Below are 264,661 nucleotides of genomic sequence, written 5' to 3' on the forward strand. Positions count from 1 at the left end.
CAATAACCTTTCTTAAATATCCATTCATTGATCCGATTAAAATCAGCTGTTAGGATACGCTACATTGCCTTACGCTCCCAAAGAGATTTTAATCAGACTGTGTATAACTAGGAAGGGTTGCGCGTGCAAAATCCCTGCTTTCATCTATCCTAATTTTGATATCGGTACAAGAAAACTCATCGAGGATTTTAACAGGAGCTTGTTATATATTGTGGGAAATTACGTATTTTTCTTTTGTTTTCAAAGTAGAGGAATTTTTTTCGCCAAGCGACCAAGTATACATGTAATATTGGTTTGTTGCAGTTAGAATTGTCCAAGCGATCGAGACAATATTAAATCGAATTTGTGAAAATTAATACAAGTATAGCTAGTTGATTGATTGATTGATTATTTTTGTTTCCACCAGTATTGATGAGTTTACATTTTAACAATTATACAAACATTACATAATACACAATTTACTAAACAAACACATCAAAATGTAAATACAGACGAAGGAAAAAATACATATTGATACAAAATAAGGGCATCAGTGCCCAAAATTAAGTCTGTAACATTTCAAATATCGTTAAACTTTATATGCATATCATAGATATGATCTGCTAAGCAGTACATCAGAGTTTTCCAAATTTCTGAATCCATTGTTTTTACAAATTCAGTAATGTCACCAAGTAAAGTTATCAATATATCATTATCTTCCTGCATGAAGAAGCGGGCCGGTTCTTGGATTGGTAGCACGTCAACTATTGAGTAGAACATTTTGTTTCTTGCATCTATCATATCATTACAGTTCAACAGTAAGTGTTTCACGATATCAATATGAAAACAGTTGCACTGAGTACATTGGCAGGATTAAAAGATAATAAGGCTTACAAAGTTAATAGTTAAAAGTATTTTGTTTCACCAATAATTACAATATCTATGTTTTTGATCAAGATGTAATTATTGAAATCTTTTAATCTATCCATTAATTTGTGCGTTGTGACAATAAAAAAAACAATCTAAACTTGCTGCATTGTAATAATAACGAAAAACCATCTTCCATCGGTACGGTATTGCTTACATTGGATAATAATACGTTAGGGTGATTCTAGCCATAATGTCCAGATATATAGATTCATCTTCAGTCTCGAAACGATTACAAGATTTCTCCACTCGAGAAAGTTTCAACCCACAAGCTTCAGTAAGTGGGTTAAATCTAAAATTTGACTATCGAGAGTGGAGTTTTGTTACTTCCCGAGAGCATGGAAGAGGAATCTGTTTCTCCCATGAAATCTACAAAAATTCGGAAATGTAAATTGGCGGGAAAACTCTCGCAGAAATTTAATCACTGTTCGGTATTCAAAAAGTCGCATGCATTTTAATCACCTGCTTAGAATGGGAAAAATCTTCTTTCACGTTTTAGCCCCACAGAGCTTCAATAATTAAGAATGAAAACTAACATATAAAAAAGAAAGAGAAGTTATTTTGGACAAAAATTTGCGAAAACGGATGGAAGCCTGCAAGATTCCTTAAAATTCTGAACCATGTACTTGTTTCATAGGGTAATTAAAACATGCCATTAATTTTTGAGTATACCTTGTAGGTAACAAAAATTGTGTGATTTTAATTAATTACAGATCTATGTTTATACACACTATAACTAAATTTATTCAAAATAACCAACTCTGGGGCTGTTAACGCTCCATTAACCGCGAAGCGTGAAGTTAGTTATGCGAGCACAACTTGGTACAAAATTAAAAGCAATCCTTTACCATTAATTACCAGATCGGTGAAAGTCAACTTAAAGATTAGTCCCCTCACCAAAGCCTTATTTTATTATTTTTTTCTTTTTTGAAATATTTGAATTGCGGAATGCGGGCGGATCGACGTAAATGTTGTCAAGTTGAGAAATAAACAATCAAATTATATTAAATATATTTTTAGCAAGGAGAGGAGCACAATTTGTTCCCATTGGAATGCCGACCGTTTTTTTTGAAAACAATTCCAGCATTTTGTAAGAGTAATCAAGGGAACCAAGATTATAGCGGTAATCAAAAGAATGTAATACAGGGACAAAGACCAGACATGGAAAACAGACATACACAACAAAGAACATAAAGTAACTAAAATCACACTTACAAAGTAATAAAAGCAAATGAGCAACTCGGACTCCACTAAAAGCTGGGAGCATGGACCAGGTGCACCGGTAGGGTAAGCGTCCTCTGTTTTTCTAGAAACACCCGCCGAGTTGCTCATAAAAAGTCAAGTCCGGGTAGACAAACGAGGAAAGGAAAACTATGACCCGTTGAATAAATCAGTTTTCATGGTGCAGATGGATACACCATAACGATCCACGATTTCACGATGACGACCATAAAACTTCTGTAGTGATGACTTCAGTCTTGTAGCAAAAAGTCTGCGTAGTTTCGGCAAGCTCTGGCATAACGTACGAGTTGTGATATGAACATTCTATACGCAGGTGCTGAAGGGATGTTGCCACAGATGAAAGGAAAGTTGACAATTCTGAATGAAAAGTCATCACGTTTGTCGTAAAGTTTGGTCAATAGTTTTCCTTTACCATTGATTTCTAAGTGTAGGTCAAGATATGAGGCTGACTTTACATTGTCTGTAGTATTCTTTATCTCTTTGGGTTAGATGCGATGTATCAAATCCCCGAAATTAGATTTTTTTTAAAGATAATACGTCATCTATATAGCGGAAACTGAGATTAAAGGATATAGCTAAACGATATTCTTTCTTTCGGATCAGATCAGCGACAAAGTCAGCCTCATAAGAGTGAAGGAAAAGGTCAGCAAGTAAAGGAGCACAATTGTTTCCATTGGAATGCCGACCGTTTGTTGAAAAAGACGTCCACCACACTGGACAAATATGTTGTCGATTAAAAAATCCAGCATTTCGTAAACATCTTCCTCTGTATATTTGGAAGATGATTTGGAATTATTTCTTACAAAGTATGAGGAATCTCTACCAAGAACTATATATTTGTATCTAGGTGTACCATCTTTTTTGGAAAAACAACGATGTATAATGTTTTTAGTCGGGATTTTAACTGAGTATGGGGAATAGAAGTATACAGTGTTGAAAAATCATAGGTTTTAATGCTATTATATTCAGATAATAGTCTTGAACTGATTGTCTCCAAAAGATCTTTCGAATTTTTCAGGATCCTTAAATCATTCATTTCTAACCATGCAAGTATTATATTGCAAGGGTAGCAGACAATCCACTTAACTAGATTAAGGCTACGAAACATGCGTCAATTTAAGGCATAATTAAATTTAATAAGATATTTAAAATCTGTGGTTTCAGTTACTTTTTTTACATTAATAGTGATGTCCAATATAATGTATTCAATTCCTATTTCTAAATGCAAAATATAGTTTTATTCAACCAATTACTGCTTCTTTGAAGGCCTGTTGGTTTTGGAAACGGTTTCAGTTTATGGTAATTTCAGCTAACATGACTGGTATATATTCAAGACAGTAGCAGTAATGAGTCTGATTTGAACCTTCAAAACATCTGCCGGGTAGAAAAATCAATATATGACAAATAATTAGTTTGTCAACGAGAACAAATCTACGAGGTTCAGGTAACTGTGGAATATTGGGGGATGCTATTAAGTGGATTCCGAAATCTAATTTAAAACTTTTTTTGTAATTTTACCATCCTGCTTAGAATGAATGAAAATGGTATTTAATCAATTACAAATTAATGTGATATTGGAATTATAAAAGTTTATAATTAAGAATATGAAACACGTCATTTTACTTGGAAAGGAAGTGACGAATATTCGGAAAGCATAAATGAATCCCTTGGACAGGTATAACTTCCGCTTTGCATATGTCACATTACAAAGGTGTAAATCGCAGAAACGAACAAAATATTGTCGATTGCTGGTGTTTATAGTGTGTTCATTAGTTTAATTGTGATAAACTGACACCGAATAACTACAATGCACAAAATATTTGGTAAGAAGTCTAAAAGTAAGGATAATCTTTCGGATTATCCACAGAATTCCACTCCAAATGATATGCCCCGCCCAACAGAAACAAACAGTGTTCCTGAGACGAATGGAACAGCTAAACAACAGACTCCCGTTGCTCAGCGGACTGATCCTCCACAGCAACAACCAAGACCTAAGCTTGTGTTCCATTGCCAGCAGGCCCATGGTAGTCCAACAGGAATTATTTCCGGTTTCACAAACGTGAAGGAGTTGTACCAGAAAATAGCTGATTGCTATGATATGCCTGTTTCAGAGGTATGCAATACAGTTTCATTGATTTGGGTTTCTGAAATGTCTTCTAATAATACTTATCATAAAATGTATATATACATGTAACTGTTTTAGGTGGTACACAATCATTCATCTGCATGTACAACATAATAAAGTTGATCCATAGACCTGTAATTTACAGGTCTTTATGGTGGATCCTATATGTACATCTGTACATGAACTCACAATTATCATTTTCTTGTTATTCAAGGGACTTCTTGATTTGAAAAAAAAAATGCAATTTTACATGTGATGTACATGTAATAAATAATCCTTCAGTTGAGAGAGATTTTAACTGGGTTATATTGCTACAAGATTGAAGTCATCACTACATAAGTTTTATGGTCATCATGAACTCGTGGATTGTTACTGTGTATTCATCTGCACCATGAGAACCAATTTGTTGAACATGTCGGTTTTCCTTACCTCATTTATCTGCTCTGGACTTTACTTTTTATGAGCAATTCTGTGCGCAAGTAGAAAAGCAGAGGACGCTTATCCTACTGGTGCACCTGGTTCATCTGTTTTTAGAGGAGTCTGAGTTGCTCCTTTACTTTTGTTGCTTTGTACGTACTATTTTGGTTAATTCATGTTCTCTGTTGTGTTTGTCTGTTTTCCCTGTCTGGTTTTTGTCCCTGGATTACATTCTTTTGATTTCTGATAGAATCTTGGTTCCCTTGATGTTTAAAAACATCTGAAAAATAAATGATTATTAAAACGTATTATGGAATTAGTTGATCCTTCATTTACATTTGTACATTTTATGGAAATTATAAAGGCAGTGATGATCATGTGTAACGATTTATTTTTTCCAGAGTTGATTATTTTATAACTGAAGAGCACGATCACCTCATACATGTTCATTTCTACCTTGTTTTAACTTCCTAACCATACATGTATGTGATATTCAAAGTTACGTGGGAGTGAGCCATAAGAAATAGGTGCTGTTCATAGTGCGTCTCTTAAATAGTTCATTTGCATTGATTCTGAAATTGAATTTGATTTTGTTTTAAGTAGCATTCCACTGAGCTAAGAATCATGCAAAATGTGATTCATGGGTGAAAAGCTTACATATTTTTATTTTTGAAATTTTGTTTGACTTGACATAATAAACAGAAATTAAAATTCAGTTTTTCATGTATCCCGTGTTCTTAGAAGACAAAAATTATGTAGAATGCACTGTAGATTTCAAAATTGTGGAAGATAACTCTGTAAATGACACTCACATACAACAGAATCTGTTGGATTTTCAATGTTGATTATCTCATAAGAGCAGACAAATTTGAATGAATAATTACACATTTCATAATATAGACCCATAAAACAACTTAATTACAAACATAAAAATATGTAGCCTTTTGGGGGTGTATCACATTTTTTTCAGATTTTGCATGATTCTTACCAAGACAGCTACTTTTTTGTCATGTTTATTTACTGGGGAATGTGGTACATTGATTTGTCATCACCGTACTAGATGAATGTAGGCAAGGTGATAATCAAGGTACATTTTTGTACTGTTCATTACATACAAATCAGATTTGTATGTAATGTACAGTACAAAAATGTACCTTGCCAGAAAATCTTATTTAAAGGCAAATAATTTTTCAAGTGATGCATTTATTTCTTCATTCACATAGGATATACACAGGGCTCAAGCTACTCGAGAAAAACAGAGAGAAGTGACTTCTCTTTCAGAGAGACACTAGGGAGAAGTGAATGCGTACGCATAGCATTTACTAATGCTTTTTACAATCATGTGTTATTTGTTGCTTACATGCACACAATATAAGCAAGCATTTTTGTATATTCACTTTCTTTTATTGAGATAAATGTTACTTTTTCTTTAAGCTACATATGTAAGTAACTAAATATTTTGGACAAAATGAAATCAGCCTGCTGACTGAATGATTGACTGTATCATATATTCATGAAATTGAATTTCCAATCCTGTTGTTTGTCAATGATGTCTGACAATAGCTTACATGTTGTTCCTCAATCTCTTCTTCTATTTATTTTGGGTTGAAATTATAAGGGAAAAGTCCCAAATTTGTGATTTCTTCTGACATCACAGTTCAACCGATCATGGTGCAGGAAATTCAAATTTACTAACTATAAATCTTGATTAATTAAGAAAAGGAAATTATTTTGTTTCAATTTAATTTTCATGAATATTTAACGGATTAATTTCGATCTTCATGACTTGCACAATAACATGGTCTTCTCCTTTAACTGTTCTGTTATGAAACATAACAGATAAATTTTGCTGAAGTCCAAAGAACCCACACGACAAATTTGCATGTTTTGCAACGAAATGTGAATGGTAAAAAATGAGTTATTGTAAGCTGGAGTGAAGAATGTCCATTCCGCATCCTGTCTTAAATGTTTGAAACAAAAAGCTGATTAAAATACTTGTTTGTAACCGATAAATCAATAGATTTCGAAAAATATTACATTACAATTTATTTTCTTGAATGGGTGCCATTTTTGTTTGAATTGTTATTAGAAGCGACATAACTCTGATAAAATATTGCTAAAAGACGGAGTACAGTCCCGATCATGGGCAATGTCTGAAAATGAGAGGGCGACTTGACTTCGCTTTTGGTGTCTTCTTAAGGCGAAGTGAGCGACTCCAGGGCGACTATTTTGCCCCAATCACCCAGTAGCATGGGCCCTGTATACATGTATCATGGAAAGTAGGGGTCAAGCTAATTGTTCTAGGAGTCCACTTCCTGGTCTCCTCGGGCAAGTGCAATTTTGTTGTAGGATTTAGGCCTGAAACATGCATTTTCCTTATGTCTGTATACCGGTAATACAAATGTAACTGAGTAAAAGTGAATGGATCTCATACAAATTTTACTTCAAGGTGCCATAACACAAAAGGAAGATTGATTTTAGGGGCTGTGACTTGAGCTAAATAAGAATAAGGTGCCACAAAGGGGCCAGAAACAAGTATTATATTTTCTGATTTCTTGACGATAACTTGAGTGAAACTAAAAGGGGATGGATCACTTCAAAATTGTACCACAAGGTGCCATATCCCCACAGGAGATTTGGGATTGATTTTGCAGGTTTGTCTTGACCCATTTAGGAATAAGGACCAAAAAGTGACAAATTCTTTTCAGGTCAAATTTTAAACCTGTGTCAAATGTCCAATCATAATCAAAATTCCAAGCTGTGTCAAGTTTGAATGTTGTGTCGATATTTTCCCCAACTGATCAGGGATCAACCGTTATGGCTGTATTAAGCTGTGCCTCAAGAAGGATTTTTATTATACAACCGCAAAAAATTTCTGTCATATTATTGCATCACCCTGTCTTAAGCTCAGGAACTTGGTAGAGGGCCGTATAGTTTTTGCCCCATTCCTCTTTTGGAAATACAAAATGCAAGAGGCTGAAAGGGGGGTAAATTGGTGTTACTATAATTGATAGGAAAAGCTTATTGTTGATTCGATTTTATGATTCAGATGTCAAATGTTTTGGAGTCAAAGAGGTTCAAAATTGGGCCATGCCAAAAAAATCAAATGTTTTTCTTTTTGGTCCGATATTGAAATATTTTTTTATTGGATTCCTGATGAAAATCCCTGCGTTCAATATTCAATCAGATTTCAGATATCTCTTACAACCACACCCCTTTAATGGACTTTTTTGTTTTGGTCTGATTTGGAAAATTTTTAATTGAATTGCATATTTTGTGCTATATAGTGTCAAAAACTAACATTGTGTTCACATTTGCCACATGTGAACAGAGTTTGACATGCTGCAGTTGTATCATGCTGCACTCTGCAAAGTTCTTCACAATTTTAGGTCACACATCAGGATTTAAATCATTTTTTCTCATTTACATTGAAAACCTTAGGATTGAGTTTTTTTCTCTTTGACCTTGAATGAAGTATAATATACAATGAACATGTAAGCTAGGTTATTTGAAACGGTATTTTCGAGTTTAGGAAGAAGATCCTATAAGGGCCAGTAACAACTTTTTCCTGATGTCTGTACTATAACTTGATTAAAAAGCAACAGATCTCTTTGAATTGTGTGACACCACAATGTTATGTTTATTGTTTAAAGAATTGTTGGATGGATTTTGGGGTCTGTGACTTTAACCATTTAGACTGGCTGGAAACAAGCTTTTTCATGATGTCCTACATAGTAAAATCTAATGCTGCTGGTGATAGGTTATTTCTTGAGATATGTGTACAGCATAGCGAATAATTTGCAATATATGTATTATTGGTATTTTTTATTTGGCAAAAAGATTTGTGATTCCAGTCTCCTCTTCAGACCTGTAAATGTATAACTGCTTTCTTGTTCATAATATGTGTTATTCTGCTACCGTTCAGGATTTGAAACAAATCACCCTTTCATTATACAGCTGTGAAGCTGTTTATTCAAACTGGTATTAAGTGGCATTACTACTGAGTGTGTTGGAAGTCTAAAAGCTTTATAATAGCCAACATACCCTCTGCACTGGAGATTGTCATGCTTTTCTTGCAATAAATTCAACATAGAAAAAAACTAAAAATTATTAAATAAGTGCCCCAACATGTTCATGTAGGGTGGTTCTCACAAGGATTTATTTAAAGGCTACTTTCATAGTTTTCTTTATTTTTACAGATTTTATTTTGCACCTTAAACACACACAAGATAGATATGTCTAAACTTCTTGGAGGACAGATTGGATTGGAAGATTTTATTTTTGCTCATGTGAAAGGTCAACCAAAAGAATGTGATTTATCAAAGTCGGAGGATGCATTGGGGCTCACAATAACTGACAATGGTGCAGGATATGCATTTATCAAACGTATAAAAGAAAATAGTATTATGGACAAATGTCCCCTCGTCAATGTTGGTGATCATATAGAAAAAATTGATGGAAAAAGTTTGATTGGATGTAGGCATTTTGAAGTGGCAAAAATGTTGAAAGAAATACCAAAAGGCACGACATTTACGATCCGGGTAGTAGAACCAATGAAGTCAGGATTTTGTAAGTATTATATAAATAATATGTTTTTGATTGATGATGACTTGATTTATTTTTTGATACATGTATGCTAGATTTGCTTATGAGAAATCGGATAAGGGCTCTTTTTTTTTTTTTTTTGGAATTTTTCGAGTGATCTATTACACATGTATACAGTATTCAGAATATTTTGATAGGTTCTCATGTAACATAAAAAATAATTCTGTACATAATGTAGAAGGAGTTGTTGAATGTAGCTTATTGAAATACATGTAATTGCACTGGTCTATCTTTTGAAATAACCAAAAAATTATTTGTCTCCTCCTTTCCAGAGAAAACAAACTTTATATGTAAAGTACAGAAATAGACATACCATGACTGATCCCTCGCTTGGTGGTACACCAATCTGTTAGTGGTAACCCAAAACCTTTTTATCCAAATAGACAGTTCCAATTTTTTTTTAAATTTTGAATGGTAGGTTATGCCCAACAAATTCCATTGAGAGTTTGTAAGAAATCTTAAGAAATAATAATGTTATTAGCACAGTGATGTACCACTATGTCTGTAATCAGTCACGGTATGTCTCTTTCTGTACTGCATGTTTTTGACCTGTCAGTCCATAACAATGAGTTACACTTCCAATTACTCCTATGAATTTACACTGTTATTCAAATGATGCCTATACATGCATGACATTATAAAGTTAGACTTTTTGGTTTCTCATGGAAAAACCCTAGACTAACTGTCTTAAACTTTCAAATGATCTTTTTTACAGAGAAAAAAAATCATTTGTCGTTCAATGTCAGATCTGTAGAGTGTTATATAGATTTGATGTATTTGAATAGTCATTTTATTTTTGTGTTATTATGAATGCAGATAAGAACTTGATGCAATATATTTTAGCTGTACATCAGTAACATCACATGTATTGCTAAATTTTGAATTGTAGCTTTTGCATGTAACAGAAAATCATTTTACCTACACAGGAAATTTTAAAAAATATATTTAAACATTGAGGTGGTAAACCAGCAACTGTTAAACCCAGGGTTTTTGTTTGTTGAAGATGATATGGATCTGAAATATAAAAGTGGGATACTTCAGCTTTTTTCCGAACTCTTGGAATTAAGGATCCCAAGTCTCTGTTATTGCTCATGGCTATATTCTGTTTGATTGGATAGATCAGCCAGCCAAACAGTGGTGTTCTTACTTCATTGACCATCATATAAACATTGTTTTAAAAAGGATATATGTTGTTCATGTTCAGAACAAATCAAATTTAGACCAAGTTTTTGTTGCATGCAGCGGATTTGTTAGGTAATTGATTTACTGTAAAGATTAATGTACATTCCAGAAGACCCTTGATTTTGTTTGAGTTGTTTTAATGCAATTCTGTAAATGTCTAATGACAAATGCTATTAAATAGCTTTATTATTCCATTTATACATGTACATTGTAATTATTTGTCAGGACGTTGTGTTGTACATGTACAAGTATTGACCATTGCATGGTTGTTACTTGACCCTCAACTTTACCCTTTTTATGTTGAAATTTTTTCCATATGATGTTATATGTCCCTGCATTAGTGTTGATTAAATAATATGTAAATAGATTTAGCACTTATTTGTCTTTGTCTTTGAAATTGTAACCTTTGATTTAATTGCTTAGACTTGAATCACTAAGAATTTATTTATTGTTAGAATATAATCTGTTGATTAAGTAATTTCTGGCAGGGGCATTTATGTCCTATGGACAAATTTTCATGAATATGAATAATAGAGCATTAAGATTACGAAATTCATTGTCAACTTTTTTTTTTCAGCTTTTGTTGAACAAAAACAGTCCAAAAAAGGGAGTAGTAGTATTGGCTCTGGAAAACAGACATTACGACTCAGATCAACTGGTCCTGCAACTGTCGAAGATGTAAGTTTATTTTATTACAAATGTCCTTTTGCCTTCATAAATGATAAGTAGAATAAGGTAGAATAAGGTAAAAAGTTTGAACACTGATTGAACTGTTGTTTTATGGCTAAATCATAGAAGTTTTTCTCTGGTCTCTCCATTTAATTTGTAAGTATCAATTTCTCCTAAGATATCCAGAGGATATCTATTAAGCTCTACAAAGGTAAGGGGTCCTACTGAATGTTTATTTGCACAAAAGAACATATTTACTGTCTGTTTTGTTCGTAAGACAATAATGTATTTTGATTTGTAACAAGCTCTCTGATTGGTTGGTTCTCTTTGAGCAAACCAGGTTATTTTGTATATCCTGGCTTTGTACTATGATGTCATGAACATCAATTAGTCCACACTCCACAATTCAAGTAAACCCTAAAAAATGACATATTGATTACATATTAATTATTAATATTTGGACTTTCTTCCATTATGAATTAAATTATAAGGAATGTTTCTTCTTTTTGAACAGATTACACTCAGTAACCTGGTTTAGGCCAGTTTTCACTTTTTTATAAACCACTTTGCAGTTTATAAGTGTAAACTGTTGCCAACCAGGTTATTTGGTATAACCTGTTTAAAATCAGAAACATTCCTTCAATAGACCAACTTCAAAGCATTTTATAAGTTCAGAATCTTATTGTATGCTTGCTGTTTTTAGTCACAAACATACCATACCCCCTGCTTTAAAGCAGGACAGTAAATAAAGATCAGAATGCCAGTCTTGTAGAACATTCATTCATTCTCTTTTGTATTTGCCTCATAAACAGTTTGATGGATGAAATTTATGAATCTTTTAGAAAATGATTATTATATAATGCCATTTTGAAGCTACTTACATGTATACCCCCTGCAAAAAGTATGGGTATATATTTAGAAGGTTGACAATGGCATTACTAAACATCAATCTCAGTACTATCTTTAGTGACTAAAGAGAAACCACCCTGTCTGTCTCTTTCTGCCCCTTCTTCCACATATCTTGAAAGTCCTTCTTTACAGATTAATAGATTTGGATTAAATTTTATAGTAAAGTTAGGCTTCAAATATTAATGTTATGTTCTGAAAGAGAGCTTATTATTGTCTGATGCATATGAAAAGAGATTAATTCACTTTATTAGATTTGATGAAACTTTAAATTGATAGAAATATGTAAGTGCATTAAGGAGGTGATTTCTGCAAATGGAAATTATGCTTGATGTATTTTGATCAAATTTTGTAGGAAGGTTAAGCATATATACATTAAATTGGCTAGAGGGTAACTTTATTTGAGCTCAATAACTCTAGTTGTTTTCAGTACTATTAAAAAGTATTGTTTGTATTTCCAGATGAGGAAAATTATAAAGTGATGAATTGAAATTTGATCCTTTTATTCTTTGCTTCCTTCCTGGTGGTAAAATGTAGTTCAAATATATATAATAATTGTCTGGTTTTTAGATACCTAACTTCCTCATTTTTTGTCAAATTCTTTTTCAACACACTTATAATAACTTAAAATTACTTAAAGTTACTGAACCATGAAATTGTCCACCTAAATGTTGTAAGGGAATCATGATACAAAATATTAAAGTTTAAGCTATTGTTATATTACATAAACATTCTCTATTAAATGTAATAGGTCAATGTCCATTGTTTTATAATCAGTTCTTTAAACCAGAGACTATTTGTCATTGTTACATGTACTTTCTTACTATGTTTCTGTCATGTGTGTGATATATACGGTTTTTTAAGAAAAATTGTCTGTTTTTGAAGTCAAAGCTTGCAATTTAGTTACTTAAAAACTTCAGTTGTGCAGTGCTATTATCTGTTTGGCATTCCGAAGGATATTGAATAAAACTATTTTTGTGTAAAAGATGTACATGAATTTCTTATTGTTTGCTTTTAATTTACATGACTTCGATTGAACTTTATTTTAATTTTTACTGAGTGGACTTACAAGTGGCAATAAACCTCATGAACCAGTTACTTTTTAACACTAATTTTAAATTAAACCCTTGGTAATGCATAAAATTTATTTTGATAACACTTTTCCAGTTAATATTCAACCTATATATTAAAAGCATAGTACATGTAAATGTAGAAGATTTGGAAAATTTAATTAACCATAAATATAAAGTTAGAACTGCATTGAATTATCTGGTTACTCTTAGAGATTGATTATTGTATGAATTTTAAAAAAAAAATTGATAAGCTACAGATACATATGTTTTAGAATGATGACCATTCTGATGAAGATGTCAATCAAACAGATGCAGATAATTCTGTATGATGTTTGCCCATGTATAGTGAACACTGTTCTCCAAAATTGCACTTCCCTGTGTTATTGTTCAAGAAATAAATAAGAATATTTCCTGTAGATTTGAACCTATGTATATGACAATTGTAGTGCTAGTTACAATACTTGTTACAGTGTGTTTGGTAATGTAAGATATGTTAATGTATTTGCTTTGTGTGTTAAGTAGCAGTCCACCTAAGAATCATGCAAATTTCATTGTAAGTGATCTATTGATGTCAAATATTTTATCCAGATTGACTTTAAATCACCACTGCATGATTCTTAGGTGGAATGCTACTTAAATACAGATCTCCTTCAATAATAAGTGGTTTAAATTATTTCTCCACTCGTGATGGTAAGATTAAAATTTTCAACATGTAATCTGTAGCGAGCATGATAAAATCTTAATTTTACCATAGAGAGTTGAGAAATAATTTGTTTTCCCATAACAATTGGTGACATCTGAGACAGACAATTGTTAGAATTATAATGCCATAGTTGTAGCAGAATGTCAAGGAGTTAAATCATTGAGAATAATGTTTATATAACTCATGAAACTTGAAGGTCACAAAATTTCAACTTGTCTTATTTGATTTCATAACAAACCTCTTGAGGCTCATTAATTTGTTTTTTGTTTGTTTTTTTTTTTAATGATTTTGAAATTAAATAACTTAGTTGATATTTTGTGACACCCATTTTATTCATTATGAAACCTATAAGTATTCACTATTCCCTTTTGTGGTAGAGTGCCTGTGTTATGTGATGATGTAGACAAAAATCAATATAATACATGTAATTAAAAATGGATTCATATTAAGATTTGCCATATTGCTTGTAAGATGATACAGTTTATATTGTTTTTTTTAGGTTGATGATTCCTCAGATCTTGCTATAGACAAAATCAATGGATTATTAGAATCATTTATGGGTATAAATGATACAGAATTAGGTATAATCATTTAACAATTTAACTTGTGATATATTAGTTGTGTGTAAAAAAAAAGAAGATAGAGAAGGTGAACATAGATCAGGCAACTGATTAGAAATCTAGGTTGGACATAATGTCCCTTTGTTAGTGAACAGTAATGCATTTTAGAACTTTCAGAGGCCTATTTGTTCAGTACTTTTACCCTTTTACTGCAGGCTGCTGGAAGGACATATGTCTGTTTTCCGTATGTATCGAGGAGAACATGAACAGTGTCCAAATCATACTATTTAAATGATTTTCTTCAGGAAAAATAGCCAAAATTGTTGTTTTAAATTGCCTATTTAATTGTTTTTGTTTCCCTTATTAACCACGTTAAAAAGTTTTCAATGTTTTTTATTCAGTAGTGTGAAATAAATGTGGCATTGAATGTTGCATTTGTGCATTGTGCGCTGAAGTCAAATCGTTAAACTCAGTGTTCATGTAAAGTCCAAATTTGGCCTACATTTTAATAAGGGAAGTATACTTTAAAATAAAAGTGATTTCAGAACTGACAGATGTAATGTGATGCACATACACTATTTTCCGTTTGGAATTGAGTTGGGTTATCAATTCAAACAGAACATTTTACATATGCACTGATTAATTATGCCTTCAATGTACTGTGTACTGAAACAACAGTATCAATAATTAATTTCTAACAGTATGGTTTATTGATCATGATGTTTAAGCATTTCATTTTGTAGTCAAGTCCATGTAATAAATTATGTTGCCATTCAGGGCTCATTTTTCATATTTCTCTGCAGCACAACAAATATGGGAGATTGGTAACAAACAGGATAACCCAAGTGACTTCGCAATGGCTATCGACAAATCAGAAATTAAAGATTTTGGGTTCGCAGATGATTTTATATTTGACCTATGGGGTGCCATCAGTGATGCAAAAAGTGGAAGATTAAATAAATCAGATGTGAAGGAGTTCAGTGAACAATTTTAGACAGATGAGAATAATTTATTTTTATATCAATGAAATTATGTTGTCCATTATTTCATGTGTGGCAAGTTTGACACATTGTTTAAGTCAATATGTGACTTTCTGTGTTAATATAGTAGGGCAGTTCCTGAAAATACATATTGTAAAGATATTAATTTTCACAATGTGTACTAATATTCACTATTTTAGCAGTGGAAAGAGAAGTTTGAAAAATAGTACTTGTGAAATTGATCTTTGACACTACATTACACTTATTATTTTTTTTAAACCAGGAATATGTTCACTTAACAGAATATACAAAAAAGATTAGCAACCACAAAAATTAATATATTTACGGTACATGATTGGTTATGTTTCTTTTTTATCAACAGGGTGCAAGTATTTACATGAGGTTTTGTGTGAAGTGTTTCCATTTGTCTTAAATTATTAATATTGTGGTGCATATATAAATTTAGTTACTTTCTTAAAAGAGAATTTTCACTTCCGTGAGCACAAATAAATTCATTGAATGTGTGCAAGCTTATTTCTTTTAATACATGATTAAAATTGGCAATACCAGTACATTAACTTGTATTGATATCCTTGTGGTGATTTATACTGAACACAGGTATGATTCCATTGTTCAATTCCCTGATTTATGATCTATCCAATGGGTTATATATATATATATATATCAATACATATATACATGTATATACTTATTTATCTGTGATTTTAGACAATCATCTGACACCTTACAATTTTTTCTGTTCTCTGCGGTACATTGTTGATCAGCTGGAAAATGTATCTGATAATTGTGGTTATTGTGGTGGAAAAGTATTATTGGAAATACGTGTAGTAAATGTGATTGAGACTTAATCTTGTGGTTAAGACTAGAAATCATGTAGAAATTTAAAAGAAATATTCCCTAAAATTCATACTCAATGAATATATCCCTTGAAAATTCTATAATTTAACCTTGTCCTCACTCTTAAGTGTAGTCAAATGTGTTGATTAAAGCAAAAACATGATTGTCTACAAAATTTGTTCAGGAAGTGCCTTACTATGATTGTAAAATGTCCCAGTGTAATGTGACAGGTCAAAGATGTTATACAATACTGTCATGTTTGTATTTTGTGATATTCCGTATTGTTTTTACAAATGTTTGTATTGCCATCAATTTGACATATGTTTTGTTTCATGTTTTAAACCTTGTTTGTTAATCATTTAGTTCATGCTTTTCTAACATTGATATTCATCTAATCTTATGATTTTAAATCATTTTTCATTATTCAGAAAGTGTTGATTTAGGTTACTGTGTGAATGTTCATTGGTTGTTATTATTAATGGATTATTTCCCTTGTTGGATTAACTTGGTGTTGTTTAAATACATTCCAAATAAATTGTTTAGATCAATTAATTCTACATTGAAATATATTTTTATTTTCAAATTGAAATATGTACATATAGATTGTCCTTCAGTTATAAGTGGTTTAGATTATTTCTCCTCAAGAGAAAATTTTCAACATGTGAGTTATAGTGAGCATGTCTTCAGTCTCAATTTTACCATAAAGAATGATGAAATGGTTTAAAACAAGAATGGGTTGAAGGAGAATATATTTTTCCCATAATCCAGTAGAAAACTTGAAAAATATAAAATTGCAGGAAACCTTTTTCAGAAAATTAATCTTCCACTTGTGGTCAAAAAGTCACATGCATTTTTCACTGCCTTAGAATGGGAGAAATTAGTGGAACAGTAAATACATTGTTGTTATTATTTGCATTTACGTTGCAAATAGATGGTGTTGTCAAGTTAAGTTTTCACATGAGATTTTGTTATCAATGGAAATTTTTGAAATTGTTGATAAGGTATTATGTATTAAGGATAATTTTACTGAAACATTTGTTCTAAACTAATTATCAGTAAATGAACTTAGAAATTCTAAACATTAAGTTTATTGTGAATTGAATATGTTTATGATGCATTTGTAATATGGGTTTATCCAGTTATGTGAATACTGTTATTGAAAAAATTCCATTTTACACATTGTGTCTCTTTTTCTGTAAGAAATCCAACTGTCATTTGTCTCTGTAGATTTTATTTACATTATATGACATGCTCAGCTTTAGATTTGGTCATTAGTGCTATAGTCTGGAGAGGGGCTGCTAATTTATTTACATTTTATCATAGTTTTGAGATAAATGAGAAACAGAGTGGCAAACATCATAGCCAATCGGACTATAAATTCACAATCTAAAGATGAAACTATCAAGTTTTATGAAATTTACATAGAAAATCTCTTAATTATGTACAATATTCACTTGTTAAATTATATACTGTAAAAGTATCAATTTTCACTATTGTTGTGGTGAACATAAAAGTGTGAAAAATATTACGTTAAATTTATTTCAGTGCTATATATGCTGTATAGCACTATAAAAATAATCCTTTTTTGACATCATGAAAATTGATACCTGAATATATTGACTTGAAAGAATTCACGAAAATTAATATCTTCACTGGAAAAGGTTTATTTAGCTGAGGTGTAGATGCCTCATATACAATGGAACATAGGAACAAAATTATGTATTTCTAAAATGATGTAATTAAAAAATGGAAGCAAATCCTAGCAAAAATAAGATTTATATGGTATTCTTTCAAAAGTCTCAATTTCATATGTTTTAAATGATGTGCTCAGCAAGAGTTAAATATTGTATCAATGTTTTTGTATTGTTTTTTGATAAGCCATTCCAGAAATTGATCATTAGTTCTAACACCTTACCATTCAAGTAACTATACAAAACACCTTTTTGTATGTCTAATTTCATGTTAAATGTCGTAACTTACTTAAATCGAAGAGAAGGGACCTTTAAATACAAATATGCTCAATCCTTTATTCACATATTTTTCCATGCTTTTGTATACTTTGAAATAATTTTTAAGTTTATTTCTTTTCACTTAATGATACTAGTAACATGGGTTGTGATAGACACCAGGATCCATTCGAAAGTTCTTATTTCTTTCTTCACTCCATTGCATTCATTACTATAGGTCGTTAAGGATCTTCTTCATACTTGTTAGATGTTCACCCTTCTGCTTTTTTTAGTTCTAAACATTTTATATAGTGTGCATCACTCAGAAGATAAAGGGTGTGAGAAAAGATGTGCCATTGGACTTAATCTGTCTGAATGACATGAAAATGAAAATGAAAATATGTTAACATTTGTATGGTACTTGTATTGTTTTTTTCTTTGTTTTATGATACAAATTAGAGTAACCATACTCAGTGGTGTTTGAACCACTTTGATTTAATGGATAGACTCATGTAGTAAACTATGTGAAAAGGTTGTGATGCTGTTGAAAACAAAAATGATTATATAACCAAACCTGTTAATAATTCAAAACCAGATTTTATCAAAATATTGCAGGTTTTACTGTTACATATTTATATAAATGTCTATTTTTATGGAAGTGATTTCTTTATTCTGTTGTCTTTTGATTTGTTGTAATTTCTATACTTTCCTAATCAGCTATAATAACCATCATCTGTTTCATTGGAGTGCAGGTCACTTTGTCTCTATAAATCACCCCTTTTGTGAAACTAGAAATGTGACAACATGAAAAATAAATAAAACTGATAAATGTTTTGTTGTATTGATCTGTTGATACTGATATATAGTGATAGTGTTATATGTTCTTCCGTCTTTACTTCTTACTCAGGGAGTACCTTTATCTTATCAGCAATTTCTCCTACATCACTGAATGAAATGTAAACAATACTTTTACAGAATCTTAGAGTTTGGATATTAATTTATTGAGTATATGTTCTCAGTTTTTCTTGCTCACTGTCGGCCATAATTTGGGGGATTGAATTGTTTGTCATACTAGATTATTTAATTAAGTTAGTTTTTATGACCAAATATCTTCAAAGGACCTTGACCATTTTCCCTGAAGATTCTGACCTGAAGTATGGCCAATATCATAAACAGTTTTAATGGCTAATAATCATTGGAAATGTAGAAAAAAACCTTAATGATACTAAAAATTTAAATGCATTGAGAATCTGAATGAGAAAAAAAGTATCGAAAGTAGCAACAAAAGTAATTGAAATGAAAATACCTGAATATCTTAATATAATGCTTTCAGTTTGGTATTTTCAAAGCACAACTTAACAATTGCATTGTTTATCCCTGCAATACTAAGTGGCAAGGTATTGTGCAATACCCTCTGAGAAGTCGCATTTCCATCCATCTGTCAGGCTGCTTCTGACCATTTCCAGATGATTACTTAAGAATGGATCAATAATTTTTTTTAACACTTTGCACAGTTGTTTAATTCCACAAAATTCAGATTTAAGTTCAATTTTCAGTTAATTCAAATTGTTGTTTTGAGTTATAACATTTTGAAAATTTTGCAATTCCCCTTTTTTCACCATTACATGGTGGGGTATCACTTAATGTTCCATTAATGCCCAATTTTTAAAAATGGAGTTTACAAACATCATTTTAATTTACTGTTTATTTACTTCCAATTTTGCCACTTTCTACTTTGTTGGAATTTAGACCTCCTCATAGCCCAAAGTAGTTTCTCAAAGAACAGTTCAATATGTTTTATGTAATACCTGTTGTTCTCAGATTTTCCAATCATCGAAATACATAATTGATATATTGTTTATTTGAATGATCTATTAATAGTGTTAAATAGTCAGTACTTTTCAAACACTGAAAAAGATGACCAGATTCCTTCAAAAGAAGGATGACAATAAGCACTATAAAACTCATTTCCCCGAAAACCAAACACAAAGGCTGGGTAAACACACAAAAAACTTATTTGAGAGAAAAGAACTTTTAATTACAGGAATAATAACTGTATTTTTTTTATGTAATATAATAAAAACATGTAAAACATGAAAAGTACAATAAATTGCACTTGAACAAATTTAAATAAGATCTTACAAACATGAGATTCTTACTTCATACTTCTAAGTTATACATTTCTGATCTTTGCAGTAGTTATGTTTGGTGACACATATTTTTAGACGAAACTCATTTTAAAATACCCTAATGTTTTTACAGTAACTAAATTAATCATGAAATTATTTCATATTTTGTTGAGTTTATAAACTTAAGTATAAGACAAACACTAAAGCAGAAAATAACCAATGCTCCTTCACAAATAAACAAACAAGCACTGTTATAAAATCTACAGACTACCATCTGTTCTACTAGTCTAAACCACTTGAGATACACACAATATTAAGCTTTATGTGCCATATTTAGCTACAATAATGCTGTTCAGTGACATGGGTTATTGTCTATATATCAGCTCTCTCTACCCTACATAGGGGATTATTATACACCATCTGTAGATCAACTCTAGGTCCAATCAAGGTACGGATGTCTTGTATCTTGTACTTAATCATTGTTGGTCTGGATGGAAAAAAATAAAAAAGTACATGTATAAACAAATATTAGCTAATACAAGAAAAATACAATGAAGAAGCAGTATTTAAAAAGTTGTTAAAATATGTTCAAATTAAAAATTGTGCAAAGTTGATATGCATATTTTCTTTATCTTTACAAATTAGATATTTTTTGTAAACCAATTTTACATAATACTAGTATAAAAAGCTGTATGAGTGAAAACTAAAATGTACCAGTTTACATGAACTTCCTGAGTAATTATTAGACATTTCATTTCCATATGCTGACAAAACTAATTAAAGCCTTCTGACATGACTACAGAAATCCAAATGTTAAATAAATGTTTACCTTTCTAGTGATAATCCCCAAGCTATTACTGATACATCTTCAGGTAAACCCATAGGTAACAACATCTCAGGACGGAATACACCAGAATTACCTACTTCTACCCACTTCTTCAAACCTATAAAATTCATATAGATATGTAACATAAGTTGGTAAGGGTTCTTAAATTGTGTTCTTTATGGTGTACAGTAAAGGTATATATCAACAACTGACTTCAATTTAGTACTATAAATAAGTGCACACTGCTTGAAAAGTTATAAATTAAAATCATACTACTTCAAAATATATATCATTTAATAGTCTATTCATAGGATTAAAAAAAATATGAACAAATTGGGAAAAAATAATGTTGATTTTTATAAACAAGTAGATTGTATGCTATAAATTGTAATGGTAAATACTGTAGTACTGGTTCGGTCTTATAAAGGAATGTATGGCAATTAATGTCATAGAAGGGAATATATGGTATTTATAGTCCTAGAAGGGAATTTCTGGTATTCATAGTCATGGAAGGGAATATCTGGAATTCATACTCAGGGAAGAAATTATCTGGTAAGTACTTTCATGGAACGGAATGAAAAGTAATTTATATCCATTAAAGGGAATTAATGGTGACAGCAGGTGAGAAAGGGGATGCATAATGATATACTGTCATGGAACGATTATTTTGGTAATTACTGTCATGAAAGGAGATGAATGGTGATTACTTTCATGACAGGAAATGTATGGTGATATAAGCTATTGAAGTGAATTTATCATTTTTACTGTCACTGAATGGAATTAATGGTGATTGCTGTTATAGAACAATTTGTCTAGTGATTACTGTCCTGCCAGGGAATAAATAGTGATTACTGATATGGAAGGAAATGTAAGTATGATTGTTTCTATCATGGAAAGGCGTGAATTGACATTTCTGCTAATGGAGTTTTGCATAACAACTATGGATACATGAAACAAACATAAACATTAATTACCTTCATGGAAACTGAATATCTCCATACTTGGTTCAGTGTATGGATTGTATGTTGGTTTGAAGCGTAGTTTTGTTAGCCCAAGTTTCTCAAAGAATTGATTGATAACCCCCATCAGGTTCCCAAGGGTAAGCCCTCTGTCAGCTACGAAACCTTCTATTTGGTGAAATTCTGCCAGATGTGTAGCATCCACTGTTTCATTCCTGAATACTCTGTCTATTGAGAAATACTTTACTGGTCTGAATTCTTTCTGTAAAATTAGATTTTATTTCCAATAGAATAGGTGACGGAAAACTTACAACACATCACTACTAGTGTTCTCATCCAGTGTTATCATTTATTAGCCTTTGATGATATTATGCATTTTTATGTCAAACTTGCAATTTTGCATGTCTATAGTTTCACTGAGTTAATTTTGAATTAGGAAACTTTTCAAAGTATAGCCACTTCAATTATTAAGTGTTACCACCTATGAATCATATGGTGCAATGGAATAAAACCATTACCTCTTGTGACAGTTTGTATAGCATCCTAGCACTGACAGCAGTTGTGTGTGTTCTTAAGATATTCTTCAAGGACTCCTCAATTTTCCAGTCATATTTATACCTTAAAAAACCCACAATCAATATAAAAGCATCATTCATGTACTAATATCAACTCAAGCGAATGGCTTACATACACAGGCAAAATTATTTCACATGAATTTCACATGATTTTCACCTGAATTGAGCAAATAAAGTAAGTGACTGAGTTCATGTGAAATTTGGGTACATGGAGCCTTCACATGAAATTCACATGAAATGTTCACATGAAATTTGTGTTTAGTGAATTTCACATAAAAATCATGTTAATTTCATGTGAAGCTCGATTAACATGAATTTCATGTGAAAAATATTTGCCTGTGTAATAGAGTTTAACAGGTGTTCTAATGAACACAATAACACAGCCGTGACAATACAATAACAATAAAAAGTTAACATGGTGCTTACTGAGGTTTCATTATGTTTTAAAGTAAAATGGTTCTATTCCAATAGTTAAATACCAACCATATGAATTCAGACTCCACCAGTGGTAGAGGTGGTTTACAGTTTAGAAAAAAAAACCACCAAATAAATAATGTCAAGAATGATAACTCTTGTAAAAAGTCAATTCATATTTTTTATCTCAAAGTGCTACAATCAGTTGACAAACTATGACTGGTTATGAGGTCTTTAACTGATTCTGAGTTAAAAATAAAAGTGAATTTGGTGGATTTTTATACTTCAACATTCATGAATCACTTCTGCATGATATTTAAAAGATTGCTACATAAATATGCATCACAAATGGTTCAATTGTCTTGATTTTTCTGCACGCGAGTACAGTTGGATGAAACACATATTAGTATCTTCGGTAGAAACTTACCCTTGAGAGCCATATCCTCCTTCTGCATGTACGCTCTTAACTTTCTTAAGGTAATCCTGCGGAATCCTATCTAACTGTGCATTCTCTGGCTCTACAACAGAAAAAGCAATAATATGCAGGTATCGTTTCTTACAAGATAAAAAAATAACAATTAGCACTTTTATTTTATATGACCAAAATTTAAATTCTTCATTTGATCATATCGCCAATTAGTATCAAAGATTTGTCAATAACTGGTAGAGTCTGTCATAATTTATTTCATTTTTTTCAACCAACAATTTTGAAAATGCAGAAAAAAAAGAAACTAGAAAAACTGTGAGCAACGCTCACTTGAAACCCCGATTTCACAATTTGATAACATGCACCTTTGACCTCCATATTAATTTGGATCAAAATCGAAGATAGAATGTGCACAATGGGAATGTGTTATAGAAATTCCGTGAAAGTTTCATTCAATTTCATTCAAAGGTATAGGAGGAGTAACAGGTAAGAGATGAGTCCCCACATGTCCCCATATTCACAAATGACAAAAAGTCCATGTTTTGCTATGTGAAACCCCCTAATTGATTTGGATCAAGATCTAAAATAGGAGGTGCACAATGGGAACATGAAATAAAGATTCTGTGTCATTCAGTGGTTTTGGAGGAGTAAAGGATAAGAGATGGGTCCCCCTTATGTAATGGAAGGAAGGAACATATATACTAGAGATATACCTGATATAAAGAAAGTGTCATGAGCATCTCTGGCAGGATGTTGCTGTGGCTGGAAAAGTGCATCGAAGTTCCAGAAACTACTCTCAACAAAGTTATTTGTTGGCATTTCTTCAAAGCTGTTAAAAAGAAGCATGAAATTGAAAGTACCATTTTCAATAAACACATCTGGAAGGGAATCAGTTCTGATAAATTAAACTTTTAACTTATCCTATGCTCATCACAGTTGTTATGTAGAGAACTAAAATGTACAAACCCCATCTCTAAAAAGATCTGTCTATATTCAGTCCTGACTTTTAGTAGAGGGTGTAAGTGTCCAGCATCTGGTGGCATACCCAAGGCATCCATGTCATAATCTTTGAATTTCTTGTCTCTCCAAGATCCACTGAAGTATAAAACCTAACAGTAGAATTTGAATTTACAGACAGAAATGGCAGATTTGACTTGCCAACTACCTCCAGAACAAGATAGGCTAATGTAGTTTAACTTATAGATAACTAATGACTTAAAAAACAAAGCATAAAAAGTAATCATATAAATATTTATATATATCAATATATATAATAATCTAAACTACTAACTACAAGTTGTATTCCATAATCAAATAAATCATTATGTCAAAAACTTTTAAGTTTGGACACAAATATAAATAAAATCAATCTTTTTGGTGTTTTTTTAGAACAAAATTCAGATTAGGGTGTTTTACTATCAAGTGTGAACCTATTTGATATTTTCAATTTAATTCAACTTAATCATTTTACAGCCTAATCCATGTTAACATACTTGGCAATCATTTCAGGAGTAAGTTCTGTCTCTAGCCTCTCTACATCAACAGAAAATTTTGAACCCTTTTTCACTGTATAGACTGTCATCTTCCTGAAAATGTTATTTCTAGACTTCAGAAGACAATATCATGTACATAGGGTTATTTTATTTTCATGTTCAATGAATTATCTAATTTTAAAAATGTTACTTGGTTTTAGCCATTCAGTTTAAACAAAAATAAACAGGTTTTCTTTTCTTATGCATTAAGGTTAGTGCCTTTGCAGGTATTTAGTAAAAAAACACACCATTTCCTGATTTGTCAATATAACATTAAGTTGATTGACAGTATTTAATATAATAAGACTATGTAACAACTTCACACATTTGTCATGCACATTAAAAGTTGAATAAGATGCCTATGCCACAATATCAGTATTTACCCCATATATACCCTTTAACTATATTTTACAGGGTATGATGTGAAATGTTTTCCTGCTTGTTTTGCCTCTGTGACCTGGTACCACTGAGCTGAGTTAAAAATCTAGTTTGAAGTATTGGTCTTATAAAAAGTAGGTTCCACTAGATTTACATAATGATTGATAAAATATCTGCAGATAACATCAAACTACAGTCAATCAATCTCCAGTTGAATGTCGTTATAACCATACCCTTGAAGAATAAGTTTCCTCTTCTTCAGTTCATTTCTCTGATCTTCTGACAGATCATCTATATTTCCTGTTTGTACCCTTTTGACCATACTATGGACTTTGTCATCAATCATTCCAACCTGAAGTAGTACAAAACTGTTATTTCAAAGGTCTGAGCAATTATTGTATATTAAATAAAATTTTAAGTCTGTGATCTAGTGTTTGAAATTTACCCAATACAATGTGTATCAAATTGTATGACTAGTAATTAGGTACAGTTTTACCAAACTTGTTACACCTGTTGCCACCACATTACCGAGTTCATTATCAATTTTACTCTTAATATGACTTTTAAATATAATATAAATTAGCAAGACAGATTTCATAGCATATTGACTTCTGTAATAGCTCATCAAGAAACATAAATTTATGCTGCAAATACTAGGTATACAATATTAATTACCAGATATAAAATATCAATTAAATCCCATGCGGTCATTATAGAAAAGATGAGTTTAAACCTTCATCTAAATCATATTATTTTCTCTATATTTTTTCATTGTTTTATGTTGGATATAGTTCTGTGCAATTAAGAGTGATTATTTTACTCAGTGGAAGTATGTGTAATTATGGAGAGTATTTAAGTAGTAGTCTTTGTAAGAATCTTGCAAATTCTGTAATATGTGATACACCCCAAAAAAGCTACACATTTTTATTTTTGTTATTAAGTTGCTTTATAGGTCTATATGATGGAATGTATAATTATTCATTCTAATCTGTCTGCTCTTAGGAGATAATCTGCATTGAAAATCCAACAGTTTCTATTGTATTTTAGTGTCATTTACAGAGTTATTTCCCTTGATTTTGAATTCTACAGTGCATTCTATATAATTTGTATCTCCTAAGAACAAGGATGATATAAAAAGCCATATGATAATTTCTGTTTTCTATAACATTTTAAACAAAATATCAAAAATAAAAATATGTAGGCTTTCCAACCATGAATCACATTTTGCATGATTCTAACGTGGAATGCTACTTAGATAGTTTGTTTTCTTTTTGTGTCTTTTTACAAATTATATGGGAAATAGATTTGAATTTCAACCTTTTATATGCAACATCAAACAAAGCATAGTAAACTTAATAAACAGAAATCTAATGAAACAAAAATTTCATAAAAATGTGCTTCTTATAAAAAAGAGGCTCCCAGGAACCTGAATCACTTACCTTGTTAAATTTTGTCTTTCAATGGCAATAAATTCAACAAGAAGTTGACTCAAGAAGACTTTTGGTAGTACATTTTTTTATGTACTTATCATAAGGACCATTACATGACTTAACAGATCAAAATGAAAATATGACCACAGATAGATCTCATCATTCTGAACACTTTTACCCCATGTCAGAATTTGGCTAAACCTAATGGTTTTGGAGATATATGCGATAAACTGGAGTCTGACCCCTATGTTCTATATTTAGTAATGACGGCCATGTTCTTTGAAAGATAAAAAAAATAAACAAAAGTTTTGAGCAAGAACTGGTCAAGTAGTGTCAGAGGAGAAGATTTTCGAAAGAAATAACATTAAAAATAGCCAAAAAAAAAAAAAACTTAAAAAAAGAGAAATAACTCCTAAATGGCTTGATAGATTAATATGAAAATTTTACCACAGATATATCTCATCAGGCTGAACACTTTTATCCTGTCAGAAATTGGCTTAACCTAATGATTTTGGAGATATATGTGAAAAACTACAGTCTGATCCCTATGTTCTATTTTTAGTCACAGCGGCCATGTTCTTTAAAGGATCAAAAATCTTAACAAAACTTTTGTGCAAGATACCCTATGGAACATATGTGCAAAGTTTCATATAATTCCGCTCAGTAGTTTCGGAGGAGAAGATTTTTGAAAAATTGTTAAAAGATGACGACTGACGCCAAGTGATGGCAGTAGATGCCAAGTTATGGCAATAAAAAAATTAAGATTTAAGTTTTTTTTTATATATAAAATTATCTTTTAACATTTCCTAATAAAAAAATCTATATTAGGATTAATATAAAATTCAGGCAATAGTTTTTCTATATACAAGCAGAATTATTTCACATGCTCACTTGAATTAAGCAAATATGTTATAATATTCACATATAATTTTTTGAAATTTGTATTTGAAATTCATGGTCAGTACATTTCACATGAAAATCAAATTAATTTCATATGAAGTTTATGTGAATTTCACATGAAAGTTGAATCACAAGAATTTCATGTGAACAATATTTGCCAATGAGTACATTATCAGATCTGAGTTATGTCCCCTCTATTTCTAGTACATTTTATACAGATTGTATCTCCAATTACATAAAATCAACTTTTGAACTATCACAATATATCATATATTTAGATTAAAATATAAATTTTTTGTATATGCATTACAAGTGTTTGTTTAAACCTTATATTGTCTACCCTATATCGCATACCCTATATCAGACAGCTAGACCTATATCGCATACCCTTTATCACACCCCTTCACAGACCATACTTGAAGTATAGTTAAAATATATCATAAAATGAACATAACATGTTAAAATCTCTATCACATGCATACCCTATATCGCACCCCTTCACAGATCATACTTGAAGTATAATTAAAATATATGACACAAATACAAATACAAATACTTTATTGGCACAAACTCAATTACAGTGCATGGTTATGGCCTATAACAACAATAAATGTACATTACAGTGAAAAATGATAAATTTAAGATACAACATTATATTTGGTTAATATTTGTCATATTCAATATTATTGGAGACTTATATCTTTAATTTTAAAGCAGTTCAGTATAAATGTGGAGGACATAACAGTTTGTGATTTACTATTTAAAAGAATATAATAAACATGACATATTAAAATATGTCAACCCTCGATGTATATCACCCCACGGGCCTGTGGCCCTTGGGTGATATAGGAGTCTTGGGTTGTTACAGCATGTGATATAGATTTTGACATGTAATATTCAGTATATAACACCCAAAACACATGAATAGTAAACCTTACGACAAAATTCTAATGTTGTGTCTATAACCACTGACTAGACAGTCGTAAGATAGATTCGTTATGGAGGTGAGCCTGACTATGCTATATTTTTTTTTACAATGGGTTAAAATAAAATCATTGTCATGTTATGTTATAGTTCCAATAACTACTTTTGTCGTAATTTTGCAAAGCACAGTTTGCATTCTTAAAATTTCACCTCATGGGACCAAGATTTGTAGCATACTCTTACTTAAAATGGCCTTCATATAAATTAAATACTATGAAAGTACTTTTATTCGTGGATACCAATTTTCCTGGTTTAGGGAAAAGTTATCAGTTCATTGATTCTTGAATTCATGGATTTGACAACAAACAAAAGAATTTCTTTTTCATTGTGTTTACGAAGAAAACCATGAAAATTGGCACTCCAAAAATAATAATACTTTCACAGTGTAGTAATTTTTTAAGAACAAAAATACTGGTCAAATCCTTTAGAAAATATCAAAAAATTGGCAAGAATAATTTTATTACTCATGGCATAATAGGAATGTCGTAAAGCATGTATCAACAACACTAGAAATGATTACTTTTTTATTAACTCATTTACACAGAAACTAAAAATTAAAATACAAAATATCATCTATACTTAAGAATTTGAATTTCAAAAATGTGTCCACTTGTGCAACAATCCAATAAATCTAAATGGATGTACAGACCCCCTACCAATACATGTTTACTTGTAACAAAGAAGTGAAGACAAAGGTTTTTTTTCTAACAGAATTGATATTAATTACCTTCCTAGTAACAGTCTGTCCATCAAGCCCAATCCATTTCTCCTGCATGGCCTTCTTGAATCCTATTTCTCCATAGGCTGGAACTGCTCTCTTAAAACAAACAGCATTGTTACATAAAACCTTATAACCAAAAACTGTGAGAAAAGCTCACTCTAGTATAACCCAACACCTTCTCCAGAAACCATAAGGTCAACATATAAATGTATAAGTCAACAAACAGGAAGTTTGATGTCACACAAGTCTGAAATTGAATGGCATTCAGCAGATGACAATGATAATGCAATACTATTATACAACACTCTTTGTAGTTGTATAAAAAATTAAATGCTTTGTGTGGCCCAGCTGGATAGTGCACCACATGATTGAACCAAAAGAGATGGGGCAAATATGGACACAAAATTTCAGCATGATACAGCTCTGAATTTCACTTGTGATTAAATGTTTGACAAAGGATAAGATTTGATGTGAATGGAAGTGGTCAAATAACTTAAATATTTGCAATCTCACTTTCTCTCTCAAGATTACATGGAACATTAACAGACAGACAGACAGACAGACAGACAGACAGACAGATAATCTGATTTCTAAATATTGCGAAGTTTTATTTCTGGAGGAGAAATGCTAAATAAAATTAAGTCTAAATAAAAGGAGATAAGCCATTTACAATGTCATGGCATTCCATGGAAGTGTTTCGCAGTTTTAAAGTCAGAAAATGGGAATTTGCCCTATTTTGTATGAATAAAGTCCCTTAACTCAAAATAATGAACTTTACTGAGTGCAGTATAATATGACTGCAGCATGTCAAACTCTGCTCACTTCAGGCAAATGTGAACACAATACTAGTTTTTTACACACTTAAGCATAGGGAATTACAGTTAATTATGGACACAATCACTGTTTTCGACACATTAAAACACAAAATTTGAGATTCAATATTTTTTATTTTTGGGTGTGGCCCCTTAGGCACCAATCTGAACCCCTCAGCCTTTCTATTACAGAAAAGAAAATAACACCCATTTCACTCCTTTTAGCCCTTATCTTTCAAAAAGGTGGGGCAAAATGTTACAAAAACTATAAGGCCCTTCGCCAGGAACAATGTGTTAAAATTTCAAAAAAATCAGATAAGTTTTACTCAGTCGTAAATAAACAAAAGATAACAGATGCCAACAAAGACGATGATGATGACAACAGGGTGATACCATTATACCACCGAAAATTTTTTTGGAGTAGTATAAAAAAATGGCTTTGTTATAACTGTGTGCTGACAATGTAGCTTTATATTTTTGTACAACATAATGCTGAAATCATACTTTGTCCTTCCTGTATCAAGTACCTATTCAAATCCTTTTAATTGATTTAAGTTAGAGAAATAATATATTCTTTTGCTTTATATGTATACATTATTTTAATAACAATAAAGTTAAATAATCAAAGATTCTCAAAAGATTCTTTTTTTGTTTAAATACGTAGAAAGACACTATACCAATAGCTCTTCCCTGGGTATACCCTGTGGTGGTACAGCATTGTATATCCTGGCTTCATGACTCCCATAATCTGAAATAACTTCTCCTTCTGCTGTTAACTGCCATCTAGTAGTCTGAGTTGGATCTGCTATAATGATCTATTATAAAGAAATACTGTGAGCTCATAAAGAGAATGCAACCAATTCAAGTAGAGTTCAATGTTAAAGGTCAAAATCTTTGAGTTGGATTAATTCTGTTTGGAGTCCTCTGACAATAATTATATTCTTCATGCACATCTACAAATGGTCCCTAAACTTCCTATTGAATTTCATAAAAATCCCTTGAGTAGTTTAGGAGAAGTGATATTTTCCAATGAAATTTTAACATACAATTATTAATCCCTACGAGGTCTTTTTTTTACCAAGTATTCATTTGAATCTTTTGAAGGTGTGATCATATGGGGACGACCATTTGATTAGAGGGGGGGCTGGCAGGTTTTAGAATAAATATTCTGGCCTACAACTCCAAGAAAATGAATTTTCTGACCACAGTCCAGAGACTTCTTACAGTGAAATGGAAATAAATAATCCTGCTCTGATTTGGTTGCAATTCTTGCTTTATATTGTATGACAATACATATCTTGATATCATTGTATTGCTTCAATATATTACATTTATTGTATTGCGAACTCCTTCATAATACTCAGCTCTAACAAGAAGTAAACTTATAACAATGACCCCGTGCAATCTTGGAAGAGCTCTTCAAGACAAAGAAGGACGGTCACCTCTCTCAAAGATTTTGAGATATACCTTGAAATATGTGGCTTTACCCCTACAATCTATAAATGGAGAATGTGGTCATTTTTATCCACAGATCAAAAGTCCAAATGGAAATTTTGTGAAGGATATCATGAGAAACACTAATTGCCAACTTTCATGAAAATCTGTCCAGTAGTTTTAGAGAAGATATTTGAAGAGTTCTTCAGAAAAGCCCTTTGAACCAGGTGAGATAAAAAGGTAACGTAATTTTATCATAATTATTTTGTAAAGACTTCTAATTTTTCTTTTGAAAAAATAAATGGGCATGAATGCACAATTGCTCATACTTGCCTTTTTGCACATTTCTGTCAAAATATCATTACAATAGATCATTTAACAAAGGAAATGTTTTTATGTCTGGAAATTTTTAGATAAAACTTGTCCTTGAGACCAATGAATAATATTTTGAAAAATCTATAATTTATGTAACCACATGTGTATTAGATAATAAAATCAACAGTAAAACCTGTCTAGACAGGTTTTCAGATTATTCAGGGTTCCAAGACCTAATCTAGATATTGATGAAAAGAAGTTTTTATAAATACTGTTTGAAAAATGGCAATATTGACATTTTTGTCTGTAATCTATTACAAAAACATCTACCTCTCAAAGACAAATGGGAGAATGAGCACATACAAGGAGAAGTTTTTGTCCATTTCTCCCTCTAGATTAGGCCCTCAGGTTCAGTTTGGAGAGGTTTCAATGTATCAGGAAATATTTGCCGGTACAAGAACATTATAATCAATACTGGTATACCTGCATATCTTATGCAATCATGTCTTTGATCTTTTTTAACAGTATTGATCCATATCTTAAATTTGAGAAAATGGATTGTTTCCAAGTACTCAACATTTAAAATGATTCATTACCCTAAAAATAGCGTGGTACATAGAACTTCTGTCTTTTTAAAAATAATACTAAAACCTTGTATTGTTAAAATGAAAATAATGCAATATCAGCTAAAAGTTTTGTTCAACCAGATCTCTCGTTTCCTATTAGCAAAATTTAGTTAAATTAAGCCAAATTTAGCAAAATGTGGGCAAATTTTTTAAAATTTGTAAAAGTTTAGCAAAATGGGATAACAATTGGTAAATTTGGTGATATATTAGATATTTAGGTGAATTTTCATCCTTCTTTAACATTTGAAATTGAAAATCTAGCAAAATTTAGCAATTTTAGTAAAATTTACATTTTTTGCAAAATTTGGCAAATTGCTAAATTTAATATAATTGAATTTGTGTCAAGAAGCATCTTTTCATAGCACTACATATACAAGCATTTATGATTGCATATATAAAACTTATTATTTATAGATACATGTGTTTAACTAGATTTTAGATAAAAACTCATCATATGCTGAATACAAGGGGATGTATATTTAAAACAAGTGGCAAACATTGAACAATTACAGTTACACAACTTTACTTACTCTAAAAAATAAGTTACACATGTAGTTTTAGAGGATTCTATGAAAATTTGCCAAAATTGAGGACAACTTTGTCTAACCAATACCAATACTTTTATCAAACCAATCATGGGCCATCAACGAACAATTGAACATTTACAGTTACACAACTTTACTTACTCTAAAAAATAAGTTACACATGTAGTTTTAGAGGATTCTATGAAAATTTGCCAAAATTTAGGACAACTTTGTCTAACCAATACCAATACTTTCATCAAACCAATCATGGGCCATCAACGACAGTTTATATATAGAGACATTTTAAACAGGAGAAGTGTATGAAAAGGAACTTACACATACTACTCCTGCAAAGTTTTGCTCAAATATATCTAGTGGCTTCAGAGAAGTTAAAACATGCTACAAGTTAAATGTGCAAACAAAGTGTTAAACAGATAATAAAAAGTCTACATTAATTATTTATTTTACATTAATTTCAGTCCAATCAAAAAATCAAAAGCTGTCTAAGTTTAATTTTGCAATACCTCAATGGACTACAATGTTACTGCAAGAAAATTGATGAAAAGTACAGGGCACTTGGACATTAGATTTTCCCTTTCCTTCATGGGATTAGGCTGATGTGTCATTTTTTTACACTAGTGCTCCAAGACAAAAGTTCTAAATAATCTTGATTTTTTTAATTTCAAAAAGTTCAAACTTGGTGGCAGTATCAAGTGGCAAAGAGTCTTCAGTAAACAGGTTGCTGAGACTGGTTCATGGTTTACCTCAAAGGGGCAGAAAAATGCATTGTTTGACAATTTGGCTTTAAATTTACTCTGAAAGTACTATTGTTCGTGGGATAACAATTTTCATGGTTTTTGTGGGTAGGTCAAACCACTAAATAAGGTTCCCAACGAATAGTAGATTCCCATTGATATGTACACTGAAAACTTCAAAACCACAAATTTGAGAATCTATGAACTTGTGTTTCTTTATGCTCCACAAAAATTGGTATCCACAAATTAAAGTACTTTCACAGTAAATGATTGGGTCAAACACCTGCATGAAATATAGCTATTGACTGAATTTTTAGGCTGTTTGGCAAAGCTGTACGGCCTTCAGGTTTTCCTGTCAACAAGGGGGCTTACCCCACCTTTGTGCCCCCAAACAGAGGGAACCCCCTGCAGGATTTCTTTTGGTCCATGAGCATGCCAAAAAAAACAAAAATTCAAATTTTAGTCAAATTAGCCAAAAAAAAGTGCAGAGAAATCCCTGGTTTAAATCCTCTACAAACTCTAGGTAAATTGAGGGTATTTTTAAAATAGGTCAAAAAGCGTCATTATGAAGGAAAGGGAAAGGTCAAATCAGCTGCTACACTAAAAGAATGCAAAATTTGAAGGAATTAAAGATGCATAACTGAATACAGTTGTGGATGAAGGGGAGGTTTACGAGGATAAGAACCTCTCCCCCCAATCCCACCAACTTTCAGGAGTATTTTAAGTTTGAGCAAGATTGGGACTGCCCCTGGGTTACTAGGTACAAAAAAATTCCAATTTAATTTTCAACTTCATGAATTGTATCTGACAACTTTATACACGACACAAATATAGAGTGTAACGTTATCAAGTTACCAAGCATTGATTTCCTTGTCTGAGGATTTAACTCTTTATTTGAAAGCCATGATGAAAAATCTTACCTCTGGTAATGTCTCCAAACTTTTTATTGCTCCAACTATCCTTTGATGGTCAACTTGTAGTTCCTTGCCAAGTTCTTCAGAATTAAGGCTACCCTTTTCATTAAGAATCAGTAATATCTGTTCTTGTAAGTCTGCCATGGTCCTCGATCCTCACTATAACTCACTCCAATGATTGGGTAAATCCTATTGCATAGGGTTAACTTATAATCTACTTTCATTTTGATAACTTCAATTTTAGTATATGTAAACATTTCCAAGTATTTGTATGATGCAAGACACATTTTATGCCTACTTGAAATTTGTGTTTATAAGAATATTGCTACATTTACAGAAAACAAATATGGTAAAATTACAACAATATTGCATTGAAGTTTTACAGTGTTCCTTCTCAGTATATTTGACCAATGCATAGGGTTAATTTTAATTTATAGACTACTTTCATTTTAAAAAAATATGATGCAACATTTACATTATACTTCCTGGAAAATTGTGTTTAAATGAACAGTTAACATGCTAAAAATAGAACAACTTTTCTTGAAAGGTTTATATAAAGAAATCACGTTTTCTAGAATATCATCTTGATCAATAAAATTTAGAGGCATATGGGAGTTTTAAATTCCTTCAATTCAAACATAAAAAAACTCCACTTTAATGTTAAAAAGCAATAAATCTTAAAAGGATATTTGATGACAAAATTTAAATATTTACAAGTTTCAAAATTTAAAAACAAAATACTTCCCTAGGTGCAGTTAGATATGCCCACAATAGTTGTACTCTGAACAGATGGGGAAAATATAGACACAAAATTCACGCTAGATAGAGCTCAGAATTTAATTGTGATTAAATATTTAACACAAAGTATATAATAATAAAAAAGAAGCTATTATTAAAATTGCTTCATGTGTTTTGAAGTTATTGTGCGACTATGGGAAATCCCCCCTTTATTGTACATTTATAAATAAGTCCAAAACCCAAAAACAGAAATTCATAACAATTTAACAAGCTAACATCAATACCAATAAATCATTTTTCAAAGTTTCATAAAAATGGGTGCAATCACTACTGAGTTTCATTAACATTGCTGCAAGGGTTATTGAGTTGTAATATAGTCCAAAAACATCAAATCATCCCATTTTTGTACGAATGAAGTCCCATAACTCTAAAACGAGAAAGCGTTAATTCATAAGAAAAAAAAGTAAAACAAAAGGAAGAACACATCAGTACAAACAATTCACCAAAGTTTCACAAGAATCAGTATCAGCATTTATTGATTATTGTGTGAAGTGTGAACACAAATGAATGGACACTGGTGTACCGTAATATGTCCCATCCATCCAGACAGGCATATAAAAAATGAAATGCTCTGCAGGGCATAGATTAAAAGGGCTGCAGTGGACAATCTTTGAACAAAACACAAAATTCAACTCTGACAGGACTGTGACAAATGTTTGATATAACAAGATGTTGGACACAGAATGAAAAGGGTAAAAAAAATAGAAGGTCCAATATCCACAGCCTATACACTTACTTGGATACAAAAGAACTTCATTTTTATGAAATCAAGCAGCTTTAATTTTTATAACCTTACAACAAACTAGAAAGCAAGTTCCAAAATCCCAACACTTAATACATGATTAGATTATATAAATCATAGAACCTCTCATAATTTAAAATTCTTGTTGAAATTTAAATAAAAAGCTGTGCAATAAGCACATGATTCCCCTACTTATGATTAAATTAAATAAGTGCAAGGGAAAGCAATAGAACCTGGATTCAAAGTAATAATCCAAGGATAACAACTAGACACACACAACAAAGAACATAAAATAACTAAATTGATATAAACATAGGTACAAAAATAAATGAGCAACCCAAACACTAAAAACTTGGGATCACAGACCACCGGTAAGAATCCTCTGCAGATAGATCCACCATAATGATCCACCTGCCCTGAAAACTTTGGTAGAGATTTTAAAAATCTTGTAGCAACACACCCTGTTTCAGAAGCCTAATTGTAAGAAGTCTAGTGTAGTACAAATAGTCTGTGTAGTTATGGCAAGCTCTGGCATAATGTTTGAGTTGTGATATGAAAACTCCATTAGCAGATGCAGAAGGTATGTTAACACAGATGAAAGAAAAGAAAAAAAAAATCACAAAAAAAAGTCCCACAACTCTAAAACTAAAATTTAAATTTTCTACATAAGGTATATACAGTACTGTAGACTATTATAAGGAAAAAACAGTTGTGTAAAGTTTGAAATTATTTAAAGGAGGGGTTCTCAAGTTACAGTGCAACCTGTGAAAAAAAAAATCCTACAAAAATATGAAAATTCACGTAACTCTGAAATTTATGCTGCATTCACAACTAATTTGCACTCAATTTGAATTATTCAATTTGCATCGAGTCAGTGTGCATTAAAGATGTTGATAATGTACACACATATTTTGAATTTGCAACAATGTGCATTTGAATTCGGTTTTCAGTCGCACACACTTAAATGTCAATTCACATTGGATTGCATTAATTCCACACTTGTTTTAAAATTCGCTTCTGCTGAAATCATTCGTTCACACAGCATAGGAATGCAATTTGAATGAAAACAAGTGATACTGTGTTTGCAAGCAAAACACAAAAGTTTCCAAAACCAGCAAATGGTCAGATTCAGTCAAATTTTGAAGCCGCCATTGAATTTAGAATGCAATGTTTACCCTAGAAATCAATTGTCATCATAATCAAACAATGATGAGATTATGCCGATTTTGGCAGCCATTTTGGAAAAAAAAGGCTGCTTTTTTTTAAAAAAAAATTTCTGCAAGTGACGTCACCAAGTCAAGGAGATCTATATGAGTAATTTTCACAAAACTGAACAGTTCCACTAACTTCATAGAATTTTTTTTCATTTTATCAGGTTTTGTTTTGGGGCCATTTTGAAATTTTGTAAATTGCATGCTCACCCTCTAAGCATGCTTGATTTTTTAGCCAAGTTTGGTATGAATCAAATAAACGGTCTGAGTAATTGTTCAGACATCTTTATGTTCAGAAGAAGAAAAAGTAAAAACAAATAAGTCACAAAACTATTGAATATAAATGACTTTGGGTCCGTTTACACTGAATAAACTGCAGAATTGTTTATATTGTAGTTTAAACCAACCCAAAATCATTTATACTCCAATAATCTAACCAATAATTGAAAACAATTCTTAAATTTTAATTTGAATACACTAAAAACAAAAATGAAATAAAAGGAATTGTTTTCCCAAATTAAATTTCATATTTTTTCAATGCAAATCAATTCTGTCATAGTCATTATTTTTAGCACCATTTGTAATAAGTGTATTGGTAAACCAGTTCCATAGTTAGGGGCTTGGCTAAAATACCAAATTCAATGATATGAAAAGGATATCAATCGATAATGCTGAACTATTCAAAATTTCACAAATATTAATATATTTGAGTATAGCATGAGACTTACAAGGTTTAATAGATGTTTACAATGTTGTTCTACAAGGATCAAAGAAACAAAAAACATTTGTATTGCACATCTTTAATTTTCCTTCACAGTTGAAATAAACATACAACCAGGAGAAGCAATAATACAATGTCTGAAATAAAACTGAGCAGTGACTAATATTCCTTACACCTGTTATGGCACAATATCATTCTGTTGTCCATCCTGATTCTTGTTCCAGACCAATAGGAACATGTAAAACGTACAAGGGCTTCATACATTTCATATTGACCATCACAAAATTTTTGAAAATGAAATATGTAAATTATACAAAATAAGTCTAACATACATTATATAAATATCACTATTACTACCGTGTCAGTGCAGGCTTTCAAGTGACTTTTTGTAAAAAATAAGGGCTATTTTTAGGCCCAATTCTTAAAAAATAAGCGCTAAATTTAGGATTTTTTAGGGCTTTTAACACAAAAATAAGGGATGACATTTTTTCTTTTTCAATCATAATACTAAAAGAAAAATAAGTTACTTACCACTGGCTAAAGACAATATAAAAGCTATTTACCAACCCAAAAAATCATGTCAGTGGCCATGAACAGTTCAGCACTCTAGTTCGACCATTAGAAGTTGAACTAGTATGGGTCCTAAGAAGTTGTGAACTGCTAATGACCACCAAAATGTCTTCTGAGGTGTTTATTTTATCATAATATTCATTTTCTGACAGTACATTTGTATACTAAGCTAGATTCCATTAATACAAACAATATAAAAAGAAATTACTATCTAAAAATTTCAAAATTTGAAAAATAAGGAATTTCTGAACAAAAATAGGGCTTTTTTAGAATTCTTCTGCTTTTATTAGGAAAATTAAGGCTGCTTTTGAAAAGTAAGGAAAATTAGGGAAATAAGGGCCCGCTTGAAAGCCTGTAAGTGGGTTTTTTTGCGTATGGAAAATTTCACATTTTTCTTCAAAAACTGGATGAGGTATTTTTTTTTTGCTTAATATAATTTTCGCAGCAGACGAACTGTTCAATGAATAAGACAAACATAAATAACTCTTTTTTATATTCATCAATACTTCACATGATTAAATTTTCAGGTTCCAACTTCAACCGTGAATACAGCGAAAATAACCACTTATAGAGTATATCAGAAATCTTTTGTTTACAATTTGATTGGTCTGATTCTTATTTGCATTTATGTATAACAAATCTTCAATACTAAGAAGTGATTTATTAAATAGAAATAAGCATTTATGGATTAGCCAAAAACTTTAACTCATTTTCTTTCAGCATAAATATAATCTAATGAAGAACTACAAATATTAATCAATTCTTTCTGAGGCACATTTAAACAGATGTCAGAGAACACATTGTGGAATAATTGTGAGGTTAACCCATCATATAATGCCTCTATGAAACATAATACCTGGCCATTAATTTATCATCACATGATCTGGAACTACTGTCATTCTGTGATCCATAATTATATCAAAGTAAATAAATAAAAATGAAAGCCTACATTAATGTTTCTCAACACGACAAATAGGGTTATCATTCACCATCTGTAGATTAACTCTAGGTCCTATCAATGTTCTTATATCATCTATCTTGTATTTTATCATTGTTGGCCTGCAAAAGAATTTGATTTTTATAGTCATAAAAATTCAAAATTGTATCAATAAATCAAAAGATGAAAAATAAAATACTTCCTAAAGGTAATACAACAAATAGTGTATCCAAATAGTACTTCACGTAGCATATTTTTCAAAATCAAGCAAAGTTCAATTTGGGATACAAATTTGAATAAACTTGATAATGGAGCCCAAAATAGATACACAATTAGAATGGACCAGAAGAACCAGAAGACTTCCAAAACTTTCATTGAAATTGGTAAAAAATAAGCGATTTCTGCAAGTTTTAAAAAGTGCATCTTTTGGCTCTTTCAGACCCCTTATTCCTAAGCAGTTTAGGCCACAACCCAAGAAACCAGAAACTAATCAGAACCTTACTTTTGTAAAAGAAAACCTTTTTTTTTAAATTTCATATCAATGGTAACGGAAAACTATCAACAAAAGTATATGACAAACACAATGACTTCTTCCATATTGTCAACTTTCCTTTCATCTATAGCAACATCCCTTCAGCACCTGCATATGGAGATCTCATATCACAACTCCAGAGCTTGCCGTAACTACACAGACTTTTGGTATTGCATTAGACTTCTTATAATTAGGCCTCTGGAACAGGGTTATGTTGCTACAAGATTGAAGTCATCACTACTCAAGTTTTATGTATGTCATCATGAACTCGTGGATCGTCACGGTGTATCCATCTGCATCATGAAAACTGATTTATTCAATGTATCGTAGTTTTCCTTTACTTTTTCATTTACCCTGGACTTAACTTTTTATTAGCAACTCCGAAATTATATCTAGAAAAGAAGAGGGCGCTTACCCTACCAGTGCACATAGTCCCTGCTCCCAGTTTTTAAAGGAGTCTGAGTTGCTCATTTACTTTTTTTACTTTGTATGGATTATTTTGGTTATTTTACAACCTTTGTTGTGGGTCTTCTTTCAATTCTTTTGATTTCAGCCAGAATCTTGGTTCCCTTGATTACTATTTCATAAAGATCCACAGAGTATTCCACAAAGTATTGCAAAAAAATGTATCTAGGGATGATGACTATGACAGTGTCATACTAAAAACATCTTTAAAATTGTTGATGTCATTAAAAAGTCCTTTATTTTTGTCAAGTTATTATGCAAAAATGTACTTGTACAACAAGACAAAAAACCAATCTTGTATTACACAGTTTGATGTGAGATTTTTTTTCTATATCTCTCTGATCACTTTTAATTACCTTTCTAAAGAGAGACCCCAAGCTATCACAGAAACCCCTTCAGGTAAACCCATAGGTAACAACATTTCTGGTCTGAATACACCTGAATTTCCGATCTCTACCCACTTCTTTAAACCTACAAGTAGAATAATATATTTATAAGTTAGAGCAATTATTTTCACATTTTATTATACAAATTGTTGCTTCAAAACAAGGAACTAGAAAATATTCCAGTTTTTATGTTTAAAATATGTTTCACAAATAATATATAATACAAGTACTAGTAAAAAAAACCTGTAATAAAGAGATGAATAGACTTAACAAAAACAATAGGTCTACCCGGTAATAGGAGAGACAAAACCATCATAAATATGAAGGATGATTTACAAGTTGTGTTATCAAATTCATTTATCTTTAAGTTAATTTTTTTTTTATAAAGTCTTAGAATTTAAAAATCAAATCATTAATGGACTGATTTAGAAACCTACCTTCATGATAACTGAATATCTCCATACTAGGTTCAGTATAAGGATTGTATGCTGGTTTGAAACGTAGTTTAGAAATATTCAATTTTTTAAAGAATTCATGTATAATGCCCATAAGATTTCCCAGATTTAAGCCATAATCTGCTACAACTCCCTCTATCTGGTGGAATTCAGCTAAATGTGTTGCATCGGTGGTTTCATTACGGAATACTCTATCAATGGAGAAATATTTCACTGGAGTGAACTCTTTCTGTGAAGTAAAAGAACACAAATTAAAGGAGAGATATAATTCCATTGCAATTCTTAAAATGATCTATGCCGAAAATGATTTTATATACATTTTAAAGTAAAATAACTTTTCAGTCGCATAATCTCTAAAGCAATACAGAAAACAGAATATGTTATATATACATGATGGAATATGAGAACATAGAACCAAATGTTTTTTTGTTTTTGTTTTTTTTTTAATTAACAAAGTTTGGCTACTATTTAAGTAGCAGTCCACCTAAGAATCATGCAATTTTCACTGAAAGTGAATTATTGATGTCAGATATTTTATCCAAATTGACTTTAAATCAGTTGGATATATCAGAAAAACAATGAATAAAATGGAAAATTTTTTAAAAAAATGTTTACACCGTTACTATAGCAACAACCGCTCCTTAGCAACCACCAATTTAGGGCCTAACAATCACAAAAATGTCACAGTTTGAATGTATTTTTTTATATCTAATGGTGGAAATTTACCAAACTAAATAATTATATTAATGAAGTGTGTGTTTGCTAAGGAATGGTCGTTGCTATGGTTACGGTGAAAACATTTTTCATTTTTTTATATTAATTCTTGTTTTTCCATTAAATCCTACATATTGCAAGTAAATTTGGTTTGAATGTCTGACATCGATAAATCACCCACTGCATGATTCTTAGGTGGACTACTACTTAAGCTTTGAAAATATTCCTTAATCCTGGAAGACTACTGAGATAATCTATAGTTTTTAAATTTGTCTACGATGCAAAAATTGATATGAGAGTCAGATATGTTCATTACCCTAAATGTGTTATCCATTATCTGCAACATGAACCTATTCCCTTCGTTCTTTCTATTGCAGCAATGGTCATGATAGCAAACAATATCAGCTAACACTAATAATAGCACAGTGTCATAGTGACTATATGTCTCATATTACTGAAAGAACAACAGTTCTTATCATTTTTTTTATAACTTTCTTCAGATTGATTTCCTCACGAAGAATGAACAGCAAATTAAGAAAAAAATTAGAGTGAAGAGTACCAAGGGCTTCCTGTATGTAGTTATTTCCCACCATTATGCTGTTAAGAGTTTGATAATGATACATGCTTCCTTGGTTGTGAGCAATAATTTCCATTTTTCTGTAAAAAACAGACTTAACAATAGTACAAACCTGTTGAGCCAATTTATACAGCATTCTAGCACTAACAGCTGTTGTATGAGTTCTCAATATATTTTTCTCTGCTTCAGCTGCCTTCCAGTCATAATTATACCTAAAATAAAAATAATCAATGAGTTAGGGGTACCATACTATAAAAAAGTTAAAAAAAACCTTTTTAACAGTCATTTCATTTCCCTTCAGATTTTTTTTAAAAACAAACTTGTAATAACATACCCTTGAGACCCATAACCTCCTTCTGAATGTGTTCTCTTTACTCTCTGAAGGTAGTCTGGTGGTACCTGATCAATATTGGCTACCCGAGGTTCTGGAAAAATATAAATTTGTTTCTTATATTGAGGTCAAGCTAATACATTCAAAGTTATCAGCTATGAAATCCAGTTCCAAATACAAGGCTATTATTCATTTGTCCATCCAAATCTCTGTTGCTTTTAACAGTGTAATAACAGTTGGTATCTTTACCATCACTGCATGGGTTCTTTAATCATGTGTACAGAAAAATATTACCTATCTCATCCATCTTCTCCTTATCTACAAATTTTTTTTTACAAAAAATAAGATATTTCCCACAGAGCAATATGATATTGTATCTTGTCATTGGTAAAAGAATTCACATGTTTACGTTCATTTAGTTTCGTTAATAATTTTATACTTATGAGACTATTGGCTATTGACATGTGGCTATTCTGATTGCTTAATACAGTAAAAAAATGGGTAATATGAGATAAATAGCACATGCATGTATTCCTACCTGATACAAAGAATGTGTCATGGGCATCTCTAGCCGGATGTTGCTGTGGTTGGAAAAGTGCATCAAAATTCCAGAAACAGCTCTCCACAAAGTTATTGGTGGGCATTTCTGTGAATCTGTAAATATCCTCAATCAATAAGATCTTCTTATAATAATATACAACCAGCTGTTGTTTGCAAAGGAAAAGACTGCTAATATCACATAGTTTAATTCAAATATATTAAATATGGCCAGAGAAAAAACTTTTTGAGGTTACCCTACCTACCTTAGCATTTTATATTGGTATTTTTTTATGAAATGCTGCTAAAATATCATTTTTCAGTTGAGCACTATCAAAGTCAAGATACCCTCCCGTAAGTCTCTATATAAAATAATTTTAAAAAATCAAATGATTTTACCTACCTACCATATTTTTTCATCCAATGTAACCTAAAATGGGCATATATTTTTTCTTGGTCTAAACTTGTTATGTTACTTGTAAGTGCAAATATATGTACCAAATAAATATGTAACCCAAAGCATCTACTATAAAGCTACAAAACTTACCCCATTTCTAAAAATATTTGTCTGTAAGCTGCTCTGACTTTCAGCAATGGATGTAAATGTCCACCATTGGGAGGGATACCCAAAGCATCAAAATTGTAGTCTTTGAAGGTCTTAGTTTTCCATGAACCACTGTAAAATAATTCTAAAATATACTAAATATAATAACTGTAATATCTCAGTATACTCCTTTTTTCCACAAAATCAATGTGAATAGTTTTACTATTCCTATGAGTTACATGCAAAAAGACTATTGACCAGTCAATAGTTTCCTAACTATTTGCCTTCCCTGAAACTATTTGACCATAAGCATATATATATTTCCAGGAATTTACATTGCCGTTATGGGATTGGCTAGGTTTTTTAACATTTCATTGGAATTCTCTCCATTCATTGTTATTCAAGATCGAGTCCTGATATTTCAACTTTAAGTCACATAACACTAAAATCATGAATGGTGCCCAGTCAGCAGGTCAATTTGCTTGTTTGTTGTCTCAAGGTAAAAAATATATGACTGTTTATGCAAGTTCTTGAATAGGTATACAGAGTTCCTAATTTCCAGAGAAATCGGGCAACAGTTCTACCTCAGTGAAAAATAAACTTACTGTTCCCCACAAACCCAGTCAATAAGTATAAACTATTAAATACAATATTTCTCGAGCTACCTGGATATGTTTGTAAGAATATTTTTTATTACAAATTGGTACATTTCTGATGAGGGGCCATAAGAGTAAGCACCTGATTGTGAGCACTGCTTAGTATTAAATGTTAGACAGTTCATTTTTCTAGTGTTTTTTTATATCACTTAAATCTTCTTAGTGGTAAAAGAATTGGATGTATTACTAATATTATGGTGAGTGTGTTTGATATTTCAATTCATTTTTTAACATATATTAAAGGGGGTGGTTATAGCCAGGTTTTTTTCAGACCTGATTTAACTGAGCCAACCAAAAATGGGGCAATTATGGAATTCAGAAGTAAACGCAGGGTTGGAAAAAAGAACCCTTATGGCAAATTCCTGTTTTGAAAAAGCGTATTTCAGCTTTTAAGCAGATGAAAATCAGGTCGTTTGTTTTTTACTATTTAGTTTTTTTGAAGAAGTGTTATCTTTCTGGATTATATCAATTTTGTTGTTGGGGTCTTTCGAAGCTTACTTTAAGATATGTTTATACTTGTCAACAATCTTTTGGTGATTTCTGAAAGTATTTTCTATCCTGTATTTAGGTCATAAACTTGTGCATTTGTTACTTTGCACCATAACCATTCCTTTTCCTACAAACATTATCTTCAGAAGTATTGTCTGCATACCCATTATAGGCTCTTACCTAAGAAGCATTTCAGGTGTAAGATCAACTTCTGGCTTGTCAATACTAAGACTGAAGTTTTCTCCTTTAGTCACTTCATATGAAGTTATCTTTCTGTAAAGTCAAGACATAACTATGATAAGTTAAAGATAGGTTGAATAATGAAGAATAAATTGGAATTCCAATAATTCCTCGACAATTTCATGATCTCTGAAAGTACTTAGTATTTTGTATTTATGTTATACACTGGTGCATTTGTCATATTTCACCACATCCATTCTATAGTTGCTACTGTAAGGTGACATGGTACCAAGGCTTCAGCTCAATATTAAATGAATCAACAATGAACTCACTGTACCCCTTCAAGAGGACTAATACCATGTTATTAAACTTTCAGTAAGATTATTTCCCTTGAAGAATTCTGACATCAGCTTCATATATGCATATCTCCATGTAAATGATGCTTAACTTTATTTGTGGCAGATGTAAAAGATAAAATGAAGAGTTGGACAAAAGGGAAAAAACAGGCAACAAACATGAAAATTTCTATAAACATGTCCAACAAAACATAGCTTTATCAAAACAAAACTTTTGTTTGCAATGAGAAATTATACACAAGCTGTAATCATTAGACCATTATGATCAAAATTTAAAGATGATGATTTCTTTGTCTTACATTCTAGAAATACTTAGAAATTTTGTTAATAATACCAACACTTCAATGATAAGTTTCCGTTTTTTGTAGTCAGCCTTCTGTTCATCTGTTAAAGAGTCTGTTTGATTTTGCTGGAGTTTCTGTAAATTTTTTTGTATAACATCATCTATAGTATCTGCCTGGAAAAGAAAAACATTAATACAACTAGCGTAGCATAAATACTTTGAAACTTAATGTTACTATGACAACATAATACTCATCTTTTCATAAATACAAATAGTTTGAACGTGACAATACTAAACAAAAACTCTTATCACCATCAAATATCAGTTCATTTTTTTCTCACCTTTTTGGTCACTTTTGGTCCACCTTCAGCCTTTTTATCCATGGCAATCCACCCAGCTTGCATAGCTTTGCTAAATCCTATTTTTGCATTAGGAACACTTTTCTGAAAGTATAATAATTCAAAAATCTTATTCTTTACAAAAACTGTCAGTTTACTAAAATTCTCTTAAAAATATATTAGGGTTTGAAATTAGCAGGGGCCTACTTGCCATTGGCCCTGAATATTTCATAATTTTTGTCTTCAAGCAAGGAAAAAAATAAACCTGTCCAAAATAATCTTTTAAAAGATAGCTTTGTCATTGACAAATTAAAATTTACTTACCATAACAGCAGCCTGAGCAATTCCACCATCAGGAATAGTATAGTATACTCTGGCTTCATGACTACCATTAGCAGCAACATCTTTTCCTTCATCAGTCAACTCCCACTTCTTATTGACTACTTGCTCTGCTTTAATCAACTGAAAGAAAAAATGTTTAAATCCTAATACTCGTTTTGTTTTTTTAAAACAAAAGGGGATATTTATTTTTATTTTCCATTTGTTCAATTATCACCTGAAAAGAGCTACATAATGTTAACAATGTTTTACCAAAGTTTACATCATAATAATGACTGTACTACTTGTAAACTTTAATAAGCAGAATAATGAGAATATACAAACTGCAAGATGATGAATCAAGTAAAGTTCCAATCAAAATTTATAATTAAAAGCTTTGTGAGTGCAGCATGATACAACCAATGCCAGTCATTCTCTGTTCACTTAAGGCAAGAGTGGACACAATATTCATTTTTGGCACACTAAACATTGGTACTTATAGTTCATAATTAACACAAAACTCATTTGGACACAATATTGCACAATATTTTGAAATTCTATTTCAGTATAAAGGTCTACTTCAGGGTCCATTCATGAATCACTTTGTACCTCATTACCTCAAAAAATAAATAATAGGGTTAATTTGGTAAGCATACTTATTAAAGCTCTTGTATTTTGGGTAAGGTTTTCATATAGAATCCAATAAAAAAAATAAAAATTGCATCAAAAATCAACTAAAGGTTCTAGAGAGCCTGAATCGCTCACCTGTTCCCAAACGGTATTTTTAGTCTTCTAAAGCTGGACTCTTCACCTTACCCAAATAAATCTCTCAAAGCCATTTTTTTTTCCTTTTTCAAAGGAATAACTCCAAATGTATAAAATTTTATAAAATCGTGACTTTTCCCGACTGGAACTCATACTTTTGACAGCCTTTGCAAATGTGGTTACGTACTATAACAAGATGAATGTCACTTGAAACATTCAATGCATATACCACCTAAGATCGATAGTTTATTGAAGGCAGAAAATAGTGTAATAATAAACTCATAATAAAAATAGCCCTTTGCCATGACAAAATGTAATATAGCTGCTAAAAAAAAGTTTAATTCTGAATATGAACTGCAGGCATAAATGAACACTCTGCAAAGAGTACGGGTTACACAGAAGAAGAAAACCATGTGTTAAATCAAACATAAATAGTCCAATTTTCACAACATTCCCATAATAAAGGTGTGGCATTGTACAAGTGTTTTACCTTTATTGGTCCACATTATAACATTAAATCATAATTTCAATTTTGAAAACCAACCTAGACAATCAAAATGGCAGAAACCATGAACAAAATTCTGTGATGACGTGTGACTCTAGCGATAACTCAGTCCTTACACAAAATTATGAAGACAGTGTACCAAGTAACCAGTTAGTAAAAAAGGACTTTGCTTTTTTTTTTAGCATTCCATGTTTCTTCGGTCTCATATTTTATCATAGTCCAAATATCCTCTGACCCTGCAACACTCCTCTTATTTATTTGGATATTGATATGTTGGGGATAGGATCAGAACGATGAGCCATACAAAAAGTTGGAGAATCAGCGGCACCAAAGAGTACAGCTCTTTAACCACTTTGAACGACTTTCAAGTAATAGTTGTGCAGGGCCCACCTTAATTTTTGTTTAGAAAAGAGCAGACACAATACTTAAAACCAGAAAACCAGAATTAACAGAAAATTTCATGATTCTGGTAAAAAATTACACATCTGCTACAGTTCTGTTCCAAAAGTGACAAGCTCCACCTACTCTCGTCCTGTGCCAACCTGACATATCAATATCCACTTAACTAAGACTAAGAGTAAGAGTAAGAAAGAGGAGGGTTACAGTCCAGGTCAGGGGAAATTTGAACAAATATCATTAGAGCAACATTTTTTTAATATTTAGGCTCTTATGCTCACTGCAAGGATAAGCCACAATAAAGTTTTGTAGCAAGCAGCCGTCTCTAAAATAATTGCATCATACATGCCAATTGACAGTTCGGTACTAAAAATTAAAATAACAACTTGTTTAACAATTAGTAGTTAGATCACCTCTCCGAAAGACTGAAGACTTTTAATTGCTCCGACTATCTTTTGATGGTCTTCTTTTAACTCTTTAGCGAGTTGTAAAGAATTTATATGACCCTTTTGATCAACATGCTGTAAAATAACTTCAGCCATGATGTCAACATGAGTTTCTGCGAGTCTGTTATTTGTGCTTCTGTACGATAAAAAATAAAATTCGACACGAAAAGAAACAAAGAAAATAATTTATTACCGAAATCAATATTGTTCCAATATTGTAGAAGTTATCTTATTTTTGTTGTTGAATATTTCTTTACTACTCAGCAGCAAATTCAGAAAAGTTCAAGGTCAAGTAAACATTACCCAACATTTTCTATACTTACGAAACGAGTACATAAATCTACCGTCATGACACTAAGCATTCCTCGTTCCCGTTTATTTAACTTCATAAAGCAGGTAGCTTCGTCAAAGTCATGTAGATGCCTTGGAACAGCACGTATCCTTTTAAAAAATACAACAGTACGGGTTTGGGTTTTGTGGGCCTTGTCCCTGTCCTCCAATGAAACAAACTCGATGACAGGGTCATGGGATATATATATTTTTTAACTATTTGTTAAATAAAATTCTTAGTTTTTATTTACTGAACCCTTAAAAACATTGTTTTGCATGTGTGACCCGTTTTGTAGTCATTTTAGCACCCTTGATACATACTACTGGTAAAATAGTAGATCTCGCAAATTTCAAGTCAGAAGCAATTTTCGCCAATCTGCTCACCAAAATTTTATTCTTCAATGGAATGTTGTACGATTGCTCATATTTTAAACAAAATTGTCAGCAATCGATTAAAAGTTGTCTTAAATAATGAGACTGTATGAGCAATTATTAAATTTTATTTACAATTGTATTTATAAATAGAGGTTTACATACAAATATCACTTCAAATTTATTTTTCAAGTAAAATAACTTCATATACAAAATATAAATAATTTTATCGAAATGAAACATTTTACAGAACCAAATTTGGATGTAAAGTAACAAAGTTATAAAGTTTTGAAAATTGGAATTGTTATCATTAATTTGTCAATTGTTTATTTAGTTGCTTAACTGACAACAAATTTGACACTTTATGAAATACAGATGAGGGAATATGACATCACTAATGAGAATGGCGAACTCTCCTATATCTTTTTATGCTTGAATAATTTTCCTTTTCTTCTTTTTCCGACACAGTCAGTATAGTTATGCTTTTTACCCTTTGACCTTAAAGACTCTCTTCCATGGAAATGCAATTCTGTTTCCCGATTGGTCAAATACTGATAACTTCGTGTCATAAAAAAAAAACTGCATCGAAAATTAAAATTGCATGCCATGTGGAATTTCCTAAGTGAAATGTAGAAAATAATAATTTTTACTGCGGCGGCCATCTTTTTTTTTTTTAAAGATAGTACCGGTACTTGTTTCTCTTTGATTTGTTGTTTGATGTTCAGATCCATTTGGGTACAAATTGCAAATAAAGCATTCTTTTTTCTTCTTCTTGTAAAGAATATCAACCGGAGGACAGGATATAGTTTTTTTTTTAACTATTTATTTTATTAAACTAAATTTACAGTTCTTTTTGGGTTTATTTTTATGAACCCAAAGGCCTATGCATGTCTGGTCCATTTTAAAGTCATTTTAGCATCTTTGATACATACCCTTGTTTTTCTCTATTATATTTACCTTTAAGATATCATTAAATGTACATTGTATAGGATAAAGGTCAATAAGAACAAATCCAACTCTTTCCAAGAAAAGATTTACAACTAACTTTTACAAGCATACACATCAATTACACTTACATTTTTCCTTGACGAAATTTAGAGCCACAAACTGTTAATAAGGACAGTGTCAAAAAAGAAGGTTTGTATTTTTCTTCTTGGTCTATAGGCGAATATGTTTTTCTTATTAATTTTGTTTGCATTTCATGTAAAATCTCATGCTTTCATGAATGAATTTTTCAGTCAATATTTCTTTAAATTGCATTTTATTGTTTCAAATTATGATATGATTATTTATTTGAAAGATAAATCTGTGGTGCTCAACAGCTTAAAGATTAAACAAGTAAATGACCTTGTTTAATGCATTTGTTAAATCTTTGTAATTTAATGTTGTTTGTAGCATAATTCAAGACGTGTGTCCATATATTACAATTGCATAAAAATAATACTTAAAAATTATCAATACAAAATAAAATGGGCATGCCACACCAAAAGAGAAGTCACTTTATAGCTTATTTCTTGACAATTTTTTAGTATTCTGGGCATTGATGATCATATTCATGTACTTCGAAGATTACTTATCCCTTATCATTATTTAAATTTAATTAATGTTTTTATTGTTATTTCAAGAGATAAGCTATCTTTATTACATGATTTTGTATGTGAACTTTGTGAAATATCAACTAACCTGTTGATTTCTTTAAAATATTGTTCAATAGAAAATATATACAAGTATTGTAGAAAAGGCATTAATTAAAAGGGAGTTATATTTTTGGTTTTAATTTTTTCTTTTCAGTTGTTTTTAATTGGCAAGATGCTCTCAACCTTGAGAGTCAGCTTACAGAAGAGGAGATTCTTGTAAGAGATCAGTTTAGAGCCTATTGTCAGGAAAAATTGATGCCAAGAATACTGATGGCAAACAGAAAGGAAAGTAAGTTAATTCATGTTGTCCTAATTTCTGCAAATTATAATACTGTCTTCTATAGATAGAAAAGATTTATTGGGTATATCAGTTAGTTGGAGAAAACTTGTATTTTTTAATGTTTAAAATGCCAAATGAAGGAATGTTCTTGATTATTGTTGCTGATTTTGTTTTCAATATGCACACATTTATTAATATGCATTTGAAAGATGATTTAATATTAAAAATTGCTAAATTAGTATTTATCTTTTTTACTTACGCTTGTTTTTATCAAACCAGAATTTTCTGTTGGATAATCCAGATCTATATATAGAATAATAACCATCTTGTAATTGGAGATGATACGTATAGGCATAGCCTGTTGTCCAATCCATTTGATTTGGATCAATAAAATATTTGAAATGAGAATAATAACCATGTTTAGTTTTTTCATGTTTTAGTATTTGGTTTTGTTGATATTCATCATATTTTTTCCAAGTTCTTTCTGAACAACCAATACAGTCTTATAAGATAATAACAATTAAACCTTGATTTCAGTCTTTCATAGAGAAATTATACCAGAGATGGGATCTATAGGCGTCCTTGGACCAACTATACAAGGCTATGGATGTGCTGGTGTTTCATCTGTGGCCTATGGTCTTATTGCAAGGGAGGTGGAAAGGTATGGTACTGCCATGAGCGGAAAGTTTATATGAATCAGGGTCAATAATGAATCATGAGTACAGTGTCTTATAAAATCCTGTCAGTATACTGGTAATTGTTATTGAGGTTAATAAATCCCATACTTAAGTTATCAGTTTGAAATACATGTAAACACCTTGTGGTTCCTTTCATAGAAGATAAGATTATCAAATATAGACACTGTTAACTGGAAGTATATATTCTAATGAAGTGCACTCAAGGCAGTTTTTAATTGAAATTCTATTCACCTACCGGTAAATGTTCATGCAGTTATCTTTAAGGAATATTAAATTTTCAATATTTCTAATTGGATGTTATTCATGTACAACACAAGTACATTGCTTTGAAAATATCAAACTTCTTTTTGTACATGCTTTAGAAACAGGTCAGATTGTTAGGGTTTCGCCAAATTTTTCAAATTGTTTCACAGTGAGTGCAAATGAATTTGATATGTTCAAGCTATGTACATGGATTGATTTTATCTTGCAACTATATTTTAAGACGAAAAATCTCAAATTTACCCAAGAAAAAAACTATAAATTGTATGTTTTTCTTCTCATGAATGTGGATGTAATAGGAAGCATCATAAAACTAGTTACCTGTTTTCTACTCGAGATATTGCTCAAATTGTACAATGTAAATGAAAGACAATATCATGCAAATACTGTACAATATTGCAATGGTTTATTTGACACCCTGAATATGTATAGAAAGGAGCCTTGTTGCAGGATAAATATATTCTTGAGAAATCAATTAAAATACTCCATTGAATGTTTTTTTTTTACTGTATGATTTTATGATAGCCTGTTTCATGACACCATTTTAGGGTAGACAGTGGCTACAGATCTGCTATGAGTGTACAGTCATCATTAGTTATGCATCCTATAAATGCATATGGGTCAGAAGAACAAAAGCAAAAATATTTACCTAGATTAGGTAAGAAAACTTCCCCTGAAATCATGTTTCAAAATTTAATTAATTTCAATTTTGATCTGTACAATCAAACCTGCTCTAAGTAATGATCACCTCAAACCAGCTGTCACCCACATTGCACAGCCACATTTGATCCCACCTGATTGTTTTCCCTAGATAGTTTTAACTCCATTCAGCTGACACTTCTCTCATGCATTTGACTTAAACCCTTTTAAAGGTTAAGAGGTTACTTTTACCTTTCCCAAATGGTAACTGCTTAATAGAGGTTGCACTGTACTGTATATTCTTGTAGTATGTTTATACTATGAAAAATGTGACTGTCTTAGCATAGCAATATTACAATAATTTCATCAGAAACTTATACATAATTGATAAAGATAGTAGGATTTTTCTTATAATTCACATATTTGTCATCACCACAATAATTTCTGAATCTATAGTAATGCAAAACATTTTCACTTTAGGTTTGAGATTGGCTCCAGTTAACATCTAATTTTTTTTTTATTATTATTATTTTTGCTTTAAGTGGGAAGTAGAGTTGGTTTTAACATCTTAAAGACCATTATAAGTTATGAATGAGTTGAATAGCTGTATGTTACAATTAGTGTGTTTTCAGACCATACAACCATCTTTACTAAAATGTCTTTTTAACCTGTCTATTTCTAGCAAAAGGAGAACTGATTGGTTGTTTTGGATTGACTGAACCTAATCATGGTAGTGACCCTTCATCTATGGAAACAAAAGCCAGATATAATCCATCCAGTAAAACATTTACACTTAATGGAACAAAATCTTGGTAATTATCTGATCTGCCACATTAATGTATATAAAGAATGGGTTGTTAGGCCAAGTTAAATTAAATGGTATATTCTCATCTAACCTTTACAAAAAAAGGTTGGGTGGGAGAATTTTATTGTTCATTTCTTACCAGATAGTTGATAGCCTAATTTTATATCCATAACCACGTCACTTTCAAAGAAGCATAATTTTAGTTGCGAAGAAATGAAAGATTTGTGTGTTATAGTATCTCAATATTGGCAACTGACGTGAAAAAAATCCTGATTTTGAAATTCCTGACCCAATTTTTTAATTTAAAAAAAAAAATTTTAGGGTCCGTAGGGGATGAGAATCTACCAATTAATTTTATTTTGCCTTATTGTTATACAGTTGTGGGTTTTGTAATGTAAATCCATTCAGTGACATAAAATGGTTGTTTAAAGGGAGTAAATATTATGCATCTTTTGCATTCACATTGTGAATCCTTAATTTGATGGGCTTTGTCGTGACAGAATATCTAAATTTACAAATTTTTGATTTGGTGTGTTCTTAATTGTTCTGTTCAAGCACATCTCTTAGATGTGAACAGGATTTCCACTGAATTTATTGGGATTTGAAATGAGTGAGGGTATCTTAAGCATTAAATCATTCACTACAGGTAACATAACTATATTGTTGGTAATTTTTGCAGGATTACAAATTCTCCCATTGCTGATGTGTTTATTGTGTGGGGTAAGTGTGACAGAGACAATAATAAGATCAGGGGGTTTATCTTAGAAAAAGGAATGAAGGGGTTAACTGCCCCTGTCATAGAAGGAAAGTTTTCATTGAGAGCTAGTATTACTGGACAGATCTCCATGGACGATGTTGAAGTTCCTGAAGAAAATATGCTTCCTCATGTTTCAGGATTAGGGGTATGTAGAGCTATATATTTATCATTATGAAAAAAAACTAAACATGTATTGTTTAACATATAACAAAAATTACTGTCAATTTAGTACCAATTTTGTGCTTTTGGTTCTTTACTTAAACCATAGGTATAAAAAAAATGTGAATTTTCTTTTGAAAACTATGATCTATCATCCACTAAAAGCAACAAATTCAAAATCCTCAAATTTTACATAGATATGACAAACCACAAATATTGATATCAAATGAAAAAGTACTTTCACAATAATAAATTTTTTATAAAAATAAAACAACTGTTTCTAATAACATCATGCTAATGTATTCCAATGTGGAAGATTTCTATACTAATGAAGTGACAATAAAGCATTCTTAAATATAAAAAAAAAATTTTGAGTTTCATAATAATTTCCATCTAAGAGTCCTGATTTTCTTGAATTACATGTAACTCCTGTTGAAACACTCAATTTAAGAATAGCCTATTGCGACTCTTTTCCTTGTTATACAAAAAAAACTAAAATTCCCTTAACATTTCAATACATATTCTTGTCAATTATCTCCCCTTGAAAGCTTTTTACAGTTAATGTTTGTGATTTTACCATACATATTTTTATATCAAACTTTTTTTAAATAATTTAAACATATCATTATTACACCATTTTAAACACTAATTATTAATTGAAAATACATATGTCTATGATTTCATAAGAAAGATGACAGAAATAATGTTACTTATCTATGATAGGTGATTTTTTTCTACTCCTTGGTTGCCTAGATATTTGCGATATTATACCATGGACAATGTGATATGAACTAGTGATATGAAAAGTTTGCCGTTGCAGTTGGTTGTTATGTGATTCAAGGGTGCGATTGTTTATCATTTACTATAAAAACTGATTGGTGGAAAGCAATGTTGTGATGTTTCTAAATTGTGCTCCAAACACACACAATTGATGAAGTCATATAGAAAGATTGCTAGAATTTCTGCCATGACAGATGCTGTATGTCAAGTGGCCAAAATATTCAAAAGGAATCATAGAGAAAAAGGTTTTATAATTTGGGAATGTTGAAAATCGCAACTTATCAATTCTCTTTATCTAATTTTAACATCTTACACTTGCCGAGGATTGTTTGTTATGTTGAAATTAAATAACTCGAATTGATATTTTTGCAATTTTCAACTTTCACTCATTATGAAATCTACAATTGTCAACATTAAGAATAACCAATGACACTCATTTTAAAAATATCCTTTAGTACTCATTTTAAGAATAGTCAATACTACAGCAGCCAGTAGATTGGTTTTGAGTTGTAAAACTATTGTTTGTTTAACTTTTTTCAGGGTCCATTTGGGTGTCTGAACAATGCACGTTATGGTATTGCTTGGGGTACGCTAGGCGCTGCCGAGTTTTGTTTAGAAACAGCCAGACAATATACAATAGACAGGTAACATTGATGAAATTTCTTGTAGTCTTTGCTGTTCATTTTTCACCATATCATTGATCATTTGTTGATAATGCTTTAATTTTTCAAACTCTGTTTGTAAATATGATATAGTATGTTTTGAATTGTTTTTTTAAATATGAAATATAGGGAGCTCGTTAATGATTTAAAAATTAAGTGCATAGTATAACCAGTTAAAGAATGAACTTCAGGAAGTATAAAGAAGCTTGTATTTATCAATAACTGTCAACTTTGTCTTCTATTATGACTTGCTTTAAAGCTCTTTATACCTTAGCCATGGTAAAAATGTGATAAACATATGACCCAAATTTTGAGCAACACACAGGCTGCGTCTATTCAAAAATATGAAGAAACTAGTTTTATTAGAATCGAAATAAATCGCAGAATCTCCATTTTATCTATCGCTTGTGGTAAAACTATGTGACGTAAATGGCCAGCCTGTCGTAAAACAATGAAAAAAAGGAGTTTCCGTAATTTATTTCTTAATTATTATGATAAGATATGATATATACATGTTTTCATAATCTTCAATTCAGACATCAGTTTAAAAGACCACTTGCTAAAAATCAGTTGATACAGAAGAAGATGGCAGATATGTTGACGGAAATATCTATTGGACTGCAGGCTTGTATTCAAGTTGGAAGATTGAAAGATCAAGGATTGTAAGTGTTAAAAAGACATGTAGGCTAAGGATTCTGAAGTGTTGTGTCAAATGCTTTTGAGAGAAAAAAACAATATTCATTAAACCAGTGGCTGTGACTTGTATACGAAGTTTTATTAAGTATAAATGTATTTTTATTTATTATTTTTTGTACTAGTAAATGATTGAAAATGGGAGCATCCATTGTCAGGATTAAATATGAAAATTGAAGATATATTTTTTATAATGTTAACTTAATCTTCAGAGTAACACCAGACATGATATCTATGATCAAGAGAAACTCTTGTGGTAAAGCTTTAGATATTGCCAGAACAGCCAGAGACATGCTTGGTGGTAATGGAATCTCTGATGAATATCATGTGATACGTCATGTCATGAATCTTGAAGCAGTGAACACGTATGAGGGTAGGTCAACCAATTTATTGCCTTATGTACTTCTATAAGAAATAGATACAGATATGATATTCTTTTATCCAGTATCTAGTGATTTCTTACCCAATCTAGACTTGTTCTACCAAAATGAAAAAAAGTTGTAGTTTGTTAATAGAATACTCAAATTTCAGGATATTCTCACTTTATTGAAGCTGAACTGAAATGTTGATAAACTGCTTTACACAATAACCTTTAAAAATATCACTTACTGGTACACAAAGCAAGGTAACAGTCCAGGGAAAAAAATAAAACAAAAACTTAAACCTGTACTATTGTTTGCTGCTATATGAATCATTGCTTTCCCAAGGTTTATTTGGAAATCGCACATGCTTTATACTTTGTAGGGACTCATGATATCCATGCCTTGATATTGGGTAGAGCTATAACAGGACTACAGGCATTCACAGGAGAATAAGAGTACAATAATAATCACATATTAACCTAGTCTGTCTGGCCTAAAAGATCTGGTTTCTTTACATCAGTGGTGTCAGCTGAAACAGACATTGTTTTGTAATAAGGTTTTCTGATTTCGGAAGAAAACAATGTAATGATCTTAGCATTATCAACATACTGTTTGTGTTACATGAAAACATCTTTGTCTGAATTTCAATTGTGACTCACATGGGATTTATATATTTTTTATTGTTTTGAACACTACAAAAACTAACATCATTATCTTCCCTGCCACTATTTTACAGGGATGTCTGATTTGCCAATTTTTTTTTTTCAGTAGTGTGCCATTTGCAATAGAAAAATAGTGGCTTTGTTTGTTTCACAAGAATGTAGAAATTTATTAATTCTGCATAATTTATCTGTGATATTGTATATACATGTATTGAATTAAATATTTAAGCAAGGGGATTAAACTATTATGGAATGATTTTTTCATATTTAGATGCTTGTATTGATTGTTCAAACTTGGATATGAAAAGAGTCTTTTTATATTTCTCATATGATATACATACAATAAAAGTCATGCATAATTAATGTTTTAAATGACACCAAGTAATATAATTGTAAAAATAAACAAATACTCATACTTAAATTACATAATTTTATTTCAAAAAATGTGTGTGTCATAGTACTAGTTTATTAATGAAGTTACATTTGCTTAATTTATCCAAATTGAAAGCAGTTTACAAAAAAAAGACATCACCAACAGAGTTACAAATAATTTGGCATGAGTGCTAATGGTGTGAGCTTCTTGATTTGTTGTGAAGTCTTTACAACTTCATTGTTATGTGTAATACTATCTGTATGGTATTGCTCTTTTTAGAATAAAAGAGTGCAATTCTCTTGCAGATTTTTTTTACACATTTTATGTTGCTACCTAAGAGATGTGTATTATTGCATCCTGCAGTACTTCAGTAAGCATACAGTTGAATGTCCCTTGGTTTTAATTTATAAAATTATCTGGTGAAAGAGGACGATCAGATGGACTCAGGTATTAGGGCTTAAAGTGTGTAAGCATTCAAACCTTGGAATTTAATCAACCTCCACTGTGCCTACAGTTATAAATCTTCATTTTCCATCCAATAATCAAGCATGTCCTCTGCATATCTTAGGAAACAAACTTTGTAATAGGATATTACTTTCCTTAAATGTTTTCCATTATGCCTTAATTGATGCAAAATTTATTGGTCAAAGGTCAGTGGAATGAAATAAGGCTTCACAACAGCATGTTTTGTCAGGTTTTTGAACAAATGTCCACTATGTAGCTCCAAGCATACTTGCTATGTTTGTTGATCGACATTTATGTATGTGTCACAATTAATTGCCAAATCTTTAGACTGAAGTTTAAGGTCAGCAGCTAAGGCCACACTGGGCTGATATATTTCAGAGTTTTTATAAGTTACACATATTTCTGTTTATAACTCTAAAGCTTTTTTGAATATATGTTCACCAGCTTTTGGTGCTGGTATTTGAAAATTAAAATTAAGTAGCTTTAAAGAATAAAAAACTTGTATGTGTTAAAAATATTTAGGAGTGTTCCAATTATTGTCCACATCATCGAGGTCGGAGACAACAGAGGCAGAGCCCATAGAGTAGTCCCACATATTTTAATTATAAAAAAGGACGTTTCCATGTGATATGAAATATGTCTCCATTTCAGCTGTTAATAGTTTTTTGTTTGTTTTTTGTTTTGTTTTTTGGAATGAAGGATTTTCTTACATGTTGTATCCTGACGCTTCCGTAGTTAATTCCAGTATTAATGTCTTGTTAAACTGACATATCGCGATTAATCCACTTAAATGAATTAATAGCTAAGGTTTCAAATTTTAAAAGAAACATGAAATATCAAGCAATGCAAATATGAACCAAAAGTAAATGTATTTTGAAAAATAAAAAGTGGTAAAAAATAATAATAGAAATTGACTGATGTGTAATTATACTTTTAATCGAACTTCTTGCAGATCAAACCACATTCCTTTTTTTTCATTGGTATTCCATAAATAAAAATAATTTTTTAAGTCGCTAATACTGTTCACGACTTTTCAGTTTACTTTATATTCGCAAATGATTTGCACAATTATATATTTACACTCCATGTAATGCTGCAGAGCTGTGCCGTAGCGTCATAGTTCTAGCTTCATACGAGATAAAAATTTACCTGATTAAATATCATACACGTGTGTTCTATGGGTATTTCTTGTTTGTATGAGAACGAGAAGTTCACATGAAATGATCGGTTAGCTTTGGACATTACCCAGTTTCCGATTCAAGCACAGGGCTTTTTACGAGACTAGTAGGTCAATATACATTGGCAGGGCCCCGATATCTATGAATATTCATTGCCAGTTCTTTAATCTGGTTCCCTGGGCAATATCATAAGCGACCCAAAGATCGCTACAACGTAACCAGGCGCGTAGCTGCCGTTAGGCAAAAAAGCTTTTGCCTGCACTTAATTTTGCCAATTTTTTTTTCTTTTTTTTTAGATAAAATACATCCAGGAGAGGCATAAATGATGCTCTAAAACGCTATCTCCGCGGAGCTTCCGGGGGGGTGCTTCGCCCCCTGGACCCCCTGCCGTAATTTTGCATACATTTCAATTTGGCCTCAGCTACGCGCCTGGTAATTCTTTTAAAAAATATCATACACGTGTGTTTTTTGCTTGTATGAGAACGGGAAGTTTACATTAAAGAAGAAATAATTGTTAGCATTGAATTAATGTATTGTTACCCAGTTTCCGATTCAAACACAGGGGCTCCTTACAATTTACTATATATATATATAGGTCATATATATTATCAGGACCCCGAAATCTATATAATTCAGGGCTTACTTTCGATGTCAGAGTGGATGTACATCAGTGCGAGAACGGAAAGTCTATTGACCCATCGCGCTTCTCAAATATGTTTTTTTTTTAAAAGAAGTAATGTGCTAATACTCACAACTTGTAATCGGAAATTTGGCCGAAATCTGTAATATGGTTTTGATATTTGGATAAAAGACCTTGTCACAACAGACCAAGGCTTCCTGTAAAGAGAAAGTTTTCTTATTACAGTCTGACCATATCTTACACCATTGGTGCAACTCGACCTCCAATGTATCATCAGATTGCACATCTTCCTTGAAGATTTCTAGTTCTGTTACAGTTATTTCACCAGTTATTTCAGACGGTACCAGATTTAAGCCAGCAACTGCAGGTTCTTGTAGACTGGTAAATCTTGTATTCATGTGTGAAATGATATGATCAAGGAAAGGGATAGTTATATATCCTGAAATAATCCTCTGGTGTGTCTGGTGGCATGTTATCTCTTTTAGTTTGGCGATTACATGTCCTGGGTTAAGATACTAGAATGCATAATTGGAGGTATCACCCCAACCCCTTCAAGTCCAAAGTACACTCCACGTTTTGGGTGAAGTCAAAACTACAATTTTACTTTTTGGTAAAGTCCAAATTCCACGAAATTTGAAGTACAAAGTACGGCTGTTTTGAAATGTTAAGCCCATTGACTTGTGTGCCTCAGTCTAAAGTACACTCTAAAAATGACCAAAATCCCAAGTCCAAAAAGGGGTTGATACCCTCCTAATTCAGTAGCTAATTCTGAAGCTTTGAAAATTATCTAGTATGGAAGCTTTGGACATCTTTCCTTGACAGTAGTAACTTGTTCAAATGCCTTACCAATACCAAGTGACTTTTCCTGCAAAGATTTGCAGAAATTCCTTATGTAAACCAGACATTTGTGAGTTATTATTAAAGCCATGATAAATTCGAACTTTGTGAGAGTTACAAAGTGAGGAAGCATCAGCCGTTCCCGGTTCCTTGCGTTTGGCAGGTGACTGTAATGTGTTAGTACGGGGCGCCGAATGGGACTTGATCTTTTGTAATCAAAATCATTTTTGTCGTACAAAACTATGTTATACAGACTTGTTTTATGATCACTTCATTTTTGTAATGACAAAATTCAATTTTGTCCAAAAAAATGACTTTTGCTATGGAAATTAAATAACAAAAGTAAATATCGTGAGACAAAATTGAAATTGTATGCAAAATGTTGATTAAATTAGTTAGCATCCTTTGATTTTGTAATTAAAATTAAGTTTTGTGGAGACAGAAGTGAAAATTTCACACAAAAGTCAATTTTGTATGTAAATTAGTTTACAGAATCCTCGGAAACCTGCATCTGCGAGACCCGCGGTTACTATGAGAGACATTCTTACAAAATCGTGGTGAGAGAATTCATTTGCATATCCAAAAGATTCTGAAAATTTACGTACAAAATTGACTTCTTTGACACAAAAATGACTTCTGTGACATTTGTGTTATATTGCATGCAAAAGTGATTTTGTTATGACAGAATTCAAATCTGTAAATACAAAATTGAATTATTTCTCAGTTTTGTATGCAAATTAGTTCGCAGAATCCAATCTAAACTAATTTGCTTACAAAATTGACTTTTGTTAGCCAATATTCAATTTAGGTAACGAAAGTCAAGTCTGTTATACAAAAATGAATTTTGTCATGACAAAAGTAACTTTTGTCCACTGAAAGATTACTTTATAAAACCAAATTTAAATTTGTTTGTTATAAATCTTTGTTAAATCTGAACTCACTTTTGTTGAACAAAACTTTTGTCTGTACAAAATTGAATTTTGAATACAAAACCACATGAGTCCCATTCAGCGCCCCGTAGTTAGCAGAACATTTTTTTCTGTGTCGGTAAGGTATCTAGGAATTTCTTCTTCATCTGTCTTGTGATTTTCTACGTTTTGCGGGGGGAAGCTGTACACCTGAAGATAAAGATGTTTGATTAATCACCAGGAGTAGTATTTCATACGTAAATTTGATATTTGATTTCATTCACAAAATTTGATTCATTTTTACCTGAAGGAGGTATTTTGTGAAACAAACTGTAGTCTACACGATATAAACGGCCGTCATAGTTAGTTTAAAGGTGTCATAAGAAATGCCTGACAATTGAAGAGATCAATAGATCAAGAGTCATTCTGTCTCATAGTGAAAATCACAAACCTTTTGTTTGATACTGTTCCCCCTAAAATACTTGTTAATTTCTGCCTTATTGTGAACACTTCAGCTCTAATCGAAAACTGAACTTGTACATATATAACGTAAAACATCTACCTTAATTAAACCAATTTTAAACAGTGCTCACTGTGTACATGTAACATGTTTTGCTATACTTTAAAGTCCTATTCATTTCCAAAAACACTTACATTAATAACAAATTTAGCCCATACATGTAGTTTTTGTGACAAATGCCGGGTACACTTCCCCTTTGCACCCCACGGACCGCCCCTATATGATATGGGCGTTTTCCTTTTGGCCACAACTCTTTTGCGCCAGTACTCCTATTGAATGTACTTACCAAACTAATACAGATCTGTCTTGTCAGGTTCGGATAACAAATTTTAGATCTTATTCACGAATAATAAAATTAAAATGAAAATACGAAAAAATAAATAATTATAATAAATAGTTTATATCTGGTTTTTATTCTGGATACATTTTTAAATATATAGATGTATTTTTTTATGTTTCTTATCTTTAATTTATCCATTTCTAACTCAATTGTTTATTTTATGATTGTTTTACTATAGATTTGTACCTTTTTCACATTTAATTTCATTAAATATTTGGATTTGGCGCAAAAGGTAGTCTTTTTCTGACGGAATAGGACTACACGGATTATTATTATTTTTCTTTTTTTGCGCAATTTAACTACGATTTTTTATCCCATTGGCGCAAAAGGACAACGCCCTATAATATAGCCATTGCCAGTTGTTTAACCTGGTTCCGTATAATTGAAAACATTCGGGACATCACGGATGAGTACACAATCATATCTAGGGAACCAAGATTTTAGCGGAAGTCACTCGATTTTAGAGCATATATCGCATTCATGCATATCGCATTTCGGCCGGATGTTGAAAGTAAGCCAAAATCAGTGACTGTGAATATTTGACGATTAACGAATCGGAAGACTCTTCAGCCTTATGATTTATCATTTCGGTTTTATCTAAGGGAAAAATACATTATACGCTGGCTTCCTGAACAAAATAACCACTTATAATACCGACAATCTTATCATACAAGCTAGATTTGTTATCGGCACGTAAGATAAGCATCATTTCGACTACTTTTCGTTATGTGGCAACAATGTGTTCTGTTGGCTAGTTGTCTAGCACTGACAGGTGCTGTATGGCGTCCAGGACAGACTACCTCATTCCAGTGGCAACTGAATTCTGGTCATATCAATACTCATGTGAATGCTCATGTCTATGATGTTGATTTGTTTGACGTTTCTACCAGCACAATACACTCACTACAAAAGTAAGCACTTGTCGTAATTACTTATAGGTTTTATGAAATTGTCATATTTACCAAATCAGGGGCGGATCCAGGATTCAGTTTAGAAGGGGACTTAAATTGATATGCTGGAGAGGCAATTATTTTTCTCGTTATCACCGAGTTGTGTAATGAACAAGTACTGTTGTGCTGAGGATATATGTACTTTGACATGGATTTGTTCTTTTTCCCCTGGATTACATTCTTTGGATTACCGCTATAACCTTGGTTCCCTTGATATTCTTTTATACTACAAAAATGTGAGGTCGTATAATGGTACCATGCTGCCGTCGTCGTGTGCGTCGTCCGTCGCCCATAGATAATCTTGTTTCCAGATAATAGCTTGAATTCAAGTACGAAGATCTTTAAGAATTTATACCACAAAAGAAATGCTGGCCTTTTGATTTTTGGCGATTTAGGATAAGGACCAGAGATAAGTATTTTCATGATACCCGGGCAAAAATGCACTATTTATAAGTGAATGAATCTGTACAAGATTATACCAAAAGGTGCCAAAACACTTAAGGAATCTCGGGGTTTTCCACATGAACCATATAGCTATTAAGAGCCAGAAGCAAGCATGTTTATTATAGATGTATCTGGACAATAACTTTTAACAATTAACACAGTTAAATGCTACAGAAGATTGATTGATTGATTGTTGGAGTTTAACGTCCGAGCAGCAATATTTCAGCTATATACAGACAATGAACATGAAATCGATGATAAAATGAACATGAATGATGATGAAATAAAAAAAAGGATGGGACACAAGGATAATAGGGTCGACAAATTTAGATTGCCACTAGAAAAAGGGTGGGATGGGTAAGATCGGGCAATTTAGCCTCCTGTGGCTGAGCGCAAAGGTTCCTATTCCAATCGAATACCACGGCAGGGTTCTTTAACGTGCAAGAAACGTAGCATATTTCCCAACACGGTGCACCACTATGGTTTGCGGTCAGGTTTTCCGTATTATAGCCTGACAACCCCAGCATATAACACGCCAGGGGTAACCCAATCCACCACCTGGGGCACACATCCCAGTTGGTCTGTGGGCAGAGCGCCTAGCCCCCGGCTAGGTTTCTAAGCCCTATTTAGTTGCCTTTCACGACAAGCTTAACGCTGCTGCAGGCCTATTCTTTTAACACACCTACAGAAGAAAGACTTGCATTGAATATTTGAGTTCTGACTTGATCTGGTCAGGAAGAAGGGTCCAAAATGGGACCAAACAAATATTTTCATGATATCAGGACAATAGCTTGACTGTGAGTGAATGGATCTCAGTGAAATTATACCACGAAATGCCATATCTCCAAAGGAAGGTGCGATGGATTTATGGGGTAGTAACTGAAACCATTTATGAATAAGAGGTCAAAAAGGTGCTACTAAAATTCTTATCTAGTCGGAATCAAAATTTAGAGCTGTATATCGAGCTTGAATGGTGTGTTCATACTTTCCCAACTGAGTTCGATGTCATTGATCGTATAAAGCTGCGCTCAGCGAAGCATTTGATTTTCATTGTTCATTAATTAAATTCTACTCTCTTATATTTCATTTAGTTCGTTTTGATGTTTTGTTCTTCCCCATCATTCTTCATATCTGCATGCATTATATCCATATTGAAAATTGATACTATGGGCAATGGAAACACGGTTTTCAATTAATTGATCACGCAAACCCAATTTAAACGTCTGTCCAACATTTATTTTCAGTTCAGGAAAGAAAGTAATATGTTATTTCTCAGCTGGATCGTACGAGAAATGGCGCCCGGACCACACTCAGTTTCCATCTGAAGTGATTGGACACAAATTAGATGGCTGGGATGAAAAATGGCTTGATATCACAGACGGTAGAGTTAAGGCTATCATGTCTGCTAGAATGCAGATGGCGAAGGACAAAGGTTGTGACGGTGTCGAGCCAGATAATGTTGATGGATACTCTAATAATAATGGACTCGGACTTACTGCTAGTGACCAACTAGCTTACAACAAATGGCTAGCAACAGGTTCGTTAATATAGATCATTTCTCAACCAAACTTGTCTGATATATTTTAAGAATCAACAACATTTTGTTGTGTATGTCCAAATTTCTATTGATGTACCCTCAAGAAAACCCCACAATTATTATTGGAAATTAGTAGAAATTCCCTCTGATCATGCAATCGTCTTCTTTCCCGACTTATTAATAAATTACGATGGCAAGGTCAGAAGAAATTTGGGAAAATTCACTAGAAATACTATTATTCGGCAATAAGTATGTCCTATCAAGAGGTTTTGGGCTAGCTCCCAAATGTATAAACATTTATTTTTCAGAGGCTCACAGTAAAGGACTATCTGTTGGACTTAAGAATGATGTTGACCAGATCAGAGAACTTGAGCCTTATTTTGATTGGGCTTTAAATGAAGAGTGTTTGGAGTACAACGAATGCAAAAACTACCAGCCGTTCTTGGATGCACATAAGGTAGGCTTTGCGTCAGATGATCATTTTACGAGAAATTGTTCATTTTAACATTGGCGACGGTTGTTTTTCGGCCATTATTTCACGAGGAAGTATTTATAATCAAATTTCTGGAACATGTCTTGAGATTGATTACTACCATATGACTGAAAAATTGTTCCAATGGGCTATAGCACTGTAAAATAAGATATAATGCTTCCTCATGTTGTAGAGAGTTCCAATGGGCTATAGCACTGTAAAATAAGATATAATGCTTGCTCATGTTGTAGAGAGTTCCAATGGGCTATAGCACTGTAAAATAAGATATAATGCTTGCTCATGTTGTAGAGAGTTCCAATGGGCTATAGCACTGTAAAATAAGATATAATGCTTGCTCATGTTGTAGAGAGTTCCAATGGGCTATAGCACTGTAAAATAAGATATAATGCTTGCTCATGTTGTAGAGAGTTCCAATGGGCTATAGCACTGTAAAATAAGATATAATGCTTGCTCATGTTGTAGAGAGTTCCAGTGGGCTATAGCACTGTAAAATAAGATATAATGCTTGCTCATGTTGTAGAGAGTTCCAATGGGCTATAGCACTGTAAAATAAGATATAATGCTTGCTCATGTTGTAGAGAGTTCCAATGGGCTATAGCACTGTAAAATAAGATATAATGCTTGCTCATGTTGTAGAGAGTTCCAATGGGCTATAGCACTGTAAAATAAGATATAATGCTTGCTCATGTTGTAGAGAGTTCCAATGGGCTATAGCACTGTAAAATAAGATATAATGCTTGCTCATGTTGTAGAGAGTTCCAATGGGCTATAGCACTGTAAAATAAGATATAATGCTTGCTCATGTTGTAGAGAGTTCCAATGGGCTATAGCACTGTAAAATAAGATATAATGCTTGCTCATGTTGTAGAGAGTTCCAATGGGCTATAGCACTGTAAAATAAGATATAATGCTTGCTCATGTTGTAGAGAGTTCCAATGGGCTATAGCACTGTAAAATAAGATATAATGCTTGCTGATGTTGTAGAGAGTTCCAATGGGCTATAGCACTGTAAAATAAGATATAATGCTTGCTGATGTTGTAGAGAGTTCCAATGGGCTATAGCACTGTAAAATAAGATATAATGCTTGCTGATGTTGTAGAGAGTTCCAATGGGCTATAGCACTGTAAAATAAGATATAATGCTTGCTGATGTTGTAGAGAGTTCCAATGGGCTATAGCACTGTAAAATAAGATATAATGCTTGCTGATGTTGTAGAGAGTTCCAATGGGCTATAGCACTGTAAAATAAGATATAATGCTTGCTGATGTTGTAGAGAGTTCCAATGGGCTATAGCACTGTAAAATAAGATATAATGCTTGCTGATGTTGTAGAGAGTTCCAATGGGCTATAGCACTGTAAAATAAGATATAATGCTTGCTGATGTTGTAGAGAGTTCCAATGGGCTATAGCACTGTAAAATAAGATATAATGCTTGCTGATGTTGTAGAGAGTTCCAATGGGCTATAGCACTGTAAAATAAGATATAATGCTTGCTCATGTTGTAGAGAGTTCCAATGGGCTATAGCACTGTAAAATAAGACATAATGCTTGCTCATGTTGTAGAGATTTACTGTGATTTCCCTTTTAGAAGCTCTCTAGATTTTTGTGACATAATGAAAACTCAAACTTAAGTGCAAAAAAATCACCATAATATTATCAGAATCTTATTTCAGCGTTTGTGTAAATCAAGAACTATTATATTTTCAGGCAGTGTTTCATGTAGAGTATGTTGACAATCACAGCCAAGGAAGCAGTAAAAAGAACTCAGTTTGTCAATCCAGTCATCGCCCTCATCAATTTATAACACTTATAAAAGACTGGGACCTCACAGACTGGAGACTAACTTGTTAAAATGTCCTTTTTTTAAATAAATAAAGAGAACAAAATTAATTTTAAGTTACTTTATGTAGTATCGGAAAAGAATACCAAAAAAGCTAGGCATTGAGTTGTTATGATCATCGTTTCATCGTTACATTTTTTACCCTTTGACACAAATAGGATTTTTTTATCGGAAGGAAAACAACTGAAACGTGGCTATGGAACATACCTAGTTAATTTGACAGTTTGTGTCGTCATGGTTTATTCGAGGGTAGAGTCATATGTTAAGTGATATTCTAATTGCTTCAGCATCAGCCCATTTGATCTTAATATCCTTGCATTCATTATCATTCTGTATCATTCACAGTCAGGCAATTGGTGTCACATCATTTTCTCGAATTGGTCTTTTTTTGCCTCATATACATTCAATACATCTAAAAAATAACTGAAAAGTATATACATTTATCCGGAAGCAAATGTGACGTAGATACGTTATACCTTTAATATAGTGAAAAATGGCAGAGAAATTATCGGCCCATTTTCCATAGTGTTTGAACTAAATTTGACATACCGTATCTTTTAACAAGTACTATCTTTAAAAAAGATAGCCGACGCAGAAAAATTTCGTTCTTTTTACTTATAATTTTCTACATTTCATTCAGGAAATAAAACATGGAACGCAATTTTCGATACAATTTTTTCGAACGCCACTAAGTTATCAGTATTTGGCCAATCGGGAAACAGAATTGCGATCATGTGACTTGCGTTTCCATAGAAGAGCGACTTGAAGGTCAAATGGTAAAAAGCGAAATTATACCGACTGCGTCGGAAAAAAAGACAAGCTTTACAAATACTGTGATAGTTATAACTAAAAGTTGTTAGGTAAAAATACTATGCAATAAAATGTCCGCATTTTTTTTTGTTTGCCACATCTCAGATAATTAGACGGAGAAGTACTTAAAAGCGTATGAAGAGGATCTGTTTCATGCGTTTCATTATCTGAATATGTAAAAATTATCATTTTGCAATATTTTCTTCATAAAACAGCATTAAGGTATATGCCATGCGTGTGATTGGAAACGTGCAAGTGGGTTGCAATGTAAATTCAGGTTTGCTACGTTATTTAATTTACTCAATTTATTTTTTTATATATTGTGAAAACAATCCTTTAGCCAATCCAAATTCTGATGCTGGATCTGTGTGTGATCAGTGACTGATCAAAATACTTTAAAATAGGTTCCAAACTATTGGTTTGCTCGTTTTGCCCAAAATATACAAATAATTCGATACAAGGGGGGTTCGGAATGCACTACATGTGATACATGTACAGGTTAATGAGCAATTGTTTATTTAGGTCTCACTAACCACTTCTAACGTTTCCATTACTTTGCATTCCTAGAACAAATGACATCTGAAAGTTGCGAAACTTGAAAGATAAGGCTTCCAAAAACATTATGCTAATGGTACGATGATCATAGAAATTACACACATGCTAACAATATTCATACACTTTAATAGTAAATCACATTTATGATTTTAAAGTACACATTTTCAACTTTATTTTGACTACTTTTGATCAGAATACACACAAATTATGCACTTATAATGCATAGGTCTATGTTCATTGTGTATTAGTATAAGGGAAGCCATTTCACCTGAAGTGGTAAGTCTTTAACGCCGGTCTTTTGACGGACAGGAAATTGTATACATACCACCTTCCGCAAACTCGTCGTAAAGTAATTCTAGGAAGATTTCATTTGCGCTTGCCTTGATAGAAAGTACCTTCATTTTGCTTTTTGTTGTTTCTGGTTTGTTTGTTTCAAAGTTGCATACGAACTAGAGGCCGTACAGAGCGAACATCCCTTACATGGCCTTCCAAAGAAAGCAAAACGAGACTGAAATGTAACGCAAGGGGCAAAAATAAAGACTCCTTCATAGGTAGTCCAACTGGGTGCAGCATGAATCGCTTGCCTGGAACTCGATTCTTGGCCTTATGAATATTTGATGTCGGGAATAATCGAACATTCCAGTAATTGAAATATCTTCCCTATCTGCTACTGTTCTGCTCCATATGGTTTTCATGAACTCTTATAAGTCGCTATACAACTTCGAGAAAAGATTTTTGTGTAGGTCTTATCGTAATGTGAACATTTCTTTTAATCTATTTTAGTTTTCAAATACTAATAATAATTGAACAAAAATTAATATTTCGCCTTCCAAAGGTAATTACTCTACCAAGGTATCCTACAACTTCGATCCCATGGAACTTCATAGATCATTCCATCAATTGAAAGTTTCTATCTATTTTGGTTTTCAAAATACTTGTATTGGCTAAAAACTGCAAAATCCGTTATCTTTTTTTTTTTTTCGCTGTTCAATGATAAAAACGACTATGAGATATCCCACAACTTTGACATTTTACATAAGCCAGAATTTTGTCGGTATAATCATCCGTTGAAAGCTCTTTTTGTCCATCTTTTTTTTTTTTGGATATTTGCTAAAAACTGAAATGAAACGTCATGTTTCACAATTCTGAGACATTATCTGAAGACTTCATCAATAAGGGACACAATTTACATCAAGGGTCATTAATTAAAGCTCTTCAATTGTATTTTAAACTATTAAAAAAATATATGATTCATTCGGTCGGTTTATTCCCCGAACGCCTACTGGATTAAAACAACATGTCATTAATTTTATGGATTAAGGGGCCATCTAAAGGGGCATACAATTAAAGTTACCTGTAATTTTTGTGAATTTATGTCAAATTCTACACATCTATATCTAATAGATGACAGCAACAAAAAATATAAAATATAAAAATATAAAATATACAAATATAAAATATACAAATATAAAATATACAAATATAAAACATACAAATATAAAATATACAAATATAAAATATACAAATATCATCAAAGATTAAAATTTAATTTATTGATGATAATATGGCTATATTTTTTAAATTTTACATTTGTTGTTTTCACCTATGAAATATATTTTTATTATAGTTATAAAAGACTAAATGTAAGATTTCAATTTTATTTCATTAAATGTCATATGAAATATAAATAAGCATACAACATAAAGTTATAACAATAAATGACATACAGACATACATTATCAGTACAGCACTATTCCACTGTTTTCAATTTCATGTTATCCAAATGTTATATGTAATTTAATATAAATATCAATATAAAACATGAATTTCCAACAAGTAACAACATAATTATTCTAAGCACATATCACAGTACAGCACTAATGTCACAAATGAAAACATGAATCACATTTTTGTTAAGTTCTTAGAAATGTTCAAGCAAGGTGAAGAAGTTCGCAAGCAGAGTCAGCATACGTCATTAAATCTATGATTCCTGTTTGTTAACGGTTCTTCAATGGGGCGAGACGGCGGTCGATGTTCATGTATTTCTTGGCGCGTGGTCTGTTAGTTCCACCGGCTGCTCTCTGTATCCTGTTGATTTCGTTGGCATTTTGAACATCTTTAAACATCTTAATTGCAGTAAATATGTTGGGGTGGGCTTGTTGTGTCATCTTCTTTATTTTGCTGTTCCACCCTTCGATGTTGTTGTTGGTTCTGGGTCCTTGTGTTCCAAAGTGGTTCCAACGTGTTCGGTCTCCTTCCACCCACTGCTCTGTGACATAATCTGTAAAAGTCTGAGTTATTTGTGTGATGCTGGCGTCGTCACGGTCTTCAAGAGCCTGGAACCAAACATCCTCAGTGGCGTCCATGGGTATAAGAGGAAGAATAGCAGCACGTCTCATTAACGTTTTCACATCATTGTTGTCTCGGTACGGTATTTGTAGTCCACTGGCTTGTGTCTTTTTCCAGATGGCCTGTGCGTAATGAAAGAAACATCCCTTAGTATGTACGCCTGGAAACACATCTTTGATCGCATTGTGAGCAGCTGTCTCGAAGTCTAGATATGCCTTGGTTGTAGTGAATTGAAGTCCATGTTCTGCCATCTATAATAAAAAGTATACATTATAATTGATGTAATTGTTACTTGTTATCAATTTACAAAAAAACTCTTATAGAAAACATGTCAAAATAGTAAATTCTAAGTATTTTTATCTGCAAGCCTAAAGTCGTAACAGTTACAAAAATGTGTAATTCACTTGCACTTTTTACAAAATCTTTAATGGGATTTGTCTCAATTACACTTACTCCATATCTCATCATTTTGTTCACATAAGCTGAAATGATGAACACGAATCACTGGACAGTAATTACAGGCAGCTTGTTAAGTTCCAGACTTTAATCATTTAATTATTTGCTTAATTGCTTCAAATTGTGCAAACCTTGGACCACTTAGTTTGTTTTATGAATTATTTTTTTTTTTTTTTAATATTTGCTCAGTATAATAACTGTTAGATAATGCTTACTTTGAAAATAATTATTGCAAAATATTAAATTTTCTATTATTTTTAAACATCATGAATAATGTTGTTAGCTTTTATTTATTTATATGAAATTATGAAATATAGTTTATTGCAAATCTACAATTTTATTCTTATTTTATACATAGATATAGAAAATTATATAAATGTTATACTAAAATGAAGGGTCCATCACTACACATTATTAAATTATGAATGTCTACTTTTCAATTACAGGTAATTTTACAGGTAAATTAATAATTACACACCCCTTGAGAGGCCTCTTAATCCCTATACCTAATGAGATGTTGTTTTAATCCAGTAGGCGTTCGGGGAACACACCATTCGGTCAGTTAAACTCCTTGTCATATTCTATGTATGTCTATTTTTGAGTTATTTGTTTTTGTTGTTTTTGCGCTCTTTTGACTATCTATGCCAAACAGCGAGTTTTACTCTGAACATGTCTTACTCCAATTTTAATTAAGTTTTATTTCGAGGAAAATATGTTTGAAAAAGTTAATGACAATAATGGTCGGACGTAGGGCGATTTTAATCAACATCAAGTGACATTAATTGCGACCTTATGCCCGTCTACTTTATTTCCCGATACTCTTCGTTGATGCAATATATACTTTTATTTTGCTCTTATTCATTATTGTATCAGGAAGTTATGTCTCAAATTCAAAACAACTATTTTTTACAGAAGTCGGGAGAATTCAAGACAACACATTCATAGAGTTTCTTTCATGGACATAGTAAAATGTCGGTAGAAGAAAATGTGAACCTGTTTACCGATAAAGTATGTATCTATAGGTTACAGACCACCAATTCAACCAATGAGCATTTGGAACGTAGGCAAAAATAGTCCTACGCAGAAATTACCCCTGTTCCTCATAGTGCTGTGAAAAAAGTTCTCATCTTATTTAAAAAATTTAAACAGTTTCTGAAAGGAAAAACATTTCTGTACATTTTATAGGTGCATTTTGCTTCTTGTGATATGAAGCCTAATCTCCATAATGATTTTTAAATATACCCCTATCTTGTGAAAACACTGGGATTTCCCATGCTATTTATAGACCCTTCACTTCCGGTGACCAGTACTGCACTGCAAGTTTGCTAACCCCACATGCCATTCTGAGGATTGTGAGCTGACATATGTAGAATCATGCTGATATATAGTCCTCTGCAGGTTAAAGTTAAGGTAAAGTCCAGAGAAGCCTTTGAATATTGTGAAATAAGCATAGAACCCTATGGAAAGTGGAATTAGTGGTTTTTAGCCTTTATAGTGCAACTCCTTATCTATTTTCCGTTGAAGGCCACATAGAACCCTCGGTAAATTAGTTACCGATTATCATTTAATAGTTGACCTACATGGCAAAGGTAAGTTCATGTTAAATGACTTGAAGTACTAGTAAAATTTTCTCGCGGAACCCGGCAACTGCTCGAGATGTGATGAAAGCTAGCAGCAAAAATATGCATAGCTCTCATGGGCATGGGCCAATTGATATAAAGATCGCCATAGTTCTATAACATAAAACCACGCATTTTATGTTTATCTTTCATGTTTTCATCGAATATTTTCACTTTTTGTTTATAGTTAAAATGCGCATTTTGACTAAAAACAAAAAAAAAAAGAAGAAAATATCCGATGAAAACATGAAAGATAAACATAAAATGCGTGGTTTTATGTTATAGAACTAAAGATCGTTAGTGTCTTCTTACGTTGTAAATAATATTCCCGCTTTGAAAATAGGTAAAGAGTGTCCCAGGTTCTCGCTTGCAACTCCCTAGAAGACGAAGAATAAAAACGAAACTTGCACACATCCTTCGTCACACGATGTCATTATTTACATTCTATTTTTCAATATAAATAACTCTTATGTTTCTTGATGCAAAACTGACTTAGCATGGAGTTTACTGACCTACTATTTCTTGGGAGGTGAGTGGGGCATCACCGTTTGCTCAGTTATTATTTTTTTTCATAGTTTTAAATCTAAATTCCAAACACAAATTAAACCGTGCATAGTTTATACCATTTAGTTCAGATTGCAGTAACTACGCAGACTTTTTGTACCGCGCTAGACTCTTTACAATTAGGCTTCTGGAACAGGGTCGTGTTGCTACAAGATTGAAATTGTCACTACAGAGAATTTATGGTCGTCATCATGAACTCGTGGGTTGTTGCGCTGTATCCTTTTGCACCATGAGAACCGATTTGTTCAATGTGTCATGGTTTTCCTTTCATCTTTCGTCTACTCTGTACTGAATTTTTTACGAGCAACTCGGCGGGAGGTTCTCGAAAAGCAGAGAACGCATACCTTACCAGTGCACCTGATACATGCTCCCAGTTTTTATTGGAGTCTGGGTTGCTCATTTGCTTTTGTTACTTTGTACGTGTTGTTTTGATTATTTTTTGTTTGTTTTTTTTTTTTGTTATGTGTCTGTTTTCTCCGTCTGGTTTTAGCCCCGGATTACATTCTCTTGATTTCCGCTAGAATTTTGGTCCCCTTGATTACTATTGCGCATAATATAAGAATATTTCAAACGCATGTTCTTTTCAGATGCTCAGTCATTTTCTGGCACTACTAGGTTCACTAGCTACTGTTTTTGCGTACTTTCCAGGTAAGACAACAGTTGTTTGATATCAGAATACTCCATTATGTTGTGATTATTGCAGATGTATAATTGTAGTTTTGTACGTTGGTTCTGTTTTCTTGTTTTTATATTATACGGTTTTACGTTGTGTTGACCATTCGTGATTTGATAAAACCATTCGTCTAAATAACCGAAGCAGAATATGCAAATGGGAATGATACATAGAAAATATATCCGCCATTGATGAAAATTTTTGAATGAACAATATGCCAATTACCATAAAAGGAAAATCCATCCACTAATCAGAATGACGTTGAAATTAATATAGAATTTTCAAACAATTTGACTTGAATGTTCTGACTAAGAAAGCTCGGCGGGTGTTCTAGAAAAGCAGGGGACGCTTACCCTACAGGTGCACATGGTCCAAGCTCCAAGTTTTTAGTTGAGTCAGAGTTGCTCATTTGCTTTTGTTACTTTGTATGTATGATTTTAGTTACTTCATGTTCTTTGTTGTGTATGTCTGTTTTCCATGTCTCGTCTTTGTCCCTGGATTCTTTCAGTCATGCCACTGGACAGTGTGAACATTTGACCTGGACGCCAAGACAAAAAAAAAAATTACCTAGTAACCACCGAATGGTTTCCAAAAAAAAACTTCGAAGAAATGTAGTTCAATACAAAGATTAATTCATTTCCCCATAACGTAGATAAGCAAAATCGTACAAAAATGTTATAAGCTCCCGTAAACCGCCTATGATTAGACAGATAGTAGATATATTGAAGGGATTCCTCCAACAGAATCTTCCGACTGTTTAAATAACCATAGACGATCATCTGGGAGCTTATAACTTGTATAACTTATATATGTATTGTATTTGGAAAATCATGAACAAAATTTCGGATTTTAATAATAAACTACAGAGAATAGGTTCAACAAGGATAAATAAAATGCATTCTAAAAGGTGGGTTTACAAAAAAACCCAAGCTTGTATTCGCAAGGTTTCAAGCAATAATATAACTGTTACTATTTGTAGCGTACATGTATATGTAGACTCCACTCTATGGTCCAAAAAGTTTACTTTTTGGCCTTAATGTCGTTGTCAGGCCTTATTGGTGTTATTTGCATCCTACCCAACCCAAGTGTGTAAAAATACTGGAATGATAAAAAGTTAATATCTGTGAAACCTGGGAAAGTCAATATTAATTGATTGATAGTTATATGTCTAAGGTATCGAACTTGTTTTCTCATTCTAGAGGGGTGTATCAAAGACGGAAATGTCCAGCATTTCCTCACTAGTGTCAATGCAGATACGAGTTCAAACGTAGGAGCATATGGTACCAGTGGATCTCACATGGCAATAGGCATGAAACACTCAGGCAGCTGTTATTACTTCATAGTGCACTATGATAAAGACAGTCATTCGCGTTCATACGACAAGCGCAGAGGTGCACAATTTACCATGCACCCCAATGGCTTCTCCCGCTCAGCAACCGATGCCACTTTCAGCTATGAGGTTTACTTCCCAACAACTCTAAAATGGAATAAAAATGGGCAGTACACTCACATCGGAGGCAAGCTTCCAGGACTCTACGGTGGTAGGGCTAAATGTTCCGGTGGTAGACCGACTGATGGTTGCTTTTCGACGCGATACATGTGGAGAGAATATGGTCACGGAGAACTTTATCTGTATTTTGACCACAGTGTACAGAAAGGGGGTTTCGACTCCTGGAAAAATGACCAAGATAGTGGAATATCTATTCTCGCAAGCGATGACGGTTATGGGACAAGTATCAGAACAACAAATTTCAAGTTCAAACATGGTAACTGGCATACATTAACCCAACAAGTCCACTTAAACTCACTAAATAGCCATGGTTATAACCACGATGGATTCATTCGGGTGGAATTAAATGGACCTTACGGGACCACGTCCTTTACTTTGAAAAACATGGTGTTAAGAACAGGAAGCACTACACACATTGATGGAGTCTACTTTTCAACTTTCTTTGGTGGACACGACAGACACTGGGCATCGCAAGAAGAAACTTATACAATGTATAGACATTTTAGCATAAGTTAACTATTGATTAATCCTACCAAAATGTGAATATCTTTATTGTCGTTTTATTTTGTGGTTTCTCGCATAATTCGTTGACGAAAACATAAAATGAGAGGCACCAAACATACAAAATCGATGCATCGAGATTAAGATTAAACAAAAATGTAGTATTTTGCACTTACATGTAAAATGCGAATTGTAAGACGAATAAAAATTGCGTAGATGTGTAATATTACCTAAGAAAAAACGCATTTTATTAACCCTACCCCCCACAAAAAAAAAAGAAAAATAAGCATACAATCAAACAAACACTACCAAAAAAGATAAAAAAAACTTATCAAAGCAGCCTGTGTTGGATACGGAATCAAGCCATTCAATAGAATACAAAGCCATTTTGCTTTTTACATAAAGTATTTATGCTTATATAACAAACAACATTCCATAATAAATTATAGCATTTTGATCATTTACAGAAAATTCAATGACGACACCTTTTTGATAACTTTTTTCGTACTGTTGCCCGCCCATTGTACAAGAGATGTACTGTCCGTTGTCTGTCTCTGCACTGACTGATTCGTCTTTACTTTCATAGATATTTTCGAGTCCGTTATATTGATAACAATAATGTTTCTCCCGGAGCCAAAGGAATGCGAGTTTCTATGAATATACAGTTGTACCCGGATATCGTCGTTATATTTAGACGATATATCCAATATATCAGTCCTCAAGTTCATCAGATAGTCTTCTATTTCATCACTTAACTCTGAAGGTTTGTACATAAGCATTATTTTGTGGATTTCCTCGTCTGGAGAAGGAACATCATTGGTCTCTGATCCCTAGAACAGAAACTTTTCATTGATGACAGTTCAGTGTTTACTATATTTAGTCAAAGGTTAGGACATATTAAATTTAGAATAGCAAAAACGTATACACTATGCTTTTTTGAACAAAGAGCCATGTCTTGTTTTTCTTGCTGTATCAAGGTGTAGAATGGAGCTCTTATTCTGTATGAACTACGATAGACCTTCACTATGTCCTGATTTATTGAAATTGTTATGTTTTAATCATTTGTAATATTATCTTATTTGGGTATTTGGTCAAAAACACAACATACCAAAGCACTAATCTTGCTGTTTGTCATAGGGTTCAATGCTCTTTTTAATGTTATCTTATGTCATACTATATGGTTACTTGGCTTAAAACGGAGATTTGAGAAAAAACATCGTACTCGTACAGTGTATGCAATACTAAGACTAGAGCGCATACAAACCTTTCTCCATGCCTGTATGCTCTGTGCTGCGTGTACGGTCTGTACTGCTACACATGTCTAATAGATACATATTGGTGTTTAGATAAAAGTTATTCAAACTACTCAAAGGTGCATAGTGTAAAATTGGGAATTATACATAATTTCTAAAATTTCAGTAAATTTGTATAATATCTGGCATGTTAACAAATTATATACAATTACTGAAATTTTCAGGGATGATGCATAAATATCAAAAATTTAGTAGGAATTATGCATAACACTTAAAAAACATAAGCAAGAATATTATATGAAAACTGAAGTGAAATCAACAAATCATAATGAAATTTTAAATTCGTAAAATATTAATGTAAAACTTAACTACAATGTAAAATGGTTGTTCGATATATTAACATAAAGCGCTGTATTTCGTTTATTCTTTCAAAATACGCATCCACACTAAAGAAACTCCTTTCGTTCAGAGGGAATCCGCTTTTACTGCTCGTCTTTAAAAAAATAAAATAAAATTGCCCCTAGATATACAATATGCCGGGAATAATTCTCTTGATCTAACGCATACATAGAAATGGAATACCGGGAACTTTCAGCAGATGGTTACCCGGATGGGTTGATCAATCAGCTGTTTATGCAGAAATGCTGAGGGTTTTTTTTTTGTTTTTTTTAAACAACAATGAAGTTGTTGGTGTACAAAAAAAATCGCTGAGTTACTTTACGGACCGCTTAAGAACAAAAACAAATAACGAATTCAATACATACACAATAATATCACGTTACTAACACGTCTTTATCACCACAACTATGACAAATAGAGGTACATGTAAATGTATTAAAAATAGGAAGATAAATATAAACAAATAAATAAAAAAATAATAAAACTGCTTACTGTAGCTACTTTACCAAACGACCATAGATTTTCTGCTATGTTCTGCATGTCTTTTCGTAGACACAGACGTAGAAGCACGGATCTGTTATTTAAACCAGTATATTGATCCGTCCGGCTGGTACGTAACTTGACATAATCATCGGTCAGTGTACATGTAAGAAAGCCACAGGTAACCTTGTTCATTGACCAAACATTTTTATCAACAAGTGTTATCACATAACGGTTATGATCAGGAGAACACGGCATGCAGGACTGCCAGCTGCTAACTGTACACCACTGCTGTACACAGCAAATATGACGAAATTTAAATGAAATCGTGTATCATTAATTATTTATTACATGTATGATAAATATATAATATTGACAATAGCCCATGTCTTGTATGCCTGTATCTCATATAGTATTCGACTGAAAGCTTATTAATTAGAGCTTCTGTTTTTTTTTTTGCAAATAATTTAAGCTTTCGCATTCATATATTTAAAATAGTTAGTCACCAGATAAGTTTGTCTTGGGAGCCCACTTATGGTTCCTTGACGCGCCTTATGATAAAAGAGATTTACCGAGCGTGGCATGATACGACCGCGGCTGTCGAACTCTGATCATTCAGAGTAAGTGGGACACAATATTAGTTTTTGACACACTTAGCCAATGGACTTCTACTTCATTATGGACACAATAAATCACAAATTTTGAAATTCAATTGAATTCAATTCAAAAATTCAAAATCGGACCGAACATACAAAACGTCAATTTTTCGGGGGTGTAGCCCCTTTAACCTCTCCTAAGTGATATCTGAATTCTGACAATTCAGGCAAACATTTTTTATAAGAAAAAAAAAGTTATCATCGGTCAAAATTTTAAAAAAGTTGATTTTTATAGGGCGCGGCCCAATTTTGTACCCAATTAAGACTTCAAAACAGTTGAAAATAAGCCTAACCTGCAAAAAAAAAGAAACAGAATTTCAAAACAGATTGACATCTGAATCATAAAAATCGGATCAACAATAATAAACTTAATTTAAATTATTAATTTTAATGATAACACCCATTTTCCGACTGTTAACCCCTGATATCCAAATCGGACGGGGCAAAAACCTCAAAAAATATTAACGGACCATCCGCCAAGTCTCAAGGAACTATGTGTTAAAATTCCAAAAAAAAAAGATCAGATACGATTAACTTAACGGACGCCACCGCCGTCGACGACAGAGTAATTACCATTACACGACCGAAACTAATTTTTGCGGTCGTATGAAAATATTATATTTTTAACCGAGACCCTAATATCCGTACTTCATTTTATTTTATGAACCACAACTGGGCAAGTGCGTCATTTAAAGAAGTCTTGTTGAAAAAGTTATGTAAATGGGAATCAATACATGTATAGCAGAAATGCGTTGAATTTACATGTTGACATCTTGGTGCATTCCACTTTAATGTTGTTGGGGTAGTCATTTTCTCATCCGGTTTATTTAAACAAACAGGATTCGCTATCAATTATAAATAACCATTTACATAGACGAGTGTTAACTTTTTGGTTGTTCAGAATTAACAAACCTTATTAGGAGTTAGAAGGTAGTTCAAATTTAAACAAGTTTATTCAAATGTTCAAAGAAGAATTATACTTCAAGTTAATTTAACCATATGTGAAGTTAAAAAGCTAACACGAAGTGGATATGAATAAAATTATAGGAAAAATTACAGGATTGTATTCTCAAATGCGTTCATTTTACTCAATTAGGCATGAATAATCTAATGCGAACAAAAAATAAATAATTTTAGTTCAATTGGATTCATTGTGAAGTTCGCGTACCACCACCATTAATGGGTTTCCATGGCTTTTCTTAACGACTTATTTAAACGTAAGACGGATACTGTTTCTCCCAAGGTTTTTAATTTAAATTGAACAAGACATAAATTCACATCTCATACAGTAGTGTTTACACTGGTAACCCATCAAATATTAAAACGATTATTCGTTTTAAAATAAACTTGTATGAAATTAAACAGCGGTGATCCTGACAATCTTTAAAAGCTCCTTGATTTCACACTCCAATACTGTTTGAACGATGTGGGGAAGTAAATAAAACAACGCCAACAAGTCACTTGTACCTACATGTAAATAAAAACAATTTTGAACAAGGAACTGACACTTCCACGCATCGTATTGAGAGTTACTTATCTGGGAGTTACTCTACCATCTACTAGATCTCTGCTCCAACTACAATATACCTCTTTCCGTAAACGATATTCTGGAAAGGAACAATGACTCTGTTATAGACTTATACTCATCGGAGACCTACAAAGTAATGCTGGTATAGCAGAGAAAACAACATTGTGTAAATTATAATGGATATAACGTTTGGCATAGAACAAATGGTCACACAAACAACGTTTGTCAGGGACGAGAAGTTAAAACAATATCACGACGATTTCGAGTCTTGCATATCATCGGACGGAGTGTTCAAGAAAACTATTCGCTTGGAGGAAAATTATCAATTCCAACAAATAAATATTGACCGAGGGCATTTACCAAGAGGGTCACAAATATTCCAAACAGTACTAGCTGAATTTAAGGAGTCAAAACTAAATGAACACAGACGGAAACTAATAGAACAATGTGATCATCCCATCTCATAAAGGAGAAACTTACTGTTCATTTTTATTCATTACATGTAGCAAGTACCATTTTAGTAGTGTTATACGTGTATCGACTTATGTTTAGTTGTACCACTCCTGCACCTACTGTTGTTAACCAGTATCCAAATGAAAATATCAAGAAGTTAAATACTACCAGTGTGCCATAAACATTCAAAAGGATAGCATATTTCAGAACTTCCTCTCATTAATTGTTTTGTAAGTTCTTCTAGAAATATTTACTTACTTTCTAGTACTATTGAACTCTTTATCAAGTTTCTAAGAATAGAGGTTGTTATCAATATAACTGGCAGGACAGCTGGTGATTCAATACCCATGAAATTTGCATGTTTAATATCAATTTAATTACCTAAAAAATTATATTAGCTATTAACTAACTAAAATTCTTTGATGTAGTCATTACATTAGAGGGTAAATAGAATGCTTCCTTTTTATTTTATCCTGAAAGAAGTTTTAAATTATGCTTTAGAAATTTTGTTTACAAGTAAGTTACTGTAACAGTGCTTTTTTGTAGTATTAAATCTAGGACATCAAAATATATGTGATTTTTTTTACTACTAAGTTAATCTAGTTATCTAAATTACTGTGGAAGTACTAATGTTTGTGGGGTACCAATTTTCATGGTTCCAATGGGTAGGCCAAACCATGAAATTTGGTTCCCAACATAAAGGAGAATCTTATTGATGTGTATACTGAAAAACCTAAAAAACCATGAATTCAAGACTCCATGAACCTGTATTTCTTCCCTAATCCATGAAAATTGGTATCCACATACAATACTCACTTATCCTTCGTTACAGTCATATCAAATGTGTACAATGAATATATTATCTATAGGGGAAGTAAATAAAATGACACACTATTTTTTTACTCAAGAAGCGTGAAATAAATTAAAATTCATTTAAAACAAATTATTTACTTTTATCACCAAAGGATTATGCAAGACACGAAAGAACATGTACATGCACATCAATTTACAAGTTACACATTCTAGAGATCTTATCCATATAAACGTAAGTATTGTTAAGTTTGAACTGTAGGGATAGTCTTTGTAAAAGAATTAAGAAAACACAGTATTAGGTAGAAAATAGAATCTTTTTATAAATACAAAGCTTAATTCAATATTAAGATCTGAACAAGTAGTACATACATATCAGTAACAATGATATATGGCCGGAATGTAACTATATCTTGGACAGGATATAAATTAACTCAATTTTAATTATATCTACTAAGTAGATCAATATAAGCTTAGTAAGATTCATTAATTAAATTATCATAAAAACTACTAAAAATTGAATTGTGACATACTTTGTAACAAGCTGGAAATCAATGAAACACAAATCTTAGATATATTCCATATTTAGGACTCTTTTTCCAATAGAACATTTTTTTTTTTAAAAACCCATACACGTTGATACATGTAATACCAAATAAAAAAAATAAACAAAGAAAAATCTAATACCCAGAAACAGTCATATTTACATCATACTGAAAAACAACATTATCTTAATTTTTCAATAGTTGGAAAAATTAAACAGCAAATTCAACCAATTATTCTATGTAAAAATAAAAAATAATAACTGTTACTATTTGTAGCGTACATGTATATGTAGACTCCACTCTATGGTCCAAAAAGTTTACTTTTTGGCCTTAATGTCGTTGTCAGGCCTTATTGGTGTTATTTGCATCCTACCCAACCCAAGTGTGTAAAAATACTGGAATGATAAAAAGTTAATATCTGTGAAACCTGGGAAAGTCAATATTAATTGATTGATAGTTATATGTCTAAGGTATCGAACTTGTTTTCTCATTCTAGAGGGGTGTATCAAAGACGGAAATGTCCAGCATTTCCTCACTAGTGTCAATGCAGATACGAGTTCAAACGTAGGAGCATATGGTACCAGTGGATCTCACATGGCAATAGGCATGAAACACTCAGGCAGCTGTTATTACTTCATAGTGCACTATGATAAAGACAGTCATTCGCGTTCATACGACAAGCGCAGAGGTGCACAATTTACCATGCACCCCAATGGCTTCTCCCGCTCAGCAACCGATGCCACTTTCAGCTATGAGGTTTACTTCCCAACAACTCTAAAATGGAATAAAAATGGGCAGTACACTCACATCGGAGGCAAGCTTCCAGGACTCTACGGTGGTAGGGCTAAATGTTCCGGTGGTAGACCGACTGATGGTTGCTTTTCGACGCGATACATGTGGAGAGAATATGGTCACGGAGAACTTTATCTGTATTTTGACCACAGTGTACAGAAAGGGGGTTTCGACTCCTGGAAAAATGACCAAGATAGTGGAATATCTATTCTCGCAAGCGATGACGGTTATGGGACAAGTATCAGAACAACAAATTTCAAGTTCAAACATGGTAACTGGCATACATTAACCCAACAAGTCCACTTAAACTCACTAAATAGCCATGGTTATAACCACGATGGATTCATTCGGGTGGAATTAAATGGACCTTACGGGACCACGTCCTTTACTTTGAAAAACATGGTGTTAAGAACAGGAAGCACTACACACATTGATGGAGTCTACTTTTCAACTTTCTTTGGTGGACACGACAGACACTGGGCATCGCAAGAAGAAACTTATACAATGTATAGACATTTTAGCATAAGTTAACTATTGATTAATCCTACCAAAATGTGAATATCTTTATTGTCGTTTTATTTTGTGGTTTCTCGCATAATTCGTTGACGAAAACATAAAATGAGAGGCACCAAACATACAAAATCGATGCATCGAGATTAAGATTAAACAAAAATGTAGTATTTTGCACTTACATGTAAAATGCGAATTGTAAGACGAATAAAAATTGCGTAGATGTGTAATATTACCTAAGAAAAAACGCATTTTATTAACCCTACCCCCCACAAAAAAAAAAGAAAAATAAGCATACAATCAAACAAACACTACCAAAAAAGATAAAAAAAACTTATCAAAGCAGCCTGTGTTGGATACGGAATCAAGCCATTCAATAGAATACAAAGCCATTTTGCTTTTTACATAAAGTATTTATGCTTATATAACAAACAACATTCCATAATAAATTATAGCATTTTGATCATTTACAGAAAATTCAATGACGACACCTTTTTGATAACTTTTTTCGTACTGTTGCCCGCCCATTGTACAAGAGATGTACTGTCCGTTGTCTGTCTCTGCACTGACTGATTCGTCTTTACTTTCATAGATATTTTCGAGTCCGTTATATTGATAACAATAATGTTTCTCCCGGAGCCAAAGGAATGCGAGTTTCTATGAATATACAGTTGTACCCGGATATCGTCGTTATATTTAGACGATATATCCAATATATCAGTCCTCAAGTTCATCAGATAGTCTTCTATTTCATCACTTAACTCTGAAGGTTTGTACATAAGCATTATTTTGTGGATTTCCTCGTCTGGAGAAGGAACATCATTGGTCTCTGATCCCTAGAACAGAAACTTTTCATTGATGACAGTTCAGTGTTTACTATATTTAGTCAAAGGTTAGGACATATTAAATTTAGAATAGCAAAAACGTATACACTATGCTTTTTTGAACAAAGAGCCATGTCTTGTTTTTCTTGCTGTATCAAGGTGTAGAATGGAGCTCTTATTCTGTATGAACTACGATAGACCTTCACTATGTCCTGATTTATTGAAATTGTTATGTTTTAATCATTTGTAATATTATCTTATTTGGGTATTTGGTCAAAAACACAACATACCAAAGCACTAATCTTGCTGTTTGTCATAGGGTTCAATGCTCTTTTTAATGTTATCTTATGTCATACTATATGGTTACTTGGCTTAAAACGGAGATTTGAGAAAAAACATCGTACTCGTACAGTGTATGCAATACTAAGACTAGAGCGCATACAAACCTTTCTCCATGCCTGTATGCTCTGTGCTGCGTGTACGGTCTGTACTGCTACACATGTCTAATAGATACATATTGGTGTTTAGATAAAAGTTATTCAAACTACTCAAAGGTGCATAGTGTAAAATTGGGAATTATACATAATTTCTAAAATTTCAGTAAATTTGTATAATATCTGGCATGTTAACAAATTATATACAATTACTGAAATTTTCAGGGATGATGCATAAATATCAAAAATTTAGTAGGAATTATGCATAACACTTAAAAAACATAAGCAAGAATATTATATGAAAACTGAAGTGAAATCAACAAATCATAATGAAATTTTAAATTCGTAAAATATTAATGTAAAACTTAACTACAATGTAAAATGGTTGTTCGATATATTAACATAAAGCGCTGTATTTCGTTTATTCTTTCAAAATACGCATCCACACTAAAGAAACTCCTTTCGTTCAGAGGGAATCCGCTTTTACTGCTCGTCTTTAAAAAAATAAAATAAAATTGCCCCTAGATATACAATATGCCGGGAATAATTCTCTTGATCTAACGCATACATAGAAATGGAATACCGGGAACTTTCAGCAGATGGTTACCCGGATGGGTTGATCAATCAGCTGTTTATGCAGAAATGCTGAGGGTTTTTTTTTTTTTTTTTTTAAACAACAATGAAGTTGTTGGTGTACAAAAAAAATCGCTGAGTTACTTTACGGACCGCTTAAGAACAAAAACAAATAACGAATTCAATACATACACAATAATATCACGTTACTAACACGTCTTTATCACCACAACTATGACAAATAGAGGTACATGTAAATGTATTAAAAATAGGAAGATAAATATAAACAAATAAATAAAAAAATAATAAAACTGCTTACTGTAGCTACTTTACCAAACGACCATAGATTTTCTGCTATGTTCTGCATGTCTTTTCGTAGACACAGACGTAGAAGCACGGATCTGTTATTTAAACCAGTATATTGATCCGTCCGGCTGGTACGTAACTTGACATAATCATCGGTCAGTGTACATGTAAGAAAGCCACAGGTAACCTTGTTCATTGACCAAACATTTTTATCAACAAGTGTTATCACATAACGGTTATGATCAGGAGAACACGGCATGCAGGACTGCCAGCTGCTAACTGTACACCACTGCTGTACACAGCAAATATGACGAAATTTAAATGAAATCGTGTATCATTAATTATTTATTACATGTATGATAAATATATAATATTGACAATAGCCCATGTCTTGTATGCCTGTATCTCATATAGTATTCGACTGAAAGCTTATTAATTAGAGCTTCTGTTTTTTTTTTTGCAAATAATTTAAGCTTTCGCATTCATATATTTAAAATAGTTAGTCACCAGATAAGTTTGTCTTGGGAGCCCACTTATGGTTCCTTGACGCGCCTTATGATAAAAGAGATTTACCGAGCGTGGCATGATACGACCGCGGCTGTCGAACTCTGATCATTCAGAGTAAGTGGGACACAATATTAGTTTTTGACACACTTAGCCAATGGACTTCTACTTCATTATGGACACAATAAATCACAAATTTTGAAATTCAATTGAATTCAATTCAAAAATTCAAAATCGGACCGAACATACAAAACGTCAATTTTTCGGGGGTGTAGCCCCTTTAACCTCTCCTAAGTGATATCTGAATTCTGACAATTCAGGCAAACATTTTTTATAAGAAAAAAAAAGTTATCATCGGTCAAAATTTTAAAAAAGTTGATTTTTATAGGGCGCGGCCCAATTTTGTACCCAATTAAGACTTCAAAACAGTTGAAAATAAGCCTAACCTGCAAAAAAAAAGAAACAGAATTTCAAAACAGATTGACATCTGAATCATAAAAATCGGATCAACAATAATAAACTTAATTTAAATTATTAATTTTAATGATAACACCCATTTTCCGACTGTTAACCCCTGATATCCAAATCGGACGGGGCAAAAACCTCAAAAAATATTAACGGACCATCCGCCAAGTCTCAAGGAACTATGTGTTAAAATTCCAAAAAAAAAAGATCAGATACGATTAACTTAACGGACGCCACCGCCGTCGACGACAGAGTAATTACCATTACACGACCGAAACTAATTTTTGCGGTCGTATGAAAATATTATATTTTTAACCGAGACCCTAATATCCGTACTTCATTTTATTTTATGAACCACAACTGGGCAAGTGCGTCATTTAAAGAAGTCTTGTTGAAAAAGTTATGTAAATGGGAATCAATACATGTATAGCAGAAATGCGTTGAATTTACATGTTGACATCTTGGTGCATTCCACTTTAATGTTGTTGGGGTAGTCATTTTCTCATCCGGTTTATTTAAACAAACAGGATTCGCTATCAATTATAAATAACCATTTACATAGACGAGTGTTAACTTTTTGGTTGTTCAGAATTAACAAACCTTATTAGGAGTTAGAAGGTAGTTCAAATTTAAACAAGTTTATTCAAATGTTCAAAGAAGAATTATACTTCAAGTTAATTTAACCATATGTGAAGTTAAAAAGCTAACACGAAGTGGATATGAATAAAATTATAGGAAAAATTACAGGATTGTATTCTCAAATGCGTTCATTTTACTCAATTAGGCATGAATAATCTAATGCGAACAAAAAATAAATAATTTTAGTTCAATTGGATTCATTGTGAAGTTCGCGTACCACCACCATTAATGGGTTTCCATGGCTTTTCTTAACGACTTATTTAAACGTAAGACGGATACTGTTTCTCCCAAGGTTTTTAATTTAAATTGAACAAGACATAAATTCACATCTCATACAGTAGTGTTTACACTGGTAACCCATCAAATATTAAAACGATTATTCGTTTTAAAATAAACTTGTATGAAATTAAACAGCGGTGATCCTGACAATCTTTAAAAGCTCCTTGATTTCACACTCCAATACTGTTTGAACGATGTGGGGAAGTAAATAAAACAACGCCAACAAGTCACTTGTACCTACATGTAAATAAAAACAATTTTGAACAAGGAACTGACACTTCCACGCATCGTATTGAGAGTTACTTATCTGGGAGTTACTCTACCATCTACTAGATCTCTGCTCCAACTACAATATACCTCTTTCCGTAAACGATATTCTGGAAAGGAACAATGACTCTGTTATAGACTTATACTCATCGGAGACCTACAAAGTAATGCTGGTATAGCAGAGAAAACAACATTGTGTAAATTATAATGGATATAACGTTTGGCATAGAACAAATGGTCACACAAACAACGTTTGTCAGGGACGAGAAGTTAAAACAATATCACGACGATTTCGAGTCTTGCATATCATCGGACGGAGTGTTCAAGAAAACTATTCGCTTGGAGGAAAATTATCAATTCCAACAAATAAATATTGACCGAGGGCATTTACCAAGAGGGTCACAAATATTCCAAACAGTACTAGCTGAATTTAAGGAGTCAAAACTAAATGAACACAGACGGAAACTAATAGAACAATGTGATCATCCCATCTCATAAAGGAGAAACTTACTGTTCATTTTTATTCATTACATGTAGCAAGTACCATTTTAGTAGTGTTATACGTGTATCGACTTATGTTTAGTTGTACCACTCCTGCACCTACTGTTGTTAACCAGTATCCAAATGAAAATATCAAGAAGTTAAATACTACCAGTGTGCCATAAACATTCAAAAGGATAGCATATTTCAGAACTTCCTCTCATTAATTGTTTTGTAAGTTCTTCTAGAAATATTTACTTACTTTCTAGTACTATTGAACTCTTTATCAAGTTTCTAAGAATAGAGGTTGTTATCAATATAACTGGCAGGACAGCTGGTGATTCAATACCCATGAAATTTGCATGTTTAATATCAATTTAATTACCTAAAAAATTATATTAGCTATTAACTAACTAAAATTCTTTGATGTAGTCATTACATTAGAGGGTAAATAGAATGCTTCCTTTTTATTTTATCCTGAAAGAAGTTTTAAATTATGCTTTAGAAATTTTGTTTACAAGTAAGTTACTGTAACAGTGCTTTTTTGTAGTATTAAATCTAGGACATCAAAATATATGTGATTTTTTTTACTACTAAGTTAATCTAGTTATCTAAATTACTGTGGAAGTACTAATGTTTGTGGGGTACCAATTTTCATGGTTCCAATGGGTAGGCCAAACCATGAAATTTGGTTCCCAACATAAAGGAGAATCTTATTGATGTGTATACTGAAAAACCTAAAAAACCATGAATTCAAGACTCCATGAACCTGTATTTCTTCCCTAATCCATGAAAATTGGTATCCACATACAATACTCACTTATCCTTCGTTACAGTCATATCAAATGTGTACAATGAATATATTATCTATAGGGGAAGTAAATAAAATGACACACTATTTTTTTACTCAAGAAGCGTGAAATAAATTAAAATTCATTTAAAACAAATTATTTACTTTTATCACCAAAGGATTATGCAAGACACGAAAGAACATGTACATGCACATCAATTTACAAGTTACACATTCTAGAGATCTTATCCATATAAACGTAAGTATTGTTAAGTTTGAACTGTAGGGATAGTCTTTGTAAAAGAATTAAGAAAACACAGTATTAGGTAGAAAATAGAATCTTTTTATAAATACAAAGCTTAATTCAATATTAAGATCTGAACAAGTAGTACATACATATCAGTAACAATGATATATGGCCGGAATGTAACTATATCTTGGACAGGATATAAATTAACTCAATTTTAATTATATCTACTAAGTAGATCAATATAAGCTTAGTAAGATTCATTAATTAAATTATCATAAAAACTACTAAAAATTGAATTGTGACATACTTTGTAACAAGCTGGAAATCAATGAAACACAAATCTTAGATATATTCCATATTTAGGACTCTTTTTCCAATAGAACATTTTTTTTTTTAAAAACCCATACACGTTGATACATGTAATACCAAATAAAAAAAATAAACAAAGAAAAATCTAATACCCAGAAACAGTCATATTTACATCATACTGAAAAACAACATTATCTTAATTTTTCAATAGTTGGAAAAATTAAACAGCAAATTCAACCAATTATTCTATGTAAAAATAAAAAGAGGCTCCCAGGAGCCTGAATCGCTCACCTTAATTTTTGCCTTTCAAAGGCAATAAATTCAACAAGAAGTTGTCCAACAATTTTGACTAAAGAAGTCTTTGGTAGGACTATCACAAAATCTTTTCAACAATTGAAAGTTTCTTTGAATCTATCATAGTTTTCAAGATATTGTAGTCCAATAATATGGATCATTTCAGCTATTGAAAGAATTTGGATAAACCTAACAGTTTAGGAGATATATGTGAAAAACTACTGTCTGATCCCTATGTTCTATTTTTAGTAATGGCGGCCATTTTTTTTTGACGAATCAAAAATCCCCACATCATTCTATGCAGTATACCTCAAGGACAATTCATACCAAGTTTGGTTTCAATTGGTCAAGTAGTGTCAGAGGAGAAGATTTTGGAAAGAAATAACATTAAAAATAGCAAAAATCATTGAAAAAGGGCAATAGCTCCAACATGGCTTAATGGATTAAAACCAAAATTTGACCAGAGATAGATCTCATCATGCTGAACACTTTTACCCAATGTCAGAATTCAGCTAAACCTAACGGTTTAGGAGATACTACTGTCTGACCCCTATGTTCTATTTTTAGTAACGGTGGCCATGTTTTTTGACGAACAAAAATCCCCCACATCAGTTCTATGCAGGATACCCCAAGGAACATTCATACCAAGTTTGGTTCTAATTAGTCAAGTAGTTTCAGAGGAGAAGAGTTTTGTATAATTGTTAACGACGATGACAGACGGCGACAATGAACGCCAAGTGACGGCAACAGCTCACATGGCCTTTGGCCAGGTGAGCTAAAAATGAACAGGTACCCTAATAAATTTACATACCACATCAAAATTGTTTAGGTGCAAAGAGTGAAAGATTAATACCTCTTTTCAGTAACATTAATATTTGTACATTCAGAAATAATTGCAAACAAATGAAAATGGATTGGTATTTAAATAATTTAAACCTGCAAAACTGAAGTTTTAGTACTATTGACGCAGGAGTTTTCTTTTCAAGTAGTGTCTTTGTAAGAATCATGCAAAATCTGAAAAATGTGATACATCCCAAAAAAGCTACATATGTTTATTTTTGTAATTAAGTTGTTTTATGGGTCTATATTATGAAATGAGTAATTATTCATTCAATAGATTCAATAGATTATCTCCTTTACTTTTGAATTCTACAGTGCATTCTATACAATTTTTACCTCCTATGAGCACAGGTTATATGACAAACCAAATGTTATTTTCTGTTTACTATGGCATTTTAAACAAGATATCAAAAATAAAAATATGTAGGCTTTCAAACCATGTATCACATTTTGCATGATTCTTAGCTGGAGTGCTATTTAATATGTCAAAATCTTCAACTTTAATGCAGGCAATAATTTCTCAATGGACTGTATTACATGTATACAACATATGTAGAGAACCTTTATCAACAGGTAAATTTTCACTATCAGCACTGACTCATTCTAACAGCTAACATGTAGTAGGACTGAGTATAAAGGTATAAAAAAATCAAATATCAAAAGGTGAGTTATCACACACTCATAGGCAATTGAAATTGCATCTGGCCAACCAGATCCATAAGGCCTCAAATAACCTTTGCTAAGTATCACATAGAAAGAATGAAGTGGTATTAAGTTTTGGGATCTCATAGAATTCCTTGAGAAAACAATACTACTTTTAACAACTAAAGATAGGATTTCTTTGATAAACAATATCACAGAGTGAAATAAATAGTAAATGAATCAAAGTTAAACCATGAAAATGAAATTACCACTAATATAAGCTTCTATATCACAAGTAATATATCTAAGAAACTACCAATACTTCAGTTAAAATATCTAAACTTCTTGCATTGGTAATCAAGTTTAAAAAGGACATTAAGGAGGTAGACCTATGGAAAGGAACACAACTCTTACAAATCATTTGAACGTTTGTATTCAGCATTTGACATCAATCTGATGTAAGCATCAAAGAAACTTGGATTGATCTCATTCTGTTTCAAATGAAAGCTTGATTAGCTTTAGTGAAATTGAATATGATACAAACATATCAGCGATTCCGAGAGTTATGTCCCTTACCTTAGGTCTAATTACTTAAATGAGAATTAGAACTATGTCATACAAGACACTCAGCTGATGCATTAGTATGGCACACACACACACATATAGAACATAGTTTTATTAGATTGTAGTCTGAATTAAATGCTACCCTCACAACAGTTCTATAATGTACATCTCTGCAACAAATCATGACTTTATCATTATAATTTTCAATACTTTTATAAAGAGAGTTATGTTGATTCTTCAATTCAATAAAATACAGTTATAGTTTGGTTGAACGAATAGCAATGTTCAACTGCAAACAGTCCAATTCTCCAAATTTATACTAATGGAATTAGGAACATATGTGTCACACAAAAATATTCTTTCACTTAAAAAATAAATAGATTTCAGTGGTTCTTAGTGGAAAGAAACTAGAGAAATAATGCCCTTAACTTCTAAACTGTAAATGATATAAGGAACATAATGAAACTTGACCTGTATTTCACAGTTAACAGGAATGTGTTAAGTCTGAAAACATTCAGCTGAGTGGTCCTGGAAACCCAAGATATGATAGACCAACAAACAGGTAGTAGATGGTTGACCGGTTTTAAAAAAAGGGTGATCTTGAAGAAAAACATGTTTAAATTCAATATTGCACACATAGATTAATGATTGGTGCATGTTTTTTGTACTAGTTTCAAACAAACAATTTCCACATATAAAATTTGTACCCACTCTTCCCTTTACTATTCACATTTGCATAACTTACCACCGTGTTATAACATAATACAATTAAAATACATTGACCATCATAAACTTGGTATCCGGTTTACAATATTTGCTGAATACGAATTTTTATTCAGACAGCGGTTTTTACTAATAAACTTTAACATGCTAAATAAATTTTGTCAAATCTTTAATGTGGCATGTTTGACAAATTAAACATCAAATCTTCTGTGGATTATAACACAACACAAAGCTGGATTGTTGTACATACACATAATTGAATACATAAAGCTAATGTTGAATTATATTGCCATTATCTTAGTATTCATTTATTAGATTTGAGATTTGTCACACTTTATATGATAAATCAAGAAAAATCATCTGGTGTCTTAATTTAACTCACCCGGTAAATTTGATTTAATTTCATATATATAAAAATGACCATACAAAATAAAAAAAAAACAACAACTTGCATAAAATTAAAATATATTGACATGCAATACATAGTACAATTGTACAAACTCCCTCTCAAACAAATAAACCTCAAGTATCACAAAACACTGAAACAATATAACCCTCTTCATCTTTCTATCAATACTGGCTATTACTTACCTATTATAACCACATTCACATGATAGTCAGATTGTCATTGAAAAAAGCCATCCAACATTGGAAATAAAAGAAACATTTTACATGTTCTTTTTTAAAGAAAATATATTATCTACAATAAAATATCCACTTCAATAACCATAGCAACCATCAGTTGCCATTCAAGTCATTTTTCATCACTAACCAAAGGTGGGAAACTAAAAAAAACTGTGGTGTGTTAGCTGAGAGCTACACCTGAACAGTAGAGAGTATTCTTAGACTTGAAATCTTCAGTTTTAACAATGACCCAACATCCCCCACAAGACTGACAATCAATGGTGTTGTTTTTGGTCACATCCTTTAAAATTGCAGGTTTTTAAGGTAGGTGTATCTGTATATTGGTAAAATTTATTTGGGCTATAAAGAAAAAAGTTACTAGTTTTCAAAGACATTGTGCAAGAAAAAAAAAATGAATTTTATAACTAAGAAAAATTTTGAAAGGTAGTTACTTTTGTAAAGTAGAAAACATTAAATTAACTTTTTTATGACTGGCATTTGAATCAATGAAAATCTTTTAAAATATAATGCAATTAAAAAAAAAATAAACAATGCTTATAATGTAAGATGCAAAGTTATGAAAACATATCCTAACAAAATATATAAATACATGATAATAATAATGATTCAATCACAACCAAGAATGAGCATGGGTGTAATGTCAAAATAAATAAAAAAACTGTACATGATACATTGCTGTAACTGAAAAAAAGTTTCACTATTTTAAAGTATAAATTCCATATAATCAAGCCTCTATTGATAGTAAGATAAATTACAAGTAATAAGTACAAACCCAAGTTACCAAATGATAACAGTTTTCATACATAAAATGTTTTCCTATTCAAAATGAAAACAGAAAAGACACAAAATAGTTGATAAAAACTGTTATTAGAGGTAACAATCTCATGAGGAGAGAACACAACAAATTACTCCATAAATAAACAAATCTACACCCCATTTTTCCCTGTTGGTTTTTCTTCATTAACTTTTTCTGCTAACTGAAAAACTGCTTCCTTACATTGAGCATCCATTTCTCTTCTTCTAACTTCTGTGTATCCAGCAGATCCACCAAGAACAACAGCATTACTTGTCCACCATAGAGATGATTTAACATCACCAAAGTACATACAAGCTATAACAGTCTGAGCGCAGGCTTTAGCTGTACCAGATATATTATGGGTCAACGGTGACGTAAACTTAATCTGAAGTCCAGTGACATAACCAATAGCAAAACCAAAGACTCCTCCTAATGTCATGTAAAACCAAAACATAGGTTCGGTAAGTTTATTAAAGGAGATCACTTCTGGGGCTTCTCCAAAAAGAGCCATCAGTGGAAGAAAGAGGAATGATGCATTGATGTTGTTATATAAGGTTAGACGCCATATGTTGTTGTCAACCAAAGGAAGAACCTTCTTTGTTATGATGGAGTTCATAGCCACACTAGCACTGGCTAGGACACCAAAAACTACACCTATTACTGACAAAGATCCTGTAAAAAAATAATTAAATGAGAAAAAAAGGTCTAGATACCAACTAGTTAAAACTACCCTTGTTATACAGATCAAAATCGCATCAACACAGCTGGTAATATCCTCAATAATAACAATGGGTTATGCAAATGCAAATGGGAGGCATTTTTTACTTTCAATCAATCTTAATCAGTTGAAGCAAAGAATAAAGAAAAAAGTCTAGAATGTGATGTGATAGAGTAATAATTCTTCCCAATTTTCTGTAAGGACAGATAACACACAACCTCATAGAATTTGGATTTGCAATGTCAACATGAAGCTGATTTTATGAGTCCAAAGGTCAAAGTCAGTTTTTTTTTCTGATTTTCATGCAAGAACAATTTACGGTTTTGAGTGGTTAGATACCTTTCTATATCCAAAATGAATTAATCAATGCAAAACCCTTGCAAAGGGCTCAAAATGATACTAAATGACAAAAAAAAATGCAACTATTTAAAACCTTTTTTTAGTTTACATGTATCATATATAATTAATTTATTTTTACATCACATAATCTGTTCTTCAATATTCTTTGAACAAACCAATAAAGAATTAATACATAGATAGCAGTGATTTACCAAATGTTCCTGCCCCGTGCAGATCCAGGTGTCAAAAGAATAGGCCTGTAACAGCTCTAAGCTTGTCGTAAAAGGCGACTAAATAGTGCTCAGAAACATAGCCGGGGGCTAGGCGCTCTGCCCACAGAGCAACTGGGATGTGCGCTGCAGGTGTTGGAATGGGGTACCCCTGGCGTGTTACATGCTGGGGTTGTCAGGCTATAATATGGAAAACCGGAGTGAAAACTATAGTGGTGCTCTGTGTTGGGAAAGATGCCACTTTCCTCGCACGTTAAAGAACCCTGCTGTGGTATTCAATAGGAGTAGGAACCTTTGCGCTCAGCCACAGGAGGCTAAATTGTCCGATCCTACCCAAACCCCCTTTTTCTAGTGGCAACCAAAATTTGTCGACCCTATTGTCCTTGTGTCCCATCCCTTGTTTCATTTCATCATCATTCATGTTCATTTTATCATCCATTTCATGTTTATCGCCTGAATATAGCTGAAATATTGCTGCTCGGGCATTTAAACCCCAACAATCAATCAATCAATCAACCAAATGTTCCCAGTCCTAATAATCTAAATACTTCACAATGTTAAATAAATTCTGTCATTTCACTCTCAGGCTTTCTAAATCCCAAATTCCACAACATGAATATTAATCCGCCATTCACAAAATTTGAAATTAATGTTGAAAATAGCAACGAATAATTGAGGAAATCTATAAGTAGGATAATCAATTGATTATCGTGAATAACCATAATAAATTCACTTGTGCCAAGAATGCATTAAGATTTAACTCATGATCATATTTTGGCTATTCACTCTCTGCAATTAATTATCCTATTGATATCACACTTATAGTTTGAAGTCGCAAAAAAATTCCTCTTTTCAATCACTATTGGAGGCTATTCCTGGTTTTTGACTACCAGCCATGTTAGAAAGCATGATCAAATGCCAAATCTATTGGAACCGTAAAAAAAAAAAAAAAAACACTTTAGTATTTTAAAAAAAATTCTGTTTTCCACAAAAAAAATTTTTCTAGAGCATAATTTTTTGCATGGTATGATAATGGGTTAAACATCAGCAGCCACCAAAACATTATTTTATAATCCAAACTATAAGTGTAGTGGATATGTTGAGGATACTCCAATGGTAATTTTAACTGTAAGTGTTTGCAAGAAACAGGCAAAATTGGAAAAATCAGGAACATGCATGTCAAAACCCCATCTTCTCAATAGAATCTTAGAAAAATGAGGTTTTTGACAGAGTTATCTGCCCTTGAAATGTTCATTTAAAACTATAACTCAATGGTTCTGCATGACAGGGAAAATCTTGAGTTTTCCTTGATTCTGATGGTGCAAATAGTCAAATTACACTATCAAAATGACGTTTTTTTTTCTTACCATGTTTAACCTACTGCCTGCTTCTTACAGGGACTGACACTTAAAAATAAAAGTCATTATACATTTTATGAATTTAAAGAAAAAAATGCATATTTTCTTTGAAATACAATAAAAGTAATGTTGATTGTTTGACTACGAGTAATGTATGACATAGACAGTCAGATAGAAAATAAGTATATGAAGAATATAATATTTATAGTAAATAATGCATTAAGAAGAAACAAAAGGTACAACAGATGTTTTATGAATATTCATCAAATGTTACATGACATCACTAAAAACACTGAACTTAAATACCTGCGACTTTCTCCTGGTCAACACCCATAAAAAATCCAAATATGATTACACCACAACATGCCATAGCCTTCCATGATGTTGTTTGTTTTAAAATGAAGTAAGAAAATGCCTGTAACAGAACAGAAAAATATTTGATAATTATAATATAGTAATTAATATGTGCTTCTTTCAAGATAAAAGCTGGCAAACAAAAAGATCCTATATCATCATATTCAGAAAAGAAACAATGTGTTTATCTATTGACTCTGATATCACTGCACTAAAATAAAATGTTGGATACCAAACCTTATAAAATGCATTTCTTTTTGTTGTTGTTGAAACACTCAAATGGATATCATGCAAATGAAATTACTTAATATTGATAAACAGTAATTTTACAATTTAATAGCAGAGTGAAAAAAAAATGGAAATGAGATGTCTATTTGAATAGTTCAATACTAAAAATGCATTGTATCAAAGCAAATGCATGAGGATACCTAAATTTATTTCAACATAAATTGTAGCTATGTTGCATGGAAATGGGAAACATAACAGAAAATAGCTGTATGTTCAGGTTGTTGCAAAATTCTAGTATGAATAAAGAGACACATCCTGTAAGACTAATTTGATTTTTTGAGCTTTCATTTTGACATTTAAAAGATTTAAAGATGGAAAAATATAGTTCGACAAACTTATTTAGTACATCTTACTTAATTGAATAATACAAAATGGTGTGCTTTCATTTTCATATTGAACTTGCAAAAACCTTAATACCAGTATGTCTTTGTAGGAGTTAGAATACATACCACATTGAAAACAGTTGTTAAAGATCGTCCAACATAATAGAATGCTACACCAACAAACTTTAAACACAGGTTGTTGAATGAGATCATCGAGACAAAAACTATAGATAGTGGTAAAGTCTGAAATAACAATAATAACAAATAATAAATAAAATGCTTCACTGGTTCTAGCTTGATATGACTACAAAGCTACAAAATTCAAGAATGATACTGTTCTAAATTTTAGTTCTGGTTAAATGATTGACACAGGATAAGAATCTGAGCAGAATCAGTCGCCCCTTTTTGGTCTGTTATCCATGAAAGGTTAAGTAAAATTCCCAAAATCAATCCAAGCCTTCCTTTTAAGGTATAGCAATTCAAGGTTCAAACTCACAGAGATCCATTAGACAAGTTATTATTTGGATATCAATAAAAAATGCTTGTTCCTAACTCCTTTTTGGCTTTTCATTTCTAAAGGGTTTAATTCCCAATTCCATAAATTAACTAAGTCTTCTTCTATCGCACATTGAGGTACATTTTTCGAAAGAGACCAATTCACTTATAGTCCAGTTATTGTCCAGATATCATGAATATGCTTGTTCCTGTCCCCTTTTAGCTCCTAATTCCTAAACACTTCAAGTGACATCCACCAAAATCAATCTCAGCCTTCCTGTACTGGTATGACACTTTGTGGTTCAATTTCAGAGATCCATTCACTTATATATTTAGTGTCATTTACAGAGTTATCTCCCTTAATTTTGAATTATACTATTTTTATCTCCCAAGAACAAGGGTTATATGAAAATCCACAAATATTCAAGAATACTGCTAGCAGATTTCCAAAATAATAATAGTACTTCCTACATCTATTGCAAAGAAAATTTTGGAAATACACTGTACTGTTGGAACTACAGAAAATGTAAAAAAAGATAGAAAATTATGAGTGAGGTAACTGATACTTGCATAAAAAATAGTATTTTAAAATTTGTGTACACACATAGTTCTACAAAATTTAGACCTCTTAAATAGGCAGCATTTTTCAAATTAATTGTGCAGTAGAAATTAATCTATAGAAAATGATTGGCTGTCCACAAAATGGTGATATATCCAATCAGGATCTACATGTATTTTCTAATTGTCAGTCACCATCAATAACCATAATCAGCAGACTGCTTCTCTGTGATTTTCGTCATAAAACATTCCTTTACTTGTTTAGACAGCAATTAGCACCTTTTGTCAAATGTATGGCTGAGATCGAAAAACGAATTTGGGGTTTCAATACTGGATTTTCTAGATAATTTGGAAAATGGTCACTGTAATGTTCAGAAAGCGGTATATTTTCTGTTCCTACAGTAGGACTGTAGAAAGGTTTTAATTCTGGTAGAAATGACCCTTCTGCAAGTAATGATAATAATTATTTGGGTATTTAGAAATAATGTACAGAAAGGAATGTAATATAATGTAAGTTTAATCTCTTAAATTGTTACATTTCTACCAGAAATCCTTTGTCAAAATGCTTTGTATATGTACCCTTTTAACTAGTTCTGTATTTGTCTAGGTTGGATCTGAGTTAAAATATTTCAGTTTGCCACAGTCAGAGTGCTTAACAAGATACTACATAAAAAAGGCATACTAAAACCATTAACCAATACTTAATGTTTTACAGCCCTTCAGGTTTTCAGATCAAAGTCTTCTTTAGGTAATGTATACTTATAGCACAGCAAGTTTTCAGATCAAAATCTACTTTAGAGAATGTATACTTACAGCCCTACAGGTCTTCAGATCAAAGTCTACTTTAGGGAATGTGATGTGATTAGGGAACATCTGAGAAAGGTAACTCAGACCAACACATATAGCTACCGTAACAATACACTGGTACCATGTTACAAATAATGGAGCATCCAACTGTAAAATTATGTATCAATTACTAATTATTAATATAAAGTAGAATTAAGAAATATTGCCTTAAATATTGGTGGTATCACCGTTTTACAACTGGCTGGTCATTTATGTGCCCTTAATTACCTAAACAGGTAAAAAATAATAATATACAAATGTAAATGACCAGCTTATTGAGAAGCTGATTTCTGTAAATTCAGAAATTATTACATACATTTATCACTGTGATTTTGGGGAAAATGCAGTTCTTATTTTGAGAGAAATCCTGCCTCAGTAAAGTGAGTTTTATCAATGTGATTATAACCACTTTACATATTTTGCATATAGAAAAAAACATTGCAAAATTTCAAAATACAGATAGAGAGGTACAATGTATTACTAATGAGTTGCCCCATTAAAACGGATTACATTGGAACTAAATTGTACATATTAAATTTCATTTAATGAAAATATACTTACTTTTAGATCATCACTGCTAAGTAAATACTTGTTCAGAAAAACCATAGAAATTGATACAACCCTGAAAAAAAAAAAGGAAAAACAAACTAAATCTGTATTATAACATACAAAAATATACATGTATTAAACAACTCACTTATCAACTAAACTGCTTAATAAATTCATAACGAACAGGACAAGTGAAATATTTGGAACAGCTACAAATCAGCGATGGAGATATTGCCTGATGGACATGAATCCAGCGGATCTATTGACACAAAGAACTACAAGTACGAAATTTGTAAAAAATGAGCTATGGTTTACAGGACCAACATGGATCACAAATCCGTTAAATTGGCCGAATTGGCCCAGAAATCAACGCACGACAGTTAATGAATCTTCAAGCAATATGAATATGATCATGAATCATACAATACTTACAACTTCAAAAACAGAAGAAATACATGTAGGAATCCACAAAATTATGAAAATTAAAAACTACAGTTCATTACAGAAACTTTTAGGAGTATCATCATGTTATGAGATTTATAAACAACTGTAGATCCAAACGTAATGAAGGAAACTCAAAGTGCTTGTCCGTTAAGGAGATAAATGATGTCACGTTTCAATGGATACAGACTTCTCAGGAGGAAGAATTTCAAGACATATTTCAATTTTACAAAAGGAAATCAATCATCAAACCCACCATTGTCTGGCAACTAAATGTGAACTTACACAAACGTGATATTCTTAGATGTAAAGCTAGAATTCAAAATGTGCCTATGAACGAGGAAACTAAAATTCCGATATTAATGCCATCATCGCACAAGCTTACGACTTTAATCATCATGGATGCACATACCCACCAAATGCATGGAGGAGTAATCAATACAGTCACTCAATTACGCCAGAAATATTGGATTCCTAGGATACGCCAGGGAGTGAAAAGTTGTTTTACCGAAATGTGTTACTTGTCGGAAAGTGTTAGGGCGTGCTTACCAACAACCAGAATCACCTCCTCTTCTTAGCGAAGTACTAGCCATATCACAACCCCATAGATTCAGATAATAGGGATGGCCAAAACATGGCACCCTACTGTTTACAAAAATTATGTAATCGAAACCAGACAATACGACCCAAAGACACAACAAACCCACAATTCCTTACCAAAGCTGGACATTTTGGTCCATCAGACCATGACAATAGGAGAATGCATAAGGACAATAAAAACTGTATATCATTACACTTTTTACCAATTACCAACGAAAATGGACAACAACATCAACTGGATTTGCAAGTATAATTTTATTTGACCGACTAGTTTCGGTGGCTAGGCCACCGTCATCAGGGTACAGTGGTATAAAATATTTACCTAAGGTTAAAAATGTGGTGCAGAATACGTAACGTCATAATTAATATTCTAAGGTGATGAAAGTGAAAGTATAATGGTGAGTTAATGTCTATAAATAGAATTACTAAAATAAATTGTAAAAATAGAATTGGAAATCTATCAAAGACTGTTTTTACTTTGTCCCACGTATTGCTTAGGACATTTTTTTACATTCAATGACATAAACAATGCTTGGGGTTTTGCACGTTATTTCATGTTCAATTTGTATTTTATAATTGTTGAAGGGGCTTTTAATTGTTTCTGTTGTTTTAACGATTCTGCACATATAACAATTTTTTCCACAAGGGCGGCATCCCTTGATTTTTATGGGCTTACTTATATCTCTGTTGGTTAGAAAACGTCGAATTTGTGGGGCTTTTCTATAAGTTACTAATAGCTTGTTTTGAGAGATTTTGTATGTATCTGGTGTGCGAAGGAGAATATTTCTCCTCTGGTCTAGGTATCTCTTAATATCTACTGTGGATGGGTGGTTTTCTACAATTAATGGAATCGACGATTCTGTGTTATTGGATGTACGTGGTTCTAATAGTTGGTGTCAGGTTTTTTCTTTGGCTCTCCTGATGGCGTCTTCAACAATATTCTCTGGGTATTTTCTGTTTAGAAATCGGTCTTTGAGTTTTACCATTTCCGAGCCAAAATCTTCAATTTCGCTGCATATTCTTCTTATTCTTAGTGCTTGGCTGTAAGGAATGCTATTTTTCTGGTGCATTGGATGGTATGATTTGTAGTGAAGGTATATCAATTACCAATTAAACAAATTATGACAGGACCTAGGCGTTTAAGGTTTCACCTTCCTCATATTACTGTTGTAGATTTCTGCAATTGGATAGGGAATTTTCACAAGTCCACTGGACTCCCGTTGCAATTTTCATGGGTCCCAATGAATTTTGAAGGTCAGTAACATGGGAGCTTGGGTACAAATGTCCATATTGTTGTGGGGGGGGGGTGCTAGTTAAAATGACGGTCAAAATGGCACCTGGTTAAAATGGCACTTTTAACCAAGTGCCATTTTAACTTCACAGGTGCCATTTTGACCAAGTGCCATTATGACTAGAATTCGTTGGGGGAGATCAATGAGATTAATTTCACAGTGCTGGATGAATTTCACACAGTGAATTTACAGTGATTCTCTGTACACATTTTTTTTCAACCAGAATATATGATGTCCCAGCTTGGTGGGTGTAACACTCATATTTCATCGAGAAAAAATTAGACTGACACGGATTTGAAACTCCGACTTGAGTGTTGGAAAACCAAATGTCCCCGAGTGTACTGTATCACAGACACAGTAATTTACCTACCAGTAGCATGCCACGACAGCAGCTATCGATGCATATTGAGAAATTCTGGACTCCATTCTCCTATCTTTATAGTAAACTCTTCTCATCTGACCAGTAAGTATACTTCAATGACCTGCTAAACACTGCAAAATATATGTGATAATGTGACAAGGAACAGTTTATGGTAGTTTGCTGCAGCCACGAAGCTTGCTTCCGGAAACAAAGTCACTTGAATGATTGAAAGTAAAACCGGATTTCCGGATTAAATTTGTTGTAATAATTAAAAAGGAATCACAGAGATAACTAATTTAGGTTAAAATGACAAGATTTTTCAATTTTTTTTGTCGTTTTCACGTTTATAATATATAAAGAATACTGAATGTGGAGATGCATGAACAAATGCACTTATTCCGATTTGTTCCAGGATTAGTTTGTCCATCTGGATCCAAGAGACGCACTCGGCAACCAAATCACTCTCAAGGAGAAAATTATTTTTGGGTTTTGCGTGCTTTGCCAATATTTCGAGTCTAGTAACTGTTAAAGTTTTGAAGGAATATATTGCAAAATGCCCCATAAAAGGAATCCACATAATAAACTTTACAACATCCATCTGAACAAAGATGTCTGTTGGCTTTTCAAGGACCGACCATCTGGTATGTGGAAGATGACCTCAAGGATTTTATGTGCTCTTGTTGCTAGCTACAGCAAAGTTTGGATGGGTAAGTAAAAGTTAAAGTACAACAGCTCATCTATGAGTTTAGGGAGCAAAACATGGAGTACTCGTTCCCCTTTAGTTTAAACAAAGTAGGTATAATGTGAATGCCTTGCAAATAGACTTTCATACATGTGAACGGTTCCGGGTCGTTTCGCCCCTTTTCCCCTTCCCCCTGGGTTCTTTCGCCCTGAGTTGTTTCCCCCTTTATGGTGGGTCGTTTCGCCCTTTCCTTATTAATAAGGAATTTCTCCTTATAAATATTATTTACTACTATTTTAGCCTTCGTTCTCGATGTGAGTCGTTTTGCCCTCTCTAATTCGTTTATAATATTCACTCCCTAATACGTTTATGTATCATTACAACAAATAAATAGTTGGTAATTTATTGACCCATATTTAATTGTATTCACAGCTTCAGCATTTAACATACTCATGAATTATTTAAATAAATGTTCAGAACTTATATTAATCTCTTCTGTCATCACCATATATCACATTTATTCTCGAGGCCCTGCCAAAAAAGATATATAATAACATAATTGGTTATCAATATCTTCCAATTTTCTCATTTCTCAATAAATATTTCTTGTGACATTGCCTCAGAATCAGCAACTGATGGGCTTTATCTGAAAGAAAAAGGAATACCAGTACAGGTATCTATCAATTTAACAATTAGATCAACCCCTACTATACAAACATTCAAGTTTTTATTCACAGAATAAACATGTATTCTTACCTGTCACAACACAAGCCAATTAACAGGAAAATAAATCTAAGGAGGGCGAAATGACCCATCAATTACTCGGTATATATAAACACATGTATATCCAATGAGGGCGAAACGACCCTACAATAAGGGCGAAACGACCTTGCAGTAAGGGCGAAACAACCCGGACAAACGGGAAAAGGGCGAAACAACGAGAGGGCGAGTGGGAAAAAGGGCGAAACTACCCGACACCCATGTGAACCTACCAGTGGTAGTTCAGTTGAACTGGGAATAGAACTTTCTTACCATTTTACCATTGAAACAGAAAATCTACCACTTCCAGATCAAAAAGATTTTGGTCACCATTTTATTTATTTACTGATGGAAAAAGCCTGAGAGGATCAAATAACAAACATTACTGGTTGATCTCAGGTAAACAGGTGAACATGTTAATTAGGGTCATAAACAGTAATTAAGAGCTTTAGTGGTTATCAATGGTACATATTTTAAAAGGTTTGATGATTATATAACACCAGGAGATGATTGACATCTATCCCAAGTTTGGACTCTCTCACTCATTGTGTAAATATTTATGTAGGACTTTGGAGAACTTTCATCAACCATCAAAATGCAGAAACATAATGTTTCATCTTCAGCACCTCCTGCCAAGAAAGCAAAGTACATGTACTATTCCAAATTCAATGCTGCATGGAAGTCTGAGTTTAAATGGTGCCAAGCCAGTAATGACTCTTTGAAATGAAATCATATTGATGCATATTTATGTAATAGTAGCTTTCGAAGTGACATTTTTTAAATGAAAATTATTTAATTAATAGTAGCTATAGAAATTATGACCCTTTTAAATGAAATTTATTTTGATAAATATACACATGTACCTATGTTTATGCTGTTCTTGTTATGTGAATATTGTCATTGATAAGTAAAATAATTAAATTCTTCTGATTTATTCAATGGGTCATAGTTTTTCTTCCCTCGTTTGTCTACCCCGGACTTGACTTTTTATGAGCAACTCGGCGGGTGTTTCTAGAAAAGCAGAGGACGCTTACCCTACCGGTGCACCTGGTCCATGCTCCCAGTTTTTAGTGGAGTCCGAGTTGCTCATTTACTTTTGTTACTTTGTATGTATGATTTTAGTTACTTTATGTTCTTTGTTGTGTGTGTCTGTTTTCCATGTCTGGTCTTTGTCCCTGGATTACATTCTTTTGATTACCGCTATAACCTTGGTTCCCTTGATTACTCTTCCAAGTATTAGTCCATCAAATGGGTCATTCCAACTACTCAAGTAGATTGTTCAGAATTTTAACTCAAGGAAACAAACTTTTTGCAAGGTTTTCAATATATTTCACACACATATTGGACTTGTAACTGCCACGAAAATAAATGCTGACAAAAAACCTCCAGTTTTGAAGGAAAGACTTAATCACATGTATAGACTTTCATCAAACTTACACAGTTTAAAGCTTATAAGGTAAGAGAGAAGTTTATAATTCAGCTTTCTGCCCATCCTTCCATCCATCTGAAATTGGTTTCTATTGCATTACTTTGTACACCTTTATAGACTTTTATCAAACTTACACAGTTGAAAGCTAATGGGGTAAGAAAGACTCTGAGCTATAGATTAATGGTTTTAGGTCAGTCATTCACACTAAATGAAATAGTTTTCCGATTGGTGGATTATACGGTCTTAACTATCCTTGTGGATCTCGCACGACTGCCCCTTGCAGGGATTGTGTTAGTAGATGTCTGTTAGTAGTTGGAGGTAGCGAAGCCCAGCCTTTGAGATACTTGACCGAAGAACTCAGTCAGAACATGTCCTACTAGCGGCTGGGCTGCTCTGTTGACGCTCTGGCCTACTCCCAGACTCCATGTGGGTTCGAGAGCGTTTCCCCACTCTTATCTGTTTGAGAGTACGTCAACGTGAAGAGTTAAATAGTTTTTGGGTCAGAGACTTAATATAATGGGAACAGGTCACTGTTCAGAATAATGTTCAGAAATAAATGTGCCTCCCTGGTCTTTATACTTGGTAAACTTAAAGACTATAAGGTTTACATTTGACTTATTGGGGAAAGAGAAATTATTCAGGATTTCAGTTAATTAAGTTATAACATTAAGAAATTTATAGTGACAAAGTTATGATGAATATATCAAAGGTTCCAGTGAGCTTATGCCATCCTCCGTAAACTTTTCACATTCTGCTCAACTATGTGAAAACCTCTGGACCAATTTTAACCGAACTTGGTATAAATGCCTCTGCAAAAGATCTACATGTACTTCTGGTTTCCCTTGATTAAACAAGAAGGACACACATGGCCATTTAAGCTTCTGATTGGCCAATTTTCATAGGTCAACTTCTCTGAAACCACAGGTGCCAGTGTTTTGAAACTTGGTAGGGTTAATTACACATTTTGGCCTATATCTTTCCTTTTACCTAGCCAATGCAGACCAAACTTGGCAGAAGTACAAATGTAATAAAAGTGACAAATTAAACATGTGATAAAAAAAATTTTGGTTGTGCTTGATTTAGCAAGGTGGCAGCTAGAGGCAAAATAAGCTACTCCACTGAAACCACAGGGTCCAATATTTTGAAACTTGATAGGGTCAATGAACTCAAGGTCCTTTTCAAACAGTCTACTTTTTGTTTGGCTTAGGTGGTATAGGGGTGGCAGGAATGATGTAAGTATAGACAACTCATTATATGACCTCATGATTTCGAGAAGTTGAAATCATGTCTCATATAACGTATTTTCTATCGAGCCTCTAGTTATTTAATATCTTCACCTGAGTGGATTATTACTATTTTTGTCTCCCGCGGAAGTCATGGCCATTGGACTTAGAAAATTTCAGTGAATTTGCAGTTTTCCACACTTTTTTGTAATGCTTTTACCAATTGATTTGATATTTTGTATGTAGTCTTACTATGAGAAGTTACAGATTAAGTTAGACTTTGGTTACGGTTGATTGATTTTAATGGAAGTTATGGCTGTTGAACTTAGAAAATTTTCTGTGAATTTAAAGTTTTCTGCACTTTTTTTTGTGGGGGAAATTGGAACACTGTTCTTTTATTTCAACAGCATCCTTGACGTAAAAAATTGCGTTGATTATTTAGATTGAGCTTAAAACATGTCTATCTCAAAAAGTTTTAGAGACAGTGATCAAATTTAAGGGGAAATACTTGCTAAATGCAAGTTGAAATATATTTTTTCTGGTAGAAATTTCCATTTGCTAAAATTTGCAAGTGGAATTCTGTAGGTAAGATAGGTGAAGTTCAGAAATGACCCCAAAACCTTAAATTTAGTGAGTGTAAATTTTCAGTGCTTGCCGATTTTAGCTAGTGGAAATATTTTTGAAATTCTGTCCCTGAGAGATACTAGAAAGAAAATATGACCTTCCCCTTTTTGTAGTAAATGACAAATATGATTTTAAATTACTTTTTTTAGCTATGTTTTGACTAGTTTTGTTTAACATTCACACAGATTACATGTATGTACTTCACACAGTGAAATTTTCCCTACATTTCTTAAAATAACAACTTTAGTTACTTTGTTAATAATTTGAGAGGAGCTATAGTAGTTATTGGCATTGATTTATATGGAAAAAATAAGAAATATTTGAACTAATAAAATCATGCTTATTTTCATCTCTATCTCTTAATCTGTGATGTATGACTGTTTTGGTATATCCAAAACAGTGACATTAAGTTTTTCTTAGTATTTCATGGATGACATCAAGTTTTGAGTCAGTAGATGTTGTACAATGACTCTTTTTTGGCATAAAATGTGTGAAGATGCCTGAGTAAAGCTACATGTATTGCTGTACAACAGCCCAAAAATAACAATTTATGTGGTTTCAACTCATAACTTGAAAACCAGAAAAATACTTCAGTCAATAATATAATTCTTATGACAAGCCCTACAATAGTCCTTGAGATTCAAGTTGTACAACAACCCATTGTCAGAAGGCCACAAATTACTTTATTGTGGTTTTTAGCTCTTCAGTTGAAAGACAAAATAGGAAGATCGAAACATTCAGTTGATGTTATTATCATTATTATTAAGCGTTCAAAAGTCACTGGGAGCAAAAATATATTATTAATCCTTTTTTTAGCTCACCTGGACCAAAGGTCCTAGTGAGCATTTGCCATCAATTTAAGTCTGTCTTCCATTGTCTTTTGTTCCTTATCCGCAAACTTTTCATGTTTTGCTTCACTAAATGAAAACCCCATGACCAATTTTGACCAAACTTGGCAGAAATGATGTTTGCAAGAGCTTCTACAAAAGTTTACTTTTTGGTTAGCTTGATTGAACAAGAAGGCCACCAGAGGCTTTTTAAGCTTCTGATTGGCCAATTTTGAAAGATCAAGGTGCCAATGATTTGAAACTTAATAGGGTTAATGATCTGAATGCACTCTACAAACCATCCTTTTTTTGTGGCTGCAGTGACTCAAAGTTGCCAAAGTGTCATGTCTTGATGTACATAAAACAAGGAAACTATTGCTGGATACACTTTATTTAAGATGATTTCATGAATTTGATGCAAGTCAGAATTCTCGCTCAGATTGTTATACTTTTGCAGGAAAAAGTATGAGAGTGAAATCAAATTATGGAATTTATTTAATCAGATTTTTATAAAAAAAATTCAGAAATGAATTAAGAAAATAAAATTCTTATGTACATGTATATGTTCTTGCACTAATCATATATAAAAGTACATTAGATATATTAGTAAACTGTAGTGGTATTTTCCTTATGGATGCAAGTTCTTCATGTATATAAAAACATTTAGTCACACCTAACACTTAGACATTAATTAAAGTGGCCAATTATTTTTAGAAATCAATATAAAGATGTTGAGGATCCTACATGACAAGGATCTATGGATATATGTATATCAAGTGGTTCTAAAAGATAAGAAAGCTATAAATAACCACTATATGTTGTGTTGTTCTGTTATACTGGTATACTTTGTAATACAAGGCAACATGTTGGAAAGGATTTATATTGATTTCATTGGATTTTATTCATTTATATAGAAATTACAGTTGGTGAATTACTACAGCTGATTGTTGGCCTATGTAACAAATTTTGTGTAATTTTTTTTCCCGCAATTAACATAGTTGTGTAGGATAACAAGTCCTATGTAGTTACAAAAAAGCTTGTTTATCTGTTGGACTGGATTATAACAATTTATATTACCTTAGGCTATATAGTTACAAACTATTGTCCTACCTCTCTTCCTGGAACTTTGACATGGCTTCATATTTGACAATGAATAGGATAAAGAGAGAACCAAAATATTGGATGCACTCTGAGAAACATTCTGTGATCTGGAATTTCTTCAGCTATATTGTGATATTTCTTACCTTATATTATTGTAAAGTCATGAAAGGTATTGTTTATTTGGTTATAAGAGCATATCTTTTCAACAATGCAACAATGGAAATGATTTTTTTTGTTGTACATCAAATTTGATACTTTGTATTCATTCTAAATTTATACTTATTTCATCCTGTTAAGTGCACAGGTCTGTCTAGAAAAGTTTTATAATTCACAATATGTTTAAGTGGATCTCAATATATAAGTGACTAAATCTGTTTTTGTCTGTAGTACTTAAGGATTCGTGTACTGTTGAAATCTTGTTATATTCAGTATGAATATAATGATTAGCAAAATTTTGTGGAATTTTCTTTTGCACATTTTAGTTTTGTTTTCAATTTTGGCAATTCAAAATACTTGATTATAGCCCTAGGAGTGTTTCAGCATCACCCTGTCTGTCTGTCAATTCATTTCTTAGTTCACATATCGTGTAAGTATACAACTTTTCCCAAGATAAGTATTTTCCAGACATTAAAGACGTGTAAAGACATTGGACCAAATTAAGGGTTTCATGTAATAAAATTTAGTCAGTACAACTCTGCCTAAACTACTCTTTGGTTTATAGGGGAGTAATGCATCATATATAAATGTACATCAGGAAATATTATAATCTGATGTCTTCAGAAGGAGATACACAAACCTAAGTTAGGGTTTACTTATTAAACCTTGAAAATGCAACTCCTCCTAAACTGCTCAATGGATCTACATGAAATTTTATTGGAAGATAAAGTATCTTATGTAGATTTGCATTAGATTAATGATTAATGTCATATGACTGACTTGGGAGATTAATATCCAATTCATGTAATGTGACTGAAATGGGAGATTATCTAATTCATGTCAGGTGACTGAAATTGGAGATTATCTTTTTAGTGTCATGTGACTGAAATGGGAGATTATCCAATTAATGTCATGTGACTGAAGTGGGAGATTGTCCAACCTAAATGGTTAAACATGATTTTAGTTTACTTAAAGCTGACCAGTGTATTCTCTTAATGGGCTTGATCATAGTATTACTATAATTGTGCTTATTTTCACTGGTACTTTTTCATGATTGAATGTTTTTTTAAACATTTTTGCAAGTATTCAATTTTTTCTTATAATGAAAGTTACCATATACTTAACGCTAGAAGTGCATATTCACAGGTACTTATTTTTCATAAATAATAATTTATTGCAAAATTTGCGAAAATAAATTCTCAGTGAATATATTAATTACAACTACATTTGTTGAAATAATCGATTGTAATAGATAAGTAAGAGTCTTTGATAAATAATCAATTACATAAATTCCTTTAATGCACTTGTTAGTATTGCAGCCTTTTTCTCTAATTTCAATTATTTGTTGTTTAATGGAATATATTATTGTAAATGTACATGTAAAATATGAGTAGAACCGACTTATTAAGAAACTGAACATTATGTTGGGGAAAGGCAACTATGCAGCAGCATGTGCATATTAAATGGTAGTTTGATATTTTATGGATTGTAAAAGAAATGTGTCATCAAGTGTCTCAGCTTGTTATTACCATATTAGTAAACAGAAATCAATATCAGATGGATTAGTCTAGGTTGTAGAAAATAGCAACAGCTTTCAGTAGCTAAATGTGGTAGTGATAGCATTTGTTAGTAGGGATTTTAAAACTGATTGAGGATATAGCTCAATCTGACCGAAGAGAGCTTTCACTAAAGATGAGATGGCAATGTCTGGAAATTCTTCCTTAAAAAATTCAAACAGATTAAGGCATACTGACAAAAAAATATTCTGAGACACAGAGATTCAAATAATAGGAAGATCTTTTTGAAAACAAAGATTTTCCAACAATCCTCCAGTATTAATGACCATTTATGTCAATCATACTTTCTTCCATCTCATGATATGGCTGATGTATAGTACTATTAATTGGCATTATATAATTACTGTCATAATCATATCATATCATTCCAGTAACTGAAAAGCTAATAATCCTGTTGATATTAAATCTCAAATTTTCATATTTAGGCCACACTTAAAATAATGTTTGTTTCCCCTTACCCAAATAAGTAGTAAGGGAAAATATTTTTTTTCTCCATCATTCATCTCATTCAGTAAAAACCATCTTCAAAGAAGTGAAAAATGTTGCTTTGAAAATTAAAAAAAAAATTTTGTCAGAGAATGGCAGAAAAATTATTATGGATAGGGCCAATTTTTTTCACAGGGGCTCATTTGGGGTGAATTGATAAGTTAATTTGTCATTGGGTGTTACTATCCAATGCCATACCTTATTAATGAACCCCCTAGGATTTTTATGGGTTGCTAGGGTAATGGAAACAAACTTAATTTTAATTTTGGCCTTAACAGTCCAAAATTCTGCTTCATTTTAATGGTGAAGTTTACCTAAGATGTAGCTGCAAAACAATTTATTTACATTTGTACCTCTTGACAATAACTTCTACAAGTAAAAATAATACATTTACATAGAGAGAGTTCCATATCTACATAGTTTGACATTGGTGTTTTTTTTCAGGAATGCTGAATACCTATGTGGTACATAATAAAGATCGCTTCCATCAATGTTTATATGAGAGAGAAACAAACAGAGGACTTGTTACTGTAAGCAACCACGACAGTTGTATGGATGATCCATTACTATGGGGTGAGTCATCTAAACTTGTTTTGTTTACATGTGAAGATGTATATTAATTGTCTCAGATTTTTATTGCAGTGTTTGTAATACATGAATAGCTATCCATCAAAACTACCATTTCTAATGTGATTCACAGCAGTCAAAACAAACAGATACACTATAGTGAACTTTTAATTTGATTAAGTGGCATATATGTTATGTACATGTTTTTGAAACATTATCTGAGGATAAAACTTGCATCTTTAAATCTGAAAATAGATTGTAATTGATTTTTAATGCAGCTATTTGCTGTTTTCATGAAAGGAATTTTTGGAATGATCATTAATATCTACTGCTGCAATGCAAATAATGTTTTTGGGTTGTCCATATATATTGTTTCTCTTCTGAAAAGCAGTCAATAAATGATGTTGGAAAATACTGTTTATTTATTAAAAACCATTCTCCATTCATCATTTCATGCATCTTGATTTTTTTGAAGATATTTTGGTCTTGTTTTATTTTTACTATTAGAATCAGAAAGAACACTTTATACAATTTTATTATATATATGTTGTTAAAGTGTAACCTCAAGCAAACTTGCAGTGTTCAGTGATATTGTTGGCTTTTTTTTGCAAAACTATCCCATCCTCTTTTTAATGGGAAAAAAAACGTGTCAATTTTGTTTTGAACTTGGAAATTTTGGATTACAGTACAATACCTTGAGTTTGTAGTTACAATCATTAATCTTATAGACAATAACAAGAAAATTAATGTAATTTTAAGCAGAAGCACCATTTTCAGGACTAAAACTATTGGGAAATAACTATGTCTTATTTTGGATAAGTTTTGAAGCATTTTTAAGTCACTAATAGTGTTAGGAACTTATTGCACTTGTAATTTCTGTATTTAATATTGGCATATGATTTGCATTAATGTTTAGTCATACGCCACATAATCCAGCAGATATTTGCCTTGTTAACCACCAAAGCATCTTAGTTCCAGATTCATACAAGATAAAAATGTACCTCTTAAATATCAAACACGTGTGTTGTATGTGTGTTTCTTGCTTGTATGAGAACGGGAAGGTTTCATGAAATGATCAGTAAACTTTGGACATTACCCGGTTTCCGATTCAGGCACTGAGGCTAGTTACAAGACTATATAGGTCATATACATTAGCACGCCCCGATATTTATGAATATTCATTGCCAGCTGCTAAAACTGGTTCATAACCTGGTTCCGGTCAATATTATAAGCAACCCAAAGATCGCTACAATTTACCTTTTATGAAACATATCATACACATGTCTATGCACGTTTTTTGCTTGTATTAGAACGGAAAGTTTACATTAAAGGATAAAATAATCAGTTAGCATGTAATATTACCCAGTTTCTGTTCAAACACAGGTGTTCGTTACTATTGATTATATAAAGTTCATATATATTATCAGTACACCGATCTCTATATATAGCCATTTGGGTCATAACGTTTACAAAAGAGTACGCTATGATATCAAGGGAACCAAAATTTCAGTGAAAGTCTCCCGATTTTTTCGGATATCACATTTGTACCATTTCAGATGTTTAAAGTATGCCAAAATCGGGGACAGTGAATATTTGACGATAAGCGACTTTGAAGACTTCAGTTTTTTCAAGTTGGGAAACTTTCATTAGGGAAAACAACCTTATTTTGGAGATAATATCACTGGGTTTACATGTATAAAGTAATCACCACTCATAAAATTTAAAATACAATTTTATTAGATAAGGGCGATAATGCAATTTGTAGACAGTTAGAGGTATAGTTTTTGTTTGACTGCAAGAATTTTGCAAGAATTTTGGGATCAAATAATGTAGTACTGTCGTCATTAGCATTCATAGATGCTTGGTTTTCATGCAAATACTTGAAATCATCAAAATTTCAAACCTGAAAAGGGGATTTAGGTTTAAAAAACGGGCCAAAAAGAGACCAAAAAACAATAATTTAATTAAAGAATTAAATTGTATAATTTAAATATACATGTATGGACTTCTCTGAAATTGTACAACAGGGTTCCATTGGAGGAGAATGGGGCCAAAACAAACATTAGAATAATTTAAGTAAAAGTGTATGGATCTTTATGAAATTTTAATGAAAAATCATGCACCACTGAAAGTAATTTATAATTAACCTAAAAGGTTGCGGTCTTAATCTTTAAAAATTAGGAGCCATTGAATTCATTCTTACAGGATTTGTACCCACAAGGTATCTGACAGACCAACAGACCTAGTCCATTGGTGTGTCCCTTTTCTGGTGCTTTTGCCAGAGACAAGAATAAAAGGAATGCAGGGGAGGTTTTATTTCAGATTAAAGTACTTACTGCATCAGGAATACCAAAGTGTCTATTTCTACTTATATATCTGCTTTTCCATACAGGTTCATTAAAGTGGAAGTCAGCACTTCACCAGAAACATGTACGTTGGATAACAGCTGCCCATGACATATGTTTTACACAGTATTCTCATGCTTTGTTCTTCAGTCTGGGGCAAGTGGTGCCTGTTGTCAGAGGTGATGGTGTTTATCAGAGGAGTATGGATTTTATATTAGACAAAATAGATCATGGTGCATGGACACACATATTTCCTGAAGGTTTGTGCTAAGGTAGTACAATACAGTTAGGTCATTTCTGAAAATTTGGTCTCATTTGTTGAAATAAAGCTGTTTTGAGACAGTCCACACAGAAAGTTTTAGTGTTTTGTCATAAAAGAAGTGCATGTTTTTCAAATCCTTAGTGTGTGGAGGTTCAAGTCATTTATAAGTAATTTAATGATTATTCTTATAAAATCCAGTAGCCATGGTAACATACTGAAAAAAATATAACTGAGTTTTGGTACAAATCAGGGGTGCCTTTCCAAAACTAACAGCCGAATACTATGTTTTATAAAATATCAGGCACTTAGACACTACCACAGGATGAAAGCATGCATGGAGTAGGTGGAAAAAAGGTAAAAATAATAAGACCCTTTTCGATTCATTCTCTCACAATTTTAGTCCCAAAAGTTCGTGCGAAATAAGGTATTTTGAAAATCAGCCATCTGATGCTGAGGAGAGAACTTAATACGGTAGGGGACTGAAACGTTCCGGATACCATTTTTCATTTAAATTACACCTGTTTACCATAACATATATTACATCTGTCTATTTATAAATGTTTATCTACATTTAAACAATATATCCACCAAATTTCAACTTTTAATTTTAAGTTTTACAAAATTTGACTAGGGTAACTTGATGTGCGAAACAGTGCGCCTTAATGTAACTGTATAGTGCACCCTAATATTTTTTTCATCTTATTATATTGTTTCATGAGCAGTCCTAATTCTTGTAAAGAAACCCCTGTCTGCCTGTCTTCTGGTACATCACATTTACTTGCACTGTATATAACATTGTAAAAATAAATCTTGTAAAATGAACATTGTAAGCAAAGGCAAGTGATTTTGCTAGTATTGGTACACACTTCCTAATATGACCATCCAGTAGATTACATCCTCTTTCACATTGTGTATAGTTGACATTTTTTTGGTATTTTATTGTTTTTAAAATATCAGGATCACAATTTTGTCCATTATGCATTATATAGATTTGCCTATAATTCATGAAATGAGTTGATATTTCAAAAAAGACAGTAACATTATCATTCTTAACATGAGAATGATTCCAAATGTTTCCCCCTTTGTTTCTTCATGTGGCACCAAGTTTTTGATTGGATTAGATTTTGGGAATAAACTGAAGGAAACTTTCTGCTTTCCCTTCATTAAACAGATAACCAGAGCATGTTGAGTTTGGTGTCATTGACCATCAGCCTAAAAAGTAAAATTTTGAATTAGGGAGTGTGTACTAGCAATAGGAAACTTGTTTAATGAAAGCAAATTTTGAAGTATAATTGAGTTCAGTTGAAAAAACTTCTGTTTAGACATGTATAAAAAACTGAAAAGGTGCTGAAATATCACAATGTTAAGTATAACCGACTATGAAGTATTAGGAAGTATTTAGAGTTCTCTACATTACTATTATGAATAGTGCTTGTTTTTGAATGTTCTGTTTTGCAGTGACCTAATGATATATGTACTCTGTCATGACATAAATGATAGACGTTTCTAACTCATTACTTTATGTTTCAGGCAAAGTGAACATAGATAAAACCTTAATCAGATTTAAGTGGGGTAAGTTATAAAAATAAAAGCTTAGTATTTCTGTATACTGACTTGTTCTTCTTAAAGATTTGTTGTCCCTGAGGTTTCACAGTTAAGTACCAGTCCATATAAAGTTCAGACAGTGCCAATGGCAAAGTGATTCATAGTGCAGAAAAACCCACCAAACAAACAATGGTTTTTCAGTCTACATGTGCTATATTTTCACATTACAATAGTCATTTTTTTATTCAGATCTGTACTTTTGAGAAAAAACATACATTCATCTCCCACTAAATCAACCAAATAAAACCAAATCAGGAACAATAACTCTTGGAAAGTGTCAATTTCATGTACAATCTATATGATTTTAATCTCAAAAGCGCAACAACCAAATGAAAAACGAAGACTGGTAATGTGATCAGTAACTGTTTCTGAACAAGAAATAAAAATGACTTTGGTGGGTTTTTGACATGCATGAATCACCTCCTGTCTGATTTTTATAAAGACTGGTACTTAAGAAAAACACTGAGGAAACAAATCTGCAAAGATGTGCCTTCATTATGGAATACATATTTGATACAGTGTAAGTCATGTAATAGCAGCAAAATTAAACTAACAACCTTAAACATGAAAATAAGTTATTGTTTATAAGTTTTTGGTTGATACCAATGAGTATGCTTTTAAAACTCTTTTTTCTGTTGCCTGTTTACTTGTTCCTTCTCACTAAAACCTTTAAGAGCATATATTTTTGTATTAGTAACAGTCTTTGTAAAAATCATGCAAATTCTACTATATGTAATACACCCCCTACACGGCTACACATTTTATTTTTTAAAAAGTTGTTTTGTGGGTCTATATGATAATATGTATAATCATTCATTCCAATCTGTCTACTCTTAGGAGATAATTCACATTGAAAATTTGATAGTTTCTATAGTGTTTCAGTGTCATTTATGGAGTTATCTCCATTAATTTTGAATTTTATAGTTCATTCTTTGTAATTTATATCTTAGGGTTATCTAATAACAAGGGTTATTTCAAAAGCCATATGTTAATTTCTGTTCATCATACCTTTTCAAACAAAATATCAAATATGAAAATATGTAGGCTTCCCAACCATGTATTACATTTTACATGATTCTTAGCTGGAGTACTACTTAATCATTCTTACTTGGTATTTCTGTATTAATTTATTCAACCCACTCATTTATTGGAATCAGCTTATCAATTTGTCCTTTCATTACGTCTGTTTTTTCTGTCCATCTTACATTCTGTCCATCCTCATTCCATCTGTCTGAACTTTTATCACTGCTCCCAATGGATAGATAGATTTCAAATTCTGTGCTTGGTTTTGTATAGATATGGCATATGTTAGATTTTTAGTTTTCTACAGTATAAATTTTCTGTATAGTTGGACTTTGCTATTGTTTTTAATATGGTTTGATAGAGAAAATTTTCATTATAAAAATCTCAGCTCCCACTGGATATGATTTCTATTAAATTTTGTGAGTTGCTTTATATGTAGATGGGACATGCATAGTCAGTGGTTTTTATGCTGTCTGATACAACAACTTGTGCAATATCATGTTTGTAATAAAGTCATGCTTAAGAATACAATTCCTGATTGACATTTTGTTTCTACAGTATTAATCTAATAATGTACCACATTAATGTTTCACATTAAAAATGTATGAAGTTTACAACAGTGATTATCACCACTTCAGCAAAAAAAAAAATTTTGTCTGCTGCAGCCAAGTAAAAATGATGCTGTCATTATGTCCGGTCATCATTCTGAATATGTATTTGGGTGAGGAATTTACAATAAAAGTATTCTGTTGTAGTATTTCAGAAACATTTTCATTAGGGTTCTTACTTAACTAGAAAAGCAAATATCAAAATGAGATAAGTTAAAGATAAATGTAATAAAATCCATTTTAATGGGGCCATTTATTTTAATGTTTTGTTTTGGACCTTGAGATTTGAAAATATAATCATAAATCTTGTGATTGTCTATCAATTTAGGTGTTGGTCGCCTCATATCTGAAGCAAAGAAAATTCCAGTTGTGTTGCCAATGTATCATATAGGTAAGGTCATTTGATCTTGAAATTAAAGTTGGCAATAAAAACATCAGTTCTTGGCATTGTCAGTTGGAAGTTAATTGTTATCAATTGTCAATATATATCAGGTGGAGATAAAGAACTGTCAGATGAGCTGAATTTGACAAAACACAACTAGTTAACAAAAAAAAAAAAAAAAAAAAAAAACAGACATTAAACAAGAAACCTGTTGAAAACTTTGTAACTTGTGTACTCTTGAAATACTAACAGGGCAATTCAATTACTCCTTAACGATGAAAGCCATGTTCTCCAGAACAATGCACAGTTCCTTGGGAAAGATTTTTTTTGACTTTCAATGTTCTACTAAACACATATTTAGTCAGAGAAATTAAGCGTTTGAGACATTACAGAATCAAATCTTAGTTTTGCACATTCTTCTGAATATTTTATAACAACAGGAACAGATCCAGAAAAGTGGAAGGATTTCCTATCCAGAATTTAATGAAAAAAGGGGAGAACCAGGCTATTATTTGCTCAATGTGCGAAATTCACAAAATTTTTCAGAATACCCCTTTGGTCCACCTACACTGTACAAAGTAATGCCAATTTTAATGGTTATACATATGCTAACATTAGAAATTAAAAGGTTTAGCAGGCTGAAAATGAAGTAATTGAAAGAAACATGCCATATTATGTGTCAGTCTTTTATCATACATGTTATTGGATATGATGTCTGATTGTCTGTCTGTCAGAGTAATGTAAAAATGTTTTGAGGAATTTTGATTATCATTTGTTGGAATAACGTCCTCATTTTTTGTATTTCATTGTTTTTCTATAATCAGTTTCAGATTATGGGAATTTATACACCAAAAGTATGCTTAAGACCATAAGTTAATTTCATTTTTTAAACCATTAGCTTTATTGCTCTTATAACATCATAATAACTTTGTCTTTTATCAGGTATGGATGATATCCTTCCAAATAAATCTCCTTATATTCCTCAGATTAGAAAGGTAATGTATTCCTATGTGTTTAGTCATTATTCCATCAGTGAAAGCAGATTATAACTTCTCAACTTCTCCTTTTTGGTTTCGTTTATTGATTTAAATATGACATAAAATTAGATGTCAAGCAAATAAATTGAGAGCAACTGCAAATTTGAAATTAATTCAAGAAGTATCAAGTGATATATTATTGTAATATTTAACAGAATTTAAATGATGTATTGCTGTGAAAGTTCTTTTATTCGTGGGCACCATTTTTTGTTGTTGAGAGGAAAATGGTCATTTCATAGATTCTAATTTCGTGGTTTACCAAACTAAAAACCTCTCAAAAAATTAGTACCCCATGAACAGTAATACTTTCACAGTATTTGAATATTAATATATTGTATGACTCGGTAATTAATAGAAAGGGGAGAATAATAGAGTTGATTATAATGCATGTTGTGTTCATCAAAATGTAATTGTCTGTTCATCCCAGTAGAGACAGAGGTAATGATAAATAATGGGATGTCTTTTGTTTTTAATTTCAGAAGGTGACATTATTAATTGGTCAGCCAATGGAATTTACAGAAGACATAGAACTTATGAAAATCAGTTCAAAAACACCTGTAAGTAGTTAGTACTGATAATACTCTCAAAATGCTTTTTTACTGGAAAACTGGTATTTTTTGTTAAGTCCATAGTCACATTCCTGAATTTTATACTCCTCTTTGAAAATAAATGAATAATAGATTTCAGTTACCATTCACATATCTTTTGTTGTATGTCATTAATTTATGTATTTTAGTCCCTTCTGGCAACCGCTGCCAGAGGGTACTTTAGGTTTGCACTCTGTTCTGCAAATCAGGTTTCTGCTTTTTTCTGCTTGCAGTTGTACATTTTATATTTGGAACACTGCTTTAACTTGACATGTTACTTACATGTATCAAATTTGAGTTTTGTTCCAGTCCATAGATTTTTTTTCCTGAGTTATGGCCTTGGGCTAAAAAAAATCGTGCAAAAATTCAGTTTTCCAGTTTTTTTTCTTTAATGCTTGCAGATATAGTTATAAATTATGTATTCTGTTCTCTTCAACCATTTTTCTTTTAGGAGGGTCCTGTGTATTGTCATACAATAATTTCAGAATGCTTATTTAAATTTTAATGTCTTTATTTTTGTTATTGACTGGAATATCTTTAATTTTTTACAGGCTGAAATAAGGAAGTATATCACAGACAAAATACAAGAAGAAATGTCCAAATTAAAAGAAAAGGCAGAACGTTTACATTTGGAATCTTTCCAAGAACAAGTGTGATATATTTTGTATTTTAGTTTTTAATTCATCTTTTTTAAAACCAAAGTGCTATTACTTTCATAAAACCATCGGATGTAAGAAAAATTTTGAAATTTGTAAAAAAAAAATAATTATGATTATGATAACTTTAGCAGAAACTAGTTCTCATACAATCAGTTTGCCCCACTTCAGTCTAGTGTCTGAAATAGATTAACCTATTCTGAGTTTAATAGTGCATACTATGATGATGTTCAGGGGAAACCAGATAACATCCTTATTTGTATTTCCAAAGTGCTTGTTAATGAAATTCTGGATTAAGTACTACTCCGTCTAAGAATTGGGCATAATGTATATAAGGTGTGGCACATGGAGGAAAGAAACGCAGAGATTTTATTGCATTAACCAATTAATTATACCTGATTACCACCAGAAATAACCATCAAAGTGTTTGTAAAATTTGCCTTTTTAAGATGTTGATAGGTCAAATTTAGTTGAAATGCAGTACGGAAAAATGGCAGGAAAATTTTTCTGCGCTCTTTCCCTATATAAGCAGTAAAAAAATATCTGCATCACAGATGCTTCAGAATAAACTTAAATAGCTTTTTGGTTGTGTTCTAGATGTACTGAATATATTTTAGGCAAAAATGACTAAATTGGGGAAAATGATGAGCCACCCATTGCCTGATTCTTACACAGAATGGTACTTAAATGACAAACACCTGATGAATTTCCTTTGAAATTCATTATCGTATGGGTATACGTAAGTGTGTATATAAGTTAAAAAGTTGGAACTTTTACCAATGACAGACTTGGTAGTGTATTTTGTACAAGTAATGGAGTCAATTTTCATCTCCTGTTTAAGTCATTACAACTAAGGTTCTGTGATTGCTGCTATATTCATGTACCTCCATGTGTCTTCTGTAAACAGATGCTAATTATTATGTTGATTACGGCAGGTATTTTCAAACTGATTAGATTCAATATCATGTTTTTATTCAGTAGTACTGGAATGTAAACTCACACTGCACGGCAATTACTTTATTTTTTTCCTTTCCTTCTATGCAGTAATTTTTTTTTCTAAAGCTTAGTTTTCTCTACCAAAGGAATAAAATTAAGTTAAATGATATTTTAAGGGTGATACCATGTGACAAATATTTCTATATTAAGACATTCCTTGTTCCTAACAACTACCTCTGAAACATTCATATTTGTATTTCCAAAGTGCTTGTTAATGAAATTCTGCTTGCAGGGTCAATTTTATCAGGTGGCTGCTTTTTTTCTTATCAATGTTAAGTGGTTGTATTTTTTTTCTTTCAGTGTGGTAGGGTTAAGTGCAAAATTCCTTGTGGTCAGTAGTGCCTTGGTGGAAGACAAGGATATTATTTCTTTTTCTTGAAATGATTGATAGGGATGGTGACTTAATCTAATCAGTACAAAGTATTTGTGAGAAAGGGAACACATGTGTAACTGAGTCGTTAGTGAAATGAACTTTTTAAGCACTATTTTAAATGTGACATTAGGTGTGTGATTATGTGTAAATACAAGTAGAGTGTGTGTTTTGTGATTGTTTTTATGTAAGTTGTGTTTGTCAGTTGTTGAATTGTTGAATTTGAGACAAAAGTTTTTTATGGTATAAAATTGTAAACATGAATTGTTAAATGGAATGAGACAGCATTATAACTCTCATAATTGAACACGTTCATGGACCTTTAAGTGTAAGCATTTGTAAGAATCAGACAAAATGGGAAAAATCAGAGACATGCATGTCAAAACCCCACAGATTGATATTCTAAAATCACTCAAGGATACTTTCTCTAATTCAAAAGGCCATTATTTGATCTTTGCATTACTGGCTTTGCTCAGAAATTTTTCAATTGAATGTTAGAAAAATGAGGAGTTATCTACCCTTGAAATGTTAATTTTTGGTGCATTTCAATGAAATTATTACTCAATGCACCAACATGATATGGAAAATATCATCTTTTATCGTTGATTTTGATGTTACAAATAGTCTAATTACACTATCAAAATGATGGTTTTTTTCATACCATGCTTCACCCACTGCCTGATTCTTACAGAGACTGATCTTTTAACATCATATTTAGATGATTTTGTTGAGTCACTACAGAGACATGTTTATAATTACAAGTACCCAGGTATGAGTGACTTAAAGTATCTGTGCCTTATTGTTTAACAATGATATGATATTTTTTTTTAAAGTCAATGTCAAGAATTAGTTACTAAGTTCTTGATGCTACCCCAATGTGAATGCCTGTACTACAATATTTCGTGAAATGTTATCACATTGGCTGACAGAAATTTACTTAAAATTCTATTTTAATACCTAATCGAAAGAGTAGTTTGAGTATGAAAATAATTGATGAAATAACATTACATAGAAATTTCAATCCTCTTTTTTCTCATTTGTCAAAGGAATCAGTAAATGATGTTACCTTATACATAATTTCATTGTAATTAGTTTAGCTTGGAAAGTAAATAGAATTTTTCTTTATTCAACTGGACAACATTTGTTTCATTGTTCAAGTTTCCAAAATAAAACTGATACAACTAATAACACACAGTATTATTATTTTCAGCTATTTTCATGATTACAAAGTGCTATATTATAATTGGGGCCACATCATTATCCCATATTTATGATGACTTCACTTGTTCATGAGAATCAACCTTCACCCATCCCCAACGTAATTGGTATGTTATTACCGAGAATTGCTTTAACTAATAAAAATAAACGTTGAAAAGGTTTTTATTTGTTGACTGCCTTTAAGTAAATAAATGATAGCAATTGGCACTTGAATAAATGAAAATATTGCTTTTGGAATATTCTGATGTTTTACAAGGCTAAAAATGCTTTATTGAATGAATTGCTATTGTAAAATCTAAATAATTGTTAATGATTAACAGTTTTGATATACATAATGTATTTTTTTCCTTAACTTTATTATATTGTTAATCATTGTTAGCAGTATAGCATTCTATGTTATATAAAATACATTTAAAGTGTTAGATTCTGTAACATCAAATTCAGACCATGTTATATTACGAAAGTTTTAGCTTACTCTCTAAAACAAAATTTCATAAACATTATTTATGGTAGATCATACCTAAAATTAAATGTCCATTGATTTTACTACCATACTTTGGAGTTTTGATTTTAAAAATTTCGTTAACCAACTTAGTTCCATTATGCTGAGGGAGCACATCTCTTACCTTTACTCCTTCACCATTGAATGCAATTTGATGAAACTTTCACAGAATCTTTATTTCATTCCATTGTACTCCCTATTTTAAATATTGATGCAAATCAATTTGGAGGTCAAAAGGTGTGTGTTATCAAATTGGGGATTGAGGTATTAATAATATTAGATTTATCTGAAATATGAAATAGGAGGCAGACACAGATCCAAGGACTGGCGTACCAGTGTACACCCCCCTAAATCGGTAAGAAAAAAAATTTTCACCACAGGTTTCACCCCATATTTTTTGCCTTTCTTTTTACAGCATTTAATTCAGTTCATGCCCCCTCAACTCAAATCCTGGATCTGCCCCTGGGTGATCAAACTTACATTCAACATGTATGATCAAAAATATTTATTGTTCCTCTGTATTACAGGCTGAATCTTGCACTTAAAAGATCTTGCATCACAGTATCATGTTGATAGATTTCAACTACCTTATATCTTTATAGATATAGAAGATATGGTGACTGTGCATTAAAACTGCGATATAACACAGCTTTTAACAGAACAGAAATTCATGATGTTACAGCTATTTTAATCTGGTTATACAGGTCATTCTACATTACATACACAGCATGCTAAGAAAGTGTTACTTATCACATCAAAATTGCACATAAATAGCTTGCACACATCAATCATACATTATTATTTCACCTATAAAGTATCCATGAAACAGTGGAAAGAAAATACACGTATATATAACAATAAAAAAAAAAATATATATTTCAGATATCATAAAATAAAACAACCTTTATAAAGCCATCAAGATTACCTTTAATTACTGGTATGAAATCAATAATTAGTACTAATTCGATCATTTTAATCTGTGGCAGATAGAGGCCCCCTAAGAAAATTGCAATTTAAAAAAATTGCTGAGAATTGGGCATGCCCCCAACCCCCCCCCCCAGCAAATTCTATCACTTTGTCATCCTCACTGGTGATCCTGTCAAGAAATTTTTTTTGCCCCCCCCTAAAACTCTGGATCCGCCACTGATTATCTATTAGCAAATATCAACTTGTAACAAATACAGTTGCACTGTTGTAAATACTAGAAATATATGGAGTTAATATCAGTTTCTATATCAGGTTTTCACCTCTCAATCTCTTGCTTACAGTAAGGTACAAAATGTTCTTACATTTGCAAGTACCACACTACATAATCCCAAACATTAGTGCTTCAATCTCATAAAAAGTAAATATTTTAATAAAAGATGTACACTGTAGGCATTCATCAAAGACATTTCAAACACAGACGTCTCTGATGAATACACATAGTATACATCATTTTATTTGAATACAGTAGTAATACATTCAAAACATAGTAAAGAGGCTTGTTACTTCTACAGTCAAGAAAATGAAATATATTAAAGGATGCCAAATAATTACAGCACATAAATCATCATATATATTACTTCATCAAATAATTTACATCTTAGCTGCACAGATGGGCCTACGATTCATTTGATTTATATATTTAAGGAACATTTGTACAAAATATGACTATCTATAGAAGTTTATTATCAAATACAAAAAATTATATCTCGAACAAAGGGAGCTTCCTTCAATTTACTAAGATGTACATTTTTGTATATGCATTCAATAATATGTCATTGTAACAGAAGTATGTACAACAAGAAGCCATTGTGCAAAATGGCTTATTAAGTTCGAACTGAAAAATAAAAATAAAAAAAACCTCTAAAATTCAGAGAGTTGTGGCAGTTAGTTCAATATATTTTAACCATTTTGTCAAACAGAAATCATCAGAAAATGAAACAAAGGGGGACAACAATTATAAAAAAAAATACAGGCATTTTACATACCAGTAAAAAAGAGAATCGGTGTACGTACATGTATATGCATATGGCTGTGCATGTGCAAGACATTCTTTACATGATTATATTCTTAGGAATTAAGGATGTGGAAATCGAAGTTAACTCTGGATTTGAAAAGTGGACTTTGTCCCTGCATTGTAGTTTAGTTTAAACATATTTTATTGCTCAAAGCAAAAGAGATCAGACACATGAATCACACTTAAGATGTCCTATCCAATATACAATATTACAAATAACTGAAACTGAGCATGCATCAAAATATATTAATGAGTGATGACAATGAGTGACGACAATTCCAGTGAACAGATGGGAAATTATACAATAAGGAATGTTTTACGATTTTTGATGAATTCTTGGGCATGTTTAGAAACACAGACATTTTTTTCAGATAGGGCATGACTACCTCTGGTAAGGAGTTAAAAAAAATAAAGGGAATGTTTCAGGTAGCCAATTTAATTTATTCCTAAGTACACATCTTTGGTCTGCATATAAAGGACAATCCATAAGGAAGTGACATACATCTTCAATTAACTCCCAACACATCGACAAGATGAATCAGAAACGATATTACACCTGAAAAGATCATGTTGAACAAATTTTGGTTTCTTGTAACATCACCTTCAAAATGGCAGTTTTCACAAGGCATTCTAAACCTGCATTTCCATAACATTCCATGATTCAATTTACTTTCTTCACATCGGGATTAAGACCACTTTTATTATAAAAAGCGATGCATGTTGTAATTCTGAAATTGCAGGCAGCAATTTTCAAAAGGAATCCAATTAATTTTTAGGGGTGTAGATGCACATAATTTTTAAAATGTATGAGTTAATGAAAAGCGCAGGCAAAAAAACTCCAAAAACTATAGGGCCCTCCGAAGAGGAAAAAATAATCCACTGCAGTGATAACCAGGTGTTGGTGCTTTTTGAAGACATTCTTTTGTATATAAACAAAAGTTAATGGACACCCAATGAGGATGACAGGGTGATTCCATTATACAATTATACATCTGAAAATGTGTTAGCAGTCATATAGAAAAAACTGGTGAAGGAAAGGTAGAAAAAAAATCCAGTCAGTTGGACCCTGGAGAGAATTAACTAGATTTATATGTATAAGCTTTTGAGCCTCTGAATTAAAATCTTACAGCAAAATCATAAATTCTAACATTTTTCAGTAAAGATGTACATGTATAAAAAATTACTACCTTTGAAATAAAACTTGTATCAAATTTTCCCATGATACTTCGCATAATATTAAGCAAACACATTTTGTGTTAACAAAATACAAGACCAATACTATACATGGTGTAAGTGTACAAAAATAGGTAATACACATCTGCTTTAAACTTATATTAAAATAAAATATATATTTTTATGATTTACACAGGAAGTACTAAGGCCAAAAAAATAGTGACATAAAATAGTGACATAAAAGTTTCCTTAAGTACATTGTCAACTTCTGTACTTGGAATATTTTTTTCTTTTACTTTGTCCATTTGAACTTCTAGTCCTCTTTTGGGAAAATGGCAACTCAGCAGTCCAAGTTTCATCGTCATCACTATCATCATCATAATTGTAATATGAGGATGTTTCATTGTCATTGTTCTCCATAAAAGGGACATATACACATGTTTCATTTGGTCGGTCATAAAGCGGTTCTATTCTGATACTAAATGGTGCCTTTGAACTTTTGACCTGACCAGCAGGTCGTTCAAGGGCTTGTTTAATTTCAGGGTATTTATCTGGTTTAGATGAAGGTTCAAAAGGTTCTTGAAATTTTACTCTCTTAATATTGCTAGCTTCCTGGGAAACTCTTTGAACAGCATTTGCTAATGTCCTAGTAAATTGTGCCCTAGCAAATTTAAGCCTTTCTTTTGAAGGCCAGACAATAGGTTGAATATTTTCCTTTGGTTGAATAGGAACAAATTCTGTTTTTGGTCTTCTTAAAATGTTATGAGGCATACACTCATTATCAAGTCTTCCTTGGCTGTTACCAATATTAGGGTCTGTCATTGCCAATCTCCTTTTTGAATTGGACATTTTTAACATGCCTTTTATTTCCGGTTTCATTGGTGTTGCTGACAATTTTTTTGCATCTGATATTTGTGGACTACATTGAAGAGGGAGGTTTGTAAATCCGTAATCAAGCTGATTTTTCATTAACTTCCCTTTTGGAGATTTCATCATTCTGTCAACAAAAGCTTTCCCTTTTGGTGATCTGATCATTTCGTTCATTGCAGCTTTCCCTTTTGGAGATTTCAGTATGTCTGTCAACATTCTGTCATCTAAGTCCATGTTGAATAGATTTTCTTCAAAATTAGAGAAAAAGTCTTTCTCCCACTCTTCAGATATGCTAATGTCTGTCATTTCCGACATAATATTTTCTGTCTTTATTTTGGATGGAGATAATGGCAACTTCATAGGACTGATTTGCAGGATGTCAGCTGACAACAAAGTTGGATCTTTGTCCATTTTGTCAGTATTAGTAATTGGGGAGAAAAATCCACTATCTAATGTTTCATTGCCACCTTTTCCTACTTTACATCTTCTTTCTGAAGGTGTTGAGCATTTACCATTATTCACAAACATACTGTATGCTGAAAAATAAAGGAGAGTGTAACTACATAATTCAGTAATATGTTTGAAAAACATGTACATGTGCATTTGTGCAAGTACTGCTATTACATGTACAGGGATCTCCATGGCTCACACTCAGGTTGGACAAATTTTCATTGTGGAGCATTTCCTTTTGCACAGAAAATAATTTGCAAACTAGAGGCTCAAGAGAGTCTAAATCACTCACCTGGTTAACCATTTGCTTATTTGAAAAACTTGAGAATGAGACAGGCTAAGTTAAAATCAACTAAATAGTCAAATGTAAGAAATGCTTTTCATAGCATTTTCATGACCTGAACCAGAATTTTGCTAAAGGCAACAATTTTTGAATTTTTTTTCAGAAACCTGTCTTCCATTTTTAGTATAGGCAGCCATATCTATTCACGGATTAAAAATCACAAGTCATTTTGAGCACAATACACTAAAGAACTACTATGCTTATTTTCATTCAATGATCTTAAGTGGTTTTAGAGAAGATGATTTTCAAAGTTGTACACGTGAAAAAAAAAAACAAAAAAAAAAACAACAACAAAAAAACTGTTTCAGGGGTCACAACTCCTACACAAGTCAATGAATGGTTTTGAAAATTTTGGCATAGGTCCTTCTCATGATGCATAACATTTTTACCCAATGCCAGAAATTTGGTAAAGGCAATGGTTTTTGAGTTATTTGCAAAAAACTGCCATTTGACCCCTATGTTCTACTTTCAGTAATGGCAATGGATTTTGAGAAGATTTTCAAAGTTGCACATGCGAAAAATGCAAAAAATGCAAAAAATGACAAGTTTAAAACCTGTCAGTCCAGTAGTTTCAGAGAAGATTTTAAAAAATTTGTCCACAACATGACAGACGCCAAGTGATGGCATAAGCTCACATGGCCTTTGGCCAGGTGAGCTAAAAAAAATGTATGATAAGGTAGAATGCAACATATTTAGTCAACAATGGTATTTTTTTTCTGTCTGTATTGTCTATTTTAATTATAGCAAGATAAAGATTTTCCTTCCCTAAGCTTGACCATAGGTCCACAGCTCTAGATAAAACCACTGGTACATGTAGGTATGGTCATTTTGTTGATACCATTCAGTGTTCTAGTTAGGATTTGAAAATAGAGGGGCACAGGGAAGAGGGCACTTTAAAGCATGGCATGTTTTTTTTTTCAATAAAAAAGGGACATTGATTTTGTATATTTGTGTTAAGTCAGTAGTTTGTATTCTTATTGCTTACCTGACAATTTTTGGAAATGAAGGTCGCAGCATAATTTGCAAACTGAGTAAATTTGACTGCATGATTAATATATGTATGACACCCTTATTATATTGAAAGACCTTTCTCAGATGACCAAGTGCTTTAAGAAATTTAACTCATGTATATAGAGGTGATTAGATCCCCTGCGAAGGAAAGAACTAAATTTACTCTGCTCTTGCAATGAGGCAACAAGCCAGCTATTGAAGGTGATAAGGGCAAGTAGTTCTTTACATTAATGACATATTGTGAGGTGAAATGTTGCATGAAATGTTACAAATATTCAATATTGCTCCAATTAAATACCAAAATCTTATGTATGTAAAAAAAATATTATTTTCTATAACTATTGCAACCACAACTTATGGAAAATGTCCTTTACTGTTGAAGATATAGAAATTTTTTCAAAATATTAAAAATTATAAGGGAGGTAACTGATATCTTGAATAAACAAACATGCGCAACATGCAATTGTTTACACCAGTAGTTCCACAAAATTTAGATCTGTTACCTTGAAAATATTTGTAAAATAGTTGTGCAGTAGAAATTAATTATTAACCAATGATTGGCTTCCATAAAATTGTTATAGATCCAATCGGGATTCACTTTCTACTTGTCAATCATTATCAGATAATTCTGGTCAGCTGATTGATCAACGATAATTACCTGAGGTTAATTACGAATGGATGTAGTTAATGAAGGTGACACTTCTTAATTGGCTTGGGGTAATTTATTAATAAGAGTGGAAATATTAAAGGGCCATTCAGGTAATTGTAAATGGGCACTAAAGGGGTACTAAATAGGGGCAGAGGGGCGTGGCGCGGCAACCCTTCATTTTGCCCTAGTTAGGGCACTGCCATTGAACCACATGCATTTAACAAATTCTTTCTAATTTAACAACAAAAACTTGGACAGTAAAACATCGTTTTTGTCGGAATTGTGTCATTAAACAATCCTTTAGAACTTTTGGGAGTCAATCTGTCGCATTTTCATTAAAGTTCTGCAAACTGAACTGCTTTTCTCGGTCAGATAATTGCAGACTGTTAAGACATCGTTGTATAAATTGTCTTCCTTTCTGTCAGATCATATCGATCTTTATCAAATTGAATTAAACCCTTGATACTTCCTATATTTTATTTATACATGTAATATTAAATGAAAAGTTTTCAAAATTTTGTTCATTAAAAAAAAAAAAAAAACAACAGTAGAAATCATTCAGCTTTTTTAATCTTATTGATTTTGCCAACGGTGATAATCATAAATTTAAGCCTGGAAATTACCAATCAAAACCTTGAAACTACCCTTAGAATAAACATGTGCGCTAATCATATAGATTTATGACAGGTAAAGGTGATTAATAAACAAGAGTAATTGGGAAATACAGTGCCAATTTGCAATGCAAGACGCAATTTTGAATACATGGCGCACACTAAATGAACATGTGGCGCTCGTTTTGAATTCATGGCACGGCACCATGCAAAAAGAGGCCATGGAGAACCCTGCATGTACCAATAGTTCATAGATATCCATTCACCAATACATGTAAATGAAAACAAATTCAATACAAAAAAATAAACAATTAGTATATGCTTAAGCTTACAAAGTATTTTTGATACACCAAAATCACAAGCCTAAGGGTCAGCAATGATCAAAATTTTTAAACTGGATTCATTGAGGTGGGTGGGGTGTTTTTGTACCACCTCTAAACAGATGGAAAACATTGTACAGTATGAGAAAAAGAGGTTTTATACTACTTTATAAATGACAGCAATTTGAAACTACATTACATACTGCAATCATTCTATTTAAGTACTGACTACATATTTACAATATACATGTACAGTCACTGACTGAATATGACTTGTGATTTCATTTGTACATTGCACATTGCTTAAAAGTTCAAATGCCACATGCTTCAAATAAATGTTTTTCTTGCTAATGTTTTTTCATTTAAACTTTTATTGCAGTAAAAAGAAATTATTGGAAACTTTAAAAAAATCAATCTTTTTTCCATTGTTCCTGTTACCTGATATTTCCTATTTCATGCCACTGTGTGATATTCAACTAAAAGATATTAACAATTTCCCTTGACAGTGTGTCATTCTGACATCATCAATATACATTTTGTACAGAATAACCTGAGTTTAAATGTCTTAACAGAACATCATATCTTGTCATATAGTATTACTGGGCACACTATTTTGTATCTCAGTCAACTTCAACAATGATGTCAGAAAATGTATATATACAAATGTAATATTATTAGGGTTGAACAGTTCAAGGTGCTGAGCAGTCTCACATTTTCCTAGTGGTTCTGACTCATCCATAATTATGATTTAACCTTTGACTTTAGAAGCACTTAGAGTCAATTGCAGTCTGAGAGGAAGTTAAAGTGTAATACTGAAAAAGGACCTTGACTAGTTTTGTATCTTTAACAAAACAAAATGTTGCTCACATTTTATTTGATTCATTAAAGTTTTGTTAAATTATGAAGAAAAAAATTAACCTTAATTCATGGAACTGTAAAATATCACTGCATAAAACTTCATCCTCATACAGGTTACACCTGCCTCCTATCAGTTTATACAAGGATTTTTATATAGTAATAAGTAGCCTACTGTAAAATCCTTGATTATATGAAGTACATTATGTTCATCATGTCAATACACTGAACATTATTTGTCTATTTGTCTTGCCACCAGTTTCAAGGTTTTAGTAGAGACACAAGAATTTTTTAAAGAAAAATACACAATCATCAGACAAAAGTAAGCTATGTATACCAGCTATGTAGGCTATGTTATGTAAACCATGACTGAAAAATATAATGAAAGAAGAGACTTCAGATTGACATGAAAAACAAAAAAAATACTAACAATCATTTTGAAAGAAAAGTGGTGTTTAAAGATATGTTAATATAAAAGCATTTTACCACTCAATATATATTGTTCAGAAGACACAAATCGTGATTTCTTCGTCTTATTTACATTTGACAGCTGTTATCAAATTCTAAGTTGGCGCCATTGGCCTCGTTCTGATACACATCCCGACAATAAATTTATCCAATCAAATTAAAGGTTTTTATTTACCGCTGTCTAGAATCAATTTGCTATATTTAGCAAAAAGAAGAAGATATGCTATGAAAAAGTGAAGTTGGTCACAAACCAGAAGATTGCAAGTAAATTTCATTATGCAGATTGTTCATGCATATTATCTAAGATCCTCTTTCTATTGCTTATGTTTTCTTACCATGTGCGGCTTCATCGTTGTGATTGAAATGCATGTATAATTACCCTTGTTTATTTGGGTTATCGAATGTCGATTTCCAACTAACAATTACTCTTGGTAGTTTATTTGAGTACATATCATTCTCCAATTAACAAAATGATGACACGGGTCACCTGTGCGTAAATTTAATTTGTAGATTGAGTGGTTATTTGCGTGACACATTGTTTGGAAATACATAATCATTTTAGTGTACATTGACATAGTGAAGTGTAGGAATATTTGACCTGGTTGATAATTCAAACAATACACAATTCCAAGACAGAAGCTGTTGATTTTTTTACCTGAACGCTAAGAATTTAGATAAGTGTTTGAAAACATTCATATATACCATCTCAGTCATAAAATTAAATAACAACAAAGTATTTGAACTGATATTTTACTATTTCTATAATGTAGTGTACCTTATGGCTTATTCCAGCCATGGTGATAAAAGGTTTATTTTTTTTTATGCTGGATTAGTTTAATATGTTCATGTTGCTTTTGTTGCATAAATTATGACCTAGAGTCAGACTGAGTAATTGTAAAAATACAGCTTCATATACATTGTATACTATTTACTTGCTAGTAACTAAATGAGGCATGACTACAAGATAAAATCCTTGAATTTTATGTTTCATTTTGCCTAATAATTAAAATCTTTCAGTTTTTCTTAAAATAAAAATTGAAAGAAGATTTATTGCTCTGTTTTTGTAATAAGCATCTCGAGGACCGTAGAAAAATTAAGATTTTGTAATTTTTTTACAGTGCCAGAAGGAGGTAGATATGCCATGTCCATCAATATGAATCTGGGTCTAGCACAAAATGCTTATTTGCTAATTTTCATGACACTCACCTGTTTTAATAGAAAAAAATCTTTACTATAGTAGGTGCATGTACATTGTATATGTGCATGTGAATGGAAAATCCTTACATGAGCATACATTTATTATGTACTTCAAACATTTATACTTTTTTGTGGTACACAAGCACATATTTCATAAGGACACTTTCAAATTTTTAAGGGTAAAAAGATGGCAGTTGACGTGTAGAAAGTTAAAGTAAGTTCCCTTTCTTTTTTAGATGTATTTATTGAAAAGGCATACCAGATAAATGTCACAGTGCTGTAAGAATAAGGAAACACAGAATGACAACACAGCAACTAGGTACATTATGTTGTATAGGAGATTTTTTTAATTTGCACTTATAAATGCTTTTCGACCAGTTCACAGATTGATTCCTATCAGTGATTTAATTGATTGTTTGCAAATGTCTAACTTCATATTTTACTAGTTGATAAAGTAAATATTTTTTGGTATTTACCTGTAAATTATGTTTATAATTGCATTGTACATTTAAAAGTTTTCAGTGATACAGGTGGTGTATGAACAAGTGTTGCACTGTGAAAAGGAATCCTCTGGCTTTACATTGCACTGTAATCATAAAAAATATGTCTTTCAATGTAGCCTGTATTGTTGATCCAATATTGAAGATTTGTGAGTTTTTTAAAGAATTTTATAGTCTTTAAGAAATTTATTTTTCTGTTAATAAAAACCTGTAACCATTTCAAAACAGTACATTACAAAGGAAATGAACTTTTATTTAGACCTGTTTAATATTACAAAGACATGGACTTCAGGACTGTCTGGTTCATGTATGTTATTAAACATTATTACTGTGGTATACCCATTCACCATACAGGACACATGAACTGTGAAACCTACACATTATGTTATAATTTCTTCCTAAAACTGCTTGTCAAAAGTTTACTTCACATTTTACAGGTTATATGTAGTCAGTATTATGGGCTAGACCAATCAAAGCACAATGAGAACCTACAAAGAACCAAAAAGGATTGACAAAGCTAGGGTAAGGGAGCCAGGTTTGGTACCCCACGATGACAGCATTTCAAAATTGTCAGCTTTGTCTTCACAGATGGATGATGAGGACTTAGAAAATTCACCTGAGAAAGATGAAGGAGTGGTTGATGATGAAATGGAATCAGGTGTACAGGAAAATCATGTTAATGACATTGATGCAGACTCAGAAGATGAGATGATAGCTGAAGAAAATAAAACAGTGGGAAATGACTTAGAAAAGAAAGATAATGAAACACTTGAAAAGATGGATAATAATAGCTCCAGTAGTGTAATTAAGAAGAAGACTCCACCTAAGAAGGCTAAGAAAATAACAGAAAATAATTTAAACCATTCTTCTGGAGGTACAGACAAGAAAGATAGCAACTCCTTATCTAAAAATAATACAGTTGAAGTCAAGAAGCGAAAAAATGCTGGAAAAAATAAAGATGCAAATGATGGTCATAAAAATGATTTAATGAATAATTGTGTTGTGGATTTAGGAAGTAAAGAGAAAATTTCACCAAAATCAAAGAAAAAAACAGGCAAATTGAAAAAGAAGCCTGAAGTATCAGTTGATTTGGAAGAATTGCAGGTTGAAACTTCAGATAAATCAGGTAGTTTGAATACTTCAGAAACATCATCTGTGTCACCAAGGTCTTCAAAACGTACACCTGTCAAAAATCGCAAATATCAGAGTGATGACGAGTTTGAAACAAGTAAAGAAGAAACAGACAGTTCTGGTAAAAAGAAAAGATCTAGATCAAAATCCCCACGTTGTTCTACACCTAAAAGGCGCAAGTTAGATTTTGATGAAAATGAGTTTATGAATATTGATGATGACTTCATAATCCAAAAAGAAACTGAAACTGTTGAAGGTGAATCTAACATTAGTAAAAATAAACTTAATAAAAAGGTTGTGAAATCTACAAAAAACAAAATTGGTGCAAAAAAGGATCTCATTCTAAAACCAAAAGGAAAAAGAAAGAAACTTTCTCAAGGTGATATTAAAGAGCATATCTCAAGTGAAACAAATGAAAACGTTGACAAATCCAAGGAAGAATGCAAAGAGATAGAAAGTTCAGAAACCAAAGACATAAGCATTAAAGAAAAGAAAAAGAAAGGACGAAAGAAAAAGTCAGTTGCAAAAGACGAAAATGATGTGCCTGAAAATGATAGAAATTCTGAAAAACAAAACGATAAAAATAATGAAAAAAATGATGACGATAACGAAGGTGACATGAATGACGATGAAGCAAGTAAAAGTATATTGAAAGATGAAAATGAAGTTAATAAAAAAGAACAAGAAGAAAGTTCAGAAAAGTGTGACAAATCTGTAGATACAGAAAAAGGTGAGAAGAAAGAAAAAAGAAAAATGAAACCCCTTGAGGAAGTTGTATGCTCTTATTGTAAAAAAGTCTCCATTGGGAAGGCAGCTAACACTAGACATTTGAAAAAATGCTATGTGTATCAGGCAAAACTAGAAATGCAAAGACTTGCAGGTGAAAATGCAGGGAATGATACCAGTGAAATAACAGAGAAGTCTCTCATAGATAATAAAGAAAGTGACAAAACTCAAATATATTCTGAAGCAACTAATGAAAGCAATACAACATTGTGCAAAAGTGAGATAAAAGAGGTCCATATGGACACAGACAATAGTGTTAAACAAGAGGATAATCAAAATGAAGACAAGGAAAATTTAGATGATAGTTTGACCCATGGTAATGATAGTGTTAGTTCTGAAAACAAATCAGATTTAAACCAAAGTTCTAGACAGAAATCAAAATCAAATGCTGTGTATAACTGTCAACATTGTGATTATTCTGCAAGCAAAAGGTCAATGTTGGCCAAACATCTACATTGTCATAGCATTTACATGTGCTTACGGTGTAGCTTTTTCTGTGAATCTAATGATGATTTAAATGATCATATGCACAGGGAACACAAGGATCGTATGGACCACAAACTTTGTCGAAAGTGTAGTCGATATGTTCATTGTGCTGATATAACTCTTGAACAACATATGGAAACATGTCAGGGTCCAGTTCCATTTAAGTGTCCTCATTGTGAAAAAGAGTTTAAATACGAATCATCATTGAAATCTCATGTATTGAAACATGATCCCGATGCTGAGAAAAAATTCTCCTGTCCACAATGTTCTTACAAATCTAACTACAAAGCAAATCTAAAAAAGCATCTAGTGAACATTCACAGTTCTAGAGTGAAGCAATTTAAGTGTACTCATGAAAATTGTGAGAAAATGTTTCATTCAGAAGATAACTTGAAAAGACATCTGAAGTGGCATAAAGTTGAAAAACCTTACAAATGTGATCAGTGTGGGAAATCTTTTCGGACTTCAAGTTCATTATCTGGTCATTGTGTCATTCATAGTTCTTTAAAACCATTCAAGTGTCACATGACTGACTGTGAAAAAGCATTTCGATCACAAAAACACCTTTATAATCATCTACAAGACTATCATAGCCTTGGAGAGAAGAAATTTGTTTGTCAGCATCCAGGGTGTGACTTTGCATTTTTCAAAAGGAGCCATCTAAGTCGTCACATGGTCACACATTCAGGTATGTTCTTTGTTCAGTACATGTACATTTGTATATCTCAATTTCTAATCAGCTCTTTAATTAGAGTTTATGATTGGCTTCAGTCTGATGTAATTGAACTGAAATGATGGGTTATGGTATTAAGTCCCCAATCCACCAGAACTGAAGGGAACTACATTTCTGACTATATAATGTAGTTTTTTTTTGTATTCATCTGATACACTGTACATTTTTTCTTGAACTTTACAGAACGAAACTAATACAAAACATCAGAAAGACCAGTTATCTAATTACTTGTGTATGCGAAATATTACACTTTTCTGCTAAAAAGTTACCTTTTTTTGTAAAGAAAATTTTTTTTCATCAGACCAAAGCAATTTTGAAAAAAAAAAGTGATTGATGAAGTATCTTGATTGCTAGTCTTATCAACCAACTGAATTCCTGTCTTCATTTAATTGTTTACAGTTAAACTACAAACCAAATGTTTCTCAGCCCTTTATAGGCTATCTGTGTTATGAAAGTTCTGCCAGTGCTAAACTTAATTAAATCAAAGTAATCAAGAATGTTGGGTATATTCAGGTTGTTACATCTTTTTATTTAATTAGAACAAGGTTGTTTTAGTGATGGTTATTCAGAAATTTTGACAAATCCACCAACCTTATACAAGTTGTATTGTTTAATGAAACATGAATTCAAGTACCCAACCATGAAAATTTATATTAGTTTTTATTCTTCTTGTTTGCAGGTGAAAGAAAGTATGGTTGTAGCTACTGTGGGAAAGCATTTAGACATGCAGACAATGTCCGAGTTCATGTACGGCAGCACACAAATGAAAAACCTGTGTCATGTAACATGTGTGACTTCAAGTGTCGTCAGAAAAGTTCCCTACGCTATCATCTTCAAAAAGTTCATAACATTGTATTCAAAAAGCGAGAAAAAAGGAAAAAAGACCCAAATGATGCTGAGAGTAGCACTGCTGGTGGAGATAATAAACCAACTGTGTCCAGTCTTGAGGTCATTACAGCAATAGTTAACTCTGTCGCAAAAAGTGAAGATCTGGTATTACAAGATGATACTTGTGCAAACAAAACATCAAGTGACGAGACATCAGTTGGTGATACTAATGCCATAAAACCTGGAACTCCTCCAAACAAAGCAGTAGATCTCTATGAATTCAAATCTGATGATGAATTTGGCAATGATGATATGCTTGTTCCTCTGCCCTTACCAAGACCAATTAGTAAAGTCACTCAAAATAAATCAAACACAACTATCGAGAAAAAGGAAACGAAGTCTGAACAGAAACAAGAAGAAAAAGAAATTGAAAAGTCTGAAGAATCAGACAATGAACAGGATGAAGATGAACCAACAGACACTGAACATGGTGATCCGTCAGACATTATATCAAAACCAGATACACCCAGAAGTTTGGGAAAACCAGATACCCCTAGAAGTATAGGAAAACCAGATACCCCTAGCAGCACAGGAAAACTTGATACACCAAAGAAAATGGGTAGGAGAGGCAAAAAGAAGAAAATCAATTATGCAGAACCTGAGACTGATATTAGTTTTGAAACTGTTGAATTAAAGGAGGAAAATAAAGAATTTGAAAAGGAGGATATAGATGAGGAGGATCAAATTCTTCCTGTTAAACGAAAAAGAGGTAGAAAATCTAAACTAAAAGCTGCAAAAGCTGTTAAAGAAACACTTAAAGAGACACAAGAAAAGGAGGATCAAATTGATGAAGCTAAACCAAAAGGAAGAAGAGGTAGAAAAAAGGTTGAGAAACCTCCTAAAATTCCTAAAAAGAGAGGCCGCAAACCAAAAAATACTAGTGTTGAAGAGAAAATGGAAACAAGATCTAATTCTCCACCAAAGAAGAAAAAAGTTGGGCGACCTAGAAAGGTAAGACCTCCTTCTGGATCTGAAGATGAAAAGAGCAATGAAGAAAATGAAACAGAAAATGAAAATGAAAATGATGAAGATGAAACTATTCCAAGGGATGATGAAGATGATGACACTGTAGATGTACCAATGATAAGCCCTCCAAGAGCAGATGATGATGATGATACCAGAGAATATACTGGAGATGAAAATTTAAATGAAAATTCTCAGGAATTGCCTGAAGAGAAAGAAGAATCAGAGAATGAGGAAAAGGAAGAAAATGAGGAAAAGAAGAAAGAGCCAGTTATAGTGGAACAAGTAACTAGTAATAATGTTGAAAGTCATGAGAGTAATGAAAGTGGTGCTGAGAAACATAGTGAAAACGAATCTGATAAAATGAGTAGTGGCATTGACACTGATTTTGAGGATGATTTAAAGCCTCCTCCTGCTCCTCGCCCTCCACCTGTTGTGGATAGTGATGAGGGTGATATTGAGTCAGGACCTGATGACATGGATACACCAGGTCGTGACTTTGAATCAACTCCACCAAAATCAAACCTAACAGAACATATTCATAGTGTTCCTGCTCATACACCTAGAGACTTTGAATCCAGTCCACCTAAGTCTGTACAAACTTCAGATTATGGTCCAAGCACACATAGTCAGACTGGATTTGAAGGCAGAAGAGAGGGTGACTCAGTTGAAGCCCTGTCTGGTAGTTACAATGCAACACCCTCAAGAGAAGTATCTGTTGAGGAGAAACGTGATGAGAGGGACTCAGGGCTTCCATACTCACATCCTGATAGTTTACAAAATACTCGTCACTCCCCAATAATGGAATCCGTACAATCTACAAATGCTGTGCCACAATCAGATGTGAACCCCGATTATGGTTCTCAGTCCGAGTCTACTATGCCTGAAGTTGATAAGGAATATTTAGGGCAATATTTACAACAGTTTGACTCTGCTAGTCGTTCAGAAGATGACAGAATTGAACGAATAAATTCACAAAACGAACAAGCTTCAGAGCCAATGAACTTGTCTGACTCAAAAGAGTTGCCGCCTTTGAATCTCAGTGCTAATGCACCTCCTCTGAATCTTAGTACTAGCAGTAATGACAGAGACACTAGTCAAGGGAATGATATGTCTAACAAGCGAATGGAAATTCTGTCTATGGATCGACAACAAGATGATCATTTTACTGGCAGGCCAGAAACTGTTTCTAGATCCTCTGATAGATTACCAGATAATGTGTATGAATCAATAAACTCAATGAATACATTTATGCCTCCTACAACAAGGGAGTCACAACCTCCAACTTCAGACAGTCCATTTCCTGCTGTGTCTACACCATCTACTTTTATGCGCTTTTCTGAGAGTGATGCCATTTTACAACGCCAGAGAATGACTACTCCATTTTTATCTCAAGGTGACCCTAATGCACTTCAAAATTTACATAGAATGGCTGACAATGCTTTGGCACAACACAACAATGCATCACTCTTGCGTCGACCAACTACCGTGCCACCTAGAGAAGATATGTTTTGTAGCTCTACAGCTGCAATGGCTACTATTGCAAGAAATCCTTTTCATAATTCTTGGTCAAGTCAGGAAGTTCGTCCAACTCACTGGAGTCAAAGTCCATACTTAGGGCGATCTATTGATCGCCCATCAGCAGCTACTTCTTCCTCCTTATTTGGTAAAGACAATTATCTTGCGGGAAGGGAATTCATGTTTGATCCTTCTCGTCGTGCAGTAACAGATAGAAATGTTTTCCCTGGTCTTCCACAAGCACAAAGACCAGAGCTTCCTCATGATACTTTCTCAATGGAGAGGTTTGATATTGGTAGTTACTTTGGTGGTCATACATATCCAGGTGCATCTTCACTAACTGATTATAATAGAGCTGCTGCAGCACACTCATCACAAAAAACATTAGATGAAAGATATCGCCAGTCATCAACTGGAATTTCTGACTTCAGGGCACTACCTCAAACAACTGCATCTAGTGTGTTTAGCAGTAATGTTTTGAACTCTTCTTTTCACTTTGACAAATACATGTATCCTAGAGATCCAGTGTATCATACACAGCATTTACCCGAAGCTGCTAATAGTCCATTTTTACCTGGGGTACCCGGACAACATTCAATGTTTGATAGAGAATACCCAAGAGGGTACTTTCAGAATAGTCCGTATGCAGCAGCTGCTGCTGCCTCAGCTAAACTTTCTCATCCATCAGGTGCCAGTGTAGTACAAGATAGAGATCTCATGCCACGCCCAGGGACAGCGGCTGCCACAGGTGATAACCAAGTACCAGAAGCCTATAGACACCAAATGTTTTACAATATGATGAATCATAGGTTCTATGAATAACAATTGTCTTTTGTTTATTCAAATGCATTTTTCATTTTTTTTCAAATTGATGAATTCTTGATATTGGTATCATGTAATTTTTTTCTTTTTATAAATCATGTCTCTTTCATTTTGATAAAAAAAAGGGGGTTCAGGCATTTATTTTGTAGAAAGTATCATATGAGAGTGCATTTATTTTTGGTTCAAAATTTTTGTTTAGCTTTCAAATTTTGTCTAATCATATTAGTACACTAAAATACAATTGATTCTCTAAATGTGACCTGTATGTTGCTATAAACTCTGGCCAGCATAAAATATCTCAAATTAAGATTTTCCTCAAATCTCTGATTTCAAGTGATTTGATTAGTTGAAATGTGAGTTGAGGAAAGATTTGAGGAAAACCTCGATTTAAGATTAGTTATGAATCTGTATATCTTTCCACAAGCTGGGTTGTAGAACAATATTCTGAATCTGTTATCAGACATTCACACTATTCAAGCCTTTGTCACTCTTTTAAAAGAAAATTTCAAAAATTTACAACATAAATAATTTATATCAAGATAGTACATGTATTGTGTTGGTGCTGTGCAAAGTAAATTCAAGATGTAGTTGTCATGAAGTGTTGTTAAAGATTAGTGTCTTGTTTGTAAAGAATGTGGTGCTTTCACTTACAGTATTCACATTTGAAGTTGCTGAATTTTGTTCATAGCCAAAATTGTTTCAGCAGCAAGTTTACTGTTCTACTTGTTAAGTTGACATAGTAAGCTCAAATTGTTCTACAACACAGTCACAAACTATTTTCATTAATTGTTCTCTTTTTGGCTGTAAACAACAACAAAAAAAGAAATTTCAGTACATTTGTACCAAATTAATAATAAAAAGAATTTTTACACTTGAAAAGTTAATATCGAGATTTCAAGTTTGGTAAATTTGTATGGAAAATGATAATACCGTGAATCCTGTCTTAACCTCTTTGGGACTTAAGAATTAATTTTTTTAGGGAAGGTGTTGAGTTCATACAGGCACAAATTGTATTCAAATAGATATGAAGGGACTTCAGAAGAAGTTTGGTTTGGAGAGGTCTTCAAATGCTGTCAATTTTTATAGATCCCATTATTACTGCTGTTAGTTGATACAATAGCTTGTATATTGTAATGTTGTTGTGTTTCTGTAGTAAGACACTTGACTTATCTACATGTATTGTTAGTGGGCTTGTAGATTTTTTAGGTAGATTGTTCCTAATACATTTCATCTGTATGATAATACTCAGAGCAAGTGAAAAATATACAAGGACGAATACCTTTGTACTATTATTTCTTTTTCAAAAGTAGATTTAATATCAAATGGAGAAAGTAAAGTTAAGCAAAATGAAGAAATTATATCCATGGATTGTGTTGGGTATTATCTGCCATAAGGAGGTAGACCTAGGGTAAGGGGTACAACTCTTACAAATCATTGAAATTTTTTTTTGTATTTAGCATTTGGCATCAATCTAATGAAAGCATCAAAGTAACTTGGATTGATTTCATTGTGTTTCAAATGAAAGCTTGATAGGCTTTGGTGAAATTGAATATGATACAAATGAATCACTGATTTCAAGAGTTATATCCCTTACCCTAGGTCTACTTCCTTAAGCAGTGTTCTAGGATTCCTATTTCCTGTTACCTGGGGCAAGTGAAATTTGGGTCAGGGAAAGTTAGGTACCTAGTTACACTTTCCTGTGGCAAGTTGAAAACTTCACATGCTGTAAGGATTTGTTTTGTTAGGAAAGCAGTCATTGACTGTGGGAAAGTTCCAGAGGAAACCTCAATTTCTGAAAAATCCTAGAATACTGTTAAGTGGGACACATTGAATGTAAAAGCAATTCTGGGTCTGTGAATTGCTTAAAAATGTCCTCTTGATGTAAAACAAAGCTACTTTAAACAACAAAATTTTTTTTTGTTTTGTTTAGTATAGTATGTCTGAATTAACTGTGGCTTATTATTTTATTTACTGGTTGTTGATTTTATACCATGCACCTGTTTGTTTTGCAACGGTTTATTTCATACAAACATACACATTTTTATATCTTTTATTGAAACATTTTTATGTACAACTTAAAGTATTTTTCTATTAGATTAAGATATTTAATAATTGGTGACCACTACTTAGGTTATTAGCCTACTTTTGCCCCTCCCAAAAACAGCTTTTATCTTATTTGAACAAAAACATTTCTATGAATGAACCAAAGTGTTGGTGAAATTCCTATAAGCAGAGTAGTACATTTTTTATATTTTGTGCAATAACAAAAAAAGAAATTAGAGGGATTTTAATACTTGTCATCATGGAAAAAAGCTCCTCTGTTTTTAATTCTATTTCGACTTTTTGTTTCTGAGTTGTGAGACTAATAAGTCCTTTTATTTTTGGTTTTTTCAATCCCCACTCCCAAAATTTTGCCTAATTGTGAAAAAAATTGAAAATGTTAATTAAAAAGAAAAAAAATCTGCTTAGACCTAGTTATTTATACAGAAAAGTTTTTATGCAGAAAATTGTAACTTAAGTTCGTAACTGCATAGAATCTACATTTAAGCTATTGTTGGTGATATAGTAAATTGTTGCACATTGTTTTTCAAACACAAACCTTTTCAAGATAACAATCATGTGCAATTCAAAATTATATTGATTGATTTTTTTTTCTTGTTTTTTCCCCTCCTACTCGTGGGTTATTTCAAGATATTTTGTATAACTATAAAGTTAAAAGATTAAAGATCTTAACTTTGACATGGACTCCAGTGAACTATCCATTCTGTACCTGGCAAACATTTATACTTGTACACCTTTTTATTAAACTTAAGATTTTAATATGTTTTTGGTTTATATTTAAAAAATGTACTTAAGTAAAACTCTTGAAAAATTGTGTGTGTCTGTATGTAAATTTCAAGGGGGTGTAGGAGGTATTTCTTTTTTTAGCAATGCTAACAATAATTCTTGGTCATTCACTGTTTTTAATTGAGAAAAAATCTGCTCATTTGTTTGACATTTTTTTGTCATAAACTTACGAGGATCTGGTGGTCAAGTTTGATAAAATAACCAGTAAAAGTGATTGTTCATTTGATAAAAAATCAACTTGTCAGGAACTTCATTCCATTTGCTACTCATTTTCTATCTCATACAAATTCACAATTCTACAAATACTAAGAAAATGTTTGAAGAATTATTTATCAGGTATCTTGTTATACACAATTGATATGTCGGTCAGATTTTTGTGGCAACAAATAAGGGCAATACAGTTGTTATATGTTAAAATTTATATTTAGTTAGTTACCAGTTCAGAATAAAAAAATTATAAAAAGCTGTTAGTGCAAGTTATTCAAAGGGGCAATACTGCAAACTTTTATATAGAATGTTTGCCTTTGTAAATAGCTAGAATAGGTGTGAAATATTTATTGTTATTTATATCTTGTGTGCTGGAATAGGCTAAAACCACTTGGAACATTTTCTAACAATATTTTTAAGAACATAAAAACCTAAGAATCTGTCGTCAAAAATATCTTTAATGTTTTAAGGAAACACTTCATAGTATTGTTTGTACTTGTGCTGTATAGAAAATGTTCTCAGGGAAATATTTTTGATTGTTTGGAGCTCGATACACAATTATTTAGTTGATTTTTAATACATTGCATGGTTTCCCCAAATACTTGCATGAGCTTTATTGTCAGACAATGTAAACTGTGCGTCATGGGTGTTTTGAAAGTATAAAATGCTGTGAAAGAACTATTATTTGTTCATATGAACCTTCATTGTTTACTTTTTTTGTGATTTATTTCCCTTTTTGAAATGGTGGAGGTTTGGGGGAAAATTCATAGAAGAAGAAATTCTTAAATGGGACTTTGATAATAAGGGGTACCAACTGTAAACTATGCTAAAGATATTTTTATGGTACTTTTATTTCAAAAAGCCATTGCATGAGTTTCTTTGTCTAATTTTCACCCTACTTCCTTCCACAAATACTTGTTGTCGCTGGTAATACACAAGTCTCTTTTTTCTTGTACTGTAACAGTTGATCCTATTTTTTATATTTTTCTAATGAGTTAAGCAGTATTTTCAATGATAGACTTTAGGCCCAAATTAGTTTCATAAGTATCATTGAAGCTGTTAGTGTTATAGTCTGTAATAACTTGCAAGATGTTATTGTTTTAAACCATTAAATGTGAAGTTGATAAAAGAGGAATGACATTTGTGATATTTTGATGCCAGGCATGTTGAAGTAATAATGATAACTATATATATTGCAATGTCCATGCCTGTCACTATTTTGTGTATGAGCCGTGTTAAGATCTAAATATTACATGCATATAAAATTTGGTACTAATGTAAAATGCATTTGTAAATAGAATTGTCCATGACATCTATTTGAAAAGTTGTGCTTAAACTTTGTGCCATAAAGTGTCATATTATATCACATGATACATTCATCATTGTATATTTTCCATTTATTGTTGGTTGTAAACATTTCATTACGGTTGTTTATTTATTGATCAGCTGCAATTTAAAGGCAGCAGTTCCCCCCGCTATATGTTGGTCCACAAAATCCAAATGATTCAAATAGCATATCATTAGGAACCAGACGATATCACGTAAATCCTATCCAGATGCATGTTCGATTGTGTGTGTTTTATTTCTTTTTCAATATTTTGCTTGTCTGGTTGGCAAAAAAAATCCGGAAGAAAAAGTTTGATGAACAAAGATAATTGAATTTTGGAATTTTTATTGCTTGTACGGTGCATTTTCTCTGAAAATATTTCTTATTTTTCTACTTCATTTTAATACTTTATTATATTTTACTATTTTTAATATCACTATTTAACAATCACACATCATAACTAATGCAATCCTTTTGTACATAGTCTGACAACTGACTTCTTGTTTTTGATTTCACCAATACATTTTTTTTGTTACTATATATATATATAATCCATCATATTTCTGACCATTTTGTAAATATTTTGTTACATTTTATCATCAGCAAGGCACCATGTTTTTGTCTTTTAAGTACAATATATAAGCATTTATTATTGTAGTGACTGATGTTGCTTGTTTTTGTTGTGGATTATTTTTTTTGTTATATTTGTCCCCTTTCTAAAGATTCTATTTCTGATGTGATAAATGTTAAATGTAAGTAAATGTGTAAAAATTTATTAAAGCTATATATTAACCAAAATTTAGAACATAGAATATCATTTAATTAGACCATAGTTTTAGAAAAATAAAATGTTTTACGTATGGTAATTTTGTCATCTACTAAAATTTGATACTTATGAGAGACAAGCCTTTGCCATCATTTTACATCCATCATTGTCGTATGTGGTTCGAGGTTTTTATTAAAAACAATACATAAAATGTAACCAGATTTGGTTACAAGCGTCCTCTTGGTATTCACTTAGAGTCAAAATCCATAATATCAATGGACAGTGTAACACCATTACAGTATATATTTTTTTCAGCACAAATATATCTTCAAATATATGCATAAACACTTAGCAAGTTAGTTTGGATACACTAAAATCTCGTAAGTACATACTGCTGAAAAAAAGGGCCAAGTTAAACTAAATATTTGCCGAATTTCTTCATGATGGAGGTCCAGATCTTCAATGTGTTAAAAACTGTGCAAAGTTTGAATTTAATTTAATAGTTTTTCAGTTAAATAGGTACCCCGTAAGCATGACAGACAATCAGACAGAGTGCAGCAGTTACTAGACCTGCTTTCATTTTAGGTGATGCAGGGTGAAAAACTATTCATCATGTCCAATTACAATTCAGTTTAAAACTCCATGACTACAAGAGAAACAAAAGTCCATGTAACTGTGACCCTCCTTTATTAAATTGAATTTTTCATTGGGTTGATCTCGACACCATATAGAATGGTCATGGTGATCATTTTGATATGGCCACAAATTACACTCCCAGTCATTAGAGAAGGGTCTACAATACAATTACCTTGTCCTTTTACACTTTTCTGTAACAGATTTTTCATCTTCTATTCGAGGGAATTCTTAGATATTTGGTATATTGCTTTTGCATGATTACTTGTACCATGTCTCCCCTTCCCAGGTTTCTTACTTCTCTACTTCCTGCTAACTGTACAACTTAGGAATTTTTTTTTTATTTTTACTACCAGTGGATGGATCTTGTTGAAATTGTATGAGGTGCTCTACTCAAAAGGTTCTGACTTTAACTGCTTAGGAATTTGAGGCCAGAAACAAGTTCTTTCTTGTTGTCTGGGTAATAACTTGACTAAGTGAATGGATCTTTTCAGCCTTGTCCTAAACAGTTTGTTTGGGCTACAAATCAATACCTTCATTATATGTCATAGATTTCAAAGATCCATACACTTACAATTATGTTTTGTAACTTAACAAATTCTGGTTTTGGCCCCTAATTACTATACCAACTTCCCCACGAAACCTTTTAAAATTTTTTTTTAAGATCCACTAAATAATATTCAAGTAAAGAGCTTCTTGGAGCAAAGCATTTGAACTCTGTTTATGGACACAATATTTGTTTTTGACACACTTAAGCAAAGGGACTTACAGTTCATTACAGGCATAACTGCTTTGAACATGATAAAATACAAAATTTGGAATTTAATTAAAGGTGAAAAAAGTTCTGCTTTAGAGGAGCTAATCAGAGACCTTTGTCTTCAGTACCTGTAACAAAAAAAAAAACAAAAAACAAAAGATGTTAATCTGATAAAAAAAATGCAGGAAAGGATTTTCATACGGAATCCAATAAAAAATTTTAAAATCAGACAAAAAATAAAAATGCAGATTTTTTGGGGTGAGGCCCCTTTGGCCCCTATAATATTGATTTTTTTTAAAACACATATTTTGCCAAAACGTGTTTTACAGTTATTTTTTTTAGTATTGCTAGACAAAATATTATGAAATATTTGGGTCACATATACCATTGAGTTTCATTATTGAACCCCTTGAATGTACCATTCTAGAATCATTGGCATTTTTCTATGGGAAAATTTTGTATGCAAGGGCTTTTACCTGACCACAAAAAAAAATCCTATCATATAATGGTATCATGCTGATGTCATTATAGTTGTCATATATAACCATCTGTGACTGGACAATAACTTTAGTATAATTAACTGACCATATTTGGCCACCAATACCTAATTCCTAACCATTTCAAGTAAAAAAAAGTAAAAACAAAAAAAAACAAAAAAAAAATCAATCCAATCCAATCATTTAAACCCATACTCTCATACTTAACATTTTGTTTGAACACAAAATGTTGTTTATGTTATAACACTGCATATTGCTAGGTCTTGTTCCTGGACTTTCCCCAACTGTTATTACACCGTATGATTTTACTAACATATCATATATAAAAACCATTCTGTCTAGAAGAAACTGAGAAAAATATTGCCAACTTAAGTTTTTAAGACAAAGATACAATGTGCTAATAAATGATGAACACCAACAAAGAGCCATACTAAGTCATTGAATGTCGAATAAAAGTTATTGTTCTGTTATTTCAAAATGGAAAACATTGAAAGAACAAAATATGAAGCATAGTCCTTTCTCAGTTCTTGATTTGCTATATTTGTAGATCGTCATTGATTAGTTTGCTGTCTTTAAATGATGATGTATTTGAATTGTCCCATGGTTCATGCTTCAGTATTTTTTGCCAATATTTTGAATAAGGGCATCAACTAAATGAGTAACAGAAAAGTCTAGATTACATGGTTTTATGTGATACATTGATTTAAATATGTACTAAAAATATTCCTTGCAGGGAATTTCATGACTTGAATAATCATATGAAAATTGATCAACAATTAATACATAATGTTATAATCAAAGAATTATAAGTATGAATAACATGACACAGACTGCTATCTTTATACCACAGTATTGATGAAAAATGTCAGATCCAAATCAAATACCACTACCATTCACAGCCTCACATTCACAGTACAGAGGGGCTTGATTTGTAAACAATCAGCTATTAAATATTAAACCTTTCTTCTTTAGATCAGCTTTGGCCTCCATTATTTGCTTAAAAAGAAATAAGAAATTATCAAATAAAAAAAAAACAATGTTACAGATACAAGTGTAATACTCATCTAAAAAGTTTCTAAGCTTATCAGTGCTTTAGGTATCTATTTTAAAAACTTATTTTTAACCATGGTTAAATCTAAAAAAACAATTGTCCAAAGTGAAAAGCTTTCAATTAAGTTAATGTATAAGCAATTTCATGCTACTTAGGATATATCATTTGAAGAATTCCACAGATTCTAAAAAAAAACTTTTTAAACTATTATTAAAAGTGTGAAATTGTTAAATTTTAGGTTTCCAAGAAAACACTTCAAATTTTACAAATCCTTTCAGAACTTCAAGTTTTCTACTTGCCAAAGGGAAAGTGGAACAAAATAAACAACTTTCCAATACCAAAATGGGAAAATGGAATCACAGAACACATCACTGACAACCATATAATCAACACATACTTGTTTCAACTCTTCTGCAGCTTCCTCACAATTATTAAATATGGAAACTCGATACACAATGACTGCCAGAGAGTATAACTGAAAACAAAATGTACGTTGAACTGTATTTGCTGAGTCTATATGAAACTGATATCTTACTCTTAAATACTTTAAGGAAAAGTGCGTAAATCAATTTGTATTGTAGAGGGATGAATGAATATTACTGAACTCAGTCATCCTTTTACTTAAAAATTATTTGAATCATTTAATGAAAAATAATACAAATTTTAATTTTGCATTGGTCCATGATTGGAGTAGTTGGCCAAAGACCTTCAATTATTGATTTGATAGGGTTCCAAACATTGTTGTACTGACATTTTTGGACCATATCAAACATTTGGATACAATGGACCACTCAAATTGATCGGTATACACCTAGGGCACTCCATTTGAAATACGGTGGACTAAGTGTGATTCATTTTTTTGTGAATCACTAAACCCTGAGGTAATGCCTAAATGTCCTCTGGAACACCAAAATAATCCTTGAAACTGGCACTTGGTTTGCATCTAAAATAATTCTCTGAGTATAAATTTTATTTTATCCATCTATTTGTCAAGCATTCCAAAAATTTAAAAGTCTCTAATACACTTTACTCTGAGTAATTAATGTAACTGATATTCTTGCATAACATCCAAGTATCGGTTGGAATTAAGTGTCTGTCCAGTACTACCGATACTTTTTATCCAACACAAAGTTTGTTAGAGGTAATGGGCCAGTTGTTACATATTCCTATATCCATATGATGTCATTTTAAACGAAATATTTTGTCAATGTAATTTAAACTCTATATCTATATATATGTATGCAAGTATATTTTTAATCTTAAAGGAATTTATTGTTGTATTAAATAAAGCAATCCACTCAAAAACTAATAAATTATGAATTGCTTTCAGAACTTTTCTACGTAAAACTTACCCCAAATAAAAAAATGGCAATAAGGGGCAGCTGCAAAAAAAAAATGTGTATCATTGAAACAATTGAATAAATGATTACACACTGCATCTATACTTCAAAATTAACAAAATGTCATTTTTACTTGTGAGGTGTATTTGGGCAAGTATAATATTCTATGGAGGACTAGCATACTCAGCAGATGTGAGGAAATGTAATAAAATGTTACACAGCTATCTGTTTTTGCTATGTTCAGTGATGTAGCATAATGCTTACTGCCATAGCACAATGCTCACTGATAGAACAGTGCCCACTGCAATAGCACAATGTTCACTGATAGAACAGTGTCCACTGCCATAGTACAATGCTTACTGACAGAACAGTGCCCACTGCCGTAGCACAATGCTCAGTGATAGAACAGTGCCAACTGCCATAGCACAATGCTTACTGGCATAGTACAGCTCGTTCAGCATTTCCATAAACTTATAGCACAGTGCACTCAACTTAAGTTTAATTTCAGAAAGCAAAACGTTAAAAAAAATATAACACTGCAAAACACAGAATTGTATAGGCCTTGGAATACCAATAAATGAATGAACAGAAGGAATGAAATCTTTGATCACAAACAGCCAAAATAACGTAAGTACAAAAAATACATATAATAAATACATGAAAATGATGCACATAGAATATACCTAGAAGTTACAATTTCGCAAGAAGTTAAAACACTACTAATAATTAATTACTACTATTAATTTGTTGTAAGAGCATTTCAAAACACACAATTTTTTACATAAGAAAAATTTATGGAACTTAAGTAAAATTTGTTTTTAACATAAGTACAAGGAAACATATCTGAACTGGACCCTGAATAATCCCAAAACCTGTCTAAACTGAACCCTGAATAATCCCAAAACCTGTCTAAACCAGACACTTTTTAAAGTCCATTTCTATCAATTTTAATGTATTTTGAATTTTAGTAAACTGAACATTTTTTTTTGGTCTAAGATTCTATTGAAACAAGTTTCACTGTGTTTAAAATATTTGATAATTTTTTTCAAAATGCCTTTTATTTACATACTTAGTGTCCTTAAATTTAACAATGTTTTTTATTTCCACAAATAATAATTTAATCTTATATATTGTCATAATTTGTCAGTTCATGTTTGCAATACACAATGTACTGTAAGGCTTCATAAGGTTATTTTGTTACTACGTTATTAAGGTGCAAATGTCTGAATCTTTCTGTGCCATCTGTTTTACCACACAGTAATGTTGCCTACTTTATGATGTTTTATTTTATCCTGCAATGAGGTTATTTGTTAAAAGAATAAAGATACACGGTTATTTTTTTGCTGCATTCGTATATTAGCAGGTTATCGACTTTCTGGCTCCTCCCACACCCGTGATCAGCGGAACTACTTTTTTCTGGTATGCGAAAATTAATCATGGCCACCACCATAGATACGATATAAACAAATTGCGATTGCGTATCCAGTTAATCTTTTTTTTGCTGTTTTGTTTTGTTTTCACCTGAATAAAATAAAAGATTTATGTAAACCAAATAATGATTTTGTTTGTATTTTTTTCACCGTCGTATATATGGCAAATCCCAAATCTTGTTCAGATTTGGTTCATTAGCAGTTTGCAGACGACTTCCCCTGTCATTTCAGTCAAGTCGGACTCGGAGCCAGAGTGTCCGTCACAATTTAACATAAATTGGTCCCCACTTAAAGAAATTGAAGCATTACAATATGATAAAACTCTTGAAGAGACAAATGACCTGGAAACTGGTCTTGGATTTATTACTGCCTAAACCCCAAGATAATGAATCAGAGGAACACTACATTATAGATCTGCCCATACAACTGCCTCCTCTTCTTCAAAAATCTCAAACAAATATTTCAAATCCCAAAGAAACTAGTGCACAAATTTCACCTCTGAACTCTACTGCCATATACCAAACAGAAACAAGTCAGCTTCCACCTTCCTCGCGAAATTCAAAACTTTAATGTTCTTAAAATCCACTTTACAACATTCAAAATATTTGTATTTATTGTTCATTTTACTTATTTGTCTCTTGGAATTAAATAAATTTTGATACATTGCTTATTTTCTTCAAACAGCTTTGACAAATTATGCGGATTGAATTTCAATGTTTACTGAGTCATGCGCCATGCGTATTACTTTTTGTCTTCGGGTTTAACAATCGGGGCTCCTCAGGGGATATGCATTTTAAAATTTTATTTTAAAAATGTACACACGCACAAAACTATTAATATAACAGGATGAAAACAATATAGGTACATTGTCGAAAATTATTGAAGATAAGTGTATTCGGCTTGGAACGTGGAAAATAGCTTGGCGGAGCCTCGCATTTCCTACCCATTCCGTCGCCTCATCACATACCTTCAATAATTTTCGACAATGTACCTATATTGTATATGTATGTGCAAAGCTCCACTCCTTTGAAATTGTTTTTGGACCACATCATTTATGTAAGAGAGATTATAACTCAGTAAGATTCATGTTTACATTATGTTAAGCATTTATTATACAATAATTTGAATATAAGAGTTTTGCAAAGATGTAACTTAATAGTTTAATTTATAATAATCCTTAAACCTTTAAACAAGTCTATTTTGTTATTTGCAGAGAATCATATAGTTGTTGTACATTTATAATTGAAGTTTATATTTATGAGGAATAAAGAACTGTACAAATAGTAAATGATTTTGGTTTTATTTTTGTGGTCCAAACATTTAGATAATCATTCTTTTTTAAAAGAGTAAAACAGGAAATCAGATGAAATAATGTTGCTTTTCATTGTTTGTATTACTGGTATTCAATTTAGTTGCATGATAATTTTATATATTTCCCCACATTATTACAATAAAGATAAAAATACTCACAGGATAAATAATGAGAGATTTGAATGAACTTGATGACTGAATATTAATGTATTCACAAACTATAGCCAACCATACACTCAAGAAAGTTCCTATGCCAAGCAGCCACTGAAATAGTTTTGGAATCTGAAAATAAATAAATTATTTTCAATTAAATTTGACATTGCATGACCTTATCCTATCGTGCTTGAGAAATTTTTATGTTAACTTTCTAATCCAGATATATTTTTACCTCAGAAAAGAAAATGTTAATCAACAAAAAATATAAAGGTAAAATGACTTACAAATACCAAGCTGCAGAAATGAATCAAAACATCTGCTTAACCAACAATCACCTATACTAATCTAAACTTACCATTTTTATTTTTATATCAATTCAGATAGTGAGAAAATGCATCCCCTGAAACAACAAATCAGAACAATACAATCTCTAGGTAATGAACAAAGAAATTTTAGAATGGCATCTTAATATTGCTTAATATTGGAAAACTGAACAGTGTCTTACATCATAATAATATTTCACATATGAATATCTAAGATCAATAGTGATTGAGTCATTGAGAGCACTAATCTATTAGAATATTCTGGAACTACATAGTACATCTAACATGCTAGACCAATAATGAAATTACCGCAAAAGTAGTCTATCTCAATATGCAACAAATGACATCCAAAAGTATATCATAATAATTTGTAGAAAAGTATTTGAGTACATTAGTAATTGTAAGATGTGAATTACAGGCAGACACAAAGATGGACAAAGGTATATCACAATTTATACAGAGAGTTCTGAACCAACCTGACATATCAATATCAAAATAAAATCAGACTGAAGTGGCTCATTCATCATCAAATATTCTATGCCACTGATTTTGGCTTGCTTTCAATACCTGAAATGGCACGACTGCGATATGCTCTTAAATCGGGTTACTTCCTCTAGGATCTTGGTTTCCTTGACATGATAATTTATTACTTTTTCATAACCGTGATCACCGAATGATCAAAATCAAAAACAACTGGTTACCAGGAAGTGTAGGAAATGTTTTCATTCCACAAGTTTCTCTGAAATTTTTAGCGATCTTGGGTTGCTTATGATATTGACCAGGGAACCAGATTAAACAACTGGCAATGGCTATATATATATATCCATCTTGGGGCCCTGATAATGTTTATGACCTATATAGTCAATTATAACGTACCCCTGTGTTTGAATTGGCGACAGAGTAATATCAACACTAAATTCAATGCTAACTGATCATTTCATCTTAAATGTAAATTTCCCGCTCTCATACAAGCAAAAAACACACCTAGAACACATGTATATGATATTTAAGAGGTACATTTTGATCTTGTATGAAGCCAGAATTGATGGTTTTAAAGCACCGATCAGCAGCAAGACGTTGCTAACAATATTAGCAAATTAAAAAGAGGAGGGTTGCAGGGTCAAAGGAAATTCTGACATACATGGCACCAATTTTAAGCACAGCAAATACTGAAAATGTGCTTTGCTCCATATTCTAGTTTTAGCAATACCGTGATACAGTGGGACCCATTATACAACCGGAAAAGATGCACATTTTGTATAAAACTGTACCGTAAAAATAAAATATGCTGTTAAGACTTGGAAATATCCTACTTCTAGTAGTATAAATGTTTAAAAGGTCGGCATATTGTAAGTTTAGAATCAATAGATTGGGTGGAAAATTAACGCACTAATAAATTGCCTAGAGCTTCTCTACAAAGTTGAATACAGTAGTCAGTATACTACACGTTACACATTTCGATTTCGTCAGCTGAATATACCTGTCATGATAGGCCTCTGAAGAGCTCTTAAATCATTTCGTCCCTAATCACTCGTCACTTTTATATTTCACTACGGGCAATAAATAAAACTTCTCTTTAATTTCCTGAACAGCGATTCCATTAGTTCTGATTTCTATATTATTAATTTAATTTTCATTAATCGGGTCTTTAGTTTAGAATCACACCAATTTTCGATTTATGTGTAGTTGTTTTAGAAGTCCAGATATTGATGTTATTCTGCTAAGTATAATTTTGAGATGACCTTTTACTTCCGGTGGACAAAAAAAACGTGACGAAAGTCAAAGGCGATGGACGAATATGCCAGGGACCCTTGGTAAAAACAAACTTTAACTGAAAGTTGTTTAGCATTTATCACAAACTCACATGTTAGACTAAATTGTACCAAATTTCCGCTTCCTCACATCTCTACTTCACCTGGTTCACATGTAAACATGCCATGCGTGTTAACTCTGTTGCATAAGAAATTGCGTCCTTTATTAAGATTGATAACTTACTTTTTCTAGTGCCCTCAACTAAAACAAAAAATAATATGCAACTAGTAAAGAGCTTATTTTTTTAGCATCTAGATGTTCAACAGTGATAACTCAGTTAAGGCCACAAAAAAATATCTGTTTTTTTTCCCATTGTCATTGATTAAAAAAAACCAGGGTAGGTAAAATCATTTCATTTTTTAAAATTATGTGATATAGACGAGTTTGACTCAGGTTGTTTTGTATATAATAGGCTATAAACAACTTTGCCTTGTGTTGTTTCGTCTACATTTCTGTTGTCATTTGCAACTCTTCAAGAAGTTTAATTATTGTTTAATTGGTTTATATAACAAATGTTAGGTGGATAATTATTTTTAATCATGTCAACAGTGTTCATTCCAGACCTGGCCCTTGCGTCATTGGCACGCATATTTTATGCATGGCACACAAAAAGAGCGGCATGTGGGCCCAACGGGCGCACATTATTCTGTAGGTCAATCTCCGAATTTCTGAATTTTTTTCAGTTCAGTATCTGCATTTAAAAGCACCAATGGCCTTGACCACTTTGTAATAAACACGAGAAGCTAACACAGGCAAAAACAATTTAATGAAATTTCAGGAGGTGTGCAGGGGCACAATCATCAAATTTCAGTTAAGCCAACTGACTGAAAACGAACAGACATGGCGAGCAAACCTAGAGGCAAAAATTTCAAATATGACAGCAGAAAAAATTTACGTTTGGCTGGGCATTCTAAAATATTGTATGACCAGTACAAAAATGTGTATTCTATGAAATGAAAAAAAAAGTGGCTTTGAAAAATAAATGATAGTTGATAAGATGCCATGAAAAATGTAGTAAACCTGTTTTGTACGACTGTAATCTGTTAGAATTCCAAATCATTCCAGGGGAAATTATGTGTCTGCTACTGTTCCACTCTCGTGTCATGCAATTTCAAGTAAAACAATTCAAAATGTCAACAAAGCAGTGTCTCTCAAGTAAAATGATCAGAACTGCAATAAAAAATATAACTTTTGCGATGAATCTTGCATCAGAATACAGAAAAATGCATTTGGAATTGAACTACATATAGGTACTGTAAGTGTGACATGCAAGAAAACTGCTTAATTGGTATTCAACCAGAAAAAATTGAACCATTCGACGTAAACAGATTGTCTGATTAGTCTTATAACTTGACATTTATTTTCACTATCTAATGCATTCCTACTTTAAAGCCCCTGGAGGATAGTTGATGATTGTGGTGGTGCATTTTCAATGGGAGCTATTGGAGGTGGTGTATTTCATGGAATCAAAGGCTGGAGAAATGCTCCAAAGGTATGAATGTTTAACACTAAAAAGTACTTATATCTAAGATGAAAAAAATCAAGAGGTAAGATGTATTTCTGAAAATGAAATAAGGATGAATTAAATATACTGTTATTCAAAGTGAATATTTTTTCAAAGGGAAACATAGTTGGAACACTGTATTTTGGGCTTCCAATTGCCATTAATCTATCATCAACTACATTTTTTCTCATATTTTGATTGTAAAACCATGGATTTGTTGAACTGGAAGAGATACTTGATATTTTATTGCCTTCCATTGTCTGTTTGTCTGAAAATTCATGATAAACACTACTATCTACCCTTTGTCCCACTACATATTGACTGTAAAATGTATCTGCAGGTTTTAAAAAAATTGTGGCGCAGTGTTTGCCATCATAAACAGCTGCTCTCTGTTGTATTCATTTTTTTCAAAGTTATTTGATTTAAAACACCAGAAACGGAAGGGTATATCATGTACTTTAGAATAATTATAAGAATCATAAATAGAAAGTTTGTTTAAGAATTCTATATTATGCCTTACAATTTTACAAGATGTTGAGATTTTATTTTTTTTCCAGGGTGCTTACAGACGTTTAATTGGTAGTTATATGACATTAAGACAAAGAGCACCAATAACAGGAGGTAATGGATTGTCAATACATGCATTAACTATGTGGAAGTAGCATTACGTTAATTCACACCCTAAATTGTTATATTGACTGTAATACATGTAAGTGAAACCTTTACCTTGTTCACTTGTTTTTTTTAAGGTGGTGCAAAATAAATGAATAAATTTTTACAAAAGATTATGAGTGCTTTGTGAAAGGCAAAATATTATTTTATTCTAAGGTCAAGACTGAATAGAAGATTCCTAATATGCAGTTGACTTATTTCTTTTTGTAGGCAATTTTGCAGTATGGGGAGGTTTGTTTTCAGCTATTGACTGTTCTTTAGTTTATATAAGAAAAAAAGAAGATCCCTGGAATTCAATAACTAGTGGAGCCTTAACCGGAGCTGTACTGTCAGTGAGACGTAAGTCTATTTTTTTATGATGTAAGGAAGATCAACTGGTGCAATTGAATGATTTAAGATTATTTAAGTAAAAGTTTAATAGACTGTCTACAAAATTTTGGAAATGAAATTGAGAAACTGAGATGAAGCTTCTGTCCCAAATCAAGGAATATCTAAGCATGGTATCCAAAAGTGGTTATTTCATTTCAGAGCAAATGTAGTACATTTGTGAAACAACATTAATCACTTAATTCTCAAATTACTCTTACACTTCTTAATGATAGGTGTGATCTCTGTTTCAGATGGGACTGGTGCCATGATTGGATCTGCTGTTCTAGGTATGCTTACATAATAAATGCATTTATATGATGTTATGAATCAAAATTCCCTGAATTTTATTACTTTTATCTTAATTGTAGTCTATTTAGATTTTATATTCAGATAGTTTAACTACAATCAGTGTAAAAATAGCATGTCTAAGACTCCTCAAATGATCAGGGATGATTTTCTTCCGTTTTTTAGCGGATTTCTGCTATTTCAAGTCCGGATTTTACTGTTACAATTCTTTTTTTATTGTATATTTACTTCCGATTTTGCCAATTTCCACTTTGTTTATTGGCCTCATAAAATTATCCCTGATTGATACAGAGTTAATTAATCTTCAAAACAAGGCAGTTGAACCAAAATTGGAAATTCAAATACAGTACTGAACTTTTCTGTCAAAATTAATTTGTTTCCAGCTTCTTGACAGTTTTAACTGTGCTAGAGCCTTTCATTACTCAGATGATAAGTTATTTGACTTCTATTTTAGGTGGTGTACTGTTAGCTATGATAGAGGGTATAGGAATATTATTTACAAGATTTTCAGCTGAACAATTTAACGCAGGTTAGTTTTATGTTGAAAAAATAAGCAGCATTTGGATGATCCAAATGAATGCAACATCATTTCCTGTAAATTTGTTTTTGAAATAGTTCCCACAATATTTTATTAAGTTACATGAACTTCTTGTTTTGTGATTTTCGTTTATATTTGGACCTTATGGTTACTGTGGTGGGGAGTGTTGGGTATGTATTAGTGGGCTTTGCTCACAGCTTTCTAGTTCCACTACTCTAAAAGCTCATAATTCTTTAAAAGAGTAATTAAGGGAACCAAGGTTCTAGTGGAAATCAAAAGAATGCAATCCAGGGACAATGACCAGGCATGGAAAACAGACACAACTAACAAAGAACATAGAATAACCAAAATAATACATACAAAGAAATAAAAGTAGACAAGCAACTCGGGCTCCACTAAAACTGGGAGCATGGACCAGGTGCACCAGTATGTTAAGCATCCTCTGCTTTTCTAGGAGCATCTGCAGAGTTGTTCATAAAAAGTCCAAGTTTGGGGTAGACGAAAGATGAAAGGAAAACTGACACATTGAACAAATTAGTTCTCATGGTAAAAAAATGAATGCCTAAGAAAATGTACATCAGACAGAATCTGCAAAAATGAATATGCTCATAATAACCATCCTTCTTTAGATGATTTCATATGAATTCAGAAAGTATTGATTTTAGTTAAATTTAAATCTTCTTGATTTATTTTATTAAAATTTGAGTATTGGTATTCTCAGTTAAAAAAATGAAAATGAAAATACAAGATTAATGTAGTATGATGTGTAATTATTTTATTGAAATAAATTAATTGTAGGCATGAAGAACCGTCATTGAAAAAAGTCTAGTAAAGTAGTCTTGTTTAAACAATTTACAATTTCATTTCTTTTAGACTTAGTTGATTTTTTGTTATACAATCTGCAAAAGTTATATGGTTGTATAATAGTATGGCACTGTCTTTGTTCATGTCCCCTTTGTGCACTTGGTTTTTGTGTAATAACTTAAATATGAGCAGGTTGATCTTGATAGTATTTTACAATAAGCTTACGTACCATAAAAGGAGGGTTGTTATTTATTTATAGGGTTATGGTCCCAACTGTTGAGGAATCATTGCCCCCCCCCCCCCACCCCCCCCAAAAAAAAAACAAAAAACAAAAAAAAAAACGCATTTTTGAAAATTTAGCTATATAATATGTAAGTAAAGTTGGGGTTGAAAGGCCAAAACAGACATTTCTTGTTTAAGGACAATAGCTTGAGTAAAAGTGTAGTGATCTCTTCAAGGTTCCATTCCACAAAACTGAGGTTTGATTTCAAGTGTTTCAAGCAAGAATCATTTTTGAAATGGGATTGAAAAGGTCTGTAAATAGGGGTTTTTAAAGCTACATTTTGAATGCTTATGTCTTCAGTTTAATTGAAAAGATTCAAGTGTGTTTACCACTTCTGTATTGTTTCACATGTAATCACAATCTCAATCTCAATATAGTACTGTATCAAACTTGAATGTTGATCATAATTTCTGGATTTGACCTCTGTAGTTGGATCTTGATAAAGCATTTTATTTTTGTTTTTGTTTAATTTCATACAAGAATTGTTGTTCATGATGAAATCCTTTATAGATCTGATAATGCTCTTGTGCTCATTGGAATTGAATTTTTCATTAACTAGTCCTGACAGCATTACTTCTTCTGGATTAGACATTTGAAGTCAATAATGAATTTTTTAATATGTTAATGTTGTGTTAGTTCTCTGAATAAAATGGTATTCAATTTATTTTGTAGCCAATGCTATGCCAGAAGAGCCTGCTCCCCAGGGAGGAGGGGGTGTGTCATCATTATTCGGAGGTCAACAAAGCTATCAGTGACTAGACCAAGAAAAGTAGAACATTCTTGGATCTCCAGCTACTCATTCATCCATTTATTGTCATCATCAAGTTTTGGAGAATTAGTTATGTGATAAATAAGTTTGTAAACTGTCATGGAGACATTGGTTTACTGTTGTGATATTTCATCACTAGTTATTCTTTTGTTCATTAATCTTCCTTTTATTAAAGGGAGGAATTCCAAAAAAGCTTTTTTTGAATGGAAGATTTTATTATTTTCAAAATCTGTATGATTAATTCTATATAGTTTTACTTAACATTAAATAAGAATTTAGTGTAAAGAAATGTTCTCTTTAACTGTATATTTTATGGAAATGTAGATTTCAATGAGAATTTTATATGAATACTTAATAGCTGAATTTGCCATCATGTAGAAAAAATACATGGTATGGGTACCTTAAATTTCACATCTCTATGTGTTGTAGATATATTTATTATTTCATGATAGCTACCTGACATCCAGAGTCCATAGCTATAGTTTGCATGGTGTCTTCAAACTTCATTTATTTCTAATCTGTGATGTAGATCTTAAGAATTCAACTGTAAAATGTGGCCACCATAGTAATGAGTATATTTTTCAATAGCAGCAATTGTTATACAACTGTCAAGTATGCCTCCTATAGACTATTGAAGGTGTGACCATACCATACCTGAAGTATGTGTTTTTATTTGTCCACTGATGTTACCATTATGATAAAATATTTATACATGGTAATATTTTTTATGATAATGTTTGTTGTTTTATATTGTTTAATGACTTTGTCTGTAAATCAATATGACTTGTTTGATATTAAAAGGTGAAAAACTGGAACTTTATTATTGTTTTATGCAGACTGTGCTCTTTTTGTTCCTGTAGGCTCATTGCCTGGATATAGCTGAAATATGGCTGCTCAGGAGTTAAACCCCAACTATCAATCAATCCTGTAGGCTCATCTGTGAACTAAGGGATGACTTACTGAAACTATTTGTTAGGACTGTGTATAATTTTAAAACATACCAGGTCCAGGTATAAAGTATTGGAAGGTAGAATAACACATCAATCCACAATTCTTAATTTCAAGATTAGGCATGTAGCCAGATAATTGTAGTGCTGTGCTGTCTGCTTCTATATTTTCAAGCAACTGTTCTGTCAGAATCAAAATTGATTTTAATTACTTTAGTACCATATTTTTGAAGGCTAAAATCCAAGTTTCTTAAGAGAAAAAATATACCACATTATTTAAGATTTACAAAAAATTAATACAATTGTGGAACCAATGTCCATGTGGATTATGTTTTCATACACCATCACTTTAGTGTATAATAATACTAGAATTAGGCTCAATTCTAAGAAAATTTGCTAAAACACTAAGGAAAAATCTTTAATGTTATTGATTAAAAACTACTTAATAAAAAAAAGTGATTGTAAAAAGACTAAAAATACATTGATCTTTAACTTGAAAAAAATAACTATTGAAATAATTCTTTTATTCAAATCTACATACAATTAATTGGAGAATGAATGGAATCATCAGATATTTCTAAAGTTGACAAAACAAGGTCATGGTTTAGTAAACAATAAATAAACTATTATTGCTGTTTCATATGTTTATGGAACTAAACACATAAAAGCACCATACCTCAACTTAAAATTAGGTGTTTTAGATATAAAATCTTTTATCTGAAGCACTATCATATACCATATAGTGTGAAAGTTATAACTGGGCAGACACCCTGTCCAGCTCTGTACTAATATTTTTGTTCGTTCTTGGTTTACAATTGAGACAATGTTTTTATTTTCTCTCTGCAGATTTTTTATAGTCTGAGAAAATAAAAAATAGGAATAGAAGAGCATACCCCTTTACGTTTATGTTATTTTACATGGTCCTTTTGAACAAAGTCCATTCTTGAATCAAGTGATTTTCTACGTATCATTTCATAAGAATTTCTCACTTAGTAGAGAGGCTAGAACACCACAAAATTATATCTCCCACCTTACCAGTAAATATAGATGTTAAGCAAAATATGCAAATTAGAATTTTTCTAAGAAACACTCTTCAGAAATAAATGACACTTGCAAACAAATTAAACTGGACATTGCTGAACTTGTGATTTTATTAAAATTACAGATACTTGGCTACACTATTTTTTAAATTTGTGTAAACAGTTGTTTGTAGACACTAATTATTGGATAATATATAATCATGCTAGGTTTCATACCACAAAGGAAGGTTGGTATTGATTTTGGAGATAATGACTATAATCATGCTGGAATAAAAGCTTCACCTAACACAGCATGATATGACCAATATATAGTTAAATTCCATTAAAATGCTTGTTTAAGGTCCCTTTTTGGCCTCTTAATGCTGTATTTTGGTGTGTGTAATGCACATTTATGTATTAAACACAGTAAAATGGGCCATAACCCCCAAAATCAACACCAATCTTCCTTTTCATAAAATTATATAAAAACCAATACTTCAATTATTTCAAGAAAACCAAGTGTCTATAGACACCAACAACAACCGTGCCTTATCAATATAGGACCACAATTTTTTTGTGGTCATATAAAATGGGGCAAAAACAAGCATTTTCTTGGTTTCTTGACAATAGCTTGAGTGATCTTTATAAAATTGAAAGGTTCCATACCTTTAAACAAAGAGATCTGACAAAATATTTAGCATTTATGGGCAAAAAACAAGCATTGAATAAAAAAAAATGTGTAACTTAAGTATACATGTACTTGGTAGTAAAAGAAAAGATTTCTTTGGAATGCCAGAACTTAAAAAACAGGCTTGGATTGATTTCTTGTGCAATAACCTTAACTCAGTTAGGGAATAAGGGGACAAAATCATGACTTCATGAAAATTTGATCTGAAAAGGTAAATATCTAAATTTGAGTGAACACTTTAATTCTGGTGAGAATCTTATGCTGTGTCCACATTTAATTACTATCCAAATTCTTAGCTGTATCAAGCTTGAATGTTCTATTCATACATGTCCAAACTGTTCAGGATTCAACAACAGCATTTGTTTTCTGCCCCACAAATCATTTTATTGTTATAAAACTAGTTAGACACAGACCATTTTCTTGTTGAGTGAGGCCTGGGGTTTTGAGTTGGGTTACAAAAAAAAAAAATTCACTCAGGGACGAAATTAACTATTTCCCCAGCAGCAGCCAAAGCTATAATGTTTTGGTTGAAAATTTACATTGATAACTGATGGGGGAAATGATGAATCATATTTTTTTTCTGTACATCGCTGAGTAAAAAGTTTTTTGCTCAAATTTGGACATTTTTTTTTTTATTATCCCAACCTCACCCCCACCCCAGCATAAAAATGGTCTTTGCCATAATGATATCATATATTTGACAGCCATTAGATGCTTTAGCCCATCCTTGCCCAACAATAAAATTTATAAAATTGTGTTGAATTAAGCTCAACTAGGCTTTACTTAAGTTTATCTCAAGCATATATTGTCTAATAGATCTGTATTATCTTATTCTTTAAAACCAAAAACATAGTATTAAAAAAATGCAAAGAAATGTTGTTGTTTTTTTTTTTTTTTTTTTGTAGTTTTTTAATTATTTTCTATAAATAACTTGCTAGCAATCAAAACAGAAAGTCTTAGATAACAGTTATTAGAAATTACTTGGGTTGTCAATTTCAAATTAAGTTATCTCCCTTTACTTAGTCTACTTTTCTAGAAATGTTCATGTCAGGGTGCCTTCATATTTTCATGTTTTATCGACTATTTTATGCCTAAGCTAATCAGTGGGACTGATGAAGTTCAACTGTTCCCTTTCACTTTGGCTTTTACAACATAGTATTAACTGGAATTTTACTTTAATCAATGTCGTCTGAATATAGCTGAAATATTGCTGCTCGGACGTTAAACCCCAACAAACAAACAAACTTTAATCAATGAGTTATAAGTTTATATTTTGTATCAGTAAAAGGCCTTTGACAGGCAAGCTTGGCAAGACAATTTATAAGGGTAGAATTTGCGAAAAAATCAAGACTTAATGAAAATAAAAAACATTCCTAATTTTAGGAAAGGGGGGGGGGGGGCAAATGTCCCCTTAGCTGCTCTAGATTCAGTACGGTGAGAACTACTCTGTTGAGGCATTTTTATATGACTACAAATAATTTGCAGTTGTATATTGTAATGGTTATGTTACCACCTTCATCTCTGCCGCTGTCATTTGGTTTCTAGACTATTACTTACTTCTCTACATTGATTTTATGGACTATGAAACTTATTTGCCAAAAAAAAAAAAAAAAAAAAAAAAAAACCCAAAAAATACATTTTTCTGGTTTCCATGCAACATGTATTGATCTTTTTGAAATTATAATACAAGGTACCATACAACGAAATGTAAATAGGTTTTAGCCATACCCAATTGGCCAGCAAGTGTCTTAGGGGATGACCATAAGATTCTTTGGCCTGGCAGATTTTGAAAATAAATAATCTGTCTCTGATTATGTAGGAAATAAATAATCTGTCTCTGATTATGTGGGAAATAAATAATCTGGCCTCATCATACCAGAAAATAAATAGTCTGACTTTGCAAATTGCTAGAAAATAAATATTCGGATCTTGGCTAGTGAATTGAAAATAAATATTTTGATCTTGGCTAGTATTTGGAAAATAAATATTTTGATCTTGGCTGGTACATGTATATGGAAAATAAATATTCTGACCTGAGCAAAACATATAAAAAAAATTTGGCTGGCTGCACTCACCATAAATTAGAAAAGTATACATGTTTAAATACTCCACAAGTTTTATATAACACCCCTAATAGTCTCCAGTAGCAATATGAAATACATGTAAATAAATTACTTTACTTGGGTAATGTGCAGTTAAATATTGTAATTGTAGATTTCACTCATATACATAGATATGTGAAACTGTCCCCTAAAAAGTCCCTTGCAACATTTTCCGCTAAATTTGGGACATATTTCAGGTCCAGGAATGCCACCTACAGAGACTATGCCTTGTATTATTGAGAATGAACTCCATTTGATAATGTCTTTAATAATAAATGTAAAAAGTAACACATGCTTTCATATAGAAACCAAACCACATATTTTGGTAACCCAGATATGCACATTTAAATTTTCAAAGAAAAAAAATAGACTCTTTTATGAGTATGGAAAATAAATAATCTATCCAAGGTTATGATGAAAATAAATAATCTGACTTGCACCAGGCTGGAAATAAAATTTCTGACCTGAAAAAAAAATTGTCAAGCCCCTCTCCTAAGAATCAAATGGTCTTCCCCTAAAAGAGGCAAAAAAAATAATAAATTACTTTTCAATGGGATTGGATTAGAAGCCTTGAATTTTTGGGATTCTTTAAATTGTGGCATCTTACAAATGATTGACAATTTTAGATTTTAGTGCAGTTTTCAAGTTGGTCCAAATTAGGGTCAGAATTGAACTTTTTTCCTTTATAAAAAACAAACTCTTGTGTCCCATAGTTGAGCTGCACTCAATCTCAAAGCATTTAGGTAATTACATGTACTCTAAATTCAAAAATTGTACTATAAATTAAAAAACTCTTGTGATGTCTTTGAAATTGTAAAATTATTAATTTATTTTTTTTTAAATAACAGTCGGGATAGAAATTTGTTATTCAAGCTTCACTGAAATTTTACTAATTGACAGGACTTTGGTTCCTAAAAATATGATTTTAAAACATGTTTATTTTTGGGAGGAGTGCATTTAATCATTATTCTTCTTTCCTACGACATATATGTTTGTTTAATATTATAAGCTAAATCAATACTTACAAATTATGCAGATTGCCAAGTGTTAAGCACCACCAAAATTTTAGGTTATATTCACAAATTAATTTTTAACCTGTCATAATCCTTTGATTTTCGGAAAACAAAGACGACAGCATTGCACATAGTATAGGACACTTTTTTTTAAAGAATATTACTTACAATACTAAAGATTATTCAATTTTCCACTGACTCCAATTTTGATAAAATTATAGCAGAATATGCTCAGGATAACTGGTGATTTTTTTAGTTAAAAATCTTGCTAGAAATTATAATCTGAATCAGTGATTTTTTTCTTTGAATGTGAAACATGTAACAGGACTGAAAATTGGTATTGAGTTTAAAGGCCAAACATGTAATTCCATAAGACTTTACTTTGAAATTTACATCATTGCCCAACATATCAGGGCCAGAACCAGAAATTTAAAAAATTCACAAAAAGGGGAGGAAGAGGGGTGTTCTGATCTAGTCAATTAATAGGGGGTTACGATATAATTTGCTAGTTTTTGCCAAGATTTCAAACAAAACTAGAGGAACAATCCCTGGAACCGTCCCCTGAATCCACCACTCGCTCAGCATATGAAGAGAGTTTACACACAACCAGGATTTCATTAACCAGGAGCATAATATTTATTGTCAAAAATTAATCTTCTTAAACTTGTGGATATGTTAATGCATAATGCATTAACCAAAAGAAACTCCTCCTCAACTTTGCCAATTACTAGTATCAAATATTTTTTTGCAGGTCTTTATGGGCCCTGTTATTTAAAAATTAAAATATTCTTACTATTCAGACTTCATAGTAAGAAAATTTTAAAAAATCCTGTGGTGAGTTAAACTTAGCAATTTCACTATTTTGTATGGCTTCTCCTCCTCCTACAGTTCATGAGCTAGGTTTTCAGTTTTGTAGTATGTTGACCATGCATAAATAATGGATATGTGCTGGTCAAAATATTTTTTGGCAAGATATTGCCATAATCTCTGCAATTTTTACGGTAATATTCCACAGGAGTACATTGCTTCAATTTCTCATATTTACCCATTTTTGATAAAAGATGTTGTATTATCATGTGTTGGAGCATCACCTGTGTCTCCTTAGGACACAAACAATTTTCTGAGACAATCCTACTACAAGTTTTTTTTTGTTTGTAAAATACATTCTGCCATTTAAAGTGTGGGGGCATCAATTTTCTAATTACTTCTCATCATACCAGCATTCAAATTACATAGAATAACTAATTCAGTAATGTAGGGTTTTCTAAAACTGTTGTAGCACAATGAATCAAATTCTTATGGTATCTAGTGAATTGTAGATGAAACAAACATTTTTGTCATTATCTATGACAAAGAAATAAAGAATCTTTGTTTTATACAATAACAATGACAACTGATCAAATGTATTTTGAAAGTTTTATTCATCATTTAAGTTTGTAATATAACTCTTTACAACATAACAACAGAAATAAAGCTGTTTGAAATGAATTAGTAAAATATTTACACATGAAAAAATGTACATCTTGAACTATCAACTATTGGAAAATTGAATAAAAATATTGAGAAATCATGATGAAGCTCAACATATGGAAAACTATGTAAAATCCTTTGTCATGTAAATTTTTCATATTTACGTAAATTGTAACATACCATGAACGATCAATCCATTAAAATATCTGACAAGACAGACAGTCAATGGTCGAAATCGTACACAACAAACACTTAATCATACAATAATATGCTCTTTCATTTTTCAACACAACATCACAACATAAAGGATAAAGCATATATGCCATTTCTTAACCCGCATTAATACATATTTATCATTGTATCTTACAAAGCATATGAAATAAAAGAACAATAATTCCCAACATAAAGACTGTTACAATGGGAATTTCCTACAAATTATGGCTCATTATTCCTCTGGACACAAATAATTTTGTGTCCAAGAGTAATGAGTTTACCCAAAAAATATAAAGCTCACCAAATGTCAAAATTTTGTAAACCAACTTATTTTTGTTAATTTTGCAAGCAAGATTATATGTCATAGAGAGCATGTGGACGAGAAATTAGATATCTGCTAAGTTGACTTGATATCATGAAAGCTGAGAAAAAGTATCTGCAAAAATAAGTTGGTTTACTCTAGTCATCAAAATAACCCAATACATTTGTTGTACATAGTCAAGTACATTCATTTCTATATAGTATACATAATCTTGTAGAACAAACATTAACTTTCTTTATTATGGGAATGTTTTTTTTTTTAAAATAATAATCAGCTGTTTCTCACAGCAGCTGTGGTCACAGCATTCCACCCTGTAATACACTGCACTGTGGGAACTGAACTCTCACTGCAGTTGTTGAGACAAATATGACAATTTGTAAAAGGTCACATGAAAAATTTGTGCAAATGTTCTGACAGATCTGTAAACAATCCAATTCAACGTGTCAAATTGTAGATTAAATCATTTTTGATGTTTATAATAAAAAAGTATCAAGTTTATCAAAATTCATATTGCCTAACAAGTTAAAACCCCAATCACACAGTAGCTGTGGATTTCCAATCAAAACTGTTATCTAGACACACATCACCTTGACATTGTTCTGACCTAAAGGAAAAACAAAAGACAATTGTTTCAAATACTGGACAAAAATAGAATGTCTGAACGATAAAGTATCTGAAATACAATTCATAACCCAAAAACAAAGTAAACACTGTAGGTCTTTGAAGTACTTTTTAACCCAGAGTTTCAAAATTAAAACCATGTCTGAAAAGTGATATATCTACAAAATAAAAGTCTGCAGTCACTTTGTCATTCATCACAAATCTACAATTATCTACAACATTTTTTACATTGATAAGTACTCAATGTACTGACTGACTAAAGTTTTAGTACATAGTAATGAATGTCCCATAAATTGCAAAAGTCTCATAAATTCGAAGATCCTACAAAATTTAAAATAAACATATGAATTAATTCAGTAAGGCTGCAGTCAAAAGGCCGAAATACAAGCCATCTCTCATAAAAAATTTATTTCCTAAAACTTTAAAATTCAACGTTAAACCTTCAAGTAAGAACAGGGTTGTTCACATGTTGTCAAAACTAACACCTCCACCCAATTTCTTTCCAGTTGTCATGATAATTTAGGTCATATAAATGACATATGTGTTTTCATTCATGTTTTTATAGTATAGAGCAGAAGAACCTTGTTTTGTTAAATTTGCATTAAAATGATCAAACACTTTAGAAAGAAACATTAATGTTGTGGGCATGGTGAATTTGGAAGGTCAAAGTCATGAAATTAATAATAGATAATTTAATGGGCTTTTTCTTTTAAATTACTGTCAAACCAAGTTTCAAATTTCCTGAATGAATGTATAAGTTTTGTATTCTTCCAATGTGTGATCAAAATTTTAAAATGCATGTTCTTACAAGGGTATTCTGATCAATATATTTTTTTAAAGATTTTACAAAATCTTACTTGTTGAACCTAACAACATATTACTTGCTGCATAAGATTTAAGGATTTTAACCCCTGGTAGTGCATGTTTAAACTAAAATTTGTTATTCATAACTATTGTACTCCTCTACACAAAACCTATGGAATTTCAATAATGTCTTCAACAACAAGATTCTAGGGAATCACTTTCACATGAATACAAATGTAATTTAATATTGATTATGACATGAGACGTGTGGACAAAGTTTTATGGAAATTTCAAATGAAATGAAATAATTCAAACATCTTGCACCAAAGTTTTTTGCTATTGTGTCATGAATTCACAGAGATCAACATACAACTACAATCCAACCAATAATGGCAGTGGCTAACAGTTTACAAAACACAAACAGAATCAATGCTGAGTGGACAACAGTGATGTGTCATGTCTTTGCTGTGATAAACTTGTACAATGTCCATTTTCTTTCTCTGCTTTAATTCTAAGCCATGTATCACCACCAAGGGCCTTGGCAAAGTGGTCATCAACTGACCCAGTAAAAAGTTCATTAGTTGTCTCTTTCTTGGCTTTCAGTGCTGTCCAGGTACTGTTACCGAGGGACTTAGCAAAATGATCATCTACAGAACCTGAAAATAAGCAAAAAGTAAAGGAACAAGCTCAACTCAGTGGCAGACATTTATCTTCTCTTTAACTAAAAATGCCAGTATTTCCATGTCTTAGACAGTATTCAAATGGTTTGACACTCAGAGAACATTTCATAAAATCATCCACTTTATTTTAAAATTGCAAGTTAAATGCAATTTGTGAGAGGGTTGTCTTCAGAGTGTATAATGCATCTGAATGTCATGCTATTCCAAGCTTGAATAGAGATGTATAGGAAAGATTGCTGTATAATTAACTTGCAAAAAAGTTAATATTAACAATGATGCTGAAAAAAAATTAACCAAAGTGGTCAGATTAAAAAATCTTTTATTAAGTCCCTAACTTTAATAATTAGAAGCATGATTTTAAATTACTGGGTACCTGCTTCATGAAATACAAAATAGCAAAGTGTTTCACTGCAAAAGTACATTTACTTTTAGGTATAAAACTTCTAAATATTTCTAAGTACTTATGACATCCTTAATAGATTTTGTCTATGTCTAAAATATCTTAAAAATGACAAAAAGGTATTTTTTTTGGTAATTAGTATTCATAAATATTTATCTTTTGGCAAATACAAGCTTTTTAACCCATTTCCATGATGTAAATATACTTATTTAGCATATTTTTATGCAAGACTTATTTGCTCTTGTGTAGGTGTTATACAAATCTGTCACTATGAGCTATAAGGCATGTCAAACAGATGGCAATTTTATCTTTAGTATTATTGTTTTACTTGGAAGAATGACAAGTTATTATGACAAAGATTTCCTTAAGAAATAATTTGTTTTACAGTAGGAAGGACCCATACAACACTGAGTTTATCTGCTAGTTAAATATCCTCTTCCATGAAAACACATATTTACCTTCAACAGAGATATGGTTCAAATCTTAAAAGCTTATTTGATTTTATGAACTTCTTGAAAAGGGACTTATGAATTAAGGGAGCAAAATGAAAACAAAGCTATGGGAAATGAAAAGTATACTGTTGTCTTTACAATTTCCATTTGCAGACTGAAAGAAGCCTAGGTTTATTTTTGAAACTGAATAAGATTATAGATCAAACAAAACAACTTGGCATGTATCGGAAGTACCAAGCATGAAATAACTATACATCATGGTGCAGGAGTTGATTAAGCACAATATTGCAGAGCACATGTTAAGAGTCACCCAGTACAGAATTTACATGTGTAGGTGATTGTTTCTTCAACTACATTTCCTTATATAATATATAGAATATCAATTACTTTTGATAGTTCCTTGTCACTTGATTTTCTAGTTCAGTAAAAATGTAACTTCAGTATGATAATATTACAGAAAGCTACTACAACATTAATACCTTTTGTTGACTGGGGGGTCAAGCTTTGAAATAACCATTTACTATTAAAAGGGTTAAGAATAAATATAAAATTGTGTTCATTTTTTTTCAACTTGACATCAAACACTTATAGACTTAAAATATTGCAGCATTGATACAATAATGGGGAATAATCAATGAACATTATCTAACTTGAGAGTATAATTGCTGCAATATTTTGTGGAGTGCTAACTTTTAATGTGAGCTTAAGTACTAAATGCATCACTTAGCATCTGCCATTTTTTTTTTATACTTTTTTGCCTTGAAGTCCCTGAATCTCAAAACTACAGAAATAACCTGTGTACTGTAGTTATAACAAATAATAGATTTTTTTTGTACATGTATTTAAAAAAAAAAGCACACAAAAGTGTGTTGGTTGGGAAAATATTACCGAGGACTTTGATATTTTGACATGTCATCAAATTTTATTAACTAAAGAAGCACATTATGATCGTATTTGTTTTATCCAATTAATCTTACCTGTGATAGAAACATTTGTGGTTGTTTGTGTCAGTGATTTTGACTCTACTACGGTAGATGTAGGGAAATGAGGTGGTGGACCAGTTGGTGATGGCACAGTTGGTGTTTTTGGTGACGATTTAGAGGATACATAATCTGGATAGTTGTGGCCCAAGGACCTACGGAAATGCTCCTCAATAGCTGGATCACACAATTCTGAAGAAAAAAAGTGTACTGGTATGTCAAGAAAACTTATGTTGACTCTAAAACCGCTGAATAAGCACATTAATGGATATCACTATTTTATTCCAACATAGTTTTGTTATGCTTTAAATTTGTGAGTTTTTCTTCAATTTTTTAAATAATATTTGATTGGCTTTCATCTAACAATACATGTAAAAAATAAAAGTTGTAATGAAAAAATAACACTGCAAAAATATGCTGGTTTTCTATTAGTACTTTCCAATGAAGCTGGTAAAATGTTTATCCACTGAATCTTTAAAGAAAGCATCTTACACTGAAATGAAAGACATGCAAGATATCTCTCAGAAGAATACATAATATATTGCCAGTCAGAAAGTGCATTGGTGCACCAAAGAGACCCCAATTCATAAATATATCTACATGCAATATGTCAGCATATTCTTCATTTTAACTAAACATGTTGATTAGATGATGCAAAAAATGCAGATATACTATTATATAATAAAGTCTTATTATTCTGCTAAGTGGTTTAGACATGAAGAAAAAACTGGGTGCAGATAAGAAGTTGGGAGGTTTTTTTTGAGAGAAAGAAATAGTGTGTAAGTGATACATATCATACAACTTAATAGACAGAGCTTATATACCAGCCATTTATTTCAAATATCCTTGAAATGGAGTATACTCCAATAACATATTTTATTCTTGCTTGCAACTTAGTATGAAAGGCCTTTCATGTCAAAAACCTGATAAACCAACGTGTTAACTTGAGTTTGAATGCAACAAGTCTTATGAGTTTGAATGCGACAAGTCTTATTTTAATGCAGTAAACACTGTTTTAACATTTTAACATTTCTTTAACGTGATGAGTGATATGACTTTCCCTTTTGCTTTAATTGCATTTTAAGGCGTCAAATTTTAGTCAAAACTTATAGTGTGCAGTGGCCAAATGTGTCACATCTATTTCAATTAACAGTTTAAACTTTTCGAAGGCAGTATTTGGAAATCTCTTGAATGGTACTAAATAAAGAAGCATTTAACGTTTTATAATCATCAATTCATGTTTGAATTACAGTTAATGCATAAAAGTTACAGTTAACACGTAAAAGTTATATATAACAATAAAAATTACATTTCACTCATTTAGCTACAGTTTTAATGTGTTAAAGATCCTTTTATTTAACATCTTAAAATGTGACTTCAACATGTAAAAAAAAGTGTTTTTATCATATTAAATCATTATCAACGTGTTAGTTTATCATGAACAGCCTTTCATAACTGTGTGTGGTGAAAAAAGATCAATTCTTTCAGAATACACCAAATTTTAGGATCAAGGTCTATTATTAAGTTGTATAAACCAACTGAATAATTTAGTTTTTAAACCAGTATTCTTCTCTTCTATTTGGTCCCAGAAACATCTATCAAGAGTTATGTCACTTTTGAATGTAGATGTATTACATAAACTATGTTCAAGTTTGTAAACAGTTATGTCTTATAGTGCTAGATCGTTGGCAAAAAGACAACTTTTCTTAAAAAATCCCATAGAACAATTCTTCTACATGAATTAGTCATTGCATAACAACCTAAAATCAAAAGGAAGCCAACATTTACAATGACACATACATGTATTTAAAACCCAAACATAAAATTAATATCAGAATGGGTGAATAATCTTTAAAAAGAAATCTATTGGGTAAGTGGGTGCATTGTTTTGTTTTAAACTAATTGTGACATTAAATCAGCTACTTTAATTGTGACAACACTAGAACAATACTATGACAAGTTAAGTCTGTGTCAACAATTACTTGGGTTTATTTCAGGATATAACCCCTTCATTTCATCAACATTAATAATCCACAGAAAAATGCTAAATATATGAAAACTTATCAAAGCATTAATTTCATAATCTGTGTAAAGTTATGACACAACTTAGCTTCCTAATGAACAAATTTGGTAACAGTGATTTTTTTCTGACTGTTTAAGAAAGGAACCTGGAGCAATTGCAATATGAAAAAGCGTGTGAAGTATACGACTTAAGGAATAAATTGAAGGATTAAAATCCTTGATGAGGTCCAAAACAGTTTCCATTGCATTGAAGTCAATTGGGTACCCCTGCATGATAAATTTGATACAGTAGAGGGGACAGAGGATCTTAAAAATTTCCATTTTAATAGTGTACAAATCTCGAGACAATGTTTCAAGTAGAAATTGGGATTTCACAGCATAAATTTGGGAGATTTGAAAAATATTTCCTGAAATTCAGACCCAAAATAAGGATTGGAAAATCACTGGGGAATGTTGTCCAATACTATTCAAAACCTAACACCTCATAGTTCAGAAAAAAATTCACTTTGGAAAAAAATATTTTGCTGATACCAGTAACTTTGCAAAAATGCAATCTTCTAGCAGCTGCACTTATGCAAATATGACATGAATAAGGAAAAAATACATTTGGACTGGAGATATGAGATTAGCAACGTTCTGATAAAATCTGTACTAATCATGTAATCCAACATCACCTGCATGAAGAAATATCACTCAGTGCAGAAGATGCAAAAAAAGGTTGGGACTTCAAGATTGGCTGTATTGATAGGTGTTTTTTGTTCTAATTACCTTCAAATATATCTGAGATAGAAATCAAAACAGATCATAAACAGAGCCATCATACTGTTCACAAAAGTTTCCCACTGTTAGAAAGACTTTTTTATGAATGGAGTTGACTGCTTTAATATAGGCTGAATTTACAAGATAATAGTATTTATTAGGTGATATATCAATGGCATTTTACTATAAACCTATCTAAGGCAGTGATGATACAGCAACAAATCTGGTAAACCAATTTATTCAGAGCTTATAGACTGTCAAATTACTTAAACATGGTCAACCATTCAGAAAAATAAACATTCAATAATGTTTATAGTTATTTTGCTCTCTTGTGGACTACAAATTACATGGTTGTTAGGTACCCTTGGCTTTCCTTTGTAAATCCTTTTATACAGAAAATTATGGTCATTAGTGAGACCACAGACAGCCGGATGGCGCTATCTGCCACAAAGTCAGTTCTTATAATACCATAAGTATTACCCTTTTTGTCAATTTAATGGTAGTTTTTCATTTCATGAATACAAAATAAGTTTTTCATAATAAATTGTAAGACTTGTCTCCAATTGGAGATTTGGCTTTAAGATAAATATGTCAAAAAGTGCAAAGAATAAGAGCATCCAACCATGGCAGTGATCAACACAAAAGTTCAATTTAAGCTTATTAACAAAGTTGAGAAGCCATTATGCTAATCATTGACAATGCATTCTCTAATATAATCCAATTAGTGTCGGTTTTCTGTCAGTTGTTCTCAAGATATTTAATTAAAAAAATACCTATAACTATAATAAATGTTTAGAATCCAAAGCAGTCAATTTTGTAATGTTTCATTCTATTCTTTCAAAATTTAAACTATGCCCAACAACACCAACAAGAACTAGTTCTCAGACAATTGTTAACACCCCAGGTGCATTGAAAAAGCAATTCCAAAATGATGAACATTGAGAACAAAAAAATAATCAAAGAAACCTATAATCTGAAGAAGTATACCATTTATCACCTAAAAGATACTAAATCAATTTAAATATAGCCATCGATGTTATCTCTACACCATTGTGCCCCTTGATCTAAATAAATTATTGTACCCTAGTTTAAATGGGTCTTACTTTGATCACAAAACCGTACCAACTACACTATCTGTTACAGTTTTAAATAATTGGATTCTACCCGTTAATCGTTTTTTTAGTAAAAAAAGAGAATAACTTTTGTAAGGATGATCAATTAGAGGTTGGTGGCAGATAAGATTAAGGAACATTGTCATATTGTTTCTTACTATATCTCTACCTACTTGACACAATTGTTTTATCTTGGTTCACAATTCATTCAAAATACCTGAAGTTTATATAGGATTGGTCTAATTACATTCTACCCGGGTTGTTCAGGACAGTCAAAAAATTTTTACTAATTACATTCTACTAGAGCTGCTCAGGAGAGTCAAGTCAAACTTTACTGATTACTTTCTACCAGGGCTGCTCAAGATAATCAATTCAAATTTACTGATTACATTCTGTCAGGAGTATTCAGGACAGCAAGGTCTAATTTTATCTTTTTTGAAATGACCAAGAAAGAAAAAGTATATCAAAGTATTCAAAAGTTTATTATTTAAAAGTAACAATGCAGACTTCTTGTCCATCAATGCATGAAACATTGTAGCAATTTAACATTATAATATATTTTTTTTTTCTTTTCTTCTTCTTTTTAAATTATTCCATATTTGTGCAAGACAAAACATTTCCAAACTTCAACATAAGCCAGAATTTCTATTCATAAAAATTTTTGAAGATATAATCCTACTTGTATTACAATCCCAAATGTAGAACTGTTTACTTTAAAATGCTCAATATTTGCACAAGATCATCTACAACCTAGTTTTAAGCATATTGCAAACAACTTCTTATCATTTTTTTTCTTTTGAGTACTTGAAACTCATTCATGTGATGTTTATATTCATTCCACGCCAAAATTAAGTCTCATTTTTAGCATAGCTTCATTCATAAATTATAGTTTAAACCTAAAAACATGTTGAGAAATGAATAAAAAATCTTAACTACAAATGTAGGTAGCCAATGAAGTCTGCACCCTAAATTAAATAACTTCAATTGAAGACTAACTACCAATATGTGGTTACACTTGAAACAGTACTTTTTTAATATAACGCCAAACTTTGAGCCACACCTACTTATCGTATCACACTGATCCCAGAAAAATCAGTTTGAACTTGAAAGTGTGCACCAGTTTTATAAAGGCATGATATATACCGTCATATTCTATTTTTACGTCCATTTCAGTTATAGTTTTCTATAATTAAAAAAAATTTTAAACCTAGGTACTAACCTGTTCTCACTTCCCTCCGACTTGGACTTGGTAGTGACTGAGGAGGTGACACTGAGGGTGATAGTTTTGGTGGCACCCTCTCTTGGTTTGGTGCACATGTGATGACAGATGGTCGTGGAACGTGTGGAGGATATGAGGAATTCTGTGATGCAGAGTTGGATAACGACAAGTTTAATGGAGTGTCATGAGTGTCAGGATACCGTGGTGGTGAACCCCGTTCTCTCATTAGCTGATTGGCTTGTATGAGCATTGCTTGATGAGCTGCAGCATAGCTGTCAACTGATAATTCTGGTCTACTTCCATTAATGTATAGTGGTAAGTCAGACTCTACACTGGATATTTGTCTAGTGGAAGAAAAAAAAACATAAACCTTAATTAATTTTATCAGAAAAAACCAGTTATTCCAATATTTTGTCATATTTCTAGACTCTGCAATCCTAAAGTAGATCTGGAAAGTCTTAGATTTAGTTTTTAACTTTTTTATTATTTCTTACAGATCTATCAGTGGCGAATTCAGAGGGGGGCAAAGGTGACTGTTAGAAAAAAAATGAAAATAAAAATTATTATACATATTTTTGTGACATTCTGGAAAAAAAATATTAAGCCTTGCTACACTTGGCAGTTGATTATGTTTACGCCCCCCCCCCCCCCACCCCCAACCAGAAATCTTGGATCAGTGATCAAATTTATGTGGAAATACTTGCTAAATGCAAGTTGAAATTCAATTTTTCTAGTAGAAATTATTTCCACTATCTAAAATTTGCCAGTGGAATTCTATATGTCATATAGGTAAAGTCCAGAAATAACCCAAAAAATGAGGTGTAAATTTTCAGTACTTTCTAAATTTAGCTATTGAAAAAAAATCTGAAATTCAATCCCTGTGAATCTACCCCTGATTGTGAAGAATCATGTCATATTTACTGCACAATTTATATGGACCAAAAAGAAAAAGCTACAGTATAATTGCCATCTATATTATGTTTAAAAGTATTGAAACATGAGCAAACTATCATTATGATACATCAAAACATTCAAACAAATCTATCACAACAAATAGAAAATAAATTAGATATCACCATGCACAATAATAACAAGTACAAATTTTTTCATGCAAGCAATAAATTTAAATGAGTCATTATAACATTTTTTGTTATAATTTATGTTTTGACTGAATGGATTTTGTCTGTGTAAAGAGACGCCTACCTGTTTATACTTTTGGCCAATCTCCAAGATATTGGTTCTCATTCATACAGGTAGTAGGCATAAAGACCCAAATATTTTGGCAACAGATAGAAGATGTGATACTTTTTTGTGGTTTTCAGAGAATATTTCACAATTTTAATTCAATTCAAATTGAATTCTTTGCCAATTTGTGAGATAGATGAGCAATATTTCAAGTTATGAAGGTTCCCATGTAGACTGAGGTGATTATAAATCTACTGATAGACATATCTTCCTACTTATTACTGAAAATAAATTCACTTTTTTCTGCTTTATCACCAAAAAAATTCAGATTGAAGTCAAGTTTCTGATTCAGAAGCCAGCAACACTAAAAGTTCAGTGGTTATGAGAATCAGTAAAGGTGCCATTTATAAGCAAGCTTTTGAACAAAACCCAGTAAGATGTCCCTTTTGCATAACTGATCCCCCAATAGGACTTTACCTTAAGAAAAATGAAACAAGTGCTATTTTTTTTAAAAATAAAATCATTTGCAGGGAGCAGATGCCAATCTGGAACAGTTGGGGTGTATATAAGTTTGGATTGCAATTACATGTTTGACACAGGATAATAAAGTGACTAGAACGGCAGTGGCCTGTTTTTTGGCCCCCAATTCTTAACTGGTTCATGTTGTTGGCAACAAAATCACTCACAGCCTTCCTTGTGTTATAATTTCTAAGAGATCCATTCACTTTTACTTATGGATTGGACACTAAATATATTTGTACATGACAGCATGAAATAGTAAATGACCCCTTAATTTTAGCAGTTGTTGGCACAACAAAATATAAAAACATCACTGTGTTAAATTTTCAGTTAAATTTGTAAGTTGATAATTCATGAAACCTAGGACAGACTTTATGAAGACTATTAAAATGTAATCCTCTATAATGTGAGAATAAAAAAAAAGCTTTGATGTAAGTGTAAACTCATTACTAAAGATCTCTCAAAATACTTGGAATATTTCCTCATTTCTTTAATATGTACTTTTGTTGAACATGCACAATGACATGGACTTTCATATGTTTTAACACTTGATTTCAAGTTAACTGGTAGAAGAAAATAAATTTGTTGATTACATCACATGCAGCTTTTTAATGGGTCATCTTGAAGAGAAATCTCCCATTTCCGGAAGAAATATATATATTGTCAGACATAAATCGATCTGTAACAATATGTAGGAGCCTTATATCTTACCACTTTTTTGCAAGAGGGTGAGGGATTAAAACAACCTAATACCAGTTAAACATGTCTGGAAATGACCTTACAACATTAGACCATATATATCTCACCATTTCACATCTTCAAATTTTGAGAAAGGTTAACTAAAATTTGATCAAAAATAGATTCAACATGATAGAATTATGTAATACCGTTACTTAACAGTTGATAACAACTGACGATGCAGAATGACTCATTGGAATCTACATGAAGCTGGTGTTAATGTACTTTTTACTGTGTAGACTAACAGACAACAATTGTAGGACTTGGCAACCACTGACGTATTTCTGCTTGTATTTCTGCTTATACGACTTACAATCTCCATCTCAATAGGACAATAAAATATGGAAAATGTCAAAGAAAAAGTCAATATGATTATCTTTGTACTATTGAGTGTTTGGGTACAGTAATTAGTTAACTATGGTACAGATTTCTCTAATAGATTTCTCTTTGTTGAAAAGTTTTAATAACAAGTTAATCAACTAATAACAGTGCATTATTACTTTCTGGGGCATGGAATGCAGTTTGTCATGTGTATCATCGCTTGCATGGACATGGAATGTTAGTAAAGATCTTATACTTCAGGAAGGATGTCATCTTTATCATGTAATTAATGTTATACTTGTATTACATGTATGAATATGGATGATAATTATTTCACACAAAGCAGTTACGTGTCTTAAATCATGCATTTTCAAATATCAGCTGTGAAAAATGAATGAAACACTTTGTTCAGGTTTTTTTTATTTTGATAATTTATTAATAGTTTTAAGGTATTTGTTTTTATATTTCATGCTTATATGCATTGGGACTGGTAACCATCAGAACCAGTCTACATATATTTCTACACTATCAAGTAAAGAAACTTATTACTTATTACAAGTAAGAGTAAGCAAGTAGACTGCAGTCAATATACTGCTAATTGTAGCTATGACATACATATTATACAAAAGCCAGAAATCTCGAATGTCAAGTAATTTTATCCAACCTGATTTAAAACCTACATCACAGATAATTCACAGAAATATACATGTACATGGTACATGTTCCATATACTTGCCTCAAGGTGACAAGAACAATTTATTGAATGTTAGAGTAGGAATTTTAAGAATAAAAGACATTGTAAGGGTTTCTGAGATACCACTCTGAGTCTTCATAAATGTCATCTAGGTATGAATAGTTACTGAGCATCCACTAACATGTAACGACCACACCCGACATTAATGAGATCAAATATTACTGCAGATACTATCAACTGGCTAGATATACATGTACCTATCACAACTTATCATAATCACTTATAACATTGCAACATAGTAGAACAGACATATACATAGCAATGATGGCCAACAATTGCAAATGCATGTACACAGCAGACAGTAAGATGGACCTGAGCAAAGTTGAAAACTAAATTAAATGACCCAAATATTTTGACGTACATGCATACCATTCAACCAAATATTCAGCATAATAAGCCTAAAGAAATGATTTTTGGGTACTAACATAACCTTCCATTCAGGCATTTTTTGAATGATGTTGCATGCTTTATCTCACGTTCTACTGTTTTCTTTCAATTTAAGCAAAATTTTCAAGTAAGTTCATATTACTTTAGTATATCTCTAATATTACTTTAAATGGTACAGTTTGAGCAGTGGTTATATTTATAACAAAATTTTTTGTAATCTAATGATTTAAAGATGTATATCCTTGGTTTAAAAGCAACAAACTTTTCACATTTTAAGCTTCTTTGGTTCAAATGCCCCAAGGGAAGACTTACTCCACTGAACTTAACCACAAAATCTACCAAATGTAAATAAATGACGTCCAGAGTGTCCGGGGGCTGACTAAACAGTAATGTTACTGACCTTCTGCAAGAGGATTTTAATCATTAAATCTTCAGTCTGAAGGAGCATAATTACTATAATACCAGTCTGTGACAGTCCTCTATTTAGACAGGTTTACATATCTAACCACAGGGCAGTACAGTGCAGACATATTACTATACTAAGGACCTAATTTAATTAGACTTACATGTATTTAGGACAAATAAACAAATATTTTCTAGTAACTAGTGTTGATTGCCTCTGAGATGATGGACTTCTTCTGATAAGAACAGAATTAAAAAAGCTGCAAGAACAGTCCCTTTTAATTTTCTAAACAGCATTCAATTTTAAACATAAATGTGCTTTTTGAATGTTCCTAGGAAAACAGGGCTTTAACTTACGTTTGAGTTCCTGTACATCTGCTTTTAGACAAGAACTTGGCTTCCCTTTCTTTGTCAAAATTGAGCGTTTGAGGAAGTCCCTGTCTTTCTTTTAATCTTTCTTGTTTTTGTAGTTTCGTAGGAAGTTCCTTATTTGAAGACTCTTGAGAATCCTGTAGAGATGAATGTCCTTTATACAACAAATGATCCCCTAAAATATAAAAGGTTTAATGAGTATATGCCATTGTAGTATACAAAATTTGATCTTGTGAAATATAAAAGCATTTCACAATTATGGTATCAGAAGAAATTTCTCATAGAGAGGTTACCTAATAGGAAGACAATTTAGAGTTGCAAAGATAAATGGCAGCATATATTTTTCACATATTTTGGATCAACACATCCTCCCAAGTCAGGCTTTTGAGTCCACTGTCGCTCCCTCAAACCCTTGACATCACTCATTCATATTTAGCGGGTATTGTCCAGCACCATCTAGTGAGTTACTTAAATTTAACCCGGATCAAAAATCCAATAAAATCACTCGTAATAGAAACTCTTTGATGTAACTTACAAAGTGGCTACACATAACGTCATTTTTTTTAGTAAAGACTCTACACAGAATCTATCATTTTTGCTCATATTGCATCATTTGTGACATCATACAACTTTCACTTACTATATCGGATCGTCCATTACCTCATATTATTATTTACCTTTCCACAGACATTTTATGTTAAATCTATTTTCATTGGTGCTTCTCACCCGAAGAAGCAACCATACAGAATTGGCTGGACGATACCCACTAAATATGAAAGAGTGATGTCAGGAGTTTGGGGGAGCTAGAGTGGACTGAAAACCCTGATTCGGGAGGATGGGATCAACAGAGAACATATGTTCAGGACGAAGACACATATACAATAAATTATAATGTAAAAATATATCAAATGCACAGCCAAATGTGCCACATATGACAATCATATGGTGCTCGATTCATATGATAATCATATGGTAATCATATGAAAATCATATGATATTTATCATGTGGTAGTCATATGATTATCATATGATTCTCATATGATAATATGGGCTTGAAAACATATGATAATCATTATTTGTGAAAAACATGTGATTATCATATGATAACCATGTGATTATCATATGTTATATGAAACATATGATTATCATATGTTGCTCAATTCATATGATAATCATATGAAGCAAACTATATGATTCCCATGTGTGGCACATTTGCCTGTGTAGTTAACACATACTTAATGTAAGATTTCATGAAGTAAAAAGTATCTCATACTTTCCGTTTGGTTATGAAAAAATGAGTATAGGTATTTTCATGAATTTATATGCACAAAGTGCTAAACATGTTTCCACATGTTTCTCAATTAAAACATATCAAATGAAGTTTGTATAGAAATGATCAAATAAATTATTGAGAACTAAAACTATGAAGATTGTACAAAACTTTAAGTTCAAAACTTGCAATAGTTTTGTTCATCAGCTGTAGGGTACATGTAGTTAATTTGACAAGACAAGGTGTACAAAGTCAACATTAGTTATATAATAAAAACACACACCTGGGAAGACAAAGTCAATCTTTAATTTACAATGTAATGTTTTACTGAGGAAATTGATTTATTTTTCAATGAACATCAGATTAGAATAATGTTTACACTAAAAGAGAAATCAAATTAACTTTTTAACTCATATTTGTTTATAAATGTATTACAAAATTCAATTACACATTTGTTTTACTTGAAGAGGAGGAGTTAATTTCATTCTAATGCACTGAACAAGCACTATTATTGATTCTTTTATTAAATATGTCTGAAAGACCTAATCATTTTATCCTCTAAGACCATTATACAGTCTAATCCTGTGAAAGGCTATGTTACATGTGTTCATGGTAGACATGCAATGAAGGACCACACAGTCTGTTCCTTCCACCAACAACACTTATAAATGATCATAAAAGATGTTCAGGGCTACAGAAATAGTATGGACAGCTATTCCAAGACATGGTTTGATGGTTATCACCATGAAATTATACAAAGGCTATAATCAGCAAAGACTGCACAATAGGTTCTGATCACATAACTTATAAGATCATTGATTAACTATAAGACCAATATAAGACACATGAACACGGCCAAGAATAGTACTGAAGGTCATCCAAAGACTACTGGCTTCATAGAAATATTGTCTTGAACATTTAATTTCCAAAGAAAATTGGAACAAAAATGTCTGTAATATGTTGAAGTATTTAAAAATTTTTATAAATGCCTTTTATCTTATAAAAAATCCTAAGTCTTTAAAAACTTTTCCAGCTTGAAATAAACTAATATCAGATAGCCAGTGTAACTAGCACTCATTGTACAATAAATTTCAAGTGGAAAGTAATAACTCATCATAAATATTATATACTATGAAGATATTTCTTTTCATTTTCCTTCAATGGTGTAAGTTTTAATGTAACGTAGACACATATATTTTCTGTCATCTAATATGTTTATTTTCTTCATTGAAATCAGAATATACTTTGAATGCATTAACCAAAAAAAAATACAATGAAGTCTTTGGGAATTCCGCTCCACTGGTTACGAAAATCAATTGTAAAAATCTGACACTAGTATTTACGCAGGTAAGTAAAGTATCAATGAAAGAAAATACGCAGTATTTTAACCATCGTCAGCGTCCCACGATCGACTTCTGAATGATGAATGAATTTAAACCCACTTTAAACTTAAAATTTTAATACAAATAGAAGTAGGGTGACCTGTCACACAAATAAACATCAAATTTGTGAAAAGGGTCCTTTCACAGAACTTAAACATACAAAACCTTCATTGTGGGGAAAATAAAATGGTCGGCTAGCAACTTTATTGTGGACAGTAACAATGAGTATTTGATGAGTGGGGTTGTGTACATTTGGTTGTTTGGAACAACCAGGCGGTAATCATAGAAGGATTTTCCCTTATGATGCACAAGATAAAGCAGTGTGAACATGGCAATTACTTTAAAATTTAAATAAAGTATTGAAATTTGTATTTGTCTGGCATGGGGTCATTTGGATTTCAATTTGAGATGTTAAGATACAATAGTTTAGAGAAATGACTTCTCAACTAAGTGTCAACAGAACAAAACTGCGCTTAAGGCTCTCTAAGTCATCATGAAATCAGGTTATCAAAATAACTGGACTATAAATGAATATTTTAAAAGAGCTCTTGTTCACTATAAGGCTTAGAAATAGGCATTAACAATAAGAAGCTGCAATAACAGATATATACGTGTGAAATGCAAGGGCATGGACCAAAGAAAATTTTCAAGCCAAAGCTTAAATAAATTTCAAAACCAAGGCTGCAAGAGCATTTTTATCCTGCTAATTTTAATTCTATTTTTCAAAAGAAATGAACAGTATCACTGTTTACAACCTTTAACTTAAACAAGTAATATCTTCCAAATTTATCCCTTGAAAACAACTAAAAGATAAAGTTATTCATTAAAAAAAAAATAAAACAGACCAATATATCTTCGTTTTGAAAAAGGGAATACTATCTTTGTTGTATAAATGCTCATATAATTTGGAAAATAACATTAATATAATTTCATCTATTTTCATTTTCATACCAAAAAAAATTTACAAAATGTTGTAAGTTTATAGCTTTCTTTATGATTAAAATCTAAGCTCAAATTTTAATGTGTTTTATCTGATACTTTATCAAATTTAGAATTTTATTAATTCATGAATAAATAAATTTGTATAGAAAAATGGAAATAAATATAAACATCATGTAAATAAGATATGTATCAAAGCCAATGATGTGGAAAAATGGTAAGTACAGACCAGGTACAATATTAGAACAAACAATACATCTTTAACATACATGTGCATTAGCATAATACTGCATACATGCAGTTATGTGGCTTGATAGAAGGAAAATCTTTACATAGTACAGGTAATTCAGTCAATGAAATATGGATGTTCAGTTTTTGCTGTCTCTTACATCAGAGAGCTAGTAGACTAAACAACAAACTTCACAATTAACTGATGCAGTCACAGAGGGAGATGTTGTTTGTGTTTTACCAGTATTAATACTAAACCAGAACTTGATCTATATAATATTCTAACAAATCACACCCTTTTACATTTTCTTTTATTGCAAGAGACCTTGCATCAAAAAACTGCCAATACATGTACCAGTAAGCTTGTCATTTGACCCGAAGTACAACATATCAAAGTGATTAGCACATAGTCTAAACCTAAAAAGAAAAAAAAACTTGTTCTATCCTGTCAGACAAGTATCAAACAAGTGTCAGACAATCCCTTAAGAATATGGTCCATTCCATTAAATAGAATCCAAACTATACAGTCATCATTATTAGAACAAAATCACTCTATACAATGTCTAATTTTCTGAACAATTTATGACAGACCAAAGGATTGATGGAATGAAATATTTCAATGACAAATTGATTGGTGGTAGAAATATTTCCTCCTACAAACTAACATGACTACAGGTAATTAGGTCTACCTGCTATATATGGTCAATTATACCTGACATATACTGATGACCTAAAGCATTGTCTAACACAGACACTCAATGAGAACTACAACCTCCTATCTTTGTTTCACCTTTGTTAAAAATATTACACTTAATCATAGCAACATCCACTTTCTTTTCCTATTACTTGATCATTAAGTAACAGGAAATTCACTATTGCACCAGTCAAAATTGGAGACCATTATTCATTAGGATTTCCCTTCTTAGTTTCAACCTACAAGAGTATCGACATTTAAAATGCATGTTTAAAACAAATACAGTAACAAGGCCTGACATCTTTCCTTTGATGAACATTGAGAGAGCACCAAAACTCAAGTTGACAGCTTTAAATCTTAAACTATTAGGACAATAGCAACCTGTTCTACTCAACCCAGCGACAAAAATTGCCGTTTTTGATCATTTTCAATGGGGTCAAACGGTAAAAACCTTTGTAGAAATACCACCTTAAGCACAATTATCAATTGAAACATAAAGTACACATTGCTGGTAGTAAAAGTACAAGATTTTAACCACAAAATAAAATGACTCAAAGTCATACTACAGATGAGGCAAGATTCTAAATTAAGATAAACAGTATGCAGCAGTTTTCTTTCATCAAAAATAAAATTCAAATTATACCTTTTTAATCCATATATTGTCATATTTCATTCAAATAGATAGTAAACTCATCATATTTCTAATTGAACATTTCTGCATGGTTTGCATATTAAAATCTCAATAGTTATCGGCAAATCCAAGAAAATTCCCTTTGGAACACTGCCTTAGTCTCTGACAGACATTTAACTTTTACACTGACCTTTCGTCTTGAAAGAATAATCTCTTATGAATTTTGATTTAATCAAATCATTTGTCATACATTTTTTTTTAAACAGGAAATCCTACATATCGTAACATTATATTTGGTGCAAAAGGCATGAAACATTTTGGTAATTAAATCAAAAAGCTTGGAAAACTCCAATAAAATTATGTAAGAATGATACAATTAAACATGCATATATTTCCAAGTGTTCAAACTTTAAACTTATTTTTTTTTAAACAGATTAATTGAATTAAAAAAAGAAATTAATTGAGCTTGTTGCAACCATGGAAGGATTTATTAAGTTACAATCAAAGTGCATTAAGTATGGCACTGTTCGTAATTAACATCAGAAATTTCCCTTAATAATTTTTACATCCATTATATATTTTTCAAATGCTATTTATATTATCATAACCTTCAGAAAGAGTAAGTGGTTGAAAGCAAAAACCCCAAAATACACATGCAAAATTTCAAACACTTAGAAAATGAATGCATTATTATAGACCTGCAGAGGGATCATTGGTATAGATCACTGGCATTCAGAACAAATTATGCAATTTAGAAAATAAGCATTTGCAAGGTGGGTGGGTGGGTGTTCATGAGCTCCATATCAAAGTAATTTTTATTGATCTCCAAAGATACAGTATACAGCAGCTGTATTTCTTGCATGCTAGACTAAATAATGATAAAATGTCACAATAATAGATTACATATTTTCATTATTAGCTACTGAAAGAAAGTTAATTTTTTGTACTGCAAGCTCGAATGGTTCAATTAGTGAAACTATGTACGGTTTGATCCAAAATAAAGGACTTAGATCAGAATAATATGTATTCAAGAGGCTGCCCATGTTGAAACCAGGTAGATCCTGAGATATGGGAAGCACATGGTAAATTTTATCCAACTAATTTTTTTTGTCCCAATGTAATAATAAATTCATTAAGTTGACAGGATGAACAGGGTTTTTTCTTCTGTATCAACAGTGGATGACTCAGATTATATGTTCAATTCCCTAACAAATCAACTAAATAATGAACAGATCAAAGAGTTATTTCCCTTTATCTTAAATTTTTCTAGGGCTTTCTATGCATGTAATTTATTTCATTCTTACCATTTCAGTAAATTTCAAAACAACATTCATTATGCAGAAATCTCAAATGGAAAAAGATATTTTAAAAAACTAAATTTAGCATGTCCCACCCACTGCCTGGGTCTTCCATGGACACCCTCTTAAAAAGCTCATACAGCAAAAAAAAACAAAAAAAGCAAAAAAAAAATTCACAAAGAAATCCATTTCTTACCTGCTAATTTTAAATACCAAGGGGGTAAGAACGATGGCACATAATCTAAAACATTAGTCCCTAAATTGCGAGATAAATTACATGGGCATCTAATGTCCAAGCAATACTGAGGCACAGGTAGTGATGGTGTAGGTCTCCACAGTGGCACAGAGGGGAAAGATGGTGCCCCTAGATTGTTGTAACTAAGTCCAGTACTGTATGGTAAATTAGCCCCAGCACTAGAAAATAGTCCACTTCTAAATTCACTAAATCCTAAATGAGATTCTCCAAGCACTGACATTTTACTGAAACATCTTATCATACAAGTTTCACACTCTGAACATTTTTGTGAATCCAGCTTTTTCGCCTATTTAAATGCCTGTATAATAAATTGAATCTTTTCCTTCAAGTTTTTAAACTAACTTTTAAAGTTTTAAAATGGTTATTTGAGTGTTAGCCAGTATGATTCATCTCGGCTCAGGTGAATTGGGACAGGTACGAGGCCACTATATCTAAAGTATACATACAGTATTGTGTGCGTGAGAAGGCACTTAGCAAACACCTACAGCTGATTGGTTCAACTTTCAACTATAACCTTTGAACCTCTCTGATCTGTTCACCTCATTGGATCAAAAGTTCTTTCATAAATTGATAAGGATGAGTGAACATTATTCTTATTTGTAAACAGTCAGTATTACAGTGTTAAAAGTTAATTTGACATAAAACATGTAAGAGAAATACATCGTTTTTAGTTACATTTAAAGTTATTAATGACTTCCTTAGCTCATGCATTATCTTAACAGGGAAAATACAACCTTATAATTAACCGAATTTCAACTTCTCTCTATTATTAAATATTTTTTCTGCAACTTATCAGTTTTTAATGGAAACATGTCAAGATTATATAGTGAAACCAGTCTATACCAAATCTTTATGGGAGAATTATTCAATTTAGGAAAGTGTTTGGTTTATGCAGGTTCAAAATGTATTGAAATTGATATAAAGGGAATTTAGAAGAAGTTTGGTTTGGACAGGTCATTAGTTTATTCAGGATTCAGTTAAGACAGGTTTTACTGCAGTAGACTTTCCTATCTACTAAGCTTCCTGTCTGGAGGTATTCCTAGAGTCTCTCTATCTGAAAATGTCTTAATACTGTACCAGAATGACTACTAATGTTTTTTTCATACAGCTGGAGAAACGACCGCTTTGACCCCAACGATATAAACAGTATGTTGCAGTATTACTCACTGGAAATTACTATGTGATCAAGTACATGTACATGTATAAACCAGGTCATTGATTAATGCAAATGCATAAGACAAAGTATTTTAAGATAATCTTTATAGTATCTGTTGCATGAAATAATATATCATCAAGATTAATAACAACATGCACAAGAAGTATGATAGAAGACCTTTACAACTGAGCCTATTGAAGAATGATCTCAGTAAAACTAACACAACACTATTGAGGAATGATAGAAGATCTACCTCATTTAAATAAATATACACCACTACTGAACATATCAGATTAATTTATCTTTACATAATTCAAAGTCTAAAAAGAATTGAACAGTAATTTAAGAATTTATTGAATGCATACCGTATTGTGGGTGTAAAATTTGGCAATTAACGCCCAGAGTTAATATTTTGCGGAATTAATTATGGCGTTTCTTTTTGACAGACTGCTATACAGAATATTATTGTAAATTAGTCATTTTGGATAAAAGTGAAGAGAAAAAAATGATATGCATAACTAACAAATAAACTTTTGTACTTGTTGTAAGTAATCGTAAATGAGAATTCTACAACCATGATTTCATAATGTTTAAGCCAAAGGAACATTAGGAATTTGCTTTATTCCTTTGCAGAGACAATATTCATGACAATAGGCCTAAAAAAGTTCTATGTTTCTGGGAACCTGACTGACCCCATTTAGTAAGGTATTTTAAGCATTACATGTTACAATAAACACATAGTTTGTTTAAGGCTTTGCAGAACATTTAGTTATCCCTAGTAACACAGTACCACTTATTGATCTTACAAGTTAAACACTTTTACATGAAAAGACCACAGCTACAAAAAAAATGCACATGTAACATGAGTCTTAAAATATACAGCTATTTCATTACAATTGGCAACTCATTTCCTATCCAATTTTCTGTGAAATCAACTCTTATATATTTTAGTAAACTTTCTTACAATAATGAAAATTAAGTTAACAGTACCTCGCTTTAATATATCTAATGAATAATTAGTCTCAGCAATATTGTGAGGATGGGTTTCTATTTAACGGCATGAAAAGTAAACAGGTAACAAAAGTGATTACCAACATTTTTTTTATTTTATTTTATTTTGTTTGTCACATAATTTTCTTAGATTGGTAATCAGACATAGACAACAAAGAATATTAAATTGTATTTAAGTTGATTATGTTAGCTTCAAAATATATATGTACATTACAAACCAGCAGAATATTTTTCATTATTTGCTTTACTTATTCATCAGATAGCAGGTTTTTGAACTCATATTGAAGCATGTAATGTAACAATTCATATCACTTTATTGGTATTTACACAAGTTCAATGTATTCTTTATTAATATTAACAAATACCACAGTCTACAGTTATCGTTCAAATGCTAAGATGGAATTCCTTTGATTGTTTGAAATGATAAAATTTTACTAACATAACTATTTTGATGCCTATCTATCCATAGAGAATAACAAAAATCCATGAAAATGAACACGTTGTTGTCTCCCTTACAGCACAAAGCCTGTGTTCAATGGGAGACAACTCAATTTTATTTTAAATGTCATTTCTTACTGCCATTCAATCAACTGTGTTTACAGATCAGTTAAAATATATACAAAATTGTCCATTTCCAAGGTTGATAATTTTATCAACACAATTTGAGCTTTTGCCTTAAAACAATTTTTCATACCTAATCCACATTTCAAGCTGAACACAATTTATCCAGTTTACACCACAAAACTATCTTTACCGTTAAGTTCAGTCTGGCTCAAACTAGCCATGATGAAAATCTCCTCAATTATCAATATTGTTCATGAGCAGCAGGCATGTAACTTTTATCATCTACCATAGCAACTGGTTAAAACAATGACAAACTTAATTTGAAAGATAATTCTAGAACTAAAATTATTAATCTCTTTCAATTAATTAAATCTAAACAGTCATTTTTTGCCATCAAATCACACAATAATAATTATAAACAAATGCCTTTTTCTAAAAATTCCCAACAAGATTTAATAAAAGTAAATATTACTTGACTGAGAGTGCATAAAGAGTAAGTAAGATTGAGGGGAATCTCAGTCTGACAGTGACGCTATACTACCCTCTCAATTATAATGTAATTCATGAATTTCTGAAAAATTGGAACAATGTTGTGGTTTAAAATCTTATTAATATTGAGAGTGTAAAATACTATCTTGAAAAGCATGATCCTTTTTAAATGTCATTTGGTAATTTTAAGAATAGCATGAAACATCATGAACATGTAAATATGAATGATTAAAACAGGATCAAATTCAAGAGAATTATAGACACTTTTTTAACTTACTTTTCCATAGATACAGTGTCAAAAAATGCTATAAGCCAACTTTATTCAAGAATACTTTTTTTTCATGTTTCATGATGTCCATTTAATTCTCTGCTATTTCATTTTGTAAAGAATATTTTCTTACAAGTTTTCAACAATACAAGAATAATTTGAGGCAAATTAATTTTATGTGTGCATATTTCTTACTCATGAAATTAGCAAAAATAATCTGCACCCAAAAGTAAGTTGGTTTACTGTAAAGAAAGAACATGAAGATTTTATTCTCATATAAAATGAGGGATAGAGTAATCAAGGGAACCAAGGTTATAGCGGTAATCAAAAGAATGTAATCCAGGGACAAAGACCAGACATGGAAAACAGACATTCACAACAAAGAACATAAAGTAACTAAAATCATACATACAAAGTAACAAAAGTAAATGAGCAACTCGGACTCCACTAAAAACTGGGAGCGTGGACCAGGTGCACCAGTAGGGTAAGCGTCCTCTGCTTATCTAGAAACACCCGCTGAGTTGCTCATAAAAAGTCAAGTCCGGGGTAGACAAATGAGGAAAGGAAAACTATGACCCGTTGAATACATCAGTTTTCTTGTCCATAACATACCTACATGTATCTTTGATTTTATTATCTTATGTAAAAGTAGAGGTATGTAATCTTCATTCATGGTGTATTGTTAATTTCCTTCTTACTGCTACTTTTGATTGATTGATTGATTGATATCATACATTTCATGTATGACTTAGTCTTTGGGACAATTGCCTAAATAAGTATAATCATAAAGTACTTTATTTACATTTTATAAAAGGTGGTTTGAATTGAAGTTCATTCTGGAAGATTTCTCAGTTTTATGCTGTCTTGGACAAAAGCCATTTCAATGCTTACTCAATTTCTGCACCTCTGACATCTTAACAAACTACATTGAAAAAAAAGAACAAAAAAACAACAAGAATGACAAATTAATTGAAAACCAAAAAATAGACGTTTTTGGTACTTCTGAATATTGTTCCACCTTATGTTAAACTGGAAAGTAGATATTAAAACCAATATAAAACAACAAATCTCTGCCGCAGTAAATGTTAGAGAAGATGAGGACGTCAAACTGATACCATCTGTTCTAACATATACCACACAAATTCATTCAAGAAACACCTTTATCATTTAAAATATCTGAAAGAATTTTTAAGTAATCTTCAAACAGCTTACAATGAACATAAAATGTAAGAAACTATTTAGTTCATAAATAATTTATCAGAAAATAGAGAAAAATCCAATACTGGAGAAGTGATCAAAATTTTCTGAATTCCACAGTTCTTGTCAATAGATATTAAATGTCTGTAATCACTTCAATGAATAACCAAATATAACACTTCACGATAATCAGGCAAATAGACTGTTTATTCGTTTTCTTGTTTAGTCTTGCCAATAAAAAAACAAACATTAAACAAATGATTGGGATTCCATCTTCTCAATTAGGAGTGAAGAAAAATGTGAGAAATAATTCAGATGTTATTGTGAATCTAATGTATAATATCAACAACCAAGAAATCAACATGCCAGGCATAAATCAGGTAGCAATGGTACTATGATACATTGTCATCTGTAATCTATTGACATTCATTAAAATAATTATGTCCAGCATTCATTCTAGGTCAATCAAAGAACAACTGGAATAAACTGGACTAAGAAGTAAAAATGAATTGGTATGCATTAAAATAAGACATGTAATTCCTAATTTTTGACAGTAACTAGTAATAGTTTATATTGTTGTCAGCAGTTCAAGTCTTAAATTGTTGACTTACTACAGCAAGATTAAAACATTGGTGACAGCTTTTTTCAAGTTATTCTGTGAAGTGTGAATGACATATCATACATCATAATACATCTTGTATAGAAATATCAAACGGATCAGAATCTATGATAAAGTGCTGGGCAACCACATGTTAAATCAAATCAATTAAAATTGAAAAATTCACCAGATTCTGAATCAAGGGGAAGAAATAGTTGATAATTCCATTGTAAATGGCAAAAATAATAAATTGGACAATATGTTACACAGTAGGGACACACCTTACAACATATTGTTCTTATCTTTAGTACAGTATGCAATAAAGAATAAAATGATGTAAAAAACAATATGATTCTAATAAATCAGACTAATTACCAAGTATGGCCATACTCTCTAATAATTTTGTCTGCCTTACCAAATAAATGAGAAATTACCTACATGTACATTTGTACATGTAACGTAAGAGGTAGTAGTGAGTATTTGTACATATATTATATTGTACTTAATACTTGTAATCGATGTACACGGAAAATGGTTTCATAAGTAAAAATGCAGTTAAAGAAAAACACATATTTTCATCAGTATTTGTTTGTGTCCTGGTTGAAAGATATTTTTTTTTAATCTCTCCAAATTGGCATGCTGCTTACAGCATTTCAGTTTTAACATAAGTGAATAGTCAAATTTATACAATGTTTCCTTTTTTTCAAATTCTATACATGTAACTTGACAAGACCATGAACATTTTATGCGAGTGTTACACATGTATGCAACATGTAATGAGCTCCTGCAATCCATATGTCTACAAATGCCTTAACCCATAAAATGTGAAATTGGGGAATGAAAACTCCAAAACAAGACAATACATGCTCTCTGGTGATGTAAAGAATTCAAAGAGTAATCAAGGGAACCACGGTTATAGCGGTAATCAAAAGAATGTAATCCAGGGACAAAGACCTGACATGGAAAACAGACATACACAACAAAGAACATAAAGTAACTAAAATCATACATACAAAGTAACAAAAGCAAATGAGCAACTCAGACTCCACTAAAATATACAATTAATGGCATAACTTAGGTATTATGATCATGTACAGAATTGTACATTTACACATAGAACCTTAAATACATGTACATTTATATATACATGTTGAACCATATTCATTGTACATGTAAATAAAACTTAGTTAACTTTTTCATTTGCTCTAAATATTTAGATATAAACAAATTACTAGCTGTCCTGAACCACTTGAACTTTTAAGTCCAAAATTTACAATGTTAGAAATCCAATTAAAAATAAATTAGAAAAATAGAGCTTTCTTCTAAATGAAAACAAATGATATACATGTACAAAAAGAAAGGCATTACATGTAAAACCAATCATAATGTTGGCAATATCAGGCCAAATTAAGGAGAGGACTTAAAAATACCGTACATAGACTTTTCTCTAGTGTACTACATTTAGTAATACATGTACATGTACATGTAAATGTACCGGTAAGTTTAAGTCTTCATGTAGTGTCCTTCATCATTAAATATACTGAGTCGGTAAGTTTTAGGAAATCTGCTACAAAACAAAACAAACTGATAATCTTTAAATGTAAACCTCTGGTGACTTGTCCATAACATATCTACATGTATCTACATGTATCTTTGATTTTATTATCTTAAGTAAAAGTAGAGGACAACAAGTAACAAGACTGAGATATAACAGAGATGATAAGTATAAATGTAAAGGAAGGGTTTATCTAACTTATATGAACTAAATCTACTTCTTTGTAGGAAGGAAGTCCTTAATCTAATAAATATAATTGGTTAAATGCTCAAAATGTAGTGATCCAACTTAAAAACAATTGTAAGTTAGTTGAAAAATACATACAAATGTAATACATATGTAAATGTACATAATTGTACATTGTGCGTGTACAAGGAAAACAAATCCATAAATATATTTTGGTTATTTTCATGTCATGTTAGTGATTTCTGTTCCCAACATCATCTACAGTGTACTACTGACTTGGAATATGGCCACTGTACAAAATATAATGTGGTTACAGATAATTTTATGTTCTATCTTACTGGTCAGAGTATGTGTTTATGCACATGTACCACTAACTGACAAAACCAGGCTAACCTGTCTCTCCTTGTGCTCAAACCTTCCTGTACTAATACACAAGATGGTTTAACACAGTATTACAAAATATATTGAACAATACACATTTTTTTCTTACCCTGGTGCTACCTTGGAGGATATTATTATAGAACCCATGAAAAACCATGCTTCTGCAATTTTCTAGGTTTCAAAATATTCTAGAAAATAACACTGCATCATCATATATGTGTATGGGTTCTTTTTTATTTATTTCCCCAAACTTTTAACTTTTGCAACTGTTTTTTTAGAAATGCCTTAATAACTGTGTTATGCAGGTACAAATGCACATGTACTCAGTGGAGAAAACCAAAATTACAAGGCAAAGTTGAAAATAATCCTAAAACAATGAATACACCAGCTGAACAGATAAATTTACATAAATGTTAGTGTTTGCACTTTAACAGGTACCAGTGACAAAAAAAAACAGTCCCATCTAAAACTTTCACACACAAGTACATGTACACATATTTATAATAACAATGGCATACATGTTTAGAAATTTGAAGAATTTCTGTAATCATTTTTATCAGATAAATATTTTTGGCTATTTAAAATACTAATATATGTATTCAAACTATTATTTCACAAGAAATTCCTATAATTAACAATACAGTCTTCTTCTTTACTACAAAGTTTTACATACATTGATAATCAATTTTACTATGTGAATATTAGACAATTTGTATAAAACACTGCAGTAACTAGACAGTGTATTACAAGGTAACAAAAAAGTGAATTCCATGCGAGGAAAATTATCGCTTTTCTTCAAATAGTTCAATGCATTGACACGGTATTTAACTTTTTTATTTCATTTTTGTACGATTACTCATAAATAAATTGATTTTTATAGAAAGTTTGCATTAAATGGAGTAGTTGTGCCATCTGTTGGTGGGAATTTAAAACACCTTCCACCTGGCCTAAATTCCATGCATACCATTAAAATATTGAAGGAAAAAAGACAAATTTTGTAGTCTAAATCATGATGTTAAGCAATTTTTTTCTTAACTTAACTTAAATATTACTATTTTCGTTCTCCTTAAATGAAATAAGCATATACTTTTTACGGTTTAACAAACACGACCTATGGAATTTAAGGAATTTCTTTCAACAAAAGGCGATCTACTTGTTGTTGGGATCAAGATTAGTAAAACATTGTCAAACAAAGAAATGTATGACAAATTTCTTTGTTTCTTAATAAATGTAATAGGATTAACATCGTCTCGAGAAATAAACAAACATATTAAAAATTCTGTAAAGATAAATAATTTCCCAACATGATCCTACCACGACCAACGTGGAGAACGACAATCATAACAACCACTTTTACCAACCTCTTGCTTCGCTTGTTTCTACCATAGAGGCAGCCCGAGATAACACATCCAGAGGCGTCTCCATCATTTCTAACTCCGTCGTGCCTACATTTGACTTCGGATTCTGAGACAAAAAATCAATATCTACTTCAATATCTCCGGAACTTCAAATTATTGAAATATGTTAATTCTACGCAAAAAACTTCACACTTTCACAAGACAATGCTTCCTGTTGGAATATTATTCGGTCCTGTTTGATAACAATAAGTTTGCAAGAGAAATTGGCAGCTGTGATGAAACCTTGCGACCCCAATGCGTCTCAAAGGCCAGCATGACTGAAATTCCATTTAGATCACATGATCAAATAACAAGTCATGTGATTTTCCTACACAAAGACTTCAATTCCCGCCACTTTTTGATATTCAAGATTGCATTGGTGGTATATGTAAAAAAAACTGAACGGCTCTACATCTTCAGTGTTTTTTTCAATTTTTAAATGCATGTCGATCCATAATATACCTAGGGTATATAGTATAGCTATACGTGTCTGTATTATGGTTCGTTGTATAGCTTTGTTTTCAGGCGCGTAGCTGAGGCCAAATTGAAGTGTAGGCAAAATTACGGCAGGGGGTCTGGGGGCCGATTAAGGCCCCCAGCAGGTCCAGGGGGCGAAGCCCCCCCCCCCGAAGCTCCGCGGAGATATCGTTTTAGAGCACCATTTATGCCTCTCCTGGATGTTTAAAAAAATTGGCAAAATTAAGTGCAGGCAAAAGCTTTTTTGCCAAACAGCAGCTACGCGCCTGGTTTTCACAAGATTCGTGTGTAGTCCAAATATCTTTTAGTGGCGAATTTACGGGGGAACTAAGGAGGCTAAAGCCCCCCTTCCCCCACTCCATGTATCTTAAAATGATAATCATCACCATAAAGTTAAGTTATAAGTGTGATATAACTTAGTCTTATCGTACAACTATTGGTGAAACCAATTAACACCTAATATAATGTGTGTATATCTGGTCAAGGAGTTATATATAAAATTAATCCTTGATCTGCTCAAATATGTTTCAGTCGATTTATTTCGCATCATATGCACTTCCCCAACTAATATCCTCAGCGCATGTTTCGATTCAAATACATGTGCATGTACCTTATAAAAAGATAAATGTCCCACTCTCACGACACGTTGACTTACTCCCAAACAATTAGAATGGGGGAAACGCGTTCGGACCCACGTCGGGTCTGGGGTTATAAGCCAGAGCGTCAACAAGCGTAAACTTGTAGCCCGGGTAATATTTTCGTTTCACAAGTTTCTATCGATCTAGGGTCGTTTATGTTATTGACCAGGGAACCAGATAAAGCAGCCCAGCTGCTAGTAGGACTTACATGTACTCTGACCGGTCAAGTATCCCGGAGGCTGGACTCCGCTACCAACACCAGTTGGTTCTACTTACCACTAACATCGACTGTGAGAGGCCTGCATTGGTAATCAACGTCATTAAAAAAAAAACAATCACCGTCAAATCAAGCATTTTGATTTTAGTAACTTTTTGGAGGTTTGCCTTTCGAGACATTTTGAGTTTTCGAATAGTCGATGTAGGGCACTTGATTTGTATATTTTAATTCCCAACATTCACCGACTTTTGAATTACGCAGTGGCAGATTCAGAAGGGGCGGAGGGGACGTTCGCATCCCCATTTTATGGAAAAAAATGTATGTTTTTTTATCATGAAATCTTGATTTTCTACACCCTCACGCCCCCAATCGACATCAAGATCATCTAACCCGAATTATTCCCCCACCCTTATTGAAAAGTAAACAAGTTTTTAAAAAATCTTAAATTTGGTCAGCTCAACCAAATGACCTAAGTCTGGATCCACCACTGATAACCACTGATTCTTCACATGTAATTTACATTAACGATAAATACCCAGAGTAAATGTATAATACAAAATTTCCGGCCATAGATAAGAGTTTAAGATGTGAACAAAAATATTGTAGGCATGGAAGATGCATTAAATTCAATATCACATTAAGGAGGTAAACCTAGAGTTAGGGATAAGCTCTTACAAATCATTAGAACGTTTGTAATCACCATTTAACATCAATCTCAGTTAGCATTAGAGTAACTCGGACTGATTTCATTCTGAAATCTGGCTTTGGGGAAATTGAATACGATAAAAACATATCACTGATTTCCAGGGTTATTCCCCTTGCTCTAGGTATAACTCCTTAAACCATAAACGCCATGTGCAGGTCCAGGTGTCAAAAGAATAGGCCTGCAGCAGCGCTAAGCTTGTCGTAAAAGGCGACTAAATAGTGCTCAGAAACCTAGCCGGGGGCTAGGCGCTCTGCCCACAGAGCAACTGGGATGTGTGCCCCAGGTGGTGGAATGGGGTACCCCTGGCGTGTTACATGCTGGGGTTGTCAGGATATAATACGGAAAACCTGACCGCAAACCATAGTGGTGCATCGTGTTGGGAAAGATGCCACGTTCCTCGCACGTTAAAGAACCCTGCTGTGGTATTCGATAGGAGTAGGAACCACTGCGCTCCGCCGAAGGAGGCTAAATTGCCCGACCTTACCCATCCCTCCCTTTTTCTAGTGGCAATCAAAATTTGTCGACCCTACTGTCCTTGTGCCCCATCCCATTTTTCATTTCATCATCATTTCATGTTCATTTTATCATCCATTTCATGTTCATTGTCTGAATATAGCTGAAATATTGCTGCTCGGACGTTAAACCCCAACAATCAATCAATCAATCATTAAACCATAAACGCCCCGTGCAGGTCCGGGTGTTAAAAGAATAGGCCTGCAGCAGCGCTAAGCTTGTCGTATAAGGCGACTAAATAGTGCTCAGAAACCTAACCGGGGGCTAGGCGCTCTGCCCACAGAACAACTGGGATGTGTGCCCCAGGTGGTGGAATGGGGTACCCCTGGCGTGTTACATGCTGGGGTTGTCAGGATATAATACGGAAAACCTGACCGCAAACCATAGTGGTGCACCGTGTTGGGAAAGATGCCACGTTCCTCGCACGTTAAAGAACCCTGATGTGGTATTCGATAGGAGTAGGAACCTTTGCGCTCCGCCACAGGAGGCTAAATTGCCCGATCTTACCCATCCCCCTTTTTCCAGTGGCAATCAAAATTTGTCGACCCTATTATCCTTGTGACCCATCTTTTTCTTTTCATTTCATGTTCATTTTATCATCCATTTCATGTTCATTGTCTGAATATAGCTGAAATATTGCTGCTCGGACGTTAAACCCCAACAAACAAACAAACATAAACCATAAACTAAGTTTAAACTGGGGATTTTTTCATTTCTCTTTAGTAAGTTGTTTATCGACTTAGGGCAGTTGTGCTATGTTCGATTTGAATAGGGAAACAAACTTATTTAATCGCTTTGGCTAGTTATATTTATTAAGACAATGAATTAAGTTTTTCTCATAGAAAATTCAAGATACTAGAATCTTAAAATGGAAATTAGTCCCAGGAAATGGCAAGATTGCATTAATTTTACACTATTTATCCCAAAACGTCTGTGGATCTTGTGCGGCCCCAGACCCCTGTCGATTTTTTTTTGTTTCGCTAGGTTCCACGAAACGTCTTTGATTCAATAGAAAACAAGGCGCCAGCTACAGCCTTGCCATTCTAACTCTACATTGTAATAAACTGCCCACTAGGACCGATAAACTTAAGATGTTGAAAAAGGTGGTTGCCAAATGCCGATCCGAATGGAAGGGACAGGAGAGTGAGCAAGGAATGCTCTTATGCTCGAAAAGTCAATTGATAATATATCAACAACTGGAAATCACTGGAGCGAGCTCCGTTAGGCCATGCAGTCAGTGGAGCTTTCTTTTTTTTGAATTTCTGGATCCGCGCTACTGATTGCAGAGCTGGACCTAAGGCTATCATTGCTCATTTTTGCATAAAATAACTATAGATGAATCCGATGCTGTACGGAAACATTTTAATAGAATTCTTCATAAACGGACGAACTTTTGTCCTCAAATACGATTGACGTTTGTCAGATATGATCGTGGTCTGACCATATGTTAGACCATATAAAATGAAAATATCACACACAAAAAAAATAATAATAAAAAAGGGGGGGGCTAATTCAACAAAGGATAATGGATTTTCACGAAAATATCTCCATGAATAGATTACATCATTCTGAATTCTTTAACCTAAGTCAGAATTAGGCTAAACCAATTGGTATTTGTTAGGAATTTGTTCGAAAGTCTCAGAATAGTTTTTAAGAAATAATAAAGACATGAAATTAGTACAAAAAAAAATACAAAAAAAGGGCACCTCCAACATGGGTCAATAGAATTTCACAAACATTTCACCATAGATGAGATTCATCTTGTTGAACACTTTTACCTAGTCAGAATTTGTCTAAACCTTATGGTTTTTAAAGATATTTGAGGGCGCAAACTGCTGTTCTACCGCTACAGTCTACTTTAAGTAACAGTGGCCTTTTTGTCGACGAGCAAAACCAAAAATCCAAACATCGGCTCTGAAGAATGTTCATACCCAGTTTGGTTCCAATTGGTAAGGTAGTTTCTGAAGAAAAAATTTTCGAAATAGTATAATCGAGAAAATAGCAAAAATAAAAAAAATGCCAAATATTGCCATTTCAGAGGCCATTATTCCACAGAATTGTGACAGGTCTTGTCTTCTTTATGAATATACAATTAACCCTTTTCAAGTAACTGCTATAATAAAAAAAGCACACATTTGAAGTTTCTGTGTGGACTGCCTCAAAACTGCTTTATTTCAACAAAAATGAGACCAAATTTTCAAAATTTTACACAACCGTATATTTCTACCTTAGAAACATTCATACCAAGTTTGGTTCAGATTGGTTCAGAAGTGTCAGAGGAGAAGATTTTTGAAAAATAAACTGTTAACGACGACGATGGACGTCAAGTGATGCCAATTTGGCAAAAAATGACTTTTTTCGTAAGGATGCAATTAAGTGTCGAATATTTCACTTTTTAAAACAATGATCGAAAAATGATAATAATTTGCAAATTGTATTCCTTACGAATAAATCCATTACGGGTAGTTGATAAATCCACCGGATTTTGTTTCAAAGAATGTGCTTTATTTCCGCAAAACTGATGAGAAATACCATTTTTGATTACATGTTAATCAATGCTGCACATCAACAAACAATGCTAGAAAAAGGCTGAATAGGTTAATTAGTCCTGCGGACGGCTAAAGATTTTTCGAAGTTTAATGGGCCTAGAGGGTATATGACTATATCATATGTCAATGGAAAGATAAATCTATGTAGTTTTTGAATATCATTCCTTTCTACCTGAAAAGTGGTAAAGTTCTCTGCTATTTTGCATTAATTAGAGGAGGGGTCAAAGACTAATCGACCCCAATACATTTTTAATGAGTAATTTAAATGAAATCGTTAATTGTAGGTATCGGAAAACACCTAACTTGTAAAAGATCAAGTGTACAGAATTTCAAAAATGCAAAAAGAACTTTTTCCCGAAAAAAGTTGACTATTTAATCACAGAACAAAATTGCCCCTAAAAATGGTTGCATTTTAGTGCATTTTCAGTGATTAAGAGATACTAAGACATTGTAGAATATTACAATGTGTATCTAAGTATTCTTTACTGTATAACAAATAAAATAAACACAATTTTCTCGGTACGATCTGCAACATGGGGTTTGAAAAATGAGTTTGGAGTTGCAAATTTTCGCATATTTAAACTATTAATAATACTAAAATTGTATAACTCTGAATCGTTTCCGGACAGTTTGTCTAGTTTCCGGACTGTTTAATGAACAGAGACACATGTAAAGTATCGAGTCTACCTTACGTTTTGATGAAAAGACCTAAGGTTTTTGAGATTTATTTTTGTACATACAAAAATCATACATATTTTTTTGGCATTTGTTTTTTATGTGGTTGGACTTTAAATAAAACGTTTAAGACTTAACCATGAATCAGGGATTCCTCAAACGAAGAATGTGACTCGGGGGTTCATGATAACACTGGATTTCGTAAGAATTTTGACAATACCTAACTGTGAACTTTGCATGGAAGCATGTGCAAACAAGTAAATGAATATTGTCACAATATTTATGTCTTATGATGTTTAACTGTGCGCCAGGCTAATGCTTGTAATGCAATATTCTTTGCAGTGGCGGATCGACACTGTGAAAAGGAGGTGTACCAGCGGGTTTCCTCAGAAAAGGGGGGAGGGCTTGTGCTAGGATATTATTTACCATTTTTTTGTCAATTTTACACATGAAAATAACAAATTTTCCAATAAAAAGAGGGTTGCCAACCCCATGCACCCCCTTCTGGATCCGCCGCTGCTCTGAACGGATCATACTAAACGAGTTGATCAAAAACAAACCAGATTCCTTGTGAAAATTCTGGCGCAAAAAGAAGAAAGAAGTTCTGACGCAATGAAAAACTTTAAAGACTTTTTTAACCATATTGGTTCAAAAGAAACATCATTGTCCAGGCCAGGGGCGGATCAAGAATATTAGAAAAAGAGAGGGCTCTGATCAAGATCAAGGTACAATCTATCGTTTGCTATATTTATTGTCTGAAAGTTGTTATAAACTTACTTTTTTGTGGCGTAAACATACATGTACAGAGCAGTTGTAGTAAGTAGGTTTGTGTGTTACTTCTGTTGTCATATTTTGAAAATGTAGAAAAGTTGTTTTGGTATATTTATAATTTTATTTTCGGGCAAACAATCACGACTGTCTGGTTCACGCAAAGAATAAATAAGTGAGCCATTTTATGGCTCACTTCTCGAATTCTGATTTGTTATAATATAAATACCAATAAGAATTAAACTGAATATGGGATCACAACTGTAAAAGCATCTTCGCTAGCAAAGGGTTACGGTCTTGTCCACTCCCATCACACAATGGGAGGGGTAGGACCGTAACTCTTGCCTAGCTAAGATGCTGTAAAATCTAGGAATCGGAAATAAGCCACTCATATACTTGGAAAGTTTTCATCGGTCTATATGATGGTAAAGACCGATTTTATTTGAAATAATCAATGTAGCGTTCTCTTTTTTACCGTCACATACTAGATGACTTTTAAAAAATGACTGAATTTCCCTTCTTCGTTTAAATCCGGAAAGACATCAATTAGATAAGAACAGATCGACGGGCGCTGAAGGAAAAACAGAGAAAAGGCGTTAAAATAAATATCCTACCAATGAACCTGATCCAAACCCCCATTTTTTTTTATCAAGCCTGGCTTGCTAATCAATTCTTGAAATTCATATATGTTATTCTTATGACTATTTTTGTATTTGGTGCTTTGTCTTGACTATGGATATCCTGTTCTTCATTCCAGTTTCCCCAAAACGAACAATGTTGAGCGCTCAATTATTGAATAACAGAAAAAAAGGTATGTCAAACTTTTGTCTATTTGCTTAAAAAGCACTTAAAATATTGGTCATGTAAAAAAATAAGTTACTTTGGATAATATTCATGCTTTTCTGTTGTACAAACAGTTCGGAAACAGAACAGGTTGTCCGGGAATTGATTTCGTAGTTTACAATTTTAGTATGATCAGTAGTTAAAAATATGTGAAAATTTGCAACTTCGAACAGATTAATCGAGATCGTTGTATTTATTTTATTCGTTATTCAGTAAAGAATATTTAGATATACATTGCGGTGTCTTATTATCTCTAAATCATTGAAAATGCACTAAAATGCAACCATTTTTAGGGGCAATTTTGTTCTGTGACTAAATAGTCAACTTTTGTCGGAAAAAGTTCTTTTTTGCATTTTTGAAATTATATACATGTGATCTCTACATGTTACTTGTTTCCCAATACCTGCAATAAACGATTTCAAATAAATACTTACCAAATTGTAGTGGGGTCGATTGGTCTTTTATCCCTCCTCTAATTATTGCAAAATAGCAGAAAACTTTACCGTTTTTTCACTTTGACAAGTACGATTTTCAAAAACTACATTGATTTATATTTCCATTGACATATGATATAGCCGTATACCCTCTAGGCCCATTAAACTCGAAAACAAAAGCACTTTTTGATACCTGTCCGCAGCACTAATATATTGAATCGTCGACAAGGTGTGTTGAAGTCAAGTTGAATTCTGGTGATATTTGACTGAATCATGGCCAATGAATCTTGAAATTAGGTTGAATGCCAGTTCGTTTTAAATAAATTTGTTTTCGGTTGTGCAAAGTCGACAGAGAAAGTATTGGCAGCATCTATCTCATGAACTGCAAATTCGTATACGTGTATTATTCACTGAAATGAATATGCTCTTATTTTGTGTCAATACGCATTTTTTCGCCCGTCTTTACATTTTGATGTGTTTGTTTTGTAAACTCATCAATACTGGTGGAAATATAAATAATCAGTCAATCAATCATGTTATTTTGGCGTTTAGTTTAAGTTAAAAATAACTCATCCTTACGCTATCGTTTCACGCCAGGCACAAAAGTCCACTCATTTTGATAAAATCAACTTTAAACGTGAAGCACAAACCCGGGTCGATTCTTTCACTCATTTGGATGGAGCCCCGTGCAGGTCCGGGTGTTAAAAGAATAGGCCTGCAGCAGCGCTAAGCTTGTCGTACAAGGCGACTAAATAGTGCTCAGAAACCTAACCGGGGGCTAGGCGCTCTGCCCACAGAGCAACTGGGATGTGTGCCCCAGGTGGTGGAATGGGGTACCCCTGGCGTGTTTCATGCTGGGGTTGTCAGGCTATAATACGGAAAACCTGACCGCAAACCATAGTGGTGCACCGTGTTGGGAAAGATGCCACGTTCCTCGCACGTTAAAGAACCCTGCTGTGGTATTCGATAGGAGTAGGAACCTTTGCGCTCCGCCACAGGAGGCTAAATTGTCCGACCTTACCCATACCCCCTTTTTCCAGTGGCAATCAAAACTTGTCAACCCTATTGTCCTTGTGTCCCATCCTTTTTTTTCATTTCATGTTCATTTTATCATCCATTTCATGTTCATCGTCTGAATATAGCTGAAATATTGCTGATCGGACGTTAAACCCCAACAAACAAACAAACAAACTCATTTGGATGGAGAAATACATATTGTTAATTAAATAACAATATAACAATACAGTTGAAAACGATAGCACTTTCCGTATATCCGTTACACCCTTCATTTAGTGCATTATAAAGCTAAGTCATCGTTGCTTCTAGCAGATAATTCGACTGCCTTTGTGGATATAAACCATTAAATCCCAAAAAATCTTTCGTAACACGGTTTTAGCCAATCATTTGCAAGACAGGAGTGACGCTGACCATCAGCTGACTATTCCTATACTTGTATTATTTTAGAAAAAAAAATCCATTTATGTTTACGATTTGATTGTGCACCGTCATTCATTGCCTTATCATAAAAGCAACATTTATACCTTTTCAATTATTTTCCAGACTGAACATGTTACGTTAGAAGTATATTGCAGAAAGGAAAATTTCTTTTCGAAAAATCTGCCGGAAAAGTAGCCATACGCGACTCAAAGTAGTTCAATCTACCAGGTGGCGCTAAGAAATTGGGTTAGATATCAGGTATAATACCACTATTAAGGGGAACCAGTCGCCTGCACATACCAGAAAATAGTCCTTAGTAGTTCTTAGGGTGCATTGTATATTTTTTTTGATTTAGCCAGTATATGCAAACTGGGTATCATTGGAAAGCTTATCGTGTCAGGTACACACTGAATACAACAGTTTTGAACTCAGATGTAGAAAATAATTTGTCAGAGTCTAGATCTTAAGCCCATAGATTTGTCAAATTTCCAAAAGGAAAGTAGTATTTTTAGTATCAGTCTACTTTCACTTCACCGTTCTTTCTTAGAAGCCATTAAAGGTATGCTTCAAATTTTATGAGAGAGTCTTTAAAGGGTCCCCTCTATGATAAAACCTGTTAAAGTTCATTTTAACAAACTTTAAAAAAAGATTTGGACCTTGAGAATAGCTTAATTCAACACAGAAAGTAATGGGACTTTTAATAGTGGTTTTACACCTATCACAAGAAATAAAAAAAATAACTCGGTCTAGAAAAAAGAGTATTGGTAAAACTTTCAACCAGTAAAACTATAATTTTAGAATCGGGTCAGTCAAAATTCCGGACAGATTCTTCCGCTCAGTGCCTCCGAGGTTTTTCTTCGGTGTAACAAGAAAGGCTGAGGAGTTCCGATTGTTTTGCTAATTCATTCCTTTAATTTTGATACTAAAATTAAATTGGAAAAAAGGAATAACTGTTACATTATTTCGGTCTATTTGAAATAAGCTCAATGCCCGTAATGCACACCTGAAATTAACATGCTACTCGGTTTATCAACACAAGACAAGACGGTGGCGGATCCAGAGAGGGTGCTGGGGGTTGGCACTTCCTTTTTAATGTGTCATTTTCATTTGTAAAGTTGACAAAAAAATGAAATGATGTCCTCGCACCCCTTTTTCTGGGGAACCCCAGCTAGAACCCCTCTTTTCCAAACTGTCTGGATCCGCCCCTGAAAGACAAGCTAACTCAGGCACAATTAAGTACAAGAGCAATATATAAACAATATACATAACAATGTGGCAAACAGTAAGAAACAAAACATTGAAATCAACACATATGTCAAAATCATGAAAACATTTTTTTTCTAGTTTCATTAAAAATGTACATAACCTAACAGCGATTCTTTGATTACAAATGGACAATAAACACTGCATCTTGATAGAAAGCGGATTTTGAGTGTAATAATTTGGAATATATTTATTTCTCAGTTCCACTTACCCATTGTTACCACAATAAAAAAGATTATGATGTTCATTTCCAACTTCTTAAGAAATAAACAAAGGGCATTGTCTATCCTGGTAGAGTACATTATGCCAGCGACCTAGCTACTTCAATTGGCAATTTAGAATTAAAGCATCTGAATTTGAAAAAAAATATGAACGATCTTCATTGTTTATTACAGACTGGTATCCTTTTCATAGTTTGAAATCTGTTTAAAAGTAAGATAAAACCTTCCCCTAGAAGATTGCCCCTTTCAGAAACATTGGTCTACCATCCTTTGTTTTAATACATTTTTATAGTGCCAATATTTGGTGTTAATTGGCATGACCATAGATAGCTATATCCTTAATTCCTAATTCTGGAAATATTAAAAGAGTAAATTAATTGGAAAGATATGATCACGAGCGCCGAAGAACGCCCAGATTTAACGATTGCGCGCACGAGTTAAATCTAAATGCGTTCTTGGCACGAGTGGTCATATTATGGTATTCGCGAAAGCTGATTGATTACGCTTTGCGTGACGCTCTGTGACGTTTTGGCGGAGAAAGTCCGAGAGTGATTTTACATACCGGTAATTTATTTCACAGTGAATTATCGAAAATGTTTACACAGGGAATATTCAGTAAATCACTACTATCTATATGATAAATGTGTTAACTTACTAAAGTATTAACTCTGTTAATTCCAATTATAAATGTGTCTAGTAAAGATTTCATGAAAATATTTACAACAGCAATTTGAATGTTTGTATGTGGTCCCTTCAAATATCAGTGCGGAGATACCACTTTTGAATGATTCAAGGCTTGAGGATGTTGCATTTCGTTCTGGCAACGAGGTAGTACGGGGCATGTAATTTTTTGTGCAATAAAGTTAACCTGGCTTTTGTTCTTTTACTTACAACAATGGTCATCTCAGCACTAAGATTTATGATAAAAGAGACGACATTAATTTTAATATCATAAATTTTCTTTACATGTGCAGCAATATTCTTTCATTTCCTGCATATGGTGTTTATATTTCACAATTGATTCGCTACGCTAAAGCAAGTACCAACTACTCTGATTTCCCTCAACACCATAAATATCTGCGTAACAGACTCCTGAATCAGGAGTATGAAGAACTGCGTCTTACCAAATTCTTTTTAGATGTCAGTCCTTGGTTGAAAAATACTCAGTTTCATCTAAAACAATGAGTAATGATTGTTTTTTGTATATTGTTCTTTGTGCTGATGTGACCGTAACAGGAATAATTCAAGCCCTCACCGTCATCGATTCTCCGACTCACGAGTTAATGTAGCGATCGATAGTGAGTGGAATATAACGACTGAATTATTCGGGTTAATGTGATCGCTGATTTTCCGATTATGACAATAGCGTGCAATTTCTTTTAATCGCCATTGGTATAGTCACGCCTCAATTGGTGAGGGAGATTTAGCGCGCTGTAAAAACTGGATTTAACCCACCACTTCGGTTGAAGTGCCTGTACCAAGTCAGGACCATTGCGGCACCAGCTGCTCCGGTGGTGTAATAGCTATTTTGCAAGATTTATTTTGGACTTGACTTGATTATGAATCGGATTAGTGGCCGGTAATTTTGTTGATACCCTTATTTGCAAGTTGTCAAACAAATTTGAGACAGCTCTATTTCCTGGTTTCATAAAAAGTCTCAAATTGAGATTTTCCTCATATCCTTCCTCAACTCAAGTTTTACCAATCAGATCACTTGACATTGAAGATTTGAGGAAAAATTCAGGATTTGAGGAAATTCTGGACTTGTGATTTTTTTATGAAACCCAGGCCTGGTGTTCTGTCTTTGTAATCATTATAGGACACATCATCTAGATGCCTTTCTCTTTTCTGTTAAACCTGATTTATTTATGAGTTTTTATATGGGTACGAAACTGTTGTAGCATATTCAACGACTAGAAGAACTAGTGATGTGGAAGTGAGGTTTTTAACTTTACGCGTGCAGTTTTCCATAATGCAGAGTAAGAAGCCGTCAAGATTTTTACTAATCTTTCTTGTCATATTATCAATTTGGGGTCCCAAATCAAGTTCATGACTGATAATTGCTCTCTTTAACAATTTCTAAGACATTATTATATAGTGAATAATCAAAAAATAATTAGGTTTTTTTAAAAATGGATGACATGACATTTTTTATGGATTGACTTTCATTTGCCAGTCATCTTCCCACTTTTGTATATTTGACAGGTCTTTTAAGTTTATCTGAGTCATTACTTATTACTGACTGTTCTGTACAGCAAGCAGTCATCGGCAAAAAAATCTAACACTGCAGTCAACATGTTCAGGTAAATCATTAATGAAAAGTAAAAATAAGATAGATCCCAGGATGGTCCCTTGAGGACCACCAGATTCTACTGCTAATTTAGATGATGTGGCACCATTTAGAAGTACTTGTTGTCTGTTATGTAAGAAGATGGATATAGCGCCAGCCTCAGGATTTCTGTCGTAGTGCCTCAGCATAATTTGATCGACAACGGAGTGCCTCTCTCGGCTGACCTTTTGTAGCTATAATGTTTCTAGCAACTGGCTGTTTTGGTTGCGAATATCTTAAAAAGCGGATATCCCGAAACATAACAAATGCACCAGCGTACATGTATACCTAAAACAATATAGTAAATACTTTCAGAAATCACCAAAAGGTCTTCAGTAAGTGCAACCACACCTTTAAATTAGCTCTGGAAGGCACAGACAACAAAGGAACACGTACCGCGGTAACTGAACGATAGCAATTCTTCATAATCAAACTAAAAATTAAAACAGCAACTCAAAGACACAATTAAGACCAACCGTCTCCTGACTGTGGACAGGCGCATGGAATCTGCGGTGGGGTTGAACTAGTTTAACGAGTCTTTTGCATGCAATCTATGTTACCCGATTTCTTCAACATGTCGTAGTTTTCATTTCGTCTACACCAAACTTGACTTTTTATGAGCAGTTTGGCGGGTGTTTCTAGAAAAGCAGAGGACGCCCAGGCCCTACAGGAGCATTTAGTCCATTAATCCCTTTTGGGATTCAGTGTCCCGAGCTGTTTTCTGATTTGGCCGTCAGTGTGCAGCCAAATCAGAAAATAGCTCCGGACAGGGGATTAGTGGTCCATATACTCCCAGTTTTTAGTGGAGTCCGCGTTGCACATTTACTTTTGTTGCTTAGAACGTATTATTTTGGCTATTTTCTGTTCTTTGTTGTGTGTGTATGTTTTCCATGTCTGGTCTTTTACCGGGATTACATTTGATTTCCGCTAGAAGCTTGGTTCCATTAATTACTCCCCTCCCAAAAAAAAATAAATAAATAACATAAAAAAAATTATAATAAGAAGAATAATCTTGCCTCGCTTTGCTTGGCCTTCAATTCCATTTACGGATACCCACATTTGAAAATCTAGGATTAGCCATACGAATAGTGACATAGACATAATCATCCATCTCTGATAAATTAAATAAATCCGGAACTAATATCTATACCGTACTTTCTTTCGTTTTAGAATTATCCAATCGGAACTACTCGGTCATTTCTCATCATCATTTGTATTTGATGAGTAGTTCCGATGGATGACTATCATCAGGTTCCCTGTTTCAACTGATGATATTTTCTGTTTTATTGTAATACCTAGAACCAGATAACCGGTACTTGGGTCAAGGTCAGTTCTCCTAAGCGTGAGGATCTGCTGTGCAGTGATTTTTCGGATTTTTACAAAATGAGCGACTACCACCGACCAGATGCCAAAACGCTCCAGACTCTTAAAGATATTGCAAATAAACTGAGAGTTCATAGTATTGAGTCAACCGACGCGAGTAATTCTGGGTAAGTAACAGATTTATTCATTTAATCTAAACAGTTAAACTTAAATTTCAACTTCAAGTTTAAATAGCCATGGATACAGTGACCATTCCCCCTCCCCCAAAAACTATAAGTGCGTTGTGTTAGTTGATAGTCATACTACTGTACTGTCGTGAGTGTAGTTGCAAGACTCTCAATATGGCTGTTTTCCGAAAATTCGATATGCATATTTTACATTTAGTTATCTCAAGGATTTTTTTAAGGTAGATTGTATATAGAGGTTCTTGTTATCACCATCTTTTAGATATACAGTCTTGATTACAAATCCAAATACAAAAACTTTATTTAGATTCGGTAATATAATTACAATTACATACAACATAACTTATGTTATAGTTAAAAGTGTATGTCATAAGCTTTTAACTGAATGAGAAGCAATGATTTGAGGAAGACATTTGCCTTAAGTGCGATCAAAGCATTTAGTCAATTTTGGTAAATTTGATTTAAGATAATTTAATCTGTGGGAGACGGCAAAAGATAATCCAAATATTTGTAATTTTATCAGTCAAACATTTCTGGGATCGGCAAAGAATGCCTTGTTTTCCCACAACTTTAAGTAGATTTTTTGAAAATGTCAGAGGAGTTCCTATCAAATAATGTGGGTCTTCGAAACGTTGAATCTAGAAGGTGTTTTGACTCCATTTCAAAGCTTTATTAGATAGAGATGTAGTGTTTTTCTTTGACCAAAGTTTCTCAAGCGGTCAGTATGATAAAATATTTGATGAGTTTCGCTGTCTTAATATTTTTGGTTGGTTATCTCCCATGTTCTGGTGCTAATGTCACTTGCACTGAAACTGAAAAATTACCTATATATAACAGGACCTAATGTAGACACCAAAGACAAGGAGAACTTATAGATAATTTACTATAACTTCTGTTTCAAAAATAACAATATTGACATTTTTGTCTATGAAATCTATCACAAACTTCTCCCTGTCAAAGATAAATAGGAGAAGTGAGCAAAAACAAGGAGAAGTTTTACTCACTTCTTTCTCTAGGTGAGGCCTATACATGTTAAAAAGTTAACCCAGGTTTTTGGCTTTTACATGTCCTTGTGTTACATGTAAGTATATACTATTTAAGGAACAATTTAAATGGACATAAATATTTTTTTTCATAACAGCTATGGTTTTTCCAGTGTTTATCATCATTGATGAAAATTTATAACCACATTTTGTCACCTGAAATCTCTGAATGTATAAGAATGTATTGATTGTAAGACATCAAATGTTTAAGTGACAAAAAGAAAGCAAATCCAGGTTTGCCCACATTTGATTGAATCATTAATCAATCAGTTAAACAAACAAGACGGATGATTGTTCATTGATCGTATACATGTACATTGTATAGTCTTGCATATGTGTGTGTGTACCTGTATAGAGTTGTTAAGTTTGGAAAACATTTTACATTGAGTGAATTGGGGAAACACTCTAGACTTTAACAGTACTTGAGCCAAGATGACAATAAAATGTAAAGGGTAAGCACAAAAATAAGGGTAGGTAGTAAGGGCTTTTTATACCTTTTTTCAAATAAGGCCCCTGTCCCTGAGATCAGGAATTTTTTCATCAATTGGGGTAAAAAAGTAACAAATAAAATCTATTGTGAGACATACATGTAACCAATATTGGATACCTTTTATTTTCCAACCGATTGAAGATAATGGCTGCTGTAAAAAGTCGTAAATTGAAGAATAAACACATTTGTTTCCCCAGTCTGAAAATTGCTCTGGATAAACTGTGACAATAACGATTTGCTGACTTATCAATAAAAAATGAGTTTCATTCTACCAACAGATAAAATAATTGACAATTTTCATATTGCTTGCTTCAGTTGGGATAAATTTTAGGAAAAAAAGACACTTTTTGTCATTGGGAATAGGGCCGATAATCGGCGGTAAATCAAGGTAGAAAAAGCCCTGGGTAGGGTAACAAAAAACAGACATATTTTTTTTTTTTTGCCTCAGCTAAAATTTTGCTTTAACAAACATGTGGAGTAAATATCAATTTGTTTAGTAGTGATGTGCAACTTCCACGTGTAATTTCAAAGTCAGATATCTCACTTTCCTATTTCTCATAGAACTGTTTCATTTCACCAACATTAGACATAAGAGATTTTTAGAATTTCATTTAGACAGTTGTAGTATTTTTTGCTAGTTTTCTACTAATTAACTTCAAATTTAAATTCATCAAATGATATAAATTTCTCTCCAGTTTTTTTTACCCACTTCTTAAAAGTTGGTGGTTTATGAAAATATATATGTAGTGATTATGTTGTTTATCCATTCATCCCAGGTATTGTGCACAATTTTTTCCTAACATCTTAAACTGGATTATGATAAAACTAACCAACTGGAAATAAGCTTTAATTGAAACGTGTGTGTTCATGATAACCTTGCCCTATTTTAACGTGAGGACTTAGTGTTTTTGGGGCATTAAATTATTGGAAAATAAAATATGGCCTCCTTAAAGTTCATTTGAAATTAGATACTGTATTTGAAAATTGATCAAATAAATTATCATAAAATTCGTGAGAAAGTAGAAATTATCCATCTGAAGGGATTTAAATCTTATTCATTTATCAAAATTTTAGAATCTTGATGTCTTGATGACAAGGTCTACTTAATTTGTGTATTGTCATGCATGTTGTAAAGACATAATAAATTATGAAAACTGGTGTGACAGATATATATTATTATACAAATGTATATAGGACTTACCAGTACAATATTACCTTTTATTGTTGAACATTTGGTATTAGCATTGATGGTTAATTTTAATAACAGAGTTCTTTGGTATAAAGAGCTAGCAAGATCTTCTGGTGTTGTCCACCATTCTGACACACTTTTGTATTCTCTACTACTCCCAAACTGTTTGATTAATTTTATCAGAAAAAGGCACTTGAATCTAACTGTGTGATAACTTTAATATTAATTGATTGATCTTTATAAAATTTTGTAACAAGGTTCCAAACCACAAAAAGAAAGTTAAGCATTGGTTTTGGGTGTTTTTGCTTCAACAGTTTAGAATTAGGGGCCAAAAACACTCATTTCATAGTATTATACTTTATAACTTAAGTAAAAGCATTAAGACATCTTAATATTATTCCACAATACTCCATGCCAAATAGACCAAACTAGGGTTGTTTTTTTTATTGACAATTTGGGAGTTGAAACTTTATCCATTAAGGAATGAAGGACTAAAGAGGGACCAGAAAAATGCATTTCCTTGATGTCCAGTCAATTACTTGACTTCAAGTAAAAGTATCTTGTTCAAATTATACCACAAGATGCCATATTACCAATAGAAAGTTTGGATTAATTGTGGGTGATTGTGACTTGATCCAATTAGAAATTTAGGGTTGGAAACAGGCCTAAAACAAGCATTTTCCTGATGTCTTGATCATTACTTTAGTGAAAGGGCATGGATCTCTTGAAAATTGTACCACAATGTGCCATACTTCCAAATGAAGACTAAGATTTATTTTGGAAAATGTGACTGACAACATATAGGATATATGGGCCAAAAAGAGACCTCATCAGTTTTGGTCAAATTCTTATCCTGTGTCAAATGTCTAATCACAATCAAAATTCAAAGCTGTATCAATCTCGAATGGTGTGTTCACTTTTGGCCTCTGCAGTCCTATTAAGCTGCTTTATGTAAAACATTTTATTTCAATACTTTTTCTTTAAAAGTAAGTAGTACAACAAGGATATGGATTTTGTTGAGTTACTAATTTTTCTATGTGCTGTTATCTATCTGGGGCAATCAGTAATAGGATGTTATTTTAACTTAAGAATGATTTTCCTGTTTCAAACAAAATAGATGTTCTTTACAGTTTAAGATTTATTTGATGTTATACAACGTAATGATAGCCTGATCTATGAATATTTGTTAAGGTCTATTGAAGACTTCATATTTTGCAATTCTAATATCTTGAAATTATGACATAAAATTGCCTTGTCATGTACCATTAGCTTTTTAATAAGATTGGGGTTAATGTTGAAATGCTGACAGAGGCTGACTTTTTGGCAAAGAAGCAAATAAACTACATTTTACTGATATGACAAGAACGTCAATTATTTTTTTGATAATTTCCACCAACAGTTTTTGAGTAACAGCTTTGAAATTTTTGTAGGATTTTAGTACTCCTAATGGAAATATGCATAACCATAAGTGTTCAATGGTCAAATTTTCTCAGAATTAGAGAGATATTTGAAAGAGTAATCAAGGGAACCAAAGTTATAGTTGTAATAATTGAACTTAACCACTTCATTATCTCAAAGATGGCTTGTCTGATCATTTCTTCCATTAGTTTTTGAACCATTTTATAGGATTTGTCTTCCTATAATGAATATAATAATGTGCATGACCAATAAGTTTGATTTAGATGAGATATTCCCAAATTTCATGATTTGTTTAAATAAAGGGCATTGAATAATCAAATATGTGAAATGGTTTACAAACACAACTTCAGTTTTGTAGGCTGTCCTATGAAGAATTTTTTTTTGTGAAACACATGCTTCAATGTAGAGTTACCTCACTTGTGACCTTTTGCAATAACTCTTTAGAAGTAATTGTCTGGGGAGAAATAATTGTCTTTTAACTAGGCTTTCAGAGGGAGCCACTGTTTCTGGATGGAGATTTTACATGTACAATGTAGGTTAAGTCTTACATTTTGCATGATGGCTGATATTGTACCACATTTTATGTTGGATTTATTTCAGATATGATACTAAAACCAAAATTGAATTCAATTCATCGAACATGTACAGAAGAATTTATTCTTAGCTCATATTTTGACATGTGTATTCTACATGTTCATGTATATTCTATATTGCAGCCATCCAACATCATGTTGCTCCATGGCAGAGGTTATGTCCGTATTGTTTTTCAAAACAATGAGGTATACCATAGAGGAACCTAGGGGTCCATCAAATGACAGATTCATCTTATCAAAGGTTAGTTTATTTAATAAGACGCTGTGGGAATAGGGAAAAATCCTCAGGAGCAAACTTCATTGCGTAAATTCTGATAAAAAAGATCAACAGGAAGTGCAATTTACTTGTTCCTTTCAACTATGAGTAGAATTAACTTTAAATGGCATTTCTTTTAACCCCAAAACCCACACCCACAAAACAATCATGGAATTAAGATTAACTGAAATAGGACAAATCAACCACCTAGTCAATTCATTGGCTTTTCTGAATATACATTGTAATGCATTATTGCCCTTGTTTACCATTTGTTGACAGATTTTTTTTAGTAGTAGACACTCTCTGAAAAGTCCTTTAATCCTGACTTGCTGGTAGTGCTGATGGTATTGTCATTCTTTAAAATATGTTCTGAGCTAGTTTTCAGTAACTGCGATCATTTTTTAAGTTTATTTTGATCTCATTTTGTCTTTAATGTATATGGTGTTTGTTGAGTTATTCCATGGAGAGAATTGGATGTATTTTAGTGAATTTTATGGTGTGTTTGTTTGTAGTTTCAGTTATTAGTGCCCAACCGGCAACTTTCGTGGAAGAGAAATTTAGGTTTGCACTCAGTCCATCCGTCCGTCAGCTGAGAGGCCATGTGAGCTATTACCATCACTTGGCATCCATCATAGTCGCCATCGTAACAATTTTTCTTAACTCTTCTCCTCTGACAGTACTTGACCAATTGAACCAAACTTGGTATGAATGTTCCTTGGGGTATCCTGCATAGAACTGGTGTGGGGATTTTTTATCCTTCAAAAAAACATGGCCACTGTTACAAAAAAGAGAACATAAGGTCAGACAGTAGTTTTTCTCATATATCTCCAAACCGTTAGTCAGCTGAATTCTGACAGAGGGAAAAAAGTGTTTAGCATTATGAGATCTACCTGTGGTCAAATTACCGTTTATTAACTCTTTTAAGCCATATTTGAATTATTGCTCTTTTTGCTATTTTTAATGTTAATGCCATTACTAGAAATAAAATGTAGGGGTCAGACAGTAGTTTTCACAAATTATATCTCCAAAACTGTTAGGTTTAGCCAAATTCTTTCAATTACTGAAATGATCGTTATGATAAGTCCTACCAAATTCTTCTCGAGTCAAAATTGTTGGACAACTCCTTGTTAAATTTATTGCCCTTGTCTTGAAAGGCAAAATATAACCAGATGAGCGATTCACACTTTTTTCTTCATGCTTGCAGATATCAAATTGATATTGGTACATTGCTTTACGATGACTAGTTACAGATTAAATTTTGTTCCAGTCTGTTGCTTTTTTTGCGGAGTTGCTGCCATGTAATAACTCAGTTTTTTCATGCTTGCAGATATACATTTGATATTTGGTACATTGCTTTACCATGACAAGTTACAGTTCAAGTTTAAATTTTGTTCAGGTCTGTTGATGTAATGCTGAGTTATGGCCCCTGGACTCAGAAAATTCATGTAATAACTCAGTTTTCCTCTCTTTTTGTGTCATCCTTGCAGATATACATTAAATATTTGGTACAATGCTTAACCATGACAAGTTACAGATCAAGCAGGAATTTCGTCTGGTCTGCTGTTGGACTTACCACAGACTCAGTTTTTCACACTTCTCGTTAACAAATTAAGCATCAAGTTTGCATTCTGTTCAATTTCTTCCATAGGGAACTTTCTATTGTCATGCATTAATTCTCAGAATGCTTGTCTTTTTACCTTATAATAAAGGGGAATCGTTACGGGTTTTTAAAACTAGTTTTACTCCACCACAGACATGGGCATGTCCACAGTCAGGCAAGGTAGGTCGTTTATGTGTTTTTAGCTCACCCGTCCGTCGTCGTTAACAATTTTTGAAAACTCTTCTCCTCTGAAACTACCTGACCAATTGGAACCAAACTTGGTATGAATGTTCCTTAGGGTATCCTGCATAGAACTGTTGTGAGGATTTTTGATCCGTTGAAAAACATGGCCGCCGGTACTAAAAATAGAACATCGGGGTCAGACAGTACTTTTTCACATACATCTCCAAAACGGTTAGGTTTAGCCAAATATTGACATGTGGGTAAAAGTGTTTAGCATGATGAGATCTATCTGCGGTCAAATTTTTATTTTAATCTATTAAGCCATGTTGGAGTTATTGCCCTTTTTCAACGTATTTTGCTATTTTTTATGTTATTTCTTTCAAAAATCTTCTCCTCTGACACTATTTTACTAATTGAAACAAAACTCAGTATAAGTGTTCCTTGGGGTATCCTGCATAGAATTGAAGTGGGTTTATTTGATCTGTTGAAAAACATGGCCACTGTTACTAAAAATAGAACGTAGAGGTCAGACATAATTTTTCGTATATATCTCCAAAACGGTTAGGTTTAGCCAAATTCTTGCAGTAGCTGAAATGATTCTTATTTCTAGGACTATAAAAGTCTTCCGGCATAAAATTTTTTCAGTCCCCTTCTTATAAGAGTTATTGCCCTTGACAGTTTTCAGCCAATGTCTTGAAAACTATGATAGATTTAGACTTTCATTTACTGAAATGATCCTTATGATAAGTCCTATCAAAGTTTTCTTGAGTCTAAATTGTTGGACAACTTCTTGTTTAATTTATTGCCCTTGAAAGGCAAAATTCAACCAGGTGAGTGATTCAGGCTCCTGGGAGCATCTTGTTTTGTCATTGTATTACTTTTTAGTTTTACAGCATTTTGAAGAGGTGTCATCATTCTGTTACTGTGGGTTTATTACTTTTGTTGTCTGGACCATTCTGACCATTCAAAGGTGTTTTTACTCTTGTTGAGGAACGTTTGGTGATCTCTGAAATTATTTACTGTTTTGTATTTAGGTTACACGCTGATGAATTTGTTGCATTTCGCCATATCTGTTCTTTTTTCTATGATGAAAGAAGTTACAATTAGGGTTATGGTTTACATCAGTAGTCTCTTGTCATGTCATCATGAAACTCTACACACATCATTATGTAATCCTTGTAATATATGTTTACAGTTCACTGATTTTATTTACATTTAGATGTCTTGTTGCAGTCTGATTGAATTATGTATGTTGAATTCCTTTTTTCACTTGAACAATAGTATGTTTTATCAACTTTAATAGGCTTTGTGGTCAAAATAAATATCTCCATTTCTTCTTCTTCTTCTTGTTTTTCTCATTCAGAAATCTGTCCAGTTTATAATTATTAACCTTGGTCATAGATCTTTGACATGTGCCAGTGGGCAGTTGGTGTATCACTATGTTGACCTTCACCCTTCGCCTCAAGTGTTAACTTTATGGACTTTCTCAGGAAAAAAATTCTTGTTTGACTTCTTTATTTATACATTTTCACTTCACAAATTATGGGATATTAATTTACCCCTATTTGTCCATTCATTAATCTGAATAGGGAGTACATGGTTTGCCTTTACAGTGTTTGAAATACAGGTTGGAAATTGTGTAGGATGTTTATAAACATGTTAGTGGTATGCAGGGCTAAAGGGTTTTGATTTTCTTATATAAAAATTAGATAGTTGAATTCAGCATTTTCAATATACAATAAGGTTACATGGCTTGTTTTGTGGATATCCTTGTTTTTCCTATTGATCCCAACTTTTGATAAAAGATATTGTATTACATGTATATGTGTGGGTGAATCATTTGTGTCTCCCAAAAAAAAATTCTACTAGAAGCTTTTTTGTAAAATGCATTCTCCAATATAGAGTTTGCAAGCATCTCATTTTTTGTCTTTTGACGTGCACTTTACGTCTTTTACATATGGATGTGACATCATATCTAGTTGTTGCACCTCCTGTCATAGTAACCTCTATTTGACCTTGAAGTCTGGCTTCAAGTTCTATGTAATCATTGATTTTTCAACACCTACCATAAGTTTTGAAGACCATTCTTATTTTATTCTTTCGTCTTTTTTAATACATTAGATCATAAGGGTGTTAGTGAAACATCATAAGACTGTGTGTGTGTGTACCATGATGAACTGGGTGTGACCTTTACTTTTGACCTAAGCTCATAACTATGATTGTACTGTTTTCGAATTATCCTATTTATTCTGCTTTTGATAAACATGTACAGTAATGAATTAGGGATTTGGACTTCAGTTAGAGTGTATTTAATCAATTCCTACTGGTTTAGATTTGTTTATTGTTTCTGTAAAATGTAGCACAAATGTTCATTTATGGATTTTAACTATTTTTTTTTAGTATTAAATATTGAAAAAAAAAATTTCTGGTTTGGGTAAATAGCTCACTTTGTAGATTAAATGTCTACCTCTCTTAATTTTTTTTATGTCAAACACTGTTTAAACTAGTATGTACAATTTATTACTAATACTTACATTAACTATAATTTTGCAGCACTTTCATGTAATTTATATATGAATTTTTATTATGATAAAATTAGACTTAACTGCATTATCTTTCTGAAAGGGACATGCAGCACCTATTTTGTATGCAGCATGGGCAGAAGCTGGATTGTTTAATGCAGCTGATCTGTTGAACCTACGCAAGCTGGAGAGTGACCTAGAGGGACATCCTACACCTGTAAGTTACTGTTATTGATTAAATAACCAGCCAAGCAGATGCTTGGCTCAATATTTTTGGCTTCTTTTATTCCAGTCAGAGACAATCAACTTTAAACTTATAAGCTACTCATGAATTGTAAACAAGATGAAGTGTTCAGAATTTGAAGTAGAAATTTAAGATTTTTCTCTTTTTTTTTTTATTTTTAAAAATATAAAATACACATGGTTTTATACTAATTGGTATTTAGAAATAAATAATTTGATCCAGCCTACCTCAAAATTTTGCTGGGTTTTTTTTCTCATATTATTATTAATATAACTTGGTACAGAAAAGATAGAAAAAGTAATTTACTTATTAAGAAAACAATTTTCATATTTTCAGAGATTGAATTTTGTTGATGTTGCTACAGGATCTCTCGGACAAGGATTAAGTTGTGCTGTTGGGATGGCCTATATGGGCAAATACATAGACAAAGCTAGGTAAAAGCTGCATACATGTTTAAACATACATAACTATAATTTTGGATTGTTTGTTTGTTGTTTCAAAATTCTCTTTAAAGTTTTTCATTAAAACATTTGATTTTCTTTTATTTTATGTTAAATAAAAAATGTTACATAAAAAAATTTGTTGTGAAAAAAAATCCCATTTGACATAAATTTTCCAAAGAATGGTTCATGAATGGTATCAGTTACATTTTTCTAATGTATTTCATAAAGCACAGTTGATATATGTATCTATTTACAACTGGTTTAAGTTTAACTGCAATATTGGATATCAGTTTTAAGTAACAATTCACATAGGACAATGTTGTATAGTGAAGCTTCCTATGCTACATGTATGTTACATTGAAAGATCTTGAAGGTATATATCTACTACTAAATTATTTTCAATACAGTTATAGAGTGTATTGTTTGATGGGTGATGGTGAGAGCGCTGAGGGTTCAGTTTGGGAAGCCATGGCCTTTGCTAGTTACTACAAACTTGACAACCTTGTTGCTGTTTTTGATGTCAACCGTCTAGGTCAAAGTGAGCCAACCAGTCTTCAACATGATATGGCTACTTACAAGGCTAGAGCTGAAGCCTTTGGGTAACATACTTTTCTTTTATGTTTAAGTCTTTTTAGAATACACCCCATCTGTATGCTAAAGTGATTTTGTCATTAATTCAATTAAAACAACAAAAATAATCTGTCAAGGATTTTTCACATATAGATTTTTTACTTGAGAATCATGGTAAGAAGCAATCTTTATAAAAATCAACAAGAAGTGATTCATGCATGTCAAAAACCTACCAAATTTATTTTTATTTCTTAAGCAGAAACACTTACAGACCACATAACCACTCATAGTTTGTCATATAGTGGTATATTAGTTGTGTATGAAATCACCTCTACAATTGGCAGTGTCTGAATTTCATAAGGATTTGTACTTAAATAGTTCTAAAATAGTATTTTCTATTAGACAATTCTGAAAAATGTGATAAAATACTGTATCCATTTTTGTTATTTGAGTTTATGATATGTTTTATGTAATTGGCTACAATTCTTTTATTTTTAGATTTAATACATATGTTGTGGATGGTCTATCCTCTATTTTTAGATTTAATACATATGTTGTGGATGGTCTATCCTCTATTTTTAGATTTAATACATATGTTGTGGATGGTCAATTCTCTATTTTTAGATTTAATACATATGTTGTGGATGGTCTATCCTCTATTTTTAGATTTAATACATATGTTGTGGATGGTCAATTCTCTATTTTTAGATTTAATACATATGTTGTGGATGGTCATGATATAGAGGCTCTGTGTAAAGCTTTCCATGATGCCTCTACTGTTGCAGGGAAACCCACCTGTCTGATTGCTAAAACATTTAAAGGGAAGGGTATCCCAGGTAAGAAGACCCTTCCTTAGAATTAGGATGTTCATTGATTTATCCTCATGATTACTAGTTTTGATATATTATTAATTAAAACCACAATGGCTGCCAATGATCAAACACAATATAAAATAAGTAGTCAAATTAAGCAATGTTAAATGTTTAGTTTGTCAGTGATTTCTATGAATTTACATTCAGACTGATTGTTCTTACTAGTCTGTTTTCATTATCAGACAACCGAATACTTTCCTAAAAAAAAAAAAAAAAACAGTATTTTAATTTTTTAAAATTTACTTTCTATTGTGACATCTCCAAAAAAAAATATCTAGATTTATTTATCTTAACAGAAAGTATCCATTTCTATAAATCGTGAAATGTAGTAGCATGCTATTATTAACTGAAGATCTCAACAAATTTCTTTATATGGAGAAGCAATGTTGATGAAAGAGAACCATTCTTGTAATTGTTAAAATGACAATTCAGTTTAATACTTGGATTTTCTTATACTTACATTAAGGTATTGAGGACCAAATGAACTGGCATGGAAAAGCCTTAGGAAAAGAGTCAGCCAATGCCCTTAAGGCTATTAAAGAAAACATAGCCAATCAGGGACCCCATGGATTAAAGCCTGGTACAGTTGTCAATGATGCTCCAGTTGTCAATATCAGAAATGTACAGCTGTCTGAACCCCCAAGCTACCAGAAAGGACAAATGGTGAGATTTGAAAATAACCTTGTTATTTTTATGGTAATATTCAAAGAGTGTAAGTTGTTTGTTTTGTCAGTGACAACCATGTTGACTGTACTACTCTAACTGGTCTGTGGCCAAAGTCTCCAGCATTAACTGGGATGATTATTTAATTTGTTTTAAAAATGGTAAGCTGATTTTTCGTTTACAAGTGTAGCATGATATGTAACATATCCAGTTCATAAGTTTTGTTTTGATCCAAAATTTCAGTACTTAGACTTCATACTATAAGAATATTTAAATTAGGTTTAGACATTATTATTATTTATTCTGAAAACATTTTTAGCTCACCTTGCTAAAGGCCATCACATGGCATCAATCGTCATCTTGCATATATCTCCAAAACCATTAAATTTAGCCAAATTCTGATAGTGTTCAGCATGATGAGATCTATCTGATGTCAAAGTTTCATTTTAATCTATTAAGCCTTGTTGGAGTTATTGTCCTTTTTCCACCTTTTTTTGCTATTTTTTATGTTATTTTTTTTTTAAATCTTTTCCTTAGATACTATTTCACCAATTGTAACCAAACTTGGTATAAATGTTCCTTGGGGAATCTTGCATAGTACTGATGTGGGGATTATTCAACCATGGAAACACATGGCTGTTGTTACTAAAAATAGAATGTAGGGGTCAGACAGAAGTTTTTTGCATATTATATCTCCAAAACCGTTAGATTTAGCCAAATTTTTTCATTGGCTGAAATGATCCTTATTATAAGGCCTACAAAAGTCTTCAGGGATAAAAGTTGTGAGGTGACTCGTTGTAAGAGTTATTCCCCTTGAAAGGTGAAAAATGACGTCCTTTTCTTTTTTTTTTTTTTTTTACAGTTTTCAGCCAATATCATGAAAACTATGATCCTTATTTTAAGTGCCATCTAAGTCTTTTTGAGTCAGAATTGTTTGACAATATCTTGTTAAATTTATTTCCCATGAAAGGCAGAATTTAACAAGGTGAGCGATTCAGGGTCCTGGGAGCCTCGTCATACTTGCAGTTTGCCATTACTGTATAAAAATATACTTGATCCATAAACTGTGTAATCAATTTAATTTATGTGGTCTTATTTTCATGCATTTTCTTAAATGAATCTATTCATTGGTTTTAATTTTTAAGTTTGAAAATTTACTCAAGATTTCACATATGAAAAAAAAAATACCGGTAGCAGTAATTACCTAGGTACAATATTCCACACTTATTATTAAACCTGCTCAGTGAGTGACTGGTATATTGGAATGGCCTTGTCTGTCTGTCATTCTGTCTGTCCTCTGTCTGTTTCTTCCCAATGGGTTGATAAATTTCAAATTTAGATTGTGGGTGATTAGCCTTGTACCAATTGGGCATATGTTAAGCCATTTTGGTTTGATATCAACTTTCTCCATGAGTGGGGGTGATGCCTAGCAAGACAATGTTTGTCCTCTATGAAAACTACTACATTAACAGTGAAAGTTCTGTCAAACTTTTATATAAAGCCCATAACACCTCTAATGTTCAGGATTTGCAGAATGTTTTATTTTTTTTATTATTTTCATCAACAGATAGCAACAAGAGCTGCTTATGGAACTGCCTTGGTGAAAATAGGAAAGAATAATAATCGAGTAGTAGCTATGGATGGGGATGTGAAGAATTCAACATTTTCAATCAAGTTTAAGGTATCTGTGTATAAACAAGGTTGAGTCAATATGAAGGGTCTTTTTTCTATGGAGGATTATTTCTAATACGGTCGACTCCACTTAATCACATATCACTTTATTGCATATTTCGGTTATTAGCATAATTTTCTCCTGCACAAAACCATTTCCTATTATTCTATTAGGGAAAAAATCGCTTATTTGCATAGGCCTTGGAGGTGCATTCAAAAAATTAACTTTTTTTCATCTTCTTAACTACTGAAGTTCCATTAAATTTTAGCTAGATTTTTAAGCTCATACATTATTTATAAATATACTATGAAATTATTACTTGCACTAGTAATTATCTACATACAGACCTGTCTTTTTTTTCTTCAGAAAATCTCTCATCTCCCTCTTAACTCAACCAAATCAAACTTGTTAATTCTTTAGGATGCCAATTTTGATTACAACTTGTATAATTTTTACCTCAAAAGTGTAAAAACTAAAAGACAAATTAATAATAGAAATGTGACAAGAAATTAAAGTGTATTGGTTTTTTTTTTTTTTTGGAAAAATTACCCCCTGTAAAATTACCCGTGTCTGATTTGTATAAAGACTGTTATAAAGATAAGCTATGATTTTCTTTTGTATTATAAAATGAACTGGTATGTAATGATGCGAGTAGATTTACTGGATAAATAACTCTATATCAATCTGACTTTCACAGGAGGCATTCCCAGACAGATTTATTGAGTGTTTCATCGCAGAGCAGAACTTAGTAGGAGCTGCTATAGGCTGTGCTTGTAGAGATAGATCTGTTGTGTTCGTCAGTACCTTTGCTGCTTTCTTCTCCAGAGCTTTTGATCAGATCAGAATGGGTGCTATATCTCAGACTAATGTCAACTTTGTTGGATCACATGCTGGTGTTTCTATTGGTAAGTATAAAGTGTAGAAGTTTGTGACATAATTCAGCCTATATTCAGTTGGCAATTTGTATGTCTGTAATATGAAACAAGATGTATGATTATTTGGTGATATCATGAGACATAGACATTTTGTAGTGATGAAAAAAATCAGTTGTGAGTTTATTTTCTCTAGGTTCTGGAATGTACACACTTTAGTTGATGATAAACAAATAAGACAAAGCTCATTTTAACAGTTCTTTATTTTATGAATTCTGTGATATTTTTAGCTCACCTGGCCTTTGGCCAGGTGAACTATTGCCATCACTTGTCATCCGTTGTGGTCATCGTTAACAATTATGCAAAACTCTTCTCCTGTAGAACTACTTGACCAATTGTAACCAAACTTGGTATGAATGTTTCTTTGGGTATCCTGCATAGAACCGTTATGGGAATTTTTGATTCGTCGAAAAACATGACAGCCGTTACTAAAAATAGAACATAGGGGGTCAGACAGTAGTTTTTCACTTATATCTCCTTAACTGTTAGGTTTAGCTGAATTATGACTGGGTAAAAGTGTTCAGCATGATGAGATCTATCTCTGGTCAAATTTTGGTTTTAATCTGTTAAGCCATGTTGGAGTTATTGCCCTTTTTCAACAATTTGTGCTATTTTTAATGCTATTTCTTTCAAAAATCTTTTCCTCTGACACTACTTGACCAATTGAAACCAAACTTGATATGAATGTTCCTTGGGGTATACTGCATAGAACTGATGTGGGAATTTTTGATTTGTCGAAAAACACGGCAGATGTTACTAAAAATAGAACATAGGGATCAGACAGTAGTTTTTCACATATATCTCCAAAACCGTTTATTCAAATTCTTTCAATAGCTGAAATGATCCATATTATTAGGACTACAAAAGTCTTCAGTCTCCTTGTAAGAGGTATTGCCCTTGAAAGGGGGAAAATGAAAAATTTTAATAGTTTTCAGTCAATATCTTGAAAACTATGATAGATTAAAAGAAACTTTCAATTGTTGAGAAGATCTAATGATAAGTCCTACCAAAGACTTCTTGAGTCAAAATTGTTGTTCAAGTTCTTGTTAAATTTAGTGCCTTTGAAAGGCAAAATTCAACCTGGTGATCGATTCAGGCTCCTGGGTACCTCTTGTTTGACCTTAGTGGCATTTATAATGAATGTGTTGCCATTCTATTTTACCATAGTATCTTGCTTAGATTTCATTATTTGCAATTTAATTCATTTCTTAACTTTTTATTGCCTCACAATCTTTCGTTGTAATACATATGAAAACAGGGCTATATTCTCATCAAAAAGAACATTTTTTTTTTCAAAACATAAACATAGTTTACATGATTTGTAAGTATGTACTTTGAAATAAACAATATTTAACTTCCTTGAGTATGTAACTGGTTGCTTCCCTTTTGAATGATAATAATTCCAGTGGTAATGATCCTATATCACAGGTGAAGATGGCCCATCACAGATGGCATTAGAAGACTTATCAATGTTCCGTAGTATACCGGGATCAACTGTGTTCTATCCTAGTGATGCTGTATCTACAGAGAGAGCAGTAGAACTAGCAGCCAATACGCCAGGAGTAACATTCATCAGGACAAGTAGACCCAATACTACAGTTAGATATGATAATGATGAGCCATTTGCTATTGGTAAAGCAAAGGTCAGTTTACTTATGAAATTTTAATAAGAAGTTATGTGATGCAGTTAAATGCTGTCATATAAAAAGCAAAATAAAACAGTCACGTAATAATAAGGCTAAAGCTTTATATAGGTATGCTATGTTGTTGAATTTAATTTCAGGCTCAAGCCATGTCAACTTTTTAAAACAATATTTTGCAACAGTTTTCTCAGCAACTACAAATAACAGCCTCTTGTTATTTTGGCAGCAGCTTTAATTAAGTATGCCCTTTTGCAGGGTTTATTGTCCTAGCGATGCAATTTTGAAAGGTTTCAGTGTGAATCATTGAAAACTAATTTTGAAGGCAATTTTATTAGGATGAATTTCTTTTGCCACAATAGGGTAGCTGAGTAAACTTATATCTATGTATATTTACTATGTGTTATAATGTTTTATAGGTTGTTAGACAGAGTAACAATGATGCTGTGACAGTAGTAGGCTGTTGTGTTACCCTCGAGGAAGCCCTTAAAGCAGCTGATAAGCTGGCTGCTGATGGTGTCAATATCAGAGTTATTGATCCATTCACTGTCAAACCTATTGATACTGAGACTATTATCAATTCTGCCAGAGCTACAGGTGGAAAGATAATTACTGTCGAGGATCATTATCCATTTGGTATGTTTAGAATAGAAGCCAAGAGGAAGCTGATATTCAAACTGAAGAGCATTTAACTCTCATATTATTGGTTATTATTTCAGTGCATGTTCACAAGATGAAAAGAAGCAATGAATATATAATACATAGATTTGCTCTTAATTATTTAAGATGTAGGCAACCCATGAGAAATCTAAAATGAAAATCCTAATAATGAGTTTGACAAGAATGGTACATATGTTTAAATTTGTGCTAGGGAAATTTTTTTTATCTTCTGACTTAACATTTTATACATGTATCACCATTTACCCATCTTGATCTTGATGTCTCTTAAACACTATTTTTTCCAGGTGGAGTTGGTGAGGCTGTTTGTTCAGCAGTCAGGGAATGTAAAGATATAACGGTGAAAATGTTGGCTGTACAAGAAGTTCCAAGAAGTGGCAAGTCTGCAGAATTAATTGAAAAATATGGAATAAGTGCTAATTGTATCGTTAAAGCTGTGAACCAAGTCCTGTCTCAATGAAAGAGAATATACTGTGTTATGAACAGATCTTAAATCTTTTCAATATGATAATTTCTCCTTTGTGGGGTACCTACAAAAGTACTTGTGTCTTTTATTTTCTTTGTGTCGCATAAATGTCTTTCGAATCTAAATATAATCATTTTAGTTAACCAATACCTAAGAGTGGTATATTTAATATGTTATAATCAGGATTGTAGATATAAAGTAAAATTTTATGGATGTAAATGTACTATGTTAAATATTATCTTTTTAAAATCATTATGGACTGTGTTCAAGTTGAAATCATCTTGTATCACAACTTTATGTAAATCATGGCACAATTTGCCCTATATTTAATAATAATGCTGATGTTTTTTTTCTGCAGCATCTGCAGCAGTAAGTGCAAATTGTTTATGAAATCATCATGAGTGCTATGTCATTTATTGTTATCAGTTTGAAATTACTACCTTGAAAAAATCATGTTTTAATTAAATCATGTAAACTGTTAATGATATATTGTAATTGTAACAATAAAGTATTTCTTTGTTATTTCTGTTGTTAAAGCCGAGAAGGTCAGTGTATGCCTATAAAAATCATAAAAGGCCTGTCTTAATTACTGTTATTTCCAGAGAAAACAATTCTGGTCATTTTTATGTATTTCGATATTACTTTTAATATTGGGCTCTTCCATTAAAGGAAGTAAACAACTACAGTCTTCACCTTAGTATATAACAGCTTGTAAAATAGCAGGTGATAAACTGATTTGATTCTACCTGTTTGTCCATCATACTTTTGATATCAACTCTTGATGGAATTAAATGAAACTTAGCATGTTTAAAAGGTATCTAAAGTATGTATTACTATTGCAGATCTAGAGGTGGCACCCTCCTTTTACTGGAAAATTTGTTTTTCATGTGGAAAATTGACAAAAATTGTAAATAATGTACTAGTACCCCCTTCTTCTCATGGATTCTGGCTGGCACCCCACCTTTTCAAAGTGTCTTGATCCGCCCCAGTATTACTGGGCATCGTCTCTTTGCACCAATTAGATAAAAAAATCCTAGTTAAATTGCACCCAAAAAAATTCCATGTCCTTTTCAGCCAGAAAAAAGACTACCTTTAGCACCAAATACAGTAAGGAAATTAAATATGAGAAAGGTAAAAATCTAATGTAAAACGATAATAAAATAAACATGACGGGTTAGAAATGAATAAATTAAAGATAAGAAACATAAAAAAATATATCTATATATTTAAATATGTATCCAGGATAAAAAAAAACTTTATTATAATTATTTATTTTTTCTTTATTTTTATTTTAATTTTATAATTCTTGAATAAGATCTAATATTTGTTATCCGAACCTTACCAGACATATCTGGATTAGTCTATGTATCTATGTAGTGACCAGTTGATCTGATCAGGAGAAATGGATGTCAATATTAGGAAGATTGAGTCAAACACAGGAAAGCGAGACTAAATGAATAAATGAATAAATGACTGATTTATTTCTTATATTTTTATAATTATAAAAGAGATGAACAACCACTTATAAAGAGATTTTTTTTAAAATGGTGAATAACATACCCCTTATGTAACACAAAAACAATATAAAATAAAATTTACCTGTATTCTGAAGCAAAAGGATCATTAATTTATTGGTGCAATTTAACTCCGAAAATCGAAAAGTAAACTGGTGCAAAAGGAGTACTAGTGCTAAAGAGTTGTGGAGTAGAAGGCTCCCTTTTTGGTGCGTAAGGAAAACGCCTGTATTACTTTGACGAACTCTTATAGACAGAAATTGATGGTATGTTTTCGAAGTGACTAGTAGCAAAACAGACTGTTTAGTCATGGCTCTGGTCTTACAATGCTAGTTTCGTAAAGCCTTTTTACAGATAACCGCAATACCAAGAACGGTTGAGTGAAAATATATTATTTACATGGCAGAGAATGAGATAAAAGGACGGGGAAATTAGCTTAATCAGTTGTTAAAATGGCCAAAGAATAGGAATAAGAGGCAGTTGGTTTCTAATGGATGCTAATAGTTTGCTCAATACGTGGTTATTATGTTAGATATTGGAAAATAAATTACATAATACATTATTTTGCAATCATCTTCATTTAGTGTTAATGGGTTTGGGAATCATTTTACTCACTCATCAGGCTTTGTGTTATCTTACTTGAAAATTATTGAACCAATATGACTAAAACTATGCACATTGTTTATATTGAAGATGTAAAACTCTTATCATTGATTAACTGTGTTCTACTACTGGGAGAATTGATGTACATATTAATGAAAAACATAAAAAGCTGACCGTTTTAGTATTGATAATTATATTATAAACATTAGTATGCCTTTGTTTCATTTATGAAAATAGCGCAAATGAAGTTTCAGTTTTTTTAAATGTCTCACTTTACCCGGGTAATCGTTCGTGATAGAACAAAATTTATATTTTATTGTGCCATGTACCTTCATCAAACTTTGACCTTTACACAAAATGACAAGTTGATTCTGGACATCGAAACAAAATAAAAGTAACTAACTAGCGTACCAAGAAGTCCCTTTTAAAGAGTTGCTTTTGCACTTTATAAAATATTAAAATGGCAAAGCTGTGCAAAAGCGTTATTATACTTTGATAAAAACAAAACCGTTTTTTTTTTCTGATCATTTACAAGTTTCGAGTTAAAATAGGTAAACACGATGACAACCGTGCATCATATAACGACCAGGTCGCAATTTTTGTCATGGAATAAGTTCAATTTATCATTTGATATGCCTTCGATAAGATTGCTAGTGATGTGTTTTGTCTAATCATTTTATTTCTTAACGGGACCCGAATGATAAATATTGTAAGATCTTCCAAGATTATCGAAGATAAGCAAAATAGAAGGAAGTCTAAGATCATATTCCACCAAAGTTTATTTATTACGTATATTCTAAAACTGAAATAAGATCAAATTTCAACAAGTGCCAACGTTGACTTAATACATATATGCTTCCAGATATATATTCCACCATAACGCAGAATGCCTTGGACGTTAATGCACCAACGAAGTATTTTGTTGTTAGGACTTCTATTTGTTGTCTTGCAAAGTGTCGGCACTGGATATTCTAAAGGCAAGACTTCTGAAATCAGCAACTAACTTCATTCTTACTATCATTCAAAATAATTGTAGTTCCATTTTATCCAACCAAGTATACTTTCGTTGCATTTTTTTAAGTGCATGTTCTCATCAGAGTCGTGCAGAAAATTATGTCAATATTTTTTTCCAATGATCTTAATAGGGTAAATACATTCTGTATGTCCAAATAGGGATTCGATAACAAAAAAAAAACAAAAACAAAAACAAAAACAAAAAAAGGCCGGAAAAGAGAATTAAAAAGTGACTGGTTATATTGTGCTCTCTAATAAATGTAAATGACAGCCAACATTTTTCCATGTGTTTTGACTCATTTCATCAATTTTACTTCAGAAAAATTTTTATTGACATTTTTTATCATAAGAGTAACCGACTGGAATATAAAATTTGAAGATGTGTAGGAAGTTGACAAAACTTTTCAGCTTACATTTTTTTCTTAACTTGCACAATTCATAAGTGATCTTGCACTTATTTTTTTATCAAATATTTTTTTTAAAGGGAGAGTATACTGTATACCCAATCTCCGGTGGATCACACGGAGATACTAAATTGACTATTCATAGGTCTAATTTTTCATTCGACCAATACAATAAAGGGAACACCGTGAAGCTGGTGATAAAAACCAAAGTTCTGGATTGTCCAGTCTTTCGTCAATTTTCCAACAGAAAGAAGATAACATGCGCAAGTCTTTACTGTAGATATAAATGTATTTTTGAATTAGGCGCAAGCATTTTTTATGTATTTTTTCATTTATGCAATTAATATCAATTAAGGCAAGGGATTAGCCAACAGAGTGCGTTGTCTTTTTTTTATAATATATCTTTTTAAAGTTCAAAAGTTGAAACGATACATTTAAGAATACCCGGTATATAGCACGATATTTAACTTATTTATTTGGTAATGTCGCTTTACTTGCCATTCTTAGTAAGGTTGTTGTCGTTTTTTAATACCTTTTCGGCCACCAGGACCATATTACGAGAAGAATAAAAAAGAAAAAAGTAACAAAAAATATTGAAGTAACTAAGTTAAAAACCCGTTCATGTGTATGGCGGCGCATAAAAATGAAGTTTGTATTTTCTGTTGAGACACAATTGATACTTCTGATGTTCATTTAATGACTTTTGGCCGTTTTCATAGCCAGAATTTATCAACATTGCTATAAATGAGTTTTTCGGATTTTCCATAAAGAGTCTAAAAAATCGACACTTCAAGTTGCTGCTGGTCGAAAACGTTTAAAATGTACCATTCAATGGATATGTTCTTCATCGTGAAATCAAGTAAACTTATTTTCAGATGAAACTTTCCCGCAGAAATTAAAAACACTTAATCTACACCTACCCCTGTAAAACAGGTTTCAGTATGAAGCAAAATGCAAATTCACATCCCACCATTACTGTACAAATCACACTTTTCATTGTCGAAGGTTTGTGAACAGCCTAGATTAACCATTTGACTTTGGCAAGAGTAACTTCATCCACAATATTTTCTAAAGTCTTAGATTCAATTTCAAGGCGTTTTTTTTTCTTTTTTTTTTTTTGGGGGGGGGTTAAAAGACGGTTATATAACCCACCATTTCAATCGGAAATGCATGTATCAAACCAGTACCATTGCGGTGGACTAAGACTAAGACTAAGAAACTTCCGGCTTCCAACTTTCCGGTTTTTTATTGATATTGTCACATTTTATATGGACTTTCTTTTTGACTATTGACTAGAGTATTTTGTTATTACTCTTCAAGTATATTTATGCACTATCGGATTTTTGCAAATGAGCCCAAGTAATAAATATTAGAACTTTTTTCAGGCAAATGTTCATTAAAACTGTTAACGACTCGGCATACACATAGATCTGTAATTAATCTAGCCCTTTTCACAAAAAATCGCAAGAGTAAAATTAGTCGTAAGTTGTGACGTCACAATACTTAACTCTATTATGATATCATAACTTACGACTAAATTTACACTTACGATTTTTTGTGAAAAGGATCGCTGGTATATATTATGACATTGAACTAATTTACTCACTAAAGGCGCTTTACTTGAAATTCCTAAGGCATAGTTACGATTGGTTGATTGATTATTGTTTTATTTTTAAATGCCGTATCGGCAATTTTCGGCCACCAGGACTAGGGTAATTTGAGATTTTTTAATATTTTCTTTACTTTAGTCGTAGGGTGCATTGTCTCATTATCATGGTTAAAATATACTTCGAATAGTTACCTAAATACAGACTTTAAAAAACTTTCTTAAAACCGCACATAACGCCTTTTAGACTTGCATGTTAAAAATACTTCTTAAAGTAATTGTATTGAAGCTTAAATCTGATAAACCGGAACAACAGCTTATCTTATTCAATTCCAAAGTCTTAAATCATTATAGATTAGTAAGAAAATGCAGATGGGAAAGCGATGTGGTAAAGGAAAGATTTATGTGTATAGTTGAAATTAGTTTTAATAGATTTTTTGTACGAATAAATTAATAAAAATAAATTTCGATTCATGTACCAGGGCGGACCCAAAATGTTAACACTGTGTATTCGACCGGACCAAGAATTATGGCTGACCCAGAATTACACAACAACAGCGCGCCAGAGCAAATTTTGCTTTAATATAATACCCAAGCAGCATTATATATTTGTATTACATATTTCAGTTAATTTCTTCGTCTCATTAAATTTGCAGCATGCAAGAAGAGGAAGCGGATGTGAGGGTATCTGTCGATGGAGAAGACATCCCCACAAATCAACACTGTTCCAAAAGTACATATTATGTAAGTATTCCACGAAATAGAATAACAATATATTGTTCTGATATACCCCAATGTTATGTTAGAGAATGGATTACAGATTTATTGTTTTGGAACAAAAATGTATCATTCTAGAACAATGCCCAAGGCCTTGCGTTCGCTGTCAGTTTTCTTTTGAGTGGTATTGCTTTTTTTCATCATCATAAAGATAGCAGTGGTATATCGAATTTTCCATATCGCCCATGATATCAGCCCAGGATTCATATCACGCACGAGACTATTATATCAGTCCGAGACTCTCATCTCAAACCCGAGACGTATTTATCACATACCTATTGCTTTAAATAGGAGCTTATGTTGTATTGTTTATACTATGGACGTTAAATAACACTTTTATATTTATATTTAGGACATTGTTTGCGTGTAGTTTTTGTTCAATTTCAATATATACATTTGCACCTATCGTTGTTGCAAGTTCGATACATGTCATTGTTATATTATCACCTGTCTTATCAGTAGTAAATTCAGTTTCAAATGGCATGCGGATGCATTTCAATAACCGGAACTGAAAAGCCACGGGCTGACAACTAGTTACATACCTGTTAACCCTACCTCTGTAGGAAGGGGACTTCTTCCTGTAGAGTCAACTACCCCTTTGACGAAGTCTCCCATGTGGGAGACACAAATCTCCCTCTTTAACAAATTTCTGCCCCCCACCCCCACCCCCATCTCTCACTTAGCAGAAATACTTATGTCCTAAATGGCTTATTAAATTGATATAAAATACAATGGTTATGTAATACAATAATCATTATGAAACAATCAACAAATTACCTAACCTATTGTTACTCAAATTTTGATAAGAAACCCATAGTACTCTGACCAGATAATAATAGATATTATATATTTGTCTTATCTTTGTACTTGGATTTCTAGCGAAATTATCATTTTCTTCGACGAAAATGTCGCCACGCTAAATGTCCCTCTTAGGAAATCTGAAAATAGTGAGATCTCCCTTGTAAGGTTAACAGGAATGTAGTTATTGCTCCCGATTGATAACGTACTTTTGTATCCATTTGATAAAATATGCAAAATTGAACATACCAAGAATAAGTATGCGATATTTTTCGGTAAATCAATTTAAAAAAAAAATTCTTACATTTCACTCTCGGATATCTCCCGTCAAAACTTCACAACACGAATATCAATCCGATCACAAAATATAACTAATGTTGAAAATACTAATAAACTATTGAGAAAGTGTATATAATAAATGGGATAATTGGTTATCGTGAGTAAAAAAAAATTACTCGTGCCAAGAACGTCTTTGAGGTTTTACTCGTGCACGAAACCAGTTCCACGCATTCGTTTAACCTGGGTGTTGGCCGACACTCGTGATCAAATATCACGCTAGTATCTTCACGTCTTTACTGATTTAACCATCGAGCTTACCAGCTAAACGGATTTAGGTTCCACTCTCTAGATATATGCCACTGTTGATAATTTATGACATTTTGTGGAAAGAAAGCTATATTGAGACACTCAACACGTTTTCCCTGTAAAAAGTATGTATTTCTCAAATCCTTACATTATGGAGATTCATGAAAATGATTGATATTCTCTTATACTTTGTCATAAAAATCTGTAGCTATGGTAACATATTTGGCAAAAAATATAAGTTTTAATAACAAATTTTGGGTGCCTGACAAAAGACAGATTTTCTAAAATATCAGACACTTTAAAACTGCAAGAAAAAATAAGCAGGCATGGTATTGGTGTAAAAAAATATGTGCACCCTTTTCTGCTCACTTGTTCATGATTTTAATTCTTTAAGTTCGTTCAAAGTTTTGCATTTTTGAAAAACAACCGGTACAGAGGAGACAACCCACAGCGGCAATGACCTTCATATTTCCGAATAGCTTTACAAATGTATTTACACGTTTTAATTTTCACAAGTATTGCTTTTCTTACTGTACGAATGATCTACTACCCACAATCAATATTTCCCGAACGTTACTCCTGTTACTTTTAAGTTTTATCAAATTAGATCTGGTCAACTTTGTGTACGAAACAGTGCAACTAAATCGCATTTGTATAGTGCAACCTTATAACTCACTTGCAATATGACAGCAGCCGCTGGCGGAATAGGCATGCTAACCCTTCCAAAGCACCTGATGTTACTACCAGTAGCCACAGGCAGAGTAGACATGCTAACCCTTCCAAATCACCTGATGTCACTACCATTGGCCACTGGCGTAGACATGCTAACCATTCCAAAGCACCTGATGTTAATACCAATAGCCACAGGCGGAGTAGACATGCTAATCCTTCCAAAGCACCTGATGTTACTACCAGTAGCCACAGGCAGAGTAGACATGCTAACCCTTCCAAAGCACCTGATGATACTACCAATAGCCACAGGCGGAGTAGACATGCTAACGCATCCAAAGCACCTGATATTACTACCAGTGACCGCTGGCCAAGTAGACGTGCTTACCCTTCCAAAGCACCTGATGTCACTACCATTGGCCACTGGCGTAGACATGCTAACCATTCCAAAGCACCTGATGTTAATATCAATAGCCACAGGCGGAGTAGACATGTTAACCCTTCCAAAGCACATGATGTTACTACCAGTGGCCACTGGCGGAGTAGACATGCTAACCCTTCCAAAGCACCTGATGTTACTACCAGAAGCCACTGGCGGAGTAGACATTCTTGCCCTTCCAAAGCACCTGATATTACTGCCCGCTGCTTCGTTTTTCATGTCTTTAGTTTTATGTAATTGATTTTTATTTGTAATCTACATTGTGTATGTAGATTGTCCCCGTTTCCTGTTTCACGCTTTATATCATGTACATGCAGTTTGATTTTGAATTCTATCTATTCGATTTTGAGGCTTTGGTATTTTTTGCAGATATTTAATAATACGAATTTTAATTCATTTATTTTTGTTATTTTTTTATGATAATTGAAAAAAAAATGTTCTATACATTTGAATCTCCTTCTTGAATTAAAATAACTCTATACGACAAATGAAACATGACTATAAAAATAATAACTGGAATACAATATGTTAATTATAGCCGATATCAACCAGCACACCAACAATTGACAATATTGAGCCTGCATCCCAATCAGGCCTACCACATAAGTGTACGTTACCAAAATCTTTTTCAACTATCAATGTTAATACTAAATGTATTCGTAGATTGATGATCACAATTCAAAACTATAACACGAGGAACAAATTTCAATATACATAAAGTTTTGATATTATCGAATTTCACGAAGTTATTTTCAAGAAATTCAAAAGCAATTCAACAAAAAATTACAAACAGGTTAAAACAGTTCCTTCTTATATTGATGTTCACTCCACAGTTCCACAGGAATTTTTATGATGGTTATTGCGGTCTTTTGTATAATACTGAAAATTGTGTCAAGTAGTAAATATTCATTTTGAATTTTCAGGTGAGATGCTAAAGTTCAAAGGTAAACTCTTCAGCTCTCGATATGGAGTCACCAGAGATAATAGTGAATACAGGGGCGTCCAAGAAAACTTTCTCCGGTAACCATGATCTCACATCATATCAAATTCATCTACATTCATTTTTTTTGTAATGCATTGATCTCTTTATCTGAGAATGGTGCTATAATATTTGTAGATTTGTATGCAAGAATCGTTTTATTCTAAGAATAATTGTAATTCTTTTATCATAATTATCTTTAATAGTTCTCACACCAGTCTATAACAAGTTTTCGGTGAGAAAAATAAATCTATTTGTTTTTAGTAATGATTTTTTTTACTTTTTAAGGGCTTTTGCCAATGGCAATGTTTGTCAACTGAAAGGCAACAACGACACACTGTAAGTAGTACAGTAAACTTTCTTTATCATTCTTTATAGTTCGATTGTTTTATGTAGCATCACATCCGTGCTTCATTTAACAAAAATTATCATGTCAATTTTGCAGTTTTACGTAATAAAACGCACTTTTCATCTATGCATGATTAAAATTAGATTTTATGACTAGCTTAGCCATTTTTTATCAATATTGGCTCAGTTTTTACATTTTTAGTCCATTAACGGGTCCAATTTCATAAAGAATCTCATATTGAGATTTTCCTCAAATCTTTTCTAAACTCAAATTTTGACAAATCAAATCACTTAAAAATTGAAATTTGAGGACAAACAAGGATTTGAGGAAAACCTCAGTTTGAGATCTTTTGACGAAACCTAGGTCAGATATATACTACTAAAGGGGAACATTAAACGTTTGTCAATATTAAGATCATTTTAACTGCATGTTACATATATGAACTATAAATATTACACAATGCAATTTTTCGAAATGCTGATCTTCATCTGCTATGGCCCAAGACTTCCAAGGTGACTAGATATTCACCTGTTATTCGTCGTGAACAGATATGGACTAGAGGTATCTTCGACCTACAACGGATATGTTAAATGTCTTACGAAAGGAACATTTATTGGTAAGTACAGGCAGATTCGTTTATAACTATTAAAAGCGTAGACAATTATAAAAATCCTTATCCCCACTTATCTTTATATACAACAAATTTTTGGCAAAGTTTCACTTTTTAGGTTTTGAACAAATCACGATCATTAATATTTTTTAAAACTTAAAGTTTGGCCTTCAACAACTTTTCGTCCAACTGTTTGTTTCCCCGTCTTCTTCTCTTTATGTTTTTATTCTTGTTAAACGTTTTGAGTTTTGTTTACAAAAGTATATGCTAATTTCAGGCAACAAGAACATCAGTTATGTAGTCGGTGGAAAATATGGATGGTAAATTGATAGTCATCAGTTAGGATTGGTAAAATTTACTATAAAAAACAAATAAAAAAATCCACAGAAAAAATACAAAAACCAAAACAAAACCAATACCTTGATTCAAGACTGCCTAGTCGTTCACATGTTTTCTCTCACACTTATAAATGGGTTGCAACTTACCTCATTGTGAGCCTGATGCAATGAGGATTAGATTTATTGCAACACCGGCGGAATGTAAAGTGAATATCTGCCCTAGGAAAGTTCGTTGCAAACATATCAGCAACCTTTTCATGGATATTATTTGAAAAAAATATGCAGCTTTCTTATAATGGAACGTGGCATGTGTAAGCTTTTCATATCTGGCGCACATCAATTTCTTGTTTCCAGGAACAATTTGTTATCTTTTGAGGTATCTTTCCCATACATTTACGTCAGCATTATCTTAAAGGGTTGTTCTGTGTGTTAGCTTTTTGTCTTCGTCTCGCACCAACTTCTAGCTTGTCTGAATGATTTGTTGTTTATGGTATCTGTCCCATGAACTGTCGTGGCGAATTGTTGATTATCCTTCATGAGTATGATTGAATATTTGGTCTTCAGATTCAGCTTCACTGATTGTATTATATGTAAGCTTTTCGTCTCAGGAGCGCACCTACATCCTGCTTGTCGAAAAGATTTGTTGTTTTATGGCGTTTGTCTGATAAATAGTCGAGGCAAAAATCTGAGGAACTCATAATTGGAGTGATTTAATATTTTGTTTGCAGCTTTATCTTGATGTGTTGTAGCATTTGAAAGCTTTTAGACTCTGTCGCACATCTACTTCTTGTTTGGTTATTTTTTCGTCGCAAATGTCGGCAAACATACCGTATCACGAAAATAAAGGAACAATTCAGATACATGGAAATCCTAGTATTTGAACAGGAAACAGAGATGTTCTTTATTCCCGACTTGCGGACCAACATTTTGTCAACATTTATCTCCCTTTGGAGCAGGTGTCTATTCGGAACACGCAAGGTTTTCCATCCGATATCGACGATAATTTAGAAAATCTCGAAAGTCAAAAGGGAATTTCTCGTTCTACTGACCCTGCCATAAATTTTCTTTACCCGGGATACAAATGAAAATCATCCTTATGTAACCTACCAACAAAATGAAACACCCTGTAAATTTTAGAAACAGCCCTGTGTTTGTCTGCTGGGATTTCCATTTTCATTCGAGTTACCTCTTTTTTCTGCACCCGAATCCGAACATCGATTAGAGAGACTTCGAAATCACACCTGCTCTTACGGGAGGTAACTCTGCAAAAAAACAGGATAAAATATGGCTGCATCCCGAGCTCCGCAAGTAGGGAATAAGATACAATATCTTAACACATTCAATGGTGTGTTGGAAAAAATCGACAGAACTTCAGCACATGCTAATTATTAAATGATATGAAGGACATAGTTATGGTCATGTCATGAAACGCCCCCTTTTTTGACCGACATATTTCATCACTATTATGATTCATTATTATAATCAATTTACGAAATGATTTAATCAACAGATACTTTAGTAGTACATAGGGTAACCACTGATAAGGCTTATTCAAATGATTAAATATAAAAATATAAGTATATATATATATATTTTTTTTTATATATTATATATATATATATATAATATATAAAAAATTGGAATATAAAAATATTTTTATATATAGTTTAACTACTAGTATTCCTAAAACAAAAATATTTTAACAAAGTGCAGTGAATGTTTAGGCAACGACTACACCAGTTTACGCATATACGTGTTAAATCAAAGTTTAGATTTATTATTATTGAATTAGATTATTTCAAAAGCAATTGTTTCTTTCATATATAGCACATCTGTATTTAGATACAGACAACAATGTTATTGAAGCGACTTTAAATAAACTTCCATTTCTGGATTCTTCTGAGAGCATCAACGTGACAAAATCTTTACCATCTCCAAGACAAGGATTGATCTTGAGAATTACTTTTGCCTCTGAAAGAGGTTTGTTTGTTTTAAAACGAGATTTTCTGAACGTTGACAAGGATAAAATAATTACAAATTTAAACACAAAGACACAACTGTATCTATTTTTATGTACTAAAAAAATCAAGTTATTCGAGTTTCAGTGCATTTATTATTATAAATTGTCCCTGTTTATATATTTTGATTTAAGAGCCACATAAAAAAATCAATTTGTTCGGCGTTTATTTTCAGGAGACTTCCCGGACATGGATGTGAAAACCGCAGCCTCAATTGTTTGAGAACTAACCATTAATGTAACAGAAAACGTAAAAGGCAAGCCAAGTGGGAAATATTTCACGGTGATGTTGGCGTCTGTACCTACCCCGCTCATAGAAGTACCAGCATCTGCTGCTCAGGTATAGTATTTTATCTCGTCAGGCGGTGCATTTTCTTTCGAGTTAAAATTAGAAGATTTACAAATTTTCATACAAATAGGGTGATTGACAATGCATCCTTGATTCTTAGTCTCTTTTCGTGCATTTGTTTGGTTAGGATTAAGGCCATAAATAACCTTGGCTTTTTATTTTAGTGTAAGCCGTAATCTGTTTTGGCCATGTACTATTGTGTTTTTTTTTTCTGAATTCATTTTCTGATTGGCATTTTCCCACATTTTTAAACATGAATTTGTCTTAACATTCCGCTTTAATCCTGTGCAATTGCTATTTGTTATGATAAAATGTGTTTATTGTTTAAATTTTTGCGATAAGTATTTTTCTATGTTTTTAACGAAATGTTTGTATAAGTATTTTTCCATTATAAAAAATATTTTGTTTTTTAGGTGGAATCTGCCGTAGATTCTCTTATTGGTGCTCGATGTTCGGGCTTCCTGAAACAACCAGAAAATGCTGCCTAATTTAATGACTTTGAATCAGTCAAATTACCATACGAAATCGAAGCATTTTGTGGTCGTTATATCTCAAGAAATGGCTATGTGTTTTACAGATGTGAAGGCATACAACTGTCTTTTGATGTTTCGACGGTATTATCTTGTACCGCATTTTTCAATTATTTAATAAATCATTTCAAAATCGTTATTTTGTAATTGCTATAAATACTGAGATACCTAAACAATAGACTAACTAGGTACCAACCTTGTTTTGTCAATTTGTCATCATGTCCTATTACCAGGCCTTAAAAACAGAAAAAAAACAAACCAATTTACCCAAACACAAACAAGCAAACAAATAAAAAGCAAAACAAAAACAAATAGTTTTTCCAAAGAGTTCTTAGAACAAATTAAAATGAATGGTTTTGAAAAAAAATATTGTAATGTTTGATCAATACTTACAGAATCATTTACTGTTTTTTTCTAGATTTGTTTTGCTTACCAAGGAGATCAAATAAAGAAAATCATTGCGAATTATAAAAAGGACAACGATGTACAAAATGTAGATACTCTTTTAATTAAAGACGAACTTGTGTCCAGCCAAGGGTAAGCAATAACTTAACACGCGAGGAGTACTACAGTGAACCAGATAATATTTTATGTCCTATACTGACTCAGTTCGATATTTTGCTAAAGACTCTAATTGGCATTACACTTGTATTAATCTGTACGACCGATTGAAAAGCGAATGCCCAACGTGCGAATTCAACGTTGTATCCGTAAAAGTGAAAAAGCCAGTTCAGTTGGTTATTATTACATAGACAACGTGTATATTGGTCCTGACCCAGTCTTAGATTTTAGCCGTAAGTTTAATTTCCAACTTGTGTATTAATAGAAAACAATGATATTTTTCATTTTATCAATATCTATTAATTTTGTCTTTTTTTTTCTGTTGGTGAGTGTGGGAATGCGGAAGAACTTACGACTTATTCAGTATTGTGCCGATCGACAATGTTTATTGTATTATTAGTAATTTGTTTTTGTTTTAGATTTGTCGATATATCGTTTACCACCAGTGAAGCTCAATGACACCTTCGTGAGATCCGTATCAGTATCATCGGATAGTGATGGTCGATTTCATATACAGCTGATTCCATTTAACCGTGGTTATAATTTTCCAATGTTTCAAGTAATGCCGGGACAAGTTGTTGAAGGAGAATCACTCACTGTCGAACGACTTCAGCTAGCGTCCCCTCCTTTGACTGGAAACTTCAGCATTCGTTTTAAGAACCAAATTAAGAAAGGTAATACCCATTCATGTAACATTTTAACAATTTAATGCTATGAAAAGATAAAACACCAATTATAGCAAAGATAAGGCTATGAAAGGGAACGCATAATGCATAACGTTTTCTGTTAAAACCTATTCAATCGATGAAATATCAACAACAAATCTTTTGAAAAATATAGAACCCTTTTTAACATTTGAATAATTATGAATATATTGGTAACTAAAATCGTAATGCTTGTTTTAGATGTACCGTATGATCTCAGTGCAGTTCAATTAAAATCGTTGTTAGAAACAATGAATGGCATTGGATCGCTGACAGTGTCAAGGACAGGCACTAGTTCAAATTTCTACATAACTGTTACATTTGACACCTTGCCTGGTTTATAGAAAGTAACTGATTATCGATACGAATGCTAATATAGTAACTAAATCCATTTTTATCTAAAAAGGCGTTATTTATAGCCTCGATCTAATACCAAAAGACATACATTGTCGAAGTATCATCTAACATGTGGAAAGTGGAAGAGAATGTTGAATTAAAAAAAAATCGTGAAATTTGATAAGAAACTTCATCATCTTGTAAGCCCATTACTTTTTTTCTATGTTTTCATTGAAATTTATTACGAGAATGTGGATTCTTATATACAATCCAATAAATGTACTAAATAGAAATTTGAGAGGGAAGATAACAAATCTTAGTGCATCCAATTTTAGTTGAATTCGAGTTTGCTTTGTACGTATTATTTTGGTTATTTTATGTTCTTTGTTGTATACGTGTCGGTTTTCCATGTCTGGTATTCGTCCCTTGATTTTGTTCTTTTCATTTCTGCTAGAGTCTTAGTTCCTTTGATTACTCTTTTTTTAAAAGTAGGCCAAGAAAAGTTATTCAGATTCAGCCAAATGCATTCATAGCTTTTTGTGATATGAACATTAGCGATGGTCATGAACGTAGATGGGTGAAGTGAAAGATATTCGTACATACACTGAGACTGAAAAATATCTTTAAACATAAAGATATGTGGTAAAATTATTTAAATGTATAGAATCTCAGTACAAGACTCCGTATATTTTCAGGTGGAGAGTAAGTTGCTCGGTAATAATGTTACACTAACCGTCCACACATTTCAGGACGGGGGTCTGTGGTATGATCCTATACCGGGAGATATGCTTCGTACTGACCACGAACGACCACGGGTAATAATATAGTATTATTGTGTAATGTATTCCATATTGGCTTAGTTATTGGTCCGAGGCTAGCCATATTGAACTGAGGCGTAGTCGAAGACCAATAACTCAGCCAATATGGAAAATCTTACGCAATTATACCTTTATTGACTAACTAGTAAAATTCGTTAGGCTTTTATTGATTTAAACCAGTCCAACATCACGTATTGAACGGCTAATTCCCGTATTGGCACACTTCTGTATTTTGTATTGTATTGGCAGTTTTGATCATTTTAGGCCAATATTCGAACGTTAGTCAATAAAGTGTTTTGTTGACTAACGTTCGAATATTAGTCTAAATATCATAAAAACTACACGATTTAGCCGTCCAATACGGCTTTAAACAGCCCAATATGTCACATTGGCCTGGTTAAAATTAATATTGGCCTAGGCCAATATGACGTATTGGACTAACCAGTCAATAAAGGTGTGATTGCGTAAAGTTTTCCATATTGGCCGAGTTATTGGTCCTAGGTTAGTGATATTAGACTTCGGCTACGTCTCAGTCGTCTATGGCTAACCTTGGACCAATTACTGAACAAATATGGAAAGCCTTATGCAATAATACTATAGTATAGCATTTTTATTACATTTTTTTCTAGTACCGTTATATGTGTGTAAATAATGAGATTTTTTTTCTCCTTTTAAATTACATTGTTTAAAAAAACAATTGCGAATTTTAAATAAATATAAAATAATTCAGAAAATAATTTATTTAGTATTTTTAAAAGAAGGTCCAGGCAGTGGGTGACACATTCAAAACATTTTCAGCCATTTGAAGTCATCAACTCTTGTTTTTAAAAAATGGATGGCGTTTTGCAATGGACTGAAACAATTAGAACGAAATAAACTACATAGAAAAGACTACAACAGTGAAAGTAAAGGGAAATAACTCTTTGATATATATTCTTAATTTACTTGTATTATTAGGGAACTTTGTACATATATTTGGAGTCATCCACTCTCTATACAGAAAAATCCATGCCCTGGCTGTCCTCGTTTTGAGTTTATCGTTACATTGGAACCCAAAAATGATTGGATAAAAATTTGCATGTGCCACCCATATCAAAGGGTATATGTGGTTTCTGCATGGACAGTCTCTTAAATGACTAATAGTATGTACGACACTGCTGAACATCACAAAAATTAAATGAATACGCAGACAAACAATATAAAATATAAGTTTCTATCACTAAAAAATCATATAAATAATATAAACATGGCAGATACCCGATCTAGAAAACAAATTTTTAATGTATGATAAACTAGGCAGTAGTCGATATCAACGATATTCCCTATGCTTGTGACGGTAATTGCACTTATGAATGGACCTCAGAAAATGAACCAGTTATCACAGGCATTACGCCATCATCTGGTTAGTATATAATGTGATGTGTAATATTGTCTTATTTAACTTGTTCAGCTCTTTTGAATTTAACAACTCACTTGCATATCTTTTCTGAAGAAAATCCAAATGGAAAAATCACATCGAAAGTTATGTTTGCATGCTTTACCAAGAATTAGTGTCCATTTTAACAAATGAATAACCTTGAAAGGGGTTGGTTGTCACGGCTATGTTCTATTTTTTAACAACAAATATTTGAAAATGGATCTTTTGTTGCCGCAGGCCCTCCTAGTACATCAATCTTTATCCAGGGAAGGAATTTCGGTTCTACACTGTCTGATAATGAGGTTAAAATCAACGGCGTTTCATGCATATCCACATCTATTCTTGCTGGTACAATAAATTGTATTGTTGGCGAGGGACCCCACGGAACTTATCCTATTGATGTATTTGTTGCTGGTGAAGGGAAAGCTGAACACGAAGGACAAGTAACATTTGAATACGAGCTCAAAGTACAATCGATTCAACCAACAAATTGCGCACTTGGAGGTTACAATATCGTTTATTCCAGCTTGAATTAGGATATATAAAAAATTGCCCTGTTTTTTTATTTATGGAAAAAATAGACCCTTAATGAAGATATCAGAAATACATGTATAATTCAAGAGAAAATTTTTAAAGATTTTTATACTGTGTTTTTAGCCATTTTACAACTTTTCTACAAGTATAGTTTACAATAATACCAGTTAACATTATTAATCAATGAAATGCCTTTATACATGTATGTATCATATCTTTTGTAAAAAAGATGAGACAATCTATATTTTTTTCTTTATAGGTTGGGTGCCCCTTACTGTCAAGGGTTATGGGTTTAGTTATAATCCAAGAGTGGTTGTTGGAGGAAAGTCTTATATTGTATTGCAGGCAAATGTAACGAACATTTTGTGCCCCTTGCCACCTTTGGTACTTTATTTAAAATATATTTAGTATTTATGTTGATAAACGAAAGATTCTGAAAGCCCTAAAAAAAAACCATGATTAACTAAACGTGAAATTGAGTAAAGAGTCATCAAGGGAACCAAGACTCTAGCGGAAATAAAAAAAGGGACAAAGATTAGACATGGAAAAGAGACACACACAACAAAAACACAAATAAAAAAATACGTACAAAGCAACAAAAGTAAATGAGCAAATCGGACTATATTAAATCTGGGAGCATGGTCAAGGTGAATCGGTAGGTTAAACTTCTCTGCTTTTCTAGAAAATTCTGCCAAGCTGCTCATAAAAGTGAAGTCCGGGGTAGACGAAAGAGGAAAAAGGAAACTTTAATACGTTGAAAATCGGGTCTCATAGTAAAATCAGTGTTTTAATAGCAGACAGAACGTGATTCACGTATATCAAAATTCCACAGTATACTTTTATTTCTTTTATAGTAAGACACCTTAAAAAGCTTTTGCTCTTTGCTCTGGTATTCGAGTGTTGGATTTACAAATGAAAAAAAATATGTAAATTGTGCATGAATTTGGTGCTGTTCATGATTTTGTTGCTTTTAGATGGATGTGAATGTATGGTTTTCTAAAATAATTACAGATCTTATTACATAAACGACTATCATAATGCCAAAATAACGATAGTCGTTTATGTAATGACATTTGCTCATTTACTTTTGTTACTTTGTATGTATGATTTTAGTTACTTTATGTTCTTTGTTGTGTATGTCTGTTTTCCATGTCTGGTCTTTGTCCCTGGATTACATTCTTTTGATTACCGATATAACCTTGGTTCCCTTGATTACTCTTTCTTCTTCAATTGAACCATCAAGAACTACATTGAAAAAAATGCAAATAAAACGATGAATGAATAATAGTATTCTGCTTTATAGTCATTTCATATTATGCCACAATGGTAATTAGTCTAATTTGAAATCTTAAAAATGAAGAAAAAATTTCTTGACATATGTACTTTACTTTTTCTATGATAAATTACGATAATCGATTATATTATATGATACAGTGAAGGAAATGTTCCAACGATTGAGTATATACTGAAGATAATGGAAGTATTGCCTATGAAGGGTTCTATTTATGGTGGAACAAAACTTACACTGAAAGGACAAGAATTCACTTCTGAAATATCTAAGATAGAAATCAAAATTGGAACCTTTACCTGTTTTGTGGAAGAAGTCTCTGACACCAAAATTGTGTGTATTGTTGGTAACACAGGAGGTGTGGTTAAAATCGACAATCAAGGGATCCATCAAAGTAAAGCTTTTACTGATATGTTTTTACTTTTTTATCGGTTATTCTGCATTGTTAATGAGTGTTTCTATCACTGATCGTTTTCCATGGCAAGGTTTAATGATAAATTAACGTTCGAAAGAAAATGCTTTAATGTCCATGTTCTTCAATTCCGTTATTTTGCAATAGTTTCATCAACATGATATATACAGATAAAATAATAAAAACTTAGAAAGTTTTGCATATCATATCTTGTTTTCAGCTTGGGGTATAGGTTATCAATGGAATCCAGTTGCGGAAGAAGCTGATGATGGATTCGGTAGTGGTGTAGTAGGCACAGCAAATGGTATGCATTATTCAATTAGCTGATATTTATGGAAAGGCAATGGGTCCTGTATAATTTTTTTTAAAGTTTTATATTTATCTTTTCCCACACTGCATTCAAATTTCTCCTTTCGCCATTTAAAAACGTCTAAATTTGCATTTAATGCCACGGGAACGTAATAATAAGTTTTTCAACTCAGTTTTTAGTGGAAATTGAAATGACAAAGACACACATTAATAAGATTGTTAAGTAGATATCTCTTTCAAAATCATTAAAATGTTAAAACGGATATATATGACATAGTCTACTATAGAGGCACACTTCTTGTACAAGAAAAAAATTCATTCCTAGCAGATGTTAAGTTGATCGTTTTTGGTATGGAAGCTACACATGAAAAGGGCACAGGTAAAATTTCATACATTAAACAATGCATGAAGAAAATCCAACTGAGTGATCAATAAACATTGACATAGTAATATTTTGGTTAGAATCTACCATCACTCTAATCACATACACAATTGGGTTCATAACAGCTTGAAGTACTAATTTCTTACCTTCTAGAAGTATTTTTTTCATACTGTTTTATGTCCGGGTTTCCGTCACAGATTTCTCGGCGACTACTCATCACAGCGGCTTGATATTTTAAGACATTATTTCAGTAGGAATGCCACATAATGGAATTCCTTTTCGCAAAAAAACTTACCGTTTACCGAGGACTTGTTTTCCTTATATAGTGATTGAATGCAGGTGTATCACTAGTGAGCCACCACTCACAGATTTCTTGCTAAATTTGTATTTCCTTTATAAATGTTCTATAACCCTGATTGTAATTGTTTCAGTTTTTTAACGTTTTGTTTTTATTTCATTAAGTTCACCCTGGTGACACGAGCACATGTGTGCAGGTTTCTGACGATGTCTGCTCTACTACGAATTCAAATGACAGCATATTCCGATTTTCCTTTGATGAATGCCATACCCCAGTTGTCACTTCAATAAGTCGAAATCAAGGAACGACTGAAGATGTAATTACAATATTTGGAAAGCGATTTTCTTGCGTTTATACAGACAATTATATTTCTTATTGCGTTGCAATATGTACTGTGATCGCATCGACAGCCAATCATATCAATTGTTCCATAAACCAAGATACATCTCCAAGTATTGGTATAAGGTAAACCCTCAGTCTTAGGGTAGAAAATTTATGTGATGCTTTAATAAAAATTCACGGAACAATTGCTAAATCATTTGTGATTGAGCCTTTTATATCAGTAATTTCTTCAAAATTATCCTCAACGAATGGTGAACTCGTTTTGACTATCAGAGGCAGTGGATTTCATGGCAACGAATCGAATGTGGTAACATCTATTGATGGACATGAATGTGACATTCAGTCGATAACTTACACCGAAATATTATGTCTTACTCCACAACATTTACCAGGGAACAAAACTGTTAGTGTATACGTAAGAGTTGGCTACAGTGCTATTCCAGCTATATGTAGCTCGGATTGTATTCTGTTATTCAATGAAGACACTACACCTGTTGTCTATGACATTTTACCCAAAATGGATAAACGAAACTGAAACGGTTTTTTCTATAAATGGTACAGGGTTTTCTAAGGATATCACATCTGTCAAAGTAGTAATAGGCGGGGAAACATGTGCCCCCTTTGCAATTTACGATTTTAATATTCAATGTTCAGTAAAACTTCTTCCTGTTGGAACGCAAAGCGTTATTGTTTCTGTACTAAATAAAGGCAAAGCGATAGGAGATATGTCACTCTACGTTCAACCAATAATACAAAGTATTTCTCCTATAGCGGGAAGTGTATATGGTGGAACTGAAATTAGTATAATAGGAATCGGATTTGTAAAGGAGTCCATCGATGTAACCGTCGGTGGAATTATTTGTGAAATAACTGATGTTTCACTGTCTCATGTCAAGTGTCTTACACGTCACCATTCAGCTACTTTCGTTGATGTAGTAGATATTTCGAACCAGATAACATTCCCATATATATAGTTTAGGTATTCATTTGAAGATACAATATTTATAGATGTGGTTTCTCCAAAGAAAGGAAGTTCTGGCATGCCCATTACTATATCTTGGAGAAATTTCTCAGATAAGATCAATGAAGTTAAAGTCACAACTGGTGGAAGCCCTTGTGCAGTTTCGACGACTGAGATCCAATGCACTACTAGTGCTGTTAGCTTGGGACTTGTTCCTATTGTAGTTTATGTGAAAGAACTGGGATATTCTAATAACAATGTATCATTTGAATTGACTGTTAATTCGATCAGCAAATCTACAGGTATGCAAACTTTGTCAAAGAAAATCATTTATTTTATAGAACGACAATGGATATAAAATTTTTTACATGTATTTGTTTGCAAAAAATCGTATATATTTTTTTATGAACTAAAACAAGATTTGAGTTTTATTAATGGTATAGTTTTGGTAAAAGAAAGAAAACCGGCCCATTTGGTCAATAATCTAATCGTACTAACTAGGTAGACTTGCTACAAGTCCCTCTCTTCAACTTTTTTTTTAAAAGTTAGTTAATTGCACGTTTCTCTCTGATAGCAAATCTGTTAATTATAACTTTTTCACAGCAGTTAGTAGGGGCGTTATCTGAGAGAATAATTATATAGTTTTTTCCTGTGTTTTATAAAAAGAGGGACTTGAAGCAAGTCTACTTACTAGCAAATGTTAAGTTCATATTTATTTAATAATGTCATTGACGGTGCTTTATTTATTTGTCGAAATTCATTAACTTCACAAAAAATACTGCATCTTGAGAAAGACATTAATCTGAAATCCTCTTACTGAAGGAGGTATCTTTTTGGCCAGACAATAACAATATCTTGGTCTGCATTTGGCAATTCAACGGAAGTACACATCTGTGAGAATCTGTGTCTAAATGAAGATCCATCATCGACCACTGCATCACAGATCATATGTGTTACTCCTGCTGCTTCTGGTATGTAGTAATTAATTAATGGTAAACTTTGGTATTATTTCAATATGGAAAATGGTTTCATTTCCACACGTTAATGATGTAAGCTAAAATAAACAATTTTCTCCATTTGTTTTATCCCTGGTTATACTCCTTAATCTTACAGTAAAATTCAGGACACTATTATGAAGTTTAATTCCCCCTTAAGAAAAAAAAATATTCATTCATATTTCAATTTTTCACAGGTGTTGTGGTGAACACAAAAGCCTGTGATGTTAAAGTAACTGTAGATGGAGTTTCAAAATCACTTAACAGTGGCTATACATATGATGAGAACCTTACCCCCACCATAACAAGTGTCAGTCCTGGAGGGATGGATCTTACAATTACTGGTAGTAGATTTGGGTAAGTCATATTGAATCTAACTCACTATTGTAACTCAATATTTCCAGTGATGATGATTTGTTTGAATCTCAACACCATCATTCTTATGCAGTCCAAGAATTTGGTTAGTTTAGATAAGTAATAGAATAAATTGCGGGCATGTTTTCGTGGCGTCAAAGATTCGTTATGGCCACATTGTTGAAATTTGTGTAGACTGCAATTTTTTTTATTATTATATAATTGTGGCCTATTAAAAAGAACAAATTCTCGTAAACGAGTTGGGTTCTGTGCAGGAATTTAATCGGTTATTAGTTTTGTCTTCTGGAATTTATATTTCCAGGATTCACGACTACTAATTGTCCCTGTGATTCATTGTTAACGTCATATTAGAAAAAAAGAGTTTACTGTGACTATGTCCAAGTATTAAAAATATTACACATATAAAATCCACCGAATTCAGTTTTATTTCTTGTTCAGGAAAAGTTACTGATCACATACTAGTGTATTTCATTTGGTTGTTGCACTTTTGAGATAAAAATTTAAATTGTAAATAAATGTTGAACTTTGAAAGAGTTATCGTTTTTGATTTGGTTTCGTTTTGTTGATTTTAGTGGGAGATGAATATATGATTTTCTAAAAAGTGCAGATCTGAATGCAGAAATGAATATCGTTATGTGAAAGCATAGCATATGTAGACTGAAAAAGCATCGTTAGTTTGGTGGGTTTTTCTACACCATGAATCACTTTACCATTGGTTGTGTCTTAATTTTATGTGGACTGGTACTTAACTGTTTTAGGTCTAATACTGCTAACGTTGATGTGAAAATTGCCGGAACAGTTTGTAATGTTTCGATGGTGTCAGATAATAAAATAGTGTGCAGAACAGGCCAGCATACCCCATCTCAAAAGACAAAAGTAAGAGTTGAAGTTGGTGGAAATGGTTTTGCTGAACAGGTATTTATTCATATGATATTACACTCACACTAGATCGAGGCGTTATTATCGTTTTAATTTTTTCTTATTCATTTTCTCATAAGGAATAACAATAAAATTGGTACCTTTCTACCTAAAAAATAAGACCAACCTTTAGAAGGATTTCATAAACTGTATACTATGTTCTGGGTCTTAATGTAATCATTAAATTGGCTTATTCTATAAGTAATTCGATAATTAGTCAATATTTTTTACTACCTAGATTTCTTCAAATTATTAAAAGGACATCTTTTTTTAGCTTACCTGGACGTAGGCCATGTGAGCTATTGCCCTCACTTGGCGTCCGTTGTCGTCGTCGTCCGTCGTCGTCGTTAACAATTTTCAAAACTTTTCTCCTCTTAAACTACTTGACCTATTGGAACCAAACTTGGTGTGAATGTTTCTTGTAGTATCAAGCATAGAAACGTTGTGGGGATTTTTGATCCATTGAAAAATATGGCCGCCGTTACTAAAAATAGAACATAAGGGTCAGACAGTAGTTTTTGGCTATATCCCCATAACCGTAAGGTTTAGCCAAATTTAGCCAAGTGTTCATCATGATGCAATCTATCTGTGGTAAAAATTTCATTTTAATCTATTTAGCCATATTGGAGTTATTGCCCTTTTTCGACTTTTTTTGTTGCTATTTTTAATGTCATTTCTTTCAAAACTCTTCTCTGACACTACTTGACCACTTGGGACCAAACTTGGTATAAATGTTCCTTGGGGTATTCTGTATATAACTGATGTGGGGATTTTTGATCTATCGAAGAACATGGCCACCGTTACTAAAAAAGAACAAAGTGATTAGACAGTAGTTTTTCGTTTCACATATATCTCCAAAACCGTTTGGTTTAGCCAAATTAATTTAGTCGCTGAAATTACCCTTATTATAAGGCCTTGAAAGGCCTTCAGGGATCAAAGTTGTCAGGCGACTCCTTGTAAGAGTTATTGCCCTTGAAAGATGAAAAATGACGTTTTTTTTTAGTTTTCAGTCAATATCTTGAACACTATAATAGATAGAAACTTTCAACGGCTGAAATGATCCTTATGGTAGTCTTACCAAAGTCTTTTTGGGTCAAAATTGTTGGACAACTTCTTGTTAAATTTATTGCCCTTGAAAGACAAACTTTTACCAGGTGAGCGATCCGGGCTCCTGGATGCCCCTTGTTTGTTAGAAACTAGAATTCGTGGTTTGAAATAACTGCAACGAAAGCAACAGAATTGATATCCCATGAAAATATTGTGTCCGTCTAAAAAATCCTTAAATCTCTTAAATTTGCATCTGTTGTAGTCCAACGCGGTGTTTTACTACATTGATGTATGGTCCTCTTCATATACCTGGGAAGGTGGCAGTCCTCCCGAGGATGGTACACTTGTTGCTATTTTACCTGGTAACATCATTTTGCTTGATGAAGATACCAGCTGTCTTACAATGCTTTTGATCAAAGATATGAGAATAACAATTTTAAGAGTAGGTATGTTATACGATTAAAGTGATAATTTAGAGCAGATTTTAAAAAAAAGTGTTAAAATAGTGATTTGTTAAGCTCAGAGTAACTTTATTGGTTTTAACCAAATCTACCATTATAAATGCTTGTTTTCAAATAAAATTTGTTTGTTTTTAAATAATTACAAGATATTTAATTATTTTCAGGTGGAGAACTGTTTTTTTTTTTATGAAAAAGATGTTGAACTTTGTGCTGAAAATATTATGATTGTTGAAGGCGGAAAACTAACCGTAAGATATAACGTGATCAATGATAATCGTCCTTTATTGTCTTTTACAGCGAGTAACAGGGTTTACTTCAGGGAGTTAAGTTGTTCCTCCCTTGATTGAATGACCACTATCTGACAAAAATGCTCAAGTAGTTAACTCGACAATAAATAATAAATAAATAAATAGATTAAACTAGGGAAGACCAACTATAACCCTTTAATAAAACTATACATCTAACTGTAGACATAAAATCATTACTAAAGAGTAGGTATACTGGTATGATATTGAACATTTTACATGGGTTAAAATCTTCCTTGAAATGCCAAATATAGTGTACTTTGTTTCCTTTTAAATGACCTACACCTTTGTTGTTTACATTTAAATTACTATTCGTGGTATTATGTGTATTGCTCATAGATTCGACATCACGTGGTTCCTTTGGAATGCCGATACAATTATTAGAGTCGAGCGCACCCGACAGTTTCATCTTGAGTTTTAAATACAAAAGAAAATATACTTATCTTGTTCTTTTGATCAGCCAAAGCTTTTGGGCAGTTTCTCACCCAGTGTCCATAAACATTACAATAAAAACATCTGCCAGGACGAACATCAGAATTTGGCCCATCGCTGATAACTGGAATAGAATTTCCTGCCTGAGGTTGTGCTGTTCTAGAATACGGAGTACTCATACGTGCATCAGATGGTTTTTTAATTTTTTCTTTCTTAATCTTGTTGTCGGCGCGTGTTTGCGCCTTGTGTATTCTTTTTTCGTCTTCCGAGTCATCTGCCAATGGGTTAGAAATATATTCATCTACCACACGCCAACCAGATTCTGACGAATCAGCTAATTTAATCAGTTTTTGTCTATTCTTAATCAAATCCATACTTTCTGATATCTTTCTTTTGGCATTAGTAACATTTTCCGCCGTCATATCCTCTGCTGCAATCTCTGCGTGAGCTTCCCTCATTTTAACGAAAACTTTCTGGTTGTGCTTATACTGCTCTTCATTACCGCGTTTTTTTAAAGTAAGTCTTGCTTGTAACAGTTATTTGTAGAAAAGAAGCGCAGTACACATTCGACATAACATTTCTTTTCTATTTTTAACTGAAACAGCTTCACATTCATGTTTCATTGGTGTTTATTTTTTACCATGAAGGCTATTGTTGTAAATTCTATTTATTAGGAAAACATTTTATTCTGTCTTTTTCCATTTTAAACTTATGCAGTGATTTTATTGGATGCATTGACAATGAATGTGGTGGACAACAAATATCAGTTGTGGCAGATACTGGTGGATCTCTCATTGGGTCGCCAGAAACTATCTTGCCAAAGACTGAATTGAGTTATAATTGGAATACTGGGATATGTGAAATCAAGGTCCCACGTACAATGCTCACATTGTCAAATGGAACAAAAATATCTCATGGCAGTTTATCTCCACACAAAGGTAGGTTCTCTTTAAGCAGCAGGTAAATCAAAATGCCTGATTCGGTACTGTGTTGTCAGTAACTTGAATTAATAAGCAGTCCCGTTTCAAAATTCTACATTAACAATGTTTTGAACAGGAATCATTTCAAACTTGAATTCTTTTAGAAATGAATTACAATGATGTGCAAACGAAATAGCCTGGTTTGTAACAATTGACATTTGTAAACCAGTGGCTACTACCAGGTTGTTTTGCATATTAAAAACCTTCTTTTCCTAAAGAAAGCAAGTAGTACTTTACTTGTCTAAAGTATTTAATCTAATGCCACGTATATATCGCTTGTATGCATTGTAAAAGAAGAGAACTGTATATATCATAATGAATGGCAAGGTTTTGAATGTCATAACGACACATACACGACATTGACATTTGAAAGCAAGGATCCAGACAAATATACACGGATTATCTCCCCAGTGGGAATTCTAGGCACAAATGATGCCGGAAAGGGTGTCCTTAATTTAGTCAATGTTCCACTGTTTCCAGGATTGTGCCGAAACAGTGGTTGTAAAACATCGAAGTTCTTTGCAACAGTCGCAACAAGTAAGTTTTCTCTTTCATGTTTATTTTGTCTTTACTTAACAGATATAGATTATCTTGCACCTTTAGATTCTTCATTAATGTATGCCTTTCTCATCTACTTTACCTTATTGATAATGTTTGAAAGTAATTTATAAACAAACTGACATTTTTTCTATAAACCTTAAAATTCATTTGTAAACTAAACCGTACTCAAGGAACGAAAACGGAAATTCAAATAAGAATATATAACTCTTGGATGTGTAATATTTTTCATTCACATTTCATTCATGACACGCCTACAGTTTCTCGGGATGAACTGAACGAAGTCTGTTCTTGAAAAAGAATTAGGTGATTTTAGTAATGTATTGAACGGAACAGTTTTGGAGTATAGATTGCAGGACCTATAAGTGACCCTTAAGATCCTAATTGGGGTACAAATTCAATTTCTGGTGGTTATAGGGTTATAGTTCGAGTTGATCACATTGATTTCCTAACCCCTTGGGTCATTGATGCTATAATGAGACAAGGAACTGGTCACCCATCAGCTAACCTTTTAGGAAATATTACAGTGAAGTTCGTAAATGGTGTAGCTAATTTTACCGATTTAGCTATTGACCTGCTAGGGGAAGGGTATATCATAGATTTCGTTGTCACTTCACCACTTGAGGCAGCTAATATGACCCAGAGTCAGTTCTTTTTGAAGTAAAGAATCGATCACTTACAGCAAAAGTTACAAGACCGAACCAAGTCATTTATGCCTCAACTCTGATCTCTCTGAATTTAACTTTACAGGACGCAGTTACTAATGAAATACTGTCGGGTGAGCATTTTTAACTTTATAATATAGTATGAGATGCTTTATATAGTTTTAGGGCAGAAAATTTGTTTGAAGGTTTTTGTCTTATGTCAAACAACACATTTTCGTAATTCAGACGAAAAACATGCTTCCAATCTTTTTTCGCTTACTTAGTAAATAAGATTGACTTTCCTTCCATTATGGTTAAGTATCTTGTATTTATCAGGGACATTCTAGGAACGTTACGATCAATCGACCAGATCTGTATGGAGGTTCTCTGGAGGGTCAAACTACTTCAACATTCGGACCGGATTTAAATGTGGCAGTTTTCTCCGGCTGAAATCTTACTGCTCCAGGAGTTGTTGTCGTTGAATTCCGAATCATCGGTGATCCTTCAGAATATGACTTCACTGTGAAGCATCTGATATCAGTTCGTAAGAAAGAGCATATGACAATGCTCATCCAAGAACGTCTGATGTTGTTAAGTTTGATGGCAACTTTAGTGAACTTATAGGATCAGAAGCGGAGTACGCAGCCGTGGCTTTTGGCAACTGGTTCTTTGACGAGTTTCCGACTATTCGGTTTGATTGGTTCTCAGTCACTTCAGGTTGGTGTAATATTGAAAAAGGAGCAGATAAGGTGAAACATTACAAATGCACCACCTTATTATCTTTGTAATTATAGTAAATACTTAAAAGGATCACAAACAGTTCTTCAATAAGTTTAACACACATTTAAGTAAGCTTTGAAAGGTGCCGACAATAGAAGTAATAAAATCCATGAAAAAGGAAAGATGACACTTTAATAGCACAGTTTTGATTATGACTAGTCAAATACATCAAAAGTATTTGATTAATCGCTACACACTTTGGTGTTTTATGATATCACTTATCTTTGTTCTTAATGAATAAGTCTCAAGAATAAATAGGGGTATATTTTAAATGAAGGAAATTTTAGGTACATATAAAGAAGATTTCTCAGAATTATTGTGTATTAAAAGTTAGAGATATTTTCTCCTCTTAAATCTCCTACATGCCGACTGTAGCTTTAGATCTACTAATCTGGACAAAATAGAATCCTTGCAGCAAGATTTTATCAAATGAATGATCAGAAGCAATATCAAAAAATCTTTAGAACTGAAGTTAACTTTTCCCGAGTGTAACAAACTGGTCAGAGTTAACCCCTGTTATTCCTACTCCATCTACTAATCGGGGATTAAAAAAAAAGAAAAGCATGTCGCTTTTTTTCTTGAGAGGGGATCCCATTCTTTATTTATATATATATATATATATTTCGGAACATTAGGATATTAATGAGAAAAAAATATTTTGCAAATATGTAATGATGTAAACAACCTTTATAACTTTCTGAACTTGACTTTTTCAGCTTGTCCCAGGTAACATTTTTCATTAATATACGCTAAAGAAATTTTTTCGAGTAAATATCAAATTACTTTTAATAGATTATGACAACGCATTTTTCGTATCATACCCATTATCAGCCCTTGGTCATATCAACCGAAGAGCCTTTAATAAAATCAATAACTATATTGTATTATTTTCCGCTTTCTCACTATGGTCGTGTTCTGATATCACAGAAATATAATTTGTCCAATATGAAAACAGAAAATATGTCCCTTTTGAAAAATGAAATCGACGACCTAATTATAGCAAAGAACAACTTTAAAAATGAAGAAAGGCGAATACTTTCATCAGTAAATTAATCTTTTTTTACTAAAAAAATATATATATAATTGTTCAGGAAAGATAACATCAAGCCGTTATGATTTTAAATAAATTATGAGCTATTTACCGTGGGTCACAGGATTGTCGCAGTTCAATTTTTGATCTGATTATATACGATATACGGTTGGGATATATCTACTAATGCTCTTTTACTGGTTTAAATTTCTGAATTTTCAGAACGCTGTTTTTCTGAACATTAATAAAACTCACATTCTACTACTTCTGCTTTATTCCTTATATGTTGTGTCTTTACGCTTTCATGTACGGACAACGCATATAACGTATCACTTTTCAAATTGTCGCACCTCATACTTGGGAAAATCACACTGACCATAATGTTGCCTTTCCTTTGTTTTCTCAAATAATTTTGGAAACAAAAAAAAAATAATCTAGCTGATTAATAACTTGTTTTTAGCTCAACTGACCATAGGCCAGATGAGCTATTGTCACCACTTTCCGTTCCTCGTCGTCGTTAACAATTTTTCAAACATTATCTCCTCTGAAACTACTGGATTGATTTGAATGAAACTTAGCCTTATTTTTTAGAGTATCCTAAATTTTTATTACTTCTTATCAGAAAGTTCTACACATGATTCAATGAAAGTTAATCTGATTGTTTCTTATGGTATCCTGCACAAAATGACCGTTGGATATTTGATTCATCGAAAAAAAAAAAAAGCTGCTTTTACTAAAAATAGAACATATGGGTCAGACAGCAGTTTTTTCTCGTATATTTCCAAAATCGTTAGTATTAACTAAATTCTGACATGGAAAAAAGTGTTTAGCATGAAGAGATCTATCTTTGGTCAAACTTTGGTGAAAATCTGTTGATCCATGTTAGAGTAACTGCCCTATTTACATTTTTTAAGCGGCTGTTTTAAAAATGGCCATTTTACGACCCTTTTACCAGTTGCTCAAATTCCAATGATTTGTGGTGTTTTTAGGAAACTTTGCGTTCGTAGTTGAATGGTGATGACGAAAGTTTGTTCTGGGCGGCCATTTACCCGCTAATTGTTATACTTGCTTTGATTTCAACGATGAGCTGAATGGTGATGAAGAAAATGTTATAGAGCCATGGATTAACTTAATTTTATGTTCTTTTTTCAGCTAATGTATACTAGGCTAATGCCTTCTCTGAACCAGTGGAATAAAAGGTCGTAGGGGAACCCCTGCTGGATTTTTTCCCATTGGTTCTAAAACACTTTGAAAGCATTTCCAACATTTTATAATTTTACAGTGCATTAGGTTCTCACTTGAACTTCATCAACATAAGCGCTTTTCAGCAATTTTTTGTCAAACATGGTAACAGACATGATAAATTTACTTACTTAGTTAATAATGTATGGTTTGCCAAGTGAGCAATTCAGGCTCTTCCAGAGCTTCTTGTTTAGCATTTACTTTCAAGAATACTAGTATGGAGTTTCGGATCATTAAAACATTTCATTTGTTCAAAAAGGCAAATGATACTTAAAAATGGAATATTTACCAATTTTAATTTTTATTGTGAGATTGTGTCACAAGTTCAAAATAAAAAAAATACATGAAAAATAAAACAATTGTTGGACTTTTTTCTCTAATATATATTCCGAACTGAACATGTAATTAGTCATCAATCCATATGTTGTATCGTTGGGAGTATTGTACTGACCATGACACTCTCGGACTCTAATGTTGTTATGAATTCAACATTGTTATCATTTTATTCCTTGATAAAAGAAGAAACCAATTTTACTTACAATAACTACACAATGTCGACGTCACCCTTCATGACATACAAAGGACAACTTTTCTATGGTGTACACTGTTATGCACCGGTAGGTTAAGATGAAAAAGCAACAAGCTTTAGGGATATCTGTAAATTTTATAATGGAGATTACTAGTGTTTAAGTATATGAGAAAAGCATATCGAAGAATTTGATTTTCTTGTCTCAACAACACAATATACACTGGAAGCTCTATTTTTTCAGCTGGTGTGAATTTCATTGTCATTTTCCACATATTTATTACATGACATATTAAACAGCATGGAAGACAAGGGAAAATCGTTACCTAT

General features: G+C 32.3%; 17 protein-coding genes across 25 annotated transcripts; 9 read left to right on the forward strand and 8 right to left on the reverse strand.

Moving 5' to 3' along the window:
• The first annotated feature begins 3,808 nt into the window (after positions 1 to 3,808).
• Positions 3,809 to 19,006, forward strand: LOC148629019 (PDZ domain-containing protein GIPC1-like). Its single transcript, XM_088542543.1, has 5 exons — positions 3,809 to 4,261; positions 8,890 to 9,259; positions 11,055 to 11,155; positions 14,328 to 14,409; positions 15,192 to 19,006. Exons 1-5 carry the CDS (start codon positions 3,956 to 3,958, stop codon positions 15,380 to 15,382), a joined length of 1,050 nt encoding a protein of 349 aa, XP_088398669.1. The 5' UTR covers positions 3,809 to 3,955; the 3' UTR covers positions 15,383 to 19,006.
• A 1,179-nt stretch (positions 19,007 to 20,185) lies between these two features.
• Positions 20,186 to 35,232, reverse strand: LOC148629020 (phenylalanine--tRNA ligase alpha subunit-like). The gene is made up of 12 exons (XM_088542526.1): positions 34,834 to 35,232; positions 30,937 to 31,074; positions 29,454 to 29,543; positions 25,646 to 25,764; positions 24,996 to 25,088; positions 24,469 to 24,597; positions 24,216 to 24,331; positions 23,503 to 23,593; positions 22,605 to 22,704; positions 22,102 to 22,348; positions 21,131 to 21,245; positions 20,186 to 20,788 (listed from the first exon to the last, which is right to left on the reverse strand). Exons 1-12 carry the CDS (start codon positions 34,969 to 34,971, stop codon positions 20,674 to 20,676), a joined length of 1,491 nt encoding a protein of 496 aa, XP_088398652.1. The 5' UTR covers positions 34,972 to 35,232; the 3' UTR covers positions 20,186 to 20,673.
• Positions 35,233 to 38,362: 3,130 nt separating this feature from the next.
• LOC148629021 (phenylalanine--tRNA ligase alpha subunit-like) lies at positions 38,363 to 49,193 on the reverse strand. The gene is made up of 12 exons (XM_088542558.1): positions 49,047 to 49,193; positions 46,974 to 47,111; positions 46,653 to 46,754; positions 46,367 to 46,485; positions 45,673 to 45,765; positions 44,351 to 44,479; positions 43,805 to 43,920; positions 43,270 to 43,360; positions 43,048 to 43,147; positions 41,627 to 41,873; positions 41,160 to 41,274; positions 38,363 to 39,928 (listed from the first exon to the last, which is right to left on the reverse strand). The coding sequence occupies exons 1-12, from the start codon at positions 49,173 to 49,175 to the stop codon at positions 39,820 to 39,822; spliced, it is 1,488 nt and encodes a 495-aa protein (XP_088398684.1). The 5' UTR covers positions 49,176 to 49,193; the 3' UTR covers positions 38,363 to 39,819.
• A 159-nt stretch (positions 49,194 to 49,352) lies between these two features.
• On the forward strand, positions 49,353 to 58,848 carry LOC148629022 (glutaryl-CoA dehydrogenase, mitochondrial-like). The gene is made up of 11 exons (XM_088542531.1): positions 49,353 to 49,515; positions 50,880 to 50,918; positions 51,573 to 51,707; positions 52,236 to 52,359; positions 53,206 to 53,315; positions 53,979 to 54,108; positions 54,781 to 55,003; positions 56,338 to 56,441; positions 56,996 to 57,121; positions 57,365 to 57,525; positions 57,897 to 58,848. Exons 1-11 carry the CDS (start codon positions 49,428 to 49,430, stop codon positions 57,965 to 57,967), a joined length of 1,311 nt encoding a protein of 436 aa, XP_088398657.1. The 5' UTR covers positions 49,353 to 49,427; the 3' UTR covers positions 57,968 to 58,848.
• Positions 58,849 to 64,033: 5,185 nt separating this feature from the next.
• On the forward strand, positions 64,034 to 68,752 carry LOC148629023 (uncharacterized). Its single transcript, XM_088542570.1, has 4 exons — positions 64,034 to 64,348; positions 66,076 to 66,368; positions 66,677 to 66,825; positions 68,570 to 68,752. The coding sequence occupies exons 1-4, from the start codon at positions 64,164 to 64,166 to the stop codon at positions 68,711 to 68,713; spliced, it is 771 nt and encodes a 256-aa protein (XP_088398696.1). The 5' UTR covers positions 64,034 to 64,163; the 3' UTR covers positions 68,714 to 68,752.
• A 4,258-nt stretch (positions 68,753 to 73,010) lies between these two features.
• On the forward strand, positions 73,011 to 77,791 carry LOC148629024 (uncharacterized). 2 transcript variants are annotated; one of them, XM_088542584.1, is made up of 4 exons: positions 73,011 to 73,457; positions 73,785 to 73,880; positions 75,643 to 75,703; positions 76,928 to 77,791. In XM_088542584.1, exons 2-4 carry the CDS (start codon positions 73,842 to 73,844, stop codon positions 77,752 to 77,754), a joined length of 927 nt encoding a protein of 308 aa, XP_088398710.1. In that variant the 5' UTR covers positions 73,011 to 73,457; positions 73,785 to 73,841; the 3' UTR covers positions 77,755 to 77,791. The 2 variants fall into 2 exon arrangements, with proteins under 2 accessions (XP_088398710.1, XP_088398719.1); XM_088542593.1 differs by having other exon boundaries at positions 73,011 to 73,429.
• Positions 77,774 to 84,110, reverse strand: LOC148629025 (uncharacterized). The gene is made up of 4 exons (XM_088542606.1): positions 81,999 to 84,110; positions 79,884 to 80,162; positions 79,004 to 79,060; positions 77,774 to 78,569 (listed from the first exon to the last, which is right to left on the reverse strand). The coding sequence occupies exons 2-4, from the start codon at positions 80,127 to 80,129 to the stop codon at positions 78,201 to 78,203; spliced, it is 672 nt and encodes a 223-aa protein (XP_088398732.1). The 5' UTR covers positions 80,130 to 80,162; positions 81,999 to 84,110; the 3' UTR covers positions 77,774 to 78,200.
• Positions 84,111 to 84,233: 123 nt separating this feature from the next.
• LOC148629026 (uncharacterized) lies at positions 84,234 to 85,223 on the forward strand. Its single transcript, XM_088542629.1, has one exon. The coding sequence runs from the start codon at positions 84,458 to 84,460 to the stop codon at positions 85,184 to 85,186; it is 729 nt and encodes a 242-aa protein (XP_088398755.1). The 5' UTR covers positions 84,234 to 84,457; the 3' UTR covers positions 85,187 to 85,223.
• On the reverse strand, positions 85,206 to 90,904 carry LOC148629027 (uncharacterized). The gene is made up of 4 exons (XM_088542641.1): positions 89,431 to 90,904; positions 87,316 to 87,594; positions 86,436 to 86,492; positions 85,206 to 86,001 (listed from the first exon to the last, which is right to left on the reverse strand). Exons 2-4 carry the CDS (start codon positions 87,559 to 87,561, stop codon positions 85,633 to 85,635), a joined length of 672 nt encoding a protein of 223 aa, XP_088398767.1. The 5' UTR covers positions 87,562 to 87,594; positions 89,431 to 90,904; the 3' UTR covers positions 85,206 to 85,632.
• Positions 90,905 to 91,048: 144 nt separating this feature from the next.
• On the reverse strand, positions 91,049 to 104,756 carry LOC148629028 (GDP-fucose transporter 1-like). The gene is made up of 6 exons (XM_088542616.1): positions 104,551 to 104,756; positions 101,860 to 101,920; positions 101,266 to 101,406; positions 99,526 to 99,642; positions 98,741 to 98,849; positions 91,049 to 96,461 (listed from the first exon to the last, which is right to left on the reverse strand). Exons 1-6 carry the CDS (start codon positions 104,634 to 104,636, stop codon positions 95,920 to 95,922), a joined length of 1,056 nt encoding a protein of 351 aa, XP_088398742.1. The 5' UTR covers positions 104,637 to 104,756; the 3' UTR covers positions 91,049 to 95,919.
• Positions 104,757 to 104,953: 197 nt separating this feature from the next.
• Positions 104,954 to 125,218, forward strand: LOC148629029 (tafazzin-like). Of its 3 annotated transcripts, none has more exons than XM_088542702.1 (9): positions 104,954 to 105,248; positions 113,850 to 113,978; positions 116,365 to 116,577; positions 118,110 to 118,151; positions 120,144 to 120,206; positions 121,140 to 121,192; positions 121,714 to 121,791; positions 122,373 to 122,471; positions 123,774 to 125,218. In XM_088542702.1, exons 1-9 carry the CDS (start codon positions 105,095 to 105,097, stop codon positions 123,810 to 123,812), a joined length of 870 nt encoding a protein of 289 aa, XP_088398828.1. In that variant the 5' UTR covers positions 104,954 to 105,094; the 3' UTR covers positions 123,813 to 125,218. The 3 variants fall into 3 exon arrangements, with proteins under 3 accessions (XP_088398828.1, XP_088398848.1, XP_088398839.1); XM_088542713.1 differs by lacking the exon at positions 104,954 to 105,248 and adding an exon at positions 110,788 to 111,355; XM_088542722.1 differs by lacking the exon at positions 123,774 to 125,218 and having other exon boundaries at positions 122,373 to 122,561.
• A 3,637-nt stretch (positions 125,219 to 128,855) lies between these two features.
• LOC148629030 (uncharacterized) lies at positions 128,856 to 134,440 on the reverse strand. Of its 2 annotated transcripts, none has more exons than XM_088542689.1 (2): positions 134,389 to 134,440; positions 128,856 to 130,144 (listed from the first exon to the last, which is right to left on the reverse strand). In XM_088542689.1, the coding sequence occupies exon 2, from the start codon at positions 130,134 to 130,136 to the stop codon at positions 129,000 to 129,002; it is 1,137 nt and encodes a 378-aa protein (XP_088398815.1). In that variant the 5' UTR covers positions 130,137 to 130,144; positions 134,389 to 134,440; the 3' UTR covers positions 128,856 to 128,999. The 2 variants fall into 2 exon arrangements, with proteins under 2 accessions (XP_088398815.1, XP_088398805.1); XM_088542679.1 differs by having other exon boundaries at positions 134,334 to 134,440.
• A 38-nt stretch (positions 134,441 to 134,478) lies between these two features.
• LOC148629031 (uncharacterized) lies at positions 134,479 to 144,165 on the forward strand. Of its 2 annotated transcripts, none has more exons than XM_088542664.1 (4): positions 134,479 to 134,575; positions 135,749 to 135,831; positions 136,450 to 139,103; positions 139,828 to 144,165. In XM_088542664.1, exons 3-4 carry the CDS (start codon positions 136,493 to 136,495, stop codon positions 143,337 to 143,339), a joined length of 6,123 nt encoding a protein of 2,040 aa, XP_088398790.1. In that variant the 5' UTR covers positions 134,479 to 134,575; positions 135,749 to 135,831; positions 136,450 to 136,492; the 3' UTR covers positions 143,340 to 144,165. The 2 variants fall into 2 exon arrangements, with proteins under 2 accessions (XP_088398790.1, XP_088398779.1); XM_088542653.1 differs by having other exon boundaries at positions 134,485 to 134,579.
• A 6,878-nt stretch (positions 144,166 to 151,043) lies between these two features.
• Positions 151,044 to 157,498, reverse strand: LOC148629032 (dolichol-phosphate mannosyltransferase subunit 3-like). Of its 3 annotated transcripts, none has more exons than XM_088542755.1 (6): positions 157,465 to 157,498; positions 156,017 to 156,061; positions 155,665 to 155,787; positions 152,777 to 152,806; positions 151,822 to 151,899; positions 151,044 to 151,369 (listed from the first exon to the last, which is right to left on the reverse strand). In XM_088542755.1, the coding sequence occupies exons 2-6, from the start codon at positions 156,017 to 156,019 to the stop codon at positions 151,313 to 151,315; spliced, it is 291 nt and encodes a 96-aa protein (XP_088398881.1). In that variant the 5' UTR covers positions 156,020 to 156,061; positions 157,465 to 157,498; the 3' UTR covers positions 151,044 to 151,312. The 3 variants fall into 3 exon arrangements, with proteins under 3 accessions (XP_088398881.1, XP_088398862.1, XP_088398872.1); XM_088542736.1 differs by having other exon boundaries at positions 157,375 to 157,497; XM_088542746.1 differs by lacking the exon at positions 157,465 to 157,498 and adding an exon at positions 157,256 to 157,412.
• A 214-nt stretch (positions 157,499 to 157,712) lies between these two features.
• LOC148629033 (mitochondrial import inner membrane translocase subunit Tim17-A-like) lies at positions 157,713 to 163,856 on the forward strand. The gene is made up of 7 exons (XM_088542791.1): positions 157,713 to 157,798; positions 159,189 to 159,288; positions 159,858 to 159,921; positions 160,183 to 160,311; positions 160,593 to 160,628; positions 161,102 to 161,176; positions 162,945 to 163,856. Exons 1-7 carry the CDS (start codon positions 157,773 to 157,775, stop codon positions 163,025 to 163,027), a joined length of 513 nt encoding a protein of 170 aa, XP_088398917.1. The 5' UTR covers positions 157,713 to 157,772; the 3' UTR covers positions 163,028 to 163,856.
• Positions 163,857 to 170,212: 6,356 nt separating this feature from the next.
• Positions 170,213 to 200,343, reverse strand: LOC148629034 (transcription cofactor vestigial-like protein 4). Of its 2 annotated transcripts, none has more exons than XM_088542777.1 (5): positions 200,007 to 200,343; positions 184,528 to 184,717; positions 179,865 to 180,208; positions 174,750 to 174,944; positions 170,213 to 172,896 (listed from the first exon to the last, which is right to left on the reverse strand). In XM_088542777.1, exons 1-5 carry the CDS (start codon positions 200,071 to 200,073, stop codon positions 172,667 to 172,669), a joined length of 1,026 nt encoding a protein of 341 aa, XP_088398903.1. In that variant the 5' UTR covers positions 200,074 to 200,343; the 3' UTR covers positions 170,213 to 172,666. The 2 variants fall into 2 exon arrangements, with proteins under 2 accessions (XP_088398903.1, XP_088398894.1); XM_088542768.1 differs by lacking the exon at positions 200,007 to 200,343 and adding an exon at positions 191,181 to 191,696.
• Positions 200,344 to 214,426: 14,083 nt separating this feature from the next.
• Positions 214,427 to 232,617, forward strand: LOC148629035 (transketolase-like protein 2). Its single transcript, XM_088542806.1, has 12 exons — positions 214,427 to 214,602; positions 219,478 to 219,595; positions 224,019 to 224,132; positions 224,496 to 224,593; positions 225,010 to 225,201; positions 225,881 to 226,008; positions 226,511 to 226,707; positions 228,275 to 228,388; positions 229,077 to 229,284; positions 230,740 to 230,954; positions 231,371 to 231,587; positions 231,917 to 232,617. The coding sequence occupies exons 1-12, from the start codon at positions 214,496 to 214,498 to the stop codon at positions 232,087 to 232,089; spliced, it is 1,881 nt and encodes a 626-aa protein (XP_088398932.1). The 5' UTR covers positions 214,427 to 214,495; the 3' UTR covers positions 232,090 to 232,617.
• Positions 232,618 to 264,661: the final 32,044 nt, after the last annotated feature.

This window comes from Perna viridis, chromosome 1 (assembly GCF_037379345.1).
Source record: "Perna viridis isolate PV_CMFRI_1.1 ecotype Kerala chromosome 1, ASM3737934v1, whole genome shotgun sequence".
NCBI lineage: Eukaryota > Metazoa > Mollusca > Bivalvia > Mytilida > Mytilidae > Perna > Perna viridis.

Bases quoted from the DNA above. Each gene is read 5' to 3' on its own strand.
- LOC148629019 (XM_088542543.1), top strand. From the start codon at position 3,956: ATGCACAAAATATTTGGTAAGAAGTCTAAAAGTAAGGATAATCTTTCG. The intron at 11,156-14,327 runs GTAAGTTTATTT...TGTTTTTTTTAG, and splicing joins GTCCTGCAACTGTCGAAGAT to GTTGATGATTCCTCAGATCT. The intron at 14,410-15,191 runs GTATAATCATTT...ATTTCTCTGCAG, and splicing joins TATAAATGATACAGAATTAG to CACAACAAATATGGGAGATT.
- LOC148629020 (XM_088542526.1), bottom strand. From the start codon at position 34,971: ATGGCAGACTTACAAGAACAGATATTACTGATTCTTAATGAAAAGGGT. The intron at 24,598-24,995 runs GTATGTTAACAT...TTTATACTTCAG, and splicing joins ACTCCTGAAATGATTGCCAA to TGGATCTTGGAGAGACAAGA. The intron at 22,705-23,502 runs GTAAGTTTCTAC...GGGTTTTTTAAG, and splicing joins GGAGGATATGGCTCTCAAGG to GTATAAATATGACTGGAAAA.
- LOC148629021 (XM_088542558.1), bottom strand. From the start codon at position 49,175: ATGGCTGAAGTTATTTTACAGCATGTTGATCAAAAGGGTCATATAAAT. The intron at 44,480-45,672 runs GTAAGAGCCTAT...ATTATTTTACAG, and splicing joins ACACCTGAAATGCTTCTTAG to TGGTTCATGGAAAACTAAGA. The intron at 39,929-41,159 runs GTAATTAAAAGT...ATTCTTTTGCAG, and splicing joins TGGGGTCTCTCTTTAGAAAG to GCCAACAATGATAAAATACA.
- LOC148629022 (XM_088542531.1), top strand. From the start codon at position 49,428: ATGACACTAAGCATTCCTCGTTCCCGTTTATTTAACTTCATAAAGCAG. The intron at 50,919-51,572 runs GTTTGTATTTTT...TTTTCTTTTCAG, and splicing joins GGACAGTGTCAAAAAAGAAG to TTGTTTTTAATTGGCAAGAT. The intron at 51,708-52,235 runs GTAAGTTAATTC...CCTTGATTTCAG, and splicing joins GATGGCAAACAGAAAGGAAA to TCTTTCATAGAGAAATTATA.
- LOC148629023 (XM_088542570.1), top strand. From the start codon at position 64,164: ATGTGGCAACAATGTGTTCTGTTGGCTAGTTGTCTAGCACTGACAGGT. The intron at 64,349-66,075 runs GTAAGCACTTGT...ATTTATTTTCAG, and splicing joins ACAATACACTCACTACAAAA to TTCAGGAAAGAAAGTAATAT. The intron at 66,826-68,569 runs GTAGGCTTTGCG...TTATATTTTCAG, and splicing joins CGTTCTTGGATGCACATAAG to GCAGTGTTTCATGTAGAGTA.
- LOC148629024 (XM_088542584.1), top strand. From the start codon at position 73,842: ATGTCGGTAGAAGAAAATGTGAACCTGTTTACCGATAAA. The intron at 73,881-75,642 runs GTATGTATCTAT...TGTTCTTTTCAG, and splicing joins TGAACCTGTTTACCGATAAA to ATGCTCAGTCATTTTCTGGC. The intron at 75,704-76,927 runs GTAAGACAACAG...TTCTCATTCTAG, and splicing joins TGTTTTTGCGTACTTTCCAG to AGGGGTGTATCAAAGACGGA.
- LOC148629025 (XM_088542606.1), bottom strand. From the start codon at position 80,129: ATGCCGTGTTCTCCTGATCATAACCGTTATGTGATAACACTTGTTGAT. The intron at 79,061-79,883 runs GTAAGCAGTTTT...TGTATCTATTAG, and splicing joins CGTTTGGTAAAGTAGCTACA to ACATGTGTAGCAGTACAGAC. The intron at 78,570-79,003 runs GTTTGTATGCGC...TTTCTGTTCTAG, and splicing joins GCATACAGGCATGGAGAAAG to GGATCAGAGACCAATGATGT.
- LOC148629026 (XM_088542629.1), top strand. From the start codon at position 84,458: ATGGCAATAGGCATGAAACACTCAGGCAGCTGTTATTACTTCATAGTG.
- LOC148629027 (XM_088542641.1), bottom strand. From the start codon at position 87,561: ATGCCGTGTTCTCCTGATCATAACCGTTATGTGATAACACTTGTTGAT. The intron at 86,493-87,315 runs GTAAGCAGTTTT...TGTATCTATTAG, and splicing joins CGTTTGGTAAAGTAGCTACA to ACATGTGTAGCAGTACAGAC. The intron at 86,002-86,435 runs GTTTGTATGCGC...TTTCTGTTCTAG, and splicing joins GCATACAGGCATGGAGAAAG to GGATCAGAGACCAATGATGT.
- LOC148629028 (XM_088542616.1), bottom strand. From the start codon at position 104,636: ATGAGAAGAGTTTACTATAAAGATAGGAGAATGGAGTCCAGAATTTCT. The intron at 101,921-104,550 runs GTAGGTAAATTA...TTTTTTTTTCAG, and splicing joins GCTGTCGTGGCATGCTACTG to GGTTGTATCAATTTCTATGG. The intron at 96,462-98,740 runs GTATTTAAGTTC...ATTTTTTTACAG, and splicing joins TGACCAGGAGAAAGTCGCAG to GATCTTTGTCAGTAATAGGT.
- LOC148629029 (XM_088542702.1), top strand. From the start codon at position 105,095: ATGCCCCATAAAAGGAATCCACATAATAAACTTTACAACATCCATCTG. The intron at 120,207-121,139 runs GTAAGGTCATTT...GTCTTTTATCAG, and splicing joins GTTGCCAATGTATCATATAG to GTATGGATGATATCCTTCCA. The intron at 121,792-122,372 runs GTAAGTAGTTAG...AATTTTTTACAG, and splicing joins AAATCAGTTCAAAAACACCT to GCTGAAATAAGGAAGTATAT.
- LOC148629030 (XM_088542689.1), bottom strand. From the start codon at position 130,136: ATGTTTGTGAATAATGGTAAATGCTCAACACCTTCAGAAAGAAGATGT.
- LOC148629031 (XM_088542664.1), top strand. From the start codon at position 136,493: ATGAGAACCTACAAAGAACCAAAAAGGATTGACAAAGCTAGGGTAAGG. The intron at 139,104-139,827 runs GTATGTTCTTTG...TCTTGTTTGCAG, and splicing joins TCACATGGTCACACATTCAG to GTGAAAGAAAGTATGGTTGT.
- LOC148629032 (XM_088542755.1), bottom strand. The intron at 151,900-152,776 runs GTAAGTTTTACG...TTTTGTTTTCAG, and splicing joins TTGCCATTTTTTTATTTGGG to TTATACTCTCTGGCAGTCAT. The intron at 151,370-151,821 runs GTATGTGTTGAT...TTTCTTTTTAAG, and splicing joins CTGCAGAAGAGTTGAAACAA to CAAATAATGGAGGCCAAAGC.
- LOC148629033 (XM_088542791.1), top strand. From the start codon at position 157,773: ATGGACGAATATGCCAGGGACCCTTG. The intron at 159,289-159,857 runs GTATGAATGTTT...TTTTTTTTCCAG, and splicing joins GCTGGAGAAATGCTCCAAAG to GGTGCTTACAGACGTTTAAT. The intron at 160,312-160,592 runs GTAAGTCTATTT...TCTCTGTTTCAG, and splicing joins AGCTGTACTGTCAGTGAGAC to ATGGGACTGGTGCCATGATT.
- LOC148629034 (XM_088542768.1), bottom strand. From the start codon at position 191,481: ATGATAAGATGTTTCAGTAAAATGTCAGTGCTTGGAGAATCTCATTTA. The intron at 184,718-191,180 runs GTAAGAAATGGA...TTTATATTTTAG, and splicing joins TTGGTATTTAAAATTAGCAG to GGGATCATTTGTTGTATAAA. The intron at 174,945-179,864 runs GTTAGTACCTAG...TTTTTTCTTCAG, and splicing joins TCGGAGGGAAGTGAGAACAG to AATTGTGTGATCCAGCTATT.
- LOC148629035 (XM_088542806.1), top strand. From the start codon at position 214,496: ATGAGCGACTACCACCGACCAGATGCCAAAACGCTCCAGACTCTTAAA. The intron at 224,133-224,495 runs GTAAGTTACTGT...TCATATTTTCAG, and splicing joins TAGAGGGACATCCTACACCT to AGATTGAATTTTGTTGATGT. The intron at 224,594-225,009 runs GTAAAAGCTGCA...TTTTCAATACAG, and splicing joins AAATACATAGACAAAGCTAG to TTATAGAGTGTATTGTTTGA.